Source organism: Coptis chinensis, chromosome 6, assembly GCF_015680905.1.
Source record: "Coptis chinensis isolate HL-2020 chromosome 6, ASM1568090v1, whole genome shotgun sequence".
NCBI classification, from domain to species: domain Eukaryota; kingdom Viridiplantae; phylum Streptophyta; class Magnoliopsida; order Ranunculales; family Ranunculaceae; genus Coptis; species Coptis chinensis.
Window position 1 is genome coordinate 19,448,023 of NC_141461.1, and position 288,358 is coordinate 19,736,380.

A 288,358-nucleotide genomic window follows, 5' to 3' on the forward strand; every position below is an offset into this window, starting at 1 on the left:
TCCCTAGTGGTGATATATTATGATATGATGCATATAATTTCTTACAAAAGAATGTGAATATGGTTAGCATGATATGATGGATATGGTGGTGTGATATGAATGTTAGTTAATATTGGCGATATATTATGCCAGATTATATATACCCATGATGGTTACAATGAGAGTAAAATAGATATATACTATAAATGATTACGTTTGGGAAATCTAACTTTGTTTTGCAGGAGGGTAGGACTTATTAATATTTTGTGTAGGGACGCGGTCCTACCCATATACAGAAGTGAGTATCGGTAAGAGTTAATTCAATTACTTAGTTATTAAAATGAGTTAATAGAATGGAAATCTTGCTTGGGAAGAAACTATGCCGGTTGAAATGACGAAACTACCTGTCTTCCAAGCTGAGAATGGTTAAGTTATGGGTACATATAAAGTGTTTGTTTGGATAATTAAAGTATGGGATTGTTTTTATGTTATTGGTCTACTCATACCAACAAATTCAATTTGCTGACCCATGTTTGCTTTCTTTTGCAACGTGGGTGTGTTCTTGGAAATATAGATGATAGAATGCAGTGGATGAAGACGCTGGATTTGGATTCGCTCTTGGAGTCTTATTGGTATAAGTTATATGAAGTATAAAGTCTTGATTTGAAATAGATGTAATAGAGTTGTTTCGTAATTCTTGAATTTGTACATTAAGAGTTATTTTTTTTATTTTAATTTGATCTCATATTTAATATCGTGGTTGATAATGAGTTATTAGGGTTTGGTTTCATTCTGGATTTTCAGAAGATAGAATAGGGTGTGGATAATTCACTAATTTAATTTTCTGAATTTGGGGTGTGATAGGATGATAGCCAATAAATGCTTAGGTTATTAAGAACAACCATTATGAGTTGAAGTCTGCTAGCATAAGAGAGAGATTTGCCCTTCCAACTCTGTATTTTGTTAGAAACCTTCTCAAGAAGTGGTGCACAATCAGAATATGTTAGCCTTGTTGTCAATAGGAGTCCCAAGTACTTTACAGGAAGTGTACCCTTCTGGAACTAGTTTACATTTTGAATCTGATTGCATGTGGTAGTATCTATCCCTGCACAGAACATGTTACTCTTGTCCAAGTTTACTTGCAACCTAGTACACATCTTAAAGTTGTTCAAAGTATTCTTCAAGCTTCTTACTTTATCCCCATTCATAAAGGCTATGAGGTCATCCGCAAATGAAAGGTGTGTGATAATGGGGTTGTCATGCTTATAATGCAATTTGAAAGATCCATCATCTACTTTATCCATAATCAGCTGTGAAAAAAGCTTCATAACTAGGACAAACAAGTAAGGAGACATAGGGTCTCCTTGTCTAATACCTCTTCTGCCTTGAAAATATCCAAAAGGTGATCCATTGAGCATGATAGAGTACCTCGGGGTTTGAATACATGTTTGAATCCATCTAATGAACTTCATAGGAACTCCCACTCTTGTTAAAGCAAACTCCACTACCTCCCATCTGATAGAGTCATATGCCTTCCTTAGGTCAATCTTTGCTACACATCTTGGTGGTCCATAATCACTGTGATAGTTGTGCAAGAGCTCATGTGACAAAAGGATGTTATCCTGAATGCTTCTACCAAACACAAAAGCTGATTGACTAGGAGATATCACCTGTGGTATAAAAGCCTTCATTCTGCTTGTTATGATTTTTGTAATGCACTTATAGACCACAGTGCAGCTGCAATTGGTCTATAGTCACTCAAGGAAGTAGGGCTCTTAACCTTTGGAACTAATGTTACACGTGTAGCATTTACTTCTTGTAACATCATGCCAAACTTGAAGAAATTCTGGATTAATTGCTTTCACAAATTCATCCCTTACCACTCCCCATGTGGTCTTAAATAATAAAGAGGTGAAGCTATCTCCCCCTGGAACCTTATCACTGTCAATATGTGCTAGACATTCAATGATTTCATCTCTTGTAACATCTTTAATCAGCTCTTGACTCTGTAGATCCCCAGTCTGTGGTACTTGCATGTTCTTGAACATTGTAAAATCAAGCTCCTCCAAGTTATATGGACAATATAATTTCTTGTAGTACTGAACACATTCTTCACCTATATCATTGACATCATCAAGAATATTTCCAGTACCATCCTTGAGGCAGGTTATCCTATTAAGTCCTCTTCTTGCTTTAATGGAGTTGAAGAAGTAGGTTGTGTTATTGTCCCCGAGAGTTATCACACTGTCTTTTTTTTTTTTTTTTTTTGCTGGGTAAGTTAAAATGTATTAAAAGAAAAATAACAAAATACAAAAGGTATTTAAATATGCAACATGTTGCATTCTCTAATGGTCATGCCAACTCAATCAGTCGACTATTACCATTTATAAGAATAGTAATAGTTTACATTCACTGAAATCTATAGAAGGTCTGGTATGGACCTTCCCATTTGCGTAGCCAATCTGGTTTTCCTTCACTTACAACTCGTTCATTGACAGCCAACAAAGCTCCAGTCTTGGCTAACCTATCTGCAGTATAGTTAGCTTCTATAAAGATGTTGGTGATCTTAATATCTGAAACTGCAAGCGTACAATTGTTCCATCTTGTTTGCAATGTCCATGGTATATTTCCACTCCTAAAAGCTTGTGCAGTTGTTTCGGAATCGGTTTCGATCCATCTATAGCTTGTACCATCCCTTAGACATTGCAATCTCCACCCCCTCAAGAATGGCCATACACTCTGCCCAAAAATTGGTACCAACACCAATACTTTTCCATACCGTAAGCTTGAAGCCACCCATATTGTTCCTATACAAAATCCCAATACCAGCAGGTCCCGGGTTACCTAGAGAAGCCCCATCAGTGTTCAACTTCAATATATTTGGAGTAGGTGGAATCCAAATACACTGCTTAACAGTTGGTGCACTCTTAATCTTTGATGCCACATCCCATAATTTGATCACACCTGTTTCAAACTGTGATATGAAGTTGTGGTGTTTGGCCAAGTGTCCCGAGAGTTTCACCTGAGTTCGAATGTAGTACTTACAGTTGTGAATGTTTCATGTTCTTCCTTCAAAATGTATCAAATTTCTCTGCTTCCATATACTCGTCAGCGTAGCCACTATACAAGCATGCCATAGCTGTTTCAGTCTAGGGCTCCATTGGTTATTCACCTTCAAAGCATCATCCAAACACACTATATGACTAGTATTAAAAGCTTTCGCTATCCACTGCCACAACTTTTGAGAGAAGCAACACAACCAAAAGAGGTGACCATGTGTTTCTGGGCATTGCCGACAAAGTCTGCAACAATAAGCCATGTGTACTCCCAATTTTTGCACCCTCTCATCAGTAGCAACACCTTTTTGTAAAACCTTCCATGCTATTGCTGCGGGCTTTAGGTGTATGTAACTATTCCAAATACATTTACTCTAGGTAACAACTTGTTTCTTAGTTCTGATTTCTTCATATGCTGACCTTGTAGAGAAATTTCCTTTCATGTCAGGACACCACACCACATAATCACTGAAGCTTGAATCACACTTTTGCACTGAACTGACTCCCACATTCACACTAGTCATTACCTCTTGTAAGATGTCTGGAATGCACCATTGATCATCCTTTAATAAGTCACAAACCCCTGGCCTGCACCCTTTCAATTTTGTTGCGCTGATGTTAAGCAACTTTTGTAGAGATTTTGTCCCTAACCAATTACTTCTCCACAAATCAACATTCTCACCATCTGCTACCACCCATTGACTTCTTGGGATTACTTAAGCTAATGCCTCCTTAATACCAGTCCATATAGAAGTAGGCCTGTGAAAGGTGATTATTTCCCCATCTTTATTGAAATACTTAGCTCTCAAGAATACATCCAAATCACTGTCACCAGCAAGGACACCCCATGCCAATTTCATTTGCATTGATGTATTCATGCTTTTGAGTCTTCGTATACCCAAACCTCCTTCAGCAATTGGCTTGCACACTCTATCCCAGTTAATGGTTACTCCTTTCTTAATGGTAGGATCATCAGACCAAAGGAAATTCTTCATCAAAGTTCCCACTTCCCTAATTATAGACATTGGCAATTTGAAAATTGTCATGTTATAAATTGGGATACTATACAATACAAAGTTAATCAAGGTAACTCTCCCTTGAAATGATAGTCTCTTGCCAATCCAGCTAGTAAGCTTTTTCTTTACCTTATCAAGAACAGGGGCAACGCATGCCCTAGTGATTCTTTCTTTATGCAACATAATGCCAAGATATTTTTCAGATAAGCCCCCTTCCACCATACTCAATTCCTTAAGTACTGCCTGTTTCCTTTCATCTGTGAAACTACCAAAGAAAACTTTGCTCTTTGCTTTGTTGATTTGCTGACCTGATGCCTCCTGATGCCTCTCCAAAACATATTTTAGTTTTCTAATGCCCCTAATACCTCCATTTGCAAAGATGATGATGTCATCTACAAAAAGCAAATGACTAGGTGCATCCACCTGCTTGATAGTGGTCAAAGGTATCAAATGTTTCATGCTCCTCAGATAATGCAATGCTCTACTCAAGGTGTCTTTAGCAAGAGCAAAGAGAAGAGGAGATAAAGGGTCGCCCTGCTTTAAACCCCTCCTCATAGCAAAATACCCGACTGGTCCACCATTTGAGATGTGAGCTGAGCTCACAATTTTTGTAATCCACTTAATCCAAGTTTCCAAAAATCCCATCCTTTGTATGACTTGGAATAGAAAATCCCAATTCATAGTATCATAGGCTTGAGATATATCTAGCTTGAGAACCACAGAGCCACTGTACTTATTATTCTTCATTTCATTCATCAGTTCAGAGGCCAACCCAATGCTAGCTTGAGAGCTTCTACTGGGAACAAAACATGTATGCTCCTTAGTGATAATTTTGTCTGCCATAGTGTTTAGCCTTATTTGTAGTAACTTTGTGATTATCTTGAAGAGAAAATTCTCCATACAAATGGGCCTATACTGCCTGAGTTTCTTTGCATCTTTGTCCTTAGGTATCAATGCAATGAAGTTAGCATTTAACCCATTAGGTAAACATCCTTGAATGAAGAATAATTGAACAGCTTGCACACACATCTTGCTTGATGATTGCCCAACATTTGAAGTAGAAATGCCCCTGAAATCCATCCGGCCCTGGAGAACTATCTTCTTTCATAGAAAAAACAGTTTTCTGAATTTCGTCATAGTTGGGAATCTTTGTGAGAAAGTAATTGTCATCCTCATTGATAACTTTGGGAATGATGTTCAGTAGCCCTAAGTCTTGGCTGACTTCCCTTTCCTGGTAGTTGGCTTCATAGAAAATGATCACATGTTGCTTTATTTGCTCTTGTTCAATCAAAAGAGTGCCATCTTCTTGCATAATTTCTGTTATAATCGAGGCACCCAATCTGATCTTACACATATTGTGAAAGTATGCAGAATTCCTGTCCCCTTCTTCCTTAAATTTGGTTATATTTTTTTGTTTCAGTAAAGATGCTCTATTATCCTTAGCTGCATCCAACTCTACTTCTTTCCGAATCATTTCAGCTTGTATTCCACCTTCATTATCACTTTGATCTGCTAGCATTTGCAATCGAAGCAATTCAGCTTGAACTTTCCTAATATTTGCATCCACCAATCTAAAAACCTAAGTATTCCACTTCTTGATTTCCCCTTTCAGGCGCTATAGTTTTCTTATGACCTTGATAATAGGTGGAAGAAAGCCTTCAAAATTCTGGTCCCAATTGTGCTTAACCATATTAAGGAATGTAGGGTGTGTACACCACATTTTATTAAACATGAATGGTATATTTTTTGGTTTTAGGACATATGGATGTGATCCAAGAAGTGGAGAGTGGTCGGATGCATATTTGGCTCCAACACTGTACTTCCATCCGGCAAACTTAAGATTCCATGCTTCATTATACAGGACTCTATCCAATCTGCTCAAAACCCTTCTAGTGCCCCACTAATTGTTACACCAAGTGTACTTAATGCCTCCCTAATTGCTTTCCATCAACTCAGTTTCATTCATAAAGTTATTAAACTCCTGGATAGCTACTCTGTTAGGTAGTTTTACTCATTTTTTCTCTTCATTTCACAGCACTACATTAAAGTCACCAATGACAGCCCATGGTGGGTAGTATTAATAACCTTAAGTTCCCTCCAGAGTTCCCTTCTTAAAGTAAGGGAGCAGCTTGTGTGTACCACCGACAAAATGCAGTCATTAACAAGGACTGAAATATGTTATTCAGATGTGAACACCACCTTCATGCTTATACCAATCTTAGTAAAAATCCAAATGTTCTCTAGTCTACTTGAGGAGTCATTATGAACAATATTACTTTCAAAATAGTTCATTCTAAAATCATTCAGGTAACTAGTTTCTGGCTTCACTAAAGGTTCAGCCAAGCAAACTATGTCTGGGTTATGAGAAGAAATCATTTCCCTTAGTCTCTCTCTAGCATTTACTTTCACCCCCTAATATTCCAAAAAATAATCCTTATTTGGAAATTTGGCGGGAAGAACTACCTTGCACCTTGTCCGATACTTTCACACCCGAGGATTGAGCAGAGTTTGGTCCCTTACTTTTCTTCTTGTGCATTTGTTGCTGCATATCTTTGGATTTTATTGTGGGTTTAATTGCTCTCTCAGACGTCCTTATTAGAGGATTCTGCTTCTCAGCTTCCAAAACCTCTTCCAATTCCAACACAGAAAAGTTGTTGCTTACTTGCAGAGGTTCAACAACAACTTATTGGATTGCCATTAATACAACATACCATCTATTCCTCAGGTACATGGATCTCAGTAGGTAGAATTTCTTCTTGTACTTATATACCATCCTGATTCTGATTCTGGGCTGTATTTATACATTGTGCTTCAACACTTGCTGAAACTCGTTGAGTCTCAACATGTTCCTCATTCAATACACTTGGTGCTTCCTCCTGATTCTGTATGGGTGTTGAAGTGTGAACTTCAACTATGCCTTCATTCAGATCAACTTCATTAACCATATCTTTCTCTTTCAAAAGCTCACCATCACTAGTTTGCCCTTGCTCCTTGGTTGTGCTCTCCCCAACATTTGTAATAATTGTATCCTTATTTTTCCTCATTTGCTTCTTTCGTTGTCTCTTAGACATGCCAGTGTTGGCATTCTCAGTGCCCACAACATGTTCTTTCTCCTTGTTCTTGTTCAATTCTTCTTTCAGGATTCTGCATTCCGTCACCAAGTGACCTACTCGTTTGCAATGATTGCAGAACTTAGGGAGTTTGCTTGTTTCCACTTTCTGCCAGAATTTAATGTCTCTGCCTGCAACTTCAATTCAACCCAAATCTTTTCTGGGATTTTCTGTGTTAAATCCACATCAACTTGAACACTGGCATAGTATCCTAATTTTCTTTTTGATGTGTTCACATCTGTTTGGATAGGTCTCCCAACAGCTCTCCCCAGTGAAAACAATGTATTAAGCTCCCAATATTCAAGACTGAGCCCTGGAAATCTTACCCAAAAAAGAGCATTCGAATGATTCTCCTTTTTTGTGGAGAAATTTGGGGTCCATTTACTCAATATAAGGATTTGAGAGTCGAACACCCAAGTTCCTTGTGTCCAAACCCTTAGGTAGTCTATTTCATCAGTGAAACGAAACATTATATACCCCCTTCCAAGTGGTGTAGCCTGCCACTCACTTTTTGGTTTCTAGAGTTCTTTTACTTTCTCATTCACATCTTTCATATTAAGTTTAGACATATCAAGCCTACCTACCAGCCCCAATTTACAATATTCCAAACCCTTATCCACATCATCAGCTTGGATCGAGATGGTAGGGTACTCACCTTGAAGTCCGGGAGTTAGGAGTGTTCCTGTATCAACATCTCGACCATAAGTCGCCCTGGTAACATTTGCATATGATTTCTTGGCATGTACACCATTGCTCTGAGTGCCTTGTACTTCGTCTGTATCAGTGGTGCTCCTTGTAGCATTTAGTGAAGCATTCACTGGGCCTTTCTTTAGGATCGTATTTGATTTTCCATCCAAGAAACCCCAAGGGCAAAAGATGCTACCTTGTAGGTCAAGAGGTGTTTGGATGCTTTCAAAGGAAGATTTGGTCTTCGCTATATCTGCATAGGAAGATTTGGGTTGTTGTTTAGTCGCCAACTTATCTATGTTGGTCACATCTAAGCTAACATGCTCCTCTTCTTCAGTTTGCACGTACTAATAAATCTTTATGACAATATTTCCAACAAACCATGACCATACTTTTGCTCAAATGTTTTTGCTATCAACTCTTCGTCCTCATCATCATTTATGTTGGGTAATTCTGGCTCTGAATCATAGGGTTTTTTTTTTTTGGATTATCCATGGTTGCTACAGTAAAAAACGAATTTTGCTACAGTAACTTTGTCCCCATTGCTACAGTTCCCCCAAGTCAGACTCACCATATTCTTTTGACTTCTGCTTGTAAGTGGATTCCACTGAATTTGCTAGTTGTCACATATGTTCTTATAGTTACCATTTCCTTGCTGATGAGTTCTTGATTGAGTGGTTCTGCCTATAGCCTTGTTTGAATCTGTTCCAACTCTTTCCTTGTAACTGTAACTCTGGAGTCCACATTACCCACCTTGTCTCTGTTCCACTGAATAAGAGTTGCTTTGACGTGCTTAAATTTCTTCATGAATGTATACATGGGGTTCCCAACAACAGCTGTGTTCCATGCACCACTCACTATATTCATAAATCATTCCTCTTATACCCAAAAATTGAAAATTTTGAAGGACTTCTTGCACTGATTCTTCTGCTATCTAGAGTACACAACCATTGAAGAGTGGTTTGATGTAGCTCTAGGACTTATAAATTATGCTTCATAATCATTGTACTTGCTAATCCACTCTGCATTCACCATGATTCTATCAAGTTTTCTCCATGACCTTGTTTCTTGCCTATTGCTCCAGGTAAGGAAATCCCCTTTATACTTTAAATCCACCAACCCAGCTGAATTAACACAGTTCAGCAAGTCCTAGAAATGCATAGGCCTTGTTGGTCCCCCACTCTTTCTTGTGAGTTGAAGATAGAGTTGTAATCTCCTAGTAATAACCATGGGGTCTGAATAGTATATGATAAGTTACTGATTCTATCCCACAACTCCCTTCTGATCCATATCTCATTACACCCATATACAACAGTCAAAACAAAGGACTCACCATTCAGCAGACATACATCCATAGTGATACATTGTAATTCAGCTTGTACATTACTGACTAAACAAACTTTGCCATCCCAACACACATAAATCCTTCCTAGCTCACTATTAGAGTAATTGTGAGCTACTTCCCATCCCGGACAAACCTTATTTATAACAAAATTCAGATTAGCTTCCTTTACTTTAGTCTCTACTATGCCCATTATACTAAGGTTATTCTTTCTTATAAGTTCTCTAACTTCTGCTTGCTTAAAGCTCTTATTGAATCCTCTCACATTCCAACATCTGACATTTATCATTTAGATTTTGGGTTAGGAGCCACTGTACCATGCCTAGATGAAGTAGGTTTGTTACTGCCACTACTGTTAAAAGTAGCCTTGTTGCCTTGTACAGTAGAAAGTTTTCCTTCTTTGAGCTGAAAGCTAGAACTGCTTCTAGTTCCATCATCTTTTTGTTTCCTCTTGCTGCCATCATCCTTATCATTTTTCTCCGGATCTGATCTCCGAACTTCTCCTGCAACTGGTGCATTTGAGTTCATCTCAACTGAACTTGTTTTAGAGCTCCCTTCCTCCCTAGCCCTACATGTATGTTTCTTGCTTGGTGTTTCCCATCCTCTTTCTTCTGCAAATATATGTACTTCTTGAACCTCATTCTCTCTATTTTCATGCACATATGTACCATTACTCTCTTTCTGCACCCATGCTATTTTTATTCCCTTATTCTCTTTGTTAGGCTTCTTCCTTGTTCCTTGCTGAATCTCCACCTTAGGGCAGTTTGTGTCAGAGTGACCAAAAATATCGCAATGACTACATTTAGGGGGTTTCCAATTGTATTTGATCTGAATGAAATTTCTCTTGACATCAATCACCACTAGAAGTCCTTCTGGGTAAGTGCATTTAGTGTTCACTTCAACACACACCCTAGCATAGTTTGTTCTCACCATATTCTCAGTTAACTTGTCAACAAACAAAGGGTTTCCTATGACACTTATAACTGAGCTGAATCCCTTTGAATCCCACATCTCGATAGGATACTTCTTCATGATGACCCATATTGGTATAGTTCTCAGCTCATCAATCTCAGATTCTAAGAATAGTTTCCATGGTCTCACAATGAACAGCTGACTAGCAATATGGAATGAGCCTTTACCTAGCACCGAATTCCTATCCTCATCATTGTTGAACTCATCAAAAGAGTATCCTGTCTCACCATAGTTTTTCATGGTAAACTGACTCTTCAATCTCCATGTTTTAGTTACCATCTCTTTGACAAACATATAGCCAGGCCTCTTCCCAACAAAACTGCCCATAATCATTTTGTCAAACTTCTTGTGGACGTGTTGGAACTTTTTTGATTCAATATGTAGAACTGGTTTTCCATCCTCCATGGTTGGCTCTATAAACGTGAGTGTTTTCTTACCAATTGATGTTCTCCTAAGTACCTCAGCCCACGATTTCTTTGTGTCCTTATTCTCTGTTTCCTTAGCTTCATGGACAACAATTGCCACATTTTCAGAGCTGGGGTAAAGTTTGCAGCTTTAGGAGTTTGTTCCACCACATCCCCCTTTTTCCTGTACCTCTTCAGTTCTAACAGCTTGCTCATCATCATGTAGCAGGTCATGATGTATCTGCATCATTCTATTCCGCAAGAGCTTTTCTATGGAGCCCCCTCCAATTTTTTTGACTATGTCTTTCTTCATGAGCTCGACCTATTCATTCTCATCTTTGTAAGGTGTCTGTTGATATGTTTCATCTATCTCATCTTCAGTTGTGTTTGTTTGTGTGTTTCCATGTTTTTTCCGTAAATTTTCCAGTCTTGCCCCTAAAGAGCAATCACCCTTTAGTTGCGGCCATTTTTAAGTTTTTCCTTTCATTTCCTTTCCCTTATCTTAGGTAAAATTAGTAGCTTATTCTGTATTACGTAGTCCCCCAGTCCCCCTGTACCCCTGACCTGAATCCCCACAGGCTACAACCAAGAGCAAATGAGTCTTTAATGAAATTTCTATTACTACTGTGGTGTGCACGGGTCGGTTTAGGTTGGGTTTGGGGCTAAATCGGCAACCGAACCAATCCTATCGGTTTATATTTTTCTGGAACCGAACTAAACTGGTTGTATTATACTAACCGAACCAACTGGGTTATGGTTTAACTAATATTAACCAACCCGAATCAACTAGTTTTTACATATTTTTAAATTAAATTAATTATATAATATATGGCGGGTCAGTTTGGGTCGGGTTTGGAACTAAACCGATGACCGAACCGACCCTATTGGTTTTCACATATATTGAACCAAACCAAACTGACTAATAAATATAACCGACTGAACCTACCTGTTCGATTAAGTTCAATCGGGTTTTTCAGTTTGACTGGTTTTATGCGCACCCCTAATTACTACCTACTCTGGTACATTCTTGACCGATTGCTGATTGACATTTATGAATCTAAACAAAATGACCACAATGATTCTTTTAAGCATTTCTCAAACTAGATTCTATTGAGATGGAAACAACAAGGCCATGTGATCTCTTATCTTTTAAACCACTTTCTCATATTTATTTTTTTAATTTTTAATTTTATCTATTTATGTTTTCACTAGAAATCATCTTTCCTACTACTTAAAAATTAAAGGGGGCAAGATTAAGGTTTAACATACAACTCGGAAGAGGTACATGTCCTTGGTTATGGCTAGCCCAACGAGCCAGGTCATGGGCCTCCCCATTGAACATCCTATTGATCCACAGAGGTGAGGTTCCAATTACATTTAGCTTCTTTACTGGCAAGAGCCTTAATCACATCTTAACAATCTCCTCTAAAAAGGTATTCTACTCCCCCCAGTCTAGTTGCCAAATTCACTGCCAACAGTTCTGCTTTTTCAAGATTCCTAGCTCAAAACCTCTTCTTTGTTGCTCCTACAAGTACTCCATCCTGGTCCCAAGCAATTGCTCCAACTCCAGCCTATCTAGAATCCCTAATAAAAGCAGCATCAAATTTAATACAGGTAGTAGAATTTGTAATTACAGGAAATAAGTTATCAAAGTTTGAGTAATTCATGGAAGTAGAAGTGCTTCCATATATTCAAAGAAAAGGTGCATAGGCTCTTCTATATCTTTGTGACAACATGGGCATGAGAAATCCCCCATCATATTTCTTCTGTCTAGGTTATCTCCAGTAGCAAACCCAAATTAAACATGTATGTTTTCCATATAAGAACACGTGTGTTAGGCTGTTAGCTGGTAGTTTAGTCTTCCAGAGCTTCTTAATAGTCCTTGTATTGAAGTTGGATGACTGAATAGTCCAATTATCTTGATAAGAAAGTTGTATATTGATTTAACAAACAAACTCCCACCTTTGCTATGTGCGCATCCATATGATTTTATAAGCCTTTGCATTCAAAGGCCTAATCTTGTTATTGATAAGATCATCATCCTATCTCTCACCATTACCAGTAAATAGATTCTTGACCTTCCATCCCTCAAGTGCATTACTGCCATAACCCAGGTCCTTAATGGAGCAAGGTTGCCCATTACAGACTAGCCAGGGTTCATTCATCACATTAGTATCCATCCTATTACCAATGGTTCTTCTTTTTTATCAATCCAGTTCTTGCCATATGTACTAGAGAAAACTCTAGTCCAAATAGACTGTGGCTCATTCATATCTTTCTAAGTTAGCTTAGATAATATAGTTGTTTCAACCAAATATGATCAAAACACTAAATGGTGACGAAATATATAAATAATGTAGAAAAATATTGAGAAAACTGATGGTGATCGAGTGAATGATGAGACTGTACTTTTCGGTTGTCTACGTACCCAAATTATCGATGGGATCAAGTCTCAAGAACTCTCAAGAATGTAGTTCTTTGTGAAAAATAGTTTGGTATTTATATGTGTAGAATAAAGATTTCTTGTAGCACAAGTAATTGTAATTGAACATGACTTTTAATTGATGATTATCTCTTTGATAAGAAACGAATCTGGACATAAATTAATGTACGTAAGTGGCAAGCTATGCGGCTAGGGTTCAACCCTAGACATATGAGTTAGTGGGCCTGTACATTGATCCATGATATTGCAAATTGGGCATTAGTACTACTAAAAAAACGGTTTATAAGCACAGCTAAAAGGCGAGATATTAGAGTTTTTACCTCGGTTTTTTAGTACACAAAAAATTGAGATAACATCCACCGAGATAATAGAGTTCTCTAAAATCGAGATAATAAACTACTAAATTATCTCATAAGTCTAACATCTTAGCTAAATCTATTATCTCTGTTTTCTAAATGAAACCAAGATTATATAGAAGAAAATCGAGATGAATTGTGGTTGAAGCCAATTAGTATAGAAGGAATCTGAGATGTTTTCATTGAAACCGAGATAATATGCACAACCTTTTATCTCATCTCTTTATTTAGCCGACATAGTTTGTCATTTTTTATTTTTTATTTTTCAATTGTGCTTGCATTGTTCACTTTATTATGAGAAGCTGACAACCTGCAAATACAAACCACTCCCCAAGCAATCACATTCCCTTTCATGTTCATAAACATTAACACCAATCAACAAAAGCAAGCCAACACAAATAAATTTTTGTGAAGAATCTGATTTCATTAAGGTAACAATTGAACGAACAATGTCAAACACTAACATAACTAATTATTACATCAAGTCATAAAATAGCTAAGCTAAAAAGTTATTCACATATTTTCCAAAAAAAGCTAATAGAAGCTAATAGATGTGGCCTGAACTACACTTGATGAATTTGATATATCAGGCTTTTTCTTCCACTCATCACCCTCCTGAGTTTTAAACCTGCCTTTACCTCAATAGTCGTTTTTAACTTGTGTAACTTGAGAGCTCTTGTGAGTGTGGGAGCTAGTCTTTAACCCATCGTCCCATCTGTATGTGTTTAATGCACTAGAAGCAAAAACCTGCATGTCAGATGTTGGTTAATATATCACATAATGAAAATTTTGTTTATGTAACAATGACAATAAACTAACTAGAAATGAAGTAAAAACTAAAATCAATGTCACACCCCAATTTTTTAGACAATTGAATGTTCAACAATCTAATAAACCAAGACATGAGCGGGTTTGACTCACACGAGTCCAAACTTGAACTAAAATATAAAACTCGCATTCTAAAAAAAATCGACAGAGTTTTCTTTGTATTTCCAACATTTCATAAATTTAAAACATGCCAGAACCTAAAAATCAAATAATATACTTCTATTTAATATATTAAAACCTCAGTCGTAAACCCCACTACTAAAAGATATACTGATTCGTGGAACTGGCTACTTAACCATCTAGACAAATGCCAGTTAAATCAAGTAGCCAATCCTCGAATCAAAAGAAAATGATTTATATACGAACAACATCCCAATACATGTCTTATACAATACAAATAGAATTATGAAAACAATAAACCAATACATGTCTCCAATTTCATTCTCCATGTCCACCTTGGAAACCCGTAGTTTCTTTGGGTATCACAACCATTAGCAATATATAAACATTCAGTACCATTTTGACATAAATAACATGGCATGGTCCCAATTTAATTTCAAAAAAAGAAGTCATTAATACTATTGAACCACTCACGTGCCCAAGACGTGTAGTTCCACTTACCTTTTGAGACTCACTAGATAGTTTCTCACTTAAGTAGAAGCATTTAGTTTTTTTCCACGTAAGCAGAACACTTCACATCATATCTGTAAATGTCTAACTATCATAAGCAATAGTTACACCAATAAATACACTAATTACATAATCTTATCAAACCAAATGCAATACAAAGCACCAAAACACATTCAACTTCACAAACAAAGTATACCCAGCCAACATTAAACCCCGCCCATCACATCAGACAACCCACAAACCAAAAACATAAAGAAATACCCAATTTTATACTGAGGATTAACAATAAGAGAAAGTCTAGCAATTTCTGGATTCCGTAGGTGCGGTCGAAACAATAGCCAAGTTCATATCATGTGATTTCTTGAACCCTAGTCCGCCCCATGATTTTGGGGTACAAATATGTTCCCACCCGATGGTGTGAACTAGTGTTATCATATCAGACCCAGCTTGGACGCTGACCCGACAAAGGGACCAGGTCACTGGGTCACTGGTTCAACCAGTGGGTCATTTCTCGGGTTGATGATATCATATAATTAAATTTGTACATAAATAGCACAAGTTTATTAGTGGCTGGATGGTCTTAGAGGTTGATCATATCCCAAGAGACCAAGGTTTGATTCCATTGATGACTTGATGTTATGTTTTTCCCAATTAAAAAATCGGAAAATTACCTATGGGTGGAACTTTTGAATTTCTATGACAAAAAACTAGCTGGTCTAACTTTTAGGACCAGTAAAATGATATATACAAATTTTGTTACCAAAACCAGATTAACTAAGGGGGCCCGGTAAAAAGTAACTTGAGGAGGCGTAAATTCACTATGTTTTCCATAAATATCCTTCTCCAAGGTTTTTTTCCAATCTTCTTTTATTTTATTTTGGTAATAACTAACAACCTTAATTACCCTTTACATGTCTATAGAAACTAGAAACAATGTTAGCAGGTGCGTGTAGATTTGAAGAACTGCATTCAAATATATGGAAAGTTAGAGCATCTTTAGGTGGTAGTATCACCTCCCAATTTCTCTAAATTTGCTTCCAAAACTCGGAATTTCACGGAAATCCAACTCTAGGTGGAAGCAAATTCGGTCGCATCATCTATTTAGTCGCATCTTTGGAAGCAAATTTGGGATTTCGGATGCGGATGTGGCGCGACAGTGGTAATGTCGCGCGCCATTGCAAATGTCACCTTATTTTTATTTTTTTTTTTAACTTTGATCAGCACACCGCACCATTACTAATGTAGTGTGAGTTTTGTTTGTTTTTTTTTTTTTTTTTTTTGGGGCGACAGTGGGAATGTCTGCGTGGGGTTTTTTTTTTTTTTCAACTTGGGGCGACAATGGTAATGTCGACAATATCAATGTCGCATGGTATACCCTACTTCAAATTTGCGATTGATATTTGCGACCACCTAGAGTTGGTCAAAATTTGCGTCCAATTTCGCCTTCAAATTTGGAGGTGATACTACCACCACCTAGAGATGCTTTTAGTTGGAGAGGATAATTTTTTTTTTTCGAGGAGACCACTTTGAATGGGATATTATAACCTCTTTATTTCAAATGAAGAGGCTTAATAGCGGCAAAGACATAGAAGAGAAGTGAGAGAATCATGCACCATTTTAAAATTTGAAAAAAAAGGTAATAAAACATTTTATTGGCATTAATATAACTGGGCTCCTTAGGTAGTCTATTTCTAGTAACGAAAATTGTAGATTATCATTTGACTGGTCCTAAAAGTTAGACCACCTCGTTTTTTTTCATAGAAATTCAAAAATTCAGCTCATAAGTAATTTTCTGATTAAAAAATTGTACTTTAATACTAGATCTTGTTTTATATTTGTAATATTGTTATAATAAACTATCAAGACCAGTTGTTGGGGTGTGGTGGTAGAGCTTACAGGTATTTTCCAATTGCTTAAACAATCTACTAAGTGACCCAACCTGGTTTAGTGACCGGTCGCCAATTTACCGAGTCAAATTGCCGAGCTAGGTCGGGTCTAATAACACTAGTGTGAACACCCTTAGAATCTTTAGCACCATTCCACTAGAACTTAGTTCTGCCTGTGACAAAACTTTGGCCCTCCACCCCTTTATTAACAATATAATCAAAGTCTTCGATTTTCTTTCTAGATAGCACAATAGGTACTCCTAGATATCTCATAGATATTTGTCTTTTTTATCAAAAATTCTCATTTTCCAAACCCTTTTTAAAATCATAGAGTGCCTATTGAGCATATTATTGCTACAAAAAATGCTAGACTTGTCAAAATTTATCTTATGATCTGAAACCTCACAATGTCCACCCTCGTTGAGGTTTGTTTGGGCAAAAAGAATTAGATCATCTGCATAAAACAGATGAGTAATTGCAGGGAAATTTCTTTTAATATTGATGCTATGAATATCACCATTAGATTTGCAAGGGAATTCTTTTAATCTCATTTGTTTTCAGACTTTCAAATCACGTTCCTCCAAACCAAAAACAGGAAGCTTATTAACACTATGACGACGATTTAGCACCAAAAGTAAACAGTTAATAATATATAAGAAAAGGAAACGGGAATGTTTTCATAGTAAAGATTTCAATGCGACAATTGGAAGTCATAATCATCGGCCTGCAAATATACTTGGACCACCTGCATCTAATAAGTAACACTGCCCAAATATCGAAAAAAAAAAATAAGTAACACTGCCTTCCATTTTGAAGTGTATGGACGTACGGCGAGTCACTTTTTAATTAACGTGGTCTCGACGAAGCAGAGTATTACTCCAATTCTCTAAAAACGTTTGTCACATTGACTCAACCATTGTAGTCGACGTAAGTGGGCCTAAGACTCAAGTCAACAATCAATGATTAGCAACCTAATGCAAGAATTGGGACATATAGGACATATAATAACAAGTTGATGTAACTAGTGCTACTGTCTAGAGTATCTTCTTTGAAAATGTAAGAGAGAATTCCCATTTAGCTTTTCAGGAAGGCAACCTTCTTCCAAAGTAGGTGCAGATTTTACCCCCACAGTTTATAATGATCTTGTGGCGACAATACACCTTGAACTGAGAGCAAGATATGTCCACTTTATTATTACTTTTGCTTTTAGCCTACTCTGAGTTAGCGAATTCATCTCAACTCGTTCACCGATCCGAGTTTCAACACAAGAACATATTTATTCTAGCTGGGCAAAGTAACATGGCCGGAAGAGGAGGCGTAATTGGCGACAAATGGGATGGAATCGTTCCTCCAGAGTGTCAACTCAACCCGTCCATCCTTCGACTCAATGCAAGACTCGGTTGGGAACAAGCGCGCGAGCCTATACATGCAGATATTGATGTGAATAAAACTTGTGGGATTGGACCAGGTATGGCATTTGCCAATGCGATTCAAGAGATGGATACGAATATTGGAGTGGTTGGTTTGGTTCCTTGTGCAATTGGAGGAACAAATATAAGTGAGTGGAGTCGGGGAATGAGTCTTTACAATGAGTTAGTGAAGAGAGCCACGGTAGCATTGGAAAGTGGTGGAACGATTCGAGCTATTCTTTGGTATCAAGGCGAGAGTGACACGGTGAGTCGAGTTGATGCGGAGTCTTATAAGGTGAAGTTGGAAACATTCTTTCTGGATTTGCGTTCTGATCTGCAGTCTCCCAGGCTCCCCATAATTCAGGTACACTATATTCTTTTCTTTTCAAATTGGCGAATGATGATCGAGGTACCAGGAGACCATCAATGCCAACACGGGTGCCATTTTGTGTGTCTGTTTTATATTGCGGTACCTGCACAGTTTCTGTGGGTTTTTGGCACCAATGGTACTTATGTGCCATTGAAATTTCAACAGATAAATCATCGACCTATAATATTTTACATGTTATCATTGGTCAACTGGTCACTTAGGCTGTTTCAAATTTACTAGCAAAAGACACGCACGTTTTCAAGCGGTAATTATAGTTCTGAATATGTGGCAAAAAAAAACACAAAAGAAAGTCGGCTGTGATGGTGACAACTCACTCAGTTCATTCACATTATACTTCTGCAATAAATTCAATACTAAATTTATAGTGTTGGAATATTAAAAAATTTAGAGGGACAAAAATATCAAAACAAAAGGTTAGTCACCATGACGGTTTATGGGCTGGCTCTAATACTCTATGCGCCTAATTATTAATTTGTAAAGATAGCAACTTTTAGGAGTGGGGAAAGGGGTTGGAATATCAGTTTCGGTCCAAGTATGAATGGCTACAAAATGATAAGAGCTGAATTATTTTCGGTGATAGTTAAGATGTATCGTGAGTTGTGACACTCTGATAACAGTAAAAGCATATAAGGACATCTCTGTGTACACATCTCAGTTTGTAATACACATTGTACATCTCAGTTTCTAATACATGTTCTGTGTACAGGTTGCACTAGCATCAGGACAGGGACCATTCGTAGAGACAGTGAGGGAGGCTCAACTTGGACTGCACCTACCAAATGTTTTGTGTGTAGATGCTAAAGGATCCCAACTCGAACCAGATGGCTTGCACCTCACTACACTAGCCCAGGTCCGGCTAGGTCAGATTTTGGCCCAAGAGTTTATCGAAACCTTGCAGAACCCAATGGCCATCGTACAAAACGCGTCTCCAGCAAGCAGATCACTTGGTTTAATGTACCTATATTTGGGCTCAATATGGAGATGCTTTGTTACTTATAATATCGTCGTGCTTATCATTTGATGTGCCCTTTCAAGTAAACCATGGTCGCAAACTCGCAATTTCACAAATACACCGGTGCCCTCTTAATTTATAGTGATAGTGTGATGGCAAATGGAGTTCAAGTCCACAATCAATTCCAGGGCAACTTCACGGCATACTCATTTCGTTTGTTAGAACTTAGAAAAGAAAACGAACTAGTCGTGAATTTCATAACATACAATTACATCATCTTACATCCTACTTATTAAATTTTGCTAGATATGTTTACATCCCGAATTTTAGATTTCTGATTACCATCTTTCGGTACAACAATTGTGAGAACACCATTCTCAACTTGAGCTTTTATTTGCTCAATCTTGACATTATCTGGCAGTCCAATTTCTCGAGTAAAACCACCTTTAAATGAACCTCTTTCAGCAACGTGCCATATCACATCTTTTCCTAGAGACTCCTCTTTTTCAGCTTCTCCTCTTATCACCAAAACATTTCCATCTTCAATTTGAACCTTTATGTCCTCTTTTCCATATCCTATCATTTAAATTATCACAATATATCAAAAACTCATAATACTGGAAAAAAAAAATTGTTTAGTAGTATTGAACTTGTATTTTACCAGGAACGTTGATCTTGAAGATGTGGGCTGTAGGAGTTTCAAACCAGTCCAACAGAGCCATTGATCCAGACCATTCTTTTGAAATTGGAGTGCTCAAAAAAAGTTTCCTAAGTGGGTCGTTGAAGAAATAATGTGCCATTATGGTTCTTGATTATCTTTTGTTCTAGGGACCCTTGTTCTAATCCAGTAACGATAATTGTGAGAAAGCATTTATATAGAGGTTGCCATTTTCCACTGACTTCTGGAAGGAGCTGGATGCCTTAATCTAGAGGCTTCTTTTTTGTCTCATTTATAATTTTTGACGTAGGCTATTGATCAGGACAAATCTAGGCTCATATCCAAATAAAGTTATCTAATATTGGATCTCGGTCCTTGTCTTATAGTCCTTATACAGGGTTGAGTTTGAGGCGAGCTGCTTTGGGCGGGCTTTCTCATTTACTTCCGAAGAGGTGTACGAGTTTAAGATCGAGCTCTTTTGAGAGCTTCGCTTCGTGTGTAAATGAGCTAGCTCACTAGCTGGCTGACTAGTGATTGCCAATTAGCAATATCTGCTGGCCTTGGACATGAAACTCGTGTGATCGTTTCCCCCTGCCAAGAAGTATAAACAGGCACCCAATCCTACACACATATCACAAGCAAACAAAGTAAATATTAGAAATATTCTTGACCCAACAACCCACACGTAATAATCTCTATATGGTGATTAGACAGACCATATTAGAAGTTGTTATGCATGTCAGAGTGCAGAGCGAGCACGCGCTCTATTCAAGTACACTTAGAGCGCGCCCGTGCCTCACATCCTGTTTAGAAATACACCATTTGTGTTTGTACAGACTCGCACCGTTTGTATTTGTTCCTATTTTAGGAACTTGTAATATCTATATAAACCATTGTAATCTGATTAGAAATCAAAAAGTAAATATTCTCAAATCTCGCTCTCTAATTTATCATGGTATCAGCCTAATTTCGATCAAAATCCTAACCCTAACAACTCTAAGCTTCCACCTCCTCTCAATTTTCAATGGTCGGCGCCTCAAACACCAATAATGACTCTCCTCCAAGTTCGATGATCCTTTCTTTGTACACCACTCAGATAGTCCCACGGCTATTTTTGTCTCTCCTCTATTATCCGGTGACAATTATCCGACTTGGTTACGATCTATCTCTAGAGCCCTTCGAGCAAAGAATAAGTTTGGTTTTGTCGATGACTCTGTCACCGCTCCTACTAGTCCCAAAGAAAAATCCAAGTGGTCGCGATGTGATAACCTCGTTGCTTCATGGATTCTTAATTCTGTTACTCCAGATATCCGTGGAAGCATCCTCTATGCCGACTCTGCATCCGAAATCTGGAAAGATCTAGGTGATCGCTTTTCACGAACTAATGCACCCAAGGTCTTTCAACTGAAGGATTCCGTCACTCTTCTCAAACAAGACAATCGTCCGGTATTTGTTTACTTCACTTTGCTTAAATCTTTATGGGATGAATCAAGTTTTTTGTCTACTATGCATGCTTGTACTTGTGGTCATGCATCTATTTTTGCCAAAAAGATTGAAGATGGTTGTTTTATGAAATTCATACAAGGCCTAGATGCTCGTTTTCAATCCATTTGCAGTCAAATTCTCTTAATGGATCTTTTTCCTCGTATGTCTAAGATTTATTCTTTAATCATACAGGAACAGAAGCAATAAGAGATTTATGCACTCTTTTTTCCTTCTGCTCTAGACGATGTTGCCCTGAGTACCCACTTTCAAAAGACCAATTGGGCTTCTTCTTCGAAATCAGGCCTGTCTAAACCTTCGCAGCACAACACTGGTTTGCAACAACCTCGAGCGTGCGCGCCCTCAGATATAGGGCAACCAGAGCGCGCCCGCACCCGTCCATTCTACAATCACTGTAACTGCATTGGACATCATATTGGTACATGTTACAAAACTGTTATCCCCCCAAGCCTGCTCAAGCCAATTCGGTTGCTACAGACTCCAATTCTCCTGTTTTCTCCACAGAATAATACAACTAACTTCTCAGTTTGCTTGATTCAGGTAGTACCACTTCATAAGCAAACCTGACAGATATATATCTCTCTCTCGTGTTTTTCTAAATCCATATGGATCATTAACTCTGGTGCTACCAATCATGTCTGTTCATCATTACATCTGTTTTCTCATTATCATACTTGTTTAACACATTCTACTCTTAAACTTCCGAATAGAACAGACCATTTAATTACTCATATTGGTAGTGTTATTCTCTCTCCACTATTGCATCTTGACAACATTCTGTTTGTTCCCACTTTTCATTTTAACTTGCTTTCCATTAGTGAACTAGTCAAATCTCACCCTATCTCTGTCACGTTCACTAATGATTCTTGTCTTTTTCAGGACCAGTTATCGAAGAAGAAGATTGGATTGGAACGGCTTAATGGGGGACTCTACCATCTCCAACTAGCTTCCGTTTGCTCATCCCACAACTCCACCACCAATAATTTATGGCATTATTGCTTAGGGCATCTCTCTTCCACGCCTTTGTAGATTTTAGCTAAGCAGTTTCCTTTCATTTCTAGTTCCAATAATGTTACTTGCAATGTATGTCCGCAAGCTAAGCAAACACATTTATCTTTTTCTCATAGTTCAATAAAAACTATTAGACCTTTTCAAATGATTCATTGTGACATTTGGGGTCCTTTCCATTTACCATCCTATTCCAATGCTCGTTTTTTCTTAACTATTGTTGATGATTTTAGTCGTGCTACATGGATATATCTTATGACTGTCAAATCTGAAACTGTCATGCATTTACAATCCTTTTTTGCCATGGTTCATACTCAATTTCATTCTATAATACATTCGCTCATATCTGGTCACAACAACATTGATGACCATTTTCATGAAATCTAAGTCCTTCGATCCGACAATGGATCCGAATTTATATCCCATAACATGCAATAAATTTTTTCCAAATATGGGGTTATCCACCAACGTAGTTGTGTTGCTACTCCCCAACAAAACGCTATTGTTGAAAGAAAACATCGCCACTTACTCAATGTTGCACGAGCATTAAGTTTTCAAGCTCATCTCCCATTATCCTTCTGGGGTGAATGCATTATCACTGTAGGCTATCTCATTAACAAAATTTCTAGCACCTTGTTAAATGACAAATCACCTCATGAGCTTTTGTTTACAATACCTCCCACTATTGCCCATCTTCGTGTTTTTGGTTGTTTATGTTTTGCTCACAACACTTCCATTAAAAATAAGTTTGATCACCGCGAGAAACCTGGCATCTTCATTGGTTATCCTTATACTCAGAAAGGTTATCACATTTATGATTTATTTTCCAAGAAAATTTATACTTCCCGTGATGTGATTTTCCATGAGAATGTATTCCCCTATAAACATTTCTCTTCCCCACCATCACATCTACCAGTTTATTCCTTACCCATCCCAGACAATGAAACTTTCGACATTCAATCCTCTCCTGTAATTCCAGTAGATGGAGCGTGTTTCGCTTCCACGATCCGATCCAAAGATAAATCGAAAGCTTTGCCCTCCCTCCTCAGAACTAGTAGGACAGAGCCAGCCCGCCTCTACTCCAAGATGATAGAGTCGCGCGCGCCTCCCTCCTGACAATCTTCCAACTCCGACAGCTCCATCACCCGCAATTTTGGAACTCCCTCAGCCACCACACCCCAACCCTCCTACCTCACCTAGATCTACTAGAGTGCGAAACCCCCCCACCACTTCTCATAAAAAATTATCACTGTCCTACTCTCACCAAGGCACCTACAGTCCCTCGTTCGGCTAATCTCATCCAATCGAACTATAAGGCAACACGGTCTTCCACTCCATATCCTATGACTTTCTATGTTTCTAACACTAATTTTTCTATTTGTCATAAAACTTTTTTGTCTAAAGTGTCTTCTTCAGTTGTTTCTACATCTTTTTCTCAAGCTGTCAAAATTCTAGAATGGAGAGCTATTATGGTTGCTGAAAGTGCAGCTTTGGAACAAAATAATATATGGACTCTTGTTCCGTTATCTTCTCATCATAAGCCTATTGGTTGTAAATGGGTTTTCAAAATTAAATATCATTCAAATGGTTCTATTGAATGTTACAAAGCTCATCTTGTTGCCAAAGGTTACAATCTAATTAAAGGCCAAGACTATCATGACACTTTTGAACCCGTTGCTAAATTAGTCACTGTTCGATTACTTCTCTCCATTGCTGCTATCAGACATTGGTCCCTTCATCAGCTAGATGTCCACAATGCCTTTCTCCAAAGCGATTTGGATGAAACTATCTGTATGACCTTACCACCTGGATTCACCAAACAGGGGGAGCATAGGATATATCGCCTCAATAAATCCTTATATGGACTCAAGCAGGTTTCTTGGCAATGGTTTGCCAAACTATCTACCACTCTTATCACTGCCGACTTCACTCAGTCTAAGTTTGATTATTCTCTATTCACTAATATTTATGGCTCTAATTCTACATTTGCTCTTGTTTATGTGGACAACATTCTGATCACAGGCAACAATCCATCTCTCATTCAGATTTTAAAGCATTTTTTAGAAGCAAAATTCTATATCAAGGACTTGGGACGTCTACAATATTTATTGGGTATTGAGGTGGCTCGTTCCAAAGAAGGATTATTTCTTACATAACGCAAATGTCTGTTGAACATTCTGTCTGATTGTGGTACCACTGGTGGTCGTATTTTTGAGTTCCCTATGGAACAAAACATCAACCTCCATACCGATGATGGCACATTATTTCAAGATCCTACTGTCTATCATCACTTGATTGGGCGTCTCTTATATCTCACAGTTACACGTCCAGATATCACTTATTATGTTAATTATCTCAGCCGTTTCATACAGTCTCCACGGACCCACATCTAGATGCTGCTCATCGTATACTCTGCTACCTTAAAAGTTCAATCAACAAAGGGATTCTCTTATCCGCTAATAGTTCTTTACACATCTCTGATTTTTGTGACTCTGATTAGGTTGGCTGCCCTGTCACTCGTTGTTCTACTAGTGGTTATTGCACTTTTCTTGGTTCTAGCCCTATATCCTGGAAAACAAAGAAACAGAGCACTGTATCCTGTTCTTATGCTGAAGCCGAATATTGTTCCATGGCTACCCTTGCGTGTGAACTTCAATAGTTGAAGTATCTTCTACATGACTTAGGCATCTCTCATCCTTCTCTGATGAACATGTTCTGCGACAATCAGGCAGCCCTCCATCTCTCTCAAAATCTAGTTTTTCATGAATAAACGAAGCACATCGAATTGGACTGTCATTTCTTACGCGACAAGATACAGGCCAAGTTACTATCTCTTACGTTCGTTCCATCCTCAGATCAGGTGGCTGGCGCCTCCACTAAACCTCTCAGCAAGGACACCTTTATGAGATTAATTCGTAAGTTGGGAGTTCTTGACAATCACTCTCCAACTTTAGGGGGAGTATTAAAAGTTGTTCTGCATGTCATAGTGCAGAGCGCGCCCGCGCCTCGCATCCGGTTTAGAAATCCACTGTTTGTGTTTGTACAGACTCGCACCGTTTGTGTTTGTTCCTATTTTAGGAACTTGTAATCTCTATATAAACCATTGTAATCTCATTAGAAATCAAAAAGTAAATATTCTCAAATCTCTCTCTCTAATTTATCAGACCATCATGGTCAATAATCATTTAGAGTCAAAATCGTTTTGTTTTGCTAGTTCGAATAAGAGCATCTCTAATGGAGGCATCAAGTGTAGTTTTGCCTCCATCCTTTGGAATTTCGGGAGTTTCCAACTCTAGGTAGAAGTATAATAGGAGTTATCAAGTGTCTAGCCGCATCCGTGGAAGCAAATTTGCCATTTTGGATGTGGATACGGTGCGGCAATGCCAATGGCGCGTAGAACTTTTTTGACTTTGACCAAAACTTAGGCGACAGTGCTAATGTCACTCGACATTCCAAGTGGCATGTGACAATGATAATTGCGCGTGCTCTAATAGAAAAAAAATGGTTTGAATTCTACTGCGCATGCTTCAATAGAAAAAAAAAATGGTATGAATTCTACCTTCATATATCTACACTCATTCTTTTCATTTTACACTAACACTCTACTCAAACAACTCAATTATTTCCTATCAATCCTCAACAAACAATACACACATTTTGCCAAAAAATAGATCATGAAGTGTATGAGCGTTTTCCCTTTACATCTTCGTCTTTGTCTTCGTCTTCTTTTTTTAGCAGAAAACTCAGTAGATAGTCTTGATGAAGAATTTGTTAACGTCATTCCTCTTATCAAGCACATACAATTTAGTTGTACTTGCACAAGCACAAGCACATGCTCCAAAGGCACCATATGGTGGTTCAAAGAAGGGTCAAAAAGTGAAACATATAAACTATTCTTTGACTTTGGAAATCTTAAAGGCCAACTATTTCTTCAATCATGCATCTTATTTTTCTGAAAGAGGATTTCAAATGATGCTTTCGTATGAAATTTTTTTTATTCCTTTACATCTTCAACGATCTTCAGACTCATTTTGTTTACTTTCAGCCTAAAGTTAACAATGCTGGTAAACTTGGGATAGATTCTTTGATCAAGGTGGCCACGACTTTGCGCATTATTGGTTATGGTACGATGGCTGATCAAGTTGACGATCAATTATACATTTATGAGTAGTCTGGCAACCAGGCATTGAGGCATTTCTGTGACACAATTATCAAATTGCACGGTGTAGTCTACTCGCGAATGCCAAACATTCCAGATACAAAACATTTACTTGCACAATCTGTCGAACGTGGATGGTCTGGTATATTGGGAAGCATTGATTGTATGCATTGGGGATAAGATAACTCTCCAATTGGATGACAAGGTGCACACAGTGGTCGTTATGGAAAACCATATGCTATTCTTGAAGTTGTTGCAACCAAAGATCTGTGGATATGATATTCTTTCTTTAGGATGTCAGGGTCATACAATGACATTAACGTGTTAGACAATTCATCGGTGTTTGAGCACATGATCAATGGTACTTCCCCACTTGTTTATTTTGAGGTAAATTAGCATAGCTATAATATGAGTTATTATTTAGCTGGTTGTATCTATCTTGACTATGCGACACCTATACAAACAATTTCAAACCCAATGCTCCAAAAACAAAGTGGTTTGCAACAATGCAAGAAGCTGCAAAAATAGATATTGAAAGGGCTTTTGGGGTTTTGAAATCTAAATTTGGGATTTTCGCAAAAGCTTGCAAATTATGGCATATGGAGACAATAAGTACTGTTATCAGAACATGTATCATATTGCACAATATGATAATCAGAGCTAAAAATAAGAATTATGAAATGAGAAGGTACATTCCTGATCCAGAACGGCAACCATATAACCCACCTACTCGAGAAGGCTAGCTACATTGAGGGGACTCTACGAGTTCAATCAAAGACTATGCAAGATAGACTTAAAAACAATATCGTCAAGTATCTATGGAGCATTAAAGGTAACTGATAAATGTACTTTTGGACGTGTAAAAAACCGGTTCTCACACACACATGAGTACACTCGTTCAAACACCTCGCTTACATGCACGTTGCAATTTATTTCTAGCAAGGGTTTTGTTCCAAACCAAAAGGCTAGAACTCTAGTTAACAACCAACTGGAAATTTCTCGTCAAGGGAATTATGTGAGCAGGATTTTTACTTTTGATTTTAACCTACTTTACTACGTTACTTGATATGCAAGTTACTAAACTTAACGAGAAAAATAGAGAAAAAGGTAAGTGGAGAGTTTTAGCTCATGTTCCTAAATCAACTAATCATGAGATAAAAATGAGAAATATAGTAAGAGAAAAGAAGATTCTACTTTATATACTTAGAAATGATTTTTATTATCAACTTAGATTTGAAAACATATTACAAGCTTAACTTACAAAACCAAAAAAACTAAAAATATAGAAACTTTTTACTCCGGAACTAAACTAACTAATGGAGCAAAAGTTGTTTCTTGCTACTGAAGCCTCTTTTTTAAAGCAAGAGATTGCTTTCATTTTCTTTGCATCCACGTGAATTTCTACCATCCAACTGCATTCTTAAATGAGAAACCTTGATTTTTTTTTTCTAATCAAGACTTTATGCCACCTAATCAAGCAAGACTTTGTTTCCAAAATTATGCCACCTAATCATGCCACCAATTAGGACTTTTATGCACCTAATTAATCTTGTGCCACCTAATTGCATTTGATGACTTTGTGCCAAAGTTATGCACAAAAGTCTTTGATTCATTTCAATGCAGCTTGACGTGTGAGCTTGATCACTAGATTTTGTGGGTCCGCATCAAGAAGTGGCATACAAAAAATCCATCAATTGGATTCTTGGCCACTTTAAAAGGTATGCTTAGAATGAATTTTGATTTCCACTTTCTTTAAATTTCAAAATTGTTTCTGTTTCTTTTTATGATTTATTGAAGGGTTGTGGATCCATACCATTTCATCTATTTGTTTTGAGTAAGTCCACAATATCTTCATTAAATTTAGTACGATACACTAAAATGGGTAATGGTTATAAATGTTGCTCAAGTATCTGTATGATGGTATTAGTTAAATATCTTTATTATCTGATTATAAATCTCAATTATTCAACATTTATTCAAGATTTGGAAATTGCGTTAGCGATTACACGTTTCCGTCTCACTTAATTCAAATTTGAATCCTCATTTAATTAGAGTGGTTCAGTCTTCCGTTCTTCACTTTTCCACAGTCGCTTCTATCATAGTCCTTATTTTTTTTAATATGCCCGGCTTCTCAAAACAGTGCTCTTATTAATTCTTCCAAATATAGTACATATTTCAGAGAGAACATTCACTAAAGAGGGGACATGAAACTTCTATTTTCTCAATAAACCATCACTTCACTTCCTTTTTTTCTCCCCTTGCTCTTATAAACTTTAATTATCTTTTTTTACTTTAACATATATTTTGAAAAATATTTCTCTATCACTTTTGCTCATTTTGACCGGTATTAAAGGACGTCTGTAATATTATTGACGTCAAAGATTCTTACCAATCTTAATTACATCATTATTTTAGTATCAGTTTTTTGCATTGATTTGGCACTATGCTCATTTCATTTTTGTTGCGTACAAGAGTCCTGGATTTAAAAGTAATATGGATTTACTATTTCTTTATAGACACTTCAAAAGTCTAGCTGATTTTACTAATCCACAACGTAAACATTAATTTAGATTACTATGTTATGTAACTGTTCATTATCCTCAATGTTAGAGCATAGATCTAGATCCAAGTTATGTATCGTTGAGTTTGGTTATTGATACATGAAACCAAGAATTTTCAAATTTCTGTATGTTAAAACATTTTGAACTTTGCTCTGCTCCATGAAGGTTATGTTCTTTCTTATTTCAATCTTTGAATATTATATTATTGAACGGATTAGTTATAGAATAAACCTATATAATCGACTGTTGTTAGTCTATGCTAGGAGTGTAAAACACTTATGTGCTTAAGTTATATTAATTCCTTCCTATTCTAATAAGTTCGAAATAACTTATGATGCAGGACATGTGAGCCATCAGATTCACTTGGGTTAATGAACCATTTGAACCATTACGGCTTCAATGTGTAAACACCCAAGGAATGAACCAACAAAATTTTCTCATTCAGAAAGGCTAACAATTTATCGGCGAGTCCTGATGGATCAGATTCAGCATCTTTGAGTGTCTTGAATCTAGCTACAAGCCTTGGTTTCACATTTCCAAAAAAAAAAAAAAAAAAACAAAACAAAACTCAGTTCCTCAATTTAAATTATAAAAACACCACTTCCTTTTATAGGTGCTATTCTTCAAAATACGTATTATATGTGTTATGAGTAGAGCTTGGTTACTCAACAAGCGTTAGTGTTGTCTGAATATGTATGATGATTCCATTATTTATATTATACAATAATATCGGCTGATTTTGTTTAACAGTTACCTTTTTAATTTATTGCACAAACTTTCAATGCATTCACTGAAAAACGCAAACCATATAAGGACATGTCATATGTCCAACACATAGGGTAAAAATGTTAGTAAAATTTGGTGGACATTAGATGTTTTGCAAACGCTATGTGCGTGCCTCGTTGTGTTTCCGAGAACTGACATCCTTTTTCTAATGGAAAATTTACTATCTTCATAACACGTGCAATGCACGTGCATGTTTACTAGTATATTTTAATTCAACTAATAGATATTCATATAAAATAAAAATTCATTCATATCAAAATAATAAGATTGTTGAGTTGATTCACCAACGTTAGTATGTTGGGTAGTTTTTAGCAATGATGAAGAAAAAGTTATGGTAAAGTGAAATGGTTGTGGAGATAGTTTTAGAATTTGAGTGTGGAGTGAGTCATTGCAAAATATATTTAAATCCCAACCAAAACTACCATAACGCAGTAAAAGTGGATATTGAAGAAGATCATAAAATCCAGCATTATCAGGTACATTAAGTAAAATTCCAGACCGTGTCTCGACAATGATATCTCTGTCACCCATATCAGAAGGTTCATCAAGACCGACTAAGATAGCAGCAACTTACGATGAAGTGGGCATCGCGTAGCGATGTCGTTCAACTGAGCTTTCTTTTATTTGTAACCGAATGTTATCTATGTCTGTGCGTTGTGAAACTTGACAGAGCACACTAACAAAAGGATTGCACCTATCTAATACATGCCTGAGAATTGCGAGGACCTGTCTATCAAGTGAAATACTATCAGAGAGTCCGTAGTCTAGCTCATTGTTTGTGTCATATATATACATCTGCAAGTATCTTGGTCTATTACCAGCTTCAGGCAATAGACTACCAATTTTTTGGTATATAGATCCCAGTGCTCGATAAGTATAAACACCATCTATTCCATTAGCTAAGTTCTCATCAATATGTACACCCATTAATGTAAAGGCAAATACATGATTGTACCTTCTTATATTATCTCTGAAATGTTTTCCCACATTAGATTGTGCCTTGTAAAGATACATCAATGGAGGAGGTACAGGAGGTAATGGCAAGTTGACACGTCCATTAAGACAACATAACTCACGTGATTCATGAGGGTATAATTTTGCTTGACAGTGGATGCAAGTACGCATGTTGCCTAATTCACCATAACACCTTTTTTGTGACAGGTGCCTTTCTAGATTTGTGACACCAAATAGGCGTCATAAAATTTGTGATGGCAAATTGCCGTTATTATTGTTGTTTGGCGTCACAATAAGTCAAAAAATATAGTTTAGTTTATTTTTGAAATTCGTAGAAAATAAAGTGACGGCAAAGAGGCATCAGTTTAAGAAAGATCCCAAGGCACGTGTTTGGCGTGTGCGACAAGATGAGGCGTCAGCTACCCATCTCTGCGATTTCTCCTCGACTTAAAATTTTTCAGCACAACAGAGAGAAACCACTTCCCCCTCAAACTCCGCGTGATCTCTTCTCCACTTTCTCAATCTATTCGAATTCCACCACCTTTTCGTTCATCTTTTCCAAATTTCGATGAAAGCTAAAGGAGAGGTAGTTTGTTCATCTCAAATTCTTCTTCTTAAACAAAGGTGTCATCTTTCCAATAATTTAGTGTTAGTTTCTATGAAGATCAGTTTTGTTTTTCGCAATTTTGGTTTTTGGGTTTGCAAATCTTGATTTCGTTTTCTAGTGTTTATAATTTCTTGTTGAATGAATTTGTTTATAATAGTTTCCAAGTTCGACTTACTGCACTACTATTGTGAAAGTTAGATTTGTCAGTTTTTTAGAATTTTCATTTCATTTCATTTTTGTGAAGTGGGTGTCTTTCACTTCATTTAGAATTTTGATTGAGTTGGTTAGTTTAAACTTAAACGTTGGCTTGCAGAACAAAAGGTAAAAGTTTCATCTGTGCTTACGTCTTGATACAGATACACCCATAGTTAAGTATCTAAGCTAGGCACTCTCCTCTAAGATACTAAGTTAGATGCTTTTATATGCTTGTTGGTTTGTTGGTTTCAGTTTAATTAATTTTGGTTGTAAATTTATTAGGTTGAGGAATTAAAGCATTATTGCCCATTTCGATCTTGTTGTATTTTCTCTGCTGAAGTTGGTTGTTTTGTATATAATATTGAAATTGTTGAGTTAATTTTGTATCCTGCTGAAAGATTAGAGATTTGTGTGTCCAATTATCATCTGTATGCTTGTCTTCTATCCCCAGCTTAAAGAGTAGAGATTATACAGGGCATGCATGAATGTTGGTCTTATTTTAACATCTGCTGCTCCTTTTAATGTTTTACTTTAGTTTCATTTTGTACTGCCCTATATTCTTTAGTGGCTTATGCATTGAACACTTGGGAAAGTAATTATGGATCTGTGTTTGGATAACATCTATTAATTCACTTATGTATATCACCAAATGTGCCCCTTGTTTGGGCTTTAAGGCTACAATGACAATTTTCAGAGAAAATGTTGGGCTTCTTGGACTGAGTCGAGTTGTGGTGATTTCAGCTGGTTTCATGATATTTTTTTTCTTTCCTAGGTTGGTTTTAAGGTAGGTTACATTGATACGCCGTATCGGACACGGATACGAATTGTCGGACACGGCAAAATATCAAAATTCGAGGTAAATGACATGCAATATGTGTCCGACACAGACACGTGGATATTGGATTTGGTAGAAGTTTATTTGATTATTGGATATTGGAGGATATATGGATATAGGATATGTTTAGGTGGGTTGTTAATTTGATCTTGGAGCAATAGAAATGTCGATGAAGGTCTATGTTTATTTAAAAGAATTAGTTTAACTATTCTTCATTGAATTTGAGTAGAGTTTTATGCTAATTGAAGTGGTTCACCTAAGAACTATCATTTAGTTTCATTTGGGTTTGAGTTCACTAGTACTTTGCTAGGGAGTGTTATGGCACATTTGATTAGATTAATTAATCTTTTTCCAAGAGGTGTTGTCTGGATATGAATATATGGTTGTATCCCCTACATTATCATTAATTAATTTATTCTTCCCATGGTCTATCACTCTATCATATGCAATCTCAGTGTTATGACTTAATTGTTCTTGTTTGGAAGGTACAAACCAAAGAGCATACCAAACATAATTTAGATATCATCGGCAAGTGTCTTAGGATAATATATTTCCTATTAATGATGGTTTGCTTCCATTTCATTGAGTTATACAAGTTGTGTTCTCTTTGTACTTGTAGGACCCAAAGAGGGGTTTTGTGGATGCAATTTGGTGATCGTTATGCCCAAGGCTACTGGCCATTTATTTTCTTCTCTTACTTGGCTGCTAGTACTTCCCTAATTTAACGGGGTGGTGAGGTTGTAAACTCATAACCAGATGGTGAACACTTTAGCAATTGCATTGGCATTGTATGTAATGTGTGAACTTTATTAGAAGGTGCTTAATTGTTAAATTTATGTGTGCCCTCTTTTTCATATGGCATCATTTCATTTCCATCCTATTCATTGTAGTTCTATAATTTTCTAAAATAATTTTTGAAGGCCACCTTTACCTAGCCCTAAACATACTATACTATGCCTATATACAGGATATGCAAGGTCAACTTGGTTAACTTCCTTAAATTGCATTGGCATAGTGAACTATATAAGTAATTACTACACTCTTTACTTAAAAGATCATGGACTTGTTATAATTATTATAAATAATTTAGTTTATCTAGTATTTACTCGGTTACAATTAAAAGCTATGGAATTGGTTTTCATTAGTTGTTTCATATATAATAGTTACTTTGTTATGATTTGGAGGGTGTGCACTGAACGTAATATGGTTGATAAGTTAGACTTCTAGCTTCCTTGGTCATGCGGCATGTGGCATATTGCTTGTAACTCTTGACAACACATGCTTAGAGCATGTATATTCGAAGTATTGGTGTCAAGTTCTTTGACATTTGAATTATATCCTTGGGTTCAGCACCCATATCGCATCCTGTATTTAGTGTTATCGTATGCTTTATTTTGATTTGGGTGTTAGTTCTTATTGTTGATTTTGGCCTCAATTATTTTACTGGTTGGGAAGTGTTGCTGGGCTGCAGTAGAATTTTATCTGTTTTTGAATGTTCAACGATACCCTCTATAATCCCAGGCTAACACTACTACATAAATTGGTTTTTGAGATTCATTGCAGCAAATTACCTCAGGTCCCAAAATAGCACTTTGAAACATTGATGGTGAAAGTTCCATTGGAAAAAAATGTTGTTTGGTGGAATGTTTTCTTAGAGGTTCAAACATATATTCTATTTCCTGAAATGTGTCCTATGGTTATATTCTATCGGTCATGTGTCAGATCTGGCATCTGAGTATAATACAACCAGTGTCGCCTCTAAAATCTTTCTTTTTGTTGGGTTTTCCACTTTTCCCACAAGGACCCTCCATCGAGTGCAGAAATCCTTTTGCAATCTTCATATATATTGTGAGTAGGGAGCAGCTATAACACCCCGTCTTTTTATTGCATTTCCTATAATAATATTAATAGTAATAATAATAATAATAATGTAAATAGAAAACAGAAATAGGATATCCAGTAGTTTTGGGAAAAAAAAAATCCCGTAAGTAAGTAGATAGGTTTAAAACCCTGGTTTTTCGGAGAGGTTTGAAAAACTAGAAAGTAGGGGTTTCTCACGTAGAGTTTTTTTGGGAGAAAAACAAAACGAGAGTTTTAGAAAAAGGTGAGAGTTTTACTGAGAGAAAAAAAAAAGGGTTTTTGAACGAGGAAGATTATCGTTTCGCGTGACAGTAGACGACGGGGTTTCGATTTCGGGGAGCTGTTCGGTTATAACAGTGAGTAGATACTTTATGTTTTTATAAATTTCTCGTTATCTGTTAGAAAAAAAAGGCTGTGTTCATACTGTGTTTTGATCCTGTGTTTTGTTATGGTTTTCGTTTTCTGCCGTTATTCTAGCTTTCTCTCCTCTTGTTTAGCTATGGAATTTGGTTATATGTTAGCATAGGGAATTGGTTAATAACCGGACTCTAAATTGAATCGGCCTCTCTCTCGAACATAGCATCAATGGCGTCCGCCATCACCGAACAAAACCGTTCTTTTTTTTTTTTTTTTCTGAAGTGTGGTTTTTATTGATTTTTGGTAATGATAATTGTTAACTGTGAATGTTATTGTTTGGTGTTTGGGTTGATTGGGTGAGATGGGGAAGCCTTGGAAACAACCATAATGGCGTTCGAACCATACCACAAGCAGTTTCCGTTTTTTTTTTGTTGTGTGAATGTTTTGTTGGTTGGAATTGAACATGGAGGATGTGGGGTAAGGTGTTGAGGGTTATTTGTTGAGTGGAGATGGCTCAGTGGTGCCGAGCTATACCTGTGGAAGCTCGGAGAGAGCTTTAATGGCGTCGGTCGATTTTTGCAGTATAACAGAATCAAGTATTGTTGATATGGGTAGATAGGGTTTTTCTCCCTGAACCAAACCGCGGGGTTTCTTTTTGCCATGGATGGCCGGTGGTGGCTATGTGGTGGTCGGTGGTGGTTGTTTGAAATTGGAGAGGAAGGAGATGAACAGTAGCCAAAAACGATTTTGGGCTTGGGCCAAAATCGTGGGCTATTATCTTTTTGTTTTGGATTTTAAAATTTTGACTTTTAGATTAGACTATGGGCCTTAGGATTTGGGCTTTTGGGTTTTTGGAGTTTAGGCCGGGTTGACCAGAGTTGACTGTTGACTTTGACCAGGGTTGACTTTGACCAGTTGACCCGAAAATTTGACTTTTTCCTAAAATTATGATTCGGTCTAATAGGATAAGTCTAGGACTATTAACGTGTTTGATTTTTTGCTAAGACCTTTATAAATATACTTGTGTACGTGTATTTACTGCTTTGTGATTTTTCTGTCTTTTGAGATACACAACGTTATGACATTTATACATCCATGAAATTAATAACGCGTAAACCAAAAATAATTGAATCAAGATTTTCCTACGTTCTCTGAAATAATCTATGCAATAAAATACAATAATGCGTAAACAAAACTTACCGCACCCTTTTAGAACTCTCCACGCCTCAAGTTTTAGAATTGAGTTTATGACTGATGAAGTCATATGTAGGTGGGCATTTATTGAATGTGCCATAAATGGCCCGTTAGTGTTATATAAGGGTATTCATTGAATGTGCCATGAATGACCAAATTGTAGTTGATTTCCCTAAAGAGGAACTAAGGTATTTAGCGCCATGGGTGAGTTGTATTCCTTGAATATGCGGGAATGTAGGATTGGGTATTCCTTGAATGTGGCGGGAATGACCCGGGCATTCATTGAATGTGCCATGAATGGCCCGTTAGTGATATGATAGGTATTCCTTGAATGTGGCGGGGAATGACCTAAGGTATTCATTGAATGTGCCATGAATGACCTCGAGTTTTGTTGCCCCAAAGAGGCTGTGAAATATGTGTATGAAAGCCCGAGATGACTATGATATTGTGGTATTCGGTGGGAGAGAGGCACACAGGAATGTGTGATTTGGCAAATGTGTGGAGTGCAAATCGTGGAGTAGGTACTAAAGGGTGGGTGTATAATAAAAGTAATTGATTAAGTGATAAGAGAAATTTATTTGATGATGCAAGTGTGTTGGGCTTACTTTTGAATGCATATAGGATATTTACATATGTTATATATACAAGTTCTAACTTTCTTTTGCAGGAGGGTAGGACTTAATAATATTTTGTGCAGGGACGCGGTCCTACCCTTATACAGCGGCAGATATCGGTAAGTGTAATTCAATTATTTAGATATTAAAAGGGAGTTATTAGATAGATATTAAAAGGGAGTTATTAGAATGAGTTAATAAAATGGAGGTTAATAAAAAAGAAGTTTTGGAAGAAACTATGCCGTTTGAGATGACTAACTACTTGTCTTCCAAGTCGAGAATGATTAGGTTAGGATAGATTTAAAGTGTTAGTGGGATAAGTAAGGTTTTGAAATGTTTATATGTAGTTAGTCTACTCATACCGAAAAAAATTCCATTTTTTCACCCATGTTTGCTTTATTTTGGCAAACGTGGGTGTGTTCTTAGGAACATAGGTGGAAGGCGTGGAATCAATGGCGTGTGATTGGGATTAGTGCTGAGCCGGTTCGTTAGTTTTTCTTTTAGGTTTGATTTCTTTGTTGGAGGAATGTAATAACGTAGTTTACCTTTTCATGGCATGAGGACATGGTAGTGATGAACTTTATTTGGAGAGTTTGTTTGATGTTTTATTTGGAAGGATGTTATCTAAATAAAGAGATTTCGGATAATTATGGGGATGATTTTATTTTAAGTTGTTTCTTTTATGACATGGCTATTAGGGTTTGTATGTGTAGTATTCTCCTCGTCATAGTGCCGGGTTTTAAACAAGTGAACCTAGTGATGTTTGAGATAATTATATTTCAAATATTCACTTTGTTATTGTTTAGAAATTCGGGCTGTGACATTTTGGTATCAGAGCCTAGGTTAGCTTAGTGTTGGAAAGTCTAAGTGATCCTCGGATGTGGAATGTGGGTTATAGTGTTGAGAGTTTTGGATATATGTGAATATTAATGGGAGTTTTGTTTGAACTGTAGATCATGGTTGAGACACGACATGGTAATACCATCGGACTGCGGTGAACACTCCAAAGTCTGAGATGTCGAGAGTACAGTTGAATCAGTTGTTGCAGGCTATGCAGAATAACCATCCAGTTCAGGGAGATCCTTTTGCTAAAAGCCTTGATAAGGAGTTTGGTACTCTTGGTGGGCAGCGATTTCTTGGTGTTGGGAATCGCGATTGCAGCAGAGTCTTGGATTCAAAGTTGTGAAAATGTATTTGAGCGTATGCAGCTTACTGAGATTCAGAAGCAGGAGTTGGCAGCTCACAAACTTGATGACGTTGCTAGGTTTTTGTGGCGAGCTCTCACCCCTAGTCTGGACACTGGAACTTTGACTTGGGAAGACTTCAAGGTTAGATTTGAGAGTAAGTTCATTCCCGAGGCGAAGAAAAGCGGTTAGCTCAACAGTTCTCTGAGTTGACTCAAGGCGGAAGTCTGTGGATCGGGTATGTGACCAAGTTTAATGAGTTATCGAGGTTTGCTCCCTATCTTGTGGATACTGACAAGAAGAAAAACCAAAAGTTCATACGTGGGTTAGAGAGTCACTTGTCCGGCAAGTTGATTCCTTTTGATGGGGACACTTTTGATCGTGTGTTGGACTTGGCCTTGAGATATGAGGAGGCGAGAATGCAGCCCCAAGAGAGTCGAGGGGAAGAGGAAGTTTGGTGAGATACCAGTTGTTGGTCCTAGGCCTTTTGAGAGCAGGCAGCCGAATCGGTTTAGGCCTTATGATGTACCTCAGAGGGTTCCGTTTCAGAGACCACCATCCCAGGGGTTTCAGGGAGGATTTCATCAGCAGGGTGTATTCCGACCCGGGGAGGATTTCATCGGCCGAGGGGTGGTTATAGGCCACCGGGCGACCGGAGGCTTTAGACCTCGGGGAATCGATGGCGGCGGGGTCCCGGGGTCCCGGCTTGGTCGAGCTCCCGCTCTTCCGTGATATCGACCGCGAAGATTACTTTTACGCACGGCACTGATGCTCTCGAGCCATAGTTCCTGTTGAAAGGTATAACACCCCGTGTTTTTATTCTTTATTTTCCTAATAATAATAATAATAAAGATAATAATAAATAGATAAAACAGATATACGGTACCCAACAGTTACGGATAAAAGCCCGTAAGTAAATGGATAAGGGTTGTCCTTGTTTTTCGGGGAGTCTTCGCACGTAGAGTTTTGGAGAAAAACAAAACGAGAGTTTTAGAAAAAAGTGAGAGTTTTACTGAGAGAAAAAAAATGGGGTTTTGAACGAGGAAGATTATCGTTTTCGCGTGTGATGAAGCACGGGGGTTTTATTTTGGGAGCTGTTCGGGCTGTTCGATTTTAACAGTGAGTAGATACTTTATTTTTAGATAAATTTCTCGTTATTATTAGAAAATCGGGCTGTGACATTTTGGTATCGGAGCTTAGGTTAGCCTAGATAGTGAAGGTCTAGGTGATCCTCGGATTGTGGTGAATGGGTAGTAGGAGTGTTTCTTTGTGGTATTTGGTTTGGCTTGTTGTTTTGTGTGTACTTTTATAGTGGAATGTTGGGATATGATTAGGAAAAATAAAATGCTGGTTGTTTTAACGGTTAATTTCTTATGAAATTTATAATCGAATTTTTGCATGTTATAGTGTTGTTTTCCTAACGGAGTTTTCTATTTTTAAGTAAGTATTGACTAAAGAAGAAATGGTTATTTTAAAATTTCATAGTTGAGTAAATTGGAATTATCCAAGGAATAAAGAAACCCTTTTGATAAAGGTTGGATTTGAAATATTTGATATTGTTCAAGTTATGTATATCGTTGGTGTGTGATCCAATATACATAACATCTCTCTGTATGCATCGTTGGAGTTTGATCCAGTATGTACATGTACATCGTTGGAGTGTGATCCAGTGTGCATACCACACATCGTTGGTGTTTGATCCTATGTGATGGTAGAGAGTTAGTATGCATCGTTGGTGTGTGAACCAGTGTATACTTGCATATCGTTGGTGTGTGAGCCAGTATGCATGCATCACATTGTAGGTGTTTGATCCTATGTGATGGTGGACCTAGTGTAGGCCGTTGATAATATGAATCAGTCTATACGTTTTATATTTTTATTTTCGAACATGTGGTGTTTGTGAGACACTGAGAGAAATGTTTATATATGTGTAAACACTAAGGTGGTGGATAAAACATATGAGTTTTTAAACAAATAGTTTTGACAGGGAAGATCGTTAAAAAGGAAATTATAATATGTATATATTTTTTTTTAAACGCCTTGGATTAGTTGGGAAATACTAAGAGTGGAACTAACTGCCTCGGTGTGAGAGGAACTACATTGCCTTCTTAGTATGATTTAACTCGGAAAATATGAATCTGTTGAACTGTGAAAGAATGATTTTACTTAAGTGTTGGTAATTGAAGAAACTAATTATGTTGATTTCTTTTGAGTTGTGTATGCTAGCGTATACCCGTATTTCTTGGGTTCAATACGTATATAGACACATTTTCAAAGTATGTGATTTGCATATTAATATGTCTATCTATATGATATTGAATATGTGTATTCCTTTTAAGGTGTGTATACTTGCGTATACACGTATATCTCATTTTATTGGGTGTACTATGATTATTGGGTGCAAGCTGTAAATGATGTGTTAAATTTAATCTCCCTGCTGATATGTTATACCTTATTACTTAAAGTTTAGTTGTTGGGATATAAGTTGTTAACTGTATACTTTGTAAAGATTTATTGTTTGACGTACTGTTTGTTTGGTTAATCTACACTCTACCTTGAATCTCGGGACGAGATCCTTTTAAGGTGTGTATATTATAACACCCCGTGTTTTTATTCTTTATTTTCCTAATAATAATAATAATAAAGATAATAATAAATAGATAAAACAGATATACGGTACCCAACAGTTACGGATAAAAGCCCGTAAGTAAATGGATAAGGGTTGTCCTTGTTTTTCGGGAGTCTTCGCACGTAGAGTTTTGGAGAAAAACAAAACGAGAGTTTTAGAAAAAAGTGAGAGTTTTACTGAGAGAAAAAAAAGGGGTTTTGAACGAGGAAGATTATCGTTTTGCGTGACAGTAGACGATGGGGTTTCGATTTCGGGGAGCTGTTCGGGCTGTTTGATTTTAACAGTGAGTAGATACTTTATTTTTAGATAAATTTCTCGTTATTATTAGAAAATCGGGCTGTGACAAAAGGGCTTGCTGGGAGTGTAAGCAGGTGGGGCATTTATCTCGTTATTGCCCTACCAAGCAGGGTAATCAATGAAACGAGCACCACCACCTACCACTTTCGTGCTAGAGCCTATGCAGCTATGCCAGGACCTGGGAATGTTGAAGGTACCTTTAGTTCATCTCAGTTTACATTCAGAGTTTTGTTTGATTCGGTGCTTCACATTCATTTATATCTCGTCAGTATGTTGAGAAAGGAAGTTTTAAAACTACCCTTTTACCTAAGCCCTTGTGTGTTGAGACACCGTTAGGAGGTTATGTTACCTTGTATGACGAGTGCAAAGGTTTTAAGTTATGTTTCTTAGAACGTGTCTTTATGGTAGACTTGATCGTGTTGGGGTTTGAAGGTTTCCATTTCATACTTGGTATGGACTGGTTAACGCGTTATCATGTTACCTTGGATTGTGCAAGGAGGGAGGTTATAGTGAATACACCTGGCATGCCGAGGTTGAGTCACACCTGTGTTAGTAAGGAGGACTCGGTGATGTCTAGTTTCACGCTTTCTATAGAGATACCCACGGGGATATCGATGATGTGGAAGTAGTGAGAGACTTCAAGATGTTTTTCGGAGATTCCGGGTTGCCACCCAAGAGGGAGGTGGAGTTTAAGTATAGACTTGTTAATGGGGACTGCACCGGTTTCAAAGTCGGCTTACGGTTTGGCACCTAAGCTTTTGGACCTAAATGAAAGTGCAAGTCGAGGAATTACTCAAGAAGGGGTAAGAGTTTAATGTTTAGTGATTTTGTTTTGGCTTAACCATATCTTTTTGAGTATATGGGTTTGAATCTTTTAAGGTGTGTATGACCGGTTCATACGACCGAAAGCAACTTCACCATGGGGTGCGCTGCTATTTTGTTTCCAAGAAGGATGGTACTTTGAGGATGTGTATTGACTTGAGGATTTAAACCAGTGACTATAAAAATAAGTATCCGCTTCCTAGGATTGATGACTTGTTGGATCGGTTGAAAGGGGCTAAGATATTTTTGAAGTTTGATTTAAGGACCGGTTATTATCGGATGGGAGTTGAAGAGAAGAGTATTCCTTTGAATCGCATTTAGAACTTCGTTATGGGTTGTATGAGTTTTACGTGATGCCTTTTGGGTTGACGAATGCACTGCATTCTTTATGGACCTGATGAATCATATATTCAGGCCCTATTTGGATAAATTTGTGATTGTTTTCATTGATGATATTTTAGTGTATTCACATAACACAGAAGAACATAAGATGCATTTGAAGACAGTGATGCAGACGTTCCGGGAACATAAGTTGTATGCTAAGTTTAGCAAGTGCCATTTTTGGGAAGAAGAAATTCGTTTCTTGGGACATGTGGTATCTAGTGAAGGGATTCTTTGTAGACCACGAAAAGGTTCTTTGCTTGATGAAAGAATGGAAACAACCAACCAACGGCCACGGAGATTAGAAGTTTCTTGGGGTTAAATTTGGATATTATCGGAGATTTATTGAGAAGTTCTCACTTATTGCAGCTCCGCTCACCAAGTTAACTAGGAAAGATGTGAAGTTTATGTGGACTAATGATTGTGAGAAAGCTTTCCTAGAATTGAAACAGAGGTTGACTACAGCCCCAATTCTAGTAATTCCGACTAGAGGCGGAAAGTTAGTGGTTTTTACAGATGCTAGTGGAACTGGTTTGGGTTGTGTGTTAATGCAAGACCGAGGAAGGTGGTGTCGTATGCTTCCACGGCAGTTGAAGATACACGGAGACGCTATCCTACTCATGACACGAGTTAAGCGGCGGTGGTTTTGCTTTGAAGGTGTGGAGACATTATTTATATGGTGAGAAGTTCGAGCTTTACACGATCACAAAAGAGTTTGAAGTATCCGTATTCACGAAAGGAGTTGAATATGAGAGAGCAGAGATGGATGGAGTTCATAAGTAGTTATGACTTGAGATTCATTATCACCCGTGCAAGGGCAATGTAGTGGCGGATGCACTTAGTCGATTGCACGTGTTTTGACCACTCTTATGGTGCAAGAGTGGAAGAGTTTAGAGACTATAGCGACTTATGATGTCCTGACTACACCGATCTGGATGAGGGGTATATATGCGGTTTGGAGGTTAAGCGGTGATTTTCGATGAGTGATTGCCATGCAACCGCGAGACCGATTTCTTTTGAGTCGGTTGGATGATCCGGTTATTGATATTTTAGATGATGATTGTCCGTCCGATTGGGCGATGGATTCGATGGAGGATTGAGATTCCATGAGAGATTATGTGTACCGGATGATCGCGAGTTAAAGAAGGAAATATTATATGAAGCTCATCGTTCTCGGTTTACAATTCATCCCGGAGGAACGAAGATGTACCAAGACTTGAAGAGGACCTTTTGGTGGGAAGGAATGAAAAGAGATGTCGGAGAATATATTTCTCGGTGTTTAACTTGTCGGCCAGGTTAAAGCCGAGCATCGAGGCCTTACGGATTATTGCGACCATTAGAGATACCGATGTGGAAATGGGAGCACATTTCTATGGATTTCATTGATGGTTTGCCTAAGTCTCGGAGAGGTAATGAATCTATTTGGGTTATTGTTGATCGTCTAACGAAATCTGCTCATTTCATTCCTATTGGCGATGCGTAGAAATACTGAGATAAGTTGGTTTCCTTGTACATTCGGAAGTGAATTCGGGGTTACATGGGATTCCGGTGAGTATTGTTTGGATCGTGATCCTTTGTTCACTTCGAAGTTTTGGAAGAGTTTTCAGCGTGCTATGGGCACTAGTTTGGCGATGAGTCTTGCTTATCATCCTCGAGACGGATGGACGCATTGCAGAGGGTGAATCGAGATATTAGAAGATATGTTACGCTCTTGTGTAATGGATTTTGGTGGAGGATGGGAGGAGCATTTACCTTTGGTGGAGTTTGCATATAATAACAGTTTCGGTCGAGCATTGGTATGGCACCCTTTGAGGCTTTGTATGGGGCGTCCATGTCGATCACACTTTGTTGGGCGGATGTGGGAGACCGAAAGTATTGCTTGGGCCTGAGATAGTGAGAGAGACATCCGAACAGATTAAAGTCATTAGAAAAGGATTAAGGCGGACCTGAGTAAAAGCGAAAAAGTTATGCAGATTTGAATAGGAAACGGGTAGAGTTTTTACTCAGAAGCGATTTTGTGTTTTTGAAGGTTTCCCCTATGAGAGGAGTTATGAGGTTTGGCATGAAAGGAAAGTTGAGTCCACGATATATTGGACCATATGAGATAGTAGCCTCCGTTGGTAGTTTGGCGTATCGTCTTGCTTTGCCGCCTAACTTAGCGATGATTCATGATATCTTCCACGTGTCTATGCTACGGAAATGTGTGAAAGATCCTACTGAGGTTGTCCAGCCAGCAGAGCTAGAGTTGAACGATGATGTAACTTTTACAGTGAGGCCTATCATGATAGTAGATAGGGATGTGAAACACCTTAGGAGGAGGATTGTAAATTTGGTGAAAGTGCGATTGGAGTGAAAGGGGAAATGGCGTGACACAGGAACTTGAAGATAAGATAAAGGCGATGCACCACGAGCTCTTCTCGACACTCTACCTTGAATCTCGGGACGAGATCCTTTTAAGGTGTGTATATTATAACACCCCGTCTTTTTATTGCATTTCCTATAATAATATTAATAGTAATAATAATAATAATAATGTAAATAGAAAACAGAAATAGGATATCCAGTAGTTTTGGGAAAAAAAAAAAAGCCCGTAAGTAAGTAGATAGGTTTAAAACCCTGGTTTTTCGGAGAGGTTTGAAAAACTAGAAAGTAGGGGTTTCTCACGTAGAGTTTTTTTGGGAGAAAAACAAAACGAGAGTTTTAGAAAAAGGTGAGAGTTTTACTGAGAGAAAAAAAAAGGGGTTTTTGAACGAGGAAGATTATCGTTCGGCGTGGCGACAAAGAAGCGGCGACGGGGTTTGATTTGGGGAGCCGCTTCGGTTATAACAGTGAGTAGTTACTTTATGTTTTTATAAATTTCTCGTTATCTGTTAGAAAAAAAAAGGTCGTGTTCATACCGTGTTTTGATCGGTGTTTTGTTCACGGTTTTAAGTTTTCTGCCGTTATTCTAGCTTTCTCTCCTCTTGTTTAGCTATGGAATTTGGTTATATGTTAGCATAGGGAATTGGTTAATAACTGGACTCTAAATTGAATCGGCCGAAACTCTCGGAACATAGCATCAATGGCGTCGCCATCACCTGAACAAAACCGTTCTTTGCTTTTTTTTGAAGTGTGGTTTTTATTGATTTGTGGTAATGATAATTGTTAACTGTGAATGTTATTGTTTGGTGTTTGGGTTGATTGGGGTGAGATGGGAAGCCTTGGAAAGCCCATAATGGCGTTCGAACCATACCACAAGCGCTTCCATTTTTTGTTGTGTGAATGTTTTGTTGGTTAGAATTGAACATGGAGGATGTGGGGTAAGGTGTTGAGGGTTGTGTGTTGAGTGGAGATGGCTCGGTGGTGCCGAAAGCTATACAATGGGAAGCTTCGGAGAGAGCTTTAATGGCGTCGGTCGATTTTTGCGAAGATAAATGAGAATCAAGTATTGTTGATATGGGTAGATAGGGTTTTTCTCCCTGAACCAAACCGCGGGGTTTCTTTTTGCCATGGATGGCCGGTGGTGGCTGTGTGGTGGTCGGTGGTGGTTGTTTGAAATTGGAGAGGAAGGAGATGAACAAAGCGATTTTGGGCTTGGGCCAAAATCGTGGGCTATTATCTTTTTGTTTTGGATTTTAAAATTTTGACTTTTAGATTAGACTATGGGCCTTAGGATTTGGGCTTTTGGGTTTTTGGAGTTTAGGCCGGGTTGACCAGAGTTGACTGTTGACTTTGACCAGAGTTGACTGTTGACTTTGACCAGGGTTGACTTTGACCAGTTGACCCGAAAATTTGACTTTTTCCTAAAATTATGATTCGGTCTAATAGGATAAGTCTAGGACTATTAACGTGTTTGATTTTTTGCTAAGACCTTTATAAATATACTTGTGTACGTGTATTTACTGCTTTGTGATTTTTCTGTCTTTTGAGATACACAACGTTATGACATTTATACATCCATGAAATTAATAACGCGTAAACCAAAAATAATTGAATCAAGATTTTCCTACGTTCTCTGAAATAATCTATGCAATAAAATACAATAATGCGTAAACAAAACTTACCGCACCCTTTTAGAACTCTCCACGCCTCAAGTTTTAGAATTGAGTTTATGACTGATGAAGTCATATGTAGGTGGGCATTTATTGAATGTGCCATAAATGGCCCGTTAGTGTTATATAAGGGTATTCATTGAATGTGCCATGAATGACCAAATTGTAGTTGACTGCCCTAAAGAGGAACTAAGGTATTTCGCCTTGCGGGTGAGTTGTATTCCTTGAATGTATGGGAATGTAGGATTGGGTATTCCTTGAATGTGGCAGGAATGACCCAGGGCATTCATTGAATGTGCCATGAATGGCCCGTTAGTGATATGATAGGTATTCCTTGAATGTGGCGGGAATGACCTAAGGTATTCATTGAATGTGCCATGAATGACACGAGTTTTTGTGCCCAAAGAGGTCGTGGAAATATGTGTATGAAAGCCCGAGAGATGGCTATGATATTGTGGTATTCGGTGGGAGAGAGGCACACAGGGAATGTGTGATTTGGCAAATGTGTGGAGTGCAAATCGTGGAGTAGGTACTAAAAAGGGTGGGTGTATAAGAAAAGTAATTGATTAAGTGATAAGAGAAATTTATTTGATGATGCAAGTGTGTTGGGCTTACTTTTGAATGCATATAGGATATTTACATATGTTATATATACAAGTTCTAACTTTCTTTTCGGAGGAGGTAGGACTTAATAATATTTTGTGCAGGGACGCGGTCCTACCCTTATACAGCGGCATATATCGGTAAGTGTAATTCAATTATTTAGATATTAAAAGGGAGTTATTAGAATGAGTTAATAAAATGGAGGTTAATAAAAAAGGAAGTTTTGCTTGGGAAGAAACTATGCCGTTTGAGATGACGGAACTACTTGTCTTCCAAGCTGAGAATGATTAGGTTAGGATAGATTTAAAGTGTTAGTGGGATAAGTAAGGTTTTGAAATGTTTATATGTAGTTAGTCTACTCATACCAGCAAATTCCATTTTGCTGACCCATGTTTGCTTTATTTTGGCAACGTGGGTGTGTTCTTGGGAACATAGGTGGAAGGCAGTGGAATCGCGGCGTGTGATTGGGATTAGATGCACGGGCCGGTTCGTTAGTTTTCTTTTAGGTTTGATTTCTTTGTTGGAGGAATGTAATAACGTAGTTTACCTTTTTCATGGCATGAGGACATGGTAGTGATGAACTTTATTTGGAGAGTTTGTTTGATGTTTTATTTGGAAGGATGTTATCTAAATAAAGAGATTTCGGATAATTATGGGGATGATTTTATTTTAAGTTGTTTCTTTTATGACATGGCTATTAGGGTTTGTATGTGTAGTATTCTCTGTCATAGTCTGGGTTTTTAAACAAGTGAACCTAGTGATGTTTGAGATAATTATATTTCAAATATTCACTTTGTTATTGTTTAGAAATTCGGGCTGTGACAGCAGCGTTCCAGTCTACTTTCATAGCCCTAGTATATCCTAGATATGAATGAATAAAACTGAATGTCAAGTGAGCGAGAGAAGGTTACGATGTTTGAAGAATAAAAAACAGTAATTATTTTTAGCTTCGTGTTTCACAGTTTGAAACTTGTAGTTTTCTGTTTGTGATAATTTATATAGATTATAGATATCTATTGATTAAGTATGCTTGCTCGAAATTTTATATTTATCTTCATTTATTTCCACTTGGTTTAATCAATTAGATTTTTTTAATCACTTATTTTTAATTAGTTAAAATTTCATACTAGGAAAGGATCTGTCAAATTGTTGGTTAGTAAAATTCTCTATGGCTTCTCTCACAGATCACGACTTGCGCTACGAAAGTGTTTCAAAGGTTTGCTTCCGGAGAATCTGAAAGAAAAAAGAGTCGCAGGGATGTAATACCGCTCCTGTGCTCCATCTTTTTGGCCAACCAAGGAGTTGGTGAGACATCTGGAGAGGGGAAGTTGTTGCCATGGTATGTAATTTTGTTGGAGTAACTACTTTTGTAGTATGATTGTCATTGTAAGGAGACATCTCTTCTGTTTCGAAAATCGCCCATGCAGGATTCTTAGAGTAACTGTTTTGATATTGTGATGTAGGATGATGAGGCTGCTCTGTTGCAAGGAGAGTGTGAAGCAGAGAAGATGATTATTGAAGCTTATGCAGCACTGCTTCTTGCATTCCTTTCAACAGAAAGGTCTGTACATTCCTTCATTTGTTTCAAGGGTATTTTGCATCTCATAATTCCACTAAAAATAGTTTCTACTGCGGTCAGTAAAAATGTACGGGAAGCAATCACTTGCAACTTGGAGGTTCTTGTGCCGGTGCTGGAGAGATTTGTGGTTAGCATCCTATCCTGGGTTCTTTTTAGTGGGTGGTTATGAAACATGAGTTCAAGTTGCAAAGGCATCATTAACTAGTAATATGAGTAGTTGGTTAAATAGCTATCCTAAAATAAAATGGTCAATTCTTGTAGTATGGCCTTGTGGCTTCTGTACCTAAGTACCTTGTCCTACTCTAGACGTGCTCATTTATTGGTTTTAGATGGTTCACATGTCATAATTTTAGAGGTTTAGGAATGCTGAAAAGGTTCTACTCTTAACAGTCTAACTGCTAGTAAATTTCATTTTTTTTGTGAAATCATGCATGTGGCAGAGCATATTATGTTACGACTGCACGGTTAGTGAAAATTGTGTATATTGACTAGTCAATAGTTTGTTTTAGTGGTTCCTTAGCTTGTATTGACTAAGGTCTAGTTGAAATAAATTTTTTTCTTTTTATGAAGGAAAAATGAACATCACCGAAGATCTGTAGTTGCCAGCTTGGTCCAGGGTGTATGTTTTAGAGCGAGACCGCCAGGAGAATCGTCAAGGACCCCATGCTCTTGCTTCTTAAGATGTGATCTTGAGTTGTTGTATAGGAATTATATTGAAATAGTATGTTGGTAGATTATGCTATATCCATACATCTATATCTTTTAATTTACATGTTATTCATTAAGTGATATATATACTTAGTCAAATTTTGGTGATGGTTATTACTAAGATTTTCTTTGTGTATAATTGCTTGTAAAGTCTTAATTATATTATGTGTTTGGGGTTTATGTGATTGTATTTATGCAGGCAATTTCAGGGAAAAAAAAAATATAAATATATATTAGGATGGAAACCAAAAACAAATATTTTTTTTTAAAATAAATAATAATTTGTGACGCCTGACAGGCGTCAGTAAGCATTTTTAAAAAAAAAAACAAATTTATAATTACTGACGGCGTAGAGGCGTCAGTAATGCAAATTTAGTGACGGCGTAGAGGCATTAGTAATGCACATTTAGTGACGGTGTACAGGCATTAGTAATGCATATTTAGTGACGGCGTACAGGCGTCAATAAATATGTCAATTGTGATGGCAGTTTGGCGTCACAAATATTTCTGACACCAACACAGACGCCTAAATTCCAACGCCTTGTAGGCGTCACAAAAAATAATTCTGATGCCTCCTAGCCGTCACAAAAGTGCTATTTGGTTGTAGTATAAATGCATATGCTGAAGAGGAGGCGAGTTGGTGAAGTCTCTAGCACAGTTATGAAATGATCTTTGCCTTTTAGACAATCGTTTCGACCGGTTTTATATATCAGATTGAACAACAGGGGGATCATCTGTGATGGTATAATTAAATGAGCTTGGAAAACCCCATAGCAATAAATATATAGAACATAAAGTAAAGACATAGTGAGGTAAAGAATAGCCTGCGAGTGTAGATAGGTACTGATCAAGGTCTTCATTCTCATGACCTTTCTCATATAGGTTCCAATCTCCGAAGATACTGGAATTCGAATTTTGGAACCCGCTAACAACGGGAGTGGAGATTGCTAAAGTAAGAATGCAATAAGATTAAATCATTAGCAAAATTGACATGAATCATATCCGCTGTTTAGCTGAGAATACAGAGAGCTAACACACCTGCATTATTAATCATAACATTCATAGAACCTTGGATAATATCCAAAACGGGGGTGTAAAGGTGATCTCCAATCCTAGATACCTCTAACTCCAAGTGTCATTGCAAAATGTTAAAAAGCTGAGATGTATCTAAGTTTTCTGTAGTTGCATGATTGTTTGTCTAAAAATATATATATAAATAATTAAACAAAGATGAATAAATATGAATTCCAAGGTAATAGTAGTTGTCTGATGAAGTCTAAGAGATGATGCAAAGAAGAAGAATTACGCAGTTCTGTAGTAAGTGTAGATGGCTAATCAAGGCCAAGTGAAGAACTATGATGTGAAATGGAATGAGGAGTTGGCTAAATTCGTTATTGATGGAATCGGGGACACGTTGACCTACAAGACATGGTAAGGTAGAAAACAAATAAATGTGTAGAAAACAATATTATAACAGTACATACATACCTGAATGATCAGATGTTAGTGAGCTTGCACGCCCTGATGACAATTGTGGATCGGGTTCAGAACAAAAAATGGATTGAAGAGTGGGATCTTTGCCAACCGTATTGTCAATGGAAGGGGAGACATGTTGGCCTGCAAGACACAACGAGGTATATGTGTACATGAATAAAAGTAGGGAACAAACAATTAAATGTTTACAGGAAAAAAAATATAATAATTGTATATATGCCTGAATGAAGGGATGTTAGGAAGCTTGCACGCTTTGAAGACAAATTTTCAATACTAGTTTAAGATGATCGACGTGCTCTAGCTTGATTCTTCATATGTTCATCACTCATATTTCATCTACGTTTTCTGTATTGTGAGCGCCAACGTTTCCTATGAATTTCTCGTTGCTCCTTGGTAATCATTTCGCGACGCTCTTTATATTGACGTTGACGCTCCCTTTTAGCTGAAATTTGTTCATCACTCATATTTTGTGTACGTTCCCTGTATTGCGAACACTAACGTTCCCTCTGAATTTCTCGTTGCTCCTCGGACATCATCTTGCGATGCTTTCTATACTGTTTCGCGCGTTGCTCCAACCGATCATTATTAGAATTAGATAATCGATTAGAATTAGATAATCGACTAGCGGCCGAATTAGTAGCCATTATATATATACTCCTCAAATTAAGCAACCAGGTATAGCTTTCTTCAAGTAGCTTTCACTGAAAATTAATGAAAGACATATTAACAAATCTATCTAATTTATTAATAGGTAAGATAAGATAATTATCATAAGATGAAGTCCAGCAACATCAAACACTTACCCACATGGATGGGGTGCAAATTTGAACCTATGAAACTGGTATATAAGGAGATTAAATATTGAAATCAGATGAGATGAGATTAATTAATGAAGCTGAATGAGAATAGGGACGGAAAAAGAGAAACTAAAATTGAGTTAAATTAAATCAAGTAAATAACCAGAAGGTACATGTGCAAAAACAAAATGACGAAGAGATTTAGAGATATATTAAAAAAATATATATATTTTACTATTGTAGGGTCGCGAATTTTAAAAATAGTTTAGATAGCATGCAAACGCTCCTCTTCAATTTTTTGAACTTTACTAAGATATTCCTCTAGATACTCAACCAGCACCACTTTGTTTCGATTTCTTAAATATAAGTTTGATATATCGAAGTAAATCACGAAAGCCGTGAGAAATGAATCTATATATAAAACCAACAAATTTATTAGAGTCACACTTGCATCTCTAAAAACCAAAAGCAGGACCATCCTTTTCTTCCTCACTAGATCGAGAAGAAAATAAAAATAAAAATGGCAGCAGCTACATCATCACCATCATCACTTGTATTCACATCTCTCAGAAAACCCAAAACCCCATCATTCACATGGAGAATATCAACCCCATTACGTCACCCCAAAAAAGCCACCTTCATTGTAATGTCAATGGATGCGAAGCCAACAGTTCTAGTAGCAGAAAAGCTAGGACAAGCTGGATTAGAATTACTAAAAGATTTTGCAAACGTCGACTGCTCATATAACTTAACACCAGAAGAATTATGTACAAAGATATCACTTTGTGATGCTTTGATTGTAAGGAGTGGGACTAAAGTTAATAGGGAAGTTTTTGAGTCAAGTGGTGGGAGGTTAAAAGTTGTGGGGAGAGCTGGTGTGGGTATTGATAATGTTGATTTATCGGCTGCTACTGAACATGGGTGTTTAGTTGTTAATGCTCCTACGGCGAATACTGTTGCTGCTGCTGAACATGGGATTGCGCTTATTACTTCTATGAGTAGGAATATTGCTCAGGCTGATGCTTCTATTAAAGCTGGTGAGGGTTTTTTATTTTTATTTATTTATTTGATCTTTGAGATTGGTTGGTAATAGTTTTGTTATTTTAAGAGAATTTCTTGTAATTTGTTTTAGGCAAATGGGAGCGGAACAAATATGTTGGTGTCTCTCTTGTTGGGAAAACACTAGCTGTGATGGGCTTTGGAAAGGTTGGAACTGAAGTTGCCAGGCGCGCAAAGGGTTTGGGTATGCACGTTATTGCTCACGATCCATATGCACCTGCTGATCGTGCACGCGCGATAGGTGTGGACCTTGTGAGCTTCGATGAAGCCATATCAACTGCAGATTTCATCTCCTTGCACATGCCTCTTACGCCTTCTACGAATAAGGTTCTTAATGATGAATCTTTTGCAAAAATGAAGAAAGGAGTTAGGATTGTGAATGTAGCTCGTGGTGGTGTAATTGACGAGGATGCGTTAGTGAGAGCACTGGATGCGGGACGTGTAGCTCAGGTTGGTTATATTGAGTCTCCAACTAATACTCTTTGCTGATTTGAGTACAAATATAAATGCCATTGCATATAACCTTTTTGTCTTCCTCTCTTCTGTTTGTTTGATGTGCAGGCTGCACTTGATGTTTTCACAGTGGAACCACCTTCAAAGGATAGCAAGTTGGTCCAGCATGAAAATGTAACTGTAACTCCACATCTTGGAGCCAGCACCATGGAAGCACAGGTATATTAGATGATCAGCTGTATCATCTGGTCATGCTTATTCAATTGTTTTGCTATATCAGGATTCTAATGACTGGTTATGATAACTCAGGAAGGAGTGGCCATTGAGATAGCTGAAGCTGTTGTTGGGGCCTTGAAGGGGGAGCTCTCTGCTACTGCTGTGAATGCACCCATGGTTCCTGCTGAGGTATGTCCACAGCATTTTTCCCTTTTTGTTATGCATTTTTAGGATTTCTTTCTGTTTCTAGTGAAAGTTTTTGCTTGGTCTGATTTATTAAAGTAACAACTGGCCCAGTTGGAACCCTGCATGCGCCTTTTAGAAAGTGTTAGTACAGAATTGGCTTGAATCTCCATATGTTAAAATTCTGCATCCTGGTGTAGTTTTGTATATCAGTTTTTCCTTCAGTTCAATTATGAATTCAAAACTCTCCTGTGTTATGTTTAGAATATAGTACTGACAATGCATGGGATTCATGTGTTTGTGGTATGTGATAAAGGGATCTGATTAGGTATATGATAACCGTCTATAAGACTCATGTGTTTGCTTTAATCTCCATATGTTAAAATTCTGCATCCCGGTATAGTTTTGTAAATCAGTTTATTCTTCGGTTGAGTTATGAATTCAAAACTCACATGTGTTATGTTAAGAATATAGTACTGACAGGACAAGCATGGTATTCATGTGTTTGTGGTATGTGATAAAGAGATCTGATTAGGTGTATGATAACCATTTATAAGATTCATGTGTTTGTTTGGTTTTACTGTGGGAATCGAATTCTTCAAAGTGCATGACCCTGTGTATATTTAAGTATTAAGATTCAAGTTTTCATCTAGAATGAAAGAATTGATCTCGTAACTCTGTCTCCTGATTACAGGTGCTTTCGGAGCTTGCACCATATGTTGTATTGGCGGAGAAACTAGGCAGACTGGCTGTGCAATTGGTTGGAGGTGGTAGCGGTGTTAAAACAGTGAAGGTCACATATGCTTCTGCAAGAGGTCCTGATGATCTTGACACTAGACTGCTTCGCGCCATGATCACTAAGGGTCTGATTGAGCCCGTGTCTAGTGCATTTGTGAACTTGGTAAATGCAGATTTCACTGCCAAACAGAGAGGTATTCGTATCACAGAGGAGCGAGTACTGTTGGATGGATCGCCTGAGAATCCAATCGAATATGTCCAGGTCCAGATAGCTAATGTAGAGTCGAGATTCCCTAGTGCCATCTCAGAGACTGGAGATATTAAAGTGGAGGGAAAGGTGAAAGATGGGTTGCCTCACTTAACAAAGGTAGGATCATTTGATGTGGATGTGAGTATGGAAGGCAACCTTATCCTCTGCAAGCAAGTTGATCAACCAGGTATGATTGGAAAGGTAGGAACTATCTTGGCCGAGGGTAATGTGAATGTGAGTTTCATGAGTGTTGGTAGAATTGCTCCTCGAAAGCAAGCAGTAATGGCAATTGGTGTGGATGAAAAACCCAGCAAGGAAACCCTGAAGAAAATTGGAAATATACCAGCCATTGAAGAGTTTGTTTTCCTTAAGTTATAATGTCAAACTTAGTTAGCGTCGGGCATCGTTTTGGCCTCTTTGATGCTCAATTTTGTATGACATTTATATTTGTAGTTCAAGGTTGTGTGTTTTGATTGTCTTTTCTGTATTATTGGATCTTCAGAAGTTGTTGATCATGGATTTCTTTGACTGAGCTTTATCTATCAATAAAATTGTCTCAATATTGCGTTTGGTTTTCAGCCTTGATATTGATTATGATCCAAACACATTGATGCGTGTGTGAACTCTGAAGTAAACCTTTGATTGAACTTTCTTCTTAAATTTGTAGAAATGGTTGTACTGGCAACATGTTTTTGTCCTTTGAAACTGTGTACTAGCTTGAGGTGCTTGATATGTCTTTGTAGGCATAGACTGCAGCATAGTACAAAATATCAGGATATGGGTATTTATCGATCTCTGATTTATGGATATGTATCGTGGATATATCTCTCTCTTTGGGGATATTTGACATTGTTTCATATGCAAATATCGTGGATATTGTGGATATTTCTTAATATATCATGATACATTATTTATATTTATTTGAAATATAATGATAAATATTAAATAAAATTGTTAGATATACAAAATATCGTCAAATATCTCCAAATATCGCAAAATATCTCAAATATCATTGAAATATCATCGATATTTACAGTCGTATATATCTCTGAACATATCGGAATATTTATATATCTTTCTCTGAAATCTGAATAGATATCGACAAATATCGTGATATATCGAGATATTTTGTACTATGGAATGCAGACCCTATTACTCAGCTGGAATATTACATTAGGGCATCTCCAATGGGGGGTGTAAACCGTATAGAGTGGAAATTTTACACCGCAAATATAAAAAAACTCTCTCCAATGGAGGTGCTAAACCGTAGGTAATAGTGTATTAGCTAATAGAGGGGTGGGGAATTCCCCCTCTCGCCATTATTAGTTAATAAAAGCCCTGACGTCCACTTAAAATAACGCGTCGTTTAACTTAAAAACTCGGACGCCACTTCAACACATGTTTGAAGCTTTATTTTTTTTTTTTGGGCGCCACTTGGAAATGGCGTCCCAGTTTAAATTAAAGAGGGGCGTCACTTGGAGTGGCGTCAGAGTTTAAAATCTATTTTTACACTCTTCCATTGGAGAGTATAGAGTGTGGATATTTATGAGCTATATAATACTATACAATTAGAGGTGTAAAATCCTAATGACACCTACATGGAGCCTAGGTGGAGGTGTAATTTTACACCCCCCCCATTGGAGATGCCCTTAGTCATTCTATGGTTTTAAAAGTTGTTATTTCCTAACATTTTCTTACCATTTCAACTATATTTAATCTTGCGCAAGTAAAAATGCAACAAAAGTAAGTGCAACTTTGATGGTTCGTTTTCGGCATGGCCCAAAATATCGCTGAGATATCCGATATCTCGCCGAGATATCTCGGTAAATTGGTACACCGATATCGATATTTCCGACATATATTCACTGAATATTGAATCCCTTTTTTTCCGAGATATATCGGAATTTCCCATATGAAAGTTTATATCGCCGATATAATCGATATTTTCGAGATAATCGATATATATCAGTTGACTTTTTGACCAATTGTTAATAACTTAATATTGAAATTTCCGAAATATCCGAGATATATCGGTGAGATATCCGATATTTTAGAAACTTTGGACTGGTCACCAAAAAAACCGAAATATATCAAAAAACCGATATATTAACCGATATCGAAATTTTGGTCCTTGGTTTTCGGATCAGGGAACGGAACTGCAGTCACACACAGCCCACAGTGCTGTTTCACAGATTCACTTGTTTGGGACAAAAACAATGTTTTTTTTTCTTGGGATTAAAATATCAAGAAATTGTTAGTGAAGTTGACGTGGGAATGAATGTATACAACTCCTCTTATTATTAGTGCGAGATAGATAGAAATCGAGAGGCTTGACTGAGAGCTGTAGTCTCAAAACCTCTCATATCCAAACCACCAGCTGCACCTATGGCCTCCTCCGCTGCTCAGCCTCACATTTCTTCCTCTCTCTTACTTTATACCCGAGGTCACCCTCTCTCTCTCTCTCTCTCTCTCTGTGTGTGTTTGTGTGTGTCTCATATATTCTCTGTTTGTTTTGTAGATGTAAGAGCCGCAAGTTCAGCACAAGCTTATGCTCTGCCACGTATTCCACTTTCCAACACCGCAAGCATCGCCGCTTCATTCACTCAAGGCTCTCCTCTTTGTAAGTTTTCTTTTTCAATATCTCAATTTCGACTGTTTCCACCTGGAATATGCTTTGTCCAACGGAATATTGCTTTTTACTGTGTATATCTCGAAATTTCAATTGGCTCAAATGGTATTAAAATAATGTAAAGGTAAGAAAGTGTGCTTGTGAAGATTTTCTTAACTTGTCCATTGCGCTGACATTAGTGGTTGTGGACGGTTTCATGCAATGAAAATTAGAATGTAAATGCACAACCATTAGATATTTGAATGCTCTGGTTGGGTTTGTAACTTTGTGTTTTCTACATGTGAAAGAAAAAGAAGTTCTTCACAACTGAAATAATCACATCAAATATACGGATTGCCATTGAATTCCCGAAGATGCTATGAATAGAGCTAATATTGTGTTGCCTTAGTGATTACACTGTCTCTGTATTTACTTATGTTGCTTAGTTTTAGCATCATAATCTATTGTTAGTCCATAAGCACACAATCTTGCTACTTGGAATTATGTAGAGACTCCTGGTATCATGGTGATTCTAGATTGGCTTGGCTGCTAGCAGTCTCTAACTCCAGAGTTTGAACTAATGCAATCAAATAATGAATGGAAAGATAGAGTGAAAGTTATGAAACTTTGGTCGAATTCTTTGTAAGAAGATGATAATAAATGATATTGACCCCTACTAAGTCATCAGTTTTCTTTGCCAGCAAAAGAAGTAGGGGAAAAGATGATCCAGCAGAGTGAAAGCATTTAAGTAGCATACCCCTCTTCTTCTTTTTGTGTACACTTCCTAGTTCCTACTCGGAGGGTTTTTTTTATTATCAAGTACTCTTTAATTGAACTAAGGATTTCATGTAGTTTTTTGCTTGTTGTTCACACTTGACCTTTATGGGAATCTTTTTGAGTAATTCTTTCTTTCTAGAGATCAATTCAATAATATTGTGATGAGAAATGGGTCATTTTCAGTGGTTTGGAGAACCTCCAGTCAAAAGAAACCTGGATGCAAAGCTGCAGCAGTTTCCATAAGATGCGAGCAAGGTACAAAAGATAGCAGTGGCTTGGATATTTGGTTAGGTCGGTTTGCCATGATTGGTTTTGCTGCGGCTATTGGAGTTGAAGTAACAACAGGAAAGGGTGTTTTGGAGGTATGGAATTTATGCACTAGGTAAAGTTTACTTTATAATAGACTAGAGGAATCATAAAAAAGTAATCTAAAAAGCATAGAAAAGTTCTAGTGAATAAGGACTCGATTTGTTTGTTTTTTTCCCCAAGGTCGGTAGGCTTTTCCTCTGATACTGCATGTCGTTTACCATTTGAAAGCATGTGCTTGCTTATTCTGTGTTCATTTAATTTTGAATTATATTACCGATAAGTACAACTGTAGTGTCTTAATTAAGACAACAAACCCTTCTGGAATTAAACTGGCTGGAGCACTTGTCATGTTGCCTGATGTTTAGGAGTGTACCTTAGATACTGTGCCGTGAGCACTCTATAGTCATATATGCTTAAGTCAGTAAACTTGTGAATAATAGATTCTTACCTTTTTTTTTTTTTTTGAATCATTTAAGGATTATGGCTGACCCTAACCTGCATTAGAATGAAATCTCTCATACATGTACCCAATTCTATCCTTCTCCACTATCACAGAAAGTCCTAGACTTAGTGGAGGGATACCAAACATAAATCCTTGTCCATATGCAGCACTAGACTTTGCAATATAGTCTGCAGCATGGTTACATTCTCTATACTCATGATTCTTACCTTCAATGTAAATATACATGTAAAATTCATCTCTGGGAAAATATTCTCCCTTAGCTCTTGTTTCTATCGTCCATTCAGAGAACCATCAAGCTTGAACATGGTTCTGAAATTGCTTTCTACAAAACTAGAAATTCTTTACAGAATTCTGCTTTAAAAACATAAGATTGTCATAAATAGTCATCATCTATTATAGGGTTAAAGATTAGAGAGCCACATGTGGAGATTCGTTAAGTAGCTCTATAGTGGTTACACCATATCATAATACTAAGTTTATACTTGAGGATCTTTGTGGAGCATATTGCTTCAGACATTTGGAAGACTACAGTTGGTATTTTTCGACTATACATTTGACTAAAGACATGGTCAAATTGATTTTGCAGAATGTTGGGCTAACATCCCCGCTACCAACAGTGGCCTTGGCAGTTACAGCATTGGTGGGAGTTTTGACAGCCATCTTTATCTTCCAGTCTGCTTCTAAGGAATGACAACTTTCATTGAATTGTAAATGAGTTGTCTTTTAAGAGGTGATTTTGTTGTTGTTTGTAATCAAATTCTTCTTCATTTATTAATTTTGCTATTTTAAATAGCGTCACCTGAGAATGTCCAATGTAATATTAATGACTTCCAATATGTATATTCTGTTTGCAATGAAGAGCTGATCATTCTCGACTGTTCCATCATATTTGACTTTGTTCTTATTCTCGACTGTTCCATCATATTTGGCTTTGTTCTTATTCTTCTTGAACTGGTTTGCTACAGATGTGAATAAAGATAAGGACTCCTCTAAGAAACTGCATGGATCAGAGCAGTCTAGTTAAGAGTAAGAAATCCCAAGGAGTAACTGAATCGCTTAGTTTGATCAAAAACCAAAAGCACACCGTGTGCATTATATGGCCACCGGAATCAGTCAGCTTGTCACATCTAGGACCATCGATCACGCTTATTTTGTTGTCTAGGTGTTTCAAGGTCAGGCAATCATGCCCATTTCTGCAAGAGTAGCTTGTTCCTTAATTTTGATGAAATCGTACGCAAACAAAGGGAACACTAATAAAGCACGAGCAATATCTTTTGGGTTTTGCAAGGAAATGTGACTTGGTATTTCGGTAATGATCTCAACTTTAGAACGAATTTACCCTCTGCTGATCCTCTGGAATACCTATTCGTTGCTGCCTTGCTGGTTCATTAAACTGATCAATAAACCTTTGGGCCATGTTTTGCTAGAGTTAATGATGGCTAATGTCACGACACTTTAAACTGTTTAAAGGAGGATTGATGACGCAGTTGCTGCTAGATGAATGAGAAAGGAGGATAATAGCATCCTTCTTCCCCATCCAAGTGGTACTTGAAAGAGTATTGTGGATGTTCCAAAAAGGGATAAATGAGTCTGAGACCGACTCCAAACTTTGTTCCTCACTTTCCCGCTCAACTTGCAAATTTATCGTATCCCTCCACTTAATAGTCTATAGTTCTACGGTTCTACTTCTACCTTCATATTCTTTGGAAAAGAAAAGCTAAGCCACTTTTATTCTCCTTCATCAGAATCAAATTCTTCTTTTCCTTTATCCTGTCAACAAAATGTGACTGACTGAGAACTCCTTATTTTCACTGTTTCTCATACAATCTTTGCAACTGTTTCTTCTCTGCCCAGTTTCTCATGTTAGTTAAACAGTGCTTATGTGTTTTTTTATCCAATAGGAATCTAGATTTTGAAGTTCTTTAATAGCTTTCTAGTCTATACAACAATGTTTTCTATGCCTTCTAATTATCTTTGTTGGGTTTGAATCAGTTATCAAACAATGGGTTTGGCAATATCACGACTCGTAAGGATGCTGTTTGCAAGGCGTGAAATGCGAATTCTCATGGTGGGACTAGATGCTGCTGGAAAAACTACCATCCTATACAAACTGAAGCTCGGCGAGATAGTCACAACTATACCTACAATAGGTATCTACTCCACTCCACTTCAATTCCTTTTCCTTGTTTCTTTTCTGATATTTGCAACTGACCTGTATCTAGGCCATATATTCAATGTGAATTATATTTACAATATGATATTTTATGAGAACTTTCTATTGTATATATTTGGAATGATAACGATGTTTCTGGTTTGATTTGGAGTGCATCAGTGGAACTGATAAAATCATAATTTTGAATTTTCTCAATTAGGCCACTTGGAATTGAAAGTTCTTAATTATAAATTTTGGTGGTCCATCTGTTACGGTTCTTGTTAAAAGTTATGAATATTGATCAATTCAGCAAATGGCTAATTAAACACTGCTAGTGCTAGATGAGGAAAGATCTTTCTCAGAACAGAGAAGACTTGATCTTGAGATTCTGAATAATTGCTTTACTTTGCATGGCAGGTTTTAATGTTGAAACTGTGGAATACAAGAATGTTAGCTTCACTGTATGGGATGTAGGAGGCCAGGATAAAGTATGAAAATACATGGTTTATGCTTATGACTATCTTCTTCTTTCATACTTTGAGTTTGTAAGAAAAGCAGAAGTTAACAACTTCTTCTACTTTTGTGCTGAACAGATACGGCCTTTATGGAGGCACTACTTTCAGAACACCCAAGGGCTAATCTTTGTCATTGACAGCAACGATAGAGATCGGATTTCTGAAGCCAAGGATGAGATACATCGAATGCTGAGTGAGGTTAGTACAATAACATCATTGTGAATGTATGGAACTATGGAAGAAGTTGCATTCTTCTCCATTACTTGGATATGAAGTTTTATGAGTAAACAACATAATGTCCACAGACATGCACAGATGCAGGGGAAGGTCGGAACTTTATGAGTTCTCAGTTCTCACCAATCAATCAAATAAATCAAGCTGTTTGAAGGATTTTAACCATCTATCTAATCATAATTCACTCACAATACATGGTCGGATTATGACAATTATTACACGAGAACAGTGAAATGCTATAAGTAGAGGGCACACGATAGACTGACCGTAATAGTAGAACCAGATCTTGGTCCAGTTCTTTAAAAACCCAAGCTAGTAAGAGGATGAGATGAGGGCCCATGGAGAATTTGGTCAGAAATCCATAGTACTACAAACACAAGGAACAACCCAATTGATTATCATCATGCCTTGCGATAATGGTATTATAAACTTCAGAACTATAACAAACCTTTATAATATTTTTTACATATATATGGTCTACAATACTACAAACTTAGGAGTTTGCTCTGTACATCCTAAATTGTGCATGATTGAATTTGATTCATTTTAAAAGCTCAACAGTCTAAAATCTAGTAAGCAACATTTTAATATGGTTGGATTTAATTCATTTTCTAACATTTTGCACCTCGCTTCTTGTAATCTTTCTGGTATATATTATATATTTGCAATATCCTTGTTTACAATCTGAAAGCTTGTACAGAACAGCAACCCACATGCTCTGTTCTACTTGCAGGATGAACTACGTGAAGCAACACTGCTTGTATTTGCCAATAAGCAAGATCTTCCTAACGCAATGAGTGTTTCTGAAATCACCGATAAACTTGGCTTACACTCACTTCGTCAGCGTCGATGGTAACTCTCAGCTTTTCTGTATTGATTAAAGTCCTGAATGTGTGCTATAGAACTAATATGAGCTTATGATATCGGCATCCAACAAGCAAAATGGTTGATCCTAAAATCTACAGAATGGTGCCATATATTTTTTTTATGAGATTTTGATCAAATTTCTATCAGTTAACCCTTGTTCGATCACTCTAATGATGGTGGTACTACCTTTACAGGTACATTCAGAGTGCTTGTGCCACCTCTGGACTAGGACTCTATGAAGGTCTTGACTGGTTATCCAACAATATCTCTAACAAGGCAAGTGTATATATCATCACATTTTGTCTCTTTACTTTTCCTGAAACAAAATTAATCTGTAACAATATCTCTAACAAGGCAAGCTATATTACTGAGAATTAGATGTACATGCTAAGATTTTCAATCTACTGTTTTCTTGCAGACATAATCTGTACAAAACATGGTAGCATTGAGAAGTATAGTCTTCCTCCCGAATATCACCGTGCCCTTGAAAAAGGTGACCAAACTTTGTTAACTTCTATTGGTCGAGAAGTTCTGAGTACACTTTCATATTGTATTTATACTGAGGTCGGATACATTTATGTGATGCTATAGATCATGAACTACAAATGTTTTCAGATTGATAAGTGAAGGCATCCCTATTTAAGACTCTTCTAGTTTCAGAGATCCTACGAGATTTTGATGTGATATCTATGTCCTAAAATTAACAATGATGACACCATTGCTTTATAAGAATTATACACATCAATGGAAAATACACAGTAATATTGTGCATGATCTGATTCTACCTTGGAGCCTTGATAGCAATTCGATAAGTATATTCAGAATGATATATAGCTCTGTTAGCTGGTGACATCTAAGTCATGTTTTTAAGTTTTAAGATATTTCTAAGGAAACAAGTTTCAAAATATCAATGAGGCTTTACCCCAACAGTACTTTAACGAGTTGACGATAACATTGTCATTGCCTTTTCCCAAATGCACAAAAATCAAGGGAAGATAATCCATTAAAACCCATGAAAGACTTTGTGTGGCTCACCCATCAAGAATTTTTAGCTACACGGATTCAGTGTACATGTGACGCTCGCTAGGCTCATCTAAATTCAAGCAGGGGGATGTAAGTCGAAAACTGAACGGTAGTGTCACCTTTGAAGTTTGAACCAAGATGACTCTTAAAAATTTCTACATGGTAACTTTTGATTGATATCGAGATATGCAAAATTGCAAATAAACGGTAGCGCTAGGTAACGAAACAGAATTGGGAGGCAGTTTTTGGGAGCTGATGAACCAAAATTTGTTGCGATTCAAACATTGTTGTCAAAAATTGAACACAGAAGCTTACATACTGAAAAGAAAGTAAAGACTTACAACTTAAAAGCAATGAAATAATACTTCGAAGTGAAACATTTATGTCTTTTTTCTTTTTTTCAGAAGAGAAATTACTAGACAGAAAGTAACTTATTGCACAACTTCAAACGTAGGTGAAGGAAAGAAAAGTTTTCACATCTTTGGTTTTTCAAAGCCGGAACACAAGGAACTCTGTCATGCATTAGAAAGATCATAGTATATACCATATAGTACCATCCAAACTCAACCAAGAATGGCCCTTCAGGACTTATACCACGTGCATGACTTCTTTTATTTTTGGCTTTCTTTACACTTGTAATCATGGAGGTACTGAACAAAGTTGTCTATGTATCGATCATGTAAATCCTTATTACCAAAGATCCCTCTCATTTCTTTTGCGTTACTCCTAAAAATTTCACCCTCTTCATCCACCATGATCAACCTCAGTGTCTTGGCCACTGCGTCCCTTGTAAATGAACCATCTTGCTCATCCCTTGGTATTTCCAATCCTATCTTCCTTTCCTCAAAAATCCTAGCGTTTAGCCCTTGTTCTGCTCGGAAAGGAAGCAGACCAAGCACTCTTCCAAATCCAAGTGACTCAATAATTGAGTTCCACCCACAATGAGTCAAGAAGCCGCCAACTGAAGGGTGTGACAGTATCCTTAGTTGAGGAGCCCATCCCTTGCAAATAAACCCGCGTCCACTAATTCGTTCATCGAATCTGTCAGGCAATGCAACCCATTCATCCCCAGCTAAACTTGGTGGCTTTCTTATCACCCAGAAGAAGGGCAACTGAGATTGCTCTAGCCCAAGTGCCAACTCAGTCAGCTCTTCTTTCGTCAGTGCTGCCTCAGTCCCAATGGCAACATATGCTACCGACTGTTCCTTTTGTTTGTCCAACCATTTGCTTATTTCTTCCCATTTGTCAACGTTGTCACCACTTTTCTCGTTCACAGAGGGAGGAAGTAGTCCTACTGGAATGACCGGTTTCTTGTAAATCTCCTCCTCAACTAGACGAAGATAATCTGGTTCAAATTCTGTACAACTTCTGATAAACACAGCGTCGCAACCTTGAACTGCTGCTCCAAATCTATATCCTTCAGACACACCAGAAACATTCACTTTATTACCGTTTATAAGTCTTAAAACTTCATAGAGACGAAAGACGATATTGGATGGCAGAGTAATCCATTTAGGCACACCTAGGAGATCCTCCAAAGTTTTCCTTGGGTCTTCAGTGATGCCCATCAACATTGATGGTGGTCCAGTCCATGCAATAGATGCAGCATTCATCAAACAAAAGAAAGCGCAAGGTACACCAAGTTTGTTTGCAATCGGTGGCAGCCAATAGGCTGCAAAGTCGTAAACGATCCAACTTATAGGAACTGAGTTTTCCAAGAAGTTAGCCAAGGGGGCTTGTAGACCATCAAAGGCCTTCTTAAGGTAGTGAACCTTATCAACTGAAAGATCAGCTGTGGACTCTGCATACTCAGGTAAGTTGTCCACACGAGGTAATGGGAGCTTCACTAAATTTATGAGAGATAATAGATATGAAGGTATCTTTGGCAAGCTCTCAATATTTCTTGGAGTGGATACAAAAGAGATGTAAAAACCCTTCTGAGCTAAGCACTTGGAGAGCTCTAAAAATGGTATCAAGTGACCAATTGCTAACCATGGAATCAAAACTACATGAGGTCTACCTTCACTCTCCATGTATGTGAGAACAGATATTGAACCAAATATGAACTTCAGTCTGAGAACTAAAGAGTATTTTATGCTTATTTAGTATTTATGGGGTGGGTTCTACAGACTGACAAGTGATTACATCTGTCCATCATGCCAGATTGCCAGTGTCATTCAATTTAGCCTATCGTGTGAGACATGCATTCAAATGTACTAAAATATGCAAATGAATTGAGACTTGGTGACCGTGCAGAAAATTGCCATATCTTAAATGATCTGAAATTGAGGCAGGGAAAGGAAAAGATACAGAGCATTAAAAATACGTCGAAGTTTGGCTCACCCTACATACAAATTATTAGCTGATGGGGTAACGACACTCCGTGCACGTTGAGAGGTTTTGAAGCATGTGGTGGGGTAATCCGTGGTCTCTATTGTAGCCTTGTAGGTGATGTTGAGAATCTAGGAGTCCTGGGGTGCGAGTCTCAGTGATATTTCAAAACAATAGGAAATTTGTTGAATCCAAAATCCAATGAATATTATAGAAACATCAAGGATCATGGACCAGTGAGGTTTCAGAACTCTAGGGAGACTGGACTTTTAGGACTGCTACTAACACGCACGACTTGCTATTGCTTATTCTTGGATTTCTTTAAGCTTGTAATCATGGAGGTACTGAACTAAGTTGTCTATGTATGCATCCTGTAATTCCTTATCACCAAATATCCCTTTCATTTCCTTAGCGTTAGTCCTAAAAGGTTCGCCCTCTTCATCCACCATTATCATCCTCAATGACGTGGCCACATCGCCCTTTGTAAATGAACCATCTTGCGCATCCCTTGGTATCTCCAGTCCAATCTTCCTTCCCTCCAATATCCTGGCATTTAGACCTTGATCTGCTAAGAAAGGAAGCAGAATAAGAACTATTCCCAACCCAAGTGCCTCGATAATCGAATTCCAACCGCAATGAGTCAAGAAACCGCCGATAGAAGCATGCGCCAATATCCTTACCTGAGGAGCCCATCCCTTGCAAATAAACCCGCGCCCCTTGATTCGCTCTTCGAATCCATCTGGTAACGAAAGCCAATCATCCCCAGCTAAACCTGGTGACTTCCTTATCACCCAAAAGAAGGGCAACTCAGATAGTTCCAGCCCAAGTGCCAGCTCAGTCAGCTCTTCCTGAGTCAGTGCTGCCTCAGTTCCAATGGCAACATATGCCACCGACTCTTGTTTCTGTTTATCTAACCATTTACTTATGTCTTCCCATTCCTCACCATTGTCATCACTTCTCTCCTTCACAGAAGGGGGAAGCAGTCCTACAGGAACAACGGGCTTCTGATAAATCTCCTCCTCCATTAGACGAAGATAATCTGGTTCAAACTCTGTACAACTTCTGATAAACACAACGTCGGAACCTTGAGCTGATGCCCCGAATCTGTAACCTTCTGACACATCCGCAACAGTCTCTTTCACACTGTTTATAAGTCTCAATACTTCATGGAGACGAAAAACGATATTAGAAGGGAACGTTATCCATTTAGGCACGGCTAGAAGATCCTCCATAGTCTGCCTTGGGTCTTCAGTGATTCCCATCAATATTGATGGTGGTCCGGTCCATGCAACCGTTGCGGCATTAGTTAAGGAAAAGAAAGCACATGGCACACCGAGCTTATTTGCGATTGCTGGCATCCAGTGCGCTGAAAAGTCATAAATTATCCAACTTGTAACTGAGTTTTCCAAGAAGCTAGCCAAGGGGGCTTCTAAACCATCAAATGCCTTCTTAAGATAGGGAACCTTATTGACTGGAAGATCAATTGTAGCCTCTGCATATTCGGGTAAGTTGTCTACTTGAGGCATTGGGATCTTCACCAGATTTATCAGAGATGATATGTTTGGAGGAATCTTTGGCAATCTTTCAATATTTCTTGGAGTGGATATAAAAGATATCTGAAAACCTTTTTGAGCTAGGCACTTAGAGAGCTCTAAAAAGGGAATCAAATGACCCATTGCTAACCATGGAAGCATAACTATATGAGGTCTACTTTCGTTCTCCATTTGTATGGAAAGACAAAGCAAATCGAAATTTCAACTTGAGGTCTAAAAGAGTCTATTTTATGGTTACATAGTGATCATGCGATTCTTCGAGCGAGGAAGGCTAGAATTTCTTGCATTGGGGATAAACTACTGAAGAGTGTCGTGAAGTTAATGTCATTGGTTTGCCTGACCTGAATGCAAAAGGACAAAAATATACAACCAACAACTTGCATATGGCACCAATAATAGTGCCTTGCATGCAAGAAAAAATGCAGGCGAAGGAAGATTCCTAGTTTCCACTAAAATAGGAAGTCAGCATTGGGCAACAATAATGCAAAGATAAGAAATGGGTTATATTGACATACCCCCCCACCAGTAGTTGCAATTAGGATTACCCCCCATAATACCAACTTGACAGTCAATAGGAGTCAACTAACAGTTTCCGTCAGTTGACTGGTTAATGATCATGAATTGTCCTAAATACCCTTTGTCTGTGGAAATTACGAAATTACCCATTAACACTGTTCAAAGCTCACAACTCAAAAGCCCAAATTGAAATTAGCCACTGTTCAAAGCCCACAACTCAAGCCCACAAATTTGGGTTTCTCTGATTTACGAATAGAAATTCAACACTCAAACAACCCAATTACTTACGAACAGAAATCACAGAAATCACGAAAAAAAAAAGCAGAGTAATCAAAAACTGTTAAGGACGAAGCTAATCAAGAGTTGTTTTTACCAAAAATGAAGGTAATCAAGAGTTGTTTTCTCCTTTCTAAAATACCTTCTGTTTTCTCCCCAAAACTGAAAATACAAAACTTTAAACTACCAAACATCTCATAACTTCAAGAACAATTATTCTGGGACAATCAGAATTCGACTGATCACTTACAAACATTTCCCAATGATGGTTTCCCATCCCCAGATCAAATCGAGAAGGCCCTGGTTTCTGCAGAGACTAAAAATACCAACCACAGCCCTAACTAAAATAACACCATTTCATAAGCTTCACTCCATGTCGACTGAAAACTGACAACAAGTAAATTATACAGCACATCTCCTCAAGTTTATCCAGTCAAAGCAACACCATCTTACAGAATAATCCGATAACACATCTTCCATTTTCAGTCTCGAGACTTGCTTTCCACTTTCCAGCTACTTCTGTGCTGGTTTGTTTGGGACAATGGGCAACTTTCAGTATCTCTGAGCCACAGCCCACAAGTAACTTTTCCACAAACGTTGACCTTCATTACCAGTTCAAAGAACCCCATTAATCTTTTCTCTATCGCCAGAGAGTGTTCCTTTCTGTAACTCAGCATCCATTGTATGTAAATCACGTGTAATCTCACAGTTGTCTTTGTGACCCCAATCTATATGCCTGGGCTCGGTCACACATCTCTCTAACCTGTTTACACTCTCTATCTGGCTCTGTATACCTTTGAGCTCTTCCTCACCAACAGCCTTCCGTTTTCCACCCATTTCTACACCGAAGCTCCTTTTGGGCAACTCTGGGCTCATGGCACGACCCATGGGAAGTGAGGAGGTTCTCTCCTTCACAATTTCACGGAAGTTGATTTTAGATTTAGGTATATTTGAGCAGAAAACTTCCCCAATATTATGGAGCAACCCACGGTTAAATGGATTCATCTTCCCATCATACCTATAGCGAAAATCATACCTATACCAAAAGGCTTGAGTTGTGGGCTTTGAACAGTGGCTAATTTCAATTTGGGCTTTTGAGTTGTGGGCTTTGAACAGGGTCAATGGGTAATTTCGTAATTTCCACAGACAAAGGGTATTTAGGACAATTCATGATCATTGACCAGTCAACTGACGGAAACTGTTAGTTGACTCCTATTGACTGTCAAGTTGGGGGGGAAATCCTAATTTCAATTATTATGGGGGGTAATCCTAATTGCAACTACTGGTGGGGGGGTATGTCAATATAACCCTAAAAACTAAGAAGTATTTGGTTGGTCAAATAAATAGGCAAAGATAAAAATAAATAAATTATGTCGAAGACGACAAAGATTAAGATTAAGACGTAAGACTTGAGAGCCAAAGGAAAGATATGTTGATGACGAGTGACGACTAAATTCAGTTGCCTCCAGCAAAGAAAACCAAAAATCTTCAGTGTGTAGGGTCCTATGGGCAGGATCGGGCATTTGTGATTCATAACCAATGAAGGGATGCATTTTCCTGAAAGGAATGAAATAAATTGTGTATGGAAAGATTGACTGAGGGAGATGGTTGAGGAAGGCCTGTATGCAAGATTGCAAGTTAACCAGGCAGCGAGCATGTATAGTATAGTGCCTTGACTGTGATCTAGTATGTCGGGGATAAAAACAAGGTTACAAGGCTCACCTAGCAGGCTAGCACAATGCGCTTGAGCTTTTATCTTTCGGCTATTATCGCCAGTGTACCCCTCAATAGTCCATGTTGCGAACACCTATATATAGTTGGCAGTGCAGATTAAGTACAAGCTAAACGTTGTTCTATGGTCTTTGAATCCTAGTTCTAAGGTCAGCTGACGCTAGTGGTGATCTAGCTATCAAGTGATGAGCACCAAGATGACAGAATAGATGCCTTCCACACAAATTTGGAGCTCCATCCCAGTTGAATTTACTCTCATTGTCTTCCAAGCTTTTCGAGGTTCTTTACATGAACCTGTTGAGATTTTCTCAATCTCTTTACTCTTTAGCTTAAACTATTTACAATCTTCCACTTCCGAAATTGTCATCTTCAAGATATTTGAATCAGTTAATTAAGATTCTGTTTGAATTAGCTAGTATTGTGAATTTGAAACTCAATCAACTTGCCGTGTTCAATGTTCTTTCGGAGTAATACTACACTGACACAGAAAAAATGACACTGTCAATACACAATAACGTGACATGTTGCAACGTTGATGTTACAATAGTGAAAATATGTGCCAAAAATCTCTTCTCTCTATCTCAAAACACTTATTCTATTTCCAATATCATATTTCCATTCTCTTTTTTCCATTCTCATATTTTTTTTCTTCATAACAAATCATTCATTTCATTAATTTTCATAGTGCAACATTGATATTGCAGTGGTTTTCGTGATGCAGTATTGACATTGCAGTTGTATTTCTCAGTACAACATTAATGTTGCAGTGATTTTCATGGTGCCACATTGATGTTGCAGTAGTATTTCTCGAAACAACATTAATGTTGCAGTGGTTTTCATAGTGTAATATTGATGTTGCAGTGTTATTTCTCGGTGCAATATTGATGTTGCAGCGGTAATTTTTCATAGTACAACATTGATATAAGTGTCACGTTACATTGTCGGTCAAATGTGTCAATTTTTCTGTGTCAGTGTAGAATTATTGGTTTTTTAGGTACACACCGTACACGTCCCCATCCAAGAAAATGCATGCTCAATAAACTGCAATATCACAGTTAAACAAAAAGTTTCCAAGCCATTCTAAATCTTAATGGCTGATCAATTTATCCCGCTTTTCTTTCATGCAGCAGTACTTGATTGGATTTGAGACAAAACGAATCATCAAGATAGGATAATAATCACACACACTATCAACATCCTAGACAATCAAGACCACAATTCGGACCCCTTAAACAATTCTATCAAGAATAGGCACTACTACAAAAATGCAATAAGATAGCGTTTATTTAATAGCAGTTATAAAAAAACGCTATGCTTTTATTGGGATAGCGTTTACTTATCGAGCGCTATCAAAATTTTACACTGGCCAACTTACAATTGCGTTTGGATGAATAGCGCTACATAATTGATTGCGTTTTGGGCCAATTGCTATCTTCTATTGCTAGAGGGCCCAATTTAAGCCCGCTAAAAATGAAAAACCCAGCCAATTTTTAGCTCGCGCCCTTCTTTTTTGACTCAATTTTCTTCTTTCCGAATTAAGAACTAAAAAAGGAAAACAGCCACCACTGTTTTCTCTCTAATCCAAACCCTCCAATCACCCCACCACCACATTTATCTCCACCGACCCATCAATTCATTCCTTCTCTTCATCTCAAAACAAAGCCAAAAAGTTTTATCGGATAAACCCAGTCGTCAAAAGTCGGAGAAAAGGTTGCGAAGAAAAGCTAAAAACAGATTATAATGTAATGTGCTCATCTTCTCTTTCATAAAAAAAAAAACCCCATGTGTTTTCATTTCCATCTTTATTTTTAACAAATAAAAATTCGTCTTTTGAATTTTTGTTAAAAAAATTCATCTTTGTTAAAGTTTTTGAATTTTAGTTCCATTTCAGTCTTAGTTATTTTGTCTTTATTTCAATTTTACTTCAATTGTTTTTTTTTTCTTGTTTGTGTACTGGGTGTTCAGGTGAATTGAGTTTGAAGAAATTAAGCCAAACAACGTGAACATCTCAAGCCTGAATATTTTGGTAAGTTCATCAAATTCATCCATCTTCTCATATTTGATTCTAAAATTATATGTTATTGTACAAAGTCAAACTCCAACTTAGTCGTCTGATGATTATTTGTGAATTTGGGTTTTGTGTTGTATGAAGTGTTAAATTGCTTTAGTGAATTATGAACTGTAGTGTTTGTTATTGGTTTGTATATTTGATATTTTTAATTAATCATGAATTGGCACTACAAAAGAAACGACTTTACCCGGACCGACGAAAACTGATGCAAGACCGTGGAAAATGCTCGACGGCATAGGCTTCGGGCGGTTCAAATTAGTCGAATAGGCCGTCGGCGTTGATAACCTTTGTCGATGAACATTCCAACAGTTTTAGACACTACTTCTAGGATCTCGCATAGAGTCATATACACGATGTAGTGGATTAAGTGATAGATGCATAGGAGTCTCACTTCCCATACCATAACGTGGTGTCTCACCGTTGAAACGAAAAAGTCGAAGCTCAACAAACAAACCAACTTTTAAGAAACAGATAACCGACAACCAATTACATATTATTACCGATATGGAGTTGAAACAACAATATTATCCCTAATATTTTTGAAAATGTTGCCACGTGAAACTTTGTAGAGGTTTTCAAGGAAAAGGGGGACTAAGCAGTTCAAAAATTGAAAGCAACAAATTCTTGTGGAATTCTAAATGAAACAAAGAAGATTGAACAATAGCAAATGGCCCTATTATCTCAAAGAAGGATAAAAATAACCATACAAGAGCCACAAATTATCGGGTTCGAAGGTATAGAATTGTTCAACTGCCACAATGACTACTGAAACTATTGTAATACGCTTTGGGGATGACAAATGTTGCAAATTTAAAGTACTGAAATCAAGTTAGAGAACCATCACAAAAAAATAACTGAAAATGAACAGATAGTGAAACCTCGTATACAATGCACTTGAAAGCATATATGTAATAGAGTATCAAAGGAAAGTAAGAGGGTTATGATTATCTAAATAGGCCATCCGTGCGTAAGGCCTCAGATTATTGTCTTTATCGTGTAATATGTAGGAAATGCATGACAAACACATTAACAAAGACATATCAGATTTGTCATTTTTAACATAGCAAAATGAGGTGGCGATATATATACTACATTACTACTACTAAAACTGCCCACTAGATGTACAAATTTACGATGGGTACTTGTTTATTTCCATTAGCCACAAGGACTGCTGAAATCCATCTATGGGAAATTAGATAAAGATTAATTAGCTCTTTGTTAGAGCCAAACACAACAATTTGGATAAAGTTCCTTGGGTACCAAAACAGTGAAGGAAATCAAGACTAGAGAGTAAAAGGCCAACTATGTGCAAAATCCACCACACGAGGCTAGGGGATAACTACAATTGTTTATAGCCCGATATGAAAATGAAAAAATAGATTAAATTTAGATAATCTGATTCGGATTTATGCTACTTCTACAAGAATTTATAATGGACATTTCAATCGTAAACATTAAGGAAACAAAAAAGTATATGTCAAAAGCTCTATAAACCCGATTGTGGTGAACTTAAGAGAAGTGGACAACATTATGAAACCGCCCCATTGTTCATTTCTTGGATGTCAACAAATTTGTGTATGTCACTCCATTTCTTTCTCAAGGGAAGGTTTTCCCTGCACACATTCAATACAATTAGTAGTAGACGGAGAGAGTTTAAATATCTAAACATTCTTCAGACTTTTGTATTAAGCAAGGTGAAGGGAGAAAAGAAATTACAGCTGTTATACAATTCGAAAGTGTAGGACTTCGTCATTTAACACATTTGAAAGTTGAATCACATTAAAAAAGGGAGATCAAGATGTTGGGAAGTGTTTTTACAATGACTTGGCAATAAAATTGGTCGATGGGATTGAATCTGGCACAAGCAAAACCAACCTCACCTAATATCCTTCTACTTTTCAGTATGAAGAAGTACCTTCGCAATGGAATCATGGAATAATTGACCTCAGCAATAACAGTTGTCTCCTCATGAACTGCAGTTTCAATTATCTCACCAAACTGCGAAGTAGAAGAAAAGCTCATGTTGGTGACTATCATTAAAACACTGAACACTTCAGATTAAAGACGTTTTACTGATCCAACAAGTGTTGAATGACCCCCAAATCATGTAAGAGCCACTAGAGTCTCGAGCTGGTGAGCAAGTTGCCACAAACAACTGTCAACAAAATAAAAAAGAATAGATACAAAATTCACAAACCCATTTTCAATCTCAGAAATATATAACGGAGAATTAGATTTGAAAAACACCTAATTATCAGCTGCCCTGGAAACATAATGGGAAAGAAAAGATCAGTAAATGAACACGAAGGTATATTGTATCATGAAGGAACTATAATCATGGTATTGCATAAGGGACAAGCTTAATCAGGCGATAGAATCAATCATATAACAGGCTCGATGATGACAAGAATATGACTCATGATATACTCTTGCCTTGTTCTCTGTACTAGCTCCCCACGATTCCTCACCAAGACTCATGTTGAATGCTCTGGATAGCAAATAAGATGAGCACCTGGTATCCAATCATAGTAACTTTAATATTAGCAAGCAAGCAGAACATTTAACAGAGAAAAGATCTACGTTTATACTGTGAGAGTTTTAAGATGAGAATAAAATATGATGATAATAATAATAATGACGATGATGATAATAATAAAAACGAAAACATACAATTAGAAGACCACTAGCACCAAAGAGCTAAGTTTGCACTAAATTAAGAATACTTCTCTCAACCAAAAGTTTGTATTACTACAAAAGGTCAAAACCCCCCATTCATCTTGCGAAAAGAGAAACTATCCAACACAAAATAGAACCAAATTGAAGCCCCACCACATTAAGCATCACTAACTAGATGGCTGCAAAAAATAGTTTTGACATTCTTTGTAAATGATTTTGGTGAATGACATATCTGAAGCACACACCAAGAAAAACAAAGGTTAGAAGATGTCCAATTCATCACTTGGCCTAATTGTCCGAGATCATGGTATTATGCATCTTCCAGAGGTCGACTAAACACCAGATATATATTGGTCACAGACCAGGCGGTCCAGGCCAGTATCACCATAAGTGGATGCAAAGTATCAGAATGAAGTTTCTTTTGTTAATTCCTACATATATAATAAGTACCTGTATCCACAACAGTAGGTCTATCACCAGAAGTGAAGTTGTCAGATTCCTTGAAGGAAATATCTCCAGGTGCGTTGATGTCAAACAGATGCACCTGCCGATCATCAAAAATGAAAGTGTCTAAAATTCATCAAACTACATGCCCTAGTTATCAAAGGGCCTAAATGACACCATGGTAGCATAATTTAAGCTGACTTATCGAAATTAATTCAAATACCTTCATGTGCTCAGCCAGTAGTTCTCCATCTGTTCCAAATATACAGCTGGTATTATACAACCTCCCACCACATTGTTCAGGTATAGATCCACCAACTATAGTGATCCCTTTATTATGTGCAACTTCCGATAGCATCTTGAATGATGGTGATACATTTTTGTCCCTAAAATCCTCAGTAAAATTTAAGAAATTATCACTTGCATAAGGACAGTTCACTCAGTTCCACATTTCCTGCATTTTAAACTCCCACATGAAGCAATGATGTAGAAAACTACCATGCATATGTAAATACTAAATACTCTTGTGAATCACACATTAGTTTGTGCTTGGTATTTGGAAGAGATATGCCTACCGTTAATCCTCTCGTAGAACCGTTGGGTACCCATTGAGATTGCCCGATAGATGGTCGATTATACCCGGCCGGACATAATGTGTTGGGAACTTCCTACGCATCGAATCCGTCGAGTATTCTTTATGGCCTCGGTCGGGTAAACTCATTTTTTGGTAGTGTGGGGTGTTTGTATGCGTTATGTTGAATCATTTGTAATTAGTGAATTATGAATTGGGGTTATGTAATTTTATGCCAAAATTATTAGTAATTAGATAACATCAAAACATGCATAATTAAACTAGTTTATATATTTTTTTCTTGAGAAAAGGAATAGAAAATTTCATCATTTGGTCGGGTAATGCATGTTTATTGCTCGTCTCTATTGCCAATAATTTATAGCCTATATGAATGATTACTTGAATTTCAATTTTTCAGTTTTTGATTGTAGCTTTCTTTTATTTTGGTTGTACTAATAACTAGTACTATTGGTGGTTCATGTTTACTTAATCTATGGTTCAATTGTTCTTTGGTTCAAGTTTTGATCGTTGATTTATGTGATAATGTGTTCTAGTTTCAGCAATGTAGTTTAGCGTGCTTTGATGTAGGTGTAGGTTAAATAACTATGGAAGTGGTTTAGCGACTTAACTCTTTTGCTTATGTCAGATCAGATTTGAAGTTAGGAAGTGGTAGCATAATGATGGATAAAGCTTGGGTCCATTGGCAGAGGTTCTGAAAAAAAGTCCTTATATTGCCTTTCATAAAATTTGACATATATTTACCACATTTAGTAATTTCTTTTTTGTTTTTCTTCTATTTTGTTTGGTTTTGTTTTGTTTTGTTTTTTTTTTAATAGAAATGAAGTAGAGTATAGAAAAGCGGCTGAGAACTTTGTGGAACTTGCTAAAACTAGAACTGGAGAAAAGAAATTGAGATGTCCTTGCAAAGTATGTCAGAATTTTCGTCGTGGAGATGATAACAAGGTCATCGAACACTTGGTGATAAATGGTATGGATATGACGTATACTACTTGGTTTTGGCACGGGGAGCCACTAGATGCAGTGCAATCTGGTATAGAAACCACAGAGACACATGAATTATGTGAAGCTGCATTTGAGCATGACGATGCTTTTCGAACCGATTATCAAGAGAGAATGGGTGCAGAGTTTGAAGAGTTCTTTGAAAATGCTGAACTCCCTCTATATCCGAGGTTGCACCAAATACACAAAGTTGGCAGCAAAAAATGTTGTCTTGTACAAGCTTAAAGTTACGCATGGTGTTTGGATAGTTTTTTGATGGGCTTCTAAGGGTATTGCAAGATATGTTACCAGTGAGGGAACACCATTCCCGACTCCTCATACTCGGCAGACTTCGTTAATCAAAGAGTTTCAACTCGAAGAGAAAAAGATACACGCTTGTGTTAACGATTGTTATCTTTTTAGGGATGAGAAAATTGATGAGTGTCCAAAATGCAATTCTTAGCGATGGTTTGTGGATGAGAAGACCAATGAGATTAAAAAAGGTGTTCCCGCAAGGTGTTAAGGTATTTTCCTATAATACCAAGGTTTAAAAAGAATGTTTCAATTGCCAAAGATGGCTGAACATTTAAGGTGGCATCACAACAACAACAAGTACAGATGGTAACATCGCGACACCCAAGATGGAGGCATGGCAAGAAGTTGACAAGAAATGGCCATTGTTCTCGCAGAGCCACACAACCTTAGACTTGGTCTTGCTACTGATGGAGTTAACCCATTTAGTAATCTTAGTTCAATGCATAGTTGCTGGCCAGTCATGTTGTGTACATACAATCTCCCGCCATGGCTATGCATGAGAAAGGAACATTTGATGCTAGCATTACTGATTCCTGGAAAAAAGCAACCTGGAAATGAAATCAACGTATATCTACAACCACTTATCGATGATTTAATGGAGTTGTGGAATAAAGGAGTGGAGGTTTATGATGCATTTACTAAGACTATCTTCAACCTAAAGGCAGTACTAATGTGGACTGTGAATGATTTTCCCACCCTTGGGAACTTAGCCGGTTGCACAACAAAGGGTAAAACTGCATGCCCTACTTGTGGTGTTAATACAAATTCAATGTGGTTGCCCTTTAGTGGTAAAACAGTTTACATGGATCATAGATGTTTCCTCCTCTAGCCAAATCACTCATTTCGAAAGAAAAGAAGATGGTTCAATGGAAAGCATGAATATCGGGAGAAACCTAAAGTTATGTCTGGTTCAGAAATTAAGGTTGTGGTGGACAAAATAGAAAATGACTTTGGAAAAGATGAAAACAAAACGAAGAAGAGGAAGAGGGAAGAACATGTTCTAATGTGGAAGAAGAGGTCAATATTTTTTGATTTGCCTTATTGGGAGGTAATGTTTTATACTTTCCACATATATATATATATATATATTTTGAAGTAATTATCTAGAAGCCTAGGTTGACCACTCTGAACTCTATGCCCTAAGATGTCTATAACAACTCTGTCACTACATACTATCCATGCTTGTGCTGAAAATATAGAATGTACCATTGTAGAATTGTACTTGTCAATTAAATTAAGTGTTCAAACCTCTACTCCATACTACCTGAGGTTGAACCAAACCCAAGTATGCTCTAGTTATGTGCCTGGGGCAGTATATTTTTAACAAGACCCCTGCTGAATTACTAAAGGCCTTAGGAGTTTTAAATAATTTTAAGACACATTGTGACACTGTTTGATACTATTTAGGTGGAATCTGACTCGACTAGTGTGGAAATAGTCTAAGGGGAGTAAGGGCCACAGTTACTGATGGAAAGGCGGTCAGTTCACTAAAATGAACTGATATTTTGGCCTAACTAGAAATGTATGACCTTATGACACTTGCATTATCATGCCCCCATTGCACCCTCTAGAGTGCACTGCATGCCCCCATACTCAGTGGTCCTCCACCCTCTTAGATACCCTAGGTAAGCCAACTTTATTTTTTTTGAGCAATATTAATTTTTTTCGAATTTTTCAGTATAATCCTTTGCGTCACAATGTGGACGTAATGCACCAAGAGAAAAATGTGTGCGAAAGCATTATTGCCACATTATTTAATGTGAAGAACAAATCAAAGGACCATCTTAAGTCTCGCCAAGATTTGCAACAGTTGGGAATTAGGCATGAATTGCATCCGTAAGTTCGTGGCAAATGAACTTATCTTCCACCGCACCACACACACACTATCGAAAAGTTGAAAAAAGGATTTTTGCAAGAGATTACAAGATTTAAAAAGCTACCTTATGGCTATAGCTCAAATATCGGGAGGGTTATATCGGGGATGAGTTCAAGATTTCAGATCTCAAGTCCCATGATTTCCATGTTTTAATGCAACAATTTTTGTCCGCATTGTTGTTAAGGGGCTTCTTCCGAAAGGACCGAGGACTGCAATTTTTCACTTATGTGCCTTTTACAATGAATTATGCAAAAAGTCGTTAATCTGGAGAGACTAAAAAAGCTCGAGAGAGACGTTGCGAGAGACTTTGTGCATGTTAGAAAGGTTCTTCCCTCCATCCTTCTTTGATATTATGATCCATTTAACAATTCATTTAGCACGAGAAGACCGGGCTTGGTGGACCAGTTCATTTGCGTTGGATGTATGCTTTTGAAAGGTGAATTTATACTCATTCATAAAACGTTAATGATTATATTCCACTACTTGTTTCTTATTTACTATTGATGTTATTTCTTGTCTTTAGATACATGAAAGAGTTGAAAGGATATGTCAGAAACTTTGCAAGACCTGAGGGTTCCATTGCAAAGTGCTATCTTGCGGAAGAGGGCATGAGATTTTGTAGTGAATTTATGAAACAAACCGTTGAGATAAGTACTCGCCGAAGTAAAAATGATAGTTTTGCAAGTGATGCAATACTTGATGGTAGGCTGAATTCTAGAGGAGTTTCGATTAGATTAAGTAAAGAAAGGTTACATGCTGCCCATCTATATGTGTTGTTCAATACAGCTGTAGTCGAGCCATATTTTGAGTGAGTATGGTAATAATTATTGAAATTTAGAGTTTTGAAAAGACGTACCTTAATTTTCTTTTTACCATTTTTCTTTGGTTAGAAAGCATATGGATGAGCTACTGGAAGCAAAACAAACAACTCTCAAGAAATGGAAATTTGTTGTGGAAGAGACATGTAGAAAAGTTTTCGAATGGCTACGTGAGAAGGTTCAGGTTGTGACTTTTGTGTATTTGCGTTACCCTTTTTACATATGTAGATAATAATCGTGATACTTATGTATGAATTTGGACAGATTGTAGAGGACACTAGTGAGAATATCTCTCGAGACATTAAAGTGGATTGCCAATGGACCGAGGGAAGTTAGCAATGTCGATTTCTTCATTTATTGTCAAAGGTCAACGTTACCACAAGAAAAGTGCTGAGAAGTCCAACCAAAATAGTGGTGTTTCACTTGAGTCAACAACTATGTGTAGATCTAGTTCAAAGGACGTAAAACCAAGTCATGAACAATGTTTCTTACTATGGGTCATCAAAGATATAATTTTGCTCGACTACATTGGCTTCCAAGTGCCTGTTTTTTTTTGTGATTGGGCAAATGTAGGAAATGGTGTCAAGGTGGAAGATGGATTTACTTTGGTTAACCTCCATCAAGGACAACGCCACTTCGAAAAAGAACCATTCATTTTAGCATCACAAGCTTAAAACAGTCTTTTTATTCAAGGGACAACAATGATTCCAATTGGTATGTTGTATTACAATCCCCACCAAGAGGGCGTCATGACTTGGATATGTATGAGGAGAATGTCGATATATTCTCAGGACCACTAGATGTTTCGAGAATTGACAAGAACATTGATGATGAAGATGGTAGCTATGTTAGAAAGGACTGTGAGGGAGACTATGTGTAGTGCATGTACTTTTCGGCAATTTAGTAAAAACATTTTTGTATTAATATTTTCGCTATGAGTTCCGTTGTTTAGTTATGGTAGTTTTTCCTATTAATATTAGTATTTGATTTGTTTGGCACTTCGGTTGTTTGTTCATCTTAGTATGAGTATTGGTTGTTTGTTTTATTAATATTTGTTGTGATTTGTTTTGGTACTCTCTCTGTCTTGTTCATATCAATTTTGTGTCTTGATGTTTTCTGCCACATTATGCATCGTTGACATTTCAGGATTTTGACAAGGACGTAAAGACACTTCACTTCAAACAAAATGTCGAAAGCGGAGGTAAGACTTTTGTTGATAATGTTTGTGTATACACATGTTTCTCATTTAAAGTAATTTTTGTTGGCATGTTGACAGAGTTCAAAACAAGCTAAGAAAAGGAAACTTAATGAAAGACTAGCTATTGTAGCTGCTCTTAGGAATACATCAAATGCCGGGATACGATATCAAATAGAAGTGATGGTAGTCTACCACACTCAACCTCTCAAACCAATGAGTCCCACTTGTCAAAGAAAAAAATGTGTACCTTAGAGAAGTCTAATTCTAAGAAGAATAAGGTAAGAACACCTATCTTCCTCTCCTTTTCTTCCTTATGCAACTGGCACCGAAGCCGTACATTAGTCCTAGTTAGTTTGGCACATGTCTGAGTCTCCATGAATAGCCGCTAACTAGTAGTTAGTGCTTCCCCAGATGCTGCTATATTCGCCGGCTTTCGTAAGTATGTATGAGACTCCTAGTATAGGTCTAACTTACCCTACCGGCCGGTGCCTTTAGGTAACTCTGTACCTGGTTATTTGCAGCACACACACACACTAGCATTCCCAATATATGTAGTTGCACTTTAATCTTAATATATAACTGCTGCCTTTCACCTAATTCATTCCCAAGTTTAAGGGTGTTTTATGTTAACCTTTATGTTATATTCTTTAAATTCCAGAGTATAAAGGGAGCAACAACTAAACGATCTAAGATGGGTAAAATGCCCATCCGAGATACTAACGACTCAGATTCCACTGATGGGGACTTTAGCAAGGAAGAAGATGCCCATGATTTCAATGAGGACGACGACATAGTCCCAAATTCTTACTCTCGTGGCAATAGAGAGAACCCTTCTTCAAATGAATCTCACAAATCAAAAAAGACGGGGGGTTCTACAAAGTCTAAGGTGTTGTTTAATTATGTTTTGCTTAACATTTTTGTTTATATATGTTAGATTTTTGTGTTTCCTTTGTTAAGTATTGTTTATAATTTTCATTAATCTTTTGTTTTCCTTTAATGGGGTTTTATCACAGAGTTTCAAAAAAGTTGTTAAAAGATCTAGGACAAAAAGGAATTCTTCTCACGACTTAAGTGATAAAGATCTTGACGATGAAGATTATTGTAATGACGAGGATGGAAGTAAGACTACTACCAACCGAGCCAAGTTTAAGGGGCCATTGACTGAAGAAGAGAGTGAAGGAGATTCTAGTGATGAAGGTGATGCTATCGACTCTGATGATGCTATCGACTCGGATGCAGAACTTGAAAGTAGTAATCCTTCTTCCAAAGAATCTCACCTATCAAGCAAGACGCTAAGAGGTTCTCGTAGATCCAAGGTAATGGCGACTGATAGTGGATCTAAGTTAGCGGTGACCTTTAATGCGAATGGGCAGCCTGTAGGAGAAAATTCAGAACAATTTTCTTCTCATTTGGGAAATATTGCATCTGAGATGGTGCCACTAACTTTTAGTGATTGGAGAGTAATCAAAAAAGGGTACAAAGATCTGTATTGGCAATCAGTCTTGGTAAGAACGATTTTTTTTTTTACTTTGCTTTTCAGTAAATATATATAGTTATTATGATGTTCTTATTATATATGTTTAATTTGTTGATGGTGGGGTTGTCAAAACATTTCACGTATTATTTCTTATTTCTTGTAGCAAAAATTTATCTTGGATGAAGGGCGCAGAACTTATGCCCTCCAACAAATTGGAAGGTTGTGGCGGGCGCATAAATCAAGATTGAGGGGAAAGATCAGAGTTTATAGAAAAAAGAAAAAGGACATTGCACGTCTCCAGCCTGAAGACTGTGATGATGCAGAATGGGAGATGTTTGTTAAACAAATGTCAAAGAGAAAGTTCATTGTGAGTTATTTTGGTGATACTTTGAATATACTCATATTGTGAAATGTGTTATTTAACTCTTTTGTATTGCAGCTGAAAAGTCAAAAGTTTCAAGAAATGAGGGAAAAGCAAGATCTCTCTCACACATGTAGTAGACAAGGCTATGCACGCCTAGAGTTCCAAATGGTAATTAACTATCAAATTTGTGCAACTTTGTTTTTGTGTATGTATCTTGATTGTGGATATTGTTATCATGTAGCAAAAAGAGAGTCCGAGTCCCTCGTCTATAACTAGAGTTGATGTTTGGTGCAAAGGACACACTAAGAAAAATGGCAAACCATCGAATAGTAGAGTTATGAACTAATGGTATGTTTAGTTATATTTTCTAACCAGGAAGTATAGCCATAAATATCATCAATTTTGTTGAGCTTCACTAATTTCTCTATTAACATACATATCAAATGTGATTGCTATAGGAAAAAAATAAAAGAAATTAGAAATGCGGCAAAGATCGATTCTCATAACCACTCAATACAAAATGATGCTCTTTCACAAGTACTTGGACCCGATCGTTATGGTCGTGTGAGAGGTAAAGGAGCAGGAGTAACTCCTTCAAAAGTAGGTGTGGTGTCACAAAACAAAGAGTTGGTCACCCAACTTCAGGAGAAGGTACTAACGGTTGAGAAGGATATGGCTCAAATGACCAATTTGGTGAATACTCAAAATGAACTTATAAGAAACTTAATTGCTTCTCTGAATATTCAAAAGGCAAGTGACAGATGTACAAGTATTGTACAATAGCTTATTTGATATTTGTTGTCTTGCTAGAGTACTTGAACTGACAATCTTAATATATTTTTCTAGGATGAAAGTCAGCAAGTTGTGACTGAGCAAGTGATACAGTCAACTATTGCTCCAATTACTTCACTTTCGCAGGTATTTTTTTTTAGAATCTCTAAAGCAAAGTACTGTAGATTCTTAATTAGTAGACTAACAACTAACCAATGGTTATGATTATTTGGTTAGGGTCAAGGCATAGGCAGTGGTAATCAGGGGATACAAACTACTCTTCCACAGGTAAAATATTTCTTTTTGCAAGCAAGGGTAACTAGCTTTTTGGCTTACTTGGTCCAGCGCAATTTTTTTTTTTTGTTAAAAAGGCCATTATGCAAAGAGGGTAAGATCGAGTTAGTGTGCTTAAGGTGTTGGTGAGATTATATTAGGTCTATATTTGGTAGCCTTTTTTTCAGTTTACGGCTACTTGTGTACCATTAGGGAACCTACCTCTGTAAAAACTTCTAGACTCACCAATACCTACTTCATATTTTTAATTGGATGTATAGCTCCCCGAGCTGCCAAGGAGAAAATTGCGTGTTTTTCTCTCGTTACCACTTCATCCTCGAACCTTTCGACATTGTGTCGATATTTCTCGGCCATTTTATTAAATCTTTCACAAGCTTATAACAAAATGAAAACCAATAGCAGCTAGCCCGTTAATCGCGGAGCCGAAAGTGAGATAGGGTCGGAGAAAGGCCAACGAGTGGCGGGTGTAATGAGTGACGAGGGCTGACGGAAGATGGGGAGCTTACATTAGGCAAAAATCTTTCCTTTCTCTCAATCGCTTCCTAAGTTAGTCGTGGTCTTTGGAAGGGGAGCTTAGCTAGATTTGAATTCTTTTCTCCTCACGTAACGGTGAAGGCACGAGTCACTCACTTGTTGTTTGGGGCAACAGAACGGGGGGCTTTCCCTTCGCCTTTGCCAAGGAACAAAAGTATCCGATACCCCTCGACACTCGGTGTTTTAGCCTAAAGATAATGCGGAGCCCTTTTTGGGATAGAAAAAAACTTTTGTAATTTCTTTTTCCGAAGGAATAGCCCTAGTCCGATGGTGAGGGACTCGGGCTTCTCGGACTTTGACTCCTACATCCGCTTTGTTCGATCTCTTGATTAGCTCTACTATATTCTCTTTTTTTTGCTGGTCTAATGTTAAATCAAATAGAGTACACTGAACACCAACCCAATCTCAACAAAAACAAGTACATCGTTTACCTTCCTTCCTCGGCCCTTGGTGCCATCGCTAACTTAATCGAGCCCGACCTTCGAACCTCCCATTCCTAATAATATAGCTGGTCAATCACTTCCGACCTCTTGATTGCCTCTGATGAAATAAAAATGGGGACGAACTCCGGACCGGGCTCCAAAAATAAACCAAACCTAGCCCAACCTACTTAAACAACCCCAAGCTTGGCCGGTCCGAAGGAAGAAGAAAGTAGACTAGACCTTGTAGAAGCGGATAGGAAAGGTAGCCTATAGACTCGCGACCACCAGCTCGGTTCAAACTCAACCCGTATTCCATGTGAGTCGAGTTGACTTCGATTAGACCAGACCAACCCAGAGAGGAACGTGACCACGAGGGCACCACCAGATGTTGTAGATGAACCTACTAAATAAGACGTTGAGTATATCATAGCTGACCGCACCATGGGCTATAATGTAAAAAAAACCTCAGAAATAACGAACGTCAAGTAGAAACGAACAAGGTCTACGGCACGATCACTATATCTTTTCTTTTTCTTTATTTCTCCTCTATGGAAAGAGGGGATGATACGTGGTATACCCGATCGGTGGTCAACGAGGCGTGCGTAAATTCCACATAGCTCCATGCATATGTTCTTTGGAGCTAGAACCCTGAACAGAATTATATCAATAGAATGAATGAAATGAAATAATGGTGAGCCTAGGGCTTAAACATGGCTCAAGAGTGTCTATACAAAGACCTTCTCTTCTTCACTCAAAGAGGCAATGCACTCTTAGAATGGTACTTTCTTCATAAAGAATGCATCTTTGGTTAGAAGTTATCTGGAATTTTCAAAGGAAATGCCACGCTCAGCGTGTGTGAGATCTGGGCGTTCTAATCGGGGGTCATGCCTATCCGGTGACCAATGCACCAACCGGGCCGATGTAATGGTGGCGAATACTGCTTTGTAAGCTAAGCGGTTCACCTTGTAGATGGAGGAGATATATAAAGTGTGCCGCGGCGTGATTCATAAGATTCTATAGTGGCACCGGTCTATTCTTTCACTTAGCCCCTCTCCCATGACTTTCGGACCAACCAACCTGGATCGCCGCAGAAAGTCTCTGCATTTTGGGAGCAGAGCATGCAAAATCGAAAGCAATGGATCTTAGAAGAATTCCACTTTGAAATCCGGCGACTCTTTCTATTTTTGCATCGCATTTGAGTTGTCTCCCCTCCTCTTCAATTGACACACTTGACGCAGATAGCTCCGGTGGCCCGGCCTGCCTCTATCGAGGCGGCAGCCCCACCTCCACCACAAAGATGGAGGAGCGGCTCCTTAATCCGCACTACAACCAATCAAAAATTTCTCCAAATCGATATATGATGCTAAACCGAGACCTAGATAGAGAGAGAGGGTCGCTCCTTTTGGTTGGCTCTTCAAGACAAAAGCACTCATAGGAATGGTACAAAGTGCTAATTCCCATGTTCCTTCTAGTCTCGCTTGGTTTCGAGAGCCCTCCCCGATGCGTAAGTCATCTTGGATTTTTGATTCCGTATGCCGGGAAAGTGCCTCACTTTTCTACATTAATTCTTAGAAAAATTCCTCGATCTCTATAAAACGTAATGAAAAGCCCGGGTGAAAGCGTAAACAAAAGGAGAGAGGAAAGTGGAAAGGGAAGAAGTCTAGTGCTAGTTCTTACTTAAACTTATTTTTCTAACTTCCATTTTTAGTGGTTTCTCTCTTATTTGATTGAAAAAGACAAAACTTCCCTTTCTTTCTCTTCTTTTCCCTTCTCGATGAATTTCAGCTATGACCAATGCCCCGCCTTAGCTGAATAGGCGAACAAAGCTACTTGAAAAAAGGCAAGGTGCACCGCACCCTTGGATTGAAATCGAATCTAATTTCGCTTTTGCCGTAGATATTTTTTAGAAAGATGAAAAATGAATATAATAATGAAAAAAAATATAGAATCTAAATAAAGGCGATACGCCGAAAGGGGGTGCACTACTTCTTCATTCGTGGGGGCTTGCCTCATTACTTCCCAATCGGGCGAGAGGTGCACCTAACCCACCTACCCACTCATCAATCACGGTGTTCAAATTGACTTGCACCGATAGACCCCTATTGTATTGGAATTAGGCCTTTGATCAAGGTCAACTAATCTCTTCAATGTTCAATTCTACTCTATGTTAGAACATTTCTCTTAATGCTATTTCGATCTAAGTGGTCCTATTTCGCGGTCCTCTACTATTCTATGTTCTTCCCGAAAGCGCCAATCCCCGTGGTTGTACGTGAGTGAAAGTATCTTATATTCACGGGATAAAGCTTTTCCTCCGCAGGCCTTGTGCAAGAAACTCTTTTACGGTGGTCGTCCCCGTTGTCGTGAAGTAGTCCCCGCCAAGCTTTCGGAAGAGGGTAGTCTTGTGCGTAGCATAGCATTTCTCCGGTCGAACCCGCCCAACCCAACTAAGAAGAACCGACCCCGACAGCATACACATCTTTTTCATTTTTTGGGAGGGTAATCGAGTAGTGGGTACCTCATAGGGACCCTCGACCTCGTGGGATAAAAAGCCACCCCGCCTACGCGAAAGCGGTTGGTTGCTCATGCCGTCGTCGGGAGCTCTTGGCGCGAGACCTTAGGATAAGTTGCTAAAACAAACGGGAGGGAGGATCGAATCGCTCAAGATAATTCAAGAAAGATCGCTGGCAGCAGTGGAGACATTTCTTTGGCCCCTTCAAAAGGAAATGTGGGCAGTGGTAGAGCCTAATCCCCTATTTCTATCTATTGATGAGACAACTATCTATTCGATCCATCGAAAGAAATCGAAATGTATCCGATTGAGTCTACATCGTGCGTAGAGCTTCCAACTTAGGTTTCATGTAGTTCCGCTGGCCAGCCCGCCTCTTTATCCATCGGTCCAATGTAATCGGGTTCATCTCATGGAGGAAAAAGCCAAAAGTTGTGTTGTTCTCCACCTCGACGCATTCCCTTTCCCCCCGCGCGCCCCACAGTAAAGAAAGAGCACGGAGCCCCAGCCCGACTTGTAGGTCCGCTTAACGAAATCAAGGAGTTGAGCCTCGGGCGAATCAAGTCACTTTCGAACCATACTTCCTACAAATAACACGGTCCAAATCCAAATGGAATGAACGCGAGTCGCTATAATCAATCCCCATCGGGGACCAAGTGGTAAGGCCATGATCTGCAGGGGAATGGATCACTCGCCTTCCATTGGGGACAAAAGTGCCTAACGACAACTCCAAACGCCACACATCCGCCCACCTACCTATAGTTTAGGTGGCACTAAATGAGATCCAAATTTTAAGGTCGAACCTCCCCGAGGCTTAGCTCTTCGCCTAGCAAAGAAGAAGAAAGAAAACAAGGAGATAAAACGCGAATACCATTATTATCTAGCCTGCTCTTCTTTATAGAACATATTCACCCTTCTTTTTAAACACTAGCAACTCGCTCTTTTCTCCAAAGATGAAAGTCGATATATTACTTAACCGGGCGGTTGTTTGGTTTCACATGACCCGCTTGATTACAACAAGAATCTAGCTTTGATTGCTTTCGCCATGAGTGTTTTCTTGGGTGAAGTTGTAACGCCTATTGGACAGGCCAATGACCAAGGCTTGCTCGAGAATGCCCATTGTTAATAAACATTAACATTATCTTGCTCATCGCGGAGTCCTGTGGTGAACCCATAAAAAGTGAGTGGATCGGCGACTAGCATGGTACAAGGAGATATTCGATGGAGAGGAAAACACAGCCTTCCTTAATTCCTCTTTTCGAGCCTCTTTTTCTTTCTAGGTCTTTTATTCTCTAAGGTAAGGCGTTGAAAGAAAGCCATCCCCGCTATACTTCCCGTAAGAAGTCTTCCGAATAAGTGACTAGCCCTCAATTCCTTTGGTCCTGGGGATTGATCCGCCACTTGGTTCTAAAGACAATCATCCATTATATAATATATGGATTCACCAATCGGATGCATTGCTTGACTCGAGTCATCCCTTTGCGGGCCCGAAGGCCCAAGAATGAGTGAAGGTTGCATTCGGCCGAGTCTTTTCAAACTATGATGCTTCGAGACCATACTCAACCAGTCACCCAAAATGACATTTTTGCCGCTTCATTGTCCGTGGGGACTTAGGTGAGGGTCTATTATGCCTCGCTTAAATACCCCCGACTTTTGATCTTCAAATTGATGTTTTTAAGGCATGGACACATACGTAATATCATGCTCTTTGTCCGCCAATGCATGCATGCACACCTTCATCAATGCTTAGTAATCGGGTTTTATTGTTGTTGGTTTTAATTGATGTCTTCACCGCTTTCATCGAAGTTAGAGAGTACTATTATGGATTGGCTTAGAAAAATGCCAAAACTTCCCAAGTCTTTCCCGCTTTTTACGGTAATGTATGTCATGTATACTGGTGTGTTTGTCAGATTATTTGCGGGCTACTTGTGATGTGTGATTTTGTGTGCACAAGATTATTTGCACCCGCGTAACCTTAAACATGAGGGGACATAGCAGGGATTTATTATACTTGGTTATTATACTCAATTTCTTTTGTTTGGGTAGGGTCGGTGGCATAGGGAGTAATGATGATCGTGGCATACTAACTACAACAACTTCTCTTCCATGTGTAAAATATTTCTTTTACAAGGGGGTAACTTTATGGCTTATTCAATGCTCATTTGTAATTAGACAAAGATCAAATGGTTGTTCCGCGATGTATTGTCGACGAATTAGAGTTTAAGAATATATGCTTGTGCCGCATGATCGCCAAGGCAAGCACCGACTCACTTGGCCCGATTTTGTCATAGTTAGAGTTGGATTTGAGCTTCAGACCTAGGCAAAGAAATTTAGTGCTTTGTGTCCGCCATCTAATGACTGCTTCATTGCATTTCATATCTGAGTTGTGAGTTATGTTTCAAGCGGGATTGTTCCAACCGAACTCCTACACTTATGCTTAATAAAATGCTAAGTTTTAAATAATGAATCACTATGTTGACTCGATTTCTAACAATGTTCTATTTGTCTTGAAACAAATGCTCTGAAGTCAGTGAGTAATAACCATACTAATAATTCATTACCATGTTTCCTACTTGTAAGCTTATTAGAATGTATACAACATTTTTTATAGTAAATTACCTACTTTTTGATTCTCAGACCGATTACCTAAATTCTTAGTTATTATATTTTGTCCTTCCTTTTTTTTGGGCCAAGCCAAGTCATGGGGCGACAAAGCTGTAAGTTGATGAATTGGATGGCTCCACATGATTTATTGCTAAAGGACATCGGGGAGACTAACGATCCTTTTAAACCGCATGGTATACCTCTTGGAGATAATGCCTCTAAAGTTTGGGTAGATGAAGCTGTGGTCAAAATCACGCCTTTGGAGAGAAATTCTGAATTGCAAACAATGGGAGATGCTAAAGGAACCGCACTGCATGGCCCATACAAAGACGGGCCATATTTTACATCGATGATCACCTCGAAGTAGGTCGGGATTAGGATGTTTATTTTGTCTAATTTTGTGAAACTTGAATCGCTTTAAGTCATTTTTGTCTTAAAGGCGTTTTCTTGATCGACAAGTGTTGAATGACCCCCAAATCATGTAAAACCCACTGGAGTCACCGGTGGTGAGCAAGTTGCCACAAACATTGTCTAACAAAATAAAAAGAATAGATACAAAATTCACAAACCCATTTTCAATCTCGTAAAAATATATAGCGAATTAGATTTGAAAAACACCTAATTATCACCGCCTGAAACATAATGGGAAAGAAAAGATCGATTAAATGAACACTAAGGTATGTTGTATCATGAAGGAACTATAATCATGGTATTGCATAAGGGACAAGTTTAATTCCGCGTATAGAATCAATCATATCTTGGCTCGATGATGACAAAGAATATGACTCATGATATACTCTTTTGCCTTGTTCTCTGTACTCTCCGGTACCCTCGATGATCATGTTGAATGCCTGGATAGCAAATAAGATGAGCACGGTATCCGGTCGTAAGTAACTTTAATATTAGCAAAGCAAAGCGTAACATTTAACGAGAAAAGATCTACTTGTATTACTACAAAGGTCAAAACCCCCATTCATCTTCAAAAAGAGAAACTATCCAACACAAAATAGAACCGGTAAGAAGCGACCACATTAAGCATCACTAACTAGATGGCTGCAAAAATAGTTTTGACATTCTTTGTAAATGATTTTGGTGAATGACATATCTGGAACACACCAAGTAAAACAAAGGTTAGAAGATGTCCAATTCATCGGCTTGGCCTAATTGTCACGAGATCATGGTATTATGCATCTTCAGGTCGACTAAACACCGGATATATATTGGTCACGCACCAGCGGTCGAGCTAGTATCACCATAAGTGGATGCAAAGTATCGAATGAAGTTTCTTTTGTTAATTCCTACATATATAATAAGTGTGATCCATCAACAAGAGGGTCTATCACCCGAAGTGAAGTTGTCGATTCCTTGAAGGAAATATCTCCAGTGCGTTGATGTCAAACAGGATGCACTGCCGATCATCAAAAATGAAAGTGTCTAAAATTCATCAAACTACATGCCCTAGTTATCAAAGGGCCTAAATGACACCATGGTAGCATAATTTAAGCCGACTTATCGAAATTAATTCAAATACCTTCATGTATTGCTTTCAAGTAGTTCTCCATCCACGATTTCCAAATATACTGGTGGCATTATACAACCTCCCACCACATTGTTCGGTATAGATCCACCAACTATAGTGATCCCTTTATTATGTGCAACTTCCGATAGCATCTTGAATGATGGTGATACATTTTTGTCCCTAAAATCCTCAAGTAAAATTTAAGAAATTATCACTTGCATAAGGACAGTTCACTGGGCCCACATTTCCTCGTGATTTTAAACTCCCACATGAAGCAATGATGTAGAAAACTACCATGCATATGTAAATACTAAATACTCTTGTGAATCACACATTAGTTTCTTTGCTTGGTATTTGGAAGAGATATGCCTACCGTTAATCGACTCTCGTAGAACCGTTGGGTACCCATTGAGATTGCCCGATAGATGGTGGGATTATACCCAGCCGGACATAATGTGTTGGGAACTTCCTACTGACGCGGAATCCGTCGAGTATTCTTTATGGCCTCGGTCGGGTAAACTCATTTTTGGTAGTGTGGGGTGTTTGTACGTTATGTTGAATCATTTGTAATTAGTGAATTATGAATTGGGGTTATGTAATTTTATGCCAAAATTATTAGTAATTAGATAACATTTGAAACATGCATAATTAAACTAGTTTATATTTTTTTTTCTTGAGAAAAGGAATAGAAAAATTTCATCATTTGGTGGGTAATGCGCATGTTTATTGCTTCGTCTCTATTGCCAATAATTTATAGCCTATATGAATGATTTCTTGAATTTCAATTTTTTCAGTTTTTGATTGTAGCTTTCTTTTTATTTTGGTTGTGTACTAATAACTAGTACTATTGGTGGTTCATGTTTACTTAATCTATGGTTCAATTGTTCTTTGGTTCAAGTTTTGATCGTTGATTTATGTGATAATGTGTTCTAGTTTCAGCAATGTAGTTTAGCGTGCTGATGTAGGTGTAGGTTAAATAACTATGGAAGTGGTTTAGCGACTTAACTCTTTTGCTTATGTTAGATCAGATTTGAAGTTAGGAAGTGGTAGCATAATGATGGATAAAGCTTGGGTCCATTAAGCAGAGGTTCAAAAAGAAGTCCTTATATTGCCTTTCATAAAATTTGACATATATTTACCACATTTAGTAATTTCTTTTTTGTTTTTCTTCTTTTTTGTTTGGTTTTGTTTTGTTTTGTTTTTTTTTTTATAGAAATGAAGTAGAGTATAGAAAAGCGGCTGAGAACTTTGTGGAACTTGCTAAAACTAGAACTGGAGAAAAGAAATTGAGATGTCCTTGCAAAGTATGTCAGAATTTTCGCCGTGGAGATGATAACAAGGTCATCGAACACTTGGTGATAAATGGTATGGATATGACGCGTATACTACTTGGTTTTGGCACGGGAGCCACTAGATGCGGCAATCTGGTATAGAAACCACGAGACACATGAATTATGTGAAGTCGCATTTGAGCATGACGATGCTTTCGAACCAGGGGATTATCAAGAAAGAATGGGTGCAGAGTTTGAAGAGTTCTTTGAAAATGCTGAACTCCCTCTATATCCAAAGTTGCACCAAATACACAAAGTTGGCGACAACAGTTGTCTTGTACAAGCTTAAAGTTACGCATGGTGTTTTGAGATAGTTTTTGATGGGCTTCTAAGGGTATTGCAAGATATGTTACCCGGTGGGAACACCATTCGACTCCTCATACTCGGCGGACTTCGTTAATCAAAGAGTTTCAACTTCAAGAGAAAAAGATACACGCTTGTGTTAACGATTGTTATCTTTTAGGGATGAGAAAATTGATGAGTGTCCAAAATGCAATTCTTAGCGATGGTTTGTGGATGAGAAGACCAATGAGATTAAGGTGTTCCCGCAAAGGTGTTAAGGTATTTTCCTATAATACCAAGGTTTAAAAGAATGTTTCAATTGCCAAAGATGGCTGAACATTTAAGGTGGCATCACAACAACAAGAGTACAGATGGTAACATGCGACACCCAGTAGATTCTGAGGCATGGCAAGAAGTTGACAAGAAATGGCCATTGTTCTCAGCAGAGCCACACAACCTTAGACTTGGTCTTGCTACTGATGGAGTTAACCCATTTAGTAATCTTAGTTCAATGCATAGTTGCTGGCCAGTCATGTTGTGTACATACAATCTCCCGCCATGGCTATGCATGAGAAAGGAACATTTGATGCTAGCATTACTGATTCCGGAAAAAAGCAACACGGAAATGAAATCAACGTATATCTACAACCACTTATCGATGATTTAATGGAGTTGTGGAATAAAGGAGTGGAGGTTTATGATGCATTTACTAAGACTATCTTCAACCTAAAGGCAGTACTAATGTGGACTGTGAATGATTTTCCCACCCTTGGGAACTTAGCCGGTTGCACAACAAAGGGTAAAACTGCATGCCCTACTTGTGGTGTTAATACAAATTCAATGTGGTTGCCCTTTAGTGGTAAAACAGTTTACATGGATCATAGATGTTTCCTCTCGCCAAATCACTCATTTCGAAAGAAAAGAAGATGGTTCAATGGAAAGCATGAATATCGGGAGAAACCTAAAGTTATGTCTGGTTCAGAAATTAAGGTTGTGGTGGACAAAATAGAAAATGACTTTGGAAAAGATGAAAACAAAACGAAGAAGAGGAAGAGGGAAGAACATGTTCTAATGTGGAAGAAGAGGTCAATATTTTTTGATTTGCCTTATTGGGAGGTAATGTTTTATACTTTCCACATATATATATATATATATTTTGAAGTAATTATCTAGAAGCCTAGGTTGACCACTCTGAACTCTATGCCCTAAGATGTCTATAACAACTCTGTCACTACATACTATCCATGCTTGTGCTGAAAATATAGAATGTACCATTGTAGAATTGTACTTGTCAATTAAATTAAGTGTTCAAACCTCTACTCCATACTACCCGAGGTTGAACCAAACCCAAGTATGCTCTAGTTATGTGCCAGGGCAAGATATTTTTAACAAGACCCCCGCTGAATTACTAAAGGCCTTAGGAGTTTTAAATAATTTTAAGACACATTGTGACATTTGTTTGATACTATTTAGGTGGAATCGACTCGACTAGTGTGGAAATAGTCTAAGGGGAGTAAAGGGCCACAGTGCTACTACTGATAATGATTCAGTTCACTAAAATGAACCGATATTTTGGCCTAACTAGAAATGTATGACCTTATGACACTTGCATTATCATGCCCCCATTGCACCTCTAGAGTGCTTGCATGCCCCCATACTCAGTGGTCCTCCACCCTCTTAGATACCCTAGGTAAGCCAACTTTATTTTTTTTGAGCAATATTAATTTTTTTCGAATTTTTCAGTATAATCCTTTGCGTCACAATGTGGACGTAATGCACCAAGAGAAAAATGTGTGCGAAAGCATTATTGCCACATTATTTAATGTGAAGAACAAATCAAAGGACCATCTTAAGTCTCGCCAAGATTTGCAACAGTTGGGAATTAGGCATGAATTGCATCCAGAAGTTCGTGGCAACAGAACTTATCTTCCACCGGCACCACACACACTATCGAAAGTTGAAAAAAGGATTTTTTGCAAGAGATTACAAGATTTAAAGCTACCTGATGGCTATAGCTCAAATATCGGGAGGGTTATATCAGGGGATGAGTTCAAGATTTCAGATCTCAAGTCCCATGATTTCCATGTTTTAATGCAACAATTTTTGTGCATTTGCGTTAAGGGGCTTCTTCGAAAGGACCGAGGACTGCAATTTTTCACTTATGTGCCTTTTACAATGAATTATGCAAAAAGTCGTTAATCTGGAGAGACTAAAAAGCTCGAGAGAGACGTTGCAGAGACTTTGTGCATGTTAGAAAGGTTCTTCCCTCCATCCTTCTTTGATATTATGATCCATTTAACAATTCATTTAGCATGAGAAGCACGGCTTGGTGGACCAGTTCATTTGCGTTGGATGTATGCTTTTGAAAGGTGAATTTATACTCATTCATAAAACGTTAATGATTATATTCCACTACTTGTTTCTTATTTACTATTGATGTTATTTCTTGTCTTTAGATACATGAAAGAGTTGAAAGGATATGTCAGAAACTTTGCAAGACCTCGAGGGTTCCATTGCAAAGTGCTATCTTTCTTGAGGAAGAGGGCATGAGATTTTGTAGTGAATTTATGAAACAAACCGTTGAGATAAGTACTCGTCGAAGTAAAAATGATAGTTTTGCAAGTGATGCAATACTTGATGGTAGGCCGAATTCTAGAGGAGTTTCGATTAGATTAAGTAAAGAAAGGTTACATGCTGCCCATCTATATGTGTTGTTCAATACAGCTGTAGTAGAGCCATATTTTGAGTGAGTATGGTAATAATTATTGAAATTTAGAGTTTTGAAAAGACGTACCTTAATTTTCTTTTACCATTTTTCTTTGGTTAGAAAGCATATGGATGAGCTACGGAAGCAAAACAAACAACTCTCAAGAAATGGAAATTTGTTGTGGAAGAGACATGTAGAAAAGTTTTCTCGAATGGCTCACGGAGAAGGTTCAATTGTGACTTTTGTGTATTTGCTTTTACCCCTTTTACATATGTAGATAATAATCGTGATACTTATGTATGAATTTGGACAGATTGTAGAGGACACTAGTGAGAATATATCCGAGACATTAAAGTGGATTGCCAATGGACCGAGGAAGTTAGCAATGTCGTATTCTTCATTTATTGTCAAAGGTCAACGCGTTACCACAAGAAAAGTGCCGGTGAAGTCCAACCAAAATAGTGGTGTTTCACTTGAGTCAACAACTATGTGTAGATCTAGTTCAAAGGACGTAAAACCAAGTCATGAACAATGTTTCTTACTATGGGGTCATCAAAGATATAATTTTGCTCGACTACATTGGCTTCCAAGTGCCTCATTTTTTTTTTTTGTGATTGGGCAAATGTAGGAAATGGTGTCAAGGTGGAAGATGGATTTACTTTGGTTAACCTCCATCAAGGACAACGCCAGGTTCGAAAAAGAACCATTCATTTTAGCATCACAAGCTTAAAGCAGTCTTTTATTCAAGGGACAACAATGATTCCAATTGGTATGTTGTATTACAATCCCCACCAAGAGGGCGCCATGACTTGGATATGTATGAGGAGAATGTCGATATATTCTCAGGACCACTAGATGTTTTGAGAATTGACAAGAACATTGATGATGAAGATGGTAGCTATGTTAGAAAGGACTGTGAGGGAGACTATGTGTAGTGCATGTACTTTCGGCAATTTAGTAAAACATTTTTTGTATTAATATTTTCGGCTATGAGTTCTGGTTGTTTAGTTATGGTAGTTTTTCCTATTAATATTAGTATTTGATTTGTTTGGCACTTCGGTTGTTTGTTCATCTTAGTATGAGTATTGGTTGTTTGTTTTTATTAATATTTGTTGTGATTTGTTTTTGGTACTCTCTCCTGTCTTGTTCATATCAATTTTGTGTCTTGATGTTTTCTGCCACATTATGCATCGTTGACATTTCAGGATTTTGACAAGGACGTAAAGACACTTCACTTCAAACAAAATGTCGAAAGCGGAGGTAAGACTTTTTGTTGATAATGTTTGTGTATACACATGTTTCTCATTTAACAGAATTTTTGTTGGCATGTTGACAGAGTTCAAAACAAGCTAAGAAAAGGAAACTTAATGAAAGACTAGCTATTGTAGCTGCTCTTAGGAATACATCAAATCTTTGGGATACGCATATCAAATAGAAGTGATGGTAGTCTACCACACTCAGCCTCTCAAGCCAATGAGTCCCACTTGTCAAAGAAAAAATTGTGTACCTTAGAGAAGTCTAATTCTAAGAAGAATAAGGTAAGAACACCTATCTTCCTCTCCTTTTCTTCCTTATGCAACTGGGCACTGAAGCCGTACTAGTCCTAGTTAGTTTGGCACATGTCTGAGTCTCCATGAATAGCCGCTAACTAGTAGTTAGTGCTTCCCCAGATGCTGCTATATTCGCCGGCTTTCGTAAGTATGTATGAGACTCCTAGTATAGGTCTAACTTACCCTACCGGCCGGTGCCTTTAGGTAACTCTGTACCTGGTTATTTGCAGCACACACACACACTAGCATTCCCAATATATGTAGTTGCACTTTAATCTTAATATATAACCTTTATGTTATATGTTAACCTAATTCATTCCCAAGTTTAAGGGTGTTTTATGTTAACCTTTATGTTATATTCTTTAAATTCCAGAGTATAAAGGGAGCAACAACTAAACGATCTAAGATGGGTAAAATGCCCATCCGAGATACTAACGACTCAGATTCCACTGATGGGGACTTTAGCAAGGAAGAAGATGCCCATGATTTCAATGAGGACGACGACATAGTCCCAAATTCTTACTCGTGGCAATAGAGAGAACCCTTCTTCAAATGAATCTCACAAATCAAAAAAGCGGGGGTTCCGCAAAGTCTAAGGTGTTGTTTAATTATGTTTTGCTTAACATTTTGTTTATATATGTTAGATTTTTGTGTTTCCTTTGTTAAGTATTGTTTATAATTTTCATTAATCTTTTGTTTTCCTTTAATGGGGTTTTATCACAGAGTTTCAAAAAGTTGTTAAAAGATCTAGGACAAAAAGGAATTCTTCTCCGCGACTTAAGTGATAAAGATCTTGACGATGAAGATTATTGTAATGACGAGGATGGAAGTAAGACTACTACCAACCGAGCCAAGTTTAAGGGGCCATTGATGAAGAAAGAGAGTGAAGGAGATTCTAGTGATGAAGGTGATGCTATCGACTCGATGATGCTATCGACTCGGATGCAGAACTTGAAAGTAGTAATCCTTCTTCCAAAGAATCTCACCTATCAAGCAAGACGCTAAGAGGTTCTCCTAGATCCAAGGTAATGGCGACCGATAGTGGATCTAAGTTAGCGGTGACCTTTAATCTTTTGAATGGGCAGCTGACTGTAGGAAAATTCAGAACAATTTTCTTCTCATTTGGGAAATATTGCATCTGAGATGGTGCCACTAACTTTTAGTGATTGGAGAGTAATCAAAAAAGGGTACAAAGATCTGTATTGGCAATCAGTCTTGGTAAGAACGATTTTTTTTTTTTACTTTGCTTTTCAGTAAATATATATAGTTATTATGATGTTCTTATTATATATGTTTAATTTGTTGATGGTGGGGTTGTCAAAACATTTCACGTATTATTTCTTATTTCTTGTAGCAAAAATTTATCTTGGATGAAGGGCTAGAACTTATGCCCTCAACAAATTGGAAGGTTGTGGGCGATAAATCAAGATTGAGGGGAAAGATCGAGTTTATAGAAAAAAAAAAAAGGACATTGCACGTCTCCAGCCTGAAGACTGTGATGATGCAGAATGGGAGATGTTTGTTAAACAAATGTCAAAGAGAAAGTTCATTGTGAGTTATTTTGGTGATACTTTGAATATACTCATATTGTGAAATGTGTTATTTAACTCTTTTGTATTGCAGCTGAAAAGTCAAAAGTTTCAAGAAATGAGGGAAAAGCAAGATCTCTCTCACACATGTAGTAGACAAGGCTATGCACGCCTAGAGTTCCAAATGGTAATTAACTATCAAATTTGTGCAACTTTGTTTTTGTGTATGTATCTTGATTGTGGATATTGTTATCATGTAGCAAAAAGAGAGTCCGAGTCCCTCGTCTATAACTAGAGTTGATGTTTGGTGCAAAGGACACACTAAGAAAAATGGCAAACCATCAGATAGTAGAGTTGCGGAACGAATGGTATGTTTAGTTATATTTTCTAACCAGAAGTATAGCCATAAATATCATCAATTTTGTTGAGCTTCACTAATTTCTCTATTAACATACATATCAAATGTGATTGCTATAGGAAAAAATAAAAGAAATTAGAAATGCGGCAGCATCAGATTCTCATAACCACTCAATACAAAATGATGCTCTTTCACAAGTACTTGACCTCGATCGTTATGGTCGCGGTGAGAGGTAAAAGGAGCAGGAGTAACTCCTTCAAAAGTAGGTGTGGTGTCACAAAACAAAGAGTTGGTCACCCAACTCAGGAGGAGAAGGTACTAACGGTTGAGAAGGATATGGCTCAAATGACCAATTTGGTGAATACTCAAAATGAACTTATAAGAAACTTAATTGCTTCTCTGAATATTCAAAAGGCAAGTGACAGGATGTACAAGTATTGTACAATAGCTTATTTGATATTTGTTGTCTTGCTAGAGTACTTGGTGACAATCTTAATATATTTTTCTAGGATGAAAGTCGCAAGTTGTGGTGAGCAAGTGATCTGATCAACTATTGCTCCAATTACTTCACTTTCGCGGGGTATTTTTTTAGAATCTCTAAAGCAAAGTAATGTAGATTCTTAATTAGTAGACTAACAACTAACCAATGGTTATGATTATTTGGTTAGGGTCAAGGCATAGGCAAAGGGTGTCGGGGGATACAAACTACTCTTCCACGGGTAAAATATTTCTTTTTGCAAGCAAGGGTAACTAGCTTTTGGCTTACTTGGTCCGGGCGCCGAATTTTTTGAGTTAAAAAGGCCATTATGCATTTAGGGTAAGAAGATCGAGTTAGTGTGCTTAAGGTGTTGGTGAGATTATATTAGGTCTATATTTGGTAGCCTTTTTCAGTTTACGGCTACTTGTGTACCATTAGGGAACCTACCTCTGTAAAAACTTCTAGACTCACCAATACCTACTTCATATTTTTAATTGGATGTATAGCTCCTGAGCTGCCAAGGAGAAAATTGCAGTGTTTTCTCTGTTACCACTTCAGTCCTGAACCTTTCGATTGTGTCTGATATTTCTCTGGCCATTTTTATTAAATCTTTCACAAGCTTATAACAAAATGAAAACCAATAGCAGCTAGCCCGTTAATGCGGGCGAAAGTGAGATAGGGTTGGAGAAGGGCCAACGAAAGTGGCGGGTGTAATGAGACGAGGCGACGGAAGATGGGGAGCTTACATTAGGCAAAAATCTTTCCTTTCTCTGAATCGTTCCTAAGTTAGTCGTCTTTGGAAGGGGCGCAGCTAGATTTGAATTCTTTTTCTCCTCACGTAACAAGGTGAAGGCACGAGTCACTCACTTGTTGTTTGGGGCAACAGAACGGCTGGGGCTTTCCCTTCGCCTTTGCCAAGGAACAAAAAGTATCCAGATACCCCTGACACTCGGTGTTTTTTAGCCTAAAGATACGCCTTCTGGAGCCCTTTTTGGGATAGAAAAAACTTTTGTAATTTCTTTTTCCGAGGAATAGCCCTAGTCTGATGGTGAGGGGACTCAGGCTTCTCGGACTTTGACTCCTACATCTGCTTTGTTCGATCTCTTCAGTTAGCTCTACTATATTCTCTTTTTTTTTTGCTGGTCTAATGTTAAATCAAATAGAGTACACTGAACACCAACCCAATCTCAACAAAAACAAGTACACCGCGTTTACCTTCCTTCCTCGCCCTTGGTGCCATCGCTAACTAATCGAGCCCCGACCTTGAACCTCCCATTCCTAATAATATAGCTGGTCAATCACTTCCGGCCTCTTGATTGCCTCTCTGAAATAAAAATGGGGCCGAACTCCGGACCGGGCTCAAAAATAAACCAAACCTAGCCCAACCTACTTAAACAACCCACAAGCTTGGCCCGTCCGAAGGAAGAAGAAAGTAGACTAGACCTTGTAGAGAAGCGGATAGGAAAGGTAGCCTATAGACTCAAGCGACCATTTCGGTTCAAACTCAGCCCGTATTCCATGTGAGTCGGGTTGACTTCGATTAGACCCGGACCAACCCGAGAGGAACGTGACCACGAGGGCACCACCGGATGTTGTAGATGAACCTACTAAATAAGGCGTTGAGTATATCATAGCCGACCGCACCATGGGCTATAATGTAAAAAAACCTCGAAATAACGAGCGTCAAGTAGAAACGAACAAGGTCTACGGCACGATCACTATATCTTTTCTTTTTTCTTTATTTCTCCTCTATGGAAAGAGGGGATGATACGTGGTATACCCGATCGGGTGGTCAAGCAGAGGCGTCGTGTAAGTCGACATAGCTCCATGCATATGTTCTTTGGAGCTAGAACCGACGGAACAGAATTATATCAATAGAATGAATGAAATGAAATAATGGTGAGCCTAGGGCTAACGAACATGGCTCAAGAGTGTCTATACAAAGACCTTCTCTTCTTCACTCAAAGAGGCAATGCACTCTTAGAATGGTACTTTCTTCATAAAGAATGCATCTTTGGTTAGAAGTTATCACGGAATTTTTCAAAGGAAATGCCGCGCTCCGCGTGTGTGACGAGATCTGGGGCGTTCTAATCGGAAGGGTCATGCCTATCTGGTGACCAATGCACCAACCGACCCGATTGTGGTGGCGAAATACTGTATCTTTGTAAGCTAAGCGGTTCACCTTGTAGATGGAGGAGATATATAAAGTGTGCCGTGCGTGATTCATAAGATTCTATAGTGGCACGGTCTATTCTTTCACTTAGCCCGCCTCTCCCATGACTTTCCGGACCAACCAAACTGGATCGCCCGCGTGGTCTCTCGCATTTTGGGAGCGAGCATGCAAAATCGAGCAATGGATCTTAGAAGAATTCCACTTTGAGCGCACGACTCTTTCTATTTTTGCGGCATTTGAGTTGTCTCCCCTCCTCTTTCAATTGACACACTTGACGCAGATAGCTCCGGTGGCCCGGCTTACGCCTCTATCGAGGCGGCAGCCCCCACCTCCACCCACAAAGGCATGGAGGAGCAGCTCCTTAATCCGCACTACAACCAATCAAAAATTTCTCCAGATCGATATATGATGCTAAACCGAGACCTAGATAGAGAGAGAGGGCTGCTCCTTTTTGGTTGGCTCTTCAAGACAAAAGCACTCATAGGAATGGTACAGTGCTAATTCCCATGTTCCTTCTAGTCTCGTTTGGTTTCGAGAGCCCTCCCCGATGCAGAAGTCATCTTGGATTTTTTTGATTCCGTATGCCGGGGAAAGTGCCTCACTTTTCTACATTAATTCTTAGAAAAAATTCCTCGATCTCTATAAAAGCGGAATGAAAAGCCGGGTGAAAGCGAGTAAAACAAAAGGAGAGAGGAAAGTGGAAAGGGGAAGAAGTCTAGTGCTAGTTCTTACTTAAACTTATTTTTCTAACTTCCATTTTTAGTGGTTTCTCTCTTATTTGGATTGAAAAAGACAAAACTTCCCTTTCTTTTTCTTCTTTTTTCCTTCGATTGAATTTCAGCTATGACCAATGCCCCCTTAGCTGAATAGGTAACAAAGCTACTTGAAAAAAGGCAAGGTGCTTGCACCTTGGATTGAAATCGGCAATTTCGTTTTTGCCGAGATATTTTTTTTAGAAAGATGAAAAATGAATATAATAATGAAAAAAATATAGAATCTAAATAAAGATATATCTGGCGGGAAGGGGTGCACTACTTCTTCATTCAGGGGGCTTGCCTCATTACTTCCCACTGGGCGAGAGGTGCACCTAACCCACCTACCCACTCATCAATCACGGTGTTCAGCTGACTTGCACTGATAGACCCCTATTGTATTGGAATTAGGCGCCCTTTGACTGTTGTCAACTAATCTCTTCAATGTTCAATTCTACTCTATGTTAGAACATTTCTCTTAATGCTATTTCGATCTAAGTGGTCCTATTTCGTGTCCTCTACTATTCTATGTTCTTCCCGAAAGCGTGCCAATCCCTGTGTTGTACGGAGCTGAGTATCTTATATTCGCTGGGATAAAGCTTTTCCTCTGCAGGGGCCTTGTGCAGTAAACCCCCTACGGTGGTCGTCCGTTGTCGTAAAGTAGTCCCTAAGCTTTTCGGAAGAGGGGTAGTCTTGTGCGTAAGCATAGCATTTCTGGTCGAACCTGCCCAACCCAACTAAGAAGAACCGAACCTGACAGACACATCTTTTTCATTTTGGGAGGGTACTCCGAGTAGTGGGTACCTCGTAGGACCTCGACCTCGTAGGACAAAAAAGCCACCCCGCCACAGCAAGCGGGTTGGTTGCTCTGTCGTCGCCGGGAGCTCTTGGCGAGGAGACCTTAGGATAAGTTGCTAAAACAAAGCGGGGAGGGAGGATCGACCCGTTCAAGATTATAATTCGAAGAAAGCGTTGGCGGCGAGGTGGAGACATTTCTTTGGCCCCTTCAAAAGGAAATGTGGGCAGGGTAGAGCCTAATCCCTATTTCTATCTATTGATGAGACAACTATCTATTGCGGATCCATCGAGAAAAGAAATCGAAATGTATCGATTGAGTCTACATCGTCGTGCGAGAGCCCAACTTAGGTTTCATGTAGTTCCGTCGAGGGGCGGCCCAGTTTCTCTTATCCATCGGTCCAATGTCTTGGGTTCATCTCATGGAGGGAAAAGCCAAAAGTTGTGTTGTTCTCCACCTCGGCGCATTCCCCTTCTCTCCCGCAACGCCCCCACGAAAGAAAGAAAGACGGAGCCCCACCCGACTTGTAGGTCCGCTTAACGTAAATCAAGGAGTTGAGCCGAATCGGCGAACCGAAGTCACTTTCGAACCATACTTCCTACAGACTAACACGTGTCCATCCAAAGCGGGAATGAGCGTGAGCTGCTATAATGAATCCCCCCGGGCCATCGGGGACCAAGTGGTAAGGCCATGATCTGCAGGGGAATGGATCACTCAGTCTTCCATTGGGGACAGGTGCACGAACGACAACTCCAAACGTCACACATCCGCCGCCTACCTACAGTTTAGGTGGCACCAGCGAGATCCAGCTAAGGTCAGGAACCTCCTGAGGCTTAGCTCTTCGTCTAGCATCAAGAAAGAAAAACAAGGAGATAAAAACGAATACCATTATTATCTAGCCTGCTCTTCTCTTATAGAACATATTCACCCTTCTTTTAAACACTAGCAACTCGTTCTTCTCCAGCATGAAAGTCGATATATTACGACCAGCGCGGTTGTTTGGTTTCACATGACCAGTTGATTACAACAAGAATCTAGCTTGGATTGCTTTCTGGCCATGAGTGTTTTCTTGGGTGAAGTTTAACGCTTCTATTGGACAGGCCAATGACCAAGGCTTGCTCTGAGAATGCCCATTGTTAATAAACATTAACATTATCTTGCTCATCGTGAGTCCCAGGGTGAACCCATAAAGTGAGTGGATCGGCGACTAGCATGGTACGAGGAGATATTCAGATGGAGAGGAAAACACAGCTTCCTTAATTCCTCTTTCGAGCTTCCTTTTCTTTCTCTAGGTCTTTTATTCTCTAAGGTAAGGGCAGTGAAAGAAAGCCATCTGCTATACTTCCTGTAAGAAGTCTTCTGGAATAAGTGACTAGCCCTGAATTCCTTTGGTCCTTAGATTGATCCGCCACTTGGTTCTAAAGACAATCATCCATTATATAATATATGGATTCACCACTGGACGCATTGCTTGACTGGAGTCATCCCTAAGGGCCCGAAGGCCCAAGAATGAGTGAAGGTTGCATTCGCTGAGCCTTTTCAAACTATGATGCTTCGAGACCATACTCAACCAGGTCACCCAAAATGACATTTTTGCTGCGGCTTCATTGTCTGTGGGGGACTTAGGTGAGGGTCTGTTATGCTCAGTTAAATACCCCCGACTTTTGATCTTCAGCTTGATGTTTTTAAGGCATGGACACATACAGAATATCATGCTCTTTGTGCCAATGCATGCATGCACACCTTCATCAATGCTTAGTAATCTTGGTTTTATTGTTGTTGGTTTTAATTGGATGTCTTCACCTGCTGCGCATCGAAGTTAGAGAGTACTATTATGGATTGGCTTAGAAAAATGCTAAAACTTCCCAAGTCTTTCCTGTTTTCTGGTCATGTATGGCTGGGGTGTGTTGCAAGGGGCTACTTGTGACGCCATTTTGTGTGCACAAGATTATTTGCACCTGCAGAACCTTAAACATGAGGGGACATAGCAGGGATTTATTATACTTGGTTATTATACTGAATTTCTTTTTGTTTGGGTAGGGTCGAGGCATAGGGAGTAATGATGATCAGGGTATACGAACTACAACAACTTCTCTTCCACAGGTAAAATATTTCTTTTTACAAGGGGTAACTTATGGCTTATTCAATGCTCATTTGTAATTAGACAGTATCAAATGGTTGTTCTACATGTATTGTTGACGTAATTAGAGTTTAAGAATATATGCTTTGTGCTGCATCCTTTCAAGGCAGCTATTAATCGGACCTGACTTGGCTCGATTTTGTCATAGTTAGAGTTGGATTTGAGCTTCAGTGACCTAGGCAGTAAATTTAGTGCTTTGTGTCTGCTATCTAATGACTGTTTCATTGCATTTTGATATCTGAGTTGTGAGTTATGTTTCGAAGTGGATTGTTCCAACTGAACTTCCTACACTTATGCTTAATAAAATGCGAAGTTTTAAATAATGAATCACTATGTTGACTGATTTCGAACAATGTTCTATTTGTCTTGAAACAAATGCTCGGAAGTCAGGTGAGTAATAACCATACTAATAATTCATTACCATGTTTCCTACTTGTAAGCTTATTAGAATGTATACAACATTTTTTTATAGTAACTACCTACTTTTGATTCTGTACTGATTACCTAAATTCTTAGTTATTATATTTGTGGCTTCTTTTTTTTTGGGTAGGGCCAAGGGAGGAGTCATGGGCGTGATGCAAGTTGATGAATTGGATGGCTCCGCATGATTTAGTTGCTAAAGGACATTGGGAGACTAACGATCCTTTTAAACCGGTGCATGGTATACCTCTTGGAGATAATGCCTCTAAAGTTTGGGTAGATGAAGTTGTGAAGTCAAAATCACGTCTTTGGAGAGAAAATTCTGAATTGCAAACAATGGGAGATGCTAAAGGAACCGCGAATTGCATGGCCCATACAAAGACGTCATATTTACTGATGATCACCACGTGAAGTAGGTCGGGATTAGGATGTTTATTTTGTCTAATTTTGTGAAACTTGAATCGCGTTTTAAGTCATTTTTGTCCTTGTACAGTACACACTTGAATCGCGTTTTAAGTTATTTTTGTCCTTGTACAGTACACACTTGAATCGCGTTTTAAGTCATTTTTGTCCTTGTACAATACACAATGAAATTGTATATTTTGGGTATTACTTAATGAATGAAGTTATTATTGATTATCGTGTGTATGTATTTTATAGACATTGTTATACTGTGGATTTTGCAGGTTTAGTTGTTACAACAATTTAGTAGCACAGATTAATAGTACTGTGTGAAAATGTAATTGTGTACAAGTTTTTTTTAAAAAAAAAACAGTGATTGTGATTAGGAAAAGCTTGGATGCGCTCAACTTAAAATGTTATAGAACTGATAGCGCTAAAGAGAAAACGCTATTAATAAATAGATAACGCTAAGAAAAAAACGATATAAATATAATAGCGTTTGTCATAATAAACGCTATCGGTCGGAAATCGCGCTAAAGAAAAAACGCAATAAATGTAATAGCGTTTGTCATAATAAACGCTATTGATCTTTAATAGCGCTAAGATGAAACACAATTAATATAATAGCGTTTGTCATAATAAACGCTATTGATCTTTAATAGCGCTAAGATAAAACGCTATAAATATGATAGCGTTTGTGAAGAAACACTATAAATTCAATAGCGTTTTTTCTGAAAACGCTATCAATAAAAGCATAGCACCGTCATTAATAGCGTTTTGGAAAACGCTATGGACACCAACCATAGCGTTTTTTGCATGCTATCTTAGGCCTTTTCTGCAGTAGTGAGGGGTGTCTCTTTTTGCCGAATTTCCGATTTTTCCGAAATCCGACCCGAAATTGGTCTGGCTCTGGGTGTAGTTTTCATGGGCCGATTTTCCGATTTCCGAAAATTCCAAAAAAAAATTGGATCGGATTTGGATATAATTCTAAAATCCGATCCGATCCGAAAATTCCAAAATTTCCGATATTATTACCAATTTATTCCGAAAATATATACTTAACCGCTACTTCCCCACTTGAATTGGACCACTCTACTGTCATTACACCGTTTGCCATAACACAATGATATGAAAAAAAATGTCATTGAGTCATACAATGACTTCCAGACCAATCCAAAAGCCAAATTCCAATAAATAGAATATTATGTAAAGCTACTTAGAGTCCAAGACCATAATCCATTATTTATCGCGGACACTTCACGCTTCAATTTCCACACACACGAAAAAGATTGAAACATTACAAATACCCGGACCTCAACGAATGCAATGCTTGCTATTGGTGGCTGCGGGTTCTTTTTTCGTTTTTCTTGGATTACTTATTTGAATGAAAATGGGTTTTCTCAGTAAACAAGTGTGTATTGTTGTTGGTACATTGGTGTTGTGGACATGGTTTTCTCTCCCTACAATGAACATTGGCGTATGATATTCCAAAAATAATTGAAAGTAAAGAGATCTTTGAAAATTTACCAAGTATTTGAAATTTTCGAAGTTATTCGAAATTTCGAAAGTTCAAATTGGAAATATATTTTGAATCCGAAAAAAAATTGGATCGGATTTGGCTAGCATATTAGGTTCCGAAAAAAATTTGGAAAAATTCCGAAGGAGGTTAATCCGATCCGAAGTCACCCCTAATCAAGAACTAAATTTTCTCTTTTTTGTTAAGCAAAACTCAAGAATTAAATTTTTGAAAAAAACAAAAACAAAAACAAAAATATAAATAAAATAATAACAATTTATTATGGCCCCATTTGGTTCAAAGAAGATTTGCAGCCTCAAAATCCGTAGTTACCTAAAAGGAATTTGTTGCAAAGAGATCTAGACATGCTGCAAAGACTTGCCAAATAAGTAACTTCTCATTATCATCAAATGGGGCTTATTGCCAGGGCAATATCTCAACATAGTTTAGAGCAAGACGATTTAGAGCAAGAGTAATTGCAGTCCCAAAGAGCAGGTTAACCAAGGAAACATCTCACCATAGTTTCTCAAATCGGCTGAAATTTAAAATAAATCCTGTCACCATCAAAATATCTGAAAATTTCAGCACACACTAGACTACCAAATACACGATCTATAGTGTCTCCTACCAGAACTCTGAAAGTTTCAACACATCCCACATACCAAACTTTTGAGAGAAATTTCATTCTACTTGTCTTAGGTTTTGCAGCTTACAATCTTCTGCAATGAACCAAACAGGGCCTCAGAGGCAAGAAACTACTGTTATATCTATCTAAACTCAATTTCGAAAACACTCATATTCATCCAGGAGCACAAAGCTAAGATGTACTTCAATAATATCCGAGAGTGTACAAAATACTCACCATCTTTATGAGCCAACCTCTGATATGTGCAACTGCATGATCTATCCAGAGACCCATTCTATCAAAATTTAATGAATATTTCTTCCTTAACAATAATAAGGTGGCGCTTGTCAAGGGTAATAATCACAAAGGAATATACCAGATGTTATGTCGATGTTGTACAGACAAAGTAGCGTGACAGGCCAAGCATAGCATTACATATCCATAGCTTGGGCTGATGACAATGCCTTCAATTTTTTGCCTTTTTTCTTTCCAGTTTTGCTGATTTTCTTTTTTGGTTTTTCAGCAGGAAAAACTGGCTGTGTTCTCTCCAGATGCTGATGAATGGCGGCCAAAGGATCCAACTGGAAAACAGGATTACTAAGAAGTGCTTTTAACTGCCTCCCTTCCTTTTCCCTAATCAAATAATTTAGATCTCCTATATGAACCCTAAAGTTCGTAACATGATATAAATACTATAAGAAAATACTTACACTAGCTTCTGCCTGGTCTTGCTATTCAGCTTCAAGTTGGTCAAGTCATGCCTTTGTCCAGGATCCTTTAACTCAGGAAGGACTTCATTGAGTGAGGAGAGATCATATGCTTTCAATTTCTTCTGCCGGCTTCTTAATTTTTTTTTCTGCATTAGCATAAGATACTTCATTAGAAGCTGGTAAATAATGGTGGTCCGGCATTTAATTCAGTGCAGGAGAGAATCATAGGGGTACTCTCAAAATAATTTTGAGCAGTTCAGGAATTAAGAGATATATATTCCTATTGTGGTTATCTTAGATAATCAAATTTCCAGATCAAAACAAAGATATTGCATCAGAGCTGCAAAACTGAAAATAAACATTTCATACATTCTCTACTTAATTGCATTCTCACCTTGCCAATCTCTGTCTTTGCACGCAAGGAGGTAACAGTATCTCTAACCTCTACAAGAAATACAAATGGTAGACAGAGTTGGCATCAAAAGAAGATAATGGGAACCATAGCACAAAATATCTGAATCCATGAGTAAGAAATAACATGCAAAAGACAGTGAAACACATCAACTATAAACATTTATTGCACTCCATTTCAAAAAGAAACATTAATATCAACTGTGATTGCCACAGAAAGAATTGATTTATTATTTAATATCAAAAAAGGAAAAAGAAAACGTAGAAGTATATTACAAAGAAAGTTATCCAAATATGAACAAAAACATAAATTCTAGCAATATAAATTGGAGCGATTCCATTCGTTGGGTTATAGTTATTAAAGACATAAATACCGATGAGTCGATGACAATATAACAACTATTAGGGAGGGGATGGGGGAGCACGGATGCGTCCACATGGCTGTGTGTAGGAGTGTAAAAAAAAACCGTTGACCCATCATCCGGTAGGGTACCCGGTCTTCACCCGCCACCCAAACCCGCACCGACCCGAAAATAGACCCGCCCTGCCTCGCCACCGTTTTTATGCGGTCGGGTTATGGGTGTAGGTTCTATGTTCAAACCCGACCCATTAACCCGCGACAGGTGTCAAAAACCGTTGACCCAAGATCGACTCTAACTCTAATATTTTTTGTATTTTGTTTATAATTTCTTTTAACTTTTGTAGAAATTTGAGAGATATAAATACAAACTTATGAGTTCAATATCAATTTCACATATTCAAGTTTGAACATTGGGAAAATATCGTAAATTCAAATTCAACTTTTGAATTTTAGAGAAGATAAATCATTCATCCTTGTATTCATTTTGAATTATTTTTAGTTTATATTTTATTGTTTTGTACCATAGATCCTCGCCCCATCTTCATTTTATCATGCTATGGAAAATAATCAATTTACAAATGCCGATAAATAAGTTTCAAATTTACAAATATGGTTTTAGATTCAAATTCAAGTTTTTTATTTTTGTTTATTTTTTATTGATTGATTCCGTTTTTTTCTCTATGTGAATTGGAAATATATTACTTGCGAGAATTAGAAAGTTTTTTTTTTAGTGAAATTGGGTTAAAATGATAATTTGTGACTCCAGAACAGATCAAGCATCTTACAGAAGTTAATATTCTTGGATTTGTATCCCTAACCCCGCCCATCACTATTTGACTTTGGCGGTTGAGAGTGATGCCGTATTTACACCCCTGACACAGATCATATTAAGAAGTTGTTTAACAAGAAGAGTGATGCCTTCCGTATCATAATAGAGCACATTGGAAATCTTGTTTTTAAATGAGTGGTTAATAACTTAATAGACTCCTAGTTGTCAGTATCCTATTATACACAGTACGATATGCAAGTTATGACAACACTTATTACAAAATATATCAGTTTAACCCCCTCTCTCTCTCTTATAAGGTAAGTTTCTTAAAATTATGAGGGTCTTCTAACATGTATAAGCATCTTAATATACCTTACTGCAAAATGAACGGAGTTTCGGCTAATCTAGTTATGGCGATGATGATAATGAGAACTTTGGATATACGAGTTAAAAACTATGCATAGAGAGACGGTAGGTGGATATGCTGAGATGAATTAAAGAAACTACACAGATTTTTGGAATCCGAGCATACCCGGACGAAAAAATAAACCAGCATTAATCAAAATGGTTGATAAATCTAGTTGATTCCATCGGTCACTCATTAAATTGGATTTGGCAACCCCTCAAAAAAAAAAAAAAAATTTTACAAATTTGCCATATTACAAGTTTGCCATCAAAGCCCAAGCCCAGCAACCAATTCAACCGGTATCGCCAAAACGAACCCTCCGGGTCGTTTCTGTTTACACTCAAATTACGTGACCACATCGTTTGAGTGTTAGTTTGAGTTTGAGTTACACTCAAACTACATGGCCAAGTCGTTTGAGTGTATACTCAAACGATATGGAGAAGTCGTTTGAGTGTTACTCACACTAACACTCAAACTACGTGACCACATCGTTTGAGTGTACACTCAAACTACGTGACCATATCGTTTGAGTGTATACTCAAACTACATGACCAAGTCGTTTGAGTGTACACTCAAATGATATGGCCACGTAGTTTGAGTGTTAGTGTGAGTAACACTCAAACGACGTGGTCATGTAGTTTGAGTGTACACTCAAACGATATGGCCCCGTAGTTTGAGTGTTAGTGTGAGTAACACTCAAACGACTTGGTCACGTAGTTTGAGTGTACACTCAAACGACGTGGACATGCACTTAAACGATTCCAAACGCACTCAAACGCATCCAAACGCACTCAAACGATTTCAATTAAATTAGAAAAATTGAAATCCGATTTAAAAAATTGGGTTAAAAACAACACAATTACATCAATAAAACTACATACACTCTGCACTCTTTATCTGTTATGACATAGTATCTTTATAACCAAGTTAAAACATGTAATCAAACATGCTACATGTAATCAAACATGCTAAAATCTAAAATAATAATTTGTTTTATATCTAAACTTGTTATTATTATTATTTTTTTAATTGTGAATCATAAACTAGTTTGGGGTTTGGAGTTCAGAGTTCAGGGTTTAGAAATTTCGTACCAACATATTTCACTTAATTATTTGAAATAATAATTTGTTTTATATCTAAACTTGTTATTTTTTATTTTATTTTTAAAATTGTGAATCATAAACTAGGTTGGGGTTTAGGGTTTAGGGTTTAGAGTTGTTTACAAATTTCGTACTAACATATTTTACTTAATTATTCAAAATAATAATTTGTTTTATTTATAAACTTATTATTTATTATTTTCTTTTTCAAATTTTGAATCATAAACTAGTTTGGGGGTTTGGGTTTAGGGTTTAGGGTTTACAAATTTAAAATAGACATAAAAAAAAAATTTAATTTCAAACATATTTCACTCAATTATCCAAATCTAAAATAATAATTTGTTTTATATCTAAACTTGTTATTTTCCATTTTTTTTATTCAATTGTAAATAATAAACTAGTTTGGGGGGTTTAGAGTTTAGGGTTTACAAATATATTTCACTCAATTATTTGAAATATATCAAAATTTCAAATATATATAGAATACTCATTCACTCAGTTTAGAGTTTAGGCTTTACATAGAATACTCAAGTTTCTCTACATATTATAATACTTAAGTTTCTCTAAATGGAACATGAAGATGAAGAAGAAGTATTTGAGGTAATGTTTGAGGTACAACAACAAATTAGAGAAGGAGAAAATAGAAGATATGTTGAAAGTGAAGAAGTGGAACAAAATGTTGAAGGTCAAGGTGAAGAATTTGAAGATGCGACAAATCGAGCAAATGAAATGCCGAGAAATCGTCGACGACAAAGTGCAAACCTAAATAATGAGGTAACACTTGATTAAAATGAATACAAAACATTTGATTAATTGAATGAATGGATGCAAAACGAATGAATGCAAAACCCGAGCCCAAACGACATGGCTGGGTCGTTTGGGAACACTATAGAACTACATGGCGGTGTAGTTTGAGAACATTATAGAACGACATGGCGGTGTAGTTTGAGAACACTATAGAACGACATGTCCAGGTCGTTTGGTTACACTATAGGACTACATGGCTGGGTCGTTTGGTAAAACTATAGAACAACTTCTCCGGGTTGTTTGGGGACACTATAGAACTACATGGCCGGGTCGTTTGGACCCTCTATGAAACTACATGGCTGGGTCGTTTGGACTAAATTTAATTAAAAATTTTTTTTTTTGTGACTTTGAAACTAAATGCAAATTGTTTGAGACTCTTGTTTTATTCTTCTATATGTAGAATTCTTTACCGCTATCCGGGAACCGATCCTCTGCAAACTCGAATGATGTGGATTGTCAACCGATTTTAAGTGATACAATAAAAATTTTTACTACGGAAGAGGTATGATTGAGTAGGCATTGATTTCATTTTTTTTTTTAAATTTTCTAAATATAATTTTATTAGTGTATTAATAATAGTTGTTGTTTTTTATGTGTTTGGGTCTTTCATACACGTAGCGAGGCAATCGGTTGGGCAACCGCTAGAGGAAGACAAGTTAATATTGTTGTGGTCATTGAAAAGTCGGAGTGTGCCAAAGGAAACCGAGTAGCAAGATTGAATTTGGCTTGCGAATGCTCGGGTGTGTATCGGTCACACAAGAAGAAATGCGAAGAGAGGGCTAATAAGAGAAGGTCGGGAACCAAGAAATCGGGATGTCCATTTAAGTTAAAAGGTGTTTTCCAACGTGGCACTATCGACAGTTGGAAAATTGTCGTTCTTAATGGTGTTCACAACCATCCATTGGCGAAGACCCTTGAAGGACATGCATTTGCTACTCGACTAACCATTCCGGAGTTTGAGTATTTGTCAGAGATGAGTAAGTGTGGAATAAAACCTAAACAAATATTGGATTCCATCAAGAATAGGTATCATGATAACATCTCTAGTATATCACAAGTCTACACTGCAAGGCAGAAAGTGAGGAAATTGGATATGAACGGTCTCACACAATTGCAGAGATTGCGTGAGTTGTTAGCAAAAGAACATTATTTTTAGGAGTTGAGACAGGATGAGAATACCGAGGAGATAACGGGATTGTTATGGGCCCATCCAGAAGGTGTTAAGTTGGCTCGGAATTTTCCAACAGTTTTTATGTTAGACACTACCTACAAAACTAACAAGTATCGGTGGCTTTTCGTACAGTTTGTTGGGGTGACTTCAACGTGGAAATCTTTCACCGTGTGTCAGGTGCTGCTTCAGTCTGAAACAATAGTCGACTATGAGTGGGCCCTGCATCATTTTAGTGGCTTGCTTGGTGACATAAGCCCATCTATCTATGATCGCGGTTCCGGGGACTTGGTACGATGAGTGCCCCGACGAGTTTTCCCTAACGCACACAAGCATCTATGTAGATGGCATATCGCTACGTGCGTCCTTTCAAAATGTTACGATATTTTTCCAACTACAGAACTTGTAGAGAAGGTCCAGCTCTCGTGGAACACTATAGTCAAATCGAAGACAGATGTTATTTTCCAACGTAAATGGGATGCTTTGGAAAAATATTACAGGGTTGAGTACTCCAATTTTGTTTGTTATTTGTGAGAGACTTGGTTTCCTCACAGGGATCGATTCGTATGTTGTTGGACTGACCAACACATTCACTTTGGGAGTACAACGACCAATAGAGTTGAAGGGTCTCATGCTCAGGTGAAGCGTGTACTAGGAAATGCAAACTGTCATGATTTTTTAAGTATGTTTAGCTTAATCCACCCGATTCTAGAGATCCAGATGTCCGAGATTAGAGCTACCTTTGAGAGAAGTATGATTGTAACTCAGCACCACCACCGGATTCCTTTGTTTCGTGAACTTAAAGGCCTTGTCTCACGCAAGTGTTTGGACTTGTTATTTGAAGAAATAGATACCCGCGTAAAGCGTGTTAAAGATGGAGAGATAAAGTGTTGGTGTTATTTGCGCACGAGCAATGGATTGCCATGTGCTCATGAATTAATTGAGTTTGAAGAGCAAGAGCGGTCCATCCCTTTGACTTCTATCGACCCCTTTTGGAAAACATTGTCTGCTTCTCCCAATGTGTCAGTGGATGTTGGTCCCGATGTTGCACCTTCGATGGACTTGTTCATGAATAGGTTTGCAATGGTTTCTGAAGAAGAGCAGAGGGTTATGATTAGGAAGCTTATGGAGATTGCCGTACCAGAAAGTACATGGCTAGTACCGCCTCGTGAGGAAGCAAAAACCAAAGGTCGGCCGAAAGGTAGGCAGCTAAAAAGCTTCCATTTGGGAGATGATAACTCTTCAAAGCGAGATCCATCTCATTTTGAACATTCTCAACGTGACCATGAAGAGTGGGTCTCGTCACAACCAAACACTACGCCCACCCAAAACACCCACACCACACCAAGAAAGAAGTCTTCTCCAAAAATACCAACCCAAAACATCCACACCACACCAACAAATAAGCCTTCTCCAAAAACACCAAAAACAACCACACCAAGAAATAAACCTTCTCCAAAAACACCGAAAACAACCACACCAAGAAATAAGCCTTCTCCAAAAATAGTCACACCACGAAATGTGAGAGATGGCTTAGACTTTGGAAAAACGAGGGGTCCTAAGGATTACGGGTTGGATATTCCTGAAGAAATGCATAAATACATTGTTAGAGTCCATGACCCTGTTGGCGATGGCAACTTCGGTTATAGAGCTTTCTGCATTACATTAGGAAGAAGTCAAGAAGAATGGCCACAGATGAGAAGGGAGTTGTACGAAGAGCTTACTGACAACCTCCCCCTTTATTGTACTTTGTACAATAAAAGTGAGGTTTTTTATTCGATGAAGAAAATCCTACATGAAGAAGGTTACGCACCCTTAAATAAGTGGATGAGCATGCCCTTTGCTGGATACTTATTTGCTTCAAGATTTAATGTTGTCCTTCTGCATTTAGGAGCTCGTCAGTGCTTCCTTCTCATGCCGCTGAGAACCCAAGCAAACCCTGAGAGAGTGACTCAAGTGTTGGGTAGCGCACATGTTGGTGGAAATCATTTTGTCAATGTTGAACTTGTTGAAGATTGTCCGATTCCTCTAGTAATGCACCAATGGCTTAGAGCTCGATATGATATTGCTGAAAGTTAGAATTTGGCCTTGACAGCAAGACAATTGCAATTTATGGCATTGAACATTCCCAATTTAATATGGGAAAACGAGCTCGTTGAAGACCCAACATTACATGTTATCAACTAAGTTGTTTATATGTTGTCGATATGATATTTTGATGTAATTTGTATTTTGATGTAATTTGGAACAAGTGTAATTTGATTTTATTTTTATGCTATCAATGTTAGGGCTTTTATTTGATTTGATTTGGAAATCGAGTAATAGACTAAGTTGATTCGGACGACAATCGAGTGATTTGGAAATCGAGCGATCGACTAAGTGATATATTGATGTAATTTGATATTTTGATGTAATTTGGAACAAGTGTAATTTGATTTTATTTTTATATTATTTGGAAATAATGTTAGGGCTTTTATTTGATTTGATTTGGAAATCGAGTGATCGACTAAGTTGATTCGGACGGCAATCGAGTGATTTGGAAATCGAATGATCGACTAAGTTGATTCGGATGGGCAATCGAGTGATTGACTAGTTGATTCGGACTGCAATCGAGTGATTTGAAATAATGTTCGTATGTTGTCAATAATGACCGAAACTACACGGTCAAGTCGTTTGGCTTTAATCCCAAACGACCCAGCCACATCGTTTGGGATTAAAGAAAAACGACATGAGCAAGTCGTTTGTATTTTATACCAAACGATGTGACCATGTTGTTTGGTATAAAAGTCAAACGATCTGGCGAAGTCGTTTGGCCTTTATACCAAACGATGTGTCCATGTCGTTCGGTATAAAGGCCAAACGATGTATATGGGTCGTTTGGGATTAAAAGATAACGATCTGCCGAAGTCGTTTAGTATAAAGGGAAAACGATCTGATGAGGTCATTTGGGTCGTTTGAAAAAAAAAAAATCAAAATTCATTTTGTTTTTACAACACTTTCATATTCATCAAATTCCACTTAATTCCATTGAAACATCAAATATCAAACACTCATTCATCAAATTCATCCATTCATATTCATCAAATTCCATTCAAACATTTTCATTCATCCATTCAAACATCCAACATTCATTCAAACATCATATCCATCCATTCATTCGAAGTTAACAAAATTACAAACCCTAAACTGAAACAAATTACATCCATCAAACTAAAACTGAAACAAAGTTAACAAAGTTTCAAATAATCTATCCATCAAACAAATTACAAAGTTACAAACTCTAAACTGAAACAAATCAACTATAATGCCCACCAATGTACTTGCACCTAGTCAAGTTGTACGCCTGTTCGAAGGAGGACCTTGCTTCCTCTGGCATATCATTCCCAGCCAATTGTAGACCTCTCTCTAGCAAACGACTGATTTCATCGATGGCGTGGATTACGTGAAAAAAAAGGAAAATCAAGATAAGTTACCAATCGAATGCAAAAATCACAGGTTAGAGAAACTCAATTAAAAATCACAATACTTACAATCGGTGAACGGTTAGGCGGTGTCTCGGGGAGGGATGAATAGGAAGAAGCTCAGGGTTCACCAAAACTACATGAGAATTCCTCGCATACCAAGTCATGTAGTTTTGATCACACTCCCATGGATAAGACGAGATAGGTCCTCGGTTGCAGGGTTGGATCACGTGATTCTGCCACGACTCCCAGTAAAGTGGCCCAATATTGGTCCAGCTCACCTCATACCTGCGTCCTGCCACAGTTTTTGTTCTCCAATTTGGTATTGGAGGATCTTTAGGTACAAGCTGCTCGTGACCCAACTGACGCACCACCCTTGCGACAGCGTAAAGCTCGACAATGTTGAAAAAACATAGCAATCCCTCAAAAAATGCAATGTCATCGATCGGGTTTGTATCTCTGACATTTTTGTAGGGATGCCAAACAACCTGAAACAAAATCAAATGTGTCATTAACAACTCCAATGATCAATTAGTAAAAAAATATATATAAACAAACTTAAATACTTACATACATTGAATTTAATACTTACATTGAACTCATTCAAATCATCAATTATCGCTCTATAAAACTGCAATGCATACGTTGTATCGTAATAGTGTGGAGCGACTGGGATGTGTCTATGAGCACGCGGCTGAGACGAGATATAGTTGAAGTTTGGGACTGTCATGAATACTGGAAAATACGCATAGATCCATGCCTAGATATACACAAATAGTTAACATATTGATAGAGTAATAAAATTAACATTAAAAAAAATAAACTCTAAAATACTCAAATTTGACCTGTAGAAGAGTCATATAGCCTGTAACCCTTTTCACCTTCGCACATGTGGCAGCCCCGAGACCTCTATATAAAAACGCCAAAATTGCTGCACCCCATGCATACTCTTCTATCTTACTGAATTTCAACAATGACCTCAAATAACATATAGGCACTCCAATCCCAGACTTGTCGGTAAAAACGACACATCCAAAGAAAAACAGGATAAAAGCTCTAACAGTCCGTTGAACATCCTGGAAACTCGAGGCCTTCTTCACCACCTTCCCAGCAGCGTCACATATAGGGCTATCATGAACCTTGTTCGCAAAATGCTTCCCGATGAATTCTAGCCTTACTTTTGAAGTGAACCTGCTAGATTCCATCTCTGCCCTAATCAAATCAATAGGGAGCCCCAGACCAAGATGTAGGAGATTTATCGATTGTTGTAAGTTCAGCTCACTGTCCCCTTGCACCGCTCTTCCTCTAACTGTGACTCTACAGATTTGGACAACATCGCCCAAAAGTCGCCATCATCTCCCAACTGGCATATGGAAGGTGTTGGTCTCCGGATGCCATCTCTCCACAAACGCAGAGATCAATGGTGGATCCATATGCTCGTGATAACCTTCCATGAGATCAAACAACCCAGTCCTTCTCAACTGCACGACAAATCTCGGAGACCTTTCACATTCATTTTTGAAATCCCATTGGGATAACTTCGCTAAGTGTGAAACACACTTCAACGCTCTGCGATCCTCCTGAAACAACCGAGCACGCATTAGATATATATGAACAGAAACAAAAGATTTTGTAAAAGAAAATCAAAGTACACAAGAAAAACAAAATATTACCTTTCTCTCCCAAACATCGCGAGCGACATGCACCGCATAGTCATATAACAACTTTGACTCATACGGGTCTCCCCCATACACACCTCTTTGAAACTCCAAATCATCATTGGATTTTCTTACGAAATCTAATACCGGAGGTGCTTCTTCCACTGGTGGTACGTCTTCTACCACATATTCTTCCACATCATCATTCTGCTCATCCTCCTCCTCACCCTCCTCCTCACTCTCCTCACTCTCCTCTTCTACTATACTCTTCCCTTTGTCCATATTTACATCTAAACCTACATTAGTATCACTATCTACACTATCTACACTATCTTCACTAAACGAATCAACCTCAGGAACCTCTTTTTCCAAATGGTCCCTCTACGTCTGCGATCTTGGATTAAGCCGTCTCGCCCTTTGTCTTTTTCTTCCAACTGCATCACCGCTAGAGGAACCGCCACCAAACAATTTCTTAACACCTTTGAATGTAGTTTTCGCTACATTCTTCACATTCTTTGATCGAGGACCCATCGCTACAAAAAAAAAATAAAACAAGTATTAGTAAACCATATTTAAATAAACAATGTACAAAGAAAACCACTAGAAAAAGAGATCATCCCAATTCAGTAAAACTAATATACTTATAAGCTTGCTATGATAACTCCAAGTATATATGAAGAAATAGAATGAGGCGTTACACTATCCAAATTCTATCGAATTTTGGGCAGAGTTTCCTTTGTTTAGTCAACATTTCGTATACTTAAACCTGTCATAACCTGGAAATCAATAATGACATCCTTCCAACAACCATATGTACATAATACCCTATAAAATATTCAACCCACAATACAATTTCTAACCGCATAATAGGTGGACGCAAGTAGAAGGAAAAGATAGACTTCCAAAAGAAAAGTTTTTGTTCTTTCAAAACGCCATGGTTATATGTCTTGTAACTTGTTAACAATATTAACAGTATTAAGAAAGGACAACCACTACAAGTTACAAGAAACTATTAACAGATGTCAAAGATCAAACAACTGATTCTTTACTGACATGTGAGATCGAACAACCATATGTACATATAACCTAATTTTTACACGACAGTGAAAATGTATATATATACAAGATTGTTTATGTATGAACCTTGATAACCATAAAAACAATAGAATCCTAAATATTAATGCTACAAGAACACTAATACGCAATCCTACCGTTCTTACGTTTAAATCAATTCTTCTTACTCTCAAAACATAATCATGCAATATAATGAGTAAGGATTTCGTTCCACTCTTAAACCCTCAAGACTTAAATACAATTCAATTATTCAAACACAAGGAACAGTGAGAGTGATGTGTTTGGTGTTTAAACTAAAACTAATTATAAATTTAAGACAACTAAATCTAAAGATTCTAACTTTATGAAATTTAACAAACAATAATTAAAATCTAACATCAATAACTACTGAAAATGACTAACAACCAAGAAATGAAATTAGATCTAAGCAATAGATAAATGACAAAATCGAATTTGATCAATAATAAACTACTTTATTTATCTAATGAAGCAATAACAATATTTTAATACTTTAAATTAAAACAAGGGAAATGAAAACTAATAAAAATGGAGATTCAAAACTAGATCTAGATCTAAAAACTAATCTAGATCTATCTTTTTCTAACCCTAAACTCCATTAACATTAGCTTCCTAACCTAACTGCCATTAACACTGAGTCAAGCTTTTGTTTTTATCCATCCAGATCCAAAAATCGTGCATGGGCTTGGAGCCATGTTTTGGGCCAGAGAATCAGGCCCAAAACCCAATTTCTTTAGTCCAAAATGGGCTCTTCAGCTGCAGTTGGCTTCGACAGATGTTTCGTCCACTTCTGCTCCTCTGATTGGGCCAAGGCTTGGACCATTGGAAAGCTCTTTTCGAGCCGGTCGTTTTGACATAAGCTACTCCCAATTCCGAGATCTGAGTCCAAAGATACGGCCTTCGGAAGTTCTGCTGACTTTTGCTCCTTTATCTCGCTAAAGTGGCACATTTCTGCACATAATGGACTTTGAAGCCTGAAATGTATAAAAACACGTAATCAGTATTAACTCTTACTTATTATTCACATAATTGGTCTAACAGTATAATTATTAAGGGGTTAAAACTACAATTTTGGGCTCTTATCAAACCACCCCAAGCGACATTTTGCTTGTCCTCAAGCAAAGATGAGAAATTAGAATAAGTGACCAAAAATGGAGTTCTAACTACTTTAGTTTGAGTCGCGATTGCATTGACCATATGCAACAAGGCCTTAAACCACTAGGAATTCCCTAGTGGACGAAGTTATAGCCTCGTGAGAGTTTTCGAAGAAGGTACTCACAAACTTCATCTATACTACAACGACTAAGAAATAAAACTATTGTTTTCTCATTAATGTCTCAACTATCTATACATCTCACTAGCAAATACATAAGAATAACCCAGTCAGAACCCTAAGCTAATATATGCATAATAATCAATCATCTAAAATAAACATATAACAATGAGTAATACTATGAAATGTAATAGCAGGTCCGTTTATGAAAACTCGGAATAGCGTCCTTAAGTAGGTCCTCACATAAATGTCAAGACAAAAACCACTCTGATTTTTCCACTCAAGTTTCGCTGCTCCAGTGTGCAGTGGGCACACTTTACCTTACAATCTCAATGACAAACAGGAAGCCGGAGTCGATCAAACACAACTGCCACTTACTATCACACTAACCTATTCCTAATTGAGGTAGAGGTCTTTATTAGGTGTTGCGGGGATTAGGAGATGGTTTAAGAAGGAAGGAAATGGATATACAAAAGGACAAGTCTGAGATAATAGAGTCTTCATATTATTTAACTTAGAGAAAACCTTGTTATTTTCTTTTGCTTCTATACTTTGTTTCCATCATTAGCCATATTTTTCTTTTTCTTTTCTTTGGCTTTTGACTCCCTTTTATTCTATTTTTGGAGTTTTTATTTATTTCTATTTTTCTTTTTCTTTTCTTTTCTTTGGATGGAAACTTCTTTTCTTTTTAAAGCAACCCGACTAATTTTTGTTTACCACAGGTTTTTCTCTTCTTCTTTCTTCACTCATTCTATTCTCGGACTTATTCTAGATTGGGTAAGTTGAATTTTTTATTTTGTTTTTGTTTTTGTAACAGGGGTAAAGGAATTGTGGTTTATGGAAGGCTAAAGAAAGGCTCGAGGGGCTTACTAAGCGGAAAATAATTCATAGGTTTGAATTTTTGGCTATATCGATCCAAAGAGGGCCTAAATTCTCGCTTAGGATATGGCATAGTGATCAAGCAAGTGGGCGTGTGATTTCTCTATCGGATTTTACTTCTCCCTTTGTGTCATTTCTCAAATATTTATTTCATATAAGGCTTTTAGGCTATATTCTCACAGGATTTGTAGAATAAGTACTCTAGCCTAGATTTGAAACTTACTACTAACAATCATAGATACTCATGTAATATATTTATAGATAGATGCAAAGATTATTACCTACATATTAACCTAAGTTTCTAACAATTATTCGATGCAAAAGCTACATTGAGACTTCTAGATTGTTAAGAGCATAGAGAAAGAAAACAATACCAATATTCCTAAGTGTATAGCATAAACTTATTTATTTATATTTTTGAAATTTTTAACTTGAAAACAAATGCATATTATACATATCTATATCCTAACGGATGCCTTAATTACGCGTGTTTCTATGCCCCCCCAAACAAGAAACATGTTTTGTCCTCAAAACATTTAAATAAAGAGGGTAGAAAAATACCATAGAAATCGTGAAATTCTGGAACATCCAAAAAACAAGGTTAGAACATACTAATATAGGAAATAAAACCGACGCGAACTCTATAAGAGTTCCACCCATTATGGGGTTAATGTAATTAAATTGCTTGGGACATAAGTAGACAAGAATCTGAAACTAAAAACTTACCTCCACTCCAGCGTTTTCGTCATCCTCCTCTTCTATAAAGAAGTGAGGTTCCTTTGCATCCTGCCATGCCATTATAATTTGCCAAGCTTGCCGCCATTTATCATCTATGATTGCTAACCTATTAAGCGCCACTTGGTCGGATGGGGTGTAAGGTGCAACCCCGATGAGGTTGTATCCTCCACCCTTGCCAAGTCATTGCACGGAAAGATCTCGATAATATAATTGGTGGGTCTCACAATGTCGACCCCAACCCAATCCGCGGAAGCGGGCACAAAAATAGGAAAGAAACATAGCATAATACGGAAATTAGAAACAGGCATAAGAAGGTACTTATGCCTCATGCTATGGGCTCGAGCTAAACTAGACATCAAAGTTACGGGAAGGTCATGGCACATACGCCCCGCGGGCTAAAGCAAGGAAGACGCTGCAAGTGGCATCATTCATAGAAGAAAAATGTCATTCCCTAAAATGTTTAGCATGATCCAAAACATAACAGTTCCTATGTTCATGGACAAAGCTACCAAGGCGACGTTATATTCCTCTTGGTCGACGATACGGAAAATGCCCGCCCCATACGACTCATGCAAAACTCATAAGTGTAGACATACATATTATCTACCCAATAGCACCATGGGTCTTGTATTTGGTTGGGCATAGCAAGTCCAAGAACAAATGCTAGCAAGAACCATAAAAGCGGTTCCCGGCTTCGTGTGTAATCACTTCAGCGAAACCAAGCACCATAAGTAGTGCTTTGAAACAAATCTTTGAAAGACTGTTCGGTATTATTATAGGAGATGTCATCTCGAACTACGCCTGGAACAAATGGGAATGAACAGGAACAACCCGCGGAAAACTGGAATTTTTCGGGTCGACGGAAGTCGTATGCCGAAAGGCCTTAACTAGGGCGCCGAGTCGCTCTGCGGTATTTGGAATTCCAGTGTTTGAGCCGAAGTCGCGCTTTGGTATGGTCAATGGCGCTCTAGGTCCATGATGGTCGGAATGGTCGCTCTTTCAAGATGGTATGGTCGCGCTCGGTCAAAATTCTTCAAATGGTCGTAAAAAGGCGGTCTCGACCTCGACAAAATTCCCTTGTAAAAGGCTAGCCTCGAAACCGGAGTTTAGAGCAAAAAGAAGGTAAAACTTGGAGTGGAAAACGTTTTTTTTTTTTTTTTTTTTTTTTTACAAGGGGCGAGGTGGGGGTAAGAATAGGAAGTTTAGTGATCAAGCATGGAAAAACCAAACACCCCACCCCCAAACAAATTTTTGAAAACAGGTTTGTAAAAATTTGTTTTAAAACGCGGGTCTTTTAAAGTCAGATTCCCTAGACTTAAAGTGATATATATGTATTTACATGCAGTTTCCCATATATCAATAATCTAAAAAGTTGTGGGTCTTTCCACAAATAATTAACATGGAATGCACCATCAAACAGAATTAAGCACCAAGATTTCCTATGATGTAGCTTAGTGGAATGAGAGTAAAGCCTTATAGATCTAAAACCTAATCGAGCATACAGTTTCTTCTTTGTCCTCCTACGAAGGGAATGTCAAGTAAATGAACATAAGAAAATTGATGGTTGTGGAAGATACGTTGGATGTGGATAATTTTGAGAAGGGAAAAATGGAAAAAATGAAAAAGTGTCCGGTGGCTTGTCCTTGGGTGTTACTTCTTCACTAGTTGGTTTTAGATAGTTATGAAGCATAGGAGAAACACCAAGGTCAAGTACAAACTCAATGGTTCTTTGAAAAGGTAGAGGCGAGGAACATTCGCGGATGGAAGGTGAATGAGTGACATGAGGATGTGAGGTGGGTGAATGGTGTTCAACTAGTGTTCTTAGGTCTATATCATCGAGGCCTTGAGATATGCAAGACATTCCTCAATAGGTGGGTAAGAAGAATCACCTTTGGGATAGAGGGCGAAAAATTCTTCTTCCGTCATGGCGTCAAAGAGATGAATGGATGTCAATAGAGAGAACTCAAGGAGTCGAAGGAAATCTTCCTCGATGTTATCTACGCCTAGGGAGTAGAAATTGCGGATCCTTGTCTTCTTCCATAAGAGGGGTATCTACTAGTGTGGGGACTAAAGTGTCACCGCGACTAATGTGAGGTACAAAACTCTCAATGGACTTCACTTCTCCTTCTATAGGCAAACCTAGTTGTCCCTGTTTTTGTCTAAACATGTTAACTTCTACGTAAAGATTCAAAAAAGAAAGAGTCATTGAGCCATCCCGACAATTGATTTGGGCATTGGCGGTTGCCAAGAAAGGGCGCCCTAAGATGATGGGAATGGAATCATGAGCAACTTCGTGGTCGAGAATAACAAAGTCGGCAGGATAGTAAAAATCCTGAACTTTAACAAGAATATTTTCAACTACACCCTTGGGATACTTAATAGAACGATCGGCTAACCGCAAAGTCATTTTGGTTGGTTGAAGTATTGTTAGACCCAGTTTGTTTATATAAATAAAAAGGGAGTAGTTAGTTAACACTCGCCCCGTGTCTAATAAAGCGGTTGTTATGAAGGTATCACCTAAGGTGCATTGTCTGACAAGGGGCGACGTGGTCCTTGTACTTAACAATTCCGTTATGTTCGGATAAAGAGGGATATTGTTCGGTTAAGAATGCTTCGTGGGGTATGTTGGTTTTCCTCTTCTTGGTGCACAACTCTTTTAGAAACTTAGCGTGTCGGGTAGACTTTTTATAGCTTCTAGAAAAGGTAGGTTTATAGTCAAATTTTTAAACACTTCCCTAATCTCATCAAAATTCTCGTCATTTTTAAACACAACTAGTCTTTGGGGATATGGTGCTTTATCGCTTTTTTTAACGAAGGGATAAAAGTATTATTAGGCTTTGCTTTATCTCTATCCGTTTTCCATCTAGGTATCCATATTGGAACCTCTACAGGTGTAGGGTCTTCACTTTCTATTATTGGATCTTGTAATGTTTTCCTTTTGGTTGTGGTTTAACCGGTACTTCTACGGTTGTAGGGTCTTGAGTTTCTATTATAGTATGTGGTATGGTATCATTTTTAGTTTGTGGGTAATCTTTAGGCATAGTCACTTGGTTATCAACTACTACCGAAGCGGGTAGTGACTGCCAGTAGGTCCCCTGGTTTATATTACCATTACATCAATACTTTTATTTCGGCGGTGTTTGTTGACTTAGGATTAGGCATTGCTTGACTTGGAAACACGCCGGTTTGGTTATTATTTTGGTTAGAAGACATGTCAATAACCTTTTGGCACAAAGACTGCATCATTTGCATTATTTGTTTCATCATATTAGAGTTTTGATCATGCTGATCTTTCATTAAGTTGGAGTTTTGTTGCATAATTTGATTTTGTTTCTCCAACAAGGTCACTACTACTTTGTCTGTAGATGGTTGTATTGGAATTAAAGCTTGTTGAGTGTTCATGTCTTGATGTTGATAGTTCTGGGTTATGGGTACTAAACCTCTATTCTAGTCACCTAAGTTCCCTTGTCCTTGATGTTGAGTTAACTGGTTGAAGTGTGATGGTTGTGGTGGTGTTTGTGCATAGACAAGAGGACAATAGAAGTCGGAATGCTCAAGACTACAAATGCACATTACAACGAAAGTAGAGTTAATGTTCATGACTGGAGTGGGTTGTTGTTGAACAGAGATGGCATCTACCTTTTTAGTGAGGCCATCGATAAGAGTTTTAAGCTCGGGATCATGTTTAACCTCACGAGAAGAAGGAGAGGAGCGGGAGGAATCGTTACCTCCCCAATTGTTGTTCTTCTTAGATTGATCTTCTAAGAATTTATAAGCCTCCAAGGCTCCTTTACTAAGAAAACTACCCCCAGACATGATATCTAGAACCTCCTTATGATGATGTAAAAGCCCCTTGAAAAAGGCACGAACAAGCGTGTCTTTCGCAAGATTATGATGTGGGCATTCAATGAGAAGATCAGTGAAACGATTCCAGGCCTCTGAAAAGGATTCATGAGGATTCTGGCGGAAGAAATGAATCTTTTGAAGCATTTCATCTGTCTTTAGTGGTGGGTAAAATTGTTCCATGAACAATTGAACAAGTTGAGCCCATGAGTCCACGAGAGTTTGGCGTTTGGGCGATTAACCAAGACGCCGCTTTGTCGGCTAGGGTGAAAGGAAACACCCTAAGTTTAACTTGATCCGGACTTACGCTAGGATGATGGAATGTAGTGAGAACTTGGTCTATCCACGATGTCTTTGGTAAGGCTTCTCGTGGTCTAAACCATGAAAACCGGTAACAAGTTAAATATATTAGGGGATTCGAAAATCCCCCCACTAGGTCTGCAAGAACGATGCGACTTAGGGCCATCGTTTAGGGCTTTATAAAAATCAGAGAGAGGAGTCTCTTGTTCTTTAGCCATTGATGCAAGTGTAGTGTGTGAAATTCTAGATAGGCGTGTTGTATTTATTTCTACGAAAAACAAGCCTGATTATACTAGAATTAAAACTCCTCTGACAGAAGAGGCGAGGAGTGGAAGAAGGAGTACCTGAATGCCTCCTTGCTACGCGTTTGAATAGCGTCTTGTATACGCGATTTCAGTGTATTTAACAAGTTAGAAACACTAAATAACTTTAAGGAATAAAAATATGCATTTACCTATGAAAATTGGGCTGTTCGGATGAATTTTCCTTGTTGGGCGCGGGTTGGGCGCGGGCGCGCTCAAGGTAAGTTGAAATTACAGTGTTTAAGGGCGGGTCGCGCTCAACATGGGCGCGGGTCGCGCTCCAGGGTTTTCAAGTTTTAGGCCTTTTATCGTACTCCAAAAAATCTGAAATTTTTACAGTAATTTGCTAAGACGTCTATCAAGTAGCCTGTAAAATTTCAGATCGATCGGAGCTGTGAAAGTCCCTCTACAGCCCTCCAAAGTTTGCGAAACCGTTTTCGGATACAATACAAACAACCGAATGGTTAACCCATCAAAACAAATCCAAAAATTTCCAAATTTTTACTGGAGACTCCTAACAGATCCTAGTTGTTCCTGTAAAAAATTTAGAGCAATTGGAGTTCTACAACCTCTCCTTATTGGCTGGTGTTTCAGATATTAAGTGTTTGCAACACTGCAGAAACACACTGGAAACACTCTACTATTTAGGTAGTCAAAACAAATCAAAAACTCATCAAATTTTTACTACAAATTTCTGGATTAGGATAGATACTCCTGTAAAAATTATAGAATTTTTAGAACTCCCTAAGTAACCTTATTCGTCTGTTTTTCAAGAACATACGGTGTGAAAACTGAAATGCAGTACTGTAAAGATCGTATTTGTTTTACAAGGTAAACCAACTCTGAAAAATCTGAAAATATTCTAGTAAATCAACAACACATTAAATATTATGTATGAATATTTTCAGAATTTTCAAAAATTTAGAAATACCTTCACCGCAGTGTTTTCTCTGTGAATCCGCATGACCCTATGCCCAAAACAATTGAGCAGTTCCGAAAATTCAAGAAACAAGAATGAAAAATTAAAAGGGTGGGTGGGTAGAGAATGAGGGATTGCCCCTTGGATTCAAGCAATTGAATTCTTGTCATGAACGAGATTAAGATAAGATGGCGCTTATTTGATAACCGTAAAAACAATAGAATCCTAAATATTAATGCTACAAGAACACTAATACGCAATCCTACCGTTCTTACGTTTAAATCAATTCTTCTTACTCTCAAAACATAATCATGCAATATAATGAGTAAGGATTTCGTTCCACTCTTAAACCCTCAAGACTTAAATAGAATTCAATTATTCAAACACAAGGAACGATTGAGAGTGATGTGTTTGGTGTTTAAACTAAAACTAATTATAAATTTAAGACAACTAAATCTAAAGATTCTAACTTTATGAAATTTAACAAACAATAATTAAAATCTAACATCAATAACTACGAAATGACTAACAACCAAGAAATGAAATTAGATCTAAGCAATAGATAAATGACAAAATCGAATTTGATCAATAATAAACTACTTTATTTATCTAATGAAGCAATAACAATATTTTAATACTTTAAATTAAAACAAGGGAAATGAAAACTAATAAAAATGGAGATTCAAAACTAGATCTAGATCTAAAAACTAATCTAGATCTATCTTTTTCTAACCCTAAACTCCATTAACATTAGCTTCCTAACCTAACTGCCATTAACACTGAGTCAAGCTTTTGTTTTTATCCATCCAGATCCAAAAATCGTGCATGGGCTTGGAGCCATGTTTTGGGCCAGAGAATCAGGCCCAAAACCCAATTTCTTTAGTCCAAAATGGGCTCTTCAAATTGCAGTTGGCTTCGACAGATGTTTCGTCCACTTCTGCTCCTCTGATTGGGCCAAGGCTTGGACCATTGGAAAGCTCTTTTCGAGCCGGTCGTTTTGACATAAGCTACTCCCAATTCCGAGATCTGAGTCCAAAGATACGGCCTTCGGAAGTTCTGCTGACTTTTGCTCCTTTATCTCGCTAAAGTGGCACATTTCTGCACATAATGGACTTTGAAGCCTGAAATGTATAAAAACACGTAATCAGTATTAACTCTTACTTATTATTCACATAATTGGTCTAACAGTATAATTATTAAGGGGTTAAAACTACAGTTTTGGGCTCTTATCAACCGTCATTTATGTATATCAAGTATTACAACAAAATAACTGGACTCTCTCTACAACAAAATGAACTTGACTCTGTTCCTCGTCAAGCATAGGGGAAACCACCCAAAAAAACCACCTTGATTGTACATTCAGTAAATTTGATAACCAAAGAAAGAGCTTCTCACCTATAATGTTTTACCGCTTCAGTTTTGTTCCCTTGTATCCAGACCTTAAGCAAGTACTCGTAAAAGCTGCATGTGATCAAGGTCATTACTCATTAGTCAAGACTCAAGAACATAAACATTACTCTAAAGGGTTATCAAAAAAATCACTTTTCGAATACTCGGTACAAATTACTAATCAGCTCTAGTTATACTATAAGTTTTCATGTCAAACTGATATACTTTGTCGAGACGTACGTGAAAAGGTAAAAAAAAATACCAATTTCCGTATGTCTTTATACAATTCAAATATCTTATGATTTACTTAATCCATAATGTCAATTCTGGGAATCTTACATTTTGTGGTTTACACTCAACACTCTGCACCAATATGATTCTGACACTAATATCTCACTTTACACAACACATACAGGAACAACAAAGCACAGTTACCAGACAGCATAGTTCAAATGAAGTTCCATACCATCGCGCAAATGGATAGTTCAAATTGACACTCCTAACACATCCAAAACACTTTACCAGATATGCAAAATGAAATGACATGATTCTAACAAGCAAATAGATCATAAGAGATAACTAACAACAAAAACATTTTTTTTTTGCTCAAAATAATGTCTTCAGTTTTCAAATTTCACTTGAACTATCACCTTCAATCTGACCTTCTTCGATGCCAACTTAGTTACATGATGCTTTTTATATAACTAAACTAGTCGGTGCCAAACAAGAGAAAAATAAAATTTACACTGCTGTTACTTTATAATGATATTTGCTACACTAGCAAATGACCTCTTTCACTTTACTATCCAACTGACAAGTTTACGAGAAAATGAATTTTCTAAAGTACAGTTTGACATAGTATATCTTCTCTTTGCTACTTATTTCCTTTTTGTCGATAAGAACTCGTAAGTTTACACGAAATATTATGAGTCTTGTTCTTATTAAGTATAGACTCTGGCTAACATAGTTTAACGTGAGTTAAAGCTCCCCACCGACTACAAATATCACAAAGAAAAGATTGATGAGAATCATCTTCGAAGAAGGATTAATAATAAATGCAACTATAGTGGAGGCGATACAATCTTGCCAGTGGAAAGGTCTAATAAGAGAAATTAAATGAGGCATAGGAAAATACTTAAAGATGACTGTGCATCCAAATATTGCATTCATGTGGCAAAACTTACTAGTATAAAACTGAACTTTCTTGTCAAACTTGCGCATGCTTTTTGATGATTCCTCCTTCTCTTTTGACGAACTAGACCTGAAACATTTCAGAAATCAACAACTCATAAGAAGATATAGCATGAAGAAGACGCTAAATGTATATCACAATGTAAATGCACGTAAAAAGGTTCTGATTTGCCAAGTTAGCAAAGAAAAGTAATAAGGATGAGTAGAAAAGACGTACCTCAAGGCAGTATGTCCCATTTTGTTTCCTAACAATGCCTCCAAAAACTGCAGCAGGCACTACACAGAAATAGCAAACACTGGTTAGCATAATATAACTGGAGATTACTAGCAGGCAATGCACCTACTGACTTGCATAAAAACACACCTTTGTTTTGCATCGATAAAAGATTATATATTGATATAACTAGAGCAATTACATCAACACCAAGATTAATAGCACGATGCTATTATCCAGACAAAGCCCAAAGTACACCCATGTACCCCAACCCAAAACCCAAGTACACCCATGACAACACTTTTGTCATGGCATTTTTCCCTTATTAGAATCCGAAAAACATTTTTCGTGTCCGAAGATAGAAAAGAAAAAAGAAAAGAATTTGTCTTTGATGGTATATAATTCACTAACCCACTTAACAATCAAAACTAATGCATATGGAACAAAACATTTACATACGAAGTAAAAAGGCAGACAAATCTGTTACGGAAAGGAACCATATAGCTTATGCAAAAAGAGCGATAGAATATCAACAGCACAAGGGTGGAGACACCAACAATATTTGAGTGGATAAAGATCAGATCAATTGTAAGTCGAAAGTAGTTCTTATTTAGGATTGACCACCAATCAGGAACTATGCTGGGGTACTGAAACAAAGTATGAAGAAGAAGAAGAAATGAAGACTGAGACAGAAGAATTTTTCTCATTATTTTTCACTGATTGATTACACCTCTTTATATATACAGAGTTCTCTAATACGGTTATAACTAATTCTGTTAGTTTGTTATATCTAACTGATCAGGTAGCTGTTCTAGAAGCAGCTGAGCTGGAGCAATACGTGGCAGCTGAAGGTCTTCATACTCTAGTCTTCTATACACCCCCTCAAGCTTTGATGAGTATTCAGTAAAGCTTGATAGCAGCTGAAGGTCTTCATGCTCTAGTGGAAAAACACCCCCTCAAACTGAAGTGATTTCTGTCAGTTTTGCAGTAGGACGAACATTGAGTCTTTGCTGTAACATTGAATATCTAGTTGTGGACAATCCTTTTGTAAAAATATCAGCAACTTGGTCTTTTGTGCACACATATTGTAACCTAAGAACTTTGTTAGTAACTTGTTCTCGAATATAATGAAAATCAACCTCTATATGTTTTGTTCGTGCATGAAACACTGGATTCATGGACAGGGCAATAACACTCAGATTATCACACCATAAAATAGGTGAATCCTGCAAAAAAACTTTCAGTTCTTTTAGCAGTATACACAACCAATAAATCTCAGCAGCTGTGTATGCAAGAGCCCTGTATTCAGCTTCAGTTGATGATCTTGAAACTGTTGTTTGCTTCTTAGAACTCCAAATTATAGGATTTGAACCATAAAAAACACATAGACCAGTGGTAGACCTTCTATCAAAAGGACATCCTGCCCAGTCAGCATCAGAAAATGCTCTGACTTGAGCATTTCCTTTCTGTAACTTGATACCATATTGGATAGTACCTTTTAGATACCTAAGTATCCTCTTGGCTGCAGCAAGATGAGTACTCCTTGGCTGTTGCATAAATTGACAAACCTGATTAACTGAAAAACTGATGTCTGGTCTTGTCCAAGTAACATATTGCAGGGCCCCTACTAGAGATCTAAATTCAATAGGATCATGCAGTTCTTCTCCACTGGTTTTATCAAGCTTAGTTGAAGTAGAACAAGGAGTAGAACAGGGTTTTGCTCCATCCATCTTAGTTTTCTTCAGAACATCCAAGACATACTTTGTCTGTGTTAAGAACATGCCATCCTTATCCCTTGTTACTTCCAATCCCAAGAAGAAATGTAAGTCACCTAAATCCTTCATGACGAACTTTGTGCTTAGCTTATCAATCAAAGCTTGACAATAAGATTTAGAACTCCCTGTAACCAGTATGTCATCAACATATACTAGAACAAATGTAATGTCCCCGAGCCGTGGATCTTATACATAAAGAAGGATCACTTGAGATAAGGTAAATCCTATATCAACCAAAACATTCATCAAAGCTTCATACCATTCTGGGGATCGCTTTAAGTCCGTATAGAGACTTATGTAGTTTGAGACATGATGAGGTTTGAGGAGGATCAATAAAGCCAAATTTGAACCATATACACATCTTCTTTTGAGTACCATGCAAGAAAGCATTAGTTACATCTAGTTGTTTTAATTCGCCAATCCTTTTGAACTGCTAATGATAAAATCATTCTAATGGTTGCAGCTTTGGCCACTGGACTAAAAGTCTGATTGAAGTTCACGCCTTCTTCTTGTTCAAATCCCTTTGCCACTAATCTTGCTTTGTATTTATCAATCGAGCCATCAATCTTTTCTTTTAATCTGAATACCCATTTATTTCTGACAAGATGTTGATGGGGAGCAGATGGAACTAACGACCAGGTTCCTATCTGAATGAGAGCATTGTACTCTACTTGCATTGCTTGTCTCCACTCTGGATGTTTAACAGCTTGAGTATAGCATGTAGGAGTCGGTACTTTAGTTTCTAGATGTGAAACCAGAGCAGATGGTAAAGAATGCCTTGTAACATTCAAGTTAAAGATTTTCTTTGGTTTAGAGATTCCCGACTTTGATCTTGTATGAACTGAGGGATTAAGTAAAGTGCTTGACAGCGGATTAGTAGAAGATTGTAATTGACTATTGGGATATGATGTTTGAGTGATAGGAATTGATTCTGAGATTTGAAGACGATTATTTTCAGACACTTGAGAAGGATTGTCTTCGACAAGAAACAGAATGGTATTGGCGAGAGGGAATTACCGCGGTAGGAGTGGAATTAGAAATAGGAAGAGTATTGGATTGAGAATTGGTAGAATGAAGAAAATTAAAAAGCTGGAACAATCATAGATGATTTTGTTGTTGAAGGAATTGATGGAATTGAAACTGGTAATAATGTTTTGAAAGGAAAATTTGTTTCATCAAAAACAACATGCCTGGATATGTATATTTTTCCTGTTTTGGAGTCTAAACATCTGTAACCTTTGTGGTCTAAACTGTAACCTAAGAACACACACTCTGTACTTCTAGGTTGGAGTTTAGAAGAAACATATGGTTTAAGCCATGGGTAACAAGCAGACCCAATTTTTTTTAGGAATGAGTAATCTGGTCTTTTATTGGTGAGTTTCTCAAAGGGTGTAACTAACAAGGTTTGAGGGATCATTCTATTTATCAAGAAAACTGAAGTTTGAAAAATATCAACCCAGTACTTTGGAGAGACATTGCTTTGAGCAATTAAAGTTCTGGCAACTTCCGTAATATGTCTATGTTTTCTCTCAGCAGTGCCATTCTGCTAAGGAGTATGAGGGCAAGAATACTGCAAATTAATTCCATGAGTAGTTAAAAAATTGTTGAATACATTACTCTTGAACTCATCACCTTCATCACATCTGAAACTTTTTATTTTTGTATCAAACTGATTTTCAACACTATTTTTAAACACTTGAAACATAGAGAAAAAAATCAGATTTTCTATACAATGGAAAGATCCATGTATACTTTGACCAATCATCAATAAAAGAGACATAATATAAGAATCCTGAAATCGAAAGGAATAGAGGATGGCCTCCACAAATCACTATGAATCAATTGTAATGGTTTTGAAGTAGTACATGAAATAGAAGATTGAAAAGGAAGTCTGACATTCTTTCCTTGATTACATGCAGAACAAAAACTAAGACCAGTAGTTTTACCAACAACAGGTAAACTATATGTAGTCATTATTTTGGAAAAGGAAACATTATTTGGATGCCCTAGTCTATGATGCCAGGTTTGAGCAGTGGTCTTGACTCCAACAAAGGCAGCAGACTTATGCGAGGCAGGTAGATTTGATGAATGATGCATGAACTTCATGAGGTACAGTCCATTCTCATGATTCCCTTGGAAAACAGTCTTCCCCAAAGTACCCTTCACAAAGAATGAAGTGGGAGTGAATGTAATAGAACAGTTATTGTCTTTGATGAATTTATGAACAGATAGCAAGTTTTGTGATATGTGAGGCACGTGAAGAATATTTTTCAAGTGAAAGGAGGAATTTAAAGTATGAGCATAGGAATTACCAATGTTGTTGATGTCAAGACTTTGACCATCACCCATTAAGACTTTGTCACTTCCAGTGTAAGGTGAATGTTGCGCCAAGTTATTAATATCAGCAGTCATGTGATTTGTTGCCCCTGTATCAGCAACCCATTGTTCATCAGATAAATTGGCGCATGTTGGAGTAGATCTTCTTTGGGCAGCCATAGCCTGAAGCATGGATGGTGGTTGCCTTCCTTGATAGGCATGATTCATCCTATTGAAACAATCTATAGCAGCATGACCAGTTCGTCCACATATTTGACACTGAACCCTTCCTATGCTTCCAGACTTTGCACCTTGTGTGACTGGAGAGTTTGAAGAAGATGCTGAACCAAAGTTCTGATAACTCTGTGAATTCTGAGAGTTCTGATATCCTCTTCCTTGATAATTATTGTATCCTCCTCGACCTTTTGAACGACCTCTTCCTCTATTCTGATATCCAGTTCCCTGATAACCATTACCTTGATAGCCATTACCTTGATATCCATTGTTCTTATAACCATTTTGAGAAATATCTTGCTGAGAAAATCTATTCACACTAAATGCTTGAGGTGAGGAAGCAATCAAATTTCTTGTTCTTTCACTTATAGTAATCTCCTCACTCAACAACAAATTGTGCAATTCATCAAATAGCACTTGTTCCTTTCTAACCCTCACTGCTGTGCAAAATGCTTCATACTTAGATGGTAATCCATTATACACATAAGAAACTAAATTAGCATCACTTATTATAACCCCTGCAGCAGCTAGACTATCTGAGGTTTCTTTGATCTTTTGTAAGAACTCTCCCATCGAATCATTACCTTTCTTGGTAGCTTGGAGTTTGTTTTTTCAACTCGATCTTTGGTGTGATCGAGTAATTGCTGAAAACCTTCGCTCCAACACATTCCATAACTCTCGTGAAGTAGTCATTCCAATAACATATGGAAGCACACTTTCAGATAATGTTGCATTAATCCAAATCAAAAGAGTCTGATCTTGCTTTACCTAATCAAGATAATGAGAATTAACAGTTGTTGTACCATCAACACAAATAACCTCTTGAGGACATACAAGTGAGCCATCCACATAGCCAAGAAGATTATTACTTCTAAGAATCGGCAAAAACAATGATTTCCATAGAAGAAAATTATCCTTGTTGAGTTTAATAGGAACAAAATGACTAATGTTTATTGAATTCATATTAGATGATGCGGATGTAAAGCCATGAAGGAAAGAATGAGAATTTGATGTCATTATAACAAAGATTGAAGAAATGAAGTAAAATCAAGAAATGAAGTAAAACCTGATGATTCTATTGAATTTGAGGACTCTGAATTGATTCTTTAATGGTGGATCATGATGAAGAACTTAGGTTCAATGGCTCTGATACCATGAAACAAAGTATGAAGAAGAAGAAGAAATGAAGACTGAGACAGAAGAATTTTTCTCATTATTTTTCACTGAGTGATTACACCTCTTTATATATATAGAGTTCTCTAATACGGTTATAACTAATTTTGTTAGTTTGTTATATCTAACTCGATCGTAGTCGTTTCTAGAAGAAGCGGTACCGAGCCGAGCAATACGTGATGGCGGTGAAGGTCTTCATACTCTAGTCTTCTATAGGTACAACCAACATAACATGCACTGGTTAGTACTAGACTTCTAAACAACAAAATTTACATTGAAGCAACCTCTTTAAGAAGGCATGGACGAAGCGACCCTTCCACAATAAAAGGTCAACATTATTCAATCAAATCTTCCTCAATTATTTTTTCCAATTGTTCTAAAGTATCAAAAATTTGCCCTTTCAGTGGATGTGATTCGTCTTCCACTCCAAACGTATGGAGTATACAATCCACTTCAACTGCACTACATCCAGGTTGCTTTTTTATTTGCTTCTCCCTCAATGCCTTCCTCACTCCAGCTGCATCCGTCCACCTACCTGCATCCTCGTACATCTTAGCTAAAATAATGTACCTGCCAGCATTTTGGGAGTCAAGAACAAACAACCTTTCAGCAAGGTCTATGTTATTATGAATTCTGCAAGCACCAAGCAATGCTCCATAGACATCTTTCCCTCCCTTCACAGGCATGCTCTCAATGAGCTCGAGAGCTTTGTTGAGTTGGCCCGCCATACCCAAAAGATCCACCATGCAAGCATAGTGTTCTTCCCACCGGTCAACTCCATAATTTGCCATTTTTCTAAAGAGTTCCCAACCCTTGTCAACTAAACCTGCGTGACTACAAGCTGATAAGACAGATATAAAGCTTATACCATCTGGTTGTATACCAGAGTCAACCATATCTGAGAACATACCAACTGCATCATTGGCACTCTCATTCATCCCATAACACCTTACCATGGCATTCCATAAGACAATATTTCTCTCTGGCAGTCTGCAGAACAGGTCCCTTGTGTTGGGAGATTTCACTAGAAAGTCACACCTCAATCTAGCTACTTTCTATCCCAAATGATTTCAACTTGGAGATCACACCAAGGAAGTCACCCACCCAAGACTTTGGTAGTTATCACAACAAACTCAAACAAGCAAAACCACTAATTTATCATCACCCATAACAAGCAAACAATAAATAAGGAAGTAAATATGCAAAGAGACACAAAGATTTAGGTGGTTCAGTAAATATTACCTACATCCACACAAGAGCTGAGTTTCCTTTATAGCAAAGATTGGAGAGTTTACAAGAGATATTAAGAATCAAGAACAAAAGGCCTCACTCAAACCCTAGCTCAATAGAGCTCCCACAATTCCCAAGAAATGAATCTCTCAAAAGTTATCTCAACCCTAACCATAAGTTTCTTTATATAGGTGGGGAGCAAATTTCATGAGAAAGTGGATTTGGTTATTGAAATTTCGACAAACTATCAAAATTTCATAATATTTCGTCAAGACAAATTTCGGTCGGTTCACCTGGGCCATCCAAACTTCTCAAGGTTGGTCACATCAGGCCGACTTCGAAACAGGAAGGAAGAAATGTGCATGGATCTCAGTTGGTTCTCTTGGGCCGTCCAAACTTTTTAAAGTTGGTCGATTAGGTGACCCGATCGGGAGAGAAAAACTACACAAATGTGGGGGACTGATGCTGACGGGCCGCCCAAGAGTGAAAAGCCGCTTAATCCAGCCATCTATGTTTCACAACTGTTAGTTCCTCGCTACCATCACCGGAGCAAAGCTCGACGGTTCCACAAACCCAACAATCTCCCACTTGGAACCTGTCGAGATTCTACAAGCACATCACATCTCAATTGTAAAAAACTCCATCCAAATCCAATTTACTAATAAAACACTCGGCTCATCCATCATGGTCTTCAAGCAAGAAGACTCACCAAAGTTGAACACAACTTCAACTTCTCAGTAGGCACAGTCTTGGTCAACATATCCGCCGGATTCTCACTCCCTCGGATCTTCTCAAGTGCCAAAACCTCATCCTCCAACAGAGATCGGATAAAATGATACCGGAGACCAATGTGCTTGGTCCTAGAATGAAAGGTGGAATTCTTAGCAAGATGTATAACACTCTGACTATCACTGTGTAACACACTTCTCTCTTGCTTCATCCCAAGCTCTTCCATCAATCCCTGTAACCAAATCATCTCTTTGCTTGCTTCTATAACAGCCACATACTCTGCTTCTGTGGCAGACAAAGCAACGATCTTCTGTAACTGAGAAATCCAACTCACTGCAGTAGCACCTACTGTAAAGACATAACCAGTAGTGCTTCTTCTGTGATCTACCTCACCTGCAAAATTGGCATCCACATATCCTTGTAGGTTCACAACACCCCTTCCATAGCATAGACATTTCTCTGTAGTACCTCTCAGATATCTCAATATCCACTTCACGGCTTCCCAATGTTGCTTGCTAGGATTAGACATAAATCTACTGACAACTCCCACTGCTTGGGCTATATCCGGACGTGTGCAAACCATGGCATACATAAGACTTCCAATGGCAGAGGCGTATGGTACCTTAGCCATGAAGTTGCTTTCCTCAACAGTCTTGGGAGAGTGTTCCTTGGACAACTTGAAGTAGACTGCCAAAGGTGTGCAAACTGGTTTCGCACCACCCATGTTGAACCTCTTCAATACATTCTCAACATACTCAGCCTGAGACAACTCCAGAATACCTTTCTGCCTATCTCTTCTGATCCTCATCCCTAGAATCTATTTCGCTGCACCCAAGTCCTTCATAGAGAACTCACTTGCTAACTTCTCTTTCAATCTCCCAATTTCTGACATATCAGAACTCGCCACTAACATATCATCAACATATAGCAATAGGATGATGTAGCTGGAGTTGAACCTCTTGAAGTAGCAACAATGGTCAGCGTTGCATTTATAGTAGCCATTTCCTTGCATGAAGTTATCAAACTTCTTGTACCACTGCCTAGGGGCTTGTTTCAAACCATACAAGCTCTTTCTGAGCCTGCATACCATATTCTCTTTACCATTCTTGTTGAAACCCTCCGGTTGCAACATGTAAATTTCCTCAACTAGGTCACCATGGAGGAAGGCAGTTTTAACATCCAACTGCTCAAGATACAAATCTTCCGCTGCAACAATACTCAACACTGACCGAATAGTATTTAGTTTCACCACTGGGGAGAATATCTCTGTGAAGTCAACGCCTACTTTCTACTGAAAACCCTAGACTACTAGCCTCGCTTTGTATCTCTTGGAACCATCATGTTCCTCTTTAACTCTAAACACCCATTTGTTCTGTATAGCCTTCTTGCCCATGGGTAGTTTGGCTAACTCCCACGTGCCATTAGAGATGAGGGATTTCATCTCATCTTGCATAGCAAGCTCCCACTTGCTTCCATCACTCGCCTCCAATGCTTCATCATAGCATTGAGGCTCACCACCATCAGTAAGTAGCAAGTAATTCACATAGGTGGAGGGCGGATATCTCGTACTCGGTACATGTGGCCTGGATGTCTTCCTTGGGGCACGAGGTGGAGATGGACTCGGTGGTGTAGTATCCTCATTATTCTCTGAGTCACTACTACTGTCATCCTCTGACTGTGGGGCTCCCACTATACCACGACTTACATCAAAGTCTTCCAACTCAACATACTCTGTGCCGCTCAATGTACTCGATTCCTTGGTTTGTGCTTCATCTCTGTCCTTGTACATCACCTTCTCATTAAACACAACATCTCTACTACGAATGATTTTCTGATTTTGATCATCCCAAAAGCGATACCCAAAATCATCACCGCCATAGCCGATAAAGGTGCACTTTAGTGACTTAGCATCAAGCTTGCTTCTAGCTTGGTCACTAATGTGGACATAGGACACACAACCAAACACCTTCAAATGGGAAAGGTTCACATCCTTCCCATTCCACACTTCCTCTGGAATCTTAAAGTCCAAAGGTACTGATGGTCCTCTATTAATCAGGTAAGCTGCTGTGCTAACACTTTCTGCCCAGAACTACTTGGGCAAGCCTCCTAGTGTACGCATACACCTAGCTCTCTCTGTCAGTGTTCTATTCATTCGCTCTGCAACCCCATTCTGCTGAGGTGTCCCTGGCAAAGTCTTTTCCATCTTGATGCCATTGTCAGCACAGTACTTCTTAAAACCTGAATCCTCATACTCTCCACCGTTGTCGGATCTCAGCTTCTTTACTTTCAAGCTTGTCTCATTCTCAACCATGGCCTTCCAAGTCTTGAACACTTCAAATACTTCTGACTTGTGTCTCAAGAAATAGACCCACACCTTCCTAGTATGGTCATCAATGAAAGTCACAAAATATAACTTTCCGCCAAGTGAAGATACATTAGCTGGCCCCCAGACATCTGTATGAATCAACTCAAGCCTTCTAGCTTTCGGAGTCTGACCCATTCTCTGAAAACTCACCCACTTCTGCTTTCCAAATACGCAGTTCTCACAGAAGTCAATTTCAGTCAACTGTAACTTTAGGAGTTTACTAGAAGAGTGAAGGATTTTCATTCCTTTCTCACTCATGTGACCAAGTTTGCGGTGCCAAATATTCGGATCCTCTTTGCTATGTACCACAGCAATCGACTCACACCCATGTGTAGTCATGTAGAGAGTACCATCTTTCTTACCATTTGCAACAACCATTGAACCCTTCGAGACTTTCCAAGTGTTACTGGTGAAGACTGTAACAAATCCTTCACTTGCCAATTGCCCCACAGAAATCAAATTTTTCCTCAAATCCAGAACGTGTCTGACATCCCTCAATAACCATGACGAGCCATTCATCTTGACATGCACGTCACCCTTGCTGACAATATCACAAGGTTGGTCATTGCCGAGAAAGACCATTCCAAAGTCACCTTCGGCGAAGTTCTCAAAGAACTCTCGATGTGAGGTAGCATGGAAAGATGCCCCGGAATCAAGTACCCAAGACTCCTTCTTTTGCTCCATCGAACATATCAAAGTATCATCTACCATCTCAACAATATTAGCTTCTTGATTCTTTTTCTTGTTCTTATTAATGTTGTTGTTGTTTCTTGGTGCCGGGCAATTGGGACTATAGTGGCCAGGCCTACCACAGTTGTAACATACAACTTCACTTAAGTCTCGAGGTTTGTGTTCAACATTTTGCAATTGGGGGGCTTGAGATTTCGATCTCCCTCTCCACTTTTTCTTACTACGACTCCTGTTTGACTTTCTTTCCCTACTTTCAGTGCTCAATGCCGACCCTGAAGTTGATCCCGAAGATGACGGACAATCTTGTCTCCGGATTTCCTCAGTTAGTACCATACTAACAACGTGCTCAAACTTCAACTTGGTCATTCCCGCAGAGCCACTAATAGCCACCATAGTCGCCTTCCAACTTGGAGGCAATTGTCCAAGTATCGCCAAACACTACACCAGAAAAGACATTTACTAACGGTTATATCCGTTACTAATATTTTTACTAACGGTTATATCCGTTAGTTCAGGGGCGTCACTCTCACTTAGGCCAACTTTAGTAACGGATATAACCGTTACTGATTAATAATATTAGTAACGGTTATATCCGTTACTAAAATTATTTGTAACGGATAGCCAACAACTCGTGACCCGATTAAATTTGTCATTTGTAACGGATATAAGTGTTAGTCAAGTTTGGCGCGGTTTCTAAGCGGAAAATAATTTGTTTCTCACGGATATAACCGTTAGTAATGGATGTGGTCACTTGTTTACTAACTATTATTTGTAACGGATATATCCGTTAGTAAACTGTAGCCACTAAATTAAAAAAAAAAATCTTGGGTCAAATAATATCCAATACAAATTTGGTCAAATAATGTCGGATGAGTAGAAGCGAGAACTATGTGGATCGACTTCTCATACTTATATACAATGATATGATGAGTACAAAATTTTCACCGAGGTCAGGCAGAGAAAGGAGCTCCCAAAGGCTTCAGTGGTGGACATGAATGTACTAAGTCGAGACTATGGAGAAGCAAATTGATTTCTTGGACCCTCTCTCCTTCGCCATCGACTCTTCTTCGAATTCTCTGAGAGATCTGAAAAGCTTCAAGAGTGGTGATTCTTTTCATCGATGCTATAGGTACCGGCGATGTATCGAGGGGCCCATGTATGACCAAGGTCTAACACAACACAATCTTAACAATAGAAAATCTTTGGACCCCAAGAATACAGATATAAGAAAGAGGGCACCAAAAGATAGAGAACCCAAAGCACAAGTTCTCATCTATAGCCATCTTCACCACTTAGTGATGAGAATAGAAGGAAATAACTCACGAAGATTCTTCTCTAGGGTATATACATATGGCAATTTGACTAAGCTTCCGACAAGAAAAGGAACTTGATCCAATTGATTTTAAATGATAACCGAAGCTACAAACAATTAAGCACAAAATTAGAACAACGTTCTTTATCTAGAGGCCCACCACAATAACTATTTAACATCACCTCATTGAAAGACAAAATGCATCGATTATCACTTTAAACAATATAAAATGGAAAGTGAAAGGCAAAAACTGAAACTAGCTAATTTACAAAGACACCGCACCTAGTCACCTACAAGTGTACAAATCGCTATCCGAAAATAGCATGTCAATGTCAACATCATAGATAAAATCAAGGCAAGAGATGAATAGATGCATACTTCCAAGTCCCCATACTACATCAACACTACTAGGACTCAAATTTTAGATATCTGCGTGTCCAATTTAAATATGAGGTATCCAAACATATGGGTTGTCAATGCAATACAAAAGGTTAGCAAGGTTTGGAAAAAGATTTGCAAGCAGCCCCGGTAATATATTATCAAGAAAATCAAATCATTTAGATTTCAAACCTTTGAAGCCTCAATCTCAGAATCAAGCATCATCATATAGAGGCCCACCAATAAAGAAACCATCCGGGTTCGGTTTGTCGTTTCCAAAGACTAATTCACCTTTTCGCAGAGGAGCCGTCGCCGCCATTATTATCTGTAGTTACAACTCTTATATCAACACCAGAAATCGGTGGAGAACTGAACCCTCGATATACAATCCCGATCGACCGAGAAAAGGGGGAATCTTTTCTTGACAACCATCAATTGTAACTGAAACCTAGAAAAGAAAAAGGTAGTAAATACCATGTTATAGCAACAGCCCACGTGATAAGAACGAGTTCATATTGCTCAAGGAATCATTTTGTACCTCTGTGGGCGACGAAAGATGGCCCTTTCTTCCGGTCTTGTCACCTTTCAACTTCATCTGCAATATGGTTGGCATATTGCCAAGTTAATCAAATAATTTTGCTAAAAATGCTTAATCATATAACTTGTGGGCGTCCTTATCAATATACCATATTAAGATGCAGCGTTTTACCTTGTAATTATTCTTGTGCACATTAAAACCAAGAGGTTTGGCGGCTTCCTCTATTTTAGACATTATTTCATTTTGCGAGAAGTAAAAGCGTGTTTCTCGGTGACGAGACCCTATAGTTGGAAGGTGTAAACAAACGATTACAAAGGAGCATTCATTAGTCGGTCCGAAAAATGAAATTTTTAGGAGATAAATTGCAAAGGGAGCTTGATCATATCTTTGGTTGTTTTGACCCGATGGTGGTGAACATAATCATACTCTTTACAGTTACAATAACACCACCGAAAGCACGAGAAATAAAAAAAACAAAGCATAAGGGCTCAATTCATCGAAATTAGCGATCATACCTTTGAGTCGTTAAATACAAAGAACAACATCATCGAGGCTTACGTCTTCTCCTTGTTCAAAGTCTGGTGGTCTATACCCTTTCTTAAACCATTCATTTTCTAGTATGTCAGGGATTGTAATTCTCTGGGGAACATAAAAAGGTGTAACATTATAGAAAAGCCAAACACATCAAATCTACGATGCTGATTTCAGTACAAAACGAGCTCAAAGATTGGGCTTGGGGTCAGAAGTTTAACTATAAAACCACTAGCGTGGAAGAAGCTTTCTCGAGAGTGGAGACAACTTACAGTAAGAGGATTGGGGTCAAGGATGCGCTTAATTAGGTTCTTTGCGCTGGACGAAAACCATGAAGGACACGTAAAATCAGCCTTTGTTGATCAGTAGTTTCAAGTGAACTAGATCATGCAACACTTCTCTGATCAAATATTAATATTGAATTAGGAAGGAAATCATATTTAAGTAGTCACCTTTCTGTACAGAGATATTAGATTTGACTCGTCAAAAGGCAAGTAGCGAGCCATAAGAACAAAAAGAATCACTCCATTAAGGACCATATATCCATTTGTTGTTCCATCATAACCTTAATCATTAAGAACCTAATATAAAAAAAACACCGGGAAAAATACAAACCGTCATAAGATGCAATAGTGAAAACCAATTCATGATTAAACAAAGATAGAACCAGAAAAATACCTCTTGAGCAACATAATTTAGTGTCCCACAAGCAAAGTGTGAAGTAGGCCATCCGCCTACACAAAGAAATTAAAGAGGTTTGCTCTTAGTTTATCATTATCTACCAATAAGCACAAAACAAGTATTTATGAAGGAAGAAAGGAGGAGAATGGATTAACTTTGGAGCCTCCAACTCAAAAAAGTCAAAACCAATAGGCAAGGGGTGGAGTGGCCCCAAGATCTTGGGGCGATCTCCTAATAAAAGTAGTGCTACAATAAACCGGACGGTTTGAAAAGTTGATCGGTAAATAAATTATATAATCCTTTCATTTGGAACGAACTTTTGCAACCTCCTGAAGAGAAAACCGAATCCTAAAACCTGGACAGTTTCTGCATTTTCAAAGCATTAATGTTTGTAATACTATTTCACCTCCTATACAAGCATATAACCTACTAATGACTAACCCATCAAACTGCTTTTTCGCCCCTATCAATAAATAATGCCAAGTAGTAACAAAAACGAATCGATACTAAAGGAACTCGTAGTAACTATTGTTCTGGCTCAAGAAAGCATTAGATTGACACATCAAAAGGTCTCTGGTACTTAACAAGAACAGTGTCATCATTTGAAATTTTTTGAGCAGATCACTTACCTAGTTAGTGGTTGTGCCTCACAATGGAGCAGAAAGGGAGGGTCTTGAGGGCAGAGAGGTGGTGGAGAATTTACAACATTTGGCTCGAGTGAGAAGCCCAATCCATCCAGCTTATTGCTATGAGAGATTCCAGTTTGCAGTAATGTCTTGTTGTTGTCCCTAATCTTCTTTCCCTGCAGAAGTACATCAACACAGAGACCTCCCCAAGTAAAGCGTTACCGCTTCCATTCTTGTCCTCTATAAACAAATAACATGCCAACAAAGACACAATTAAAAACAGCAGAGATGGATACTGTTTTAAATAAAAAATCAACCAAGTTGGACAAGAAAGCGCTAGTTATTTGGGACAAAGACCGCTCTGAGATCGTCCGAAACCACAATACTAAAATAGGAAGCTCAGATACCTTGGTGAACCAACGGTTGCACTTTCCGAATCTCGATAAAGAGTTACGGTATCTTGAAGGACTTGATAATCGAGCTTTCGAGATAAGGAAGATAAGTGCATGTAAGAACTCCTTAAATGTCGGAAGCCAATATCATTCAAGGACACATAATCAATTTCTATTACCATGAGAATCTTTGATTTGGGAGGGACGAAGTCTTGAGCAGCCCACCGAACATGAAGCCCCACTTGCTGCAAAACAAACAATGATCTTCAAGAAAACATTGCACAAAGGCGTAAAACAGCTTAAACAAAGCCGATAACATGGTCAAATATAGACCTCCATTTTTTGTTCCTCCAAAATAGAGTTCATTATCCTTGACCTTCTTGAGCGAACTAGAATTTCCTTCACTATTGATCCCTCGTAGGATGTGGACACCGAGCTTTGCTCATATAGCCTCCTTTTCTTAAAAGGATAGCTCCTTTGAGACCTTTGGCTGCGGTAACAAGTTTTCCTTTCAAGGAAAACAGGCTTCATGTCCCCATCTATAAAATAAGAGAACCCCAATTAAAATGTGATCATTGAATTAAGATTTAACAAAATACCAACTCAACGGGCGGGATACGATATAAATAAACGAGAAAGAAGCTTACCACTATTAAAAAGATCCCCATCTTTCAATTTAGGGGGCAACTTTCCAAAGATCCGGATGCCAACAGACTTTTCGTATCCTGCGGTCACCAATACGTGGTGGTGCCCTAAAAGTCTTCAAAGTCACGGTGCTAGGTTGGGTGCACCCGTAAGAGTTTTCGTCATCATCTTTACTAACTAATTTTACATCATCATGGTACCTAGGAAAAGGACCATGAAGAATGGGGTCGGTGCACAAAGGCACCTTCACACTACTATCGGAACTTACAAGTGCGGGGGTTTAGTATCTAAATCCATTGGGTACTCATAACTGCGTGTCGTCGGGCACATTACCATTTGGTAAGGTACCAATCTTTTCGCCTCGGCTCCAACTTCCCGTTTGTAGGATTCAAAGACATCCTGCGAGAACATCTCTTTGTTTTCTTTGGTAACCTTCGGTTTCTTTTCGCTTTTCACAAACACTGAATCTTGAAGCAAATACCATTATCCGGAACGCGATCCTTATTGCTACCTTGCAAGCCAAATTCGAAGCAAAAACACTCTCATCGAGCTTCCTTGATCACGGGGTTCTAGTTTTAGTGGTTTCTCTTCATCTAGCAATTCCTTCTTAATGGTATCTTTGACAATTGTGGGTTGAACTCTACCGTAAGATACATTACTTGAAGCAGGAGTACTTTCCCTCTCTTGCAATAACTTTTCGGGGATACATTACTAGAAATAGGAGTACTTTCTCTCTCTTGCAATAAGTTTCCATTTCTACAAGAGCAAGCAACTCAAATGCACACATACTATTGTCTTCAACTTTCTTTTTTATAAGAACGTTTTCTCAAAACCGTAAAATACAAATTAGAAGTTGAACCATTTTCATATTTGGTAAAATTAGGAAGACATACAAAAATGGTAGGAGTATTTACCCTAGCTGATCTAGAAGCTTTGGGTATTGTAGGCACCGAAAGCCATTATATCCATAATCTAGCCTTTTCTCGTATCACCATATCTTACAAACATATACCATATAATGATTCAACTAACGAGCGTAGAACCAGACCTTCAAAGACGATTCACGTCTACAAAATTGAAAGACGGATCATTAATTGAAAAACCCTCAACTAAAATGATCAAACGGACAAGATGATAATGTGCTTGTCACATTACGGTGACCATAATTCAATCATAAAAGCATTGAAACAAAGGAGAAAGAAATGTGCTCCAACTTATGGTGATACTAAGGAGAAAGAAATGCATAACTAACAACAATTCTCTCTAAAAAGAAAATGCCTTCACTTGATAAAAAGAATATTATATAGATTCCACTACAAGTAGAAGCCCATTGAAGATCTCGGATGACACCCAATTACTCCATTTACTCATGCACACAGATTCCCACCACATGCAAGTAAATTTGGAAAATAAAATTTCAACGTCCATAAGTTGGAAAGAGAAACCCACACGGGATTTACAAAGATTCGGTTACATTTGCGGGATGTGAAGAGAGATTAATACTCAATAGACCATGAATTGAATCCAAGTATGAGAATTCCTTAACGGATAAGATGAAAGACCAGAACCCACAATCCACCCATCCCCATAAAATCAAATTCTCAAAATGACAAAGCAGAGATCTTACATTTTACAAGTTGTGAGAATTAGCTTGGGCTTATCACACGAGTTGAGTCCGATAATATCTCTCTCTCTTATCTACAATTTCAGTAAAACCAAACAAATGTAATTAATAAACCAACTATAATAATAATATTTTTTTTTTTAAAACACACTACCATAAATATAATGGTCGGAGTCAAACAAAAACCACTCACAAATCTCTAAAAAAAAAAAACTTTTTGAATTTTTTTTACTTGAGATCAAAAAAGAATTTTCTCTTGCTAAAGGAACTCGTAGTAACTAAAGGAACTTCTCTTAAACTTTTCTCGCTCAAGAAAGCGAAAGTGAAAGGATCATCGCGTGTTCATTGGTTCATCAGGGTAAGGCGGTCTCGCGATACGAAAACCGGAAGGAAGGTATGTACTAGTTACGCATCTTGTTTTCATATACTAGAAAAGCCAAAATAATAATAAAAAAAAAACAGATAGAAGGATAGTATGTACCAAGATATGTTAGCGATAATCACAAGTAGCAACAATGGAGTTCCAACATTATGAACCTCGCATGCATCAAACAATTACACAATCATTAGTGGCAAATAAAAGTAAAACTTCAAATTAAAATAGCTAATGGAAAGAAGAAGGAAAAAAACTAACCAGGGCTTTACGATCCCCCGGTGACTACTAATTGCTCCAAGCATCTCATCATCTCTATCCATGTTGCCATCCGCACACGAAACTTAAATACACGGAAGGCCTTGATTTCTTTACAACAAGGCAAGTCAAGACATAAAACTAATAAAAAGAATTGACATCTATGTACAATTAAGATTCTAAGTCATGATAACACTAACAGTTCCAAGTCATGGCAACCACAACTACATCAAAGTTTAACGCCATATTTGTTTCTTAAGTTTCCAAACTAAAGCACAAAAACCAAAAAGTAGAGCAATCCAAAAAAGATCTAAAACCTACAAACAGCAATCATACTTCAATCGCCCATCAAGCCAAGCTATATACCCTCCTTCAACCCACGCGTTCAAAGTTGCATTACCATCTTGTGGACCGTCATAAACAGCAGCATCGGGAACCAATATTTCATCAATATACACTCTTCTCTCTCCACCAACCAGAATTCTGCCATGACAAATTGTTGCACCAACATCAACAGACCCCTTAGCAACTTCTGCACCAAACTTATCTAGTAATGTGACTCTAGGGTCGTTCAAGCGACCCAAAAGCAGAGGTCAAGTTCGAGGAGTTGAAGAATGCCGTTGAGCAGAATTTGAACCAAGTTCAGTTCTAGGTGTAGTCACACCCATATATGTGCTTCGGCATTGGTCGTCACATTATTGCATAGTTGTTGTTGAATGAGAACCCGTGATGGAGTAGATGATGCAAGGATATTTTTATGTGTGGATCAAGAATTAACAACTCTAACCATTACCACTAATTGCAAAAAAAAAATTGACCTTGAGCATTGATTTGACCTCGGACATGTCTCCATCGACCTTTGATTTCAATGAAGCCATGTCGGCCTCGACCTTTGCAACCTGATGTAGTGACCATTTGGTTGATTAAATCATTTGCCACAGCAGCATGTTGTAGCCGCTTTACGGTAATATTAGAACCAACTCCACGGACACGGTTCTTCTTTTCCTTGCCAAGTACTTGATCAACGATCGGAGTCGATGTCTTGATGTTAGTCTCTCCCTTTCGCTAGTCTTCTTTCTGAACCGCTTTCACTTGATCCCGCAAATATATATATTTTTAAAAATCAAATCAAATATCTAAAAATATATCCGATAGCAATCAAAAACTACATTTAGTTAATAGAAAGAAACAAAATTTCTACTCACATATTTTTTTTCGAGCACTTGCCAAAATTGAACCATCACGGCGTTCACGGCCCTTGCACCGATCATCTACCCGAGTCCTTTTTTGCTTGAGGGTTTTGTTCTTGCTACAAGCAAATAATCAATGCTTAGTAATAGTGCTAAAGAAAGACAACTAAAAGAAAATATATTAGTCAGCTAGCATAGTTAATTGTTTTGCAAATTTTATACATGATCAAACGATATTTTTATTTCAAAAGTGATACGTACCAGCTCCTTATGTATTTGGGAGAAGGTTTTCCTCCCATTAGTAGTACCAATATCATTCATTGCCCTATTGTTTGCATTTTTTGCATTTCTGTCCTTTACTTTAGGTTGAAGCTCATAGTCAACAAAATCAACCCAAAGAGTTGGATTAACACCGGTGGGCAGTTTGCCTTAGCCGCTTCAATGCTTTCGGTGTTTGCCAAGAACTTTGACCGATCACGCCGCTTTTCCAAGTCCTAAGTTTTTGAGGATAATTTGTCTCAACCCATGGACGAAAGCAAGCAAAATTGGATACATTAAATTCATATTCCTTGTCATGAGTAAAGTGATTGATAAGAAACAATATGGTGAGATATAGATTAAAGAAAGGTAGAGTTGACTAAAAACAATACAAAAAAAAATACCGTCAAGGCTTTCCAAATAGCATCCTTAAAGCCATCTTTCACTAGTCGCCAATCTTTAGTGTTGATCGGGATATGAAGCCTCACTTCATTCCCTATTGCAGTCTTGAAGTTGCTTGCATTTGGTCCAACAATTTGGCCATTAGACCACACCTCAACAAGCAACTTCCCAGAAGGACCTCTTAATTGTGCCGTTTTGGATGACCAAGAACTACATTCACCTGTGGGAGAAGATGCATCGATCTTGGCTGCAAGTGTGTATTTCTATTACCTGACTCCATTATTCAAAAACAACCTAACAATTCCCAACAATTGAAAACATATTATCAAGGATTTCATAACACTTCAAATATGACATATAACAAACAATTATTAAGATCTTAAAAATGTAGAATAGATCAAGTAAAAAGAAAATAAGAAAAAATAAAGGAAGAGCACGTACTATCAAATTAACCAGGATATCAAAATATTAGCATCCAAATCTAGTACATAATCATCAAAAGAGAAAACTAGTATTTTGAACATGTTTTCAAAATTACAAGTACACACACAACAATCATCGACGTGGTTCTAACAATGATCTCAAATTAGGTTGCTGTGCAAGAGTAGATTGAAAGTTTTCTGGTACTTCTAGCTGGTCCACTTGACTAGTCATTCGCCTTGGTGAATGTATGACCACCCACCAATCAAGATTTTTTAGATCTCTCGAATAGAACACTTGATGGGCTTCTTTGGCGCAAATGGCCGGCTCATCTAACATTTTGTCAGAGCTCTTGAGCCGATTAAAATTTACCATCAACAAGTTAGAGTCTGGGCATAGCTTACAGCCATTGGTCTTATCTTCCACTCTAACCCGATCCACAATAAAACACCACTTCCTTTGAAATTTGTGTAATCCACCTCTAGTATTTGTTTGATGACCCCATACCACATAGCAGATGCATCGATAGGATTTTTATCTTTCCTACTTGATGTGAATGTAGTAATTGCACTCATGCAAACACCACTGTCTTGAGTAAGAACGGTCTCATCGTGAGACTTAGTAGAAAATAAATAACCATTAACGTGATACTTTCGAAAACTTTTAGCTTTGAACAATGGCCCTCTAGCAAAGAACCACAATTCAGATGAAGTGTCATCATTCTCCAGCAACTACACAAAGAAAACATAACACAATTCAAAAAAGTGTAAATAATAACATAAAAATCGTATCTTCCTATCTCCATTAACTAATACCTTATTATATAACCAGTCGATAAAATCTGTTTGTATCTCTACTTCTGTCTTTGCTATCCCTTTCCTATTGCCTCGGGAATTAGATTGCAAAGACTCACGATAATCACTAAAATTTAACCAAAAAAGTTAGTATATATATATATCAATTTATTACGGGAAAATAGACACACATGCTAAGAACTAACACTGTAGTGATCGTCCAAGTCCATCGACTTCCAACCTAAAAAAGTAGCCATCTACGGATTTGTACAAATTGTTCAAGACAAAATCACATCTTTACCTCCAAGCACAGCCCCTCATCAATATATTCATCATTTTCATCTAGAAACACTTCACCAGTAGTGCTTTTGTGATTTTTGCTCGTGGATTTGGAATGTACTCCATTGCATACCTAACAGACTTCGAAACAAGATTACGACTCTGCAATCGATCCTTCAACAAATCGTTTGTTACTAGGTATATCTTTGCACTCCTTCATCGACCTATTTAAGCGATAAACCCATGAATGCATTTATTAATTTTATTTAAAACCGAGACAAAAACAATGGGGATTGAAAGAAGCATAATTTACCTCTCAAACGGATACATCCAACGATCTCTAGCTGGTCCACACATCAATGCCTCGTCAGCTAGATGCACAACAAGGTGGATGCTAATATCAAAAAATGATGGTGGAAAGTACTTTTCCAACACGCACAATGCCTCTGCAACCATGTATTTGGCATCTTGGATTTCTTTTGAATTACAACTTTCGAAACACAATATGTTAAAAATAAGCTTATCGGTGAAGAGCTCTCCGCAAATCGGGATGAGATGGAAAAGCATGTTGAAGTAGCACGGGCAAAAGATATTGCATAATCACATGATAGTCATGTGATTTCATTACGAAAGCAAACAAGGTGGATCAAGACCGACGATGTTACTTCAGATTAGATGAAAACCCGATGGGAGCTTCAAAATTTTTAAAGTTTTAAGAAAATTCATCTTCTCCGCTTTATCTAGAATGAACGGTCAGTAGGTTTAACTTGTTTCCCACTTGTAGGGTCGGGTTTGCATCCACCGATTTCGTGTATGCCAAGTTCCCTCATATCCTCTCATGCCCGGTCAAGATCTTTTGATTTGTCTTTTCTTACTAAGGATCGTGGTCAGTATGTGCTCAGAACATTCTTTTCAGTGTGCATCACATCAATAACATGACGAACTTTATGGTGAATCCAGTAAACAAGGAAAAACAATATGGACTTTCTATACCATGCCAATGTAACTACATTACCCTCATTGTCGTTAACCACATTTTGACCGCCTCTCTTCCGCTTCTTACCAGGTTTATACTTCACATAACTCAACGTTTGCAAAAGTGCATCACCATTTAATCGTTGTGGAGGAATTTTATGCTCCTCTTTCTTGCTACCCACTAGTCCCAAGTACTTGCCGCTCCTGAATGGGTGATTACCTTTAAGGAATATACGGTAATCAAGGTATACATTCTTCCTACTAGACTTCAAATATATGGAAGAAGTGTTGTCACCACAAATAGGACAAGCTTTGTAACCATGTGTTACGCGCAGAGACCGCTAAGTTTCCATATCTTGGGCAAATCATGGATCCCCACATTAGTATAGCTTTCAAAGTGAAGTCTTCTTTTTTGTTCATGTCATAAGCTGGCACTCCTTCCCACAACTCTTTCAACTCGTCATACAAAGGTTCAAGAAAAACATCAATGTCTCCTTTTGGTGCCTTGGGACCCGGTATAAGCAAAGACAACATCTGAAACTCTGATTTCATGCACATGGAAGGGGAGATTGTAAGGCACGATGATGACAGCCAACAGCTATAACTAGTAGACTGAATGCCCACGCTGGATTAAACCCATCGGTTGCAATTGCAAGCCAAACATTCGCTTTGCTCATTAGCAAAGTCGGCCACTTTTCTTTACAAATTTTCCATCGACCGAATCAATTGGATGACACATATAAGCCACGAAAGTCTCGCTTCGTGCATGCCATGTCATCTCATGTGCTATCCACGGTATACTATACAACCGCTTTTAAGTCTTGGAATTAAAGGAAAATGTCTCAAGATACTTTGTTAGGCTCCTTAGAATTCTTTTTCCCTTTACCCCCTCCTTAACTTTATATCTTGGAGCTTGGCACTCGGGACATTCTCAAATCTTTCTCTGTCTTCCAATATAAGATACTGATTGTTCTCCAGACGATGAATGCACGTAGCCTTCATCCCTAAGTCTTTTAACATCTCCTTCATTACCGGATACTTCTCCGGGAGTGTGTTACCTTTAGGCAACCTTTTTTTTTTTTCAACAAGGATAAGAGTATGGCGGTCATACTAGTTCCAAAGTTTTCAACCAAATTGCTTCTTTACATTGTGAAGTTCTACAACAAGGATAAAAGAGAGTACTAGTTCGGACCGGGACCTTCTTTACATGAAGTTCTACAAGGATACAATTTTTCCTTGCCTTTTTCTTATATTCATAATATCTCTTTCCTAAGTCCGGTTCGGGAACATAAGGCTCATCAAACTCGGGTCCCGATTCGCCATCACCCACAACTCTTTCATGCAATCCAAAAAGAAGAGTCAACAAAGTTTCCCATCCCAATCCGACCTCCCCAATAGTTTCTTCCTCGGTGTCTTCCATCTCAATAGCAACATCACCAATGGTTGTTTCTCCAATATTTGCAACCACCGGAGGATGAACGGCAATGTTAGATAAGTCCTCACCATGTAAAGTCCATACACAATAGGACTTCTCTATACCGTTTGAGACTAAATGGTGCTCAACATCTTTATAAGTCAACCAATACCTATTTCGACACTTCTTGCACGGGCAAGGACACTTCTTCCCACCCAACTTCCACTTTGCAAATTTAAGAAAACCTCGACTCCCATAGAATAGATCGTGTACGCCTCTTTCCTTTTCACTCATCCATTCTTTATTTATTGGTTCGGACATTCTATACTATATTTAGACACCAAGGGAAATAATGATCAAGATAAATAAATGCGGACAACTAGCTATCCAAGTACAACCAAAAAGCAAGAAATAAACGACATCATAAGATTCAAATGCAGGTAACATTGTTTTCAATCCATAAGGGCAGCAACAGTTAGAACACTAAATTTTGCAGGTGTATAGCTTGTCGCTTAATGCAACATATAATTTCCACCATATCTACAACTCAAAACTAACAAATACAATGAATATATGTCATGCCCATATTTTTTTCAGAATGAAAGAGCCACTAGGAAATTGTATTTGTGAGTACAGATGCTACTTTAACACTACCTATTGATTTGATTTATTCTAGTGCAAGGCAACTAATGAAATTAAATATGCACCAACCTAAAAGAAAAAGTCTAGCCTAGTTATACTCTTATATCCTCAACAACTAATTATCGATTTCAAGTAGTATGTAATCCAGGAGCTATGTACATAACCAACAAAGAAGCAAACTTTTATAACCACATCTATTAAACCAATAAAGATTAATATTTTACCTCAAAATTAGACTTAGCTGCAACAAGTGAAACTTTTGAGAAAATCAGTCAACCCTTCAAAAGGAAACATATCAAGTATGAGAAAAAAACAGCTACACAATGGATAAGTGTCATACACCAACATTTTCAGAAAATTCTATCTTACGCTTGTTTTTCTAAGCTAATCGCCTAGTATGCACTACTCCCACTTACAAATCACAGAGACAACAACAAATTGAGGATGCCATGAATAGATTAACATACAATCAATTAGTATTTTCCATTGAATTCTCAATCAAATCGTGCATTCTAAGATATTTAGAACTCGCTTTTGATGAAATGAAAACTCTTCATGCCTTTAACAAGGTAACTATAGCTTTCATACCAAACAATGTTTATCTATAACATTTGGCACATATTATTGATCAAACATAAAGCAAAGTAAAAGATGAATAATTATGCAAAAACACTAATCGGGCAATCATTTCAAATCAGGTAAAGGTCATCCGGTCTTCAAATCATTTCGTTTTGAACTACAACGCGAAAAAGTATTCAAAGACATTATCGAAACGGAAATCCTAGCAAAGCAATACTAATTAATGTATGAACATAAATCACCAAAAGCACAAACAACCATCACCCATTTATACACACCCAAAATCCGGAAAAGAAACCAACTTTTTTACTCAAAAACAAGATTACCTTTCTTTTAGGAACAACCATGAGTTCCATAGATCCAATATTATTACCTAACTCAAAACTGGGCATTTCCAAATTTTTATCATTCTCGTGCAATAAAAATACATTCCCATGACTCGTCATTGAAGTACCCAATGGCGCAGAACAAAGAGTGAGCCACATGATTCCATCTTCTAGACATGCACAAGTTGTTCACTAATATACCCATCTCATTTTTAGTCTAATAAATGCCATCTTTTGCAACGAGATTGACCAAACTTTACTGAAGCATTTCAACAAACAAATATCATGCAAATCGGTGACCAAATTCCCAAGGAATGATTGGAAGGCTCTAAACCATGTGTATAAAATATCTTAAAATAGGCCACATCGTTGCAAAAAGCAGTGATCATTTTCATTTTTCTTGACTTGATAGGGAATCATTGAGAATCTGGCAGATCCAAAACAATTGGAAGTGCTAAGTACCCACCACTTGAAGCTTGTCTCCCAATTAAATTGTTATGGTGTTTTGTCAAGGCAGTGAAATATGGGCCAACAAGTCACAACTGCTTTGCTCAAGACTCGAGAGTAGAGATTGGGGCTAAACTAATCGAAAGCAGTTGAATTCTTTCATCGAACAAACCGAATTACCCAAGACCAGCCGACCGGTGATCGAAAACAGAGTAATTGTGGTAAGTTTAAACATTCTAAAAACAGGTCACCATTTTCCGTCGTGAGAAAGCAAGTAAAACCCGAAAGTGCTTAAATTGAAGTCGCCGTTAATCCAAAACACGTATAGCGAGTTCAAGTTAATTTGAAGTACTGGTTTTTCCAAAGTTCAAAACCTCAAATGATGTATCCTCTGAACTATACATTATACACCATACACCCTTTACAAACTGTATAATAAAGACGTCATCATCTAATTTTTGTATTACCTTTACTTCTTTCTCTTTCTGATGACTGCGTTTCAGTTCTTCAGTTTTATTTTGACGCCTTGTGATACAACTCAAAAATATTCACTTACTTTTATTAGCAACTCAAAAAGTTTGGAAATCAACAACCAAAATATCCTTCACTGGATACAATAGTGGACTCACCCCAATCAAATTCAAAATCACGTCTTCACATTTATGGGCCACAATTCCACATAATGTGCGGCCCATATGAAAAAGCTCAACACCATACTTAATTTGATTGAATTGACCAAACTTAAGAAGAAAACTATCGCCTTTCTTAAAAAAAAACTGTGGAGCTTCTTCTTTTGATGTTTGAGTCCTTTTCCCCTACTATTGTTACTATTATTATCATTAGAAAAAGAAATATAATCAAGCTGGAAAATGCACCCAAAACAACAATCTACAAAAAATAATTTTTAGCCAACAGATGGTGAGATAACAGCAAAAGCTGAATGTCTCTGTGTTAACATTATTGTTTCCCTTCAATCCAAAATGCACCAATAACAAATCGAAAAATAAAAATATATTGGGCATTGCAGATAAAATTCAATAGCTTGTGTGTTTCTTAATTATTTTTCACTATTGTAAAATAACTGGGAGGCAATTAATCGATTGTATTCAAGAATCAAAGCTAAATAATAACTAATTACAATAAAAATCAAATAAAACAATAAAAATGAAATCTTTATTAAAAAGCAATAAAATAAAACTCACCTCAAGAATAACACCCGGAGAACAAGTCTCCACGGAAAGATCGAAATCGAATCCAACAACAATTGAATCGCTTAGTGAAATCACGGGACATATATCGAATCGGCCAGATGTTAATCTTCCAAATACCAAAAAAAGAACAAGCCCAATATTCACCACCCAATGTTCATATAAGTAAAAAAAAAAAAAAAAAAAAACGTACCTGAAAACCCAGAGTAGTTGTTGAACTGCTGTGGAGTTGAAATGGGTAATGGAGATTGTTTCTGAGTTTGGTGGAGTTGAAATGGGTAATGGGAAGGGAGAGTGAAGAGGCGAGATAGTTAGACTTATACTTTCTTTTGATTTTTGGCTTTTAGGCTTTTGTTTTATTTTCTTTTTTCTCGATTTTTTTCTTTTTTTATCGGTAAAATATATTAAAAGTTGGGTCAAAAAAATAAATTGGGATATATACTAACAAAAAACTTAAGGAGTAACGGATATATCCGTTAGAAATGAAAAAAATGGTCTGTTAGGAATTGACCATTCTGGTGTAGTGAAAGCTAGCACCTCATCACTAAGTGTAATCTCAACCGACTCCAATTGGTCCTTAGTTTGGTTGAATTCATTTAGGTGATCCTTGAAGGAGGTCCCCTCCGACATTCTCGTACTAAATAGCTTGGTGATCAAATAGACTTTGTTCGTGGCCGAGGGTTGTTCATACATCGTAGTAAGTGCCTCCATGAGAGACTTCGCCGTCTTCTCAGTTTTAATATTGAAGGCTACCGACTTCGAGAGACTCAATCGGATTGTGGCTAATGCCTTTCTATCTTGCAAATCCCATTTGTCTTGCGGAATCTCATCGGGCTTCTCACTTATCAATGTTTTCATCAAATCCTTTTGATAGACTATGTCCTCGATTTGCATCTTCCAATAGCCAAAGTTTGTTCCGTCAAACTTCTCTATCTTGTAGCTTTCTTTTTCGGTCGTCATGACTTCCACTTGAACCAATACAACGGTGGAGACTCTCTCAGAGGAATTTCTTCAAACACCTAGCTCTCAATGCTAAAGGTGGAGTCTTTCCTCACACACCTTGTTCCAATGATTCAAAACCGTGATCTGATACCACTTGTTGGGAGATTTCACTAGAAAGTCACACCTCAATCTAGCTACTTTCTATCCCAAATGATTTCAACTTGGAGATCATACCAAGAAAATCACCCACCCAAGACTTTAGTAGTTATCACAACAAACTCAAACAAGCAAAATCACTAATTTATCATCATCTATAACAAGCAAACAATAAATAAGGAAGTAAATATGCAAAGAGACACAAAGATTTAGGTGGTTCGGTAAATATTACCTACATCCACACAAGAGCCAAGTTTCCTTTATAGCAAAGATTGGAGAGTTTACAAGAGATATTAAGAATCAAGAACAAGATGCCTCATTCAAACCCTAGCTCAATAGAGCTCCCACAATACCCAAGAAATGAATCTCTCAAAAGTTATCTCAACCCTAACCATAAGTTTCTTTATATAGGTGGGGAGAAAATTTCATGAGAAAGTGGATTTGGTTATTGAAATTTCGACAAACTGTCAAAATTTCATAATATTTCGATCAAATCTAATTTCGGTCGGTTCACTGGGCCATCCAAACTTCTCAAGGTTGGTCACATCAGCCGACTTCAAACGGGAAGGAAGAAATGTGCATGGATCTCGTTGGTTCTTTTGGGTCCGTCCAAACTTCTTAAAGTTGGTCGATCAAATCGACTTCGATGCGAGAGAAAAACTACACAAATGTGGGGCTGAGTCGACGGGTCCGTCCAAGAGTGAAAAACTGGCTTAATCCAGCCATCTATGTTTCACAACTGTTAGTTCCTCGCTGCCATCACCGGAGCAAAGCTCGACGGTTCCACAAACCCAACACCTTTCAGTGTCCAAATGACCACAATTTCCATACATTGCAATAAGGCCACTAGCCAGAGGAGCACTAACTTTCATCCCAGATTTTATAACATAACAATGAATCCACATTCCTTGTTTGACGGATGCCCCCTGTACACAAGCAGGAAGAACACCAATAAATGTAGCCTCATCGGGAACACAAGGAGCATTGTTTTGCAGCAGCTGATGAAAAAGTTGTATAGCTTCGCGAGGAAACTCGTTTTGGGCATATCCAGCAATCATGGAATTCCAACTCACAATGTCTTTTACAACCATTTCATCAAACACCTTCCTAGAACCGCACAAGCTTTGATAACAAAGGAATACGTATACTTATTTGCACAAAAGCCACTCAATCTCATCTGATCAAACATAGAGACAGCTTCACTAAAAGGACCCGAATTCGCATAACCACGAATGATTACATTCCTTTCCATCACACAGTCAAACACTCTCCCATACTTGAACCACTATGCTCAACATACCGACTTATAACCTTGGCAGCCAGAAACTGGTTTTGTTCATAACCACTGCTAATCTATTTCTTTAAGCTCTTTTTTGTCTCTTAAATTGTGTAGTCATACGAGTTTCTGTAGGACCCCCACCCTTAGCCTTGACATCTAACACACTCAATTTGTTTTTTTGTGTCTCAAATTACTGGCATCAACAAACAACATAACTAGACTAACATATATTTAGTTAACGTAGCATCCTCTTAGAATTATATACATGTGATAGGACATAAGAAAAATAAGTATATTACTATAAGTTTCAGAATTAGAACCCGTATCTAACAAATATTATTATTTTAGTTTTAGTAGAAATAATATGATAGATGTAAAGGGGCGTTTTGGTATTTCCTTTACATACAAAGGGAGAGAAGGAGAACGGATTAGAATATGGTTAAGACCGACTTCGTCGAGGAGCGAACTGCCTACTTATCTTCTCTTGATTCTGGGGGGAGAGAAGAATCAGGTCTGGCGTAGTTTATATGGGGAGTATTTATAGGCGATGAGAGTGAATCCCCACCCAACACGTGTAAAGAACAACACAAATGTAGGGTCAAGATTGTGGAGGCGTGTGAGAACTGTGTTTATAGGTCTGCTGTAATTATGGAGATTAGTAGCCTGGCTTAGTAGCTTGTGGCAGTGGTCAGTAGCTGGCGGCAGTGATTTGCGTACGTGTAGCTTCATTTATGATTGCTTCTAGAAGGTAAGCTGAGTCACGATATAGAACGATCTGTGAAATGATACGAACTGTTCTGGAGCGATCTCGTAGCTTGTCGATGTGATCTAGTGACACAGATCGGCGAAGTATATCAGAGATCGGTGTGGCATTTCCACCATGCTGAGCACGTGCTTGATATTCTTGAAAGAGAATATCACTCCCTCACACAGCCCCCTCTCAGTAGGTCGTGCCTGTCGTTGAAGCAATCTACTGAGATAAGACATTAGCGCGTGTGGAGCATGGCTAAAGAGAGAAGCTGGTGGAAGTGGAAATACCCAACGAACTATGGAGATCGATCCGTGCTATCTGGTGACCTAACGGGCGAAAACATTTGGCACGTGTACAACACGTGAGCGGATCTGAGCAGTTGCAGAGAAAATGTGTCGCCCCATTTTTCGGGATTTGAAAAGACAAGACGGCTTGTTGGAAGTCGTGTGCAGCTAGGGTAGGGGCGGGGCGGGTCAACCGCGGGTCAAATAGTGATGGGGTGGGGCGGGGCGGGGTCAGGGGATACAAATCCAGTGGTCCCCGATGGGGCGGGGCGGGGCAGGTTGAAGTGTCATGTCTTAGTACCATTACCCGGCCTGTTGGGTCAGCTTACGGAGCGGGTTTTGGGCGGGTCATCTGGGTCGGGTGGAAATTATCATTTTAACCCAATTTCACTAAAAAATAAACTTTCTAATTCTGCAAGTAATATATTTCCAATTCACAGCATAGAGAAAAAATGGAATCAATCAATACAAAATAAACAAAAAAAAAAAAAAAAAAAACTTGAATTTGAATCCAAAACCATATTTGTAAATTTGAAACTTATTTATCGTGATTTACCATTTGTAAATTGATTATTTTCCATAGCATGATAAAATGAAGATGGGAGCGAGGATCTATGGTACAAAACAATAAAATATAAACTAAAAGAATTCAAAATGAATACAAGGATGAATGATTTATCTTCTCCAAAATTCAAAAGTTGAATTTGAATTTTTGATATTTTCCCAATGTTCAAACTTGAATATGTGAAATTGATATTGAACTCATAAGTTTGTATTCATATCTCTCAAATTTCTACAAAAGTTAAAAGAAATTATAAACAAAATACAAAAATATTAGAGTTAAAGTCTTGAAATTGTGCGGGTTAACGGGGTTGGGTCAACGGCTTTTGACACAGTGCGGGTTGGGCGGCTTGACGGGTCGGGTTTGAACATAGAACCTACACCCATAGCCCGACCACATAAAAATGGTGGCGGGGCGGGGCGAGTCTATTTTCGGGTCGGTGCGGGTTTGGGTGGCGGGTGAAGACCGGGTACCTTACCGGATGATGGGTCAACGGTTTTTTTTTACACTCCTAGGCTAGGGCTAGAGTGCAATCATAACGCTTTGGGAACTGGAGGGGCGATTATACAAAAACTACGCTGGTGCACTGAACCGCCATTTTGTTGCTTCTCTTTGCAGAAAAACCTCATTACACTAAGAGTTTTCAGGTTAGTTTTCTGTCATTGTTGATCTTCTGCTGTGTGCTTCGTTCTTGTGCTTTGTTAGTAAGTTGTTAGGTCACTCGCTTAGTTGCTTGCGGTTAGAGTTGTGAGAGACAGGAGATGTCTGACTCAGACGATACGCGATCTAATGAGGTTCGCGAGGTTTCCCTTAGTTGGGATGATGCGGAGGAAGAGAAGGAAGAGTCGGTTGGTGGGGTGAGTGAGGGTGGCGACGAAGATGATGAGGTTAATGAGGTGACAAGTGCCCGATCTGCGTCTGTGGTTGCTGAAACTAACACTTCAGGTCGCTGTGAGAGGTCGTCTTCTAGTGGGCTGCCTCCTAGAGCTGTAGACAGACACCCTTTGAGGGCGTTCCCCTATTTGAGGGAAACGTATGGGATAATCATAAGCGGTTTAGAAATCCATGAGCCTGACCAGGACGCTCGGGTCTTTAGTGATAGGTACAACCCAATCGAACTATGGGGTTATAATCTGTGAGGGGCAGCGGTGAGAGTGGCGCGGGACGATACCGTTCTCGGTTTGGTTTGTGAGTTCTTGAACCGTTGTGGCAAAGCGCCTGTTCAGTTTGTGGGTAACACATGGCGGTTGTTCAAGGTGTTTGACCTGTTGAACGCCAGCGGTGAATACTGGATAGAGGTCGCTGATATTATTGAGCATTTCTCAGTAAAGCGATCTCGGGCGCTTAACTTTAGCTTGCAAACTCGAGCTAAGCTGTCGAGCGTTATAGATGGTGTGAGTAACGAGTCCTGGGATAAAAGACCGTTGTTGCTTGTTGGAAACTACTGTGCTAGGGGGTTCAGTGTGTGAAAATAAAATATCTGAGAATTTTGATCTTGCGTTGGTTGATTGTGTACTGACATTACTATTTTGTTATCTGTGCAGACGTCGCTCTTGAGAAGGAGACGAATCGGGAGGTGATTGAGAAGTTCGCTAGGTTGACGTGAGCTGAGAAACAAGCAAAGCTTCCGAAGGTTGCGCATTTCTTTAAGGAACGAGGAAGCCCGTGATGGATAAGCGTAAAAGTGACTTGGTGACGAGGGAAGATAAGAACCGAGGTCGTGCTGGGCCGAAGCGACCCTCTGGAGGTGCTGGTACCTCTGGGTCTGGGATTGGTAGGGGGCAAGAGGACGCTCCGTTCGACTTGAATGACGTCCTCTTTGAAATCCCTGAGCGAAGTCGCTTGCCAAAGAGGAAGGGTAGCAATCCGGAATCGCGACCTGCCAAGGTCGTAAGGGTAGTTGAAACCGCGCTTGGGGGTGGTGCTGAAGCTGGTGGTGAAGGGCGAACCGAGGGGAGGGCGGTTTGTAGTTCGAGGGCGACGCCGATGCCCGACTTCAGCGAGCTAGGTGAGGAGACCATGGAGGTCGCTGGAGATACTTCCGGAAAGATGAAGGGGAAAGTTGTTGTTAAAGAGACTGGTGAAGGTCACTCTAGTGGTGGGAAAGAGGAGCTGGAGCGCAATCTGATATATATGGATGACGTGTCTGGCAAAAAAATGCTATGTGAAGAGGACGGATTGTAGCTACAAATCCGCACCTATAGCTACTTGTTTGCTGGAGGGAATGATGCTGGATGGTGATAGGAAGGACTTGGATGCCAAGGAGCTGGAGTCGAATCTGAAGGTGATGGATAAGGCGTTGTGTCTGGTGAGTAGCTCCTATATTATGACTTGTCTGTTTTATTGTGCTTCGTGTTATTACTTGATGCTAATATGGTATACTGTGCGAGTTGTCGCAGCTGATTGCGGGGTACCATAAATTGAAGACAGCTTCCCAGTTCACTGAGCTAGAAAATACTGAGGTCGAGTCGCTGAGGGACGAGCTCTCGACCCTTCAAGAAGTGGAGCAGTCTGAGAAGAAAGAGTTGGATGCTTTGAGGATAGAACTGACGTCGCTGACGCTGGAGAAGACGTCAGCTGTTAATGAGTCGGTCGGGCTAAGGCATGAAGTGAACGACTTGAATAATAAGGTAGCTACCGCGAATGCTTATGCTGAAAGGTGCAAAATGACCACCCTGCAGGCGAAGGATGCCTACCTTGCTATTCGCGCTGAGATAGAGGAGCTGGACAAAAAATATTATGATCTGCAAGAGGAACACGAACGTGGGGCTCTGGGTGATCGTAGGGGGGAACCACTCGAAGATGCTAGTAATCTTGTTCGAAGTCGTGCTTTCCTTCGCTTCATCGGTGCGGTGGTTGAAAGCGGGGCTCGGTTTAATTTGACATGACATGGCGGACGAATGCAGCAGAAGCGACCACGGTGACCCGAGCTCTTCTCAAGTTTTAGATGTTATTTTCACTGAAAGTTTTGACCACGTTGTTTAGATATGGTCATTTGAATTTGTGTTTGTATGGGGCCTTTGGTCTTGAAACAATAGAGCTGGTTTCCTAGGGTAACCTGGGCAGTTCGTCTTTCTTTATGTTTGTGACAACGATGAACTACTTGGCTTCCTTGAATGTATTGGGGAGTTCAAGTAGTGATAACTGGCGGTTAACTGAGCTGGATTTCCTGGGTAGACTAAGCAGCTTGGTTATTCTGCGAACTGCGGCTTAACTGTGGTCGTCAGTTCGCTTATTTGCTTGTATGGATAGCATGTTGCTTTACTTTGCTCAATTAGCATTGCGTATGATATGTCTGATTGCATTTTGTAAGCATGTGATTGTTGTTGCGACTTGTTGTGAGAGTGATATAGTCTAAATGACCTGTGAATTTGTTGGCATGTCTTGCTTGTTGTTCGGTTTAAGCGTTGTAGGTTGCACATATTTTGAGGATGCATGGAGCGTTCTATAATCTGGAGTTATCAGGGATACAATACATGCATGGCACGTGTAGGAATATGAGCGGTCAGGAGATATGAAATGATGGCTGCCAGGTGGCCTGCCGTTTGGCGTCTCGATGCCATTATGACTTGCCTTGGGAAGAGACGTTACTTGGGCATAAATAGAACTGTTTTGAGAATCTGAAGGGTATTTGCTCGTCTCTTTCTTTAAGTTGCTCTGCTATCTTAGATAGTGTTGGTCTTCTTTCCTCTACTGATCATCTCAGGTACGTGTTTTCGTTGCTTGGTTCTTTGTTTGTCTTAGTAAACTTTGTTCGTGTAGCGGCTCACTAATTATTGGCTGTGTTTGTAGACTTTAAAATGGCTAGACGTCGTGAAAAGACTGCTGGTGGTAGTAAGGGGGCGAGGGAAACTTCTCCCCTAGTGATGGAGGAGATGGAATTCCGACCACATCCTCTTGGGAACCATGGTAAGCGTAAAGCTGATGATTCTGATGCTAGGAAAGGCAAGCGTGCGAAGATGGAGGGATGCGGGCGACCTGGGGGGGTCGTGTTTAGGTTTCTGAGTCGTGGAGGGGGCGACGATCTGGGGCAAGATCGCCATGCTGCGTCTGGCAGCTCGTCCTCGTGTCTTGGTGATGTGGGGTGCGACTTCTTCTAACTCGGGAAGACAGGGAAGAAGCGCATGGTGAAGCGTTCTGATTGTAGTTTTCATTCAACCTCTATAGCGAGCTGTCTTTTGGAGGGGATAGTGTTAGACGGTGATAAAGACGAGCTGGAGAATGAAAGTATGGAAACAACCCTGAAGACCTCCGACGCAGCCTGTTGTTTGGTGAGTTTTCTAGTTGGATCTTTTTGTTGCGACATGAATGAGGACTATTAACAGTAACGTTCTCTGTGCAGTTTTTGGTGGGGTACGATAGGTTAAAGCGAACTGTTCAGCGTTCTGGTAACGGCGATGGTGGCGTGACTGAGCTAGTAAGGATGCGTGCTGCTTAGGAAGTCAATAAGAAGAAGCTGACGTCGCTGAGGAACAAACATCAGGACACGTTGAAGGAGAAAACTGTTCTGGTTAAGGTAATGAGTGATCTGCAAAAACAGTTGTCGTCCGTGATGGAGTACGCCAAGCAATGTCAAATGGTGGCTCTCAAAGCGCAAAAGGAGTATGATCGAACTTGTGAAGATCATTCAGTGTTGGCGGAATTGTACGTGGAGCTATTGGAGAAGTAGGACCAGGAAGCTGAAGGAACTGCCGCACTTGTCCTTGCACGTGATGCGAATCATATCCCTTCTACCAGTGCCGTTCCAAGGGATAAGCATGTTGTTGCTGATGCAGGACGATGATTTTTTAGGCTTCTCTCAGTAAGTGTTGAAATGAATTTTTGGATGTGTTATGGTTTCTCCTCTCTAGAAGAGAGTTAAACAATAGAGTTGGTTTCTCAGGCTTGCCTGAGCAGTTCGCTTTTTGGTGTATAATCTTTAACGAGTTGGTTTCCATGAGAGTGCCAGCTCGATGTTTTATCGCACTTGTAAGAACTACCGATCTAGATTTCCTGGGTAAACCCAGCAGATTGATGAGATCGCGAACTGGTTTTCTGGCCTAGGGTCGGCAGTTCTATTGATGAATATGTATGGAATGCATTCTTTTGCTTATGCTTGATTGATTGTAGCTAGTGTTTTGTTTATGATGGTTGTAGTACCTAGTGGCTACGAAGCCTGAGATATAGCTTAAGAAAACATTTTACTCGTTAAGTTTTGCGTGAGAGAGCGATCTCACTGAGTTGATCTTAGAAGTATAGGTCCTCTACTAGTGAGAATTGGATAGGCTATGAAGCATGTTAGCTCAAGAGAGCGTCTGCTCGCGGAGAGCGTATTTAGACTATGAGGGCGTATTGTTCACTAAGAGCGTATTTAGCCTACGAAGGCATACTGCTCACTGAAAGCGTATGTATTCAGCCTCTGAGGGCGTACTGCTCACTGAGAGCGTATTTAGCCTCTGAAGGCGTACTGCTCACTGAGAGCATATTTAGCCTCTGAAGGCGTACTGCTCACCGAGAGCATTTTTAGCCTCTGAAGGCGTACTGCTCACCGAGAGCGTTCTTAGCCTCTGAAGGCGTACTGCTCATCGAGAGCATTCTCACTAAGTTGATCCTAGAAGTATAGGTCCTCAACTTAGTGAGACTTGGAGAGGCTATGAGCCTGTAAGCTCATGAGAGCGTGCTACTCACGGAGAGCGTACTTAGCCTCTGAAGGCGTACTACTCATTGAGAGTGTATTTAGCCTCTGAAGGCGTACTGCTCACCGAGAGCGTTCTCACTGAGTTGATCCTAGAAGTATAGGTCCTCAACTTAGTGAGACTTGGAGAGGCTATGAGCCTGTAAGCTCATGAGAGCGTGCTACTCGCGGAGAGCGTATTTAGCCTCTGAAGGCGTATGGCTCACTGAGAGCGTTGGATCTTATGTGAGTGCTGGAAGTGCGCATGTACTGGTGGTGCATTTGGTGCAAGCGTGGTTTTGTCGTTAACGCGTTTGAACGGATTGATTGACAATACAAACATAACTAAACTAACTGTATTGACAGGAAATAAAAAACATGATATGTACAAGATTGCATCTTTATTGATAAAATCTTTTTAACAAATAAGTGTTCCAGGGGCGTGGTTGTGATCTCCCTTCTTGCGTCTTGATCCAGTACGCCCCATTACCAACAACTTGGTCTACTATATATGGTCGTTCCCATGTTGGTGCTTGTTTGGAGTCATCCTGAGTCTTTTTCAGAACTAGATCACCAGGTTGAAAAGATCGAGGATATACTCGTTTGTTGTAAGACTTATTTAAAATCTGTTGATACGACACCACTCTGATGGCTGCCAGGTCGCGGCGCTCTTCCAGCAAATCGACCTCATGAGCTAGGATGGAGTCATTTCATCCCAATTCGACGAGTTCTGATCTAGTCATAGTGATTGTCAGCTCGGTGGGAATGACAGCTTCTGTGCCATTGCATAGGGAGAATGGTAATTCGCCAGTGCTGGAGCGAGCTGTGGTGAGATGAGCCCACAGAATGTTCTCTAACTGGTTTGGTCATTGGCTCTTGTTCTTTTCAAACTTTTTCTTCAATTTTTCTAAGATTGCTTTGTTGCTGGCCTCTTCTTGGCCATTGCTTTGAACGTACTGAGAAGTGGAGAATGCATGAACGATCTTTCACTTGGCTAGAAACTCTTTGACTATTTTGCCCTTGAACTGGGAACCATTGTCCATCACCAGGGTGTGTGGCAAACCAAATCTGGTGATAATATGAGTCCAGATGAAGTTTCTGACATGTGACTCCTTGACATGTGCTAACGGAATTGCTTCGACCCACTTAGTGAAATAATCGGTTAAAGCCAAGACGAAGTGGAAATCGGTGCTTTTCTGTGGGATGAATGGTCCCATGATGTCCATGCCTCACATGTGAAATGGCCAAGGGGTCACAATGCTAATTAACTCGCGAGTCAGTTGGATGATGTTGTGGCCAAAGGTTTGGCATTTGATGCACTTGAGGGCATATGTTTTGGCATCGATCTGCATGCGAGGCCAAAAGTATCCTTGGGAGATCACTTTGTGGGCTAAAGAGCGTCCTCCAGCATGGTTGTCACACTCTCATTCATGAATTTCTGCAAAAATTAACTGACCTTGTTCTGGGCTTATGCCCCTCAAAAGAGGTCCGCCAACGGCAATAACGGCGAGCCAGATATGGGACTTGTCTGGCTTTGGCACACTCTTCTGGGAGTGTACCGTGCTGGAGAGTGGGCACAAGTCACTGATTTCTAAGACGTACTCCACTTGGTAAGCAGGTCGGTCAACTACCTCAATCAATAGTTGTCTAGGGGAGCAGTTCAGTGTTTGAGTAGCCAGGTAAGCTAAAATGTCTACGTGACGGTTCTCATCATGCAAAAAGTGGTATATGGTGGCTCTCTTGAAAGAAGGTAGTAATTGATTAACAACTTGAAGGTATTTAGAAAGGTTACCTTCATGGATAGTGTACTCTTTAGCAATCTGGCGAACGACCAGTTGCGAGTCACTAAAGACCTGCAAATCTTGTACACCGAGCTGTAGCGCCATTCTGAGCCCCATGATTAATGCCTCATACTCCGCCTCATTGTTGGAGGTCACAAAGTTAATGCGAACTGATTTCTCCACCATTGCTCCATCTGGCGATACTAAGACAACTCGATTCCACTCCCTCTGGGGTTGCTAGAGCCATCCACAAAGAGAGACCAGACGGTCTTGTCATTTTGCTTTGAGGGTAAGATGTCGACTTCAGGTTCCCAATGTAGGTCGCCGATAGGGAAGTCGGCAACGACCTGTCCTTTCTGCGAGGTGCGTGGGACGAACTCGATATGGTGTTCCCCGAGTTCTTCAGCCCATACTGCCATGCGAGTTGTCTATTCTCTTTATAAAGATTTTCTTCAATGGGAGGTCGGTGAGTACTTTGATTGGGTGCGCTTGGAAATAAGGCCTAAACTTCCGTGCAGAGTATAATAATGCGGGTACTGCTATTTCGATGTAAGAGTAGTTTTTTTCGGCTGGAGTTAGCATCTTCCTTGTGAAGTAGATTGGTTTCTCGGAGTTGTTATCCTCTTTGAAGAGAACCGAACTGATAGCAAAGTCGGATATTGCAAGATAAAGCCCCAATATTTCTCCATCAGTGGGTTTAGCTAGGACAGGAGGTGTTGTGATATACTCTTTGAGGGTGGAGAAAGCTTGGTGACATTGATTGTTCCATGAGAATTGCTCGCCTTTCCTAAGAAGTTGTAGGAACGGTCGGTACTTGTCTGATGCTCTGGATATGAATCGGTTGAATGTAGCAACCATGCCTGACAACTTCTGTATCTGCTTCTTTGTCTACGGGTCAGGCATATCCAAGAACGCCCGAATTTGGTCTGGGTTAGCTTCGATTTCGCGCTGTGATACCTGGTAGCCCAGAAATCTCCCTGAGGACGCTCCAAAAAGGCATTTTTCTGGATTCAGCTTCATTCGAGTGCGACGTAACCTGGAGAACGCTTGCTCAAGGTGAGTGAAATGGTCACCTGCTTTCTTGCTCTTGACGACCATGTCATCAATATAGACTTCCATGGTATCCCCTAACATGTCCCGGAACATGTCAGTTACCAGTCGTTGATACGTCGCTCCGGCGTTTTTTAGGTTGAACCGGAGGACGTTGTAGCAATAAATGCCATGTTTCGTAATAAAGGACGTTTTCTCTTGATCTTCTTCAGCAAGTGGTATTTGGTTGTACCCACTATATGCATCCATGAAGGAGAGGAGCTCGTGGCCATAGGTCTGGTCCACAAGTCGGTCGATTCTAGGTAAAGGGAAACTGTCTTTGGGTGTTTCTTGGTTGACATTGGTGAAGTCAACACAAAGGTGAACTGTGCTGTTTTTCTTTGGAACTACCACTATGGTATCCCCTAACATGTCCCGAAAAATGTCAGTTACTAGTCGTTGATACGTCGCTCCGGCGTTTTTAAGGCCGAACGGGAGGATGTTGTAGCAATAAATGCCCTGTTCCATAATGAAGGACGTTTTCTCTTGATCTTCTACAGCAAGTGGTATTTGGTTGTACCCACTATATGCATCCATGAAGGATAGGAGCTCGTGGCCACAGGTCTGGTCCACAAGTCGGTCGATTCTAGGTAAAGGGAAGCTGTCTTTGGGTGTTTCTTAGTTGACATTGGTGAAGTCAATACAAAGATGAACTGTGCTATTTTTCTTTGGAACTGCCACTATGTTAGCGATCCAATCTAGGTAGTCGACCTTTTGGATGAAACCGACTTGCTTGAGTTTGTTGACCTCGTCATTGAGTACTTTTTGAAATCGTAATGATAGTCTCCTAGGTCGCTGTCGAACTGGTCGAGCATTAGGGTTGACATTCAATCTATGGCATGCAACGCTAGGATCTATACCCGGCACATCAATATACGACCAAGCGAAAACATCTTTATTCATGAATAAAAAGTTTACAAGCTGGGCTTTGAGTGTGGGATCGAGGTTAGCCCCTACATAGACGAACTTAGGATCATCGTCTGTTCCTAAGTTCACTTTCTGCCTTTCTTCGGCTTGTACTGTGGCATGTGGTGGGTGAACGTCCTGTGGGGGACTACTCTCTATAGTTGCTTTGTCGGTCTAATGAGTAATGGGAGTTGCTATAGGAACCGGAGCGTCTGATGTGGTTACGACAACAGGGTCAGAGATGACTTCTATGGTCATAACAACAGAGGTTGGAGTACTTGTCTGAAGCTGTATTGGTTGTATAGGGTCTGGTGGGGCGACCTCTGGGGTCTGAACAGGTGGAACGCTGACTGCGGGGGCGACCTCTGGGGTCCTGACGATTGAATCAATAACTGCTTGAGCGAGCTTCGGTGTCTGGACAGATGGATAGACCTTCTTGGTGGAGCCCCCATCGTTCTGAGTTGGTGTGTTGCCTCTGACCTCAGCGACCAAGTCTTTGGCCATTGTGTAGCTGGTGGGCTCGTTTCTTATGCTGACAGGGGACTCGGCTGTTTTATTCGCTGAGAGGATTTGATTACAATGATAGGCCTCGAGTTGGTTGTTTCGAAGTTCCATCATGCTCCTAGGGCCTGGATAGCGAAGGACTTGATGCAGTGTTGACGGTACGGCCTGCATTTGATGAATCCAACGTCGTCCTAGGATGGCGTTGTATGACGACTTGATATCTAAGACACTAAAATGCGTATTGAAGCTAACTTTGTCCTCTCGTGATCCCACTAAAATGGGGAGTATAATATCCCCAATTAGGTTGCCTCTAGAGCCATTGAACCCGTACAAAGGACCAATCGGATCTATGAAGACTGACTTAGGGAAGTTCATCTCCTGTACTGTGTGGTAGAACAAAATGTCACATGAGCTACCAAGGTCGATCAGAACACGCTTGACTGTTCAGTCGCTGATTTTGACATGGACTACAAGCGCGTCATTGTGCGAGAGACAAACTTTGCTGAGGTCGGCTGCTGTGAAAGTGATGTCTCTGGTGCTATGACCTGAACTTCGCGGGGTAGGTGCTGCTTGTGAGGAGAAATGGTAAACTTCTTGAAGGGCACCCACGCACCTTCTTTTCTCTCTAGATGAACTAACCGAGTCATCGGGGAAAGTGATCGTATGAATAGTTCTTTCATTGTCGCGATCTGATGAGTGTAGGCGTTGCTCATGGCGGGAACGGTCTCTGGGACGTCCTCTACTGCGAGATCGAGTTTGATCATTTTGTCAATCAAGGCGGGGTGAAGTTTGGCTGCGCAGCCTACGAGCCATCAGTTTATGGCGCAGATCGTCATCAGCTATGTTAGTGTACTGCTTGATGTGTCCAGCTTCGATGAGGTCTTGAAGGTAATGCTTTAGCCCCCATCATGCATCAGTCTCATGACATTTTGCTCGGTGAAAGGCGCAGTAAGGCTTGTCAGGTCGATCTACTGGTTGTCGTACATCAGGTCGGTAGTATGCAGCTCGCTTGATCTTTTCCAGTATGTAACTGGGAGATCATGTGAGAACTGCAAACTCCCGATCATTGTTCATTTAGTTTCCTGACTTCCGTTCTTGCTGTTGTGGTTGTTGTCGGGGTCGCTTTTTTGAAGCTGAGGGGTCATCGAAAGTTGCTGCGACTTCTTCTTCTTCTGGTAGGCCCTGGCACCTCAGTCCATCTTGTAGCTTAATGTACTTGTCCACGCGAGCATATAGCTCGGATAACATCTCGGGGCGTTCTTTCATCAACGATCTGGCAAGTGCCGTGTTGCGCATGCGACAGGCGTTGGAGCATGCCAAAGTGGCAAATGATTCTTTCAGGCCAGCTTCCATGCATAGTAGTTCTGCTTTGAATCGACCTAGAAACTCACGAATGGTTTCGTCTTTGCCCAGTGAGAGTTAGAACAACGAATCGAGATCAGCTTTCTTGCATCTATTGTGGGCGTACTGACTAGCGAACAAATCATTGAGTTGCTTGAAGGTCTTTATTGAGTTTGACTCAAGTAAAAAGAACCAATCGAGTGCGCCATCTTTGAGACTAGCGAGAAACAGATGACAATGAAGATGGTCAAACTCAGGTGTGCTGTAGAGTGCCAGGCTTTAAATGTAGCGGGCTACGTGCTGCCCAGGACATGCGCTGCCATCATACATCAGAAAACGTGGTTGTATGAAATCTGGAGGAGAAGCTCTGCTCAGTACTTCAGCAGTAAACGGAGACGTACGATATGTCTTCAGCATTTTCTGGACGATCTGGGTGGCGTCTTTCTTGACAACGCTTTGGTCGATCCGTTGTGACAATTCGTTAATCTGTTGATTAACTTCATTGATGTTGTCGTCTGCTAGGGGAGGAGGTGGAGTCTGAGTGTCGACTTGCGTGCGAAGTAAGATGTTCTCCTGCCTGAGTAGGGTGATTTGTTCATTCATCGTTCCTAGTTGACCAGCTAAACTCTGGATTTGAGCTTCGAGGCTTGCCATGCTTCGTGGGCTTGAGAATTTTGGTTTTTGGTTTTAGAATTTGTTAGGTGGTTTCTCAAGAAATCGAGACCACAGACGACGCCAATGTAAAGGGGTGTTTTGGTATTTCCTTTACATACAAAGGGAGAGAAGGAGAGCGGATTAGAATATGGTTAAGATCAAGTTCGTCGAGGAGCAAACTGCCTACGTATCTTCTCTTGATTCTGAGGGGGAGAGAAGAATCAGGTCTGGCGTAGTTCATATGGGGAGTATTTATAGGTGATAAAAGTGAATCCCCACCCAACACGTGTAAAGAACAACACAAATGTAGGGTCAAGATTTTGGAGGCGTGTGTGAACTGTGTTTATAGGCCTGCTGTAATGATGGGGATTAGTAGCCTAGCTTAGTAGCTTGCGGCAGTGGTCAGTAGCTGGCGGCAGTGATTTGCATACGTGTAGCTTCATTCATGATTACTTCTAGAAGGTAAGCTGAGTCACGATATAGAACGATCTGTGCAATGATACGAACTATTCTGGAGCGATCTCATAGCTTGTCGATACGATCTAGTGACACAGATCAGCGAAGTATATCAGAGATTGGTGTGGTATTTCCACCATGCTGAGCACGTGCCTGATATTCCTGAAGGAGAATATCACTCCCTCACAATAGATATAAAGAAAAATGACTGATTTAACACACCTTATGAGAGACAAGAGAAAGCAAAGTTGAAACATACAACCGCCTTTTATGGTAGACTTATTGGATCAGGCCCAATAATACTATGAGTCCCTAATAAAATGATCCACCAAGTCATGCGCTTAGTCTTTGATAATATATTGATGCTCGCTCCTTCGTGAATACACCAATACAATCGTCAAATAATAAATGTTTCATGTGCCGCATGCACATAGGAAAAATATCTGTAATTTGTATGATTAAAGTAATTTCAATTGGCTTAAGTTTAATACATTGAATGATTTAAATTATGCGCTTTGATTAGTATACAAAAAGTAGTTCAGTTTAATCACAATATATAATCTGAAAATTAGGCTAGAGCATCTTGACAACCATGCTCAGGAATAAAAATATTGGTTGTTGGAAGCTAATTCATTGAAATATGTCTTGGTTAACTATAACTTGCTTAGTATATATTATATAAGGTCACCTACTTGTAAAAAAACTATATTACAGTATGTATCCACTTGTTTTACAATATTTAGAAAATAACAAAACAAAATCTCACAACAGTAAACAATGTCCTTAAGACTGTTTTTAAATTGGGTAATTTCCCGAACAGGACCCACATAATGTGCATTGTGTTTCAAAGACACGCTCTTTAATTTTGACTTTTTCAATGGCATCTTTACCATTTTACCCTTGCATATAATATTTCTCTCCTCATGCAACACTCTCTTTCCTAATGCAAGACTCTCTCCTCTTATTTTCTCTCCTCATGCAACACTCTCTTTCCTACTACAAGACTCTCTCCTCTTTGTATTTTTGATGCTAACATGAGCATTTCTCTGACCCGTTAGATCATCGTAGACTTATGTACAAGCGATTAGCGACCATTGGATTTTGACCAACACAAAAACAAAACATGGTAGTCATTTACCCTTGTATAATTAGCTATCGATTGAATACAAAAGTAGCAATTTACATATCTACTATCAGCAAGAATTTCATTGTGTCTGCACAAACATGGAAGACAGGTCATACCTCATTTTTTGTGCCAGCCTAAAAAAGTTTACACAAAGCTCCAAATCTTTTTGTTTTTTTTTTCTTCTTTCTCTTGATTATCTAGCTTCTCCTCCTTTTCAATTTTTTTAAGGTTTGTCATGGAGGAGAACAACACAAGGCTTGATAATGGTATAGTTCTTATTGTTTATTGATTTGTTTTGAGATTTGTTTTATTTGTAGCTACTACTACGGTTAAGTTGGGTTGTTTTTATGTGGTAGTGTATTGATTTTATAAGGTATGTTGTTTTAAGGTTGGGTAAAGGGTTCCATGCTTATGTTTACCGTTTTCATGTTGATTTTATTGTTATACGGTATTTATATAAGTGCAGTCATAAATGTAGAAGAATAAATAATAAATGTGAGAACTTTATTGGTATCTTATTAAAAGCACATATTTTTATAGTACTGACTTTGCATTTTTGCAGGTTCCTCATTTGATATGCTTATTTGTTATGATGGGGAGATGAAAGCCGACAAGCATATATAGTGTAATGAAGTATATAGATGGCGAGGTGAAACTGAGAGTGTTTGATGTGGATGGTTCCTTCGAAAGATTCATGTGTCTTGTGGAAAGTGTGTCCTCGCGCAAGAGATTCATGTGTTTGATGAACAAGTCCCTTTGTAGAATCAATGAAGAAACCGATTACGTGAACATGATTAAGAAGCAGAAGAAGACTCCAAACAAAGCAATGAGAGTTTGGGTTCTCAATGAAGCAACCGTTATCACACCAAATGGTCTGGGAGCATGAGAAAGTAGAAGATCAAGTGGTGTGCCTAGTGTGATGAATAAAAAAAGTCTGTACTGAATTGTTTAAATAAGAAGTGGCAAGAAGGACTTCTCCTGGATCAAGTGGTATGAAGAATAAACAAGTTCGTAATGAGCTGTTTAAAGAAGAAGTGCCAAGAACTGCTTCTCCTCGATCAAGTGGTGTACAAGCTAGTATAAAGAATAAACAAGATGTGCCAAGAACTGCTTCTCCTCAATCAAGAGGTGGACAACCTACTATGAAGAATCAAGTATGTACTAAGTTGTTTAATATAGAAATTGGAGGAACTGCTTCTCCTGGAAAACAATCTATTTTGAAAGAAAATGTGCTAGCTCAACAGAAACGTTCATTTGACCTTATAGACGAACCAATAGGTAAATGAGAAACTTGATTTACGTTATAGTTATTTAATTACTTCCAATACATGCTTTTGTTACTGACAGTTATGAATGTTTTGTTTACTAGACAGTCTGCTTGAACAACCGTTAACTGAGACTCGTCAACTGAAAGATGTAGAGATTCATGAGGTCGATGAAAGGGTCCCACACAGCTTTTCAAATTTCCAAAAGATCATGGGAGGTGAGGGTTGGCCAGCATTATGTACGAGTGTAAAAGAATAAGTTACTGATATTGCTTATCCAGTTACTAACTATTTCATCATTATCGTTTTAGATTTATTCCACAAGGGAAGCTCAATTGAACTTGGTTCTTCAGGGAGAAAAGAAGCAATCATACCGCCATTAACCAATATTGAAGGTGTGCGGTTTTTGTCTTTCAAGGGGTAATATAGTATTGTTGCTGATAGTCAATGCACTAATAGTTGACTTATTATAGAGGAATTGAATGCGGGTGATGATCCGCCTGGCGTTGCAGATGATGATTAATTAGACTATGATGACTTTGATTCCCAAAACCAGTATGGAGATACAGCTGACATTCCTGAAGAATACGTAATTGTCAGTCCCCGGAGTAATGAGGAGTTTGAGGATGAATTTCAAATTGAAAATGATGATGAAGTTCAAATAGTAAATGACGGAGTAGTTGAAGAAGGTGGTTCGGCAGAAATTGTGGTAGTTGATGATGATGATGGTGATCCAATTCAAGTATTGCATGGAGATGATGTTAATTGTTGGTTGACTCCAAACCGTAGTTAGGAGTATATATGGGGGGGACACACTTATAACAGCAGTGAACGATGGTGAAGGGGAAAGTGAGATTGATTTTGAAATGGAGGGAATGGTTGATGTTGTGCTGTTTGGTGCTAAAGATTTGAATTGTGAAGACCTACGTCAAGGATATGATCCTCTTCTATATCATTCGGAAGCTACTTATTCCAGAGAATTGGTTTTGATGTTCTACCAATTTAGCGGACATGACCATGGTAAATTCTATTTCCATGCCCATAGACAATGATTTGAATTGACTAGGGAAATCATCTCCGACGTACTTCAAATTCCAATGAATTATCCGGAGTTTAATATTCAAGAGTCATCATTTGATACCGTCAAACAAATACTAAAGGTCACTGTATCTCGTGGCGAAATCGGAAACAGAAATCACGTTGTTCTTCAACGCTCTTTGAAACATAATCAACGAACCGTGCTCCACTGGTTATGACACAATGTGGCAGATACATCACAAATATTTGAAGTGACAAAACCTCAACTCCACCTACTTTGGATTATGCATAATCAAAGGGATGACTTTTGCATAATCCAATATCTCTGGAACTCGATCACCAGGCCTTAAAAATGGTTAGCACCTCTGCCTACTTTAGTCACGAAAATTATATTGCTTTGGGGTTATCCGGTTGTTTATCTAGAAATACCTTTTCAAATAACTGGCCTTACTGTAATTCACACAGAGTGCGCCGCTGGTTTTTGGACTCCAGATACTCTGACAGATGAACAAGAAGACCAAAGTTCATACTCTGAACATTTCTTTGATGAAAATGTCATGCATAACATTTTTAATCCTATGAAAGGCATTTATTTTCTTCACCAAGGCATGTGGGAACTGCACACACGCCAGGAAATCATCATCAAAAGTCTTCTGGAATTCCAAGAACGTCAAGCAATGTACAACATTAAACAAGAGAAAATCTTAGAAAATCACACTCTCCTAATTGAGAATCAAACTACGCTCTCTGCCAACCAGGGGGACATTCAGCTTCATCTCAGCCAACAAATTGATGAACTCAACAGTCTTGTAAATGATCTGCTTCCACTTAACCATCCTTGTCGTCAACAAAGCCATGGATTTGGTTCCACCTTTATAAATTAGGTTTTTAGTTAACTTTATCTTTTAGTCCACCTCTTTTGCCTTGTTGGTGCTGTTATGTAGTGGTTACGGATAATGTGTCATTAGGTTGTAATAATTCTTGTTGTTATCAATAAACCATCATTTCCCGACAAATATTAAATTGTTGTTTTAAATTTGTTTGTAGGAAGGCATTATCTTCTTCCATACTCTTCCATCCATCGTAACAGACTTTATTCGACTTTATCAGCAGGCATGGAGAACATTTCGATTACCTTGCAGTGGACCCTTATCGTTGTTTCATGCAAGACAACTATTTACTTTTGACTTCTCACCACACTGATTGATAGTCGGTCAGGATTCCCTATTATAAATCACATCTCTCTCTACTCCATCAAAGATCATCTTAATCAAGCATGGAAACTCCGAAAATCATTCCTGAGCAATCCTTCCAGGCTATAATGGATTCCAATGCTTATGGCCTTCACTTCCCTGACTACATCACCAACATCAGGTGGTCTTCCCTCGTTCTTCGACCTTACCATACTTATTCTCCAAGTTTGGCTACATACTTTTATGCTAATATGGAAGACACACCAGCATTCAACCGTACCATGCACAATAACTTCTTCTTAGACGGGTTCACAACCCAAGTTGGTGGCACACAACATATCTTTTATGAGCCAATGTTTGCCCTAACTTTGGATCTGCCCTATCACGAGTCGACAACAACATTGCCATACATCAACCAGAACTCTACCCATTCCTTTTCATGGCCTGCTTTTCGTGCAACATACGGTGATGGTCTTGCAATTAAAGAAGAAGGAGTTGCACCTGGCAGATGGCCAGACATCACCATTCCCTTAGCAAGCATGACCATGAACGTGGGAAATGCGATGTTGTTTATCCTTCTAAATATCATGGGAGATTGATATTTTTCTACTGCCAATGATGCTACCTGTGTAGTATTCAATGCACTTGCTCAAGGTCATACATTCTTTAATATCATAAACTGTGTCATCTCCAATCTGAAAAGAGCACGCACTGTTTGGCATCAGTATCTACTTTTACCTATAACCGCTTGCCGAATTATGAGGACACATTTCTCACAGTTCTCGACTACTTTTCACAATTGGGTTAAAGTAGATTCTATATGCCCGGCGAATAGAATAATTTGTTCATTAAGGTTTCGGCAATGGTGTGCACGTCCTTCACAGTACATGAGGAACGTTCGTTGCTACCTGGACGACAAGGATGTGTTGGCATATTTGAACGAATCAGGGGAACACCAATGGAGCACCATTTGGCAAACCATTATCTTTTGGCGCGATGCTAAGGAAATGCATTTCACTTGAGATGACGTGAGAATATCAGGACCTACTGGATGGTAAATTTGAAGAGGTCACTGTGTATATATATCTAACTGTATATAGTTGTGTTTAGTGTGTTATTGTTTTTCTTTGTTATTTATGTATAATACATTATGTTATATTAACTGTCTGCTACAGCGATCTAGCCCAAATTTTGCTCACGATTCTCAGGTTATTTCTTTCTTTATTTATTGATACTTCGAGGACTAAGCATCTTTTTGTTTGGGGGGTGTTTTAAACCTTCAGCAAAAATTAGGCAACTTATAGGTTGTATATAGTTTCTAGTTTCTTTTTAATAAATGTACTTAGTGACAAAAATCTCGCATTAGCATTCGAATTAGGATTTGTTCTTAAGAAACTTAAGATAATACATACGCAATAGTTTTTATATCTTTTCATGAGTATTCATACACTGAGTATCATCGATTGTACATAGCAGTAAGTTTCTGGAACTTACGGTTAGTCTACTTAAATTATCAATCCTGTAAGAATCTTACCAAAAAGCCTCGATATGTGTGATATGTGAGTAATAACACAGAGGAGTAGTTTTTCCGAATAGAGAAAATCATGCGTCTACTTACTTGATCACCATCTGAACCCTAGGCAAGAATTTAGGCCGTCTTTGGATTGACATAGCCAAAAATTCACACCTGTTATAAATTTTACCGCTAATCACCTCACTGAACCTTTCATCAAACCTTTCACTTTTACCAAAAATTCCTTACCCATCTATTAACCCCAAATAAAATAAACCTACCTAAATGATGAGCATGAGAAATATGATGAAATGTAGAAAAATAAAGAGAAAGACTTGTCCCATATCAATTACTTGCCTCAGGAAAGAAAAAGAAAAGAAAGTTAGAATTATTATTTTTCTTAAGCTTTTGAGAAAAATAAAATAAATAAATAAATAATAGAACTCCAAAAGCTTAAAAGCAAAGTATGGAAACTCATGTAGAAGCAGGAAAAGAAAACAAGGATTTCTCTAGTGTAAATATCTTGAAGACCTTATTCGCTCATTCTTGTCATTTTTTATTTTCCATTCCCATTTTCTTTTACACCACCACCTAAGCCCCCACAATACATAATAAATACCTCTAGCACAATTAGAAGTAGGATAGTGTGATAATAAGTAGTATATGTGATTGATCTACCTCGGCTCCTCTGTTTGTCCTTGAGATGTGAGAAAATGTGTGCCACTGCATACTAGAGTTAGTGAAACCTGAGTGGAAAAATTAAGAGCGAATTTGTGTTTCGACACATACCTGTGAGAACCTATTTAAGGACGCTCTCCAAAGTATCCAGAAACGGCCCTGCTTGCACATTTCAATGTAAAGTTCATTGTATGCATGTTCATATATAAATGTTTTAATTATTGTATGCATATTAACTTGAGTTTCAAAGGAATTAATTCTCGTTCCCCGCTAAGGAGATATATAAATATATGAGATTAATTTAGGAAACAAGTTTTTGTTACTGAGTCGTTATAGTATAGATGAAGTTTGTGAGTATCTTCTCTGGAAAACTCTCACGAGGCTATAACTCGTCCACTAGGGAATTCCTAGTGGTTTAAGGTCTTGTTACATACAGTCAATGCAACCGCATTCTACGAAACGAGAACTAGTTTAGAACTACACATTTTTTGTCACTTATCTGTTAGATGTCTCTTCTTTGCTTGAGGACAAACAAAGTGTTGTTTGGGGGTGGTGTGATAAGTACCCAAAACTGTATTATAAAACCCTGTAGAGACATAACATGTCGGTTAATTGTGTGCTTAATAATCATAAAATAATTGTATTTTCGTACTTTTGCAAGTTTGCGCAACCAACGTAAAAATAAAGATAAAGCCAGTATTTAAGCACGGAATAGTGTGTCTACTTAAAGCTTTTCGAGTTAGCTCATGCAAAGCTCAACAAAACCCGCCTAAAGCCCAGGAACTCCAACAGGACGATTCCAAGTCAGAAAGGGGTTACGTGTACAGAAGCATCAAACTTTCGAAGCTCATATTTCTTGAACCGGGACTCCGATTTTGGTGAGTGAGCTGCTCAGACGATCAATGCGACGAACTCTATACAAAGGCGGGAAGTTATAAAATTGCCAAAAGACCGGTCCGCCACTGGACGCAGTACGTGAACCAACTCTGCAGGCCCACAAGATTGGAGGAGTGTAACGCCCGTATTTAAAATATGTATTTATTTATTTATTAATTTATTTATTTAAAATTTGCTGGATTGGATTTGGGATATGTGGGCCTGATTTCTAGGCCCGAGTCTGTGTTGCGCTTAGGTTTCAAACCCAGGTATATATACATATTTTTCTAGAGAATAGGGTTTTTTAGATAAAAATAAAATAAAAATGGAGGCGGAGATAAAAGCTTGATTGCTAGAGCGTTGGAGCGCGACAATTTGGACTATGAGGGATTCGTGGAGCTTTTAATACAGGTGAGTAGTTAGTTTTTCTTTTTCACGGAATCCAGAGTTTTACGGGTATACAGACAAAATTTTACTGTCTAAGGTTTCGTTCATTTTTCTGTAGTTATTCTGCTATAATGTCGAGTCTAAGGTTTCGTTCATTTTTCTGTAGTTATTCTGCTATAATGTCAAAGTGTTAAACGGGTTAAATGTTAGTATAGTGTTTGCTTAATTATTGAACTGTCGAAGCTTCGAGAAGCTGTCAATGGCGGCGCGAGCCAAACCAACGTTTGTCCTGTATTTGGTTTGAAACTGCTATACTGTTTTGGTGTGGGTTGATTTTATTTTGATTTGGTTGATGTCGGGGGACGTCGGGATGGAAATTTGGGTGTGTTGTTGGAGCTTGAAAGGCCGGTAATAGCATCGCAAGAAATCGTCCGGATTTTGATTTGAACTCATTTTTTTTGTTGTGATGTTAGTTATTGGTTGTTAAGGGTTGATTGGGGGCTGGATAGTAGGGCGAATTGAAGCTTGGAGAAGAAGCGTTAATGGCGGCCCAGATAAAATCGCCCAATCTATGATTTGGAAATATATTAGTTGGATCTTGATGTTATATGTTATGTTTTGCTTTTTGATTGGGTGATTGAATGTTGGATTGGGTGGGGGCTATCGAAGCCCGTAGAAGCCATTAATGGAGGTCAAAAATTATAGATCTAGTTTTGATGAAGAATATGGAGTGAATGATTTGGGGATTTTGTTTTTATTAATGTTGTTTGGTTTTTGATGAGGAGGGAAACCACTGGGTTGGAAGGGGAGGACGAGTGGAGGTGGTGGTGGCCGATTTGGTGGTTGGTGGAGCTGAGGGAGATGACCGGTTGGGCCTTGGGCCAAAACCTATTAGTGGGCTTGGGTCGGAACCAAGTGGGTTGGTTTTGTTTGGGCCAAAAATCTATTTTAGTTTTGGGCCGGTTTTTATATTAGTTGCTGGGTCGAAATCTAATTTTTATGTTGGGCCGGTTCTATTTCTTGTTGGGGCCAGTTCTAATTGTGTTTTGGTTGGGCCGGTTCTGATTTCCATTTTTGGGCCTAAACACTAGTTAGTGGTTGGGCCGGATTAATCTTAAGTTTTGGACCAGTTTAGTTTAAGTTTGGGCCAATTTCTTTTATTTCTTTAGGCCGAACCAATTAAAGTTTTGTGCCAGTTTAAGTTTCATTTTTCTTAACTTGGGTCTAACCCAATTAGCTTTCTTTGGGCCAGTTTCAAGTTTCTTTTGGGGTCGGTCCATATAACTTAAAATAGATTCAATGGGGTCTTTAAATATTTAAATTTTTGGGCTTTGACTGTGGACTTTTGACGGTTGACCAATTTGACTTGAGTTGTGATTTGGACTCGAATAATTATGTGATATTTGGACTTGAGTTGTTCTTTTTTTTTTTAAAGTCATTTCATTTTGACATTGGTAGAATGGATATATATTTTGATTATTTATATACTATTTATATTGTGCCTCTGATGGTGAATTGGGTTCACATAAATATATTGAACGAATGCATTACATGATTGATTACTATTATGAGTTGCTACTTAAATGAATTGTAGTATGAATGCTTGAGATATTCCATATGGTGTAGTGAAATATATGATTGGCACGTGAAATAATAAGTTTCAAAATTTGATATAGAGATATTTGGATATCGTGCAATGAATAGTATTGGCACATGATAATGTGGATTGTATTATAACGAGAAACGTTGAGCTTCAGTACAATTAAATATAGTGGCATGAGATAGAATAAGAATTATTTTGAGATATAAAGGTATGACACTTGAATAAATTACATAACGAAAATCCTAGAACCTAGCTACCACAACTCATGTGATTTGGCCCCAGTGATAGGCGTATGTAATATGATTGGCCCTTCGGGCGTTTCAGTGAATCTGAATGGCCCTTCTAGCGTAAGTAATGTAATTGGCCCTTCTAGCATTTCAGTGAAGCTGAATGGCCCTTTTGGCGTAGCCGAATGGTGGCTTGATTATTCTGTTCGCAAATTTAGAACGAGACGCGCTATATTTTATGTCGAATAGTGGTAGTACTCACATAATGGCTTCCGTGTGAGGGTTACCTGGTATGTGATATCCCGCTTATGGTAGCTACGCACGGAATGGTTCATTATGTGAGGGGAGGCATGTGGATGTACATGTTCAGCGTTGGGTAGCGATTGTAGTAGCTAGGGAAACTAGGTAAGACATAGATACGACGTGATTTTAGAGACACGCAAAGAAAGCCTTAAATACTATAATTATGATAATATGTTGGTTAATGATATATCTTTAAATATATGATTATATATGGTTTTGCAGAAGGGTGGGTCAAACTAATTACTTGTGTAGAGACGACCCACTCTGTAATTGAGCATGAAATGCGGTAAGTATAGAATATGCTTGGCTGGTTATTAGTTTAGTTAGAACCTGAGGCGCATCGGTTGAGGAACTAAATGCCTTTGTATTATTGTTGGGAAGCTAAGGCGCCTCGATGGAGGAACTACATGCCTTATTTATTATGCGTATGGTATGTTGTATTAGTCGTTGGAAGTTAAGGCGCCTCGGTAGAGAAACTAACTGCCTTATGGATTTTGTATATATATGTATAAGTATATGTTATATTTTAGGGTTACTCACACCAGCATTGTTTATAATGTTGACCCGATTTGCATGTTTGGTTATTGGGTGTGTTCATTAAATGAACATATATAGTTGATAAGTCTTGACAGGTTTAATGTTGAAGAAAGTTGGTTGCTGCTTGTGGTTTGTATTAGCGTCGCATTCAGGATATGTTTTGTGTTTCCCTTAAGGTGTAATAGATTTTAGTTGAGACAAACGTTGTTTTATATTTTCAGTTGTAATTATAACTAAATAGGGTTGAAAGGAGATTTGTAACTTAATCAGATTCCTGAATTTTTGTAACGAAGAAGACTTTTGTTTAATTTGAAATTTTTATTGGTTTTTAATTATCCGCGTATTTAAACTGATTATGGGTTTTTGGGAGTTGAGAGTGCATCACACCTCGAAAATCGAAGAGTCATGAACAAATATTGTTTTTCCGAATTCTGTCGAAATTCGGGGTGTGACAAGGAGTCATCAAGCAAGTCAAGACAAAATATACAAATTATTGGCACAAATTGACACCTTGCATGACATTAATTAAGTTGACTAGATTGATAGGGTTATATACTAAAAGCATTACTTTTGTATTACCACTAATTCTTTATATTTTGAATGAGAATCATATGGGCAAATATTATGCATATTATATATGTTATTAGTTATATGCATATGTCTAATACTTTATGTTGTAGATGATATGGTGTGAACACACAGAAGATCATATCATCAGTACCTTATAAAGTATAAGTAAATGTTCACAACCTAAATAGATTTGGACAAACCATTGGTATGGTTGTAGTATAATCTGGTATTAGTCTATCTTGACTATAGGATTACACTAGTACACTTTGTGTGTATTGAACAGGACCAAGTGAGGTTGTTTCTCTTTATACTCACTATATAAGAGAACAAACACCTCTGTTGTTATGGATACTTGTCCTCTTAATCCGGATATAATAATGGGCACTTACGTGCATTGTACATTGCTTTAAATCATCAATGAGTGAGATTCATTTGTGAATCAACAAACTCGATGGATTGGTTAATGATATTGTATGTAAGGTGTGATGTTGATTATAGAAGGAATATGTGTCCCGCAAGAAGTCGGGCTGATGATGTCCCCTTGAGGAGCTCATAATGATTGTCATGTAAACCCTGTGGGTGGATTTGATCTGACATGACAATGAGGTTGAGTGGTACTACTCAAGGACATAAGAAGTTGATTAATGTAGTTGTCAGTAACTTGACTTAATTAACGGGCATTCGATATCTTAAACACGGGGAGATCAACGAGCATATAATATGGAGCCCATAAACGCTGACACATAATTTGGGATTAGGGTGGTAGTACAACAATGGCCTTTAGTGGAATAAGCCATTTGTTGACGAACTTAGGCCGTGTGTTCTGGGCGAACATGGGAAGCCCAAGTCCGTCAGGAGGCCCAACCCTAATTTCTCCTCATGGTCCCTGTTGTAGCCTATAAATAGAATCATTTCTTCTTGGCCATTTTTTACTATTCATCTTGATGGAAAAGAGAGGCAAGGAAAGATAGATCCAAATCGGTTCTAGCTTTGTGAGAAAGAAAGGGGTTGGTAGATCGTTGCCCACACAACGTCCAATCTATTGAAAGGAATATAACAGAAGATCAAGGGGTTAATTTCGGATTTCATATAGCTATTGGATTCTCAGAGATTACATCTTAGCCGATTCTAAAAGGTATGTTTTCCATTCCAAAACCATGAACCCCATTAATTCCGCTGCGCTTGGGTTTTCGCGGTTTGTAGAAATATTCATTCTGAAATAACGGTTCATACATAGATTTAGGTGCTAATAGTATAAAAAAAATGTAAGGTGTAAAATTGTTTTGATTTGAAGATAAGATAGAATTTAATGTAATTAAGTGCAGAAGTTAATTCACGTGGATGAAAGGGGAGAAAGCTCTTGAAATGCACTAATTTGTATTGATTTTTAGAGGCACTCCATTCATTCCATGTTCATGCATTCATTTTTCTAAGTTAAGCTTTAGTTTGGTGTAATAGTGTTAATGGAAGCCACTTTAGTTTTCTAAATAAAATTTCTTACTTTCTAACTTAAAAATTCAACTCTTTGCATCCTTCTTCTTCTTCTTCTTCTTCTTTAATTCAGCATACATCAACCATCTCTTTGCAAATCTTTCCTAGGATCATGAGCTAAAACCCTCCCCAAGGGAGGGTTAATGATACTCATGTGAGGATCAGTGCACGTTTTAGGGGTCTACAATTACTGCTTAGAGGCTTAGGTTTTCTTTGACACCCAATTACAAAATGACTGAGACCGACAAATTTTGGAGCCTGAAGCTTTAGAAAAGCTAGCGCACGTGACCCATTGACACTAGGATCAATCGCGCGCGCAAGTCCTGGAGAATCCAGATTTTTATCTTTGTCCGGATGGTGTGGAATGAAACCAGGAGTTGAAGATACATTTCATAGATGAAATATCTCGAAAACTCCTCATGCTAGCAAGATGGACTCAGAGATGAGTACATCTTGCTAGGAATCGATACTCGAATCAGTTCGGGTTTGTCTATGAACCCGAGATTGATTAGAGATGGAGTGATTTTATTTCCTAAAAAGCTATGTAACTAGTCTTGCATGAGTAGGTTAACCCTCTCCTTATCTTTCTCTCTCTATTTATTTAAGAAACAACTTGCAAATTTTAGATAACTTGTGTAGTAAGTAATCGTTAGGAAAAAGAAATCTTCAAAATACCTAATTAAAAATCCTTCTCACTTAGTTCTCTAAGGTGCTAGAATTTCAGTTGTGATATCATTCTTATCTTAAGGTTGGAACGAAACTCTTACTCTAAACATACAGACGATTACACGTGAGTAAGGAAATCTTGAGTTTTAGTACGTAGTAGGTTGTGAAAGTTCAATTTCATAAGAGACATAAAAGTGCTAACATCAAATAAAAATAAGATGATTTTGCCTGAGCGAGCAATGCCAATTACTTCTCTTCTAAATGGAATTCGGATGAACATAATGAGACACGTTTATGACTATCGGGTGATGGCATCAAAGCTAACCAGATTAGCTGAGGAGGTAATCATTTCCTCCCGATATGTTAGTCGACCATTCACAGCATTAAGGGCTAGTGAGTATGTCTACTCGATTACCAGCTTCGAGCGTACCGATACGGTAGACCTACTAAACAGATGTTGTAGTTGTGTCTTCTTTCAACAAGTAGGTCTTCCATGCAGCCATGCGATGAAAACCATTAACGATGCTAAGTTCAATGTGTATGGCTATTGCCTGCCATGGTACTCGAAGGAAACGATGATGGATTCCTATCAAGAGAACTAGACACCTTTGAAAGGAAAAAAACAGTGGCATTGGTTAAGTGACTGCATCATGGTCCGTCCTCCCGTAGATGAGATAATGCCTGGACGGCCACAAAAAAAGAGAAAATGATCTAAAGGGGAGGGTGTTCCAGTGCAAAAGAGAAGATGTAGTCGTTATGGTGGCCTTGGACACAACTGTGCAACCTGTAATGTTTCGACTAATGATGCCGTTTGGATTGACTTTTCAGCCGGAGTTACACCAGATTTTAGCAATGAAGACTTCATCTGAAGCAACCGTCAGCTACACACTCATTAACTGTCAGCACGTTTTGTTTTTTTTGGAAATCCGACTCCCACTAGCAAAATGTTCTTGGTTATTTATGTTATATTTGGATATACTTATGTTTTGGGATTTCTATACGTGCTTTGTGAAATGGAAGGTTCAGCCGTCTACACTAGCAACAACTGTGCATGTGGACCGAGCCATTTTGTTATTAAATCTAATGAAATTGCAATTTCTGTTCCTATACTATCGTATTTTAAGGAAACATTTTCCCACCAATTGCTTTCCCTCTCAAAAGAATTCCCGACCAACTTTTTCCCATCAAAGCTAGCATCACAAAGGTGGGCTGGAAGTGTCATTCTTAACTGTCATCCTAAGATGTATCTTATATCAACAACACAAAAATTTTAACTTTGATACTATACGAAAATACTCCTACCCAAGAATAACACTATTTTTGTTGGCATCACTGTACCAATCAAATAGACAATAATATATATAAAGTTACAAACTTGCATACTAAGATGTATGATACATCAGCAACTTAAGCCATAAACAAGCGCATAATTAAAACTATCAGGTTCACTTAAATAAACATTCATAACTTATGTACAAAATAGTATTATCCAATTACAAGTGAAACAAAAGTTTACTTTAAGCTAAGCTAAAGTGTAGTGTTTAATAATACATACTGAAGTTCAAAAAAAGTAATTGGCATCCTAAACTGTATCGTATATCAATAACTCACAATGACTTAGTTCTCTTGTGGGCATAAAGTGTAGCATTGTGGGCCTCTTCCTGAATACCATCTTCATCGTTGTTCCCCTGCTTCTCAGTACCATCTTCACCAGTGTTCTCATCATGCTCACTTACAGTTTGAGCATTGTTCCCCATTTGCACAACATTCTCTTGGGCAATGCACACCTCCTTTTGACTACCATCTTAAGCATTGTTCCCCTCTTGCTTAACATTCTCTTGGCCAATGTCTATCTCCTTTTGAGTACTATCTTCACCTTTCTTCACCTCTTACTCAGCATTCTCTTGGGCAATGTCTACCTCCTTTTGACTACAATCTTCAACTTTCTTCACCTCTTGCTCAACATTTAATTTGTTGGGCAATGTTGTCCACGTCCTTTTGACTACGAGTTCTTCATCATGCAACAAATATCATATATAAGTGAGAAACAATGCCTCAATATGTCACAATTCAACAAATCATTACTTAAAACACTTACACAATCACCACCAGTTCAGTTCCCAAAACTCTAAAAGTGGCTGACCTATATTTCGAAAGTAGCTACCATATATATACATCACATCCAAGAAATTTTTGGCTTATGTACTGAAAAACACGTGTTCAACATTCAACAAATATCATCTATAAGTGACAAACATATTCGTCAGTATGTACACTCACAGAATAAATTAAATAAAACTAAAACTTAAAATTTTTAAATTAAAGTGAATAAATAATAATAATAATAAATCACCACCAATTCAGTTCCGAAAACCCATAAAAGTAGCTGACATATGTTTGGAAAGTAACTACTATATATATATAGTATTACATGCAAGAGCTCAACATTCAACAAATATCATATATACATAACAAACAGATTCCTCAGTATGTAATTCGCTAAAAAACCAACAAATTAAAACTTATAGAAACTTAAAAAGATAATAATAAAATAACAAACATAATCACTAGTAGTTTGGACTCTATCACAGATAAACAAATTACAACTTAAAGAAACTTAATATGCCAAAAAAATGAGATAAACAATCACCACTAGTTCAGTACCAAAAATCATATAGTTGCCAGCATATTATATGAAAGTAACTGTCATATGCATACAATTAACACATTCAAGAAAAAACTTTACACAAAATGTACTAAAAAAAACACAAGTTCACTTTCAAGTAAGTTTTTCTGGAACACCTATTCCACAAACCTCATATCATTTTTTGTACAACTTTTAGCGTAAGTAAACTAAATGATGGGTTAGTTTTATCAATTATTGTTGAATTGACTTTTAATATAATCATATTTATAACAACAGTGAATTTTTGAAGATGAATGATGAAGATATAAAAAACACAATGAAACAAAAAAATGACACAATTTATAATGAATTTAGTTAAAACCAAGTTCACCATCTCTGTATATTAAAAAAAAAAAAACCCCAAACCAATCACTAAACCTCTTCACTCAACTTTTTCAAAAAAAAGATAGAAGAAAGATGAAGCTCACTAAATATTAGAGAAGAACAAAAATCACAACTTTATTGTTCTACATTTATGACATAAATAAACTTCTATAAAAACCATAACAATAAAAACAAAATCAACATGAAAATGCATGATAAATACAAGCATGGAAACCTTTAAAAAAAACCTTAAAAAACACAAACATTATTATGTAAAAACAAACCAAACACTACCTAGAAACAAACCAACACTAAATATAACAAAACAAAATTTAAAACATATCAATAAACAATAAGAACTATACCATTGTCAACTATGAAAAACCTTAGAAAAACGAAAAAGATAAGACAATCAAGAGGAAGAAAAAAACAATAGTTTTGGAGCTTTATACAAATTTTTCGAGATTGACACAAAAAACGAGATAAAAGTTGTCTCCTGTTTGAATTACAAAAATAACGAAAAAATTACTTACAATAGGTCTGTAAATTGCTACTTCTAGATTTCAAAGTTAGCTAACTATGTCTGTATAAATTACTACCACGTTTTCATTTTATGATAGTTAAAATCCAACGGTCAACACTAGTCTGTATCGCTAAGAGAATCTAATTGGTTATTATAACTTCTCATGTCAACATCAAAAGTACAAATAGAAGAAAGAGTGTGACATGAGGAGAGAGAGTGTAGCAGGAGGAGAAATAGTACGTATTTGTTACTGCCGGACCTCAATTTGTGTTGGGCGGACTCCCCAAAAAAATGATTATTACAAGTGTGCCATTGGTTTCAAAAAATCCAAAAAAAAAACAATTATTATAAGTATGCCATTGATTCCCAAAAAATTGAATTCGAAACCCCAAACTTAAACGACCCGGCTAGGTCGTTTGGACTAAGTCCCAAACGGTGTGGCCAAGTCGTTTGGGACTTAATCCAAAGCGACTGGCCACCAACACCGGCCAAGAGCCCAAAAAAAAAGAACTTTGAATTTTTTTCAAAATTCAAATCCCAAAACAACATGGCTACACCGTCCCGAATCGAGTCCAAAATGATGTGGTAGTATGTAGTTTGGGATTTGGACTTATAAAAAATGGCCACACCGTTTGACTAAGTCTCCAACGATATGGTGTATTTGTTTGGACTTAGTTCAAAACGATGTAGCCATGTTGTTTAGGATTTGAACTTTGAAAAAAAAATTCAAAGTTCTATTTTTTGGGCTCTTGACCGGTGTGGCCGAGTCGTTTTGGACTAAGTCCCAAACGGTGTGGCAGTAAGGGCAAAAGGGTCAAAAACTCATTGAATAGGTCAAAATTAAAAGACGTGTCCGGTTGGAGCACAATGTGCATTATCCGTGTCTTGTTAAGGAAATCACCCTTTTAAATTAGGACAATCAATTTGACCTACTTAGGTTGACGAAGTGAATTGGATTAGCTTAAAAATAAATATTGGTGATACGTTTTAATCATGAGGCAAGACTTTAATAAACATTGTATTCCACCAACCGAACATGAAATATTGAAATCTTTTGCTATGAATACAATTATCTCTTGCTGTTTTTATTAGGTGCAAGATTTTACTCCAAATCTTTAGAAAAAAATAACAAAGCTATTCAACTCCCCAAGTAACACTTTATATTCAGGGGCGGATCCAGGGTGGACTGCAGCACACCTAATTTTTCTGTCGAAAAAAATATACTAGTTATAATAGTATATATTCACCCAAAAAAATATATTTATTAATTGTAGCAGCCCTTTTTTAGTGGCAATTCTAGATAAGCCCCTACCGCTAAATGCCAAAGAGTTTATTTCTTCAATTACTCAAAAACATAGTAAATAATGGTCTCTTATTCAAACTATACAAATAGAATTTCAGTATATCGTTACACCATCTTCTGATCATACGTAACCTACACTAAACTCTTGTGGAACTGAACCAAATTTTAAGGCTTAGAATTTGGCCTTTTGCCATAAATTTGATTGCAAATCGACCCTGGTTTCTGTGAAGGCAGACAAAGTTCCGAAGAAACCGGGCAGTTTTCAAGACAATTATTCCCCAAACTCCCTGAAAGTTCACCACTTTTAGAGAAAAATCCAGCTGGTACTTTTCCATTCAAGAAATTCCCATCCAAAAATAACCTCCTCAAACTAGCTTTATTCCCATAGTGCCATGGGATTGGTCCTTGAAACTTATTATACCGAAATGAAAGCGAGGCCAATGTAGGAAACATAGCAAAATTCACCGGTAAGTAGCCATCGATCTTGTTGAACCCCAAATCAACGGCAACCAAATTACTATTCGAACTACTAGGTTTCGAGACGTCGACACGTGTGAAGCTATTATTGGCTAGATCAACTTGCTGTAAAGACGGTAGAAGAAAAAACCAATCTTGTAATACACCCGAGAGCAAGTTATCACTTAGTTCAACCACGACAAGTTGAGTTAACTCATGAAATGAAGACTGTGCAAGTGACCCAGTGAGTGCGTTCGATTTAAGCGCGAGTTCGACTAGGTTTGGGGGTAGTTTGGGAAGAAAACTGTTGATTTTGTTATAACTCAAATCAAGAGTTCTTAAATTAGTTAACGAATTCAGGGTGTTGGGTAGAGACCCAGTAAGGGCATTGTGGGAAATATCGAGAATTTGTAGGTAAGTGAGTTTAGTCAAAGAAAATGGGATCGGTCCAGAAAGTGAGTTGAACCGGAGAGTTAACGTCTCGAGTTTGGTGAGTGAAGAAAAAGAAGATGGAATCGAACCATAGAATGAGTTGTCTGAAAAGTCGAGGTGAGTGAGTTCAGTGAGAGTAGAGAGAAGCGGGGAAAGACTAGCGGAGTAACCAACCGGATCAAGAACCAGTGAAGTGACTCGGGTGGAATCGAAGTTGCAAGTAAGGCCACAAATGAAGTGGGTTTTACGAGGAAGAGAACATGGATCAAAAGAGAAGTCCCAAGAAGCAAGACATGAGTAAGAAGGAATGGTAGTGGGGTTTATGAAAGATTTAAAGGCTTTGAGTGCTATGATATCTGATGGGTGTGTTAGTGAATGGACAAGTTGAAAAATAAATACGAAATGAAGAAGGAGATGATGAAGGATGAGTTTCAAGCTCAACATATTGGAAGAAATGTGTCCAAGAAAATTGTCCAATGGTTGTCGTTAAAGAGTGGGTTTAGGAGATGAGCTGGAGGGAGAGCTGAAGGTACTGTAATTCTGTAACGCACTGGAATTAGGAGCGAGAGAGACGTTTTTGGGGCATTTTGGTTTGGTCTCATTTTCACATTCTAATTCTAATGCACTGAGCAAAGTGTTGTCAGAGTGTATAAAACTAGTTCACAATTCACATTACGTCAACACATGATGAGTCAGGCTAAATGTCATTTTAACAGATCACATTCCAAGTGTTTAACAGATCACACTCTAAAACAACAGAGATCACAATCCATATTCACCCCTACTGACTAGGGGTGATAATTTGCCCCACGCCCTCACCCCGCCCCGACTTGTCCCTCAAAATTGCGTGTTCAAGCCGTCAAAAATTGGCCCTCACAGATTTGAGAGATGGCCTGGCCCTTATGCTTATAAAAGACAGGCTAGGGCTTAAGTTTTGAAATATGAGCCCGGCCCTCATTAAGTCATCACTAGTCCTCATACGTTTTCTTGTTATTTTACATTATAATTATGTATTATACTATAATTATCTAAATTGTATAAAAAAAATCACTAAATTAGTTTTCAATAGGAGATAAATTATAATATAACATAATATATGCATTTTTTGTAATTGATTTAATGATAATCCAATATAGCTGGAGTTTGATTTAAAAGTCAATGTTATCTAGGAATTGGTTCAAGTCCAACGATGTAATGTATATAAGTCATACATAAAAGCAAATCAAATCTAACAAGTAACAACATAGTTAAGTATGAAAAATATAGATGTTTTAAGAATATCATATCTTTCACCATCTCTATTTATTATTATTTTTTTCTAAAGGCATAACAATTAGTTTTATATACTTAGTTAAAATTGATATACATAATCAAAGTATAATAAAAAAAAAAATAGTCAAGTATAATTATATCGGGCCCTCATTTGGCCCTCAAAAATAAGAGTCGAAAGACGGGTTAAAAGCTTGAGTTTTCATGCTTGATCCTACTCGACCCGGCTCTCATGCAAAATAGGGATGAACTGACCCGACTCTCAATTACAAGGGTTTTTATGGTTTGAAGGGCTGGCTAGCCCGACCCAGCCCTTTTATCACCCCCTACTCCGGTGTACCAAAGTGGCAAACAACAGCCAAAGTGGAGCAATGCTTTGTAGAGTTCAACCACTTTACTGTTGATTTGACTAGAATGAAAGTCTAATGTGGCCCATATAAATGAAAACGAAGGCCTATATAAATATACAATATACAATGGAGCCCAGTACGTTCAGAGGCATAATGGGCTTGTACGTTTCACTCTAAATAATTCTTTGCTAAAAGTTTTTACTCGTATCATAGCGGGCTCACTCTTCAAAATTGTTTTTTGTACAAGTAAAATCTTCTCTATCTGCTCATTGATTATGTTTCAGTTTCGTTGTACTTGGTCAGCTATTACCTAATATAAAATTTTGTAAAAAGAAAATATTATTATGTTTGAATGCAAAGACTCACTCTCATTATTTAAAGAGATAACACATATTCACTCTCATTATTTAAAGAGATAACACATATTCTGACTACTACCTCTTTAATATAGGACTAAACCACATATTGTAAATATTACTAATACTCATATTTTCGGTTTGCAATTACAATACTAATCTCGACCCCAAAGTATCGATAAAGACTGCCCCTTAAACAAATAAAAAGATAATAATTAGATAGATTCTCTATCTTAGCTTCATTCTCGAACAAGCACCAACAACAACATCAACAAATAAAAACAAAGGCTTCGGACTCTTAGGACTCAATAGCACCAAAATGCTCTAGGCACATGCCAATGAAGCTCCAATAGCAATTGCTCCTTATGTAAAAGTAGCTTAAGAACTGGGTGCATCGAACAGTGGAAGAGTTTGACCAACAAGAGAAAATTTTGAGTTGGATCCAATAATCAATAATAAAGACCGATCATAGCATCAGGAGTGATGTATCCAAACAACTCATAAACAATTATGGGAGATGTAACCAAACCAACTAAAAAAAAATTCATCCAAAAACCAAAATAACAATCTCATCCATGAGCACCTTAAATATACCAAAGCTTCCAACACCACTTGATAGATAATAAAAAAGCAAATACTTCCAATACTCTCCTTCAAATCCAAAGACATATAACACATGTAACTCCCTATAAGCATCTTGTCACAACAAATAATGATAATATAAAAAAATAACAAATTACCTCAACAAGAGATAGTAAAAGTCTGTGAAACACCTGAGTACTTGGCGCTACGACATAAAAAGAAATCAAATCCTGAAAAACTAGACCAACAATGGCAACAACATACAATAAGCTCCTCAATAAGAGGGCTAAAACAAAAAAACCGATGAAACACCATAGAACTTGGCACCACTGCGGCATAAAAAGATAATCAATTTGATTAAAATTAAAAAGAGAATGAAACCTTGAAAAGCTAAACCATGCATAAAAGGCAGCATCATATGAGAAGCTACTCAACAAGAGAGCAAACAACAAAGCCGGTGAAACACCACAGAATTCGGCACCATGACATAAAAGGGAGTCAAACCTTTGCAAGCTTAACCATAAAAGGGAGTCAAACCCTTACAATCGAAAGTGTTTAGTAACTAACTAATCATCAAGGAGTCCTACCAAATCGTACAAGTTGAGAGGAGGAAAAACTTTGACCCGCATCTCTCAACAAAAGACAGATCAAATTAACAAATAGATTGAGAGCTCACCAACAAACACCAATGGAATAAAACAAACGATAATACCATTATATCACTAGATCGCAGTGAATAGTAACTTGGTGAATAGTATTGTGAACAGTATTTTGATAAACAGTGACATGGACAGTACGTGTAACGCCCCAAAATCAATAAAGATTACGAGGCGTTAATAAGATTATTTTCAACATTAAAATTTAAATAAACCACCATATATTTTTTTTTCTATAAAAATCCAACAAAGTTTCTTTTGTATATTCAATATTTCATATACCTAAACCTGTCATAACCTGAAAAATCAAAATAACCTAATATTCATATATCAACTCTTCCAAATTATATAGTTTTATATAGTTTGAAAACCAAAACATATCTATATACAACACGAACCAAATATATACAACCCCATCAAAATATATACACAACACCTTCCAAAAGATAAAATATTGACTACACTACAAACATATACATACAAGAAAATAAAAGGTTAACTATAAACAACTTCACTCCAAAACTTCTACTCCTCGTGCTGCTATACATACTCCACTAAACTCGTACTGCAATCTTCGACAGTTATATCTGAAAAAGGGAGATAGGGGAACAAAAGTCTAGTAGAACGATACAACTGCTATTAATCATCATAAAAACATTTTACGCATATAAATAATATTCTAGTATAAGCTTAAACATTTAAATAACCAATTTAACCTTCATAGCAATATCTACCATAACCTGAGTACATTCTACAAATCAAACCACATTCTAATTAATCTACAGAGATAAATGGATTCCCAGAAAAGTATGTGGGATTTCCCGGATTACATTAAGAATGTTTTCATCTGTTAGAAACCCCATAACCGCTAAGAGATGTATTCCTTAATCATCCAATATAATTCTTTGTTGCCAAACGAATACAAAGAATTATATATAAGGAATCGCAACCAACCCTCTTCCAAACATCCCAGAGTATCGATATACAATTATTTAGAATAAACTATGGTCCGCGAACTATTTAAACGACAAGCCCGTGGCTAATTTAAATAACAAAGCCCGTAGCCAATTTAAATGACAATGGCCTGCAGCCTATTTAAATGACAATGGCCCACGACTTATTAAAACGACAAGCCCGTAGCTAATTTAAATGACAAAGCCCGCGGCCAATTTAAAAGATAAGCCCGCGGCTAATTTAAATTACTTACACCCTTAATCAATACTTACCATTCTTCAATCCTGTAATCATAACTGATAACTCAATAATATAGCAAGCTACACTATCAATTAACTTCCATCTCTAAAACCAATACCATACATAGCCAATCATTCTACAGCACAACCAAGCAATCACACGCATCACATCAAAATATCATACAATATATATTTTTCATAAATGACTAAGAGAAGTAATATCCACCTACCTTCTACTCGCAACCGAAACCCAAGCCTCGGTTAACTCGTAACCACTAGTTCTCTTCCATTCTAAACCACTGAAATAAATATTGGTAACTTATATTAATCATTAAGTCATACTCTAAACTTACAAGAGCTCTCTAGTTTCTAACCGTAATACCAAACACTACTACACTCTACATGATTTAAAATTCATCGACGACAATCGAAATACACTCCACTGTTACTGTTCATATCCTCCATTCAATATAATCAACTAACACAATGAAAATTACAACTACTCAGCTTCAAATTCGTGTTTCTACAAATATCTAACAAAAACCATGAAAAATCATGTCTAAACACTTAAAAACTAAAGAATATAGTATGGTTCTCATAGCATAATGATAGGGTAGTGTTTAAATCATAAATTTCTACTCCAAATACGATTCTAGATGATAAAAAAAAGAAGAAGAAGCAAAGAGGACGGAAAATCAGCAAACTTACCACTTAAAAGCTTTAAATTTCGTCACCCAAATCAATACAAAAACCACCCTAATCACCTAGAGAACTCAAGTCAATCATTTCTAAACAAAACCCCTCTAAATTTTGTTTGAAAACGCAAGCTTTCTTTGAATATCGAATATGCTTTCTTTTAAAACTAAAAAACTCTGTTTCTGTAGAAGGTTTTATGTTTATCTACTAAAACTCTTATACAAATAACATATTTATTATAAAGCCCTCCCTTTGTTCCAACTTAAGCAAATAAGCCCTCTCTTCTTTCTACTTAAAAAAAAACCCTTTTTCTATACTAACACTTTATTAAAAAAAATATATATATATATATATATATATACCTAACCAATGCTAACACTCCAAATAAATTAATATTATATTAACAACTAATATCAATAGTAATTAAGATTAATCCACCCATAAACCTTGCATCATTACAATACGTAAACATTAGTCGGGTGAACAATACGAGTGAACAGTAAACCCAAGAGCATAAAAAAATATAATCAACGAGACCACTACCAAAACTACTTGCCGAAAAAAAATCTCTAACTCACATAAACAATACCACTAAAAAGAATCTAACAAACTGTTTGAAAAAAAAGAAAATTTTCTTCACTGGAATTTGCCCAATAACAGGTCATCGATTGTCATATTCTGACCACCGGTGACCAGAAAACGTAAAACCCTAAAGCTAAACCCTAATTAAAACTCCGATACTATGTAAATTTTTATAAAACGGAAATATTATTATGTTTGGATGCAATTACAAAGGGACTCACTCTTCTTATATAAGGAGATAACACATACTCTGACTACTACCTACTCAATGTGGGACTAAACCACATACGGTAAATATTACTAATACTCATATTTCCCAACAGCTAAAATTATAGATTAGACTAGTAAAACTTTCAACTCGAAAAGCTCGTAACTAGAGGTGAATGGTGAATAGGTGATAGTTGGTCGAATAGTGTGTGCCAGCTGCCAAAGTGATTACACAGTGCAGTATAAGTTCAACTATTAAAATAGTTGTTGTTTACTGGGTAGTAGTGTTATTCTTGAATTGCACATTTACAGGGTGCATTCTTCTTTAGGTTAAGTCCAATGGTGCGGCAAAACACCAAATATGTCAGAAATTGTGATCCAATGGTGCGTCAAAACGTTAACCCGCCAACACTATTGGTATAAGTTTACTTATCTATACTGCCAATTTTAACAATATAGTGTATGGTTTGCACGCCAGTAGAAGTGGCGGCTAGAAAATTTGTTTGACCAAATTTATTTTCAAAATCTTTAGTTTTGGTGAATTACGTTTGTATCTTTATTATTTTATTTGTATACTAAAGAAAAAAAAAAGGCAAAATGTGAAGGAAGGGGGGAAAAAAAATTCCATACGCCTTTGGGAGTGGCAACTAGGGAGTTTTTTTTTTGTTTTTTTACGCCATTGTCAAAGGGGGCTAGGGAGGTGTTTTTGTTTTTGTTTTTTGTAAAAACGATTGGGTCTTTAAATGCTATCCCACTAACCTTATGAACTATTCTATTGTGGTTTGAAGTTATGGCGCCCAAAGATATCATGGCCTTAATATAGCTAACTCATCATATCTTTCTTAAATTAGTAAGGAAAAATACTAGTCAGTTACTCAGTTTACCTAGTTGGGACTTGGGAGTCTGTTTTAAAACAGATATCCACATCATTTTATACAATCTCTTGGTTTGTGTAGTGTCATTTGGCCCCATTAACTCAGATGAAAAACTCTTGCTTGACTTGCTTCTCGAGTCTGAGCTGTGGGTGGGTTGGGCTTTGGTTGAATTCCTCGTTGTTTAATCTAATCATTCTTTAAAGAGCCGAATGCCCAATATTGTCTTGATGGTTTTGGATCATGGGAGTTCTTGTGAAGATGATTCAAGACATTAGGTTCACACACTAAAGCCCGTTAGTGAAAGGTACTTATCAATCATGGGCTTCGTAAAAGGCCTATCGAAGCCACTATTGTGCGTCAGTCTATCAATATGTTATATTTTTCTGTTCATTATTGGCAGTAAGGTGGTGGCGATGGTGGATGGTAAATACATTACAGTTTTGGTTTTATGCTTTGGAGTCTAAGCAATTACAATAGTCTCAAATTATCACTTAGCAGCTTGTATCAATTAGCGGCTTTTTCTATGCCTTTTCATAAAAACAAATTTACTATTTGTGGCTCGAAATTTGTGGGATTTATAAATGCGATGCCTGAATGTACCCATATATGCATCCATTTTACTCGGAAGCTTCTTAGTTATGTACTTATGTGTAAGTATGCTCCTTAGGTGATCATTTCGGAGATTGGGCAGCCAAAGCCGCACTATAACCTCACTGATCCAAAAACTGTTAATTACCTGATTTCAGCATGTTCCTAATTTTAGAGGATTTTCAAGAACTTCGAGGATTCATAAGACAATATTCCATTAAGAAATCTGAGAGGGATAGCCCCAAACACAAATATTCCTAACAGTTGTTAATGCAACATAACAACTACTTATTTCCATACATATAACAACTACTTCAAAAGTTCAATCTAAGTAGTTGTTTGTTTTTTTGGAGTTTCAGCGTTCAGATGTGCTAAATGGTAAGTTTTTAGTGTTTAGTGTTACCCAAAGTTGTTTGTTTTTTCAGTACTCTTCAGCATTCAACGGCAAATCGAGTCGGTAAATTGAGTCTTCAGCATTCCGGTCGAGGCCACACTGAATGCTTAATTAAAATGATTAGGGGTGTCTCTTTTTGCCGAATTTCCGATTTTTCCGAAATCCGACCCGAAATTGGTCTGGCTCTGGGTGTAGTTTTCATGGGCCGATTTTCCTATTTTCCGATTTCCGAAAATTCCGAAAAAAAAATTAGATCGGATTTGGATATAATTCTAAAATCCGATCCGATCCGAAAATTCCGAAATTTCCGATATTATTACCAATTTATTCCGAAAATATATACTTCTCTCACTATCCACTTGATTAGATCTCGACCGTTCATTCATTTTCTAGTTTTTTACTTCCAAAAACAAAACAAAAACATAACCTAGCCGCTACTTCCCCACTTGAATTGGACCACTCTACTGTCATTACACCGTTTGCCATAACACAATGATATGAAAAAAAATGTCATTGAGTCATACAATGACTTCCAGACCAATCCAAAAGCCAAATTCCAATAGATAGAATATTATGTAAAGCTACTTAGAGTCCAAGACCATAATCCATTATTTATCGCGGACACTTCACCTTCAATTTCCACACACGAAAAAAAAGATTGAAACATTACAAATACCCGGACCTCAATGAGAATGCAATGCTTGCTATTGGTGGGCTGCGGGTTCTTTTTCGTTTTTTCTTGGATTACTTGTTTGAATGAAAATGGGTTTTCAAGAAACAAGTCGCGTATTGTTGTTGGTACATTGGTGTTGTGGACATGGTTTTCTCTCCCTACAATGAACATTGGCATGTATGATATTCCAAAAATAATTGAAAGTAAAGAGATCTTTGAAAATTTACCAAGTATTCGAATTTTCGAAGTTATTCGAAATTTCCGAAGTTATTCAAATTTCGAAAGTTCAAATTGGAAATATATTTTGAATCCGAAAAAAAATTGGATCGGATTTGGCTAGTATATTAGGTTCCGAAAAAAATTTGGAAAAATTCCGAAGGAGGTTAATCCGATCCGATCCGATCCGAAGTCACCCCTAAAAATGATGGAACGAAGAGTTCCTCTCTTACCCTTTGCAAAACTTGTTTAATTGTTCTCACAAACATCTTGATTTTGGCGAATAACTCAAGAAGACAAGAACCCATCTTCATTCTTACCTTGATCTTTGGCACCATGTATCCTTGAAGAAACCATCTCCATCCCTTTCTGACCTGGTTAATTCTTTGAGATTCATGGTAAATAACATAGAGACTTTTTATTTTGGGTCATCCTATTGACACCCTCCAAATTGTAAGTGTTGGGCAGGCCCGACCTAATTTGCCCCAATTTGGGGTTTGTACTTGTGTTGGGCGCAACACCCCAAATCAAACACCCCCCACCAAAGAACCGAGAAACCTAGAAACTGGAAAAGTCAGTTACATACCAGCCTTCATCTTCTTTACCTATAATTTCTAAGTTACACCACCACATTGCACCTAAATTCACCCCATTCCAAACCGTATCCTCTAACATTCTCAAATTGCACTAAAAAAAATTAAATTTTCTTGCAGAACGCATCCTCCAATTGCACGCTTCAACAACTTAAAGAGTGCCCAAGACAAAATATGTTTTTCAGGTCAATGACAAACTCGTAATAATATTATTTTTTTGTCTGCCCAACACGAAATCGAATGTGCCCGGGAGAGCCGTAATTTGTTGGGAAGAAAAAAAGAGAGAAATAGCATGGGTTTTCTCATTTTTTTGGGGACGAAGGCTTGTGATTTGTGAGTAGACTTCATTATTTCACAAGACCTTCTCGTTTGATGCTACACAAGCTCTTGTAGCCACATGTTAGAAAAATAAATATAATATCATTGTAAAACATAACCTTATTTTTTATGTTATTTTTATCAAAAATAGATATATATTCATTTAAGAATAATTTTAAAACGAATTTGTATAACAAATTTTCAATTTTTATAATCTATATTCCTTTTTTCATTATTCTTTTTTGTGTTTTAAAAGTTACTATCATGTATTCATGTATCATGAAGTAAAACTGAATTCCTAAAAGCAAAACCAAATTTTTAACCCCAAATATATAAAAGACATAATGATCTAAAAATACAACGTACTTTGCAGTTTTTTACATTAAATACAATGTATTATTTTTCTTGCCTAAAAATACAAGATACTTTCAATTTTTTACAATTGATACCATCTGTTAAGTAGACCTAAACGGAATACGATTTGGCCGTTTAAAAAAGGCCACGTGACTTGCACGCACCACATTTTCCATCAAACTAACAAAAACATAATCAAATTTAAAAATTGAATTGCACCATTTGCAGCTGAACTAACAGGAAAAAAAAAGTTAAAGAATTTACTAAAGTTCGAGAGCTCCGAAATGTCCTCATGGTCATGACAAAAATCAAATCCGTGCAATTGAAGATCTTCTTCCTCCGCCAATTCTTCTGGAAGAATCCTATAACACCCCGTATTTTTATTCGTATTTTCCTAATAATAATATTAATAGATAATAGATTAAATAAAATAGGATAAGTGTTAGTGGAAATAGGAGACGTGGGTTTATGGGATAAACCTTCTTCCCTATTTCGGGGGGTTTTGTTTTGAACAGAAAGAAAACAGAATAGAGTTTTCTCACGAGAGTTTCTGGGGGAAAAACACAGCGAGAGTTTTACACAGAAAAACGGGATCTTGCTGAAAGAAGAAAGGGAAGGTTTTCTTGTAGCTGGTTGATAATCGGAGAGCGCTACAGGTGAGTAGATTTTATCTCTCACGGACTACTATAACGATGTTTTTTCATAAATTTCCAATCTACGGATTTATTATCAAAATATATAAGTTTTATGTTTAATTGTTCATTCTATTCGGTGCGTGATTTTTGGACTGCTGTTGAAACTCTTTAGTGCGATACTGTCACCTCCATACTATATCATGGAGGCGCGAGCCCCAAACACCGTCACTTCCTTAATATTTTTGATACTGTGATACTGTGGGTTGTGTAGATTTTGTTTTTTTGAACTGTTAAATTGTGTATTTGTTAGATGATGTTGGAATCGAATTTGTTGGTATAGTATAGTGTTGGTTTGAATTAAGGGTGATTGTGGGTGTCGTGAGAGGCGGCTGTCGAAGCTTTGAAGAACTGTTAATGGCGTCGTCAAGCCAACAGAAGGAAATTGTCGAAATTTTGTTAAAGTTTGAACTCCTTTTTGTTTTGATTGGGAATTGTTGATGATTTATGGACGGCAGTTGATGGTTGTTGGTGTCGTGAGATGGAGCTTTTGCAGAGCAGTAATGGCGTCCAGAATTTTTGTATTGTTTAACTTTGTTTTGTTTTGATTTTTTGTTGTGAGGTTTTTGTTGTTTGGTTATGGGTTGTTGGTGGTTGATTTGGGTGCTCAGAGGGGCCGATTGAAGCTTGAAGGAATAGTAATGGCCGTCAATCTCGATTTACCCAGTATAAGGGAATTGAAATTGGTTGGTATAGGTATGTAGGGGTTTGAAAAAGGAAGCAAACCGCTGCGTTTATAGTGGAGATAGGTGGCCGGTGGTGGCTATTGTGGTGGTGGAGGCGTTGGTGAAGTGAGGAAGAAGAAGAAGAAGACCACTGTTCGTGGGTTTTGTTTAGGTGGGCTTGGGCCGAGCTAGTATGTGGGCTTGTGGTTTTTTATTTTATTTTCTTTTATGGGCTTAAGTTATGTTAGATTGGGCCTGGGAAAGACTAAACCCTTTGGGCCTTAGTCTTTGGGGTTTTGATCAGAGTTGACTTTGACCCTGGACTGGTTGACTGCTGTTGACTCTTGGCAGGTTGACTTTGACTTTGACCAGAGTTGACTTTTGACTAGGGTTGATTTTGACCAGTTGACCCAATTTGATCTTTTAACTCGGATTATGATTCGGTCTATTAGGATAGGTCTAGGGCTATTAGCATGCTTGGCTTTAGGCTAAGACCGTTATATATATGTGTGTATGTGTATTAACTACTAGGTGATATTTCAGTTTTTATGATATGCAACGTTATGACACTTAGACATTCATGAAACTAATAACGCGTAAACCAAAAATACATTTATCAAGATACTCATTCGTTCTCTGAAATGATATATACAATAAAGTTCAATAATGCGTAAACAATTTACCGCAACCTTATAGAACTCTCCACGCCTAAAGTTTTTGAATTGAGTTTTATGACTGTTGGTGTCATATGTTAGGTGGGCATTTATTGAATGTGTCATAAATGGCCCGTTAGCGTTATCTATGGGTATTCATTAAATGTGCCATGAATGACCCGGGTATTCATTGAATGTGCCATGAATGACCAGATTCTTTAGACTGTCCTAGAGAGGAACTAAGGTATTCGCCTTGCGGATTAGTTGTATTCTTTGATTATGCGAGTGTTTGGGTTTACTTTTTAATGCCTAATATAATATCTACAAAGGTTATATAGAAGTTCTAACTTTCTTTTGCAGGAGGGTAGGACTTAATAACATTTTGTCGCAGAACGCTTGATCCCTACCTTATCTGGTGATGGATATCGGTAAGTTTTAATTCAATGGTTTAGATATTAAAACGAGTTCTTATAATGAGTTATATAATGGAAGTCTTGCTTGGGAAGAAATTATCTTGGGTTAAAATGATGGAACTACCGCCTTCCAAGCCGTGAATGATTAAGTTATGTGATAATATAAAGTGATTGTTTGAATAATTAAAGTATGATAATGGTTTTATGTGGTTAGTTTACTCATACCAAAGAAATTCCATTTTGTTTGACCCATGTTTGCTTTGTTTTGGTAACGTGGGTGTGTTCTTAGGAACATAGGTGGAAAGCGATGGAACCGTGGCGTTTGATTTGGAATTCTTGCCCCCGAGCGGTCGTTAGTTTTCTTTTAGGTCTGATTCTTATTGGAAGAATGTAATAACGTAGTTTACATTTTTAGTATGACATGAGAATACGATGTTGAGGACCTGTTATTCTTGAAATGTTATATTGATGATTTTTTATGGAAGATAGACTTGTATAAAGTAATAAAGAGAATTTTTGGAGATTGAATTTGTGGTTAAGATTGTTTATGATGTGGGTTTTAGGTTTTGATTTGTGTTCAGATCCACCCCGCCATAAAAGGTTTTTAGACAATCGAAGCCAAAGTGATGTTTGAGATATTTATATTTCAAATATTCATTTTTTTTTTAATTGTTTAGAAATTCGGGCTGTGACAAATCCACTTACTATGCTGATGAAGGTGACCATGACTACTACTAGACTTTGAATGATCAGCAACATCCACGCGTCATGATGATGATGGGCATGGTCATGATGGTGATGAGAAGGAGAAGAACAAGAACCTGAATTGTCTACGTGTCCGAAACAGAAAGCGAAACCTATTACTGAAACGAAGACTAAAATTTGCAACATTTCAAATGAAGGGGGGGTTTAGTTGAGATATAATTGCGGGGGGGGTTTACAACAAGTGCCTTGAATTGAATTGTGATGAAAAGAACGGCAACGAAAAAAAGTACTATAATCCCAATTATAATACCGAACGTTACTTATTGCTTCTTCCTCAAAGCCCTACAAAGCTCTCATCTCAAAGTCTCAAATCCCTCAATCCCAACATCGCATTTCTTTCTTCATACATTCACACTTTTGCATCAAAAGAGCCAAGTGCAAGAACAAAAAATAAGGAGATTTCTCAAAGCTTGTCAATGTTTAGTGTGAGATGAAGAAAAACCATCTTTATCTGCAAACCTTCTTCTTTCTTTCACCATATTTCTTACTTATATTTCTTCCCAAGAAACTTTCATTTCTAGCACAAGTGATCTCACTGATGCAGAAGTGAAGTACATTCGTCATAGACAACTTTTATACTACAGAGATGAGTTTGGTGACAGGGGAGAGAATGTTTCTACTAACCCTTCACTTGTTTTTGAGAACCCCAAGAATCAAGAATGCTTATATTACATTACAAGCTTGGAAACAAACCATCATTTATGATCCATTGAATCAAATAGGAAACTGGGTCGGATCTGATGTTTGTTCTTACAGAGGCGTGTTCTGCACTAATGCAACTGCTGATTCAACAATCCAAACTGTAGCTAGTATTGATCTTAATCATGGCGATATCGCCGGGTACTTGCCTGAAGAATTAGGTTTGCTTGTTGATATTGTATTGTTTCATATCAATTCCAATTGTTTTTGTGGTATTGTCCCTCACAAATTTGAGAAATTGAAACTGTTAATAGCATAGCGTGAGTGCAAACAAGGGTGGTTAGTTTCTGGTGCCACTCGACGGTTGAAAACAACTGAGAAAACGTGGTGTGTGCAAGTCATGTGGCCTTTTTTAAACGGCCAAATCTTATTCCGTTTAGGTCTACTTAACAGATGGTATCAATTGTAAAAAATTGAAAGTATCTTGTATTTTTAGGCAAGAAAAATAATACATTTAATTTAATGTAAAAAACTGCAAAGTATGATGTATTTTTAGGTCATTATGTCTATATAAAATTTAGTTTAACAAAAATAAAAAATAAAAATCCACATAACTTTTATAAAAAAATTTCAAATCCAAATAATTTGACAAAAATTCCATATGCAACATTTAATTTTAAATACATAGGATAAAGTGGTCAAAATGATTTGTATTCAGCATTCAGGAACAAATTATTCTGACAAAAAACAGCATTCAGGGACAAATTATTCTGACAAAAAACAAATATGTTTTTCTTCTGAGTTCAGCATTTAAAGGGTGGGCCGATTCAGCATTCGAGTGGCCAATTCAGCATTCAGGATTCAACGTTCCAGGATTCAATGTTCAGAGTCTCAGAAAAACAAACAACACTAAGTCTAGTCCTGGTCCAAATTCCCACTTTCAAAAGTTCAATCTAAGTCTAGTCCTGGTCCCAAATTCCCACCTCCATGTACCCATCTTCTGTAGCAGATCCCCTAAACATTCCAGTGGTGTTGAATCCACAAGCAACCTCCCCCTTATTAGAAACAGCGATGATCCCAGCTTTCCCTTCATCCAATCTTTCTTTCACCACAAAGTCGACCGCATCCTGAAGTCCTAGGCCCTTGTATTCCATAACTGCAGCAACCTCTCTGGCTAAAGTACCACGAATTATGGCCTCACCCTCACCAGTGCATGATACGCCACAAAGGTCACAAGCGTAGGTTCCAGCGCCTATCAGGGGTGAGTCACCAATGCGACCCATCATTTTGTTCATAAGCCCACCTGTGGATGTTGCAGCCGCACACCGACCTTGGCTATCAACCACCACACAGCCAACTGTCTCTGGTGCATATATGCTTATTGGTAGGCCATTCATTTGTAGTGCGCTCTCGATTGCTCCAGCACCAGCACTACATGTTCCGAGGATTGGGATCCTATAATCAAACTGCACCAGAACGAAGGATGAATCTTGAGAATTGGTGATGTAACAAAAATATAGGGAAAAACCCAAACAAAACTAAAACTACACTTATTTAATTGCTTCATATTCGTGGAATAATGCAATATTTAATTGGTGACTACTGTTGTCTTAGATTTCTGATAGGCCTATTATATCCTCTTTAATGCTCAACTTCATAGTTCATACTTCATACACCACAAGATCTATTCTGGTCCCCCGGATTGGTAAATTGGCCGTTCATATGTTCTTCAAGCTTCTTGTCTGGAAGCATAACAGCATGGGCCCTATTAAACCCACTTTCCTCTGGCTTAAAGGCGCTTAATAGTTTATTCTGACTGCATGTACCCCACACAAAGCAAGTTCAATTGTAGACTAAGCAAGTTGTTCTGACTTACTTCGTAGATGTCACGCACCATAGTACCCACATCTTTGGAGGTAAGTGTAATAATTGAAACAAGATTCTGGACAAAATTTTCAAAGAGATTCCATTCTGATAATAATCTGATTTAAATATCTCATAAGAAAATCTTTTTCGCAGTACTGTATTCTCTTTTTCGCAACCAGATTCCTAACACATAGTTAATCATCTGATACATAGTTGATTTTCTGATGAAGAACACCATTTATATTCCTGAATTTCTTGTGCACACTTGTATATTTCAAAGTATGTAAAATTAACCAAAACCAAAAAAGACCTTCAAATTTGGTCGTAACTGTAGATGATCCGATCTACTCTGCAAATAGTATATAGGTGAGTGCCAAGCCAACTCGGCCCTTGCCATATCTATGTCTAAGTAGGCCTGGAAATACCATTAGTTTCGCTAAATTGGAGAATTGAAAAGTAATCAATTTCAGGACAAACAATCTTAATTTTTTTAATTAATAATAGAATCTCTCATTAACTACCTGAATATCACTCTGCAATCTGCAACAACACATAAAAATTATTTTAAAATGTACATCCCAAAATTCTGTTTTGCATATTTTAAAAATGTGCAAGCAATCCCCACACTTTTTTTTTTCATCATTTAGTTACGTACATTGTGGAGTAATAGGCTTTAGGCTTTTAGCACAGAAATTATAAGATACGAACTACTTTATCAGTAAAGATGATCTACAAAATCCGAGAATCAAATCAACGTACCACGATGGAGTTTGCTTCCTTGGCCAACTTCAACATCCCCTTATTATCCTCTGTGATGAAATATTCATTGTCCACCAATTCTACGCCCTATCAAAACCCCCAAAATAAAATTATAAGCACATGGTTAAACTAACAAAATTAGAACAGATCAGACAAATCTACACGTTAGTTGTAACCAAATAAAACTTTTCCATACCTGTTTTCTTGCAAATTCTTCAGCGCCTGAGAAAGCAAGATACGAATGAGGAGACTTCTCCATAACAAGTCGAGCAAGTGAAACCGGATTCTTCACAGTGCTGATTCCTGATACGGCTCCACATCGCCTTTTCGGTCCATCCATTATACTGGCTTCCATTTCCACGGTTCCATTTTCAGTTAACGCCGATCCACGACCCGAATTAAATAACGGATCGGTCTCCAATTCTCGTACCTACAATCAAATAAATCACCAAAATTAGTAACACATTGTAACACGTCTTTCATGGTATCCTCATAGCAAGTTAATAAATAAAAAAACTTACAACAAGTTCTACAACATCGACGGCAGAGAGAGAAGTGCGAAGAGCGGAAATGCCGAGATTGAGGCAACGAGCAAGTAGTTGTTTGGCTTCTTCTTGGCGGTGTGTTGGGAGATTTGGGTCGACCCCTGCGCCACCATGCACCGCTATAGCCCAACCACCCATATTGTCTCTCTCTTGCTCTTCACACTTTCTCTTTTTGTTTCTTTATGCCGGTGTGGGATTGTAGGATCTCTCTTGGCGACGTTTATTTATAGGCAATTTCGGACTTGAAATTTTTTATTAACTTGAAATATTTGATTTGGAATCCATTTAAGATTTTGTTGTATCCCACTTGTTGCGGAGTTCTGGTTTTGGAATCTATGTGGTTTAGACAGATTTGGTTGGTGGCCTGGTGCACGTGTTTCAATGGAATCCTTTTGTCCATGTTTCCAAATTAAACCTGTAGTCCCAAGACACATGGACAACAAAGATGGTAGTACTTCAAAATTTCAAAGCCTATACTTGAAATACCAACATATAACCAATTAAGTATCGTACCAATCTCCCAGATTTTGGCATTTTAGACCATGGTACATAACTTACCAAACATTAGGCAATAATCGAGAATTTGCAAATATTTTTCTATTTGGAAATTTAGGACACGTGGAAATACAGGTAATAAAATTCAATATTTTGTAGGATTTTATTACCAAAGAAAAGAAAATTTGAGTAACTAAAGGGCTCTTTTAAACGCTAACTACCAGTTAAAAGCATCCGTTCGACCGTTCTAAAACATAGGCATACTTGAAATACACATTAGGATTGTTATTGATGTTAATGTCGATAGTGATAGGACTACCGTATGTACTAAAGCATTTTTAGAGTATCAGGATTGTGATTCAGTGTTTTCGTGGGGCATCTCATTAATGGGTTTTTGGCGCGAGTTAAATCAGGTTTACAGTATTTTTACCATTTCGGAGTAGGCTCTGAATCTCTAACTAACACTGCCCACTATGTATGGCTTTTGTGAAATGGTATTTTGGACAAATTGAAGTGAGATACGACTACACTTTCAGATTTGTGAGATTCCCATTCTTTCTTTCTTTTTTGATGGAAGTGAAGATTCCCATTTTTTTAAATTTTACATGTTCATAAAACTCATGAAAGTGACTAATTTAAGGCATTTCTATGCAGGGGTGGATCCAGGATGGGTACTGGGCTGCTCATAATAATTTACACTAACAATTTAAGGCATTTTTTGTTTTTTTTGGCAAAGTTAGGGTGGGCTATAGCTCCCCCTCCCCGGATCCGCCCTTGTTTTTATGCCAAAGGTTCATATGTTATATTTTTTGAAATTCTTGATTATGACATTTATTTGATCGACATAGGTTTGTAGTCGCGGCCAGACATATCAGAGGACAAGTCCAACTTTAACAAATGAACTTTCAAAAGCTTATGCCATTAAATTTGGAGCATCCAGCCAACTCAGAATCATTTGGTTATATCTTACGAGTAGAAACCTTTAAGTTCTTGCATACTACGCTTCTAAATTATAAATAAGTTTGAAATTTTGGCACCTAAGATTTCAACATGTCATTGATGTTTTAATTATTGTTTCGACATGTTAAATTGCCAATTAGTGGTCTGATTTCTGAGAGGTCTCGGATTCAACTCCTACCATGTGAAAATATCCTATCTTTCAATCATTGGATTTCCAGCATGCCCAACTGAGGGAGAGTGTTGACATATATGAGCTTTTAATATATTGATAGAATTGACCATTCACATAAATTCAAACTTATGGAGAAATTGACAATTTAATATGACAAATTGCATATTTTCTTTTTTGGTGAATCATGCACAAATGCGCCCCATTTTATGTTTCAACACTTGAAACTTTGTGACCGGAAATATTGCAATATTGATTCTAAAATCCCCAACTGATATTTCAATTTTTTAGTAGCCAAAAACCCAAAAGTATATCAACTAAAATAACATTACAAATCATTGGTTACAAAATGTATACCTACCAAAATAACATTGCATATCATAGTCTAAAAAAACATCATTAAGGTGTAGAAGATCAAATAATTGACGGATAACTACATAAGAGCATCGTCAACGCGCTGCTATATTCCATTTCTAATGTGATTGGTAGCAATTTTGTTCACAAACGCGCTACCAAGTTGTTTCTATCTTAGTAATTGTTAAATTCTCGACCAAAATACTCAGAAATTTAGTAGTCACTCGCACGAGACAACTTTAGTCGTCCAGATGGTGGGCGGGCCAAGTTTTGTCGTCTAGAAGTTGATATTTTTGTTAATAAAAAATTAAAACGGCTGTAATAAAAAAATTCATCATCATTTTTTGAACGGGTTAAGTTTTGTCGTTTCAATGTTTTGATTTTTTTTAGTAAAAAAATTAGGGATAGACGAGATAACTATTCTCGTTTGAATATTGGTTTTTTTTTAATAAAAAAATTGAAGTGTTCGGGGCAAATTTTGTCGTTCGAAATAGAAACCAAAAATATCAAAAAAAAAAATGCGTTAGTATATAAACTGGTTTTAACAAATTTGACCAAATTAAAATAGTGATGTGTGGCAAAAAAATTTAGCAGCGCGTTCATGATATTATCATAGTTCGTGATTCCGAACAAAACTCCGGAATTTTGGTTTTTCAAAAAAACGGAATTCTAAATATAAAGTCGAAATATCCGAAATTCCGAATATAACAAGGGTCGAAATTTAATGAATTTCGGTTTTTGAATTTATCGGAATTCCAAATGTAACAAGGATCGATATTTCGTTTCTCGTAACTCAAAAAAACATTAAAGCTGCTGGATTCCGCTTTTAAAAATTAAAAGAGAAGGAATTTATTTAAGCTGGTTAGCTGGATACCAGGACAAAGAGTCGCAACGCAAAACAGTGAATACAATCAAGACATAAGATTCACAAACTTAACACCTCTGACAATGGCCCACGTGTCTTCTTAATCAGTTTCACACTTTCACTAAACACTATACCATTTCCAAGTTTCTAGGCGGCCGGTTCAAATAATCAAATGGGACCCTGACCATTGGATTCCGGGAATGCGCTTACCAAGTCTGTCAAACAAAGACACCCAGATTTGTTTATCAAAAATTTGTCTAGTCACAAGAGGTGATAAGACTGTTGATTGGCTGCAATCGTCAGTTAGATTACTTAAGACTTAATAAAGAGATTGGGCTGGTTAATTAGGAAAATGTGATGAGTTACTTATAAAAATAGAACGAAGTGATTGATAATATAATTGTCATGTCAGCACCACGAGTAGTGTACGTTGTACCTCATCTACTTCTAAAGACATAATCAACTTTTTAGATTCTATGTTTTTCATGTGTTCTTTCAAATTTCAATGCTCGATGGGACGTTTGGGTCTTTGTGATTTGTTTGGTTACGGAATCGCAGACTTAATTTACATCCCCCGTGTCTAAGATTTATTATTGTCCAAAGCGGAATATGGTCGGTCATACGGAATCTTAATTGGAAAATTTGAGAACGTTGTTTACCTTTTACAAATAAGAAAAAGAAATTTGATCGAGCGGACTGTGGTTGAAGTATTGAAAAAGAAATTAGAGAAGAGTCCCGCCTATTTTGTTTTTTTTTGTCTAGGTATCTAATTCAAATATTAATTATCGCAAGCAAGCCTTACTAAATGCTAATGGATAGTGAAAAGAATGTAGGGTTGATCTTCTTATATGCATTTTTAGTGGTTAATTTCACGCCTTTCACCTCAAGTCACCATTGAAAGATTACCAAAAAAAAAATCATCATTGAACAAAGAGGAGTGTACGAAATTTAAATGAGAATCGAATTCATTATATGGGAATTTAAGTGGTTTCATCTGAAGTCACCGTTGAACCAAAAACTACTAAACCCATCGACCTAGGGGTAGATTTATGAGTTGGCTGATCCGAGTTGTAGCCCCCTAACTTTGCTCAAAAACCAAAAATACAATAGTTGTTCACTCCAAAAAAAAAAAAAAAAAAAAAAAAAAAAATATATATATATATATATATATATATATATATATATAGTGAGAATTAGTATTAGTAGCCCTCCTATTGTTGAATCCTGCATCTTGCCCTGCATCGACCTACTTCTTTAACATAAACCTCGTTCACTTAGACACTTAGTGTTCCATTCATTTGATGTGAATGAAAGGTACGTAAAATTAAGTCGCCATCAACTTGGAGGTCCACTGCTATTTGCTGCTTTGTGATTGTAGCAATTGATGATGGACTTTAACCCACATTTTGCCTGACTAATTAGATAGAAACTTGCATTCTAAGTTACACGGTTAAAGGCTTAAAGCTATAGAGAATAGGAGTGATTTTTTGCTCCCAGGGGTTGTGCTCCAAGCCCTCCAAGTGATATTTCAACCACACACCTGTCCACTATTTTCCTGATAAATAGGTGTGAAAAGTGAAAACTGTCACAAAGTCATTTACGTGTTTGCCCCTAGAAGAAGTTGGAATGAAACAATTTCACATGCTTCTACGAGATTTCTTCATCTTCTTCGTATCATTTTGAACATTCAAACTTTAAGATGCTTTTGCCTTTGGTCGAGTTTAATCCATAAGTATTTTTTTCAAAGTTAAGCAAATATTGTCTCATTGGTAAATAGGTCGCAATGATTTTAGGATTTGGTGATTTGATTTCTTTAAGATGAGCTACCGTGCCTAATTCTAGTTATATTTTTCAATATATCAACAATACCTTATTATTTTGGATATTTATGCTGAATTTTTAGTTTGTTGAACTATAAAACTTGCTATTCCAATTTGTTTGTGTTATATATTTGCTTTTGAAACTCTACTATCAAGTATCAATGTTAAGTGCTAGACTCTAAAAACACTCAGATACAGATACGATTAAATACGAGATTGAGATAATGAAAGCAATAAAAAATACACGAGTAAACTATTATCAGATCTCTTTTAGCCATGAGGCGCAGTATAGCCGGTCCAGTCTTGGGTTTGCTCTCCAATGGTCACCCACTCAATTTCCCTATGACCAAACAAAACAAAAAAAATAAATACATAAGTACTAAATATTTATTTATTTTTCTCTGGTTTTGTTTTCGTTTTTCGTTACTTCCCTTTTTCCCTTTTCTGTTAAGGACATGTTTCTATTGAGGAAAGAAGAAGTGAGTATTTTCAGATTTTTATGTTCTAGTGATTTATTCCAACTTCTCATGGCAAACAGATAAATGACTCTTTTGTGACAGCTTTCACACCTATTTAGTAGAAAAATAGTGGACAGGTGTGTGGTTGAAAACTTGAAATATCGCTTGGAGGGCTTGGAGCAACAACTCCTGGAGCAAAAAATCCCTCCTGAGAATAGCACCAGTAGGCCAAACAAATAAAGTTGTACAACACACAGTGAAAGTTACCCAACAAGTTGGGAATTGAGTGGAGCCAGAAGAGCAGGTCAACGTCACGTCCACAACTTTAACACTCGCGACGGAATCTCCAACACAGATACTGGGCAAAGATTCAGCACCACTCAAAGAATCTATAACTAAAATAATCAAAAGGTAAATCTAAGCTTGAGAAGTTGAGATACTTCGCGCTTATTATATGCCTCTGCATGTGTTGATTCTTCTGCCACCCGACCATTTCCAAAATTTTCTCACTAATAAATCATTTTGCGTTTTGTAAACATTATTTAGGAATTATTATATAGGCTCTAATTTGAAATTCCGTGTGTTTCTCTATACGTAGAGTAGTGTTATAGGGACCTATTTTTACTTTTTTATAAAATCAATAGTTACTATTAGTAGGTCGGTTAAGTAGGTCAAATTAGTAGATTTGTATATCATTACTGCTATATATATAAAAAGCTTATAGAACAAAAATTGTAATCAGTCCTCTATTGTTAACGATTAAAATTAGTTTCAATTAGTTCTTTAATATTCTTATTGAACTTTTATGAGTACTTATGCTATATTAATTGGTATCAGTTTTAGACGGTGTTCGATCTATGATTGATATTTAGTTTGAAGTCGGTATCAGTTTTAGATGGTGTTTGATCTATGATTGATATTTAGTTTGAAGTCGAAGAATGTTCCCATAACGTAAATATTGGTTTCTCTATTCAGACTTTCCGAATAGTTTTGAATTGAAGTTTTTATATTGAAAGATTTGTATCTCACCAACCATAATGTTGATATTATCTTTTTCTCATAGGAGATCACTAGTCACTACAAATTAAAAGACAAAGGTATGGATTTTTACTTAATTCCAACGCACCAACGATAATACTACTACCTCTACATATTCACGTTTGATTTGCCACTATCTAGGTTTTTCATCCCCCACCCTATCACCAGTGATCATTGCCCACCACTATTATTTTCATTACTATCAAGTACAATAAGTAAGAACAAGATCAAGATTTAGAGTAGAGTTGAAAGAGATATATTTTTTTCCTTAATTAGCAAGCAAAAATTGTATTGAATTGAAGAAAAGGAGGGAGTACCTCTGTACCTAGCTAATTACATGGGTTACTTACAGTCTACACATCACTGTTAGGGTTGTCAATGGGCTGGGCTAGGCCTGAAGCCCGATTGAATCCGAACTAATAAGATAGGGACTTCGATTTTAAATATTGTCCGATAAGACTATTTGGCCCATTCTTGACATATCCCTGTCCGGTCCAATAACGGCCCGATCCGATAACTAAAGTAGTTTTATTAGTTTTTCAATTAAATACTAGTACATTTTCAACTATTAGCATACATAAAAAGTTTGAGGCTTGGTGATTAGTGATGTAATGCCACACATAAAATATGGGTTCGACTCTTGCTATACTCAATTTCAATTTTTTTTTTGAGAAATCACAAAAAAGTTAATTATTTCCATGTAATCTTATTGGACCTAAGCCAGGCCCGAATCCGATCATGCCCAACGGGACCTAGGCCGGATTTGGACCTTCTAAGTATAAATATAATTTGGGCCGAGACCTAGACATAGGTGAGTCCTGTTCAAGCCCGGCCCATTGACAGCCCATAATCACTGTAGCACTATAAGAAATTAACAAAACCTATAATAAACATGCTATGGGACCTCCCATTTGGTTGATTCTATCACAATGACTCAAACTACAAGAATACTTGATCTACAAGGACTCTCTACTCTACCTATATAAATACCAAACTATTTTTTCATCGAGTAACTACGTTCTTGAGACTTGATCCCACCTCGATAATTTGGAGGGCAACCGCGCAGGTACTGTCTCATCATTCCCCGATCACCATCATTTTTCTAATTACTTTTTCTACGTTCTTCGCTCTTTTCATCAACACTTGGTGTTTTGATCATATTTGGTCGAAACATAATTGGAAGCCGCCTGCGGTTCTTATACTACACCCTCGATCACGTTCTGCGAAAAGTTATGGACGATACTTTCGAAGAGCTCAAGGTCCCGATGTGATTATCGACGATCATCACGAACATGATGGTCAAGGGACAACTTGGCGCCGACAAAGATAATACCTTCAAATACCGCCGTTCCACCACGCGCCAAATTATTCGGTGAGGTTATCATTTCCGACGATTCTCCGAAAGATCCGATGGATAATGTAAGTCATATGTCTCGAGAAGAAGCACTTCTTTAAAAGACCGTCATTCAAGCGAAAAACGAATTATTACTACAAAGGCCATCTTAAACGACGCTCCACTTGTAGATGATGTTGTATCCGCCACACCACAACGCGTCACACCACGCCAACGACATAATAGTGTGTGGGATCGTTTATGGTGAGGATGAGATTCGCAATATTCGCGGCGACCATCAACAAGTTAAGAGTAACGGCTTATTTAATTCCCCGACCTCCACGAGAAATCTCCACCCACTTGGTCATTCTTCGGTAGGCAAGGTACTCGCTTCATAATCGTCCGTCCAACTTACCCCACGGTCCTACTAATTTTCTAAGCAAGTCCCAGGAATTCAAATGGCTTAACAGAATAATGATCGCGACTCATGATCGTGAACCATCAAGTATGGTGAAACACTTCAAAGAATGCGGTTCTTATCATTAGAACATTATCGCATCGAAAGCCCAACGCACCATCCACAATCATCTCGACATGGAAACGATGAATCTTCGCTCGTTTTTTCTCGCGGTGCACTCCCCATAAAGCGCCATCGTGACTATGATCACGATCAAAAAGATAATCTGGATCTGATGACTCCTCAACGTGTTAGAGAAATGATTAAAAAGCTCTTACTCGGCCGACGATCCTTTTGAATCGACACTCAGAAAAATCTGGCGGTTGAAGATGGTATTTTGGACAAATTTTCTCTCGCCGTCCAAAGGGCTACTCATAACAAAGACTTCAAACAACCGAGTTTGATCAATATGATGATGTCGAGGTTGCCCTATGCTTCATGTGATTAATTTCACAAACAAACCGGTTTTATCGGAGGTGATGATGCTTTAAAATGCAAACTTTTCCCTTCTACATTAAAAGGGGAAGCGTTGGTATGGTTTAGCGAATTACCTCCGCTCATTCGTCGATTCAAGGACTTAACCGAAAAGTTTTCAAGACGTTTTCATCATAATCTCAAACGCCCAAATGGAGTCCGAAGTTCTTTTCAACATCAAGCAACAACGGAGGAAACTCTCCGTAGTTTTATCGCATCGTTCCGCCAAGCCAAAAAATACTGAGATTTCACGAACAATCCGATCTAATGGTGATTTACGCTTTTAAAGAAGCTATCTTGTTTGATAAAGATGGGTTATACAACTCTTTTGTTCGATATTCCATCTTCCCGACGTCGTTATACCGGCCGAGTTCAACAATTTATCAATGTTGAAGGCGACGCACGGCTGCTCAACTTTCGTGACAAAGATAATAAAGGAAAGGATTTCAATGATGTGAAATAAAGCGTAAGAATCGACTTTTGATCAGCAACAACCGGAAGGAAGCCTCCGTGATAAGAAAGAAGACTCCACGAGCTGATTTGGAAAGCCTTTTACTGATTTTGAATTAACTCTTCTTTAATACCAAATATCGCGGTAGTTTACGACAAAATCAAGGATAAGAGTCCGCTCACTCCGCCGTTTCCACTGGCGACGACGACACTAAAGCGACTCGCGATAAATCGTTATGGTGCGAAATTTCATAATGATTATGGTCATGAGACGGAGAATTGTCTTTCTAAGGGGAAGAATTGAAAAGCTTTGAGTAATGGAAAACTTGATCAATATGTGCAGAAGAAAGTAACAACTCAAGCTTTAACTATCACCGATCACAATGTCATTAAGGTTGGACATGCCATTATTGATTCATTGTCCAATACTCGCCGAAAACTGCCGCCGTTCTAAAGTCAAATATCCGGGTCTAATTTATGCGAAGTTAACGGGATCAATTTCGTGGAAGGTTTTCATGCGGAGACTATTGAAGATGAACCATTATGTTTCACCGACCAAGATCTAATGGGGCGCATGTTCCTCATTATGATCGCTCGATAATGATAAGCTGGCATATCGGGTTGTATCGCTGTAGTAACGTGATAATGATCGACACCGGTAGTTGACTAGTGTCATGTTTTTCCGGGTGTTATCGCGGTATTCCTTTTATTGATAACTTGGTCACCCCCGAAAATCGCTCTATCGTTGGTTTTGATGGTACCGCTACTCATTCGTTGGAAAGGTGTCTCTCCGGTCACTCTTATGCGGAAGGAAGTCAATATTGATTTCTTATTGATGGATTGTAAATCCCCTTACAATGTCATCCTTGGTAGAGATTGGATTCATTATATGGAAGCCGTCGCCTCAACATATATCATCAAGCCATCAAGTTCCCATTCAATAAAAAAGTATGTAAGGCGCTTGATCAATCAATGGCATCTAATTTGCCACGCGACAATGTTCTCGATGATTATAAGAAGTCTGAAGTTGTTGATCTAACTATTCTCGAGTTCCAACGCCACAAATAGCAATACGCATCCAAAGGGACCTTGGGGTTTCACTCTTCGCCAATAGAAATGTTGAAGGACCCCCGACGGTCGATCCACTTTTAGAAGTTCAAATTGGCCAACTCCTGAAGAGACTACTTTTATTTCAGCCGAACTTCCGAAGAGGAGAGACAAGAGCTTATTTTGTTATTGGGAAGAATAATCATGTGTTTGCTTGGCGAATAGAGCAAATGCAGTATAGATCCCGGGTGGCCGGTCATAAACTTCGACATTGATCTAATGCAAAACCGGTTCGACAAAAAAGCCAGAAGGATGGCCCCGATAGAAAGATGAAAGTGAAAGGCGAAATCGACCGATCTCTTCATCCGTTAACTTTATAAGGCTCGCGTGACTTATCCAACATGGATGTCAAATGTTGTCGCGAAAGGTTAAAAAGAACAAAGAATTACGTGTTTGTATCGATTTCACAAATCTCAATAAGGCTTGTCCGGTTCATCCATGATCCATTGCCTCATTATATCCGAAATGGTCGATGCAACATCCGGGTTTCGGCGTTTGTCTTTTGGATGCTTATTACGGTTATCATCGTTCGTTATTCATTGAGGACCAAGAGTTCTTTCATTCATTACGACCAAGGCATTTTATCGTTACCGGTAATGCCACCGGGAAAACGGAGCCACATATCAAAAAGTTAGTCAACACTATTTTTTCGACCTACTTGGAAAGGCGATCCGGCATACATCGATGATATGGTTGTCAAATCTACAAAAGCACTCGATCATCTTCTTGATTTGCAAGCGTTTTTCGACGGACTCTCCAATGTCAACATGCGTTTGAATCCGCTAAGTGTTCTTTCGGTTTATCATCCGGTAAATTCTTAGGATACATGATGACTAGAGCGGAATGAAGCAAACGGATCAGGATTATTTGTCCTTGAAATGCCTTCTCCGGCGTCAAAGAAAGAAATTCAGCGACTTACAGGGCGCCACGCCCTAAATCGCTTTATCTCTCGATATTCGATCGATCGCCGTCTTTTTTCCAAACATTGAAAGACGATCAATTTGGACGGAGGGACTGCGGAAGTGCATTTCGGTCATTTGAAAGCATACCAGTCAACCTCGGTTCTTACCCGATCAAAGAGCGGGGCATATATGGAGTATTTAGTTAGCATGTGATCATGCCGTAAGAGTCAGTCTTATTTGTCGGCGGTGGCGATGGGCGTCCTATATTCTTTGTTAGCAAGACTCTTTACAACTATTTGAAACAAGATATTCGAGTGGAAAATTGCATTGGCTTTGGTTCATGCCCCGGACGATCTTAAACCTTATTTCCGGGGATCGAGTCGGTCAAAGTTTATCTGAATATCCACTGCGAAACTTTTACGTATGCTTCGGGGAATCGTAAGCCGCGGAATGGGGAAAGTTACCTTAGCGCTTATAGCATTGTGTTTTGAAACTTCGTACCGGTGAGAAAGGACAAGCTTTGGCAGCTAATGGCTGATTTTCCAATTGAGGATATTCTTATGTCCGGCGTTACTAGGCGAAGAGAATGTCGCCGACAACTGCCATTACCTCGTGGGATGATGATTTGCCAAACTTATCGGATGTATCTGGCGATTGTTGGATTGTTTATTGCGATGGTTCGTGATAATAAATATGGCTCCGGTATTTGGGTGTGTAATCTTTGCAACCGAATGGAGAAAAATTGAGAAGTGGTCGCGTTTGGGTTTTGACGCTCAAATAATGAAGTCTGAAACGAAAGGCTGGCATTGACTGCTTCTTCAGCTTGGGGCGACTAAGCTACAATTATTCCTGATTCTAAGTTAGTCGCTAGCCGGTTTGGTGGATCATTATGCATTTCGTGGACGATAGGGGGCGACTTATGTGGACTTAATTCATCGGATTGCTTTCGAATTTTGATTCTATCCCGATTGTCGCGTCCAGCGTCATGGCGATGCGATTACGCGGATTCTCTTGCTTATTTATCCGGCGGTTAAGTCCGGATAAGCCTCGCCGGATAACCATTGAATTTCAAAAGGAGCAGAAGTGTCGTCCGTCCATCGAGGATGATGCGGCGATATGTACATCACTTTCGAGTTGTTTTCATCAAGGCGTTTTAGGAATCACGTTATGCCAATTTGATATCTCCCCGTGGTATTTCGGAACGCAAGCGTGATCTTGATAATTGTTGTCATTGCGGAGAAAAGACGATCCACGACTTATGCTATCGGATAACCCAATGATCCTATCCATGATATTGTCTCGGCCCATACAGGGACGGCGATCATGAAGTGACAATGCTCCGGAGATTCCTCGATATAGACTAAGTTTTCCACACCTTGTGGCGAAGATGATTGGCGTCTTCCTTATATCACATATTTACATGATCACATCTTGCCTCCCGATCATAAAGTGAGTGATGTCGTGTTAAGCCGCGATCTTGGAAATATTGTCTCATGTCGACTTGAGCGATTGTTGCAACTTTATCAAAGGCACAAATCTTAACCCTATAGCCGTTGTCTCAAACAAAGTGAAGGTTTTGCTCGATCTGGAAATTCATTCAGGACTGTGTGGAACCACTCGGGCTAAGTCGGCTCATAGAGCAATGACACAAAGGATCTTGGTGGCCGTACATGCAAAAGGATGCTAAAGCGTTTGTCGAGAAGTGTGTTCCTTGTCAAATATGCTAACATGGGAAATCTTCGACAGCGGAACTTCATCAATTTTGAGCCCTTGGCGGTTTGCAAAGTGGGGTCTTGACATCGTTGATCCCTCTTCAAAGCTCGGCAGTGTTCGTTTTCTTACCGTCGCCGGCTGATTATTTTACCAAGTGGAAGCTATGCCCTTAGCCCGGATCCATGCTTGGATGTTAAAAAATTTTATGTATAGACATTGTTTGTCGTTTCGGTATTCCGACATCATTGACTTCGACAATGGCAAAACAATTTGATCTTTGAAGAAATTCGACAATTTTGTTACGACTTGAAGATTAATCACAATTTCTCGACACCATACCATCCACCAAGCTAATGGACAATTTGAAGCTACTAACAAATCCATTCTTGCAATACTCGGCGGCCTTCAGCGGGCCAAAAAGTGGGTTAAGGAACTTCCTAGCGGTTATGTGGGCTTATCGAACCACACCTAAGCATGTTGGATTTTTCTCCGTTTAATCTTGCTTCCGCGATGCAGGCGGTCTTGCGAATCAATTTCTTGGATAGGAGAGTATAGGAGATTGACTAAGTACACACATAAATCTTGATTGAGAATTTTGTCAATTTTTACTATCTCCTATCATAATCTATGAGTCTTTGTAGCAATGTAGTTAGCAATAGAGATCGTCTGTTGGAGTAAGCATTAAGTGGGTAAGAAATTTCTCTCTCTGAAAAATACTATCATTCTTGAACATGCTATTGATTAATTTTGTGGGTATATCACCTGAAAACCCTCACGAGACTATAACTCGTCCTTTTTGGGGAACTTAAAGGTTTAAAGCCTTGTTGCATATGGTAAATGCAATCGCGATGCCTGCGAAAGTGAGTTAGGATTTTATTTTTGTTATTAGGATGAGATTTTGATCACTTATCTATTTTTTTATCTTATTTGCTAAAAGACTAGCAAAAGGCTAGTTAGGAGTTGTGATAAGTGCTCAAAAAGTGCAATTTAACCCTCGATTATGCCTCTTGTTTAGCCATCTTAGTGGACTAATATTGTTTGTAAGTTATGTTTTATGATTCTACTGGAGAAAAAGTGAGTTTTGTGGAATATTACATAAAAAGGGGTAAAACGAAGCAATTCGGAGCATTAAAGATCACATGGGAAGCCCGTGGACAATCATGAAAAAGGCCAAGGAATTGAAGTTCTTAAATATGTGACTTGGACCTATTTTAATGCCTATTTAGAAGCCTAAGGCCAAAGGATTCGTTGCTTGGACCAATGCCCGCAAAAGAGAATATGAGGATAGAGCAGAATAAACAAAATAGACTTCCGCGTCTGAGACTTATGGATCGTGAGTTTAGACTCAATCCTCGCATCTAGGACGCATGGATCGTGAGTTCAGATGCATTGCTCGAGTCTGAGATGCATAGATCATGAGTCCAGACGCATGAAATGACACTGTAGCCAATTCTTTCTCAGTTTTGGAGACGAAGTTGGACTCTGAAAGAAGTTTATTTGTATTAGGAAACAAATGGCGGTTTCGAATGCTTCTAGAGCTCATTGTAACCTCTATAAATAGAGGACCTAAGTGGCTCATGTAATTGGCCAATTCACTTATATTCTTGTCTCCAGAACTTGAGGCAGAGAGAGATTAATAATAAACACTACGCCATAACAGGCTATTTGCAACGGCAAAAAAGCGTTGCTAATAATTTTCGCAACGCTTTTTAAGCGTTACAAATATGGCGTGGGTAAAGTGTTGGAAGTTTTTGCAACGGTTAATAAGCGCTGCAAACAGAAATTTCCAACGGTTATTAACCGTTGCAAACTGAAATTTCCAACACTTATTAACCGTTGCAAATAGAAATTTCCAACGCTTATTAACCATTGTAAGAAAAACTTTCCAACGGTTTTTAAGCGTTGCAAATATTATTTGTAACGCTTGTTTATACCTGTTTCGTACAAAATTTTAGCAACGTTTTTAAATTTGTAACGGTTATGAACCATTGCTAAAGGGTTGCAAATAATAAAAAAAATCTCATATTTTGAAGCAAAATAGCTAAACCTGCCCTATTTTATTAGGACGCACTTAACCTGCAAAAATAACACTACTTGTTCTATATTGAAACAAACATCTCATTTCCATATTGAAACAAACATCTCAATTCCATGATAAAGTCCCCATTGCATTTTCATACCATTTAACAAGTAAATAATAGCAAACACAAGCAAAAGACTGAAAAAATAGAATATTTGTTAAATATGCAATATAACTTCAAAATATTTTCTAAGAGTTACAAATTTATTTGCAGCTTTAACACATGACTCTAAGTTGTGCTCATCAAGAGAAGAATTACGGCTTTGAACATGCGTCCATGCTTGATATTCCAAATCTCTAGCTTCTAGTACCTCCTTGTAGAACCAACAAAAACATATAATTAAACTAATCACATTCTTTATATAGCTATTTTCAATTGCAAACACTAAACTCAGTACAGAGAAATCCACTACGTTCTCTACTTTTCTTTTCCATTACATGATACTAGTGTAATCGCGCTCACACAAGCAGGCACACACGCACCCATAGAAAATAAAAAAATAATAACACAAAAGAAGAAAGTCGAGCAGTAGGACCCACCCCCCCCCAAATTCATCACATATCTTGTTATGGCATAGTTAATTCATAAGGAAAAGTCGTCCATCCACCCCCCAAACACATTCATCACATATCTTGTTATGGTATAGTTAAGGAAAAGTTGCCCATCCACATTAAACTAACAAAGAATCCCACAATAGTGCACAACACCGTAACTTTAATCAAAGCTATTTCAAACAACAATGTATATAGAGTATAGACACTTAACAACTAATCTTTTTCCATCGGAAAATGCTATAAACAGGAAACTCATTGCAAGTTATCAGCAAAACAAACACATCAATGCACATAAAAATTTACCTGAAACTAGTTAGTAGACTTTGTCTTTCCAAACTCCCTAATATTATGAGCGGAAAAGTGAACAAGTGATCCTAGCCTTCAACAATTCATGTGGTAACTTTTCCATCCACCAAGTAATGTTGTGGCAACAGTACAACATACGAAATCAAAACAAAACCTATAAGTGAAACAGAATTGCAAGCACACACTTCTTCTACTATACCCAATCAAACAAGCAGTACAACGAACGGGGAGGGGGGAGGTAAACTAAAAGAAGTGAACTACTAGTGAAATTAGGAATCTAGTGATTCATCTTGGATCTCAAGAAGTTCGCATTTTATGAATATAACGGGCTAACTATGAATGCACTAAATAAAATTACAATGAGCATCTATGGGCAATCTTTAAATGGTTGTTCTTGTTAGCATTGGCTATTAGCATATTATAAGCATTATCTAAGATAACCTGAAACTTTTACAGAAATCATAAGAAGCTTGCAGCATATTAGATAACCTTAACTCTAGTTATTCAACTCTACGTGTTTATTGTACCACACAGCAGGAAAGCCCCTGTTCGAAGCCACCTGTTCGCAGCCACACACAAACTGATACCTTTATACAATGAATGAAAAATGCTTCCATAAAGACTGGCACATTCAAACTAAAACAGTCTTGGATTAGTAGGTCTAGTATAACTATTAATACCACCTCAATATAATAAGAAAGCCCCAGGTCAAATAGTTGGATATCTACCTAACTTTTTTTGCAGTAGTATGACATTCTTTTCGGATTCACTAACTAATGATCGGTAAACGGATGCTTTCTATCCCCAATAGAGACGGATTACTGGGTAAATATATAGGAAGTGGATACAACTGAAAGTTTCGTATACGCGTCTACCTTTTCAAAATAGTAACTGCAAGCTAGTTAGTGTTGACACCTAGAATCAGTGAAAGGGCAATGACTTGGAGCAGATCACTTCAAAATGACTAAATTAGTTGGTGGAAAGAAATGTATTTCATGAGTTCAAAAAAAAAATCTTCTGAAGAACAAGATAGGAATATACTTTGAAAGATATTGAAAATTATGTTGAGGTGCTTATATATATATATATATATATAATAGTACATACCATTAACAACCATTTCCATAGATATGTAGCCACCCATCATGTTGATAAATTTAGGATCCACCTTTTCTGCTAGGTCAGTCTGAACAAATTGCATTTTCCAATGGAAAATTAGTTTAGATAATTTATTATTCAACTTATAAAGATGATTTGGGAGGAGAAGGGGGATCAAAACAAGGTAATAATTATCGCCTATCAAGACAAATGTGTAGCATAGCTCTAGTATGTAAAATATGTTTGGTATGTATTTGAAAAGTAGATGAAAAAAATGAGAGCACATGCCACAACAATGTCATTATAACATATGTAAACAATTGAAGTACGAATCTTGAGTTTCAAAAAAAGGTCATATGTAAACATTTCTGGTATCCAACAAAGAAAGATAATGACAGATGGAGTAATTAGATCGTGTGAAATTCAAACAATTAAAAAACAGAGGCTCGTCGCTAGCAACAGATAAGAAGCGAGAAGAGATACTATTATTTACACAATACCATGGTGATTGTGCTGAACCAAAATTCAATTCCTACATCTTGAATACAAATTTAAAATGAAAAGTGAACGAGTTGACCAGAAACTGATTTCATTCGTAAAAAGGCATTTCTTAAGAACAAACATAACATCCTTTTCTCACTTTAAAATGTCAAAGGTTTTAGCATTTCTTTTACCTCAGGATAGAGCACATTGATACGGATTCCTTGACGTTTGTATGCAGGAAAGAAGTGATCTAGTAAATAACACCACACCACCTATGGTATTACCATACCAAGGAACAATGCATCAGGCAACAGAAAAAGACAAGTATGCATTCATAAGTGAATAGCAACTAAGCAAAATAAAAGAAAAACACACCTTTGGAGCGAGAGTATATAGAGTGCGGAAGCATCGGATAAAAGTCCGGCAGGGCGCCATGTTTATAATCACACCCTGCTTCTTCCCCCCTAGCATGGCTTGTATCTGCACATGGAACAAAAATTGAATATGGTTTATATAATGTCTAATACATTAATAAATTTGTAATAACAAAAACAAGACGCATACCGCACACTGAGTGCAGTCAATAACATCAACCAAGTTAACATTAACAGCATGTCTCCAAGAACTAGTACCATCAGTTTTATCATCATAAAATGATATAGCAATACTTATACCAGCACAATTAATACATATATCCAATCTTCCATATGTTTCCAAATGCTTCTCAAAAGCAGCGGCCACTACTCCTGCACCATTACCAATGATTACCTCATGTTATAATAAATATATATATATTCACCATATGTAAATAAATGAAATAAACATTCTCTTACTTGTATTAGTGACGTCACATTTGACGAAAATAGCTTATGGATGAAAATTTAAGTTAGTATTATGATGAAACTTGGCAATCTCTGAAGCTCTTCGTGCTCAGCTGCCTCACAATGAACCTTTGCAGCATCAAGCAAATGCTTGAAATATCCAACGTGAGTCTCTATCTTTTTTTCATCAAATCCATGAATGTGTTGGTCCGATGCTGCAGACAATTGTCTAAAGACAGGAATAACATTCTTCAACTCTGCCACTGTGGAGTGTACTTGCAAATGTTAGAAAATAAGCTCAATGAAATGCAATTCGACAGAAATAAGAAAATGAAAAAGATTGTGCATGACCAGCATAACAATAGTAGAGATTACTAACATAATTTAGACAATTAACTGAAATAATATATTGTCTAAGACATTCGAGTTCAAATCAGCTTGAATATGGAACAACCTTGTGAATACATTGAGAAATTACTCTCTCTAGTGTTCCTTTGCAATCATACATTGGGCTACTCTTGAAGCAAACTTGTTGTATGTTGGAAATGTGCCTCTAAATCAGACTTTTTTTTTCTCATTTCATTCCCTTGTTGGGAGAATTAGGGGGTGAGGAGGTTTGGGGACAAGCAGTTGTATTAATAATTTATGAAAGGTAAATTTCAAGCAATACATAATAAGCCATCTACATGAACCTAAGACATCCCACTAGGTGGGTACCCCAGGCACGTGGGACCACTCAGAATGTGACACCACTCACTCAGCTACTACAAAAACAAGGAGTTGTACTAATATTTTATGAAAGGTAAATCACATAGCAATACATAAGAAAAGGGTGAGTCCGCCACCTGCATGAACCTAAGACATCCCCACTAGGTGGGTATCCCTGGAACCACTCATAATGTGACATCCAAGAGTCCAGGAGGGTTTCACTTGGCTACTTCAAAAAACAAGGGAAATGCAGCAATTTAAATCAACACTGCAAAATAACAGCCCTCTAGTTCACCACAAAAACCTCTAAATTTTTCATCTTCTTTTTTCCTCTTTTCTTTTTAAGTATTACCCAATCCCCTTTTCTCCCTGGTGAAGGGAACCCAAGACCACGGGCCAAACTTCCCAAGTTTTGAGTCTTGATCAGTAGGCCGCTGGACGACCACAAGATCCTCTAAAACCCAAACTCTTCCTGTCTTCACACGAGGATGACCAATAAAGGAATAACTATGTTCATGACATTACCAACATTTACTTCAATGGATGATATAGAAAAAAAAAACAATTGAATTCAGGTCATGTTCAGAATAAGGCTCTAACTGGAAGGAATGCACACACAATGAGCTCTCAGGTGCACTTACAAATGGTGAGAAGAAAGAAATTGGGTCACTGACCTCATCTGCAGTCCTCTTTGTCTTCTCAGAAGGTAATGCGTGATCTTTGAGAACTTTTGTAATGCAACACCTGCATCGAACCGGAGCGTATAATTTGAAGGTGCCAAATGGATGGCTTTAAGCAACGTCTTCTTGCAATCTTGCCATTGTTTAGCCTCATAATGTGTACGAGCAAGATAAAGAAGTACTTGAGTGTCGGTGTTATAGTAAAATTTCCACAAACAATTTTGATACTGTAAAAGGCGAAAAGCAAATAATAAGTGTATGCCAAATAGCAATAAATGATGAATAAAATATACATAATAAATGAAAAGAAGGAATCATAAGGTTGACTTGCCATTTTGATAGCTGAGGTAAATTGTCCCTGAGCAAAATAAACATGTGCTAAATTTATCCAAACATCTGGCATTTGGACAAAAATGCTTCCACTAGCAGCTTCTTTAACCTAAATTAACAAAGATTAAATCAGATCTCAAAAGTTCAATTAGACATGAATGTTCAGACTTCTATTAGGATCTTGAGAACTAGGAAAAGTCGACTCAACCAACCTGCATAAAAATATCTTTGGAAACGTCAAACTGTTTTTTTTTCATGAGAACCAACGCAATAGGCCATTGGCAACATATAAATTTGCAGTATGTTGAACTAGAACCTACATCATAGCATTAAGTGATATTTGAGGATCTTTGTTGATTTTTAAATACCTCAGCAATTTCTTCAGAATGAATGAGAAAAGTGAATACAAATTAGTTACCAATAATAAAAACCTCACATGTGGTAAGGCGAAAAATAACATATGATTAGAAGAAATGACCTACTATTTTATAAACTTGAGTTCCTAAGAAAACAGAGGAATGCAATAGTATCCCAGACTCCTCCTCCAGAAGGGCACACTTTTTTCATAACCAAGAGAATATAATGCTTTTGTTATAATCCTCACAAATTCTACCTTTTTAATAACTTGCTTAGAACCAACCATCTCTTCCCCCCCTTCAAAAGGTAAAGGTCGAGCCATTGATTCTCCTTGGAAGCTGGCGACAGGTTCAGAAAAAGATAAACTGCCTGAGAATCTCCTCACTCTTGTGGAAGACATTTTCACACATTTTGACGGTGGTTCATCGTTCTCTACACCTCCCATGAAATGCCCAAACTCAGCCCATATATACTCAACAAGGAAGTAAGTAAAAGATTATGCCTAAGAAGAAAAAAAAAATCAACTCAAACGCCACCATATGAATCACAGAGAACAAAAAAGATAAACTCAAATAATAATGTCCCCATAGATTGGTCAAACACAATAGAAAAACTGTCACAAGCAGTATACCATCAAACATATACACAAGCATCCACGATTTCATTCTAACTTGAGGAAATTCAAGTATAACAAAAGGAATCATAATGCATTTGCATCTATCAAGTCATTCAACCAAAACACATTAAAATAATCTAATTTCTAAAAAAAAACACAAACACCAAACCAATCCATAAACAAAACATGAAGGTGCATAATCAAACAGCAATAGTGCATAATAGGACATTGTCTAACACAATATACAGTGACAATTGCAACAACAAGATTAGCCTAATAACTGAAAAAAATCAAAATTAAAAACCTTTCTTCATCAATAAAGTAACAAAATTTATCAAAAATTTAAGATCCTAATAATCATCAAGTTCTTTTATCATTTCAAAAACAAAGAACCAATTGACCACATAGCATTAAAAATTAATTAAATACAAACAAGCCCACCATATAAAAAACAACAAACCCAAGAATCAAACGATTAAAACAAGCATAATCCAAGAAAAAGATAAAACCTTAGCAGATAATTGGGTTGCAAAACAAAGCCGAATCTCCCGATCTAACTGACGAAAAAACTGAATAAGCAAGAATTGATTTTTTGCGTAATAGAATCAAATTAAAAGTCAAAATGGGTAAAATCCAATTCAAAACAAAACAAAAAATCAGTCAAAATCAATTTAAGAAATTATTACTTTGAATAATCTGGATCTGAAAACTCTTCTTCATCTTCTTTTGAGTTGGTGGAGTGTGTGTGGGGAGAGAGAGAGAGGGAGGAGACTAGAGAGTGTAGCGGCGGTGAGAGAGAGAGGAGAGAGAGTAAAGTTATGTTTTATATTTTGAGATTTTAATTTGCAACAGTTCTCAAACGATTTTTAAGCGTTAGCAATTAATTCATGAAATTCACAGCGCTTTATAACATTGCTAACGCTATATAAGCGTTGGCAACTTTCTAACGGTAAATAAGCTTTGCAAAGCAAAAAAGGTCCGTGTTGCAAATATTCTATTATGGTGTAGTGAAAAGATCGATTTTAACTAGCTGAGTCTTCATAAATTAGTGTTTCTAGTCTTATGTTCTTTGACTCTTCTTCTTCTCGTTCTTTATGTTCTTTCTTCTTTATGGAAGGCTAATATTCTCCTTCAAGGGAGAAGATAAAGCCGGTGCTTAGGGTTTGTTGATTCTTTTGGTTCATGGTGTTCTTCAATCAGGTTAGTTCTTTATGTTTTTAGTTATTAGTTCCATTGCCCAGACCAGATGATGGAAGTATAGATTAAGGTTTTTATTTATTGCAATTGAATATCATGCTAGTTTAGGGTTTTATTTATTGTAATTGAATATTATATTATTATTTTCTACTTTTCTTCTAGTTGTATAGTGTTTTAGAGCAAGGGAAGTATTCATTGTGTTTGCCTTAGATGGTGATTCATTGAATAGTTGCCCAAGCTTACATAAAAGGAAAGAAGATATTAATAGCATAAACATAGGAACACCCTTAAGTAGAGTTATTCGTTAACGATGTTTCGTCCAAGAGGGCATCGACACTCGCTCGTTTGCCTAATTGTAGTCTACTTGTGAGAACAATCATGAAGAAAAAAGTCATTGAATTAAAAGTATTGGTGGATTCTAATATCTTGAATTCCCTCTCTTATAAATTCTCAATAGTTTAGTTTAGTTTAGTTTAGCATTAGAATCTACAATATCTATAATAATAGTTTTTAATCCCTCAAACCCCCTTTCCAGTCTTGTCCTTCATATAAGCATACACTTAAAAGTGGAACGATACCCTACTCATCCTTTACTCATTGAGGGATAATTAGGTTTTGATACACTTCTATTTTGTTCAATGACCATCATCTATCTACATCATCTATATACCATCTCACACACAAAAAGAGGCAAGGTCACAAGCCCACAGTCAGTTCTTAGGAAATCATACCCTTAACTTGGAGCATAATACTGAGATTTTTGAGAACCAGGGCAATCTGCAGTAGCAAGTCCTCTAGCAAGTTGATGAACTTCACCATCTTATGACAAGTTTCATTCAACCTTGTACTTTTCCTACTCATCAACAAGGGCCTCCCTCTTCTCATTATGCTCACCACTAGACTTTGTTTCTAGGTTGTTTACTTGATTTTTCTTTCTAGGTCCATCTCTTTTGATTTTATGTGTTATTTGGAGTGTTTCTGAGTGATAGTTCAGTTTGGTGCGTTTTTTAGGTTGTAGTTAAATATATTAGTTTTATAATAATATTCTATTCCTATAGCCCATTTTACTCCCTTTGTTTATAATTCTTCTTGGGAGTACAATCTAACTATCATCCATCTTCTTTCATCATTAATGCAATTCTTGGATTCCAACTTTTCTTACTTTCCCTATTCCAGCCACTGTGTACCTCAAAGATAATACATGTTTACTCTTAAGTGGAGAACATAATCACGAGTTTTAAGGAGTGGACTATTCGGTGCTTAAGCCAATGTAACTACCTTTTTGACTTTTAATCAAACGGATTACTAGTCTGTCGGGCTTAACTATTATAAATTGCACATCTTAGATCTCATATTTCATCCCTTTTTTCACTCAAACATAATTAATCTTCACTTTCTAAGCTCAGTTTTTGTTGCATATTTGTTCTTAAACTCCCTCTCTTACAAGCTCGATCTTTTTTTCTCAGGATGTCGACTCCACAAATCATTCCTGAACAATCTTTCCAAGCTATGATGGACTCTCCCTCTTATAGACTTCATTTTCGTGACTTCATTGCCGACATTGGTTGGTCTTCCCTCATTCTTCAACCCGAGCAAACTTATTCTCCAAGTTTGGCTGCATACTTTTATGCTCATATAGAAGACACAACTGCTTTCAACCGTGCACATGGTTTCTTCCTTGATGGCTTCACATTCCGACTTAGCGATACACACCATATTTTTCTTGAACCTCTAATAGCTATGGCTTTGGACCTACCTTATCAAGAGCCAACCGCTACTCGGCCCTACATCTCTCAAAACACTTACAACTCCTTCTCTTGGCCTACCTTTCGCTACTCTTACGGTGTTGGTCTCTACAGGAAGAATGAAGCTGCACCTGGATAATAGTCTGACCAAAACATTCCCCTTGCAAGCATGATGATGACCGTAGGGAATGCAATGTTATTTATCCTTCTAAACATCATAGGCGATTGACATTTTTCTACTGCCAATGAGTCTTCCTGCATCGTCTTCAATGCACTTGCTCAGCAACATACATTTTTCAACATCACTCACTGTGTAGTTTAGAATTTGAAATGAGCTCGGGACTTTCGACACCGTTATTTGCTTTTACCCATCACCGCCAGCCGCTTAATGAAAGTCTTCTTCCCATAGTTTTCGGCCAGTTTTACTAACTGTGTTATAGTAGATTCCATGTGTCCTGCAAATAAAATTATTCGTTCTTTATAGTTTTGGGTATGGCAACGTTGTTCAAGGTACCTGAAGAATGGTCCTTGCTACCCGAATGACAATAAAATGCTGCGACACTTGGACCGATCTGGTGCTACAAAATGGAGCAAACTATGGCAGGCCATTATTAACTGGCGTGATGCTCAAAAGTGGCACTTCACACATGATGATCCTCGATTGGATGCGCCCTGAATTTACATGTTGGGCTGTATATATATGTATTTGGTGTGCTCTTCCCTTTTTGTGGTGTGATATTTGTTTGTTTCTTTGTATGTTGCTTGTGTTCTCTGCTTAATGTGATATTTTCAGTTTTCTTTTGGTATATTGTATATTGTGTTCAAATAACATTTTGTTGCAGTTTGTTCGCTAAATCTTTGCTCAAGCTTCTTAGGTATCTTCTTTCTCTCTTTTACACTTTGAAGAGAAAGTGTCCTTCTGTTACGGGGTGGTTAGAACATTTTTTGCAAAAATTTAGCGTATTATTAGCTTGTTTATAGTTTTACTTTCTTTTCTTTTCAACGTATTTAGTGACAAATTCTTGTTTCCTTTTCTGTGATGAAAATTGTCTAGAAATCTCACCTTAGCATTAGGATGAGAATTTGTTCCTTGAAACTTAGGTTAATACGTAGACAATAGTTTTTACATCTTTTCATGAACATTCATGCAATGAGTATCATTGACTGTTGATAATAGTGAAATTGATAGTTTTACTAATGAATAAAGCGATGAAACTCTAAACGTAAGTAAAACTAAAATTGAACTATACTCGTGATTATCAAAGATTTCTACTCTCGATACTATTGAAGTAGAGTTGGAATAGAAGATTTGTTCCACTCCTAGTTCTTTAGCATTCAAGTTTCCTATGACTATCAATCCTACCAAAGTCAATGAGAGTTTTACGAATTATACTACGAAATGCTACGGAATACTAAAGTTTGAATCTAGAATAAGAATTAGGGGGGAATTGAATCCACCTTGAATCCAACTTAAGAAACTAGCATAGATTGTTGTAATCCAATGCTATGGTAAGAATTGGTCGTTCTAATCCCTAATTATACATGGCATCTCTACCAATTCATAACTAGCATGTGAGGACGTCCACCCATTCTCATAGCGAATCAACGACCTTCTAGAGTGGAATAGACTCTTACAACAATTCTATACTACACAATCAAGTTTTCATCAAGGCTTCATCAAACCCCTCTAATGGAGGTTTAGCCTTGATTCATCAAACTATCATTTCCATATGAAATTGAATAAGACATAATATAAATATTCTAACTTTATTAAATTTAATTAAATAATAATTGAAATCTAAATTAACAACTAAGAAATCATTAAATAACAAGAATCGAAATTAATCTAAACAATCATTAAATAACAAAGATCGAATTTAACAAGAAATAACTATTTTATTTATCTAATAAATGATACTCAACGATTCAAATAACTAATTTAAAACAAGGAATGAAACTAATTAATTAACTAATTCAAAAACTCAAAACTAGATCTATAAGTTATTAGCTAATGGCTACTTTCTATCCTTAGCTAATTGATTAATTCCGAGCTAAGTCTTGTGTGTGGAAATGGAGGAGACCAGATCCACATTTTCATGCATGAGTTGAGGGTCCATGTTTTGGACTGAAAAATCGAGCCCAAAGCCCAATTTCTTTAGTCCACAGGGCTTTTTTCAGTTAGCTTTGACTTCAACAGGCTTTTTGTCCACTTTTTCTCCTCTGATTGGGTCAAGGTTTAGACCATTGGAAAGCTCTTTCCGAGTCAGTCGTTTTGACATAAGGTATGCCCAATTCCGAGGCCTGAGTCCAAAGATACAGTCTTCGAAAGTTCAGCTGACTTTTGCGTGCTGTTTCTGCCCGTCTTAGCCTTTAACAACAGAACTTCTTAGCAACCAACCCTTGCTCCTTTATATCGCCAAAGTGGCACATTTATGCACATAATTGACTTCAATGCCTGAAATATATAAAAGCACGTAATTAGCATTAACTCTTATTTATTACTCGCATAATTGGTCTAAAAGTATTATTGTTAAAGGGTTAAAACTACAGTTTTGGGCTCTTATCAAACCACCCCAAAACAGCATTTTGCTTGTCCTCAAGAAAATATGAGAAATTATCATAAGTGACCAAAAATAGAGTCCTAACTAATCTCGTTTTGCCGAGTACGATTGCATTGATCGTATGCAACAAGACCTTAAACCACTAGGAATTCCCTAGTGGACGAGTTATAACCTCGTGAGAGTTTTCCAGTGAATGTACTCACAAACTTTATCTATACTACAACAACTCAGAAATAAAACTATTGTTTCCTTATCTATGTCTCAATTATCTATACATCTCACTAGCAATGAATACAGAATAATCAAGTCGAAACCTAAGCTAATATGTGTATAATAATCAATCATCTACGAATAAACATATATACAATAAGTAATACTATGAGATGAACTAGCAGGTCCGTTTCTGAAAACTCAGAATAACGTCCTTAAGTAGGTCCTTACATAAATGTCAAGACAAAAACCAGTCTGATTTTTCCGCTCAAGTTTCGCTACTCCAGTGTGCAGTGGGCACACTTTACCTTACAAACTCTATGACACACAAGGAAACCGGAGTCGATCAAACACATCTGCCACTTACTATCACACTAACTTATTCCTAATTGAGCTAGAGGTCTTTATTAGGTGTTACAGGGATTAGGAGATGGTTTAAGAAGGAAGGAAATGGATATTCAAAAAGGACAAGTCTGAGATAATAGAGGCTTCATATTATGTAACTAGAGAAACCTTTGTTCTTTACTTTTGCTTATACACTTTGTTTCCATCCTTACCCATATTTTTTTCTTTTTCTTTGGCCTTTGACTCCTTGATTCTATTTTTGGAGTTCTAACTCTTCATTTTCTTTTATTTATTTTTTTATTATTATTTTTTATTTGGATGGAAACTTACTTTTCTCATCTGAAGCGACTAACAAATTCTTGATTTCAAAGGTTCTTCCGTTTTTTATTCTTCATCTCTATTCTCAGACTTATTCAAAGAATTGGGTAGGTTGATTTTTTTATTTTGTTTTGTTTTGTAACAGGGTAAAGGATTTGCGGTTTACGAAAGGCTCAAGAAAGGCTCAGAGGGGTGACTAGCGGAAAATAATTCATAGGTTTGAATTTCTGGCTATATTGATCCAAAGAGGGCCTAAATTCTCGCTTAGAATATGGTATAGTGATCAAGCAAGTGGACGTGTGATTTTTCTATCCGGATTTTACTTCTCCCTTGTGTCATTTCTCAATTGTTCACTCATACAAGGCTTTAGGCTATATTCTCACAGGATTTGTAGAATAAGTACTCTAGCCTAGATTTCAGAAACTTACTGCCAACAATCATAGATACTCATGTAACATATTTATGGATAGATGCAAGGATTATTACCTACATATTAGCCTAAGTTTCTAAAAACTATTCTAATGCAAAAGCTACGTGAGACTTCTAGATTATTGAGAGCATAGAGAAAGAAAACAATACCAATATTCCTAAGTGTATAACATACTTTTTATTTATATTTTTAAAATTTTTAAATTTTTTTAGCTAGAAAACAAGTGAATATTATACATATCTATATCCTAACAGATGCCTTAATTACACGTGTTTCTATGCCCCCCCAAACAAGAAACATGCTTTGTCCTCAAAGTATTTAAATAAATAGGTTAGAGAAATACCATTGAAACGCGTGAAATTCTAGAACATCTGCAAAATAAGTTTAAACATACTAATATAGAAAAGAAAAACTAATGCAACTCTATAAGAGTTCCATCCATTATGGGGTTAATGAGAAATAATTTGCTTGGGACATAAGCAGACACTAACTGAAATAAAAACTAACCTTAACTCCCGTTTAAGCATTTTCCTCCTCATCCTTAATAAAGAAATAAGGTTCCTTCACATCCTGCCACGCCATGGTAATTTGCCAGGCTTCACGCCACTTATCGTCTACTATAGCTAACCTGTCAAGCGCCACTTGGTCGAATGGGGTGTAAGGCGCAACCTGATGAGGTTGTATCCTCCACCCTTGCCAAATCATTACACAGAATGATTGAATAATACAATTGGTGGGTCTCACAACATTGACCCCAACCCAATACGTGAAACGGGCACAAAAAATAGGGAAGAAACATAGCATTATACGGCAAATTAAAATAGGCATAAGAAGGTACTCATGCCTCTTGCTATGGGCTCGGGCTAAACTAGACATTAGGGTCTGGGGAATATCATAGAGTGTACGTCCCCTAACTAAAGCAAAGAAAATATCACAAGTTTCGTCATTCACAGAAGAATAACGCCATTCCCCTCTAATGTTTAGCATGATCCAAAACATAACAGTGCCCACGTTCATAGACAGGCTACCAAGGGCGACGTTATAATCCCCTTGGTTCTCTATCCTAAAGATTCCTCCCCCGTAATGCTCATGCAAATCATCATAGTTATACATGTATATATTATCTACCAAATAGGCCCATGAGTCTTGTATTTCGGCCGGCATAGCAAGTCCAAGCACAAAGGCTATCAAGAACCTGGAAATTTTCATTGGTTCATCCCCGATGGTGATGGAGAACACTTGTTCTCCATATGGTCTATCAATGAACTTACAATTATCATAAAAATAAGATGTAAGTGCGGGAGAATAAAGTTCATCAGGACTTACCAATAGTGGCTCCCATCCTGCTAGAATGATCACTTCGCGAAACCACGCACCATAGGTGTCACTTTGGAACAAATCTTCAAAAGACTATTCCGGTATGATACGAGGGAATGTCATCCCCAATAAACTCGCTGGAATAGCTGCGAAGGATCCTGGAACAACCCACAAAAAATTGGAATTTTTCTTGGCCACGGGGTTCTGGGCGCGAGGTGCACTCTACCTATGCAGGTAGTATGCTGCGCCTTTGGTGATTTTCGAAGTTCGTGCACTTGGGCGCAGGCGTGCTCACTTTGTTTGGAGGATGTGGCGCTGGTACTTTCGGGATGAAAATTGGAATTCGGTGTTGTGGGCGCAGTCGCTTCATTTCGGGGAGCTTCTAGTAGGCTGGTCGCGCTTTGATGAAATTTTGTCGACCGATTGCCTAAAGGCGCAGGTCGCTATTAATCAGAAGGCGCGGTAGCTCGAAGCTACTGATAGTGCTAAAATGGATAAGAAAGATGGGAATCGTGGGAGTTAAAGGTGAGAGATGAAAGTGAGGTGTAGTGTGGGTTTTGAGTGTAGAATGAATGAAGTTTTTATAGGTTTTAAGTTGCTAAAACGAATCGGGAAGTTGCCAAAAATATTTAAGGCAATTGCCGAAAACAAAAAATTTCCAAAACCGAAAATGGAAACAACCCATATTCTCTATTCCAAAACAAACCTAATATCTTTTAGGTTGAATGTAGGATAGAAACTGCCTAACTCATCAAGATTTCATCCTACCACAATATCTATATCGGCAATATTCTAAACCCTCACTCCAACACAAATTCTAAACTAGAGGATCATATCAGAAATCATGCTAAAGTACATAATATCATCCCCAAACAATTCGGGAATGTGGGATTAACGATAAAAACAATGCACAATTTGAAAAGAACCATATTATATTAAAACTGAAATTCAAACAATATTTAACAACCAAATTCAAAATTAAATACGGAATTCATAAATTAACATCCAAACTAAATAAAAAGCAAATACAAAACAACATCAACTCATAATATTCCTAAACCACTCGCTACTGGTAGTGGAAGGGACATGGGAAGGTGATGTCTCCTGAGCTCCTGATGGGCCAGAGCCATCCATCCTACGGCGACGACGCTTGTGCCTCATAGACTGCTCCTCAGAAGAAGCACCACCCTGGGGTGGAAAGTGTGCAAGCATATCATCTCGAAACTTGCGCTGAGCTTCCATTTCAGCCCTCGTCTGTTCCCACTGCTCATCCTCGCGCTGGGCACGAGTCTCAAAGCTATGATGCATGGTAGCCTGCCTAGTTCGGAGGTCTTCGCAAATAATATTGAGAGGACGCATGCCACGATGAATCACAGCCATGCGTTCTGCATCCGACCTACACCTCTCCAAGGCATCGGTATCAAAACATGCCGTGTCCTCCTCATCCTCTTCGACTACCCTCTCTTTAGGTAACCTCCAAACTCTTTGGATACACTTCGTATAAATATGAGGATTTCGGTGCTCTTTCAGGCAAATCCTATCAGAAGTCGGAGTCGCTCTCAAGGTCATCATGATCTTCGTTATCAAAACAGGGAGAGGTGCAATACTCTTCCCAACTCCCCTAATCATGTTACTCAAAAACTCCAAAATACAGAACTTGTACTTCTGCTCTTGGAGTATCCATAGAATGTGAAGGCAGTTTAGACCAATGTCACTGACTTTCTCCTTCCATATGACATTCCTACCAATCCACTGAGCTACAGCTAGCTGGTTGGTTCTCAGAGACGACTGGCGAGCACAATGCGAGCTCGATTGTAGTTCCCTTCCGAAACAGTCACGTTCATCAAAGGCTCGACCCCAGTAAATTGGGAATCCTATAATGTGGCATTGAGATGGCGTCTAAGCGGAATGCCTAAAATCTCAGCTAACAACCCAGTAGATACTTCTCACCTCCTCCCAACCACCTTAACAAAAATCATATTTCCATCCAACTCCCTCGTCCTATAAAACTGTCGAACCAAATCTTCATGGTAAAAATCGCCTGTCGAGTACCACAAACCACTCTAATCTCTCCTAACCATCTCGTCACCGTAAAACGGCATGAAGTGGTCAACAATAAATGCGTGCTCCGGGAAAATCCGACGTCTTTGAGCCATTGAGACTTTGGAACGATTTGGGGGTTTAAATGGAATGTGGGGATGGAGTTTGGGACAACCTCACTAACCAAACATTGGTGGTGGCGCGGCAATTCAAATTCCTCAATTTTTTTTGTTTTTTAATGTTTTGGTGGTGGGAATTGGTGGGGGAATGATTTGGAGAGCAATTGAGATTGTTTTAAATGTTTGGCATGGGTGTAGGTTTTTTTTTTTTTTTAGGTTGTTTCGAAGATGGTTGTTAATGGCGGTTTTGGAAGTTGAAATCGCGATTGTTATGTCGAAGATGGGCCCAAGCCCAATTTGATTTTTCAAATTTTTTGATTTTTCGCACAACTTCAAACTAAATTTGCCGCTTCGTTACCGGTCTGATTTTTGCGAATGAGCTTTGGAAATGACCAGGAGAGAAATTCCAATCCAATGATCCATAAAAAAAACTCTATTCTGACCATGGATGACATATAAGAAGATGGAAAATGCCTCGGAGTACGTGTGCGATGTAAGTTATGCGAACGAATGAACTCTAATTTCATAGATAATGTTAACCCGAATCGAAATACAATTAAACGGCCTACACAGCACAAATGAAAAGTTGAACAATCTAGTACAGAAACGAACACCCCACCCCCAAACAAATTTTTGGCAACGAAGTTTAGAAAATTTGTTTTAAAAGCGGGTCTTTTAAAGTCAAATTCGAGACTTCCTAAATTACTATTTTTATGATTTTAACAATTTTTATTTTATATAAATAAGATTTAACATAAGAAAAACAATAAAGCAATAGATGCATAATTCACACCATAGAAGAACACGACTCAAAATCCGAGAAAACATGCAAGAGTGGAAAACGTGAATTATGTTTAACGAGGACTTAGGATCCGGTACTTACAGCCACACACTCCATAAGGAGGGCCCGGTTACTTGAATGGTGCACTTACCAATATATGGAAATGAAAGAAAGTACACCAATGAAAAAGGTCAGTCCTCATAGACAGGGGTTCTATAAAAGGACTTCCTCTACATCAGGGGACAATAGCTCGTGGAAATATTTCAACCATTAGCCATTGACTTGAAAGGTACTGTTATCCTTGGGATTTACCAAGGTGATTGCCCCATGAGGGGTGACTTCAGTAACCAGAAAAGGACCAGACCAACGGGTTTTTAATTTCCCTAGAAAAATATGTAAACGGGAGTTGTAAAGCAAGACTTTTTGACCTACCACAAACTCTTTGCGCAAGATTTGCTTATCATGAACACGTTTCATGTTAGCTTTATAATCCTTCGCGAGATCATAAGAATCGATACGAATTTCTTCAAGCTCATTCAATTGCAACTTGCGCTTGACACCAGCCTCATCAACATTGAAGTTAAGGCTTTTTATAGCCCACATAGCACGGTGCTCCAATTCAACGGGCAAATGACAAGGTTTCCCAAATACAAGTCTAAAGGGAGACATACCTATAGGAGTTTTGAAAGTCGTCCTATATGCCCATAAGGCATCAGATAGACACTTTGACCACTCTTTCCTATCAGGATTTACAGTTGTTTCTAATATCTTTTTGATTTCCCTATTAGAAACTTCTACTTGTCCGCTAGTTTGTGGATGATACGGAGTTGCTACTTTATGTGTAACTCCATACTTTTTCACTAGAGATGCAATAATTCTGTTGCAAAAATGTGTTCCACCATCACTAATGATGGCTTTGGGAATGCCAAATCGACAGAAAATATATTCTTTAACAAAAAATACAACTGTCTTATGGTCATTGCTACGGCAAGCCATGACCTCTATCCATTTAGACACATAGTCCACGACGACTAGAATATAAAAGAAACCATGGAAAACTGGAAAGGGACCCATGAAATCAATGCCCCATACGTCAAAAATTTCTACCACCATGATTGGATTCAATGGCATCATATTACGCTTCGTGATTCGCCCAAGTTGTTGGCAACGAATGTATGTCTTGCAATGCACTTGAGCATCTTTAAAGAGAGTAGGCCAATAAAACTCACATTGAAGAATTTTAGCAACTGTTTTCATACCACTAAAATGGCCACCACACTCTTTTCATGGCAGAATGAGAGAACCTCATTATATTCCCATTGGGAAATACAACGACGAATAATCTGATCCGCACAATACTTGAAAAGGTAGGGCTCATCCCAGTAGTATAGCTTAACTCTAGCCAAGAACTTCTTACGTTCATTTCTTGACCAATCATAAGGAATAACATCAAACGCTAAATAATTCACAATGTCAACATACCATGGTGCAGAAAAAATAGCATACAGATGCTCATCAGAATCACTATCATCGTCGTTTGTAAGTCTAGATAAGTGGTCGGCAACTATGTTTTCGACCCTTCGTTTGTCCTTTATTTCTAATGTAAATTCTTGCAGGAGAAGAATCCATCGGATTAATCTCTGCTTAGCATCCTTCTTTGCAAGAAGGTACCTAAGGGCTGCATGGTCCGTGTAAACTAGAGTCTTAAAACCAAGCAAATAAGGACGAAACTTATCTAAAGCATAAACGACAACTAAGAATTATTTTTCAGTAGTTGTATAATTCCTTTGAGCATCATTTAGAGTTTTACTAGAATAATAAATAACAGTTGATTTATTATCTAGTTTTGTCCCAAGACAGCACCAACTGCATAATCACTAGCATCACACATGAGTTCGAAAGGTTTAGACTAATCGGGAGGTTGTATAATGGGTGCAGAAGTTAAGGCGGCTTTTAAAGTTTCAAAAACCTGTTTACAGTTAAAATTAAAATCAAAGATGTCCTCATTTAAAAGCAGATTAGTTAAGGGCCTAGCTATTTTCGAAAAATCTTTGATAAAGCGCCTATAAAAACCTGCATGTCCTAGAAAGGCACTAATATCACGGATAGTCCATGGTATAGGTAGAGTCGCTATCTTATCTAGTTTGGCCTTATCTACTTCGATGCCATCACTAGATACGATGTGACCTAGTATTATGCCTTTTTTCACCATGAAGTGACATTTTTCCTAATTTAAAACGAGACTCTTCTCTTCACATCGTGTTTAAACTTTAGACAGGTTAGACAGGCTAGACAGGCATTCAGTGAAAGAGTCTCCATCGATAGAAAAATCATCCATGAACACTTCCATGAAACGCTCCACCATGTCACTAAATATATGAAGCATACACTACTAGAAGGTACCAGGAGCATTACAAAGGCCAAAAGGCATTCGTTTATAGGAGTATGTTCCAAAAGGACATATGAAGATAGTCTTTTCTTGGTCATCAATATCAATAATAATTTGGAAATAGCCAGAGTAGCCATCCACAAAACAATAAAAAGCATGACCAGCTGGATGTTCAAGCATCTGATCTATAAAGGGTAAAGGAAAATGATCCTTTTGTGTCATGGCATTTAAACGTCTGTAATCAATACAGATCCTCCATTTCATAGGACCATGCGTGGCAACATATTCACCCTTGGCGTTACGTACTATGGTAATCCCTGATTTCTTTGCAACTACATGAATGGGACTTACCCATTCGCTATCAAAGATTGGGTATATGATACCCGCATCGAGTAACCGTAAGACCTCTTCCCTGACCACTTCTTTCATGGCAGGGTTTAAACGACGCTGAGGTTCGTGGGAAGTCTTTGCGTTATCCTCTAAATGGATACGATGAGTGCACACATTAGGGTCAATTCCCTTAATGTCGGCTAGAGACCAGCCAATCACAAAACGATGTTCCCTAATCACCCTGATCAACCGTGTCTCTTCCTCCTTAGATAACAGAGAAGATATAATTACCGGATGACTACCATCCGGATCAAGTTGAATATACTTTAACTCAGGAGGAAGAGGTTTAAGCACTAGGGTGGAAGGAATATCGATAAATGCTTCGGGAGGGTCCTCATCTTGAGTAATGAATACTTGCTTAGGCAGCAAGTCTTCAAACTCTGTATATGGAGCAACCAAAGGGTCTACGATTTCTGTAGACTCGAAGATGGAGTTGACTTCTTCTACGTAGGAGTCATCGACAAAATCTGAACTTCTAAAAGAAAGGAATTTATGCATATGGTTTTCTGGAAACGTGTTATTAAAGTAATCTTAAGCTAAGCTCTCGATCATGTTAACCTCTCCATCTATAGACGAATCTGGTAACTGTTTCATCATTTAAAAACATTTACCGCAATCGAAAGATGGCCAAAAGACAAGGACATCGAACCATCGCGGCAGTTTATAAGCACATTGGCAGTCGCCAAGAAGAGTCGCCCTAAGATGATCGGAACAGAGTTGTGAGCGACTTCTGTAACGAGGATAACAAAATCAGCAGGATAGTAGAAATCTTGGACCTTCACAAGCACGTTTTCAACCACACCCTTAGGGTACTTAATAGATCGATCCGCTAATTGCAACGTCATTTTAGTGGGATGCATCTCTTGTAGACCTATTTGTTTGTATAGATAATACGGGAGTAAGTTAACACTCGCCCCCAGGTCTAGTAAAGCGGTCGTCGTGTGGGAATCTCCTAAGGTGCATTGTACAGTAGGACGACTAGGGTCCTTGTAATTATTGATTCCATTGTGTTCCGTTAAAGTTGGAAACTGTTCAGTTAAAAAGGCGTCTTTAGGAATATTTGTCTTATGCCTTTTAATGCACAACTCTTTAAGAAACTTAGCATGGTGAGGTAATTTTTTAATTGTGTCCAGAAAAGGTAAGTTTATCGTTAGATTTTTAAAACTTCCCTAATCTCGTCGAAGTTTGTATCCCTGTTTAACATAGCTAATTTCGGGGGAAACGGTGGTTTCTCTCTATATTTAGCGTATGGATCAACTGGATGTCAAACCTTTGATTTCTGTTTCTTAGGTTGTGGTTTAACTGGTACCTCTATAGGGGTAGGCTCTTCAGTTTCTATTACGGTATCTAGTACAATCTCCGGTGTAGGGACAACTGGTGGGGTAACTATAGGCATAGTTACTTTGTTATCAACCACTCTTCCAGAACGGAGAGTGGAGATGGCATTTAGCTCACCTACGTTTTCATTTTCTGTACTAGTATTACCATTTACCTCAAAGGCTGTGTTTGTTATTTTAGGATTAGCTATCGCTTGACCTGGAAACACACCTTTGGGTTGCACTTTCTCTTGAGCTAACTGCTGTAAGGAAAGTTAGATGGCTTGTAAAATCTATTGTTGAGATTACATAAAAGTATCAAAATGATCCGGTTGTGGAGTAGTATTTGCTACTGGTTGTGTGACAGGAACTATGTCACGTTGATTATTAATGGGTGGATTTTGGTAGTTATTATTTACCGGAACGATACCTCTATTAGTATTATAATTATTATAATTACCCTGACCTTGTCCTTGTTGTGGTTGAGCTTGGTTGCTATAATTATAATTACCCTGACCTTGTCATGGTGGGCCTTGGTTATAATTGTTTGCTAGCCTAACATTTTGATTATTAAACCCTGGAGGTGTTACTTGTTGATTATTTCTCCAACTAAAGTTAGGATGTTGTCTCCAAGGGGCGTTAGGAATAGAAAAACTATTAATCAAGCAAACATTATCTTGTTGTGACTGTTGTTGTTCATAGGCGAAAGGATAATAGGAGTCGGGATGCTCTGGACTCAAACAGAAATTACATGGATTGGAGTTGACATTCATGATGGGGATAGGCGTTCTTTGAACGTAAATAGCCCTCCTTTTTAGTTAGAGATTTGATTAAATTTTTAAGTTCCGGATCGGGTTTCATCTCAAATATACCGACGGCCTTTACTGTTGTAGAAGAACTAGTGTTGCGGGAGATATCGTCACTACCTTTTAGTTATTATTACGCTTAGTTTGATCTTCTAAAAATTTATAAGCCTCTGAAGCTCCCTTACTTAGGAAACTACCCCCATTCATTATGTCAAACACCTCCTTGTTGTGGTGTAACAGTCCCTTGAAAAAGGCACGAACTAGCATGTCTTTCGCGAGGTTATGGTGTGGACACTCTATACGTAGATTGGTGAAACGATTCCAAGCCTCTGAAAATGATTCATGAGAATTCTGCCGAAAGAAATGAATCTTGGATAGCATTTCATCGGTCTTGATAATGGTCGGTAAAATGTTCCATAAATAGTTGAACAAGTTTAGCCCATGAGTCCACAGAATTTGCGCTTGGAAGCTTAACCAAGACGCGCTTTATCGGTTAAAGTGAAGGAAATACCCTTAGTTTAATTTGTTCAGCACCAACCGTAGGATGGTGGAATGTAGTAAGGACTTGGTCAATCCTACGCATGTGTTGATAAGGCTTTTCATGGTCTAACCCATGAAAAACGAGTAACAAATTAAATATATTTGGGGGGATTCGGAAATCCCCCACTGGGTCTGATAGAACGATGCAAGATTTTGGGCTATCGTTCAAGGCTTTGTAAAAGTCAGAGAGAGGAGACTCTCTTTCTTCATCCATTACTTCAGGTGTTGTGTGTGGTATATTAGTTAGAGGTTGATAAGCACCCAAAAGTGTATTATGAAGCCCCATTGAGACATATAAATTTGGTTAATTATGTGTTTAATAATCATGAAATAAATATGTTTTCATACTTTTGCAGGTATTTGCAGTAAACATGGAAATATTGGTTAAACCTGAAATAAAGCACGAGGAACGGCGTATATACGAATTCTCCCAAATCCACATAGAAGCATCAAACTTCCAAAGCTCCTACCTCTCGAACCAGGACTCCGAATGCGACATGAGAGATGCTTCGCATAATCGGGGCCACGCGATAGCGGGAAATTGTAACACTGCCCAAAAATACCGGACCGCCATCTGGAATGCACATGGACCCAACTATCTTGGGGCCACAAGATTGGATGAGTCATCAATCATGGAGCATGTCAAGACAAAGATAACAAATTATTGGTGCAAAGTTGACACCTTGCATGTAATAAATTAGATTAGGTGTTAATAGTGAAAAAAAAAGGCAAGGTGTCACTTTGTTTTAATGTGGTGGATAAAAATTCATTAATGTGGTTTGATAATTCACGTGGGAGGAAATGAGATTTCTCTCAAATGGAGAAGAAATTAGACAAGGGTGGGGACACTCCATTTACTCCCTTGACTTATTTTCCTCACATGGCATTATTTTAGTTCCTTAGTGAAAGAAATGTTAAGTTAGTTTTTAGTTTTATTAGAAAGCTTGTAATAGTTTTAATGGAGGAACACTTGTTTCTTCTAGAAAATTAAATAGAAGTGAGTTTGATTGTTTAGCTTTCTCTTCTCTCTCTCTCTCTCTCTCTCTTTTTCTCTCTCTCTCTCTTCTCTTCTTTCTTTTTGTTTTTTAGTTTATAAATCCTTGTCCCAAGGATCATGAGCTAACTTCCTTTTGGGGAGTTAATCCAACTCATGTGAGGGTAAATCAATTTTTGTTGGTTTGATAGGTTGTTAGGAAGAACAACTAGCTCTACACCCTATCCCAAAATGATAGTTGGTGTAGTGTCTAGTTAGGAATCAAAACAATGAGCTTAGAGATAAGTCATTGTTTTAGTTCCACTTGCTAGCATGTGTGAGCTCTTAAGTGAGCCATACATGCTAGGGATCAAATCTTTTCTTCCATTAGGGGCTTGTCTATGAGTCTAGGAAGAATCAAATAACCTTTTTCAAATCAACAACTAATGATAGTTCACATGAGGAGGATTAACTCTCCACCTTTTCTTTCAAATCTCTATTTTGGTATTAAGTGCATGTTTTCAACTTTAATGTCTTTCTTAATGTTTTTGTAGGAAGGAAATCCTAGCTTAAATATTATAACCTTACTCCTTAGTTCCCTTAATTGTAACATCCAATTTGTAGTTGTTCTAAACTTTAGGTTAGTTCGAATCCTTATTCAAACTCTATGAAATGAAGATCGTGAGTAAGGAACCTTGAGTGCTTTTGCATCAATTTAGAGAGTTCAAAACTCTAAGTAGTAGTAACAAGCATATATCAAATGCATAGCTGCTGTTGTTCTAAAGCCATAGAACTTGTGCTAAAGATCGGAAGTTGCATCAAGGGGGAACCCCATTCTCTTCCTTCCTTTCCTTTTCGTTCGTTTACGTTTTTTTGTTGTTTTTTCGTATTTTTGCCTCGCGATAGACGTGTAATCTAAAAAAAATTTTGTTTCACTTTCAGGTACCAAAAGTTAGGATTGGGAAAGATAAATACAGGCGATTATAAGACTTCTGAGAAAATTTGAAAGTATTCTGAATCATCGACAAGCGCGCAGGTGTGGAGTAAGCGCTATGGCGCTGAGTGGGATTAGGCGTCCGCTGGTGAATTTCTTCTTTTTGTTGCTCTGCTCAACCACCAAAGATCTCCCTGATCTACCTTGATCCATTTCGTGCCTAAATATCCGCCCTCAGACCTAAAAATTCGATAATCCTTTGGGATTAATCAGGTTTATTTAATTGAAACGTTTGTTTCAGCCAAGGTGAGAACGCGAAGCTACAGGGTTCCAATTTTCAGATTATTGTAATTTTTTTTTTATTATGTTTTTCTGCATGTATGCCATGTATATAGTATTAGGAAATATTTATGGATTATTATTTAAGTTTTAGCCTTGAATTATGTATGAATCAAGTTCAGATAACGGGTAAATATTTATATACGACATTTGACATGATTTGCATATTAATGTATATTTACATATTAATGGTAATCGCTTTTTGCATGGGTATATGTCTTTCTACGATAAATGTTTCTTGTTACATGTTTGATATTTTCACGATACGCATTACCCGGTATTGTCTAATAAGTCGATTTTGTCAAGAAAGAAGAGAACATTCCAACGAGGGTTAAAACTGAGTGGGTAAGTTGTTTCTAAACCCTACGGGGTAAAGTCTGCTTCTATAGGACATTCACAATCTCAATGAGTATTGTCGAAATCGATTTATTATGCAATACAAGAGTCGATTTTAGTTTAGGTATAATACTTTGCATGTTTAGTTTTGTCGCCTATTCGCAAGATGTATACTATATTCGTATGATAATGTATTTAGATACGTATGAGTGATTCAAATTCGCCTGTTACTGTTGATATACGTTTACGTAATATCGATTTACAAATTAGCGTACATATAAGTATTACTAATGTATATTTGCCTGTACGTATGGAAATATTTATCGATGACACAAGCTTGCCTATTCGTATAGCTATACGTATGAGTAGAGTATCTTCACATGCTACTGCACCTAGTATTGTATGAGTAGATCATATTTGCATGTTTGTATTTTAACCCTTGCATAAATCTCTAAAAAAAAATAAATAAATAAATAAATTAAATTAAATTAAATTAAATTAAATTAAAATAAAATTAAAATTAAAAAAAATTAAATTAAATTAAAATTAAAATTAATACCACCTTTGCATAAATTTTAATTCCATAAATCTTAAATCATATTCCAATGGTGTCTAGGAAACTTGAAAGATTGAGGTTACTTAATTAGAACTGCGGCTTGCACGGAAAGCCTCCCCTCATATCTCTCTTGCAGGACTGGCCGTTGGTTTATGCACACGATTCCTAGCTTCACCGCTACGTTAGTTCTTTTAGGCATATGTTGTTAAACTATAATGCTTAAGATAATAATAAAATTACTAAGTCCTACTAAATTCCTTCGCTTTGCATGAGATTAAGGTCCGGTTCCACTAAAGAAATTGAACATACCTATCGTTGAAAAAAATACGATAAGCAATTGGCGTAAGTTCTCACCTAAAAATTGTTCTTCTTCTCGCTAATTACCTTCATCACAATCCTTCGTGGGCCATCAACTTCTATCATTATGGCCGACGATCCTCCACTGCCAGAGAAGCCCCCTCTCGGACTTCTATATCAGACATTACAGAAGGACCTTCTTCCCGCGATCAAACTTGAGGACATTGTCGGTGATTTTCGATCCCACCAAACGTTTTCAGTTTGTTACCAATATATCATGGTTTCGAGCACGAAAACCGCATAATCATCTTCGTAGTTTCAACAAGTGGCAACAACATTTCATCATCCAAGCCAGCCTCTAAGGAACAACTCTTTGCTTCGATCAAGTTTCCATTCACTTTTTAGCGGAAAAAGCCAATCCGCTAGTAGGACAACAATCACAATCCATAGACACATGGAATAAACTAGTTCAGGCTTTCATGCTTCAGCTTTTTACACTCGAAAAAAAACAACCAAATGCTTCGGAAAAATTCAATTCTTTTCGTCAAAATCCTCATGAATCTTTTACGTAAGCATGGAGTCGCTTTTTATCGATCTTCGTTAGAATGTCCTCATCACCAACCGAAAAGCCGCTGTCCTTGTTCATTCATTCTTTAATGGTCTTTTCGATCATCAAAAAGAAACTCTTGATATAATGAACGCGGTTGTTTTCATGGACAAAGGAGCTAATGAAGTTTTATACTTTTCTTGAAAACAAGCTTAAAAAGTGGTACACACCGGGTAACACCGAGTCGCCTAGGTCATCAAAGGACAATGTTACAAAGGCCACATCTATTTTTGAGGTAAAACCCGATCCCAAATAAAAAATTTGATAGAATCCCTAACTAAAAAGTAAATGCCCTTGTAGCTCAAGTAAACGATCAACTACCAAAACTACCATGAACGCTGACATCGCCCCTTGTGGTCCTTTGTCTTAGTCCCGACCATCCCGATGCATATTGTCCCTTGTTATATGCTTCCCCTACTCAACAATCGGAGGAGGCATGTGCATTCAACATTCCTAATGCACCGTGGAGATAACATCCGAATTCGGCTTTGCCAAAATAACCAACAAATGGGGTCTCCTCCGTGTTTCGCTTAATCCACTGCTCGCCTCTACCAACAATTTTATTCCATACCGCCAAGGAAATAATCAACAATACCAACAAGGTCAATTTCCAAATAATTCCAATGCTAATTATCAAACCAACCGCAGCCTTGTTCCAAATTTTAATCCAGATCCCAACTATAATCAACAACTTCTAAGCAATAATCGAGAACTACTACCGCTGTAACAACCCGCGCCTAACCATTACGGATAGGACAAATGAGACTTTCTTGGCTTACATGAACCAACAAATTTCAAATTTTAACGCCTATCCAACAATCACTTCAAAGAATTGGGCAAGAAAAGAGTCGAAGGCGTGTTTCCTCGCGACAAGCAGTTCCAAACCCTAAACCAAAGAAAAACACAGCCTTTGAACTCAATTAATGCCCTCGTACAAGCACCCCCAACAAGGGTGAGGTGCATGCAATCACTACTCTACGATCCGAAAAACTGTAGACAATCAAATAATATGCCGATGATCAACCAAAAGAAAAAGAGGGTTCCAAGGAATCTATTTCTAATAATGAACCTACGGAAGATTCCCCGTGATTCAACAAAGTCAACACCTCCCAATGTAGGAAACAAGCAAGTGTAGACCCCTTTGCCAAATTCCCTAAGGCACCATTTCCTCGCGACTTTGGCAAAGAATAAACCCGATGAGAATTTTGCTGAAATTCGAGAGACTTTTCAAAATTTAACAATCAACTTACCTTTTCTCGATGCCTTTAAAATTATTACCAAAACATGCAAAATTTCAAAGATATGTGCACCACAAAAGGAGAACTAATGTTCCTCAACAAGCCGCTCCTCACTCGAACAGCCTCCATCACCCAACACAATGGTATAGTAAAATACAAGGACCCTCGGTAGAACCAACGGTTCCATGCACCTTAGGTGACAAATACACGGCCATCGCGACTACTAGACCTAGGAGCTAGTGTGAACTTACTTCCATATTATTTATTTAAACAACTAGGTCTTCATGAGCTCAAACCTACCACCATGACTCTACAGTTAGCCGATCGCTCCATAAAGTATCCAAAAGGAATTGTGGAAAACGCCCTTGTAAAAGTCCAAGATTTCTTCTATCCTGTAGACTTTGTTATTTTGGATACAGAAGTTGCATGTGATTCCATTCCGATCATCTTAGGACGCCCGTTCCTCGCCACTGCTAATGCTCTTATTAACTGTCGAGATGGTTCCATGACCATGTCCTTCGGAAATCTTTCGGTCGAGGTGAATGTGTTCAAGTTGATGAAACAACTTCCGTGAGCCCCGACATTGATGGTGAGGTCAACAGGATTGACAGATTCCGCAAGAGTATTTCACAAACTCTTTTCCTGAAGATGAAGTGTACCAATTTCTTTCCTTTAGCGAATCTGAATTTGAGGACGATGATTACACACAAGAAGTAAATGAGTTATTAGAGTCAAGCACCATTATTTGACCCTACAACAGTTGATGTCAAGTAACTTGATGATCATCAACTGTTTACTACATGGATGATGACCTTCCTCAAGAATCTTTAATACCCACCACCCCCTGAATTAAAACCACTTCCTTCGAATTAAAATACGCATGCCTTTGATGTCGATGGTCGCCACCCGCTTATTATTTCTTCACAATTAACCGACGATCGTGAAGCTCGCTTTAATTAATGTCATTCAACAACATCGTTCTCTACTATTGGATGGTCCCTCGATGACATTAAAGGCATTGAACCTAATGTGTGCACCCATCGTGATACACTGAAGAAAATGCTAAGACGCGTCGCGGAACCACAATACGCCTTAAACCCTACCATGAAAGATGTGGTCGTGGAGAGGAAGTGTTAAAATTACTAGATGCGGTATTATTTACCCTATCTCGATAGTGTTTGGGTGAGTCTTGTACATGGTTCCAAAGAAATCCGCATTACAACAGCGAAATGATAAAGATGAATGCATTTCGCCAGATCCCAAGAAATGGCTTAATATGCATCGACTATCGCAAACTTAATGCCGCCACCGTAGCGATCACTTTCCACTTCCATTCATCGAATCGATGCTCGAACGCTTAGCCGGTCATGCCTATTACCGCTTTTTGATGGTTATTCAGGTTATTTTCAGATAGTCATCGACCCACGGCGATCAAGAAAAGACAACGCTCACTTGTCCATTTGGTACATTTGCATATAGATCTAACGCCTTTTGGCCTTTGCAATGCACCCGGGTACTTTTCAACGCTGCATGCTTCATATTTTCAGTGATATGGTTGAACGGTTTATGGAAGTATTCATGGACTAATTTCTCAATTTATGGAGATTTTTCGATAGTCGTCTATCAAATCTTGAAAAGGTCTTTACACGCTGGAAGAGAAAACCTTGTTCTTAATTGGGAAAAATGTCATTTCATGGTTACTAAAGGAATAGTTTTAGGACATATCGCTTCAAAGGACGGAATCAAGTCGACAAAGCTAAGATAGAAAAAAATTGCTTCACTTCCTATACCAAAAACAGTTCGAGACATTCACAAGATTCTTAGGACACGCAGTTTCTATAGAGATTTATTCAAGATTTTCAAAGGTTGCTAGACCTTTAACCAATCTCCCCGCTTAAAGATGCCGCTTTTGATTTCAGTTTCAGTTGCAAACAAGCCTTTGAGGTATTAAAACCGCGATTAACTACCGCCCTATAATTCAACCACCGATTGGTCTAAACCTTTGAATTAATGTGTGACGCGTTTTAACTATGCTATTGAGTCGTACTAGGGCAACGCCGGTGAAGATAAGCCGGTTGTCATTTACTATGCGAAAGTAAAACCCTTTAATGAAGCTCAACGTAACTATACCACCACCGAGAAAGAGTTTCGCCGCGTTGTATATACGCTAGATAAGTTTCGCCCTTACCTAGTGGGTTCTCCAACTATTGTCTACATCGATCATACGCGGCACTTCGCTATCTATTAGCTTAAAAAAAGATGCAAAACAAAGGTTGATCCGATGGATTCTCCTTTTGCAAGAGTTTACTCTCGAAATTAGAGATAAAAAAGGTAGTGAAAATGTGGGCACCATTTGTCAAGACTTGTCGCTGATGTTGATATCGACATCGAACCTATCCGCGGATTCCTTTCCGTGATGAACACTTGTATTCTATTTTTGCCCCTTGGTACGCGCAGACATAGTAAATTACTTAGTTACCGAGGAAGTTCCTTTATCTTGGTCTCAGAATGACCGGAAAAAGTTTTTATCCACTATGAAATTCTATTTCTGGGATGATCCCTACCTTTCAAGTATTGTTCGCACTAATTAATCCGCCGTTGATTCCCGACCGGGAACACAACGATGTGGTTATCCTTCCGCCATGAACAATCTTGTGGTGGTCATTTTAGTGGTAAGAAAACTGCGCCAAGGTTCTACAATGTGGTTTTTATTGGCCAACACCATTTAGAGATGCACATGAGCATTGCAAAGCATGCAATCGCCGCCGCCAGCTTAGGTCGATTACTCAACGCAATATGATGCCCTTAAATCCCATTCTAATTGTGGAAATCTTTGATGTATGGGGCATCGACTTCATGGGTCCATTTCCAAATTCTCATGGCTTCCTATACATACTTGTAGCAGCTTGACTATGTGTCAAAATGGATCGAGGCATTGGCATGTCGCGGTTAACGATCATAAAACGGTCGCTTTGTTTGTAAAGAAAATATTTTTCTCGATTTGGTGTTCCAAAAGCTATAATTAGTGACGGGGAAAACATTTCGCAATAAAATTTTGAATCATTAGTAAAGAAATATGGAGTCACGCGACAAAGTGGCAACTCCAGATCATCCTCAAACCAGTTGGTCAAGTAGAAGTCTCTAATCGAGAAATAAAATCCATTTTGGAAAAAATCGCCAATCCATCTAGGAAAGATCGGTTCTACGATTATCCGATGCCTTGTGGGCATACGTAATGCCTTTTAAGACACCTATAGGGATGTCTCCGTGATCGCTTCATTTTTGAAAACCTTGTCATCCGGCCGGTTGAACTTGAGCACCGCGGCTCTATGGGCCATCAAAAGCCTCAATTATAACACTAACATGGCAGCTTAAAAGAGAAAATTACGCTTAAACGAGCTTTGAGGAAATTCGGAGTGATGCCTATGATCTCAAATCCTATAAAGCCAACATGAAAAGAGTGCATGACAAGCACATATTGCAAAAGAGTTCAAAGTCGGTCAAAAGTTTTGATGTACAACTCAAGATTACACATTTTTCCGTGAAAATTAAAAACTCGATGGTCCGGGTCCTTTCATCGCTCATTGGCCACCCCTTATGGGCTATCTCTCGCGGAAAACGTAAATGATGGTAGCGAATTTCAAGTAAATGGCCCCGCCTTTAAACATTATCATGAGTTGCGCCTCCGTGATGTCGAAGAGACTCTTCTAAATGATCAGCCTACACATACTAATAGATTCGCTGGTGTACTTCTTTCCATGTATTTAAACAGAAAAGTATGCCATTAAGGTAGCCGGCCCTCTTCTATTTTCTTTTCTAAAAATCCCTAGAGTGTGTGGTTGCAAGTTACCGAACCTTAGTCCACAAAACTCTATTTCAGAACCGAGTATAAATGTCTTCGATAATCGAAAGCAAACGCGGCCTCCGTGAAAACAATGGGTACCAAAAATTTCAACTCCTTCTTTCTCCTCCCTTTTCTATTCTCTTCCTCGCTAACTCCAACTCATCATTTGGTCCAAATCTCACCCATCTCGAATTGGTAATGGTCGTAGTACTTTTGCTCCGAAAAGTTTAATTTGTTTAAAAGGATGGGGTGGTGTATGAACCGGCCAAACTCTTTTCGTCTGTGTCTTGATCTTTTATCCGAGATGAGCCGGTATAAGGTATATTATTGTCCGACACCACCAGCTCAACAGATAAACTTCATCGCCCCGCTATTCCTCCCAGGTTGGGATTCGCCGCTTTGAGGATCCGACGTTAAAAGACTCACATTCGCCTTGGAGGATCCGACGTTAAAAGACTCACATTCGCCTTGAGGATTAAAAGAGGATCCGACGCCTTAAAAAAAAGACTCAACATGTATATACTGCTTTTTTTTATTAGCACCCAAAGATGGTGCCCAAAGAGAGTCGCGGATATGCACCATCGGAATTTCCTAGTTCAGACGGGCAATGGATTCCACCGTGCCAACCCCGATCAGTTTTCTATGTGATCGCTTCGGGCGGTTTGAGGCTATACCATATGTACTAAGGGTAATTTTATTATTAGACCATTGCACATTGGTCGTGGATGGTACCGCCCCGAACCCCAGCCCCCAAAAACATAAAGGATAAGCCACCCGGCCGGATTGGTTCGCCCAGAGCCAACATGAAAGTTGCCCGAAGTTGTTTCGTTATGATGTGTTGTTTTATTTTGATTTCCGTGTTGTTGACACGCTCTTCTCGATTTGTACATTTGTATATAAAAGTGTAAATAAATAAAACCAAAGATTGTTAAAAAAAAAAAAAATGTTTGAATGTGATTTTTTTTCATATTCTAGTGGATGGCATTTTAATGCCGATCGCTTTGATATCTCATCCGCTCAATTTGAGTTGAAACTAATCGAATTTCCACGCTTTGAAATTTCGAACATTTCGGGACATAAAGGGGAATTTCTGTAATTCATTTGATTTTTGGGCCAAAATTTTGACCCGACCTAAAAAATCAAAAATCCTGGCATAAAGCCCACGCAGGGGCACCCACGCGCCCACCCCTCATTTCTTTCTTCCACAAAATCGGATCTTGGTCCCCCCATAATCCACTCACAATCACTGGCCTACCACTGTGAATTCGACTACAAGACGGCCAAACTCCACCAACCTCAACCCCTTCCTCCAAAGACCACCTCCTCCACCTCCTCTTGCTATTTGCACCATCAAAAGTTAATCTACAACGCTATGGCAGCACGGAAGGAGAATCACAGCTTGAGAGAAATTTCACAAATCTCTACAATTCCGGATGTTTCACCCATTTTTCGATGAGGAAATTGCTAGTAGAGAGTGGGAATATCTATTGCATCAATTCCAGCTCAATATTCAAGAATTGGTGTTGAAATTTTACAACAATGGAGGTTTCCGGGTGATTTAATTTTGATTACGGGCGATGGGTTGGAACGTGAACTCACGCCGGAGTTGATTTCAAATACCGCAAGCAGATTCCGATTAACTCGATAGCCCGACCCCGTTATTGTCGAGTATCCCACCACGAGGGATTTGATGTTTGACACGCTTCTCGAGGGGGAGTACAACATCGCTCGAATCAAGGCGGTACCAAAGATTCGCCGTGACGTAACCAATTAGCCGCCACTAATGGTCGGGCGCATAACGCCATTGAACTTCAAAGACGCCCGACGCGGAACAAGACTTTCTTGCACCCGGCCGTGGATCCTACAGAGAGGAAGCACACTTTCTCAGATGGTCCATTTCCGGGCCATATTCTTACGACCGCCAAACAGGTCAGCCCTCTTTGTCAGATTTGTTACTCAAATTTTTATGCTTAACTTAGTGGTTCCAAATCACGCTTCTTTCATTGAAACAAGGTCTTTCGAGAATTTTGGAATTTTGAGACTTGTGTTTTAGACCATCGGGACCCAAGAGCTAGAGATGACATTGAGCATGATAACGCACCTCCTCCTCCTCCTTCACCACCGCATCGCTTTTAATGAAGATACCATGCTACCGAATCAATACTCCTATGGATGCCCTTGAGGAACATGAATTCTAGTATGCGCAGGATGTTTCTTCGCCAGAAGAGATGATTACTTCCTTAACGACTTCCAAGCAAGAAATGAGAAATCGCCAAGGCCAATTCCAGAGAATGATGATGGCAAATCGCAAAGCTAATTCCAAGATCAATTGTTACTAGCCTATAGGCCACATTCCGCACCAGTCACCAAAGTTCGTTCGTGGGTCAAGACGAGAAACCCGGTTCATCTTCTCGCTAACCCGAGGATTCACAAGAGTCGCTTATTTCCTTTGGTTTAGAAATGACTATGTCATTTATTTCCCTTTATGCATTGCATTTTTATTTTTAGTGCTAAATTATTATATATCGGGTTGATTTTCATAATTTTGTATCTCCGCACGGTTTGAATGAGAAATTATTTATGTTATGCTTAATATAGTACTTTCAAAAATACGAGTTTGCTCCTTGATTCATCGGGCCTACTCTCAAAGCCCAACGGTCAACCCAACGGATCGATCCAAACGGTCGATGCCCAACGGTCGAAATCAAGTTATAAATACAACTCTCCTTTCCACTTTCACTCATTCCCTTCTCTCACTCTTCACACATTCTTCTTCACAAATTTTCAATTTTTTGAACATAATGAATAAAATAGAGCGATGGGAAAAGGAGCAACGCTTTTAATGGGCTATCACATTAATTGTGATAATGTTGTTTATCATTATTCTCTTGTCACTATGCACAACATGATCCGTAACATCTAGATCTATGTAACCGTTTTTTTTTTTTTTTCATTTTGTATATTAGTATGGTGTGTTAAATAATTCTCACACATTTGTATGCGGGTTACGATTAAATGGAGAAGTTCAGATTAAATATTTGTGTATATTAGTTGTTTTTTTCCTCTATAATATATATATATATATATATATATATAAATAAAAAAATAATAATAATAAATAAAAAAAAATAAATAAATAAATAATAATAATAATAATAATAAGTAAATAAATAAACAAACCATAACAAAGAAAGGCCATCCAAAACTCACCAAAATAATTAATGGATACACATAGTGTTCAGAGAAAATCGCAAGACGCTTACAAGGTACACATAACACTTGTCACACATGCACTTGATTATTCTATCCATATTCTATTACCGAAGTTATGATCATCATTTTGAAATTACGTAAGTTTAACTACCCCGTGAAACTTTCCTCCGATTTTCTAAACATTAAACCATCTCATTAATTGTATTTGGATATCCGACATGACAAAGACTTATCTGTGGATCCCCTATGATGTTGTTCATAATCACATGGGTCATTAAATACACTTTGACTCCAGATTGGTATAGCCTCATAGATTGCCTATAAATCTCTTCTTTTTAAGCCATTCTTATTCATACAATTTTCACTATCCTTCCTCAAGAATGGCTCAACCAAGAAAAATAACGGCAGAGAAAGACTACCTAAAAACTTTCAAGAAGGCCGGTTTTCTCCTTATTTTGACAACCAAATCATACGTCATGGATGGATGCCTTCTTCTATATCATTCAGCAGCCTAGTTATTCCCCGAGAATTGGTTTTGATGTTCTACCAATTTAGCGGATATGAAGATGGAAAATTCTACTTCAATGCCTATGGACAACGCATTGAATTGAATAAGGAAATGATCTCCTACATACTTCAAATCCCAATAAAACCCAGAGTCCCTTTGTTCAAGAGTCATCATTCGATTCCGAAAAAACTTTATCATGAGCTACCAGATCTCATGGCGACGCCAAAATACACATCACATGGTTCTTCAACGCTTTTGAAACAGAATCAACGGTTGTGCTCCATCGGGTTGGGACATAATGTGGTAGGTACATCACACCAATCAAGTCACAAAGCCTCAACTTCACCTACTTTGATTTTGCAAACTCAAAGAGATGACTTTTGTCCGATCCAACACCTCCGAACGTAATCACCAAGAAAACAAGAAGGAAGCAACAGCTCTACCCACTTTGGTTACGCAGATTATGATGCGCTAGGGTTATCCAATAATTTCTCCAGACACCCTTCAAAGAGCATATATAAAGGTACTTCAAACAGACTACTCCGTTGGTTTTGGACCCCCGATACTCGATAGATGAGCGTAACACCCCAAGCTCAAATTTCACCATTTATTTGATGAAAATGCCATGTCTGAATATTATTAATCCCATGGAAGGCATTAAACTTCTTCATCGTGGTTCGAGGGAACTACACGCCGCCGTAATATCATCATCACAACTCTTCAGATTTCCAAGATCGCCAAGCAACGATGATGTGAACAGAGGAGATCTTGGAAAATCATTCTCAATTCTTGCAAAATCACGCCTCCTAATGGAAAATCAAACGCAGACTTCTCGCCAACCAAGGGGACATTCAGATGCACTCGCCAACAAATAGAAGACCTAAACAGCTTTGGTGCAAAATATGCATCTCCAAGAGCAATATAAGAATCCATGATATTACTAAGTCAATAAGTATATAATCATCTATGTTATTACGCTTTTTCCCGCCTTACTATGTATTTTGTCTTATCTTTTGTCTTCTTTGTATGCAATGCTTAATAGGATTGTCATCATTTCCATCAGGACTAATATAATTTTAACATGTGCTACTGTGAGGGTCTATTTTCTTACATACTCATTTTTCCATCCAGTTTGCTCAGATCGCTACTCCATTTCTTTACTTCATCCACCATGGCATCTTCATCAAACATTGCATCTTCATCATCCATGGTACCTCCCAAACTCATTCCCCGAAAGCAATCCTTTCAGTCTATGATGGATTCCAATGCCTATGGCCATCTCTTCCATGATTACATCACAAACATTGGGTGGTCTTCCCTAATTCTTCAACCCGACCAAACTTATTCTCCGAAGTTTGGCTGCATACTTTTATGCTAATATGGATGACACACCAAAGATTCAACCATGCGCATGGTTTCTACTTAGAAGGGGTTCACAATCCGAAGTTGGTGACACACCTCATATCTTTTTCGAACAACAACTTGCCCTATATTTGGACCTTCCATACCACACTAACCCGCCCAGATCTTGGCAAGACATCTATCATAATTTTACCGCTCCTTTCAAAGGGGCAAGCAAGCCACGAATTTTATGGTGATGGTCTTGAGATCAAACGAGAAGGAGATGGCTATGTGCCATGGCTAACATCACCATTCCATTAGCAAGCATGACCATGAACATGGGGACCGCAATGTTATTTGTAATCCTAAACATTATGGGAGATTGGCATTTTTCTACCGCCAATGAGGTCGCTTTTGGTTGTATTCAGTGCACTAGCTCGTGGTCATCCATTATTTAACATTTTAGGTTGTGTTATCTCCAGCCTGAAACGAAGCTCGCGACTTTTCGTGATCAAGATATACTTTTTACCACTTTGTCGGATCATGAAGACACATTTCCACTTTTCTTTTCATCGGGTCAAGGTAGATTCCATGTGCCCAAAGAAACGTAATCATTCGCCATTGAGGTTTCATTAATGGAAGGCCCCACCGACACTGAGGCATGTTCGATGTTACCCAAAGGACTTAAAAAGATGAAGACCAATTTGAGGGAACCGAGACAAAGAATGGGCAGAAATTTGGCAAACTATTATCTATCAAGGGCGATGCTAAGGAAATGCATTTCCTTAAAGAGGACACCGACCTTCACGCCTCACTGATGGTAAAACTGAGTTTGCCATTGTACATATATCTAGCTAAACCTTCGCTTGGTGTGCTATTGTTTTTCATGTTTCAGATGCTATGGTTCATTATTTCGCGGTGCTATGTATCGTGGTGCTATGTTTAGTGTGCTATTGAACATTTACTTGTTCTTTCCAATAATATATTATGATCTCCAACCTCTCTCGCTCCAAATAATCTAGCCCTAATTTTGCTCACGGTTCTCGTGTACTTTTCTCTTTAATTATTGATCCTTCGAGGACTAAATGTTTGGGGGTGCTTTAAACCCAGAAGTAAAAAAAAATTAGGCATCTTATAGCCTATATATAGTTTTTATTTTCATATTAATAATTGTACTTAGTGACAAAGTCTTGTTTTTTTTCAATGATGAAAATTGTCTAGAAATCTCACATTAGTATCCTAATTAGGATTTGTTTTAAGAAACTTTAGATAATATGTGATGCAATAGTTTATACATCTTTTCATGAATATTCATGTAATCGAAAGTATCATTGATTGTACATAGCAAAGAAGTTTCTAGAACCAACAGGTTAGTTACTTAAACTATAAATCCCGTGAGAATCTAACCAAAAGCCTTGATATGAGTGATTTGTGTGTGATGACACAGAGGAGTAGTTTTTCCGACAGAGGAAATTACGATCTACTTACTTGATCACCACCCCAACCCTAAGGCTAGAATTTAGGCCTTCTTTGGATCGACATAGCTAAAAATTTTTACCTGTTACAAATTTTACCGCTAGTCACTCCTAATCGAACCGCTTCATCAAACCTTTCACTTTCACCAAAAAATTCCTTACCCATTTATTAAACCAAATAAAAGAACATACCTAAGGGATGAGTATGAGAAATAGGATGAAATGTGGAAAGAATAAAGATAAAGACTTGTCCCAAATAAAAGTCGGCCATTTGCTTTCAGAAAGGAAAATAGAATCATGTTCTTAAGCTATATATATATATATATATATATATATATATATATATATATATATATATATATATATATATATATATATATAAATCCTTAGTATCCGTGAGGCTTAAGAACAAGGTTGGAAAAACTCGTTAGAAGAAGGAAAGGAAACAAGGATTTCTAGTGTAAATATATGAAGAACCTATTCTCTCATACTGTGAATTTTGATTATCCATTTCCATTTTCTTGTACACTATCACCTAAGCCCCACAATACCTAATAAAGACCTCTAGCTCAATTAGGAGTGGTGGTGTGATAATAAGTAGTAGACGGATTGATCGACATCGCTTCTCCTCGACCGCCATTAAGATAAGGAAACGTGCCCACCGCATTAATCGGAGTTAACAAAACCCGAAAGTGGTAAAATTTTTGAGTGGAATTTGTTTCGACACATACCGGAGAACCCATTTAGGTACGCCCAAGGGATCCGTAAACAACCCTACTAGTATATTTCAATGAAAAGTTCACCGCATGAATAATCATATGTAGATGTTTTAATTATTGAATACATATTAACTTGAGTTTCAAAGAAATCAATCCTCGCTCCCTCGCTAAGGAGATGTATGGATATCCGAGATTAATTTAGGAAACGAAGTTTCACACCGAAGTCATCAGAAGTATAAATGAAGTTTGTGAGTATCTTTTCCGAAAACTCTCACGAGGCTATAACTCGTCCGCTAGGGAATTCCTAGTGGTTTAAGGCCTTATTGTATATGGTCAATGCAACCGCGACTCGCTAAACGAGAATTAGTTTAGGACTACACATTTTTGGCCACTTATCTATTTTAGTGTCTCTTCTTTGCTTCGAGGACAAGCAAAGTGTCGTTTTGGGGGTAATGTGATAAGCACCCAAAAGTGTATTATGAAACCCCATTGAGACATATAAATTTGGTTAATTATGTGTTTAATAATCATGAAATAAATATGTTTTCATACTTTTTGTGTATTTGCAAGAAACATGGAAATATTGGTTAAACCCGAAATAAAGCACGAGGAACGGCGATATAATCTAATTCAAGAAAAAATGTAGTTTTTCCCAAATCCACAAAGCATCAAACTTCCAAAGCTCCTACCTCTCAAACCAGACTCAATGTGACATGAGAGATGCTCGCACAATCGTATATGATGAACTCTACGATAGGCGGAAATTGTAACACCGCCAAAAATACCGGACCGCCATCGGATCAAGATATGGACCCACTATGGGCCACAAGATTGGATGAGTCATCAATCATGGAGCATGTCAAGACAAAGATAATAAATTATTGGTGCAAAGTTGATACCTTGCATGTAATAAATTAGATTAGGTGTTAATAGTGAAAAAAAAATGCAAGGTGTCACTTTGTTTTAATGTGGTGGATAAAAATTCATTAATGTGGTTTGATAATTCACGGGGAGGAAATGAGATTTCTCTCAAATGGAGAAGAAATTAGACAAGGGTGGGGACACTCCATTTACTCCCTTGACTTATTTTCCTCACATGGCATTATTTTAGTTCCTTAGTGAAAGAAATGTTAAGTTTTTTAGTTTTATTAGAAAGCTTGTAATAGTTTTAATGGAGGAACACTTGTTTCTTCTAGAAAATTAAATAGAAGTGGGTTTGATTGTTTTTGATTGTTTCTCTCTCTCTCTCTTTCAAAATCTCTCTCTCTCTCTCTTTTTCTTTTGTTTTTTTAGTTTATAAATCCTTGTCCCAAGGATCATGAGCTAACTTCCCCTTTGGGGAGTTAATCCAACTCATGTGAGGGTAAATCAATTTTGTTGGTTTGATAGGTTGTTAGGAAGAACAACTAGCTCTACACCCTATCCCAAAATGATAGTTGGTGTAGTGTCTAGTTAGGAATCAAAACAATGAGCTTAGAGATAAGTCATTGTTTAGTTCCACATTTGCTAGCATGTGTGAGCTCTTAAGTGAGCCATACATGCTAGGGATCAAATCTTTTCTTCCATTGGGGCTTGTCTATGAGTCTAGGAAGGATCAAATAACCTTTTTCAAATCAACAACTAATGATAGTTCACAATGAGGAGGATTAACTCTCCACCTTTTCTTTCAAATCTCTATTTTGGTATTAAGTGCATGTTTTCAACTTTAATGTCTTTCTTAATGTTTGTGTAGGAAGGAAATCCTAGCTTAAATATTATAACCTTACTCCTTAGTTCCCTTAATTGTAACATCCAATTTGTAATTGTTCTAAACTTTAGGTTAGTTCGAATCCTTATTCAAACTCTATGAAATGAAGATCGTGAGTAAGGAACCTTGAGTGCTTTTGCATCAATTTAGAGAGTTCAAAACTCTAAGTAGTAGTAATAAGCATATATCAGAGGTGTAGTGAGTGGTATACTAGAAAGGCGTGTTTGTTGACTTTGCCAGTTGATTACGTTAGGCGTTTTTCTTTGGCCTGACCTTAATCTCATGCAAGGCTAAGACAATCTTAACGAAACACAACAACACTCCAAACAATCCTGATATGCTAGTATGAACCTCTAATAGGAGATGCGAGGTGTGGAAGAAAAGAGTACATGAATGCCTCCTTGCTTCGCTTATGAATAGCGTCTTGTTTACGCGTGCTTAGTGTGTATAACAAGTTAAAAAACTGAAAACTATGAAGAAATGGAAATTTGAAACAAACCTGGAAATCGGTTTTAGTTCACATTTCTAATAGGAAAAAGATCCGCCTCTAAAATAGGCCTAAAAGTAGAGTTGCTGAAACGTTGTTTAGGTGGCGCTTCAGTTCGAGTAATTTGGAGTTCCAGCTTGGGCACTAAACAGTCCAACAGCGCTCAATTTACTTTGCCCAGGGGGCACGGAAACGCGATAGAAGCTTCACGTGTAATTCCTCGAAGAAAATTTTTAGTGCTGAAACGGACAACTACAGTGAGAATCAAACAAGGGTGGGTGGGTTATGGGACTTTGGAAAACTAACAATTCTATAGAAAACAATACTAAAGTGAACTAAGATGGCTTATAATGGCATTTGATAATAGTGAAATTGATAGTTTTACTAATGAATAAAGCGATGAAACTCTAAACGCATAAGTAAAACTAAACTGAACTATACTGAAATGAATTGATTATCAAAGATTTCTACTCGATACTATTGATTATCAAAAGTAGAGTTGGAATAGAATATTCGTTCCACTCCTAGTTCTTTAGCATTCAAGTTTCATACGACTATCAATCCTACCAAAGTTAATGAGAGTTTTATGAATTATACTACTTAAATCTTTTTGGAATACTAAAGTTTGAATCTAGAATAAGAATTAGGGGGAAATTGAATCCAACTTAAGAAACTAGCATAGATTGTTGTAATCCAATTCTTACGTTCTTACGGTAAGAATTGGCCGTTCTAATCCCTAATTATACATGGCATCTCTACCAATTCATAACTAGCATGTGAGGACGCCCACCCATTCTCATGGCGAATCAACGACCTTCTAGAGTGGAATAGACTCTTACAACGACTCTATACTACACAATCAAGTTTTCATCAAGGCTTCATCAAACCCCTCTAATGGAGGTTTAGTCTTGATTCATCAAACTATCATTTCCATATGAAATTGAATAAGACATAATATAAAGATTCTAACTTTATTAAATTTAACTAAACAATAATTGAAATCTAAATTAACAACTAAGAAATCATTAAATAACAAGAATCGAAATTAATCTAAACAATCATTAAATAACAAAGATCGAATTTAACAAGAACTAACTATTTTATTTATCTAATGAATGATACTCAACTATTCAAATAACTAATCTAAAAAAGGAATGAAACTAATTAATGGAATGGAAATTAATTAATTAACTAATTCAAAAACTCAAAACTAGATCTAGAAGCTATTCTCTAATGACTACTTTCTATCCTCAGCTAATTGATTAATTCCGAGCAAAGTCTTGTGTGTGGAAATAGAGGAGACCAGATCCACATTTTCGTGTATGGGCTGAGGGTCCATGTTTTGGGCTGGAAAATCGAGCCCAAAGCCCAATTTCTTCAGTCCACAGGGCCTTTCTCAGTTGGCTTTTACTTCAACAGGCTTTTCGTCCACTTCTGCTCCTTTGATTGGGTCATGGTTTACACCATTGGAAAGCTCTTTCCGAGTCGGTCGCTTTGACATAAGGTACGCCCAATTTCGAGGCCTGAGTCCAAAGATACGGTCTTCGGAAGTTCTGCTAACTTTTGCGTGCTGTTTCTGCCCGTTTTGGCCTTTAACCACAGAACTTCTTAGCAACCAACCCTTGCTCCTTTATATCACCAAAGTGGCACATTTCTGCACATAATTGACTTCAATGCCTAAAATACATAAAAGCACGTAATTAGCATTAACTCTTATTTATTACTCGCACAATTGGTCTAAAAGTATTATTGTTAAGGGGTTAAAACTACAGTTTTTGGCTCTTATCAACTATACTTAGCAGTAAGTTTCTGAGACCCACGGTTAGACTACTTAATTCCAAATCCAGTGAGAATCTAGCCTAAAAATCCTCGACAGGAGTGATTTATGAGTAATGACATAGAAGAGTAGTTATTTCGAGTAAAGAAATCACATGTCTACTTACTTGATCACCATCCGAATCCTAGAAGAGAATTTACGCTTTCTTTGGACCAATATAGCCATAAATACATACCTGTACAAATTTTACCGCTAGTCGCCCCATTGAACCTTTCATTTAGCCATTTTTATTTTTCACCAACATTTCCTTACCTATCTGTTAACCCCAAAATAAAATAAACCCCACCTATTTGATAAGTATGAGAAATAGGATGAATGCAGAAAAGTGAAGGGAAAGACTTGTCCAAACAAAAATCAGCTATTTGCTTAAAAAAGAAAAGGAAAAGAAAAATAGAAATAAAATTCTAAGTAAAAAGTAAAAAATCATAGTTAGAACTCCCAAAAATCAAATTAAAAGGAGTCAATAAGCCAAAAAGGGTTAAGCATGGAAAATATATTTAGAAGCAGCAAACAAAGGATTTCTCTAGTGTTAAATTTTTTGAAAACCCTGTTCTCTCATACTTATCCATTCCATTTTCTTCTACACTATCACCTAAGCCCTATAATTCCTACTAAAGACCTCTAGCTCAACTAGGAGTAAAGTAGTGTGATAATAAATAGTAGTTATGATCGATCGACCTCGACTCTTCTAAATATCATTGAGTATGTGAGGAAACGTGTGCCCACTGCACACTGGAGTTAGCGAAACCTAAGTGGAAAAATTATGAGAGAATTTTTGTTTCGACACATACCTGTGAGAACCTACTTAAGAACGCTCTCCAAAGGATCCAGAAACGGCCATGCTTGTACAGTTCATTGTAAAAAATCATTGCATGCATGATCATATCTATATGTTTTAATTATTGTAAATTTATTAACTTAAGTTTCATAGGAATTAGTTCTTGTTCCCCGCTAGTGAAATGTATAGATATCTGAGAATAACTAAGGGAACAAGTCTTTGTTACTGAGTCGTTGTAGTATAAATGAAGTTTGTGAGTATCTTCTGTGGAAAACTCTCACGAGGGTATAACTCGTTCACTAGGGAACTCTTAGTGGTTTAAGGCCTTGTTGCATACGGTCAATGCAATCGCACTCTGTGAAACAAGAATTAGCTTAGACTACACATTTTTGGCCACTTATCTGTTTAGTGTCTCTTCTTTGCTTGAGGACAAACAAAATGTTGTTTGGGGGTGGTGTGATAAGCACCCAAAATTATAATATAAACCATGTAGAGACATTATATATTGGTTAATTATGTGTGTAATAAATACAAATTAATTGTATTTTCATGCTTTTGCAGGTTTCAACACATAAACGATAAAATTTCAACAAAATCGGCATTTTAGTATGGAAACAAGGTAAATATGCTAATTGGAAACAAAACCTTTTTATCAAGTCCAAAAGAAGCCCATTGGAAGCTGAAAAAGATCATAATCAAGCCCATGAAGTCTGGTCAAAATAGTCAATTTCGGGTCAACCCTGGTCAAATCTTGCAGAAAAGTTAACGAAACTTCAGAAAATCATATCTTTTGACTCCGAACTCCGTTTTGGGCATATGACCTGTCAAAACGATTAGCGTGACAAGCTCTACACAATGGTATATAGGTTCTATCAATTTATTGGATTGGTAATTAAAATAGGTCCAAACCAAGACAAAGTAAAAATCCAATTACTATTCATCATGATGTCATTAAGTGGAAGCTTATGTAATCACTCACTTTCTCCACTTAATACATGCACAAACCACTCTTAATTATTTATCTTGTAATGAGAATTACTATTCACCCACTTTCTCCACTTAGATTAAAAAAATTCTATTATAAAAGTAGATTAATTTGTAACCTTTGGATTGAAAATGTAAGATGTAATCTTGGCCACCCATTTCACTCCTTTGAAACTATAAATAGGAGATGTGGTGCTCTAAATAAATTTTCCAATTTACTTGTGATTTGTGGTCTTGTAACCCTTCACTCTCTTCTTTTTCTTCTTCTTCTCAATCTCTAGTTCTTTTTAAGTATCTCTTGTAAGTAGTTCATAGGTCCTAGGATCATAAGCTAAAACTCTCCTTTGTGGAGGGTTGATAATGATCATGTAAAGAGAAGCTCCATTAATGGAGTCTTACATTACTTTAATTTTTCACAAGCTTGTTATCAACATCAACTCCAAAATAGTTTATGTTAATAACAAGCTAGGACTTGTTAGGGTATTCTAGAGATAGAATACCATAATAAGTCTTTATGCTAGTAGATTGTCTTAGAGATAAGATAAATCCACTAGGGATCAAACTTGGTATTATTCTTGGGTTTATCTATAAACCCAATAATGATTATAGTTATTGTAATGAATTGATTAAAAATGGTAGTTATCCTTGCATGAGTGGAGTTAATCCTCTATATATAACTCTCCACAACTTTCTCTCTCTTCTATCTCCTCTATGTAATTTTAGAATAAATTTGTTATTGTAATTTGAAAGTGAATTTAAAGTAAGTGTAGTGTAAAACTTCCACCTAAAGCCTTCTCTAATTTAAGATTTCTCTTGAGTAGTCTAGTTAAGTTGTGAACAAGTGCTTCAATGTTAGGCATGGGACAATACCTTTACTCGAACTATATTTCAACATGAATCGAGAGTAAGGTAATTTATATAAGTGTGAGTTGGAGTAAGTCTAATTTAATACTTATCATGTATGATGAGACAGTGACCACATATCTATTTGTTTACCATTTTAAAGAAATTAAGAAGTGATTGATATAAACCTATGTCCTCTTTGATCATATCCCGTAGTTGATCTATATCTCCCTGGCTACTCAAGTGCTGCTTCTTAATATGAGTTTCAATATACGAAACCCTGAAGCCACCACCACCATTAGCCCCATTTTTGCACTTGTCAAAATCACGAAAATGGCAATGTACATGCTCTTTCTGAAAGGGCATAACGACAACACCTTATACTCTAACAAACCTAAAACTAGACAAAACCAAATATAAACCACAACAAATAAAAACACTATGTCAAATCAAACCCAATCAACATACCCAACAGTGAACCAAACCCAACTCAATTAAATCCAACAAACAACCATAAACAGCTACAGTTTCGTTAAACTAAACCCAAACCATGAAAATTGTTTCTCCAGCTATGACCAACAATTCAATGGAAACCAGATTCAAACCTACAGTGATTAAACCAACTAATCAAACAGAACAGTTCAACCAAATAACCAATCCATCACAAGCTGAAAAACAAGTCCAACATAGGCAAAACCCACGCACAATTGATCAAGGCAAAATCAGTCCAATCAAAAACCCGACACACATAATTTTTTTTGTTTTGTGTCTGGTTTGGTTTGGTACGTGAGGACTAAGGTGGTTTAGTGGTTTAGTAGTAGTAGTGGCAGGGGATATAAGGGGATAGTGGGAGGATGATGGTTGTAAGAGTGCGGTGCTATTTTTGGGGGTTCGAGAGAAGGGAGATGATGTCAGGATGATGGCGCTGATGAGATGGTATGCGTTGGTGGTGGTAGTTGATGTTGGTTGGGTGGTGCAATGGTGGTAATAGTGATTGTGCTAATGCGATGGTGGTGCAGGAAGGTCGAGTTTTTTTTGTTTGAAGGATCGTAGAAGATGGTGTTAAGGATGGTGGTAGTGAATTGGTGGTCAGTCGGTGGTGGGGGTTGTTGATTAGTGAGACCGGCCAGGTTGTGGGAATAGTGGTAGGTGATGGTGGCGGCAGTGGTAGAGTTGGGTGCCGCACGACTAGTGCCGCACTGGTTTTTTTTTGTTCGATGAGGGTTTTTTTTTGTCAAGGATGGTGGCGGTGGATTGGTGGTCAGTCAGTGGTGGGGGTTGTTGATTAGTGGGACCAGGGCGTAGGAATAGTGGTAGGTGATGGTGGCAACGGTGGTATAGTTGGGTGCCGCATGAGTAGTGTAGCGCTGGTTTTTTTTTTCAAGTGGAAATTTTATTGATAATGATAACGAATTTTATAAATAATTAGGACAAGTGTGCAACAAGATGTGCTGCAAAAATTGATCTAAGGAAGACTTATGACTCTCTGAGATGGGAAGCAGTACTATTCTCTCTACAAAGAATTGGAGTACCTGCTAAGTTTATTGAGTGGATCAAGGTGTGTATTGAAACCCCAGTATTTTCTATCATGATAAATGGGGCGCCATATGGATATTTCAAGAGCAAGAGAGGAATCTGACAAGGTGACCCTATGTCCCCGTATTTGTTTGTACTAGTCATGGACTTGTTTCATGAATTAATGATGCAAACTGTACGAGACAGATCTTTTAAGCTGCATTACAGATGTCATGATCCCATTATCACTCATTTATCATTCGTCGATGATCTGATAGCTTTCATGCATGGGGATCTGGGAATAGCTGCTTTTCTGAGAAATACTTTGGAGATCTTTAACAAATGCACGGGATTAGAAGTAAACATAGAAAAGAGTTCACTCTTTTTTGCAGGCCTGGAAGACAATAGATGTGATGATATTCAAAGTGTTATTCAGTTTCAGAAAGGGACACTTCCTATGAAATATCTCGGGCTGCCGCTTATTACAACAAGATTAACTTCCATTGATAGTGCACCATTAATTTCTAAAGTGGCCACCAGAATACAATCATGGAAAGGTAAATCTTTATCTTATGTGGGAAGACTACAGCTAGTCAAGGCAGTTTTGAACAACATAAGTATGTACTGGGCTTCATGTTTTATGCTACCGCAAAGTATCATTGAGGATATTAATAGATTGTGTAGGAACTTTCTATGGACTGGGCCTGATTGCGCTACCTCTCATGCATTGATATCATGGGAAAGGGTCTGCCACCCCTTTGAAAAAGGGGGTTTGGGAGTGCGAGACATTGTAGCAGTGAATGTAGCAGCTAACTTAAGGCACCTCTAGAATGTGGTCAGCAATAAGAAGACACTATGGGTACAATGGGTTAAGAAGAACCTCATAAAAAAGAAAGACTTCTGGCATATGGCTATACCAATAGACTGCTCTTGCAGCTGGAGGGGAATACTAAAAACATGAACGGAAGGAAAGGGTATTGTGATGCACCAAATAGGAGACGGTCAAAATACAAGCATCTAGTTAGACCTTTGGCACCCAGCTGGGATTCTCAAAAGGTTGTTTCTGCAGACTTTTTTATATGACTCCACAGGTAATTTGAATGCAAAAGTTTTGAAGTTCATAGAGAATGGAGAGTGGAAAGTGTCGCAGCGTATTAGAAGACACATGCCTGACATTGTCATGAAAATGGAAGAAGTGGTGGATATAATAGGGGGAGAAGACAAAGTCATATGGCCTGTGTCAGATAGAGGGAATTACAACATGAAAGACACCTACCATCATGTTAGAAATACGAAAGCAAATACTGATTGGCACCAGCTGGTGTGGTATGTTAATCGGATACCAAGACACTCATTCATCAGTTGGATGGCAGTGCAAAGAGCTCTCAAAACACTCAGTAAGATGCGAGAATGGAGGGAAGGTACAATCAGATGTGTGTATACTATGTTGGCGAGAAGTGGAGAATGAAGAGCATCTGTTCTTCGAATGCTACTATAGCCAATTCATATGGGCAAATCTGCTACAAAAAACTGGATACAGCAGAGGAAGGGAGCAACATGGATGGATGAGATGGAATGGGTTATACAAATCACAAAAGGGAAAGGGTTTAAGCAAGACGCAATGAAGCTGGTGTGGAATGGGATGATATACTGGATTTGGAGGGAGCGAAATGGGAGAATTTTCGGGAACAAGAAGAACACAGCAAAACAGGTTGCAAACTTGATCTTTAATGATGCAAGAATTAAACTGCTAAGAGTAGCTATGGAGCCAGGAAGGGAGCTGGAATTTCTTAGCAGCACCTGGAGTGTGAGGATTGAAGAAAGGGAAACAGTGAAAAAGATATGCAGATGGGAGAAAATTGAAGCTGCTCTACATGTGTTAAACACCGATGGGACCTTACAAGGAGACTTGGGAGGATAGGCAGTAGTTATTCAAACACACAAGGGAGAAGTTATCACGGCAAGTAAAGGAAAGTCAGAACATCGCAGCATTGCCATGATCGAACTACAAGGATTAGAAAAAGGGCTGGAAATGACAAGGCAGCAAGGTATACAGCGAATTGAAGCAAGGACAGACTCAATGAATGTTGGCTCATTCATGAACACAAAAGGGCAGTACCCATGGCACGCAAGGAAGCTAATCTAGAGCATTGAAGAGCTGGTGAGACACTTGGAGCAGTTTAATATAATTCATGTGTATAGGGAAGCGAATAAATTGGCCGATACGTTAGCTGATAATGTACCCAATGTGAGGAATGTTGATATAATCCCTAGCTCATTTTCAGAGGATATTAGGAAGATTGTATATGAGGATGCCATTGGCATAGAGTATGTGAGATTGTAAACAACTCAGTTACTATTTATTTCTTTAATGAAGGGGTAGGGGATCTCGTCAAAAACCCCGCTTGCCTACCAAAAAAAACAAAAAAACAAGCTGCGCCGCCAGTCCTTTCTGAATAGCAAATCATATCCTTCTAAAAACAAACTCGTTAGAACCAGTTGTCATAACGTTATTGTCCATAACTTTCTGAAGTCTTTTGAGAAGCTCAACAAACTATTGTTCCAAGAAATCAAAGTGTAGAAACTGAACGGATTGAAACAATACTGGTTAGCCCTACAAGTTTCCTCATGCTTCTCCATCTTCCTTATCACTGCTCTCTTAGCTGCTTCTCCCACCTCAAAGTCACCATTCCCCAACCCTACCAATGGAGAGACTCTAGTTACATCAACACATGCATGTGTTCCCTTAGACCAACTGTAAATCAAGACATCCGCAGGCCGAAGTGTCGATCTGCCCTCATTCGAATCAATGAGAAAGTTAACAGGAGCTTCTTTCTTCACTTGTACTCCAGCCTTCTAAAATGCATTACACAAAATGTATCTAACACGATCATGTCGGTATTTAAAACCAGGAAAATGTCTACAATGTGTTGTATGGTCCCCAAAAGCATCTAATCTACTCTTTTTGTATATAGGGCAAAGACTACAATCAGAGTGCAATGGAATCATAAGATGGTACTGGAGAATGGCACGATACTCCACCTGTGACATACACTGTCCAAGTCCCTCCATCGGAATAGCAAATAGAAAATCTTTTGCATGATCTAACTGCAAACATCCAATGACTGCTTTCTGACGAGCAGATAAGTCAAACTCCCTCTCAAGACTAGCAACAATCTTACCGTAGAAATCTTTCGCCAAAACTTTTTGTTGTTTTGAGGGGACGGTAGCATCCACAACCAGAGAATCAAGGTCAAAATTGGGAAAACAGAGACGCAATACACTGGTAGCATCATCAAGGATCTCACCTATAGGCACTGGACCATAACTCCTAAGAATATGGTTCTGAAGTTCTAAAGTCTGAAAACGGGAGGCCACAAAAGCAAAAGCAGAGACATCAATGGCACAATAGATACCTATTAACATATTCAAAGCCTTTCTATTTTAAGTTTTAAATCAACTTGGTCATTTTCCCTTGAAGGGCTCCTAATTAACATTGCTCGCAAATCTAAATGAGATAAATAACATTCAAAATTTTCCAATTAGTAACAAGCAATTGCTTCTACAATTCTAAATGCACCACCTACTTATTAGAGCATCTCTAGGTGGAGATATCAAGTGTCAATTTGCCTCCACCATTCGGAATTTCGGCAAAAGCCATCTTTAGGTGGAGGCAAACATGGAGGCATCAAGTGTCTAGCTGCATCTGTGGAGGCAAATTTGTTGTTTCGGATGCGGATAGGACGTGACACGTCACATGGTTTTTTTTTTTACTTTTCAACTTGGGGTAACAATGGGACATTGAGAGTGGAGTATTTTGTTTTGGGCAACTCTCGCTATTTTTTTTAGACAAAACAAAGTTTTAATAATTTAAAAAACTAACTTAGGATCCACTTTTAACAAAAAAAGATATTTAAAATAAAAATAGGTCCCACTATTACTAGATTTGCTTCTACCAGTTAGAGTTGGTCATTGGTTGCGGATGTTTGCCTCAAATTTAGCCTCAAACATGACACTTAATGCCTCCACCACCTAAAGATGCTCTTAGGTACCATGCATGCACAGTTTTACTTAACAAATAGTGGTGATCCCATAATAAGGAGTTATTGACACATTGCATGTTCACTGTTGCAATTATTTTAAGATGTGCTAGATTGTTCTTCTTTGTAGTCTAAAATGCTAATAATATGAGAGATCTAATAATCTAAAATCTTGACCACGGCAGATAAAATGTTCTATTTCATCACCTAAAATTTCACATGAACATTTGTATTGCACAACACAAGTTAATTAAGTGTGCTCCTTATCTAGATAGAATCATAGAACAAAGTTTCATGATACTATTCTTCGTTAGTTGTCTCGCTAATATCCAAAATCACCTCCTTAATCTCTTCATTACCAAAAAAAAAAACCTCTTTAATCTCTGATGCACAACTCATTGTATTTTGAATTCTCCATTTATTGTACACAATATATAAGCAATATATATTTTAGCACTGTACTATCACACTATTCAAGTGTTCGTAGTATTTAATTATGTACTAGTATGATGCACATGCATAAGCACGTGCTTTAGTGCTTGTGAGAGTAACACACTATAAAAAGTAGTTGACCTATATTTCCTTTTGTACTCTTACAATACAATATATATTACCATATTTGACAAAAACAACAACTCAAATAGGGGAAATGCTAACGAGCTACCCCTCTACAGGGTAGCACCATGATATCCCAAATGAAAACATAAAAAATGACCTGATGACAAACCAAAGAGGTTACAACTTTAGTTTGATAAAAGATACATAAAATGCATAGGATAGGATGCACGTGCCCCAACTCAGTATTCTTTTTCCTTGTTGGTCATCTTATTTTCCAATTCCCACCTGTTAGGGCATCACCAATGGAACCTTTATATGGCTTTCTATCTTCATATTTAATGGAACAATAGGAAAATGGGTTCTAATGCAGTCTCTATATGCCCCTCTATACTTAGCGTCCTTTTAAAATTGTCTCTATTTCTATCACATTTATAGAGAGCCCGGTCCATTTCACAAGATAAATAAAAATACGTCTATAAATATTTCAATGGATAAAAGCCTAGCGTAGTTGGCATAAGGTGCTCTTAGAATATGCGGCATCCAAACGTAGAAATAAAAAAAACGTGTTCTTACTAAGAGTCAAACCCAAGACCTACCAGTCCTCAAGATTATTTAGTCCTAAACTTTGCAAATAGTCCACTTTAACCAGATTGCTCAATGTGTTTGAATTTTAATTTGATTATAAGACTCGCGTTGTAGAACACATGATTTAGAGATCTTTTATACTAGGCTTCTCCTTCAAACTAACCTTAAAATGGTGACGTGGCCCTCTATTAAATCACGGTCCAAATTCCTTAACAACAAGAGAAATGATTTAACACTCAAATTGGTGTAAGTCTCTACACATGAAATCAAAGTTAATACCTAACTTAATTGTGGTATTTTTTGAAAGAGTGTTTTGCCTCTTCATAAAGTTAATTCCCAGATTTTAATTATCAAAAAAAGGTGTTCCCAAATTTGTAATTTGTAATCTCCTTCTCATGCTCTTTCGTTTTATTTTATCCAACATATGAATCGTGATTAACCAATTCAGATGATGAACCAATTATTAATCGAAAAAAAATTAGAGATTTGAAATCCAATAACTAAAACCTTGTTTTCACTGTGATTTATGCATCCCTTAAGTCCTCAACTCTCATCAACCATAACCTCAATTAAACGAAAAAGAAAGAAAAAACTTTCATCTAAATCTAACATCCCAAACATTTTTAATATGTTTTTCATTCTTAATTTGAGAGGAGAGCAGCAAAATACTATTGAATCGATGTTGCTAAAAATATTGGCTAGAAGACAGGAGAGAGAATGTGCTTTTTGACAAAACTTGTAACAAGTCTCCAGTTATATATTTATGTTTTGTAGAGTTTGCTAGCATTTCTCTTCAAATAGGGACAAAAATGTCTTAAAAATGTGATCAAGAAATTTAGAGATACATAAAAAAAATTACCATTGCATGATTGTAGATCGATTAGGGTTGCGATTTTTAAAATAGTTTAGATATGTAGTATTGTAGTGGCTCTATTTATAAAACACGACTTGAAGGAGACAAGGAGTAATACAAATTGGGCAAAGCTTGGTGAAGTAAACAAGTAAACAGAGAAGGCTAATATAATGCAAATTGCAAAGTAACAAATTAGGATAAATGATAAGAGATTCTATTGGACCAACAACTAATCTGTATGGTTTACCAAAAAAAAACAACAACTGATCTGTATGGGCAATTGATTCAAAGAAGAAAAAAGGGCATTACACAGAGGTAGGTGTTGGTGTGCAGATTTACAGAAAAATGAATGATCCTCCAAAGATTTCAGCACCAATTATGGTATGTACTGTGGATGTGTAAGAACAGGGAATTCTCATGCAGAATTGATAATCAAGATTGTTAAGTGAAAGAATGACAATTGCACAGACTAAAATACATCCTTCTGGTCTTCGTCATCTAACTTTAATTTCTGATACGTACTTCTGTACCTATCGTACCTAAAACGCTGTCTGCTATATTTAAACAACAAAAAGAGCAAGATCACGGTACCCAGATTATACAAGAAAAGAAAGTGAGAGCTGAGGAACCCAACTACCCAAGTCCCTATGTCCTTTCTTCTCATCTTCTTTTTTAGTTGTATATTTTCCCTTGTGTGTCACGTAAAAGATGTACATGTAATTCAGTGTATAGGCCCCGGGATTATTGAGGTGCACGTAAGCTGGCCCCGACACTCGGTTAGCAAAAAAATAATAATAATAACGTTCAGAAACCAAAATGACCTAGCTATAGCTTCTAATTAAGTTTATCCTTTTCCTTTAGTTTGATCTTTTATTATTTCTCCTCTTTGTGAGAAGTTCAATGTTCTTCGAGGGTTAAAGAATGAGATAGTGAAAAGAGAGTAGCAGTGTCTAGCTTTACAGCCCAAACCAACTGACCATGTAAAAGGAAAGGTGAATATAGTATATTTAGTGTTGAAAGTTGAAACCACATCATCCCCTTTGCAAATGCATGCATTCTTATTTGTGTTCAAATCATTTCTATTCTCTTTTTCATGTAAACCAACAAATTTTTCATCCCAACATATACACTCAATTCAACAAGAGCAACACCTTTTACATCATTTTTATGGTCAAAGTCAATCATCCATGCCATTACGTACTATTCTTCCCTTTAGCTACTCTTCATATTCACACTTGCTTTCCAAACTCTTCATGAAGTCTTAAATTCATCATCATGACCCTTCCCTTTCTATGATTGTTAGTGTTCAGTGTTTACAAGTCTAAATTGCTTATACAGTCCTTCAGATTGTGGGAGAATCCAGGATTTCAGATTTTCAGTTCATGAAATTGTTAAAACAATACTGAAGGATCCTTTTGTTACGAAGTATTGAGATCAACATTATGCAATAAGGCCCATTTTCTTTTACTGTCCAACTAGAGCCCGTTAAGTGAATCTTCTGAAGTTCTGAATCTGATACAATCATACGGTCATTCCATGTCTTTTGGTCATTTTGAAGACAGTGTACATATTGTTAGTGAAAAAAAAGAAGAAAACAGTGTACATATATAAGATGGTTAGCTTATCCATGCTAAATTGCTCAGAGTTAGAAGAGGTTGAATATAATGATAGACTACATGTTATTGTAGTGGAGTCAATGTGCAATGGCTGAAGGTAACAAGATCATCTACGAGCTAGTAGTGGCTCCAAGCAACAGTATATATGTTCTTTCTTAATTAACATCACCCTGAAACTCCTTAGAATAGCAGCTGGCTAATATTTTAGATGTATGCGACCAATTTAATCTTGAATTTTGGAGTTTTAAAGAGTAGTACACTACTTATCTCAAGATGGACAATTCGAATATGATGGAACTTTGAAAAAATGTACATTTTTTTGGGTAAATGTACTTAGAGTACGTGTGTTGAACAACTACATATTATCGAAATTTAATAAAGGATAGGGTTAACTAGTATTACTTCCTACTAGATGAGCCAATTAATTTGCCCCTAACTAGATGGGAAATATAGAGTTCTCCTCCTGAATATTTCCCATCTAGTTAGGGGCAAATTAATTGGCTCATCTAGTAGGGGAATAATATACTAGTTAACCCTAAAAGATATACAGCTTGTTGGGCTCTGTTCTCTCACATAATATTCAACATTTAAAGAACCGCTTGTTTCTTAACCAAGTGTAAAGTTAACCACAAGGAAATATATCCTTTATATATGTAGGATTGCTCAATTAGGATACCATCTCCTTAAGTCGAGGCAAACAAACTCTTGGGTATTAGCAGGCCGGCCCTGAGATTTGATCAGGGGTACGGAGTGTGGCTGAAGCCAAGTAGTAGTTGATACACCACTTCAGCCATTGGGAACTGGTTCATGGCCCCCATTGCAAGGACTAGGAGATGTACGGATGTACCTAACATGTTCGAATCGAAAATAATTTAGCTCCCCAGCACGAGTTCATATGCAAGGTCGAGGTTGTCAACTATTGTATAGGAGCATGCAATTTTTTTTTTTGGGCAGACCCTTGTAGATTCAAATATTTCTTACATTTCTTACACTATTTTAATTAATTCTACCATATAATAATTGTTTTTCCAAAATTTTGGGATTGTGACTGCCACCCCTTGCCACATGACCGGTACCCTCTATCATATCTCATTATTATTGTTAGGAGATCAAAATTAGCTCCATCTGAATAGCAAATTAGCAGCTAATAAGTAATGAGTCTGATGGATTAATATTGATTGATTTGAACAAGAAGTATGATATTGCTGGAACTGGCCCAGTTGAGATCTACTTCTATTTACATGCGAACAATATAACAGATAGCAATGTGTTGATGCAAGGGGGGAAAACATCAGTTGGATTTTTTTTTTTTTTTTTTTTTCTTAATGCCGTATGAAAGTATCAAAAAACCCAACAAGGAGTTCTTATAAGAATAAGAATATACAAAATTATCGGAAAAAAAAAAAGAAAAAAACAGATTACCAAATTCATAAAATTGATTTACTCCTGCAATGATCGATTGGAACTTAAAGACTAAAATATTAACCACAGAAGGATTTTAATCCTTAAAAAGTACAATAAGACCTCGGACATGAGAAGCATAATTAACACCAAATGCATGAGATTATGAGAGGTTTAAAGAACTGATGGCCCACACACTAGAGTCTGTCATACACTCATACATTCATACTTCGCTATTTGTGAGTTGTTGGTCATGATATGTGTTTTGCTCGTGCATGCTCTGAGAGACTGGGAAAAAAACTTTTAGATCTGGCTATATTTTTGTCATCCACTTCAACAACATTTACATGAACTTTCAAACATCGCACCATCATAACTTGCATTATTTTGACTGACAAAGCATCCTCATGAGCTTCACTATTCTGACTTGCATCCCAGCTCACCCACTCAGGTGAAAATTTTATCTGTTTGATTGTTCGTTACTTCTATTTTATATTATTGTACACTTACTACTTTCTTTTTATTGTTTTTTTTTACCTACAAACACCAGTAGTCTCCATACGAAGTATATTACATAGAAAAATAGAGGTGTGGAGAACCAAAGTTCAGAATTAACAGGGAGAAAAGGATAGTCTTCATTGTGAAGTTGATGAGAAGATGACTAATCTGTTTGTTGAGCTTGTGTCGATCTCATTTTGCAAGACAATTTGCCCCAGAGTTGTGCTCACGATAACAATGCTGGATCAAAGTTTGTGGAATCCCACTTATCAAATCCCATATATCTTCCTAATGTATGAAGTAAGTGTTCGTTAGCTCGCAAACAATCTAGAATCGTTCTTTAACCAAGAAACGATGAATAAAAATTGATAAAATTCAAGAATGTCTTATTACAAACCTCAACAGCCCTTAAATAGGCGTTTAAACCCTAAAGATCAAAACTGCGGTGATCCTAAAGTTCACCGACTAAAACCTACAGAAAACAGAAAACCTGACTACAAATAACCCAGAGCGCATGCGCGCCTAACGTAAGGCTAAGCTGAGGGCATGTGCGCCTTCAACTAGAAAGGGCCCAGAGGGCATGCGCCCCTGTCAGAAGGCTACACCAAGGGCGTGCACGCCTTCAACTAAAAACAACAAAACTACTAAACCACCGAGACATCACCATGTGCATCCATATATGTATCTGCAAGATCCTGTACTGCATCATTCCCCCTTGGATGGAAGGAATTCGCCCTCGAATTTGAGTCATCATCATCGAAGGAGTCACCAAAGTAAGGAAGGAGATGCTTCACGTTGAAAACATCAGAAGTGCAAATATGATCTGACTGGGTAATCGGAGACGATAAGCATTCGGATTAATCTTCTCAATCACTTCCACAGGACTGATCTTTTGAGGGCCCAACTTGTTGTAAGCACCCACAGGAAATCGCTCCTTAGTGAGAACCGCCCAAACGAACTCTCCAACCTCGAACTCCACAGAACGACGATGCCTATCAGCAGTAGCCTTATACTTGGCATTAGATTCTAAGAGATTCGTGCGAACAGCAGCATGAATATCATGGAGATGTTGAACAATGTCAAAGGCAATAGGATGAATAGGCCTTAAGCCAGAGATGGGAGCAAGATCGGTAGCAACCCGAGGGTTGAAACCATAAAGAACTTGGAACGGACTGTATCTAGAGTTGCGATTAACCGAACGGTTAAAAGCAAATTCGGCTTGCGCAAGAAAAGAATCCCACTGCTTCACCTTAGTGCCAACCAAACTATGCAGTAAATTACCCAAAGAACGATTAACCACTTCGGTCTGTCCATCAATCTAAGGGTGATAAGCACTACTAAACTCCAAATCGGTATGCAACATTTTCCACAAAGAACACCAAAAGTGACTCAAAAACTGAGTATCTCTATCAAAACAATGGAGCCAGGCAAACCATGCAAGTGATAGACATCCCGAAAAAATAACTTAGCAACATTAACAGCATCTGTAGTCTTCTTGCAAGCAATAAAGTGAGCTATCTTTGAGAATCTGTCAATGACCACAAATATGTAATCGAAACCCCGTTGAGTACAAGGGAGACAAAGAACAAAATCCATACTAATAGCACACCAGAGATGGTTCGGCACAGGTAATGGAATATACAACCTTGTGTTCGTAGCGTGCCCCTTAGAGACCTGGCAAATCAGGCAACGCACAACAAACTTTTGAACATCCTTGCTTAAACCTGGCCAAAAGTATGAATTAGAGATCAACGTCAGGGTCTTATCACCGCCAAAATGCCCCTCACAATGCAAATCATGAAAAAGACAGAGACGAAGGCTGCAATCGGGAATACAGAGGCGACGACCCTTACATAAAAACCTGTCCTGTAAAGAAAACTCCGATAACTGGCCTTCCTGTATAGCAACTAATATAGGAGCAAAATAGGGATCACTCTGGTAGAGGTCAGGGAACGAATCAAAACCCAACACCGTGGTGCGTAAGGACACTAAAAGAAAAGAGCGCCGACTCAGGGCATCAGTCATACGATTATGTACGCCAAACTTGTGATGCAAAACAATAGTAAAGTCCTAGAGATAACTAGACCACCGCAACTGTCGGGCACTAACATTATCCTGATTTCCAATATGTTTCAGGGGCTCATGGTCAGAATACAAAACAAACTCCGAGTGAATCAGGTAGTGACGCCAATGCTTAAGGGTCTGCACAACGGCATAGAACTCCAACTCATAAGCACTGTAATCCTGTTTTGCCCCATTGAGTTTCTCACTAAAATAAGCAACAGGATGAGTACCCTGGCTAAGAACAGCGCCAATACCAACTTTAGAAGCATCATTACATACTTCAAAAGGAGACGAAAAGTCTAGTAGTTTAAGGATTGGTGTTGAAATTAACTTGGTCTTGAGCACTTGAAAACTCTCCTCCATAGCCTGAGACCAAAAGAATTTACCACTACACAAACAATCAGTAATAGTATTAAAGTGAGGAACAAAGCGGCGGTAAAAAAAAAAAGCAAAACCATGAAAACTGCGTGCTTCAATGAGGGTTGTCGGGCTAGGCCAAGATCGAACGGCCTCCACTTTAGAATTATCAACAAAAATTCCTTCTTTCAAAACCACATAACCCAAAAATAAAACTGAGTCAGTACATAACACACACTTAGGAACCGCAACAAAAAGTTGAGTTTGACGTAAAATAGACAATACCACTACACCAGAATTGTCAAAAAAGGACGGGGCCATAAGACGGGCTTGGTCGTCTTTAATTTAGGACGGGCTTCCTGGTCCCAATTGAGAAAAAACCCGTCGTGTGGTTTATCTTGAATAATTGTGTACGTTTTTTTTATTGTAATTAATATAAGACGGATACTTAAGTCTTAAATGGGGTTAGATATTGTCGCTATGAAAAGGACCTCTCTTCAGCCATCGCACACCTCTCTCCAAAACTATTCTTATCTCGTGTGTGCTTCCCTTCTTCCACCCCTTCCCAAACCCTAGTCTACTGAAACCTTGTTCAACACAACTGCGACCGGCGGCTGTTGTTGGTGAGTGAATAAGCGGTTTTGTCGTATCAGCTGTGATGTTCTCAATGGAATCACCGTTAAGTAGCCGCTCTTATTAGTGCCCTCTTTGGATCGATTGCTTTATTGCTATTACTGTTCTTTTGAAGCTCCCGGTGTCGGTGGATGATGAAGACGAGAAGACGGTCTCTTGAATCAATCTCCTCACTGATTAAACTAAACAATCATTCTTTTTAAACGAAAAAAAATCAGCAACAGTTGTGAAAAGCAAAGACCTCCGTAGAGCTAGATTCAACTCCCCCCGAGCTTGACCGAGGAAAGATAATCGAAGAAAGTGTGACTGAGGTATGGGTTTCTCATTTTTCCCTTTACAATTCTTGTTTGGTTTTTCAGTAATCATTTTGATATGTTGGACTTGTGGGTTAGGGTCTGAGAGACGTGCTGAGAAAATGAATTTTTTGTTGGGTTTAGTTCTGTTTTTTTAAGTGATTTGGATTGAATCCCTTGAATCATTGTGTTTTAATTGTTTAATGTTTTGATTTAATTGAGAGTTTCTAGTAATTTGATGGTTCAAAGGTATTAACTTTACTATTTTTATGGATTGGGGTTAATGAATATTGGGTTAATTGTATGTAATTTGGATTCAATTGAGGGTTTGTATTGTTTTTATGTTGTGGGCTTGTTCACATGTAAATTGTTAATAAATTTGAGTCAACTGAAAGTTTCTGTGATTTTTCTTGTCTAAAGTTATTAGTTTTATTATTTTTGTATTGATTGTGTGGTTTATAATGGCTTTGGTATCAATGTTGGTGGAATTTGATGAAAACCAAACAATTTGGGAAGTATTGGAGCTGTGGATTCTTTTTCATTTCGACGAAGTAATAGAATAGTTCCACACCCTTTGACTCATCTACATTAACGTATCTGAATTTGGAACATAACTTCACCAATTAAAATGTGCACATATAATTTAAACATGTGTTTCATTTTTTGCTATGTAATCATGTTGTTTGCACAAGACATAAAGATGAGATAGTAAGTAATTAGGAACTCACCCGGTTTCAAGTTGGAACGGGAGCAGACCTGGATAACCTGGTAGAGTCCTTACTTTTGAGCGGGAGAGTGCTACCACTTCAAAAGAAGAGCATTCCAGTAGAAGCAGCATAAGTAGAAGAATAAAATGCATTTCGGTTCAAGGGACTGTTGTAGGAAAATAGGATGGGCTTCTTTACTAGTTATGTTATCGAAGAAGAAGAACAGAGCAAATTTGATAAGAATAGGTCAGTGTTTCTTTGAACGAGTTGCTAAACTTTGAAAACGATTTGCTTTCTATCAAAAACGAGTTACAATGGTTTATGCAGGTTCTTTGTGGATTGCATTGTTAATTGGGATTGTTATTGGATGGGTTTGGAGGCCTAAATAGGTGTTTTTAGAGAGAGATAAACTGGGTTTTTCCAGTTTCAAAAGATTCTTCGCTGTCGTTTGGTTCTTTCATTGAGTTCTAGCTCTAAACCAAGCTTGAATTCATCGACGGTAGTTGACTTACTCTCATATCTCAGTTTTACTTTGGTTGTAATTGAATTCGGTAGAAATGTTTAATAGTTTATACTACTAAGTGGTGTCTAGAGTAAATTTACGTGAAATCGTATTGATTTTATTATAGTTATGTGAGGATTTCCTTGCCAGCAGCAAGAAATCCAAGTTGTTGTGACAGGAGACACTACACCATAACTGGAATTTTGTGACAGAGACTTTTGAGGTTTTGTGACGTCAAAATGGCGTCAGAAACTTTGTGACGGCAATTAAGCGTCAGTTTTCATTTTTTAGCGTCACCATAAATCAAAAAGTTATTTTATTTTTTAAAAGTAATTGCTGGAAAAAATACTGACGGCATATAGGCGTGAAAGGTATGAATATAGTAGTTAATAAAAAATTAAAACCAGTGCACGTGTTCGCATGTGCCCACGAGATCAGGCGTCAATCTCAAAAGACATTGAGTTTTTTCTCGATCTCAACTCAACACAAGAAAGAGAGAAACCCTTCCAGCTCAATGCCTAAATCTGTTCGTTCAATTTGTCCCTCTCTATTATTCTCCCAAGCATAAAAAACGTAGTTTTGTTTCTTCCATCCTCATATTCCCTAATTTTGACGAAGGTGAAATAAAGGACTTAATTTTGTTTATTCCAAGTTTTGTACTCTCTTTTTCGATCTTATAAGGTTTCCATAATTGCTACAAATCGATGAAGATAAGTTTTGTTTGTCTTGATTTAGGTGTTTGGAATTTCTAACACCATGATTTTCGTTTTCTAGGGTTTATAGTTTTGTTCCCATGGAGTTTTTTTTCGTTGTGCTAAACTAATTCTAACTTAGTGAACGTGGTTAGTGTTTGTAAGCCTCATAGTTTTTCTGCTCTAATAATATTTCATATATTTTTTCATGTTTTTTTTGGCTGTTTGATACACCAATTGGTTGTGGTAACGGGTACGCCAGGGTCTACATTACATTGTGGGTTCTCTTAGACATATTTGATTCATAAAATTTATGGCTCCAATGCATTTAACGATTCTTATAGCTGTGCAATTGTGGATATATATGTTGTATGGTGGAAATACTGATTGAGAAGGCAAAGGTTGTGGGAGCTCGTGTGAGATCTTGAGCAAAAGGTTGAGAAGGAGATGGATGCCGAAGGTAATTTGCTTAACCTTGAACGCGTTTATAGTTTAGTTTCTTTTAATGATCCTTTGATAATGTTAGAATTATATGCATAATAGGGATTTTTTTCCCTTTAATTGTGAATCCATTATTGAGTAATGAGGAAAAATGAGATGGTTTGATCATGCTCACACTGAATTTACACTAGGCTTGTTTACTTGAGTTCTAGTTGGGTAACCGAAAGAGGCATGATTTAAGGAGGTGAAAGTATATGGAGGTGCTAGTACTAGTATAAGATGTTTTTTGGCGAAAACTGAATGAAGAACTATGATTCGGCTTGGGGACATTTTCTTTAGCATTCGCATATAAATCATTATTGACGGGTGTATGATTACGATTTGCCGTTTCCGTAAATATTGCATTTTGTTATGTCTATCCTTTGGTTTGCTAGACTTAGATGTCGACTTTTCGTTTGTTAAAATTTTGATTGTACTTTTAGCTTCAAGTTACTTGAGAACATCCGACATTTCCTTGGTGTTTGAACATTGATTGTGATGTTTTTATGGTCTAAATTGCATTTATGCATAGAAAGCAAGGTTTCTAGCTAATAAAAACACTTTTGTAGGATTACATGTGTGTTTATAGCCAGCCACAGTCTTGCTACTCAACCGCTTATGGTCGGGTGTGTTCGATACTAGTCATAGTGTGGTGGTGGTGCCGCACGTGGTCCGGAGTGTGTGTAACGTAGGTGGCGGCATGTGAGTGTGTGTGCGAGGTGGTAGTGTGTGAGTGTGTGCAAGTGCTAGTGTGGTGAGTGAGAGTGTGGTCTTTGTGTGGTGGAGTGAGTGTGGTGGTGTGTGTCTTGGAGTCCGCTTTGCTTCTGGCTTGGGTGGAGTGTGTCTTTGGGTACTTGCCTGCTGGCTGGGGTGCCGCTTTGCTGCCATGGACCTCTTGGTGCTCACTCATCGGTGCCCTTCTTCTTTGGTGTCGCTGCTTTGGTGCGCTCTTCTTCTTTGGTGTCGCTGCCATGGACCCTTTTCACGCCATGGACCTCTTGGTGTTCACCGCTAGCATCGGGTGGTGGTGTCGCATCTTTGGTGATTCACACGAAAAGAACAAAATGTGCGTGCAAA

At 37.9% G+C, this 288,358-nt stretch overlaps 14 protein-coding genes and 3 long non-coding RNA genes across 21 annotated transcripts; 8 read left to right on the top strand and 9 right to left on the bottom strand.

Annotated features, from left to right (window-relative positions):
- The first annotated feature begins 17,732 nt into the window (after positions 1 to 17,732).
- LOC147491973 (putative carbohydrate esterase At4g34215) lies at positions 17,733 to 19,600 on the top strand. The gene is made up of 2 exons (XM_086566771.1): positions 17,733 to 18,482; positions 19,216 to 19,600. The coding sequence occupies exons 1-2, from the start codon at positions 17,889 to 17,891 to the stop codon at positions 19,528 to 19,530; spliced, it is 909 nt and encodes a 302-aa protein (XP_086422897.1). The 5' UTR covers positions 17,733 to 17,888; the 3' UTR covers positions 19,531 to 19,600.
- Positions 19,601 to 19,691: 91 nt separating this feature from the next.
- LOC147491974 (HSP20-like chaperones superfamily protein) lies at positions 19,692 to 20,325 on the bottom strand. Its single transcript, XM_086566772.1, has 2 exons — positions 20,123 to 20,325; positions 19,692 to 20,037 (listed from the first exon to the last, which is right to left on the bottom strand). The coding sequence occupies exons 1-2, from the start codon at positions 20,259 to 20,261 to the stop codon at positions 19,754 to 19,756; spliced, it is 423 nt and encodes a 140-aa protein (XP_086422898.1). The 5' UTR covers positions 20,262 to 20,325; the 3' UTR covers positions 19,692 to 19,753.
- Positions 20,326 to 51,711: 31,386 nt separating this feature from the next.
- On the top strand, positions 51,712 to 54,754 carry LOC147491975 (D-3-phosphoglycerate dehydrogenase 1, chloroplastic-like). The gene is made up of 5 exons (XM_086566580.1): positions 51,712 to 52,314; positions 52,410 to 52,786; positions 52,898 to 53,008; positions 53,099 to 53,194; positions 53,883 to 54,754. Exons 1-5 carry the CDS (start codon positions 51,798 to 51,800, stop codon positions 54,552 to 54,554), a joined length of 1,773 nt encoding a protein of 590 aa, XP_086422706.1. The 5' UTR covers positions 51,712 to 51,797; the 3' UTR covers positions 54,555 to 54,754.
- Positions 54,755 to 56,276: 1,522 nt separating this feature from the next.
- Positions 56,277 to 59,219, top strand: SEP1 (stress enhanced protein 1). The gene is made up of 4 exons (XM_086566583.1): positions 56,277 to 56,619; positions 56,695 to 56,796; positions 57,745 to 57,923; positions 58,920 to 59,219. The coding sequence occupies exons 1-4, from the start codon at positions 56,562 to 56,564 to the stop codon at positions 59,022 to 59,024; spliced, it is 444 nt and encodes a 147-aa protein (XP_086422709.1). The 5' UTR covers positions 56,277 to 56,561; the 3' UTR covers positions 59,025 to 59,219.
- A 79-nt stretch (positions 59,220 to 59,298) lies between these two features.
- LOC147491977 (ADP-ribosylation factor 1-like) lies at positions 59,299 to 62,748 on the top strand. Of its 2 annotated transcripts, none has more exons than XM_086566582.1 (7): positions 59,299 to 59,642; positions 60,326 to 60,483; positions 60,903 to 60,973; positions 61,079 to 61,198; positions 61,968 to 62,086; positions 62,296 to 62,377; positions 62,520 to 62,748. In XM_086566582.1, the coding sequence occupies exons 2-7, from the start codon at positions 60,336 to 60,338 to the stop codon at positions 62,523 to 62,525; spliced, it is 546 nt and encodes a 181-aa protein (XP_086422708.1). In that variant the 5' UTR covers positions 59,299 to 59,642; positions 60,326 to 60,335; the 3' UTR covers positions 62,526 to 62,748. The 2 variants fall into 2 exon arrangements, with proteins under 2 accessions (XP_086422708.1, XP_086422707.1); XM_086566581.1 differs by lacking the exon at positions 59,299 to 59,642 and adding an exon at positions 59,833 to 60,195.
- A 642-nt stretch (positions 62,749 to 63,390) lies between these two features.
- Positions 63,391 to 65,227, bottom strand: LOC147491978 (UDP-glycosyltransferase 91C1-like). The gene is made up of 2 exons (XM_086565284.1): positions 64,647 to 65,227; positions 63,391 to 64,541 (listed from the first exon to the last, which is right to left on the bottom strand). Exons 1-2 carry the CDS (start codon positions 65,155 to 65,157, stop codon positions 63,736 to 63,738), a joined length of 1,317 nt encoding a protein of 438 aa, XP_086421410.1. The 5' UTR covers positions 65,158 to 65,227; the 3' UTR covers positions 63,391 to 63,735.
- A 148-nt stretch (positions 65,228 to 65,375) lies between these two features.
- On the bottom strand, positions 65,376 to 67,427 carry LOC147491979 (UDP-glycosyltransferase 91C1-like). Its single transcript, XM_086565285.1, has one exon. It carries the CDS (start codon positions 67,177 to 67,179, stop codon positions 65,761 to 65,763), a length of 1,419 nt encoding a protein of 472 aa, XP_086421411.1. The 5' UTR covers positions 67,180 to 67,427; the 3' UTR covers positions 65,376 to 65,760.
- A 3,560-nt stretch (positions 67,428 to 70,987) lies between these two features.
- LOC147491980 (uncharacterized) lies at positions 70,988 to 80,698 on the top strand. Its single transcript, XR_015199745.1, has 4 exons — positions 70,988 to 71,273; positions 71,497 to 71,557; positions 80,448 to 80,502; positions 80,578 to 80,698. It is a non-coding gene; the product is annotated as an uncharacterized LOC147491980 (long non-coding RNA).
- Positions 80,699 to 80,738: 40 nt separating this feature from the next.
- Positions 80,739 to 105,117, top strand: LOC147491981 (uncharacterized). Its single transcript, XM_086567371.1, has 10 exons — positions 80,739 to 80,777; positions 81,158 to 81,385; positions 81,513 to 82,004; positions 82,140 to 82,343; positions 82,416 to 82,508; positions 82,582 to 82,628; positions 82,799 to 83,090; positions 83,187 to 83,258; positions 83,349 to 83,399; positions 104,987 to 105,117. Exons 1-10 carry the CDS (start codon positions 80,739 to 80,741, stop codon positions 105,104 to 105,106), a joined length of 1,638 nt encoding a protein of 545 aa, XP_086423497.1. The 3' UTR covers positions 105,107 to 105,117.
- LOC147491982 (uncharacterized) lies at positions 96,448 to 97,417 on the top strand. Its single transcript, XR_015198201.1, has 3 exons — positions 96,448 to 96,570; positions 96,647 to 96,848; positions 97,234 to 97,417. It is a non-coding gene; the product is annotated as an uncharacterized LOC147491982 (long non-coding RNA).
- A 2,828-nt stretch (positions 105,118 to 107,945) lies between the features above and the next one.
- On the bottom strand, positions 107,946 to 131,078 carry LOC147491983 (uncharacterized). The gene is made up of 5 exons (XM_086565838.1): positions 131,044 to 131,078; positions 130,820 to 130,896; positions 109,154 to 109,203; positions 108,760 to 108,905; positions 107,946 to 108,682 (listed from the first exon to the last, which is right to left on the bottom strand). The coding sequence occupies exons 1-5, from the start codon at positions 131,061 to 131,063 to the stop codon at positions 108,481 to 108,483; spliced, it is 495 nt and encodes a 164-aa protein (XP_086421964.1). The 5' UTR covers positions 131,064 to 131,078; the 3' UTR covers positions 107,946 to 108,480.
- A 3,564-nt stretch (positions 131,079 to 134,642) lies between these two features.
- On the bottom strand, positions 134,643 to 135,938 carry LOC147491984 (uncharacterized). The gene is made up of 2 exons (XM_086567372.1): positions 135,128 to 135,938; positions 134,643 to 134,975 (listed from the first exon to the last, which is right to left on the bottom strand). The coding sequence occupies exons 1-2, from the start codon at positions 135,936 to 135,938 to the stop codon at positions 134,938 to 134,940; spliced, it is 849 nt and encodes a 282-aa protein (XP_086423498.1). The 3' UTR covers positions 134,643 to 134,937.
- An 811-nt stretch (positions 135,939 to 136,749) lies between these two features.
- Positions 136,750 to 160,435, bottom strand: LOC147491985 (pentatricopeptide repeat-containing protein CRR2, chloroplastic-like). Its single transcript, XM_086568574.1, has 2 exons — positions 159,741 to 160,435; positions 136,750 to 137,543 (listed from the first exon to the last, which is right to left on the bottom strand). Exons 1-2 carry the CDS (start codon positions 160,031 to 160,033, stop codon positions 136,874 to 136,876), a joined length of 963 nt encoding a protein of 320 aa, XP_086424700.1. The 5' UTR covers positions 160,034 to 160,435; the 3' UTR covers positions 136,750 to 136,873.
- Positions 160,436 to 175,019: 14,584 nt separating this feature from the next.
- On the top strand, positions 175,020 to 178,523 carry LOC147491986 (uncharacterized). 4 transcript variants are annotated; one of them, XR_015200112.1, is made up of 6 exons: positions 175,020 to 175,594; positions 175,891 to 176,606; positions 176,698 to 176,811; positions 176,905 to 176,988; positions 177,067 to 177,986; positions 178,097 to 178,523. XR_015200112.1 is itself a non-coding variant. In XM_086569174.1 (6 exons), exons 3-6 carry the CDS (start codon positions 176,321 to 176,323, stop codon positions 177,114 to 177,116), a joined length of 534 nt encoding a protein of 177 aa, XP_086425300.1. In that variant the 5' UTR covers positions 175,020 to 175,328; positions 175,557 to 175,594; positions 175,891 to 176,320; the 3' UTR covers positions 177,117 to 178,523. The 4 variants fall into 4 exon arrangements, 3 of the variants coding, with proteins under 3 accessions (XP_086425300.1, XP_086425298.1, XP_086425299.1); XM_086569174.1 differs by having other exon boundaries at positions 175,020 to 175,328; positions 175,557 to 175,594; positions 177,067 to 178,523; XM_086569172.1 differs by having other exon boundaries at positions 177,067 to 178,523.
- Positions 178,524 to 192,563: 14,040 nt separating this feature from the next.
- Positions 192,564 to 194,075, bottom strand: LOC147491987 (protein STRUBBELIG-RECEPTOR FAMILY 7-like). The gene has a single exon (XM_086566646.1). The coding sequence runs from the start codon at positions 193,841 to 193,843 to the stop codon at positions 192,677 to 192,679; it is 1,167 nt and encodes a 388-aa protein (XP_086422772.1). The 5' UTR covers positions 193,844 to 194,075; the 3' UTR covers positions 192,564 to 192,676.
- Positions 194,076 to 195,557: 1,482 nt separating this feature from the next.
- On the bottom strand, positions 195,558 to 198,676 carry LOC147491988 (uncharacterized). Its single transcript, XR_015198958.1, has 3 exons — positions 198,514 to 198,676; positions 198,036 to 198,104; positions 195,558 to 197,199 (listed from the first exon to the last, which is right to left on the bottom strand). It is a non-coding gene; the product is annotated as an uncharacterized LOC147491988 (long non-coding RNA).
- A 9,142-nt stretch (positions 198,677 to 207,818) lies between these two features.
- On the bottom strand, positions 207,819 to 210,522 carry LOC147491989 (putative isoaspartyl peptidase/L-asparaginase 2). The gene is made up of 4 exons (XM_086569559.1): positions 210,275 to 210,522; positions 209,950 to 210,183; positions 209,754 to 209,840; positions 207,819 to 208,594 (listed from the first exon to the last, which is right to left on the bottom strand). Exons 1-4 carry the CDS (start codon positions 210,434 to 210,436, stop codon positions 208,088 to 208,090), a joined length of 990 nt encoding a protein of 329 aa, XP_086425685.1. The 5' UTR covers positions 210,437 to 210,522; the 3' UTR covers positions 207,819 to 208,087.
- Positions 210,523 to 288,358: the final 77,836 nt, after the last annotated feature.

What these genes read in the sequence shown, in the direction of transcription:
- LOC147491974 (XM_086566772.1), bottom strand. Translation starts at nt 20,261, where the DNA reads ATGGCACATTATTTCTTCAACGACCCACTTAGGAAACTTTTTTTGAGC. An exon ending in CTTCAAGATCAACGTTCCTG is followed by an intron (nt 20,038 to 20,122) that starts GTAAAATACAAG and finishes TTTAAATGATAG; the next exon opens with GATATGGAAAAGAGGACATA.
- LOC147491979 (XM_086565285.1), bottom strand. Translation starts at nt 67,179, where the DNA reads ATGGAGAACGAAAGTAGACCTCATATAGTTATGCTTCCATGGTTAGCA.
- LOC147491985 (XM_086568574.1), bottom strand. Translation starts at nt 160,033, where the DNA reads ATGGTTGTAAAAGACATTGTGAGTTGGAATTCCATGATTGCTGGATAT. An exon ending in GGTCATTTGGACACTGAAAG is followed by an intron (nt 137,544 to 159,740) that starts GTGTTGGGTTTG and finishes TCCCAACACAAG; the next exon opens with GGACCTGTTCTGCAGACTGC.
- LOC147491987 (XM_086566646.1), bottom strand. Translation starts at nt 193,843, where the DNA reads ATGTTGAGCTTGAAACTCATCCTTCATCATCTCCTTCTTCATTTCGTA.
- LOC147491977 (XM_086566582.1), top strand. Translation starts at nt 60,336, where the DNA reads ATGGGTTTGGCAATATCACGACTCGTAAGGATGCTGTTTGCAAGGCGT. An exon ending in CACAACTATACCTACAATAG is followed by an intron (nt 60,484 to 60,902) that starts GTATCTACTCCA and finishes TTTGCATGGCAG; the next exon opens with GTTTTAATGTTGAAACTGTG. An exon ending in TCACTTCGTCAGCGTCGATG is followed by an intron (nt 62,087 to 62,295) that starts GTAACTCTCAGC and finishes CTACCTTTACAG; the next exon opens with GTACATTCAGAGTGCTTGTG.
- SEP1 (XM_086566583.1), top strand. Translation starts at nt 56,562, where the DNA reads ATGGCCTCCTCCGCTGCTCAGCCTCACATTTCTTCCTCTCTCTTACTT. An exon ending in CACTCAAGGCTCTCCTCTTT is followed by an intron (nt 56,797 to 57,744) that starts GTAAGTTTTCTT and finishes GGTCATTTTCAG; the next exon opens with TGGTTTGGAGAACCTCCAGT. An exon ending in CAGGAAAGGGTGTTTTGGAG is followed by an intron (nt 57,924 to 58,919) that starts GTATGGAATTTA and finishes TTGATTTTGCAG; the next exon opens with AATGTTGGGCTAACATCCCC.
- LOC147491986 (XM_086569172.1), top strand. Translation starts at nt 176,321, where the DNA reads ATGAAGAATAAACAAGTTCGTAATGAGCTGTTTAAAGAAGAAGTGCCA. An exon ending in CCTTATAGACGAACCAATAG is followed by an intron (nt 176,607 to 176,697) that starts GTAAATGAGAAA and finishes TTTGTTTACTAG; the next exon opens with ACAGTCTGCTTGAACAACCG. An exon ending in TTTCCAAAAGATCATGGGAG is followed by an intron (nt 176,812 to 176,904) that starts GTGAGGGTTGGC and finishes TTATCGTTTTAG; the next exon opens with ATTTATTCCACAAGGGAAGC.
- LOC147491984 (XM_086567372.1), bottom strand. Translation starts at nt 135,938, where the DNA reads ATGGGAGAGTTCTTACAAAAGATCAAAGAAACCTCAGATAGTCTAGCT. An exon ending in TCTTGACATCAACAACATTG is followed by an intron (nt 134,976 to 135,127) that starts GTAATTCCTATG and finishes TTCTTTGTGAAG; the next exon opens with GGTACTTTGGGGAAGACTGT.
- LOC147491978 (XM_086565284.1), bottom strand. Translation starts at nt 65,157, where the DNA reads ATGGAGAGTGAAGGTAGACCTCATGTAGTTTTGATTCCATGGTTAGCA. An exon ending in AACTTTGGAGGATCTCCTAG is followed by an intron (nt 64,542 to 64,646) that starts GTGTGCCTAAAT and finishes GTGTGTCTGAAG; the next exon opens with GATATAGATTTGGAGCAGCA.
- LOC147491981 (XM_086567371.1), top strand. Translation starts at nt 80,739, where the DNA reads ATGTGTACCTTAGAGAAGTCTAATTCTAAGAAGAATAAG. An exon ending in TGTATTGGCAATCAGTCTTG is followed by an intron (nt 82,005 to 82,139) that starts GTAAGAACGATT and finishes TATTTCTTGTAG; the next exon opens with CAAAAATTTATCTTGGATGA. An exon ending in TGTCAAAGAGAAAGTTCATT is followed by an intron (nt 82,344 to 82,415) that starts GTGAGTTATTTT and finishes TTTGTATTGCAG; the next exon opens with CTGAAAAGTCAAAAGTTTCA.
- LOC147491989 (XM_086569559.1), bottom strand. Translation starts at nt 210,436, where the DNA reads ATGGGTGGTTGGGCTATAGCGGTGCATGGTGGCGCAGGGGTCGACCCA. An exon ending in AAGAATTTGCAAGAAAACAG is followed by an intron (nt 209,841 to 209,949) that starts GTATGGAAAAGT and finishes GGGTTTTGATAG; the next exon opens with GGCGTAGAATTGGTGGACAA. An exon ending in AGGAAGCAAACTCCATCGTG is followed by an intron (nt 208,595 to 209,753) that starts GTACGTTGATTT and finishes GTTCTGGTGCAG; the next exon opens with TTTGATTATAGGATCCCAAT.
- LOC147491975 (XM_086566580.1), top strand. Translation starts at nt 51,798, where the DNA reads ATGGCAGCAGCTACATCATCACCATCATCACTTGTATTCACATCTCTC. An exon ending in ATGCGGGACGTGTAGCTCAG is followed by an intron (nt 52,787 to 52,897) that starts GTTGGTTATATT and finishes TTTGATGTGCAG; the next exon opens with GCTGCACTTGATGTTTTCAC. An exon ending in CCAGCACCATGGAAGCACAG is followed by an intron (nt 53,009 to 53,098) that starts GTATATTAGATG and finishes ATGATAACTCAG; the next exon opens with GAAGGAGTGGCCATTGAGAT.
- LOC147491983 (XM_086565838.1), bottom strand. Translation starts at nt 131,063, where the DNA reads ATGGGACATACTGCCTTGAG. An exon ending in ATGGGACATACTGCCTTGAG is followed by an intron (nt 130,897 to 131,043) that starts GTACGTCTTTTC and finishes GAAATGTTTCAG; the next exon opens with GTCTAGTTCGTCAAAAGAGA. An exon ending in AAGACCAGGCAGAAGCTAGT is followed by an intron (nt 108,683 to 108,759) that starts GTAAGTATTTTC and finishes TTATTTGATTAG; the next exon opens with GGAAAAGGAAGGGAGGCAGT.
- LOC147491973 (XM_086566771.1), top strand. Translation starts at nt 17,889, where the DNA reads ATGTCCACTTTATTATTACTTTTGCTTTTAGCCTACTCTGAGTTAGCG. An exon ending in CCAGGCTCCCCATAATTCAG is followed by an intron (nt 18,483 to 19,215) that starts GTACACTATATT and finishes TTCTGTGTACAG; the next exon opens with GTTGCACTAGCATCAGGACA.